This window comes from Antechinus flavipes, chromosome 2, assembly GCF_016432865.1.
Source record: "Antechinus flavipes isolate AdamAnt ecotype Samford, QLD, Australia chromosome 2, AdamAnt_v2, whole genome shotgun sequence".
NCBI classification, from domain to species: Eukaryota; Metazoa; Chordata; class Mammalia; order Dasyuromorphia; family Dasyuridae; genus Antechinus; species Antechinus flavipes.
This window is the reverse complement of record NC_067399.1, coordinates 135,313,972-135,602,329: the sequence shown is the minus strand read 5'-3', so window position 1 is coordinate 135,602,329 and position 288,358 is coordinate 135,313,972. Positions and strand designations below refer to the sequence as shown.

At 39.3% G+C, this 288,358-nt stretch overlaps 2 protein-coding genes and 1 long non-coding RNA gene across 13 annotated transcripts; 2 read left to right on the top strand and 1 right to left on the bottom strand.

Annotated features, from left to right (window-relative positions):
- The first annotated feature begins 68,900 nt into the window (after positions 1-68,900).
- Positions 68,901-259,809, top strand: ANK1 (ankyrin 1). 10 transcript variants are annotated; one of them, XM_051975588.1, is made up of 44 exons: positions 68,905-69,034; positions 123,466-123,567; positions 150,758-150,856; positions 155,662-155,760; positions 157,373-157,471; positions 159,668-159,853; positions 161,800-161,898; positions 163,992-164,090; positions 164,408-164,506; positions 168,849-169,046; positions 171,096-171,194; positions 172,262-172,360; positions 173,470-173,568; positions 174,271-174,468; positions 175,654-175,752; positions 176,594-176,692; positions 183,510-183,707; positions 186,763-186,861; positions 188,525-188,623; positions 189,886-189,984; positions 195,487-195,579; positions 196,435-196,507; positions 197,592-197,615; positions 198,595-198,691; positions 200,172-200,250; positions 201,473-201,570; positions 201,744-201,968; positions 203,605-203,759; positions 205,646-205,857; positions 206,140-206,344; positions 206,822-206,918; positions 207,505-207,733; positions 211,769-211,894; positions 212,043-212,162; positions 213,037-213,121; positions 213,418-213,492; positions 216,776-216,907; positions 218,441-218,587; positions 230,091-230,163; positions 237,365-237,695; positions 245,169-245,252; positions 246,426-246,491; positions 246,974-247,112; positions 259,550-259,809. In XM_051975588.1, exons 1-43 carry the CDS (start codon positions 69,008-69,010, stop codon positions 247,073-247,075), a joined length of 5,223 nt encoding a protein of 1,740 aa, XP_051831548.1. In that variant the 5' UTR covers positions 68,905-69,007; the 3' UTR covers positions 247,076-247,112; positions 259,550-259,809. The 10 variants fall into 10 exon arrangements, with proteins under 10 accessions (XP_051831544.1, XP_051831542.1, XP_051831550.1 ...); XM_051975581.1 differs by having other exon boundaries at positions 229,605-230,163; XM_051975584.1 differs by lacking the exon at positions 246,974-247,112 and having other exon boundaries at positions 68,901-69,034; positions 229,605-230,163.
- Positions 76,032-112,912, bottom strand: LOC127548267 (uncharacterized). 2 transcript variants are annotated; one of them, XR_007950341.1, is made up of 2 exons: positions 112,171-112,912; positions 76,032-76,320 (listed from the first exon to the last, which is right to left on the bottom strand). It is a non-coding gene; the product is annotated as an uncharacterized LOC127548267 (long non-coding RNA). The 2 variants fall into 2 exon arrangements; XR_007950342.1 differs by lacking the exon at positions 112,171-112,912 and adding an exon at positions 102,141-102,725.
- Positions 259,810-266,758: 6,949 nt separating the features above from the next.
- On the top strand, positions 266,759-274,316 carry NKX6-3 (NK6 homeobox 3). Its single transcript, XM_051975580.1, has 3 exons — positions 266,759-267,302; positions 269,456-269,625; positions 272,475-274,316. Exons 1-3 carry the CDS (start codon positions 266,924-266,926, stop codon positions 272,712-272,714), a joined length of 789 nt encoding a protein of 262 aa, XP_051831540.1. The 5' UTR covers positions 266,759-266,923; the 3' UTR covers positions 272,715-274,316.
- Positions 274,317-288,358: the final 14,042 nt, after the last annotated feature.

Genomic DNA, 288,358 nt, shown 5'->3' with positions numbered 1-288,358 from the left:
ATAGAAAAAGCTGCCATATATATATTTTTTCAACTCTCAAACATGTGTACATATACAAATTACATGTGGTACAGATATAAAAACATGTGCAAACATATACATGCATAGATATACATCATCTACAAATACACATCTGCTGTTTCTTCTCTCCTCCTGTCTCTCTTTCTCTCTCCTTTCTTTCCTCTGTCTCTCTCTCTCCCCACTCTTTCTCCTCTCTCTCTCTCTCTCTCTCTTTCTCTCTCTCTCTCTCTCTCTCTCTCTCTTTCCTTCTTCTTTCTCCCTCTCCCTTCTTCTCTTCGTCCCCCTTTTTTTCTCTCCAATTCACACTCTTAATATGGTGACACTCCACTGAAAGTGATGCAGGTTAACTCTGTAAAAATTGTGTAAAATAATCAATGAAACTATGTCCCTTTTGATCGCAAAAGAAGAGAGATTGGGGTCTCCCAGGCTCCAGAGAGTCTGGGAAGAGGCACACTTTCCAGACCAGTATCATCTAATTGGAAATCTTAGGCAAATCACCCCTATTGATCTTTTTGGGAAACAGGATCTCCCATTCAGACTGAAAAAGCCTTCAAACTAATTTCATTAAATTGGGAGATCCTGGTCTGATAATCAGTTCAAACTGCCCCCAGATTTGTTCATAAAATATGTTTTTGCCAACCCATTCAATGCAAATTTCTTCATTAAGAAATCTGCCCCCTAAGTCTCTTAGTGAAAAATAGTGCCACAGATTTTGGGGTCCATGAAATTTTTTCACTTTTGAACCTAAGACTCTGAGCAGAGGGGATCTCATTCCTACATATCATCAAAAACTGCCTAAGTCTCCTCATTTGAATTCAGAGATTGACTCTCTTAGCATGGGTCATAGATAAAACATAGATAAAACATTTATTTAGCCTTGATTATATGCCAAGCACAGTGCTAAGCCAAAAAGATAGTCTCTGCTTTCAAGAGGTTTATATTCTAATGGGGGAAGAAAACCTATGAAGAGGTACTGGAAAGTAGGAAGGATGCTCACAGTGGCCTGGTGAGGAGGTAGTGAGGCTAGAGCTTGGTGACCTAGACTGTAATTTGGAGGTGGTGCCTTGGATTGTCAGAGAAGTAGCTCAGCCCATTTAAAATCTCTCCTCTTTCATATATATAGCAAACTGGTTGATTGTGGGGGGAAGATATATATATATATATATATATATATATATATATATATATATACACACAGAGAAAGACAGAGAGACAGAGAGAGACAAAGAGAGAGACAGAGATACAGAGACAGAGAGAGACACACACAGAGACAGAGACACAGAGACAGAATCACACAGAGAGAGACAGAGACAAAGACACACACACAAAGAGAGACAAAAATAGAGGCAGAGAAACAGAGAGAGACAGAGACACAGAAAGATAGAGAGAGAGACACACAGAGATAGAGATAGAGACACAGAGAGGGGAAAAGGAAGGAAGGAAGGAAGAAAGGAAGGAAGGAAGGAAGGAAGGAAGGAAGGAAGGAAGGAAGGAAGGAAGGAAGGAAGGAAGGAAGGGAAGGAGGGAGGGAGGGAGGGAGGAAGGAAGGGAGGGAGGGAAGGAGGGAGGGAGGGAAGGAGGGAGGGAGGGAGGAAAAGAGAAAGAAGAAAGAAAGACATTTATGTAACACTCCAAGGTTTGCAAAGTAGTTGACACTGTCACCTCATTAAGGGGGCCAGCCTGATTAACTTTCCAAGTCAGTTGGAGACTCATTTTGAGGAAATGTGCTGACTTGGTGGTGATGTCTATGTAGGCTGAAGATGGGAAAATCCTCAGCAGAACTCTGCATGTTTCCAACCTGCCAGGTGTTTGGCTTCCTTCGGGCCCAGCTTTAGGCTGGAGGAAGGGAGGGGAACAAATATCAGTCCACATTACGAATCTGGGTAATTCATTTTCTATCCTTCCGTTTCTCTGAATCCATTTATTTTTTTCATTTTTGTTCAGTGAAGGAGACAAACCATATTCCTGAAGCCATCTTTATTCTTCCTGCACCTCTTCCTTCCTTTTTCTTTTTAATCTCCCTTTAGGGTTTCATTTTCCTTAAGAAACTTTCCATTTTTATTAATTTATGGCACAATGGTTAAGGCTGCAGTGACCATGCATCTACCCGTGTCCTCATGGAGACAGTGTATTTGGCAGACAATCATATTCTGGGATGTTTTAGGCTCTTTCATTTGTAGTCCTCAAAGAAGCTGAAAGAAGGGGCTCTGCCATTCATGAGACAGGAGATCTTGAAGTCTATGAACTTAAAACAATTTATAATTGCATTTTAATATAATTAGTTTCTCTTGTAATTCTATGTATTTTGTTTTTAGCATTTAAAAATATATTGTGAAGGGGTCCATAAGATTCATCATCTTGCCAAAAGGGTCCATGACACATGAAATGTTAGGTTAAGAATCCCAGCTCTGCAGTAGAGCATGCTGAAGGCTTGGGACCTCTATGGAGTTGTATGAGCACTAATTCTTCTGCATCTGCAGGAGATCCACAGATAGGCTTCTTGGTTATATGCAACTTTTCTATCTATTCCATGTATTTCTGCATTTTTCTAATGATTTTCAATGGATAAAAATGATACTCTATTAAACTAGGTAGGGGTTTCTGAAGGAAATAGTGTGCCCCTTTTCCCTCTCCCTCTTGGCCATGATAAGAAATAGCCAAGGAACCTTTAGTTTTCAATGTAGAAAGAAATGCACTGGCAATGCAGAAATTTGGGGGCTTACTAGTGGTGTGGACTACTAATCTTTCCCTACTGTAAAAGAGCTCTAAATCAACTCAATCCCTGTGGATCAATCAATCAAATCAAAGTACCATTTGTATGAAGAACACTTGTAACTAGATCAGATAACCAGGAGGGTAAACTGCCCTCCTGGAGTTTACCATCTAGAAGGGGATTAAGACCACAATTTAGATTAATATGTTTAATATGTGCATTAGAATGAAACTTAGTCAGCAAGCACTTATTAAACACCTACTATATGCCAGACATGCAGAGAAAGGCAAAAAGAATCATAAAAAAAAAACTCTCAAGAAGTTCCCAATCTAATGACTAAGAACAAAATGGGTAGGAGCGGGAGGGATGAGTGTAGGGAGGTGGGGTTGGGGGATGCTGGGGTTTAGGAACATAATTTTGATAGAGCTGACTTTAGAGTTGGGAATAAAAATTCAAAGAAGAAAGAAAAATGAAGATGGGAAGGAACAAAGGCTTGGGGTTGGGGTCCCAGCAGGAAATAGGTGGGTTTGGCTGGAAGATAGAGTAGTCTGGTACAGACAACTATCAGCTATCTTGTGGGGATAGCACAGAAAAGACTGGAAATTTAGAATGGTACTGACAATTTGTAGAGGGCCTTGAATGCCCTCTAAGATCCACGCTTCTATGAATAGTATCAAAACAAAGTAATTTTATACCTGACATTTAAAATTATTTTCTTTTTCTAATGCCTCTCTTTTCTATTTCTGTCTTCTTTCCTTTCTCTTTTGTTTTCTCCCTCTCCCTTTATTAAGTCATTTAAGTTTCTCTCCTGTCAGTCAGCTCCTATTTAAAAAAATCAAATATTTCCCCCTTTTTTGTGGTGGTACTCCAGGATTTGCTGGTTGGCTTCATCCTCTGATGGTGTTTCCCTCTTTGTTATGGCCTGGCCCAAGTCTCAAAGGGACAAATTATTTTTCACTGCCCCTTGCTGATTTCTAGTATCATTCAGAAGAAAGACTTTAAGAGAAAAAAGGCAGGCTTTTTCTCAGAAAGAAAAAAATAGAGCATTTACTATTCCCACTCCGTTAACAAAAAAGCAATTCAAGCTTTTGGAGAGAGGGCTATGTTTGGAGTCAGATGAACTGGCTTTGAATCCTGCCTGTGCCACATGCCAACTCTGTGACCTTGAGCAGACCACTTCTTAAATGCTTGATGCCTCAGTTTCAATGGTGAAATGAAGGGGTTAGATGAGAGATTCTTCTAAAGGCCCTTCCAATTTGATATTGATGATAAAGAATAGCCTGCCTGCCTCTACCATCTGATTTGAAGAATCAATTCTCCTCTTCCCCACCAAATCTCTATTTCCAACTCTATTGCATGAAATTCTCCATTACTTTTTCAGTTGGGTCATGAGCACCCGTTAGGATTTTGGGGCTCTTCTTTAAAAATCAATCACACAAGCAAATATAAAACTTATTGCCATAATCAGATAGCAACTGCCAATACCCTCCCTCCCCTCAATATTTTTTGAATTGCTAAAAATATCATATTGTACTCAATCTTCAGGTATTGAATAAGCCTCCTGGTTCTCAGTCCCATGCTTGGTGGGACTTGCCAGAACTTTGCTATATTTGGCCAACTTGTATAACTTTGTAGCACTGGTTGACACCACAGAAGGATGCCAGAAGTATATATTTTTCAAGGTGAGCAACAGTGAAAGCCCTTTTCTTGTATCTTCTATATTGTCTTTATACTTGTTCAAGGAAGTAATAAAGTTTCCTTCCTTCTTCCAAGACCTTTGAAAAGACTTTTTTTTTTGGATTTATGGAATTTTTCTAGTGACAACATTATTACAGCCCATATTTGGAAATCTGTCCATTTACAGTCCACCATCTGCAAAGGAAGTGATATGCCTTATTCAGATGCCAAAACCTACTGGGGGCCATTCAAAATCATGAAGATGGCTAGAGCTGACTTAAGTTCAATTTAACAAATGTTTTATTAGGTACCACTGGTAGACAAAGGAAGAAGGAAGGCATAAGTGAATAATTAGTTGGGAGTTGAGAAGAGAAGAAATTATCCTGTAGCAAAGTTATTTAGAAGCAGGAGGGATAAAAAAGTGTTTCTGCCCTCAGAGGTCTCATATTCTATTTTAGTTTAACTAAACTTACCTAAGGGGAGGCAAGTTGGATTTAAAGAAAGATCCAGAGGTTGAATAATATTTTCTGTTTCTTCTGTTTATCAAATCAGGAATAATTTTTACTTCTCTTGCTATAAGCCTTCTTTCAAAGGGCCTTGTGTTTGTTCAGTAATTTCAGTCATGTCTGATTTTTTGTGACCAAATTTGGGGTTTTCTTGGCAAAGATACTAGAATAGTTTGCCATTTTCTTCTCTGGCTCACTTTACATTTGAGGAAACTGAGGCAAACAGTGTTGTGTCTTACCCAGAACCACACAGCTAGTATGTATCTGAGACCACATTTGAACTCAGGTTTTCCTGAATGCAGATCCTGTGTTCTATCTATTGTGCCAGCTAACTATCCTCAAAGAGTTTGACTGCTTTTATTAAGTCTTGATGGTCCTGATCTTTTGGATAGAGATGACCTGAATATTTGTAGATAAGGGCATTTTCTCATATGAGCCAAAGCAGCTCCACCAGCTGAAATCATACAAGGCAGCCCCCTTCTGAACTGAGGGGATGAACTGAACATATATAGATGACAGCCACCTCCACAAGACTCATAAATCCTTTGCTATATTTGGCAAAAAGAGACAAGACTTTAATGACCTTGCTTTTCCTATTTCATTGAATGTTAAAGATTCCATCTATAATATAGGATTTTTTTTGGTCATCTCTCTCTTCCAAGTCATAAATATTTGAAAGATTCTGTCTTCAATCTGTCTTGCCTGCCAATTGTAGGTATCATCAAAGAGTCATCCAAATTCTAGATTCTTCTTTTTACCATGTTCTCCCGTTATTTTTCTCATCATTTCATAACCCTATGAAGAAGATGGTGGTGTTCACTTGTTTTAGCTGTGCCCAACATTGTGACCTCATTTGTGGTTTTCTTAGCAAAAATGCTGGAATGATTTGCTATTTCCTTCTTCAGCTCATTTTGCAATTGAGGAAATAGATTAAACAGTGTAAAGTGACTTACTTGCCCAAAATCATATAGCTAGTAAGTGTCTGAGGCTAGACTTGACCTGGCTCCAGATGTGGCATTTTATCTTTTGTGCCATCTAGCTGTCCATGAGATAGGTGGTACAAGCATGTTTATTCCCATTTTACAGAGGAGGAACCTGAAGCTTAGATAGAATAAATGATTTTTCTCAAGGTCGAAGAGTTAGTAAGATTGAAGCCAGATTTTCTGATTTTAAAACCAATGGCCTTTCTGTTACAAAGTGCTGCTATTGTAGATATGTCTATGAAAATATCCATGAAGCAATATTGGTTTAATGAACTGCATGATTTAAAAATGGAGCCAGCCCCAGGGAAAATGATGAAGTCAGTGAAGGTTGATCCTGGCAACCTTCTCCCTCCTCTTTCAGTGATCTTCTCCTTTCTCTTTGTCCCCTTCATCCCCATCCCCTCAATTCTCAATGTGTTGCCTATTCAGACATTACTTAACTTTACTGACCTTTAGGATTCCAAATTCTCCATTCTCTATTCGCCAAGCACAAATTAGCTTGTCCATATACCATTCTCACAGTTAGTTGCCACCATTCCAGATCTCCATTTCCTTATTTAGTCCAACTCCTTCATTTTACATCTGAGGAAACTGAGTCCCACAGAGGTTACCTGGGATCACTCACAGGGGCAGTAATAGGATTTGAACTCAAGTCTTTTGATTCCAATTCTGTGATTCTTTCTACTATACTGTACTCAGATTCTTTCTGCTATACCATTCTCAGGGACCCTTCTAGTCTTAATGTGTAACCCTATAATAGTAAAATGAATAGCAATAGAAAAATCTTTTTTTTTCAGTCGTGTCTGATTTTACATGACCCCATTTTCTAGGCAAAGATAAAGGACTATTTTGCTATTTCCTTTTCCAGCTCTTTTTACAGATGAGGAAGCTGAGGCAAACAGGGTGAAGTGACTTGCCCAGAATCACATAGCTAATAAGGGTTTGAGACCCAATCCGAACTCAGGAAGTTGAATCTTTCTCTCTAAACCCAGCATTCTATTCACCATACCATCTAGCTGTGCAATAGAAAAATGTATCCAAATAAAATGTTATCCAATATGAATAAAATATGGGACTGACCACCCCAAGGCAGCTATAGAATGTTAACATTTTCTCATCCAAAAGGAGAAAGACTAATAGCTGTTCCAAAACTACATGAAGCACAGACTAAAAATTTACAGACATACTTCTTGGAAAAATAGACATCATTTCAAAGAGAAAGAGTAATAGGTAATAATGAAGCCCAGACTTAAAGTTCAATGCAGATTTTTTTAGGGAAACCGCATACCTTGTGCAATATATCACTGCAGATTGCAAAAATTCAGCACTTACCAAATACATAGAAAGATGCAAACAAGTAACCAGAATCATATGTGAGAAGTTTTCTGTTCTTCATACAACAGAATGACTATACTACAAATCTAAACTCTCTAATTTCCTTGAGATTCAATAAACTGTATTGAAATATTATTATACAAAAAACTATCTACAATTACTTGGACAAACCATTAACCCACAGTACTTTAAGAATGTATTGGAATATTATTATACAAAAACCCCCTGTAATTACTTGGATAAGTTAACCCACAGGAATTTAAGAACATCTCTAATAGAAATTAGTTTAGTTTCTCTAAATTAGAAACATAAAATAGAGAGATCTAGCAGAAGAAATTAAAACCAAGTCAGAAAAGGATAATATAAATTTTTTTCATCATTTAGTCTGTTATTGAATTTGTCTTAAAAATTCTTTCATTAAGAGGCAGCTAAGTGACACAGTGAATAGAGGACCAGCCCTGAAGTTAAAAGGACATGAGTTCAAATCTGGCCTCAGAGATTTAACACTTCCCAGCTGTGTGACCCTGTGCAAGTCATTTAACTCCAATTGCCTCAGCAAAAAAAAAAATTCTTTCATTGAGTTTGTGGAAGATGAGCTTGCATCCCATTGTCTTCATTTAATTACAAAATAATCATAATACATCTTTTCTTCAACAGTAATAATCTGTAGATCATTAAATATAAAAAGTAAATCAGGACAGAGACTTGTTCAAGCACTATTTCTATTTGAATTCCATCAGAAAAGATGAGAGAAATGAGGTAATTATTATGACAATGATAATAGCAGTGACTCATTAGAAATTTCTGAACACTTGGGGACCCATCATGTATCACAGATGCTATAAAGGATACTTTTAGACAGGCCCCAGTTGACTTAAATGACTTCCTACATCCCTTCCAGTTTAGAGATGGTGAGAGAATCCAGTCACAAATCCAACTAATTACAGGAAAGGGGAAATGAGAAGCAAGGTCATTAGAATATTTTCCTATGGGCAGAGGCAGGTTTTAAGAGAAATTCCATTCCCTCAAGCCATTGGGTTCTGGGATTCTGACAGATGCCAGGGAAACAAGAACAAAGTCCTTAAGAAGCACTTAATAAGAAGTCATCAAGTTCATATAAATAAAACATTTGGTTTTGTTCACTTTCATAATAAGAGAAAGAGATCCTTTATCTCAGTTTGCTCTCAAGATCTACATCCTGGCTTCTTTTATGTAGAATTAGTCTCTTTCTGGAAGTGACTGAATAATGTAAGGGCAGCAGGGTACATTTGTGGGTTCCTCCATTCATAAGGTCATTTCTGTAATCGAATTAGATTTTGGAGAAAAACTCTCAAGTGACTAAATAACCTTAAATGCTGATCAAGTGCTAGGATTCTTCTTTCCAGGGGAATTCCTCATATCTTTTTCTTTAGGGTCATGCCACTTAAATGGGAAACTCCCTAGAAGTGGATTCTATTTCTGATTCCTCTATGGATACTCTGTGACCTGAGGCAAGTCACTCAATTTCTTTGAGCCTCAGTTTCTTTATCTTTTAAATACTTTCAATAATATGTAGCAACATCTTCTTACATATAAGTTTACTTATTGGCTTGTAATTTATCCCAGAATCTAGTTATTTCCAGGTGATATGTTATGTTATGTCTGTGTGCGATTTTTTAAAGAAAAGTTTTCATTTTTGTAGTTCTTTTAATACAGTGTTTTGACATTTTATAATGGGCTATATGATTTAGTCAGAGAACAAGTCTTCAAAACCTACTTCTGCATTGAATTACCCATGTGTCCCTGGAGTGAACCCTTAACTGTTAAGGGCCATGCCTAGGTGAAGGGACAGGTCAATTATCCGAAAGGCTCCACAGCTGTGAATCATAAACTTGAAGGAGTTGCAAAGCAGCCTTCATGGATGTTCCTTGTGGATTGGGAATGAAATAAATTGGAGGCAAGAGGGAAGAGGAAAGAGGTCAGAGAACACAACTGCCTCTCAGTCTCTTTGTATCCTCCTCCTCCTCCTTTTTCTCCTCCTCCTCCTCCTCCTCATCCTTTCACATAAAGAGATCCATTTTACAGGTCTGAATTAGACCTCCAGTAGCCACTGGCAGGTGGCTCCCATATCACAATACTTAACCTCTTCCAGATTTCTGCAGCTCCTTTAACTCTAAATTTATAACTTTCTATTTCTGTGAGCTTGTAGAAATAAAATATATTAGCTCATTTTTAGTTTTCTAAACATTATGGTCATTGTGGTAGTCTGGAGTCAGGAAAACCTGTATTCAAATTTGGCCTCCAATACTTAGTAGGTATGTGGTCCTGAGCAAGTCACTTAATTTTTATTTGCCTCATTTTCCTCATTCTAAAATGGGGATAATAATAGTACCTACCTTCTAGGGTTGTTGTAAGGATCAAAGGAGAAAATAATTGTAAAGTTCTTAGCACAATACTTGATACATACAAGTGTTATGTAAGTATTAGATGGGGTAAGTAGGTGTCTTAGTGGATAGACCTAAAGTAAAATAGACTCATTTTCCCAAGTCCAAATTTGGCCTCGGGTGCTTATTAACTGTGTGATCCTGGGTAAGTTACCTATACCTATATTCCTTAGTTTCCTCAGCTGTAAAATGAGCTGGAAAAGGAAATGGCAAACCACTAGCATTTTTGCCAAGAAAATCCTAAATGCAGCCACAAAGACCTGGACACAACTGAAAATAATTGGAAAAAAATAGCTGTTATTATTATTAAGGACAAGGTTTGGAGTCAGGAAGCTCTGAATTAAAATCTAGCCTTATATGGTTATTTGTTATTCACTTAATCTCTGCCTCAAATTCCTCATGTGTAAAATAGAGTTAATAATAGAACCTACCTCCCAGGGTTGTTGTGAGGATTAAATGAGACAATAATAATTGGAAAATGCTTAGCACAGTGCCTAGTGCATACTGGGCCCCAAATAAATATTAATTATTACTATTGTTATTTCATCTTTACAATTATTGAGACAGGTATTATCATTGTTTCTATTTTATAGCTAAGGAAATCAGAGAAGTTATATGGATTTCCCAGGATCACATAATATATGTCTGGGGTTTTTAAACAAGATACTATGTAATTGTAGAATCTGTGTTAACTCCCTTGACCCACCTTTGGGTGGTCTTCTCTCTTTTGGCCCACCATCCACAATCATGAACTTTACCTCTAGAGTCAAATATGAACTACTTCCTTCTGCATTTAAAGTTTTTCACAAGAGCAGGGATTTTGTTTTCCATTTATTTGTACATTCAGGACTTACATTATACTTGACATACAATAGGTACTTCATAAATATTTGAAGACTGACTGACTAATTGAGGATTCAGAGATGCATTGGAGTTAGATATATTCACCCTCTGGTGAGCTCTACTTTCACTCAAGTCTTACAAAGTTCTTCTAGTTTTAAAATCCCCTCTTGGAATCAAAGCACCCCTAAAGGGAGAAATCCACTGGGGTTGCTGGAGAATTGACCCCATTCACCAAATTTATGTAATCCATTAGACATTAGTGAAAAGACAAATCTAGGTGCTCTCCATATTATGGCTTTATACCTTATTCCTAGTAGCTTCCTTTCCTGTATCTGTTACTATCCCTACTTTCTTTTCATTGTTTATCTTTTTTTTTTCCTTCTGGGAATTACACCCCTTACTATGAGACAGCCAAGGTAAACAGGCTACTAGTATAGATGATACATTTTTAGTTGGGTTGTCTGTTTTCTATAGTCTGCAGCATCTAATAATTCAGGGGTTCTCAGGTGGCTGTGAGAACTGGTTGGCTTACTTGTTTGTTTCTCAACCAACAGTCAGTCCCCCAGTCATTGCTTCTTGCTGTATTAAGGTTACAAAATTCCACTTAAGATCTTCTCTATGCTCTTTCTACCATGGACAGCACCTTGTACTGAGTCTTTTCAAAGCTGGGGGGAAATCAACTGCTTTTTGTTGGTGTTTTGGATACCTCATCTTTCCCTGCTCTCAAATCAGGGACTAAGACCAGATCTTGCAAATTATGTTCAGAGAATCCACAAGAAAGCTCTACAAACACCAGAGGAGGAGGGATAAAGCTGGCAGCTACTGCCTTCAGTCCTGCCAAGTAAAAGCTCCAGTCCCCATTATAGATACAATAGTAACACCATGCAATTCCACCCAACAAACATTTATTAAGCAGCTACTATGTACAATGCACCTATTGAAGAAGGACCAAGCACATCAAATTGATTGCTCCTTCAAGGTATTTTTAAATTCCAGTTCTTCTATTTAATAAACATCTAGGAAAGGAATCAATGATCTCCTAAAAATGAGCATTACTTCATCAAGAGTAAGTCATGCCAGACCAATATAATTGTTTTTGGTATTGAATTAGTAGGCTGGAAAATCAAACGAATGCTATGAATTGGTAGATGGGTGGATAGGGAGAAAGGAAGATGGAGCCCTTCTTTCTATGTCAGACACTAATTGTGGTATATGCAAAAAGAAATAAGCAAGATAATTCCTGAGCTCAAGAGGCTTACATTCTAACGTAGAAAGACATATTATGTGTCTTCTATTCTATCCCACTTTAACCCTAACCCTAAATTCGCACCCAGAAGGAGAGGACTATGGGAGAAAAAGTATGGCATAGAGATGGCCAGGAAGTGCTGTGGAAGCCTAGCCAAGCATTTACTTGACAAAATTTCTCATATTGTTCTTAAACTTGAGATAGAGAAATAAAGTTTCATGACAGTACAATCAGGTGGATCCATACCTGGCTTAAATGGTCAAATGTAAGGAATATTTACTAATAATTGTTCAATGTCAATTTAAAAGAAAGTCTCTAGTGAAATGTTCCAGAAATCTGTTTGGCTTTGTGCTATTTAATATTTTTATCAAGACTAAGACAAAGACCTTAACTAGTTTGCCAATGATACTATGTAGTATCTATGCAGAATCATGATCCAAAAATGTATTATTGGGTTAAATCTAATAAATGATATAAAATCTAACAGGGATCACTAAATATAAACTTTTATACTTGGGTTCAAAAATCATATTTATAAGCATAATATGAAGGCTTCATGACAAGACAACAATTTATCTGAAAAAGATCCCATGGTTTTAGTGAACTGCAAGCTTAGTATGAGTTTGTACAAGATGACCTAGCAGTCAAAAGAGCTTATTAGTCTTTGGCTGCATTAATAAAAGTAGGTTCTTAAGGATTAGGAAGTTATTAATCTTACAGTACTCTGACTTGCTCAGACCATATCTGGAGCAATTATGTTTAGTTAGTTTAGAATAAAATGAGATAATATCTGTAAAATGCTTAGAACAATGTTTAGCACATAGTAGGTGACAGCTATTCTTATCATTGGTTCTGGGGGCAATATTTTAGGAAGGACATTGATAAGCTGAGCATTCTCTGGAGGAGGATAATGGGGATAATTAAAAGTCAAAATCATGCTCTGTGAAATGCTTGGAGAAAACTTGGAAGTCAACTGAAGGGAACATGGGACCTGCATTCCAGTGTTTAAAAGGTGATTGAATGAAAGATGAATAAAACTTGTTTTCCTTGGTCCTACAGGGTAGAACTAAGACCAATAGGTAGAATTCATAGAGGTAAATTTAGGTTCAACATAAAGGAAAATATGCTCACAATCAGGGCTTTCTCAAAGTGTATTTGGCTACAATGTAGTGTGGCAGGGACAGAGCTAACTTTGAAGTCGGGGCAGTCTGGGATCAAGCCCTACCTCTGAGCAATAATGGTTCTGTGACTTTTGCAAATCACAGTCTCTCAGTGCCCCGGCTCAGTGAGTTCAACTCAGATAGAATCTGGGCCAAAATCCATACATAAAGATCCCACCAGAACACATACTGATAGCTTTAAACATAATGTCATCTTTATTTTATTGTATTTTTATTTATTTTGTTAAATATTTCCCAATTATATTTTAATCTGGTTCTGACTTTTCTGGAAAGCCACATGGGTCTTTCAGGTTGTATGTTTCATACCTCTGATGTAGATAATTCTTTAAGACAATATGGTTGGGGGAAAAAAGAGAAGGGGATACATATTTATTAAACACCTACTATGTGCCAGGCACTATGCTGAGTACTTTGCAAATATGATCTCATTTAATCCTTGAAATAATTTTGAGAGGTAGATATTATCATTTCTCAATTTTTTGGATGAGGAAAGCTACACAGCTAGAACATGTCTGAGGCCATATTTGGACTCAGGTCTTCCTGAAATCCAGGTGGTTACCTATCCACTGCTCTACCTCACTAATCCTGGGGGTTCCTAAGATCCTGTCAGGTGATTCTCTACATAGAAACTATTTTTATAATAATACTAAGATGTAGAAATTGGATGGGAAAAACTATATGTTTATTTTCACTCAATGAAAACAGCATTTTCTTCAATTATTAGAAAAATTCTTCCATGAAAAAAGTCCATGGGCTTCCTCAAAGTCTTGGGTCTATTAGTTGTTCAGTTATTTCAGTCATGTCTGACTCTTCATAGTCCCATTTGGAGTTTTCTTGGCAAAGAAACTGGAGTGATTTCCCATTTCTTTCTCCAGTTCATTTTATAGATGAGAAAACTAAGGTAAATAGGATTAAATGAGTTGCCTAGGGTCACAAAGTAAGTGTTTGAGGCCAGATTTAAACTCAGGAAGATGAATCTTCATAAACTCCAGGTCCTGACTTTATCCCCTGCAGTGTCTAGCTGTCTATTATAATAGTAAGATAAAAAGCATTTCAGGAGCAAACAGTCCCTCTCCCTATAGAAACCTCCTGCATAACAAAGAGCAATAGTTAAGCAGGAATGACCAACCCCATGTCAACTTTTGATTTGTAGCATTTGAGAGCTCTGGCCTTGTATTTCGATGATTACATTGTCTTCTGAAGATATGGGCATTATTGAAATTGGGGTAAAGTTGGGAAGAGGAATTGAGGAGGGGAATGGGATAGAATCCTGTACTCTGGGTATTCTTGGGCCTGTTCATTTAAAGTGAAATACTCTTCTTAAAAGTTATGAATACCTAAGGAAAATAGGTCATATAGGTTATACCAAAAGGCTTATTGCAGTTTTAAGTCATCTTTGGGGCATCCTGTATTTTTTTCAATTTATATTTAATGTTTTCCCAACTACATTTAATAACTTTTAACATTTCTTTAAAAAATGTTTTGAGTTCCAAATTTTCTCCCTCTCTCCTTTTCTTTCCTCCTCCTTGAGAAGACAAGCAATTTGAGGCAGCTAGAAAGCAAAGTAGTTAGAGCACTGGCCCTGGAGTGGGGAAGACTTGAGAAGATAAGCAATTTGACATAGATTATATATGTGTAGTCATGCAAAGCATATTTCCATGTTAGTCATATTACAAAAGAAACATACATACACACAAAAAAAAATAAAAAAGAACCTCAAGACAAATAATGTGTTTTTTTTTAAAGTATGCTTCAATCTGCATTCAGACTCCTTCAGTTCTTTTTTTGGAATGAGTAGCATTTTTCATCCCAAGTCCTTCAGAATTGTCTTGCATCATAGTATTGTTGAGTATAGCTAAGTTATTCATGGTTGATTATTATATAATGTTGCTGTTACTGTGCCCAATGTTCTCCTGGGTTCTGCTTACTTCACTTTGCCTCAGTTCATAGAAATATTTCCAGATTCTTCTGAGAGCATCTGGCTCATCATTTTTTATAGCCTAATAATGTTCTGTCACAGGGGCAGCTAGGTGGTGCAGTGGATAGCACACTGGTCTGGACTCAGGAAGGATCTTGAGCATCATCCAGGATTTCAAATAGCAAGAAGCTTGTTGGTCTTGCTAAAAAGGAAATCATTTCTCTGGGGAGCTCTATAGAATATCCAGAGCTCTCTTTTCCATAACCACTTTTTGGTTTACAAAATGCTTTCTTCAACCCCAAACTGTGAAAGAAGGACTACAAACATTATTATTTACACTTTTTAGTTATACTACTGAGTTACAGAGAGACTAAGGTCATACAGCTATTAAGTGTCAGAGCCAAGATTTAAACCCAGATCCTCTGACTCCAAGTTGACTGTTCTTCAATGATCCTATGATGCCTTTATTATGAGAAGTAGTAACTAACCTTGTGAGAAAGGTGGTAAAGGCATTATTATCCCGTTTTATAGATGAGGAAATTAAGGCTCAGAGAGATGGAGGAACTCTGGGTTCACCCAGCTAGTGTCAGAGATATTTATGGAACCTAAGTCTTACGTTTCTAAGAGCAGGGTACTCCCTCCTACACCATGCTGCCACACCAAATGTTCTAATACAGAATGTAGGCAAAGACCAATATGCTTTTCACATTGATCCTATCTCACTTGGCTATTTTGTCTTGTGTTGCAATAATCCCCAAAGTTTATTTGTGTATTGCACCAGAGAGAGAACAGCATAAGCAGAAGCTGCTAAAGGGCTTCTGTTGAGTAAATCTTTTTCTAGATAGCACTATTCTCCTTGGCATGTTGATATGAGAAACTTCAAGCCAAGAAATATGGGGATTGTTGCTTTCTTCTGAATTGACAAAAAACAAACAAACAAAAAATCTGAGCGTAAGACATTTTTAAAAATCCAAATTTTAAAATGCTAGATGGGACCCCGCCTTTTTAAAGAAACTTGTAAGGAATTGTGTAAAACAACAAAAAAAGCATTTTGCATATTGGGTACCATGGCTCTCTTCCTCTCTCCAGTCATCAATTTATCTGCTTGGCAATCTAAAATTGCTTAAAGTGTTACACCCAAGTAATCCAAAGAAAAACGAACGAAAGCTAGATTTAAATTGCATGTGCTGAAGTCTAGGCTAAGTGCCGAGAAAAGCACTTTGACAGATCAGTTAAACATTGGAACAATTTTACTTAGAGCTTTATTGTGCTTTCTGCTTTAGATCTAGAGGGGGAGGGAAGGGAAGGAATAAGCATTTATGAAGCACCCGCTATTCTTAAGAAAATGTTATCTCATTTGATACTCATAGCAACTCTAAGAGAAGGAGGCGATGATGATGATGATTATTCCCACTTTATAATTGAGAAAACTGAGGCAGAGATTAAATGAGGCCACACAGCTGATAAGTGTCTAAGATTAGATTTTACATCAGACTTTCCTGACTCCAGACCCAGCACTTTTATCAACTGTCTTACCTCACTACCTACCAGTCATTAAAGCCAATCCTCTCATTTTCCTATACAGAAATTGAGCCCTCAAAAGGGAAAATTCACAAAGTTAAGAGGATTGTAGGAACCTGTTTTCATTGGTAGTTGTAAAGAACAGATCATTTCATCCTATGAAACTGATTTGAGGCATTGGGGTTGAATTTGATCTCCAAGGTTTCTTCCTGTTACACATTTGGTGCTCCTATAGTTTTGTGCTATTTAACATTTTTTCAGTGACTTAGAAAAAGGTTTAGTTGGCATGCTTATTTAATTTGCCTATAATACAGTGTTGGGAGGGATCATTAACACATTAGATGAGTCAAGTTAAGTTAACTAAAATAGTGAAAAGTCCACTAACCCAGGTTTCAATGCTTTTTTTGTTGACATGGCCTCTGATGATACTGAAATGTCTTTCATTTCCATAGTCATCATTCTTCCTTTATTTTGCTACTTTCAATAGTCTGTTAAGAAGGATGTTACTTGAAATGAATTGCTTCAAAACAATTTCTCCCAAATTTTCAGTCTGGGAAGATACATAATACAGAATTTCACAGAATTTTCAGCAGAAGAAAAGCTTCAGAATAAAATCTTTAATGCCTTCTTATTGACCAAGCCAGGAGCTGACTACCTTAAACATTTTTAGAATTTTTCTTTAATCACCATTCTCCAAACAGGTATTGAACTGCTAAGCATCGTTCAGGATTTCAAACAGCAGGAAGCCTGTTGTTCTTGCTGAATAGGGAAACATTTCCCTGGGGAGCTTTGTAGAATAACCATAGCTCTTATTTCCATGACCTCTTTTTTGGTTACAAAATACTTTCTTCAACCCAATATTATGAAATAAGGAATGTAAATATTATTATTTCCTTCTTGCATCAATGACAACTGAGGATCAGAGATGTCAAAGTCATTTAGCTACTAAATGTCAGAGCCTCTATTAAAACTTGTATCCCCTTCTTTCAGGTCCAGTTCACTTCAAGGATATTATGATGTCTTTAGTATAAGACTTGCTTCTTTTTTGCTGAGCTTCTCATTTTTCACCAACAGAGTCCGAGAATGAGAAAAAAAGGCATCCAAAAAAGAAAGGTGTATTGTTCCCTGCCCCTACCTTATGAAGCCCTTGAGTTTATTTCCATACTAAAGAAATGCTCTTTTCAATCAGGGCCAGACATAGGTAAAATAGTGAATGAACCCAAGGGAAACCTCTTATATTCATTACATCCAGCTCTTTGTATTAGCCAGACATTTATATTCATACTTCCCTGTTGGCCTTTTGACTGTTTCTGTTCAAGGACTGGTTCCTACTTAAGTAGGGACATTATAAAAGTCTCTAGAGTTGAGATACAAGACTGTCTCTAGAGTTGAGATACAAGACTGTCTCAGTTATCAAATTGTTTGAGTTTCTCCATTTCTTCCTTTCCTGTTTCTTCTTGTCTATTGGTCTCCTGATTTCTGACCGCTCTTCCGGACCTCAGCTTCCACATAATCACTGGATGCTGTGCTCACTGATTCTTAATCTTCCCAATTCCATTTGTAACCCTTGGTTTATGTGGACTTTGACTGACATCTTTGTTCCTAAAGGCTGGTCTGGCCTGACTCTGATCCCTGCCCTTTCAGAATTTTGTGTGTTTTCTCTATATAAGTGCTTTTTACTACTAATTCTAGGATGCTGGGGCTAGAGGGGAACTCAGCCCACTTCGCCCTACTTCCTTAATTTTACAGGTGAGGAAACTAAAGATCAAAGAGATGAGTGCTGAGGGAGTAAGGAGCAACCCAGAAACTCAAACCTGTGTTTGCTCTCTGTGGGCAGAATATAAGCCCATTGAGGGCAGGTATACTCACAGCCTCATACATAATAGGGGCTTAATAAATTTTAAATAAAATTTAATATGCTTAACTTTTGAGGTGAAGTACTAACCACAGCAATCTCGCACATCCATCAGACATTTTGCATGTTGTTCAAAGCACTTCATTATTTGATTCTTGTCATTTTAGTCATGTGCAAGTCTTTGTGACCCTGTTTAGAGTTTTCTTAGCAGGGATACTAGAGTAATTTGCCATTTCTTTCTCTAGCTCATTTTACAGAAGAGGAAAGAAACTGAAACAATCAGGGCTAAATAATTGCCCAGGGTCACAAACCTAGTAGTATCTGAGGCTGGATTTGAATTCAGGTCTTCCTGATTCCAGGTCTGATGTTTTATCCACTGTTTCACTTAGCTGCCCTATTTGATCCTTAGAACAATCCTATAAAGCAAGATATAACTTCCCCCCACCTTTTAGATAAAGAAATTGAGGTTTAGAGAAGTTTGGTGAATGGGTCAAAATTGTGTACCTAGTACACAATGACTTCATGGGATAGGTAGATGGGGATGGAAAGGAGGCAAGGAGGAAGTAATTGTCTTGCCAAGGGTCACCCAGCTACTAAGTATGAGTAGGTTTTCAACTTTATTTCTGGCACCAAGTTCAGTATTTTTTCTATTCCACACTATCAATCTGTACTAAGATGTCAATTGCACTGAAAAACATAATATGACCCCTCCCAAATTACATACTTTCATTTTTATAGAATCTTTCAATGCCTGATTAAAGGAGTGACTCTAATGTAGGAATTCCAGTTAGTACAACAACTCAATAGGACAGTTTTTAGGGGTAGGGACCGCTCCTTGTCTCCTCCCTAAATCATACTTTCAGACAGTTACCTACTCTGCTTGTGGGTAAAACTGGTCCTTTAGATTGTAAGCTCCTTGAGGAGAAGGATTGCCTTTTGCCTTTCTTTGTATCTTCAGTGTTCAGTACCATATGTTGTCTGGTACATAGTAGGTGCTTAATAAATGCTTTTTGATTGACTAGCTGACTAACCTTGTCTCAGTTCCTCTGATTCCACACTCCATGGGTACCAATTCTTCCTGGACCACTGCAGTTTCTAGTGCAGTTATTAAGAATTTTTTTTTCAAAGCAGCAGGGAGCTGAATAAGCAGATGTCCATGCTGTGCTATTAATATCGATTAGAATTTCATTGATTTCTCACTGTGAACTTTGCAGCCCTGGTATTGATCTCTAAGTACTAAAATCAAACATGAAGCCACTTAAGTGTCAGAGTTCAGGCAGCATGGGCCTGGCTGCATCCTGGAATGAATTCTGAACAAGAAGATGTCCTTCACATCTGAGAAAAGACTTCTGAGGAGGATCTCACATTTTTATTGAGAATAAAGAAACCTCAGCACAATATTCAATCCAATCCAACTCAGTTCAAGGCAGTACAATACAACACAGCATAACACAATGAAATACAATTCAACAATCTTTATTAAGCATCTAGAAGGACACTGTACCATATGCTAGGGAGGCAGAGATAGTAATGAAACAATCCATACCTTCAAGAAGCTTGTAGTTTACTGGGGGAGTGGGGAGGAGATAAAGGAGATAATAAATATAGAAGTAATAAAATAAAATATATGTACAAAGGAACAGTGAACAAAGAACCCTCATTCTAGAGTGAAAAGATCTGGGTTCAAATTCAGATTCTGATACTACCAATGTGACTTCAGGTGGAGTCCCTCATCTACAGAGTGATGGCTTCTATGATCTCACCCAGCTCTAGACTTAGAAACTAATACAATATAACTTTAAGAGGGAGAGGCAATCATAGGTTTTGGAAGGGCTGGACCCAGATGTCCCCTAAGCTGTGGTTTAGATAAAATAAGGGATGGCTGAGAGACAGAAGTGAGGAAACAATGTGTTCCAGGAAATGTATCCCCTAAAATCTTTTGTATCCATTGACTGAGAATCTAGATAGAGAAAAACAGGACAGCCATTGGTGTAGGACCTTGGATTTATAATAGGTAAAAGGACAGACAATAAAGTCTCCTCATTTTCTAGATCAGGAAAGCGAGAGTAATTTTAGAAGCCAAGATTTCAACACAAGTTCTCTGACTATGTGGTTCTTTTCATTAATCCATGAAGAGAGAGGGGGGGAGGAGAGAGAGAGAAAGAGAGAGAGAGAGAGAGAGAGAGAGAGAGAGAGAGAGAGAGAGAGAGAGAGAGAGAGAGAGAGAGAGAAATTTTGGGGGAATCAGCTCTAGTTCAGGATAGTCTAGCAACTCATTTTGGGATTGTTGTTCAGAACCAGTGACATCAGAAGTTAGAAGACAAGAAGACATCTATATCCCATAAGATACAATTTAAAAAATTACTTTAATAGTAACAAAGGATAAGGGGATACAATTTATAAGATTAAAAGATAGTTGACAATGCTTCTCTGAAGGGGCATTCTGATTTATCCCAGGAAATGGCCATTATATATTAGACAGGATTTTCCTACAGGTCAATGGTAATCCTCTAAAACCTTCAGAGAGCAGCTCCCCATAACACAATATATGGATCACAAAGAATGAAGACCAAATGAGATAGTCTCCTCTGCAATATCCCAATGGTTCTAACTTCTGTCTGAATACCACCATTGATGGGGACCTTACCATCTCATGAGGTGGCCTATTCCATTATTGGTTAGTTCTAATTTATAAAAGTTTTATTTACTTTTGTTTATTCATTTGTTCATTTATTTGTTTGTTTTTGGTGCTCAGGTAGTGCCCAAATCTGTCTCCCTTAACCTACCAATTGGTTCTAGTTTCCCTTCTAGGTCCAACCAGAATCAGTCCCTCCCTCTTCCACAATACTATTCTGTGTGTATTTGAAGGCAGTTATTAGACTCTTTCCCTGCTCCAATCCTGCCCTGAAACCAAATATTTTCTTCTCTAGACAAGCCTCCCCAGTTCTTTCAATCACTTCCTCATATGGTTTGGTTTGTAATACCCTGCTCATTCTGATTGTCTTACTATGGCCATGTTCCAGTTTGCCAGTAGACTTAATAAGATGTGCCCAGAGCTGAAGACACTAATGTAGATGTGGCTTGCTGAGGGCAGGGTACATAAAATGGGACCTTCACCTTTCTTGTCATGGTTATAGCTTCTGTTGATATTAAATAAGGCTTCATTAGCTCTTTTAGCTGCTATATAATACTAGGTTCCTGTTGAGTCGCCAATCTTTCAAGTCTTTCATCCCTTTGTCTCAGAATAATAGAATTGTAAAAGTTCAGAACTGGAAGAGACTTTAGAGGTCATCTGGTCTTTGGAACATAATGTTTACTGTCATTTTAAAAAGCTTTAATCATACAAATGAAACAAAAGAAAAAACCCAAAACAAAATAATTTTCAACATAAGGCTTTCAAAGAAAGACATAAAGTGCTCTCACTATGGGCATGATTTATGATTCAGTTAAAAAAATTCAATACATAGACTTGGTTTGGAGATCAGCAAATTGAATGCACGTCAGTCCTATTTTTTGATTTAAGACTTCACAGACCTTCTGCTTTCTAGTTCTCTACCTTTCCAGGTTTTCTTTCAGCATCTTCTTGCTCAGAGGCATACAATGGATAGAGTAGCTGGATTTGTAGTCGCAAAGATCTGGTCAAGTCCTTTATCTGGGACTTAGTTATGTGACCATGGCAAATACTTTCCAACTCTGAACCTCATCTGCTTGATCATTAGTACAATGCAGTGATAGTACCTGTAGTGTTGCCTCACAGGTTGTTGGGAGACTCATGAGATGACAGACACAACATCTTACAGACTAGCTTCTGGCTGCATAGGACCATCACGGGACTCGGCCTCCCCACCAAATCCAAAGTCTTGGTGCTCTCCATGAGAGGCAGTAAGGTCGAGTATACAATAAGATCACTGAACCTAATACAAATAAAAGCTAATATAGTTATGCCCTTTACATTGTAACTTTCCCCATCACAATTTTTGGAAGATTGAGCATTGGCATAAAAAATTTAATGGGAATTTTTTGGGGGCATTTGACAGGAGCCACAGATGACATGCAAAGGCCATCAGATGATACAGAAAAAAAATTAGAAACACAAGTGCATAAAATATATGTATAGTATTTTTACTTAACGTTGAACTAAAAATTGCCTATGATCAAATACTTAACCCAACTTTTACAACAAAGTACTATAAATATCCCATAACAGAAAAAGATAGAATCCAATTCTCCCTGTGCAACAAGAGAACTGTTCGGTTCTGCAAACATATATTGTATCTAGGATATACTGCAACATAGCTAATATATATAGGACTGCTTGCCATCTAGGGGAGGGGGTGGAGGGAGGGAGGGGAAAAATCAGAACAAAAGCGAGTGCAAAGGATAATGTTGTAAAAAAAATTACCCTGGCATGGCATATTCTGTCAATATAAAGTTATTATAAAATAAAATATATTTTAAAAAAGGAAAAAAAAAACAGAAAAAGATAAAAATTCAAACTTCTCTGGTATGAAGGGAGACCCAAAAGTTTTACATCAATTTCCCAGATCATGGGGGAACCATGTCCCTAACCCCCAAGATGTGGAATAGGTAAGTATATTTACATAGCATTTTAAGATTTGCAAAGTGCTTCAAGCAGATTATTTCATATGCCTCACAACAATCCTGTGAGGCCAGTGCTATTATTACCCTCATGTTATAGATGTAGAAACTGAGGCTGATTGGAAGTAAAGTGATTTGCTCAGATCAGTAAGTATCTGAGTCAGAATTTGCAATCATAAATTCTGGATCCAGAAGAATATAGGCATGAAGTTTAGGAAATCACTTCACCCTTAGTTTCCCCATCTATAAAACTGGAATATTAACATGATAGATCTGTCATAGTCTTGAAGCAGATCAAATGAGAGAATGTATGAAAGTCATTTATCAAAATGTGAACTGTTATTATTTGGTCTAGTCCTCCTCTTTCTCTTCCTCTGCATTCAATAGTTCTCATTAAAAATTGAGTCCTGGCCCCCATTTCTTCAGGACCATTTTCTTACTATTCTGATAAATAGAATGGAAGTGGGAGGTAAGAATAAGAAGTATGAATGAACTAATGGATTTCCACCTCCCCACCCCTTTGTAGAATTTGTGCATTTTAAACCAGGGATTGTTTATAACAATTTCTGTAGGTATTGGGGCTAGAAATGACATTACATAAATCATCCCATTTCACAGGAGCAGTGGATTTAGGTTAAAAGGAACCTCGGCATACCTAGTCCGAAGGTTCTTGACCTGGGATCCATGGTCTTTTATAAAATGTTTTAACTACTATGTTTCAATATAATTATTTTTCTTTACAATTCTATAGATTTAATTTTATTAATTTAAAGACATGAATCTGAGAAAAGGTCCATAGGATTCACAAGATGACTTGCCAAAGGGATCCATGACACAATGTTATCTCTGATCACCATATCAAATGGATTCTTCTCAATCTTCATTCTTCTTAGTCTTTGATACTATTACCCTTTTCTCCTTGATACTCTTTTGGTTATTGTGACAGTATCCTTTCCTGGTTCACCTCCTATATGTGTGACCACTCCTTCTCAGTCTCCTTTGCTGGTTCTTCTCCTGGGTCACATCTGCTAACTGTTAGTGTCCCTTGAGGCTCGGTTCTGCCCCCTCCCCTTCCCTCCACTTCTTTTTGCCTTCCATATTACTTTGCTTGTGTTTGAAGTTCAGCATTAAAATATGAGACTGATGTAGACACATCAAATGTTGAGATTGAGGAGAGCAATTGGTACCAAATGTTGGGGTTCAATCATGTGAAGAATTCACAATGGCTTTTCTCCTTGGCAAAAGGTAGGTTTATTTATGAGAAAAAAGTTACAGACAAAATGAAGAGATAAAATAGATATCAGAAATGGCAAATATGATATAGATTTAGGAGAACATATAGCTAGACACCATGAGGCAGAATGGGCTAATCCAAAAGGGATTCAGCAAAGATGGTGTGAACTATGGACAGATTTATAGGGGAACTTTAACTTTGGGGGGTTGACATAGTTTGGCTTTCTGACTGGATACAGTAAGATGGGGATTACACAAGACCTCCACAGGGGATGAGACTGTAAGATTGAACTATCCCCATCAGTGCCCTTCCCTGCTTGCATCAGGGAGTATTTTTTTTTTCCTGAGGCAATTGGGTCGTGTTAATCTGAGGTCAGATTTGAACTCAGGTCCTCCTGACTTCAGGGCTGGTGTTCTATCCACTGCACCACTTAGCTGTCCTACCCCCTACATAGGGGCCCAGTACTTCATCAATCATATGGCTATGAACTGCTCAATCTGGGATGAAATGCAATTTTTCTGATTCCAAGTTGATCTCTCCATGACATACATCCCCAATGATACCTTAAGTCGAAGGGGTGACTTTAATAAGGGAAACTTCAGACCTTGGGGCGTGGTTTCTTGGGAAAGTTTGAATTTATATTCAGTCTCAGACACTCATGGCCTGAGCTAGTTGCTTAATCTTCTGTTTCAGTTTACTCATATGTAAAATGGGGTTAATAATTGAAAATATCTCCCAGGATTGTTGTGAAAATCAAATGAAAAAATATTTGTAAAGAACTTTGTAAACCTTACAACACTATATACATTCTAGATGTTATTACTTGATGGAAGGAAGGAAATAAGCATTTATTAAGTACCTAGTCTTGCCAGGCTTTAGAAGTATTATCTCATTTAATTCTCACAACAATCCTGGGAAATAAATGTTATTATTAGCCCCATTTTACAGTTGGGGAAAGTAAGGCGGACAGAGGTTAAATGACTTTCCTGGAGTTGTATAGCTAGGTAGTGATTATTGTTAAGAAGAACCAGGTAAATATCTGAGATGGGATTTAAACTTGTGTCTTCTTGATTCTGGGCCCAGTGCTCTTATCTACTGCACTACCTCACACATCCCTAAAGTCTTAATCCAATGACCAACTAAATAACAGGAGAGGGACTTTACCTCACCTTCCTGAGCTAAGAGTAGGAGTTTCCTTATTAGCATCGGAAATTGCAGCCCAGATTAGATAAAATCCATGAATCAAAAATTGATTCTCAGGATCAATTAACTGCAGTCTGATGAGAAGCTTAATGTGTTTTTGGGAGTTTGGCCTTTGCTCAGACAAAAGCAAAAATTTGCACTGTAAGCAGTAATTAAGAAGCGATTTGCCCTTGGCCCATGTAACTGGGAAAGGTGCCAAACTCTGCAAGGCCCCAGAGCTGATGTCCTTCAGAAGAGAGGCTTGGGCTGACGCAGATGACATAGTCTTGCTTTCAACCTGGCCAGGGCCTCAGTTGACCTCAGTCTTAGCAAAAGCCCTGCCATCTCTCACAAGCCCCCTTTGAGGGCACAGATGCCATCACAAACAGGCTATGGGAAAGAGCAAAGGATTTGGGCTTCAGAGAAAGATTTCATTAAGGGATTTCTACTGAGTTTTACTCTTTTACAAATTATAACAAGTCAGCAGGATGTAATGAGTGCTGCTGTCACTACCTATTTTTCTGACCTTTCTCTAGGTCCTGGTTTCTTCATCTGTCAAGTGAGGAGAGTGGAATAGATGATCTTTCAGGCCCTTCCCTGCACTAAGATGCTTTGAAAATTGAAGTGCAATTTCATTTTACTCAGAGAAGACACTGGGAATAAAATCAGGGGGGAGGAAGGTCTGAGGAAGGAAAGTAGGTCCTTGTGGTACCTCCATTATATGAGAAATATGCACAGATTGGCATAATTATGAGCCAGTATGCTTTTAATCCCAGCTAACAGTCTGATTTTTTGCCACCTACCCTGCTGCTGCTCTATCTAGACCTTGGGGCGGCTTGAGATCAGACAAGTCAATATGGTAGCAGTGACTTAACAGACTCAGCATTGGTACCATTTCCCCAAGGCCATGATCATTCCCCCTTCCACCTCCTGCTTTTGTAAAAAGGGTATTAAATGACTCTCTGGTGGCTTCATTTATTATCCTTTCCAAAATAAAAATAAAAGTTTCTCCCTTATATGTGATATTCCATTAGAATATAAACTCCTTGAGGTCAGGTTCTGGCTTACTTTTACTTTTGTATCCTCCATCATAATACTATATTTAGCACAGAGTGAGTATTAAATAATTGCTCCTTCCTCCTTCAATATCTACATTGCACAAAATGGAACTTGATGCAATTAGACTAGTATCTTTTGAGAAAATTGAGAGACAGGTGGCACAGTGGATAGAGCACTGCCCCTGGAGGCAGGAAGATCAGTGTTCAAATCTACTGTATCTGTGTGACCCTGTGTAAGTCACTTAATCCTGATTGCAGAAAGAAAAAGAAAGAAAAGGAAAGGAAAGAAAGGGAAAGAAAAGGAAAGGAAGGAAAGAAAGAAAGTTAGAAAGGGAAAAGAAAGGAAAAGAAAGGAAGGAAAGAAAGAAAGATAGAAAGGGAAAAGAAAGGAAGGAAGGAAGGAAAGAAAGAAAAAAAGAAGGAAAGAAAGAAAGAAAGAAAGAAAGAAAGAAAGAAAGAAAGAAAGAAAGAAAGAAAGAAAAAAAGGAAGGAAGAAAGAAAGAAAGAAAGAAAGAAAGAAAGAAAGAAAGAAAGAAAGAAAGTGGGAGGGAGGGAGAGAGACAATATAAGTTAGAAGATAGAACCAAGAAGATCTTGATTCAAATCTTGCTTCTCATAGTGTGAACTTGGCTAAGTGAGTCATCTAACTTCTCTCTGCACCAATCAGCTCTTTAAGACTATAAATTATAGAGTAGTAGTTGACCCCTGTCCATGGAGGGGGTTTCCACACTGGAAATTCCCACTAATCAAACACCATAGATCCAAACTAAAAATTAATATACTGTAGTTTAGGAACTAGAGGGAAGGAGGAAGAGAGGGGGAGAGACAGCAAACAGGAACAGAGACAGATTTGCCACTGTTTTTACTTGTAGTGAGAGAAATTTCCTAGGCATGCATAACTTAACTATGCAAATGAAATGCAAATTATGTAACATTCAGGTTTTTCATACTAGATCATTTCCCCCTTCTCCACACACTGAGGGTGAAACAGCAGCAGCATGGGAGTGAGTCACTGTCAAAACTCCTATAAATCCAAAAGCTGCCTTTGCCCCAAGGCACACACAACTCTGTTAGGAGGTTCCTTTGGGCCTGGGAGAGTTCTACCACACCGGGCCTGGCATAAAGTAGAATGTATTAATAGCCAGTCACCCCAAGTGAGGAACCTACTGAGAGCACACAGAACTAAATGAATAAATGAGGGAAGGGACAAAGAAAGACACTCCACGTCTTCACATTGGATAAAAATATCTATCTTCTTTACAAGGTTTCAATTCAGTTCAGTGTTTCTTAAGCAAGCCCTGGCTACCTGCGAGGGCATTGAGTTCACAAACAGCCTTATAAACACCTACTCTCTAGGAGTTTGTGATCTAATAAATTCCTATCCTCAAGGAGTTTATAATCTAATAGGCAGCTTGGTGTTTGAGTGAACAGAGCACTGAGTCCAGAGTCAGGAAGTTGTTCGATTGTTCTTCCTGACACAGTGGATTTCTTAGCAGAGATTCTGGAGCGGTTTGCCATTACCTTCTCCAGTAAATTAAGGCAGAGTTGAGTGACTTACCCAGAATCATGAAGCTCCTATGTTTCTGAGGCTGTACTTGAACTTAGGTCTTCCTGATTTCAAGTGAGCATTCTATCCACTGAGCAATCTAGTTGCCTCTGAATCAGGAGGACACAAAGATGGGACTTCAAATTAGGTCACAGGCATTTAATAGCTGTGTGATTCTGAGAAATTCATTTAATCTCTTTCAGCCTCAGTTTATTTAACTATAAAATAAAAGTAATAATAGCTCCTGGTCCCCCAAATCCTCAAGGTTGTTGGGAAGAATGGTATAATGAGATGATGGTATAAAGTACTTAGTATAGTTCCTGGCATATAATAGTCACTTCATATATGCTTGTCTCTTTTCATCCCTCCAAAAGAATAAATTTGACAGGGAGATAAATAAGATACAAGGGAAGTATGATTGGGGGAAGGGAAGGGATGGTCCAGACAAAGAAATCACTTTCATTTGTGAAAATCAAATGTCAAACTCTCTGTAAAATGCTTTACAAAACTTAAAAGTTTATATAAATGCTACCTATTATTATTAGCTAAGCAGAGAAGGGAAAGCTTCATAGAGAAGATGATTCTTGACTTGGGTCTTTTTTTATTGCTTGATTTTGCTTGTTTTGGGGACAATCAGGGTTAAGTGACTTACCCAGGTTATAAACTACTAAATATCATAAAGCTAGTAAATATCCAAGATCTGGATTTGAACTCAGATGCTCTTAACTTCAGGGCCCATGCTCTATCCACTAGCTGTCCCCTGAACTGGGTCTTGAAAGGAGAAAAAGGAGTCCAAATAGGTGAAGATGTGGCAGGGATATGAGGAGTCAGTTCAATAAGACATCAAAGCAGATGAAGGTACATCGCAACTAAAGAACTGGGTAAGAGGAAGGTTGAGAGCGAGACAGAGATAGAGACAAAAACAGAGACAAAGGCAGACAGAAATAGCGAGATAAGACACAGAGGGAGAAAGGGAAAGACACAGAGAAAGAGAGACATAGAGATAGAGACAGAGACACAGAGACAAAAAGAGGCAGAGAACTAGAGACAGAGACAGAGAAAGACACACAGAGAGAGACAGAAAAAGAGGGACAGAGACAGAAAGACATAGAGACACAGAGACACACAGAGAGACAGAAACAAAGACACAGAGAAAGAAGACACAGAGATAGAGACAGAGACACAGAGACAAAAAGAGGTAGAGAACTAGAGACAGAGAAAGACACACAGAGATAGAGACAGAGTCAGAGAACTAGAGACAGACAGAGACAGAGAAAGGCACACAGAGAGACAGAAAAAGAGAGACAGAAAGACATAGAGACACAGAGACACACAGAGAGACAGAGATAGAGAAAGACACAGAGAGACAGAAAAAGAGAGACAGAAAGACATAGAGACACAGAGACACAGGGAGAGACAGAGATAAAAACACAGAGAGACAGAAAGACATAGAGACACAGAGACACAGAGAGAGAGATAGAGAAAGACACAGAGAGACAGAAAAAGAGAGACAGAAAGACATAGAGACATAGAGACACAGGAGAGACAGAGATAGAGAAAGACACAGAGAGACAGAAAGACATAGAGACACAGAGACACAGAGAGAGAGACAGAGAAAGACACAGAGAGACAGAAAAAGAGAGACAGAAAGACATAGAGACATAGAGACACAGGGAGAGACAGAGATAGAGAAAGACACAGAGAGACAGAAAGACATAGAGACACAGAGACACAGAGACAGAGATAAAGACACAGAGAGACAGAAAAAGAGAGACAGAAAGACATAGTGACACAGAGACACAGAGACAGAGATAGAGAAAGACACAGAGAGACAGAAAAACATAGAGACACGGAGACACAGAGAGAGACAGAGACAGAGAAAGACACAGAGAGACACAGAGATAGATGGAGACACAGAAAGAGAGGCAGAGAACTAAAGACAGAGACAGAGAAAGACACAGAGAGAAAGAGAGAGACAGAAAGAGAGAGGGGGGGGCAGAGACAGAAACAGAGAAAGACATACAGAAAGAGAGACACAGAGATAGAGACAAAGACACACAGAGACAGAGTCAGAGAATTAGAGACAGACAGAGGGACAGTCAGAGAAAGACACAGAGATAGAAAAAGAAGGACAGAGACAGAAAGACACACAGAGACACAGAGACATACAGAGAGAGAGACACACACAGAGAGACACAGACAGAGAAAGAAATAAAGAGAGACACAGAGATAGAGACAGAGAGTCAGAGAATTAGAGACAGAGACAGAGAAAGATACAGAGAGAGAGAGAAAAGGGACAGACAGAAAGACAGAATCTCAGAGACATACAGAGAGACAGAAGAGGGGAGGAAGGAGAGGGAGAGGAAGAAGGAAAAGAAAAAGGAGAAGGAGAGGGAGAGGAAAGGAGAGAGATACAGAGACAGAGGGAGAAGGAGAAGGAAAGGGAGAGAGGAGGGAGAAAAAGGGAGAAGTGTATGGGAGTTTGCTTCTGATGGGTTGGAAATCAGGAAGTCCTCAGTTCTTAATTTCCTGTGCACAATTAATAGAAATCTAACTCGGTCACTTAGCGGTGTGAAAAGGGAACTTGATGTTTTCATTACAGCTCTATGGCTGGTGAAAATTTAGTTGCTGGCCTAGAAATCTTGTTCTGGAGGCTCCTGCTTTTCCTGTCCCCCCCCACCCCCTTCCCCTTTCCTCTCCACCTTCTGTTTAGTTTGAGCCTGCTCCCACTGTCAGGAGGGCAGGGCAATTGATGGAGGAGCTCCTACAGTGAGTGGAGGGGGGATCCTGCCAAAGCAGATGCCCATTTTAAAGCTATGAATGATGCATCCCCTCCATTTTTTGCTTTGTGCCAAGTTAGGAGTTCAAAGAAATTTATAATCCGCTTCTCTGATGCCGATTCACTGCTCCTACCTCCGATATTTTGGCTGTGTCAGCCTGGGTCCTCATCCTAAGTGGCTTGAGGAGTGAGAGCCATTCACAGTCTCTTTAGCTCAGGGCTCTGTCTCTGATGGAGTCATTAAGAAGGTTTTCTGGATAGACAGGGCTATTTTTCCTTATGCTAAGTTCAAAATATTAGGGATTTATCCCAAATAGCTTAGTTTCCTCTAATAATGTATTATTATTAATATTATCTAAGCTCTTCTTAAAGCTATTCATGTTTTCATCTTAAAATTGGATAATGACTACCATAACTTTACAATCTTTTGGGTAAAATACAATTCATTTTTGTTATCCTAAAACTACTTCTTTTAAATTTCAAGAGGAAGGGAGGCTCCTTACTTCTAGATTCTGCTTTTAGGTGAGTAAATCTGTGTTTATTCTGTCCCTGCCTATTATTATTGTATATCGACTTTGATCTTAACTTAAATCAGCCCTCCTATTTTTCTTCTGAAGGCCTACTGCCTCTGAATTTCTCTCTTGTAACCTAGGTATCTTATTTTGATGCCTGAGCGCAGTATGGACAATTTAGGGGATACAATGGTTAAAGCATTGAGTTTTGAACCATAGTCATCTTCGTGAGTTCAGATCCAGCCTCAGACACTTATTTACGAGTTGTGTGACTGATCAAAAATCACTTACCCCTGTTTGTCTCAGTTCTTTAGCTGTAAAATGAACTGAAGAAGGAAATGGCAAACCACTCTAGTGTCTTTGCCAAGAAAATCCCAAATAGGGTCATGGAGAGTTGGACATGACTGAAAAATTACTCAACAACATCAAGGTATGGATTTGTCTCTGCATGGGGAGCAGGAGGGAGCAGAATCCCATCATTTCCTATGTCCTACAGGAGCTTGCTTCTTTCCAACTACACTGATACTTGCCTTTCCCATATAGTCCTTCTTCTTCTTCCTTTTATCACAGACTGTCTGCCCTTCCTGGAAAGCTTTCGTCTTGTAAAATACCTCTCTTTAATAATCGTTGATCTCTCTTCCCATTATCTTCAAACATTTCTGGGTCTCCTCCATCCTTTAAAAAGTAACAAATATAAATTTAAAATATAAATTCATTTGACTCTGCTATCCTCCCAACCTATCATTTGAAATCTTTTCTCTCCTTCTCTGCAAAGTTACTAGGAAAAAATGTGGGTATATTAATTAAGTGAATTAAGAAGCATTTATTAAACACTTGTTGAGTCATTTTTCAGCCATGTTTGACTCTTTATGGGGTTTTCTTGGCAGATACTGAAGTGGTTTGCTATTTCCTTTTTCAACTTATTTGACAAATGAGGAAACTGAGGCAGAGTTAAATGACTTAGGTCACACAATTGATAAGTACCTAAGGTGAGATTTGAATGTAGGAAAATAAATCCTCCTGACTCCAAGATTGACACTATCCACTGCACCATGTAGCTGCTATAATAATAATAATAATAATAATATATTGCTTAATATGTGCCAGGCACTATCCTCAATGCTTTGTTTTTATATGTAAAATATAAGTATGTTTGAGTCCAGGAACCATGTCTTTCTTTTTCTTTTTTTTTGTCTTTATTTCCTCAGCCTTAGAACTGCACTTGGTTTATAGTAGGAATTCAATAAATGCTTGTTGAATGGAAAGTTAAAATTCTCTAATTCTCCCCATATAAAATCCTAGCCAATTGGTCTTATCAGTTCCTCTCTTGTGTCCCAGTTTTTGCTTTTCCCACAGCTTTTTCAAGCTCCAAGATCCTTATTTGTTTGTTTCCTGAAATTGAATTTCATAAGGCCATGGGCCCAGAGGACCACTTTGTACTTGTTAAAATTAAATTGCTCTAGTCCCCCAAATTCTAGTTCAGGCAGATCATTGGGTCTGAGCAAACAATGGGAAAGAACTTGGCTGGCCTACAGAGAGATAGAGAAACATGAAAGTGATTCTTCTGAGACTTAAGCCCCTCATTAAAGCAGGACAGGAGCTGGTTGGGAGATGCTGATTCTCTCAGTGCCCACACTACAGGGGCGGCTGCTCCATTTGGAGAGATGATTTCCAGCTGGAGGTTCCAAAGTATGCCAGTTGTAATTAAGAGTTTTTATTTGGACTGTATTTCACAGTTTATTCCTCAGGGAAAAACAGGTTGAAATGTGGGGAACGTGTATAATTTCTCAATTTGTGGAATCATCATTTTGGAGTTGGAAGAGGATCTTTAAGGTCACTGAACTTCCCATCCAGTATAGAGATCCCCCTCCAGAGCTCCCTTTCCACCTCTCCTTGGAGAATAACTTTTATTTCATTCCATGTAGACTACGAAAATGTTTTTGAACACTAAAAAATGTTTGGTTTTGACTCAGGCAAATCTAGGAGGGAAGAAGTAGTTAGGTGGTCACAGTAGCTAGTACTGGAGTCAGAAAATCTGGTTCAAATCTGGTGTCAGACACATATTAACTGTGTGACCCTGGACAAGTCACTTAACCCCTGCATAAAAGTGGAGAAGAAAATGCCAAACTGCTCTAGTTTGTTTGCCAAGAAAAAGTTAGTCCATGGGAGTCACAAAGAGCCAAACACCACTGAATGAAAAAAAGGGGATGGAGATGTAAGAAGTTTTTTGACTGGGACAATATAATTGAGAATTTTTCAAGTTCTTCTGAGAAATAGAGGGTGTAGGATTACAGACCTAAGGATGAAAGAAATCTGAAACTACCCTCTCAATTTCATTTTACAAATAGAAAATTTAGGCCTAAAAAAGTGGATTAGGGTAATGTCTACTAAGCTTCTCCCTTAAGAATGTGCAGATGAGAACAACTGGTTTCAATAGCCATGGAGCACATAGAGCTTGGTTAAAAACCAGTCAACGCTATCCACTGCATCCGGGGCCATCACCAGTGACCTAATGTTTGGCTTGCCACTTGAATGACTTTGGGAAAAAGAGTAAGGTTGTCAACTTTATGCAACTCTGCCTCTCTTGAATCCAATTCACGATCGAGTTCAAACATCACCCTCTGAAGTCACCATTCTTCTTTGAAAACTAAGGACCATCACCACCAAGGGACATCCTTAAATGCCTAGAGACTGAATCTGTCCCCAACTTTCACAAATGCATGATTGTCTTACATGTTTATTTCTGCCTTTCAGGACTTTATTCACATTTGCCCTTTCAACTGTTTCTCTCTTCTGTTCTCTGTCTGTATAAATGTCTTTACTGTTCTTTGAGCTCCCTCTCATGTTCCATGAAGTCCTCCTTGATCTCTTTGGACTTCATTGTTTCTGATGTTTTTTAGACCCTTACAAAGTTTAGAGTCTGGGCCACACAATTTAGCCCTTAATTAGATTGTTTTTGTTACTGTTTAATCAGCTAGACTTGCCTCATTCACTAGATTAAAAGGCTTTTTAGGGCATGGATTGAGTCTTATATTTCTACTTCTTCCAAAGTCCCCATAACAACATCCTGGTCACACAACAATGGGCTCAATAAATGCTTGTTAGTTAAAAAATTAGAATACAGTAAAATGAGCAACCTTTCTTTATGATGGGGATAATAAGTACTTGTACTCCCTACTTCATAGGGCAATTGTGTCTACATATTGTGTTATCACATCAATATTTACATTGGAAAGAGAAAAAGTGAAAAGAGTGACTCAAGTCACTTTGAATACTGGGTTTGAATCCCACCAGGGTTATACTATCATCCCTTCCAACTCTAGATTCATGATCCTTCTTCAGAAATCATTTGAACTTTCCAAGCCCCAATTTCCTCATCTGTAAAACTGGGATGGTAACATTTGAACTTTCTACTATGCAAGGCTGCTACGAGGGAAATGTTTTGTAAATCTCAAAGTACAGAAATACAAACTATTGTACTATGTTCATTTTATAGATGAGAGACTGAGGTTCAGAGCTATAAAGTAATTTACTAGATACATGTTGTAAAGACAATTTCTACTTTAGTTGAGGCTTGGACTGAATGCCTACAGAGGTCCTTTCCCACCCTGAGATTCTGTTTCCTTGTGTCTCATAATTCCATGGCTGCAGAGGATATGGGACTCCTTAGCACAAATCACTCACAGAATAGCTAAGGGACAGTTACATGCTCTGACTATATGGCACATCCATCCTGGAGGCTGGAGAGAAGACCAGGAAATTACTCAAGAATAAAAAGTTCTTTGTCTCAATTGTGTTATAAATAACTTATATAAAAAGCATGAATAAAGAGCTACATCTCCACTAAGGATTAACCAGCCTTTGCTTGAAGACTTCCAGTGATGGGAGTCTCATTACCTTATGAAAGCCCATTTGACTCTTGAAGCACTCCAATTACTAGGAATTTTTTCCTTGAAATGAGATGAAATCTACCCACTGTTTTCAGTTCTGTCTTCCAGAACCAAGAGCAAAACAGGTAGTAAACTTCTTTCATAAGATCTCCTTTCAAATACTTGAAGTCGGCTACTGTTTTCCCCCTAAATTATTTCTTCTTTAGGCTAAGGCTTCTCAATTCCTTCAAATGATTCCTCTATTATGGTCTCTAGTCCCCTTGACATCCTATCCACTCTCCTTTTGGCCACCCTAAAGTGGCCAAGATCCTTCCTAAAATATGGTGCTCTTTCTACAGAGAATATTCCCGATGTGGGTTAACTATCACCTCCTGAGCTCTGCACTATATCTCTCTTCATGTGGATATTGCCTACCTCTTCAGGTGGACTTTCTTTGCTTCTAAGTCCTAGATGCAGTCTTGGTTTCACGATGCTGTGAAAATGCCTTATTATAGTTCGATTTTAATAGGAGACTTTTTAAAGACCCAAAAGAACTAAGTAAGATCTGATAATTGAAATTCAAACACAGTGATGATTGTGTGCATGTGGAGGAGCCCTAAGTCATCCTTGAATTATACTACTGAGGTGATCCCCTATTCTGCTCCTTTGTCATGCTGGCTCTAATGAGAAGTCATTGTGGCTTCCATTCCTTTGGGGAACCCAGAGGTGACCAATGGAATCTTTTCTCTCCTGAAGAAGAGTAACCTTGACAGCTATGGTTCTAACTAGGTGTCATTATACTTTGCCCCTGGTATATCTGGGATACTGGAGAAAAGTTCTGAAGTTGTCAAGACAGCGGTGTTCTTGGTAAATTAGTCCTTAACAACCAGCCCTCCAAAACACACAACACATTTAAAATTTAATCTGAGTTTCTACCATTTTCCCCATAACTTTCTTAAGTTTAAACAGTCAACAAAACAATAAATTAACTTCTGATTTACAGTGTGTACCAATTTCTGAAGTATAAGTGTTCACATTGAAAATGTAATAACGAATTACATATGGACATAACTGGTCTCTTGAGAACCGGTTTGGGCTGGCTATCTTAGAGCTCTGTAACAGTCAAAATCACAACTGTCAGTGATTTTTCAACAGTGTCAATAGGATTGAGATCTCAGGAACCACCTCCCAGTAGATTGTAAACACAAGACTTCCTCAGGTGTTTACACAAACCCAGGGAACAGAGAAATGCAGAGAACGCCACTTTTAAATAAGAGACCATTGAGGCTCCCTAGTTTCCTCTGATGAGGTCCCATCTGCCTTTTTTCCTCACCCCCTACTTCCATCAATGAATCAGCTTTTATAGTCAATCGGACAGAAGCTCTCCCCTGCTTCATTTGATATGTTCAGGAAGCCTCGGAGCAAGAAAGAAGCGGGTGTCCTCGGTGCCATCGCCTGCAGCTGCTGTGTGCCGTCCCATGGCTCAGCGGGCTCACAGCGGAGGTTAGATCCACTACCAAGTGGGGACCCATCTATCTGCATGCATTGGTGACCTTGTCCCTCCCCTTCCGGACCGTGGGGAAAGTCCTACTTGGAGGTTTTTGGGAAAAATAAAGGTACTGTTCCCTGTGCCCAGGAATGGGAAGGGTCCCCTGCAGGGGGTCAGCAGTCCCTAGTTCCCCGGGACACCCCCCTTCTCTTTCTCCATGTAGCATCTGAGAATGGACATCACTGGTACACTCAAGCCATCTTCTCGTTTCTCCACCATTCGTTAGATTATGGCGAATTTCCATTTTCCTTCAACATTCCATTTTCCTTTGATGGAATCCAAGGATGAAACTCTGGAGGACTGAAGTGGTCTGTGAGCTGTGGGCTGGGTGGGAGTGCTATTGGACTGAGGAGGAGCAGGTAGCCAGCAGGGGGCAGCAGGGAGCTGTCATCCTGCAGGTTTTCCATCAGCCTTTGAGTTTAGCATCATGGACTATAAGTGTTGGGATGAAGGTTGACAGTTGCCTAATTCATTCCTTTTCATCTGAAGGAATTGAGGTCAAAAGAAAGCAAGAGGCTTGTCAGAGATCACTCAGCTGGTTCCTCACAGAGATAGTACAAAGGCTGGAATCTTTGGACTCCCAGCCCAAGGCTCACCGAAGCGGGCAGTGTGGGGACCCCAGCCTTTTAGCCACCTTCATAATGTCGTACTTCTTCCCAGCAGGCTTTGCTCTTAGGCGGGTCAAGATGAACCTGCTGGCAGGTCCTTCTCCGCTGTGTCCTAAGGCCAGTCTGCCCGGGATTAAACCAGCTGGGATGAGGGGGCAGGGGGTTAAGCCAGTGGTCAGAGTCACAAGGCAAGTTAACGGGCTTCAGATCTGCCTCAGAGAACCGCAGGACCGAGCCTGCCTGTCAGAAGAATAGGACTGACTTATTATGTTCAAATCGATCATACAGGCACTATATGGGAACTTGAAACATCCTCTAATAATTTAGGGGTTCTTAATCTGGGATCTGTGAATAGATTTAAGAGGAGTCTATAAATTTGAGTTTGGGTTTTTTTTGGAGGTAATTGGCATTTAATGCCTTTCCCAGGGTCACACAACCAGAAGAGGTAGCATTTGAATTCGTGTATTTTATCCACTGTGCCACTTAGCTGCCACTCTCAATTTGGGTTAAAAAATATATGTGTGTGTGTGTGTGTGTGTGTATATATATATATATATATATATATATATATATATATATAGATAGAGAGAGAGAGAGAGAGAGAGAGAGAGAGAGAGAGAGATAACTATATTTCAATATAATTGATTTCCTTGATGATACTGTGTATTTTATTTATTTAAAAACATGGTTCTGACAGAATGCCAACCTTTGGGATTATGTACCCAAAAAGGTTTAGAGCCCCTTCTCTAGTTCTATTCCCCGCATCATTAAGGAAGGACCATTCCTCTGCAGGGGTCCTTAAACTACAGCCTGCGGGCCAGATGCAGCAGCTGAGGATGACTATCCCCCTCACCCAGGGCTATGAAGTTTCTTTATTTAAAGGCCCACAAAACAAAGTTTTTGTTTTTACTTCAGTCCAGCTCTCCAAGAGTCTGAGGGACAGTGAACTGGCCCCCTATTTAAAAAAGTTTGAGGACCCCTGCGTCTAAACCATTCCAGCCACGTAGAGACCTCCTGGAAAGATTATTTACTCATCTTCAGTGTTCGAAGACTTTCATTGTCAGAAAGGTCTTACTCATCAGCAGAATCACAATGAGGAATTACAGCACCTGAGGCAAATTCAGCTGGAGAAGGGAATGTGTGCCATGAGATGATCACTCCAGGAAGGATAGAAATGGGTTGGAGACAGAGGCTATGAGAACTTGAGAAGCTAAGGAAATGGAAAGCCAAGCTATTCTTGGTAGAGAAGACAATGAGCCAGAGACTGAACTTATTGGTGAGGAGGAAGAGCATATTGGAGCTCTATAGATGACACTGATAAAAATCTGAACTTGGAGGATAGAGCTATGGATGGTGGCAGAATGGCAGTAGGGCACAGGGAGTATATGCTAAATCTTCCTTCTGGCCTCGTGTGTATGAAGGAGCTGTCACTCTGGAGAAGGTACTGAGAGATGAGGTGTTTTTTGGGGAGAGGAAATGAGCTTCAATTAATACAGAATATAGAATGAAGATAAGAGGAAGAGAACTAGATTGATGAGGAATTTGTTCCTAAAAGGGTAGGGTTTCAGAGATTATGGTGGAAGATATTGATGGAGGAAGAAGAGATCTGGGGAATGGATAGTGCTGAGTTGAACAGAAATGAAATTGAAAGGATAAGTAACTGGGAACAGGAGTTTTGAAGAAAGAACAAAGTACACATGAACTTGGGAGAAGCAGTCCAATCTCTTCCTACTTAGTCTTGGAGGAACAAGAAGTGGCCCATCATCATCTTCCTCCATGAGCCTCTGTTTTTTGTGTTTTAAATTAATTTTTAATAGTAGCTTTTAATCTTCAAAATACATGCAAAGATTGTTTTCAACATTCACCCTTGCAAAACCCTGTGCTCCGAGTTTTTCTCCCTTCTTTTCCCCCAGCCCTCTCTCCTAGACAGCAAGCAATCTGATATACATTAAACATGTGCAATTCTTCTATATATATTTCAACATTTATCATGCTACACAAGAAAAATCAGATCAAAAAGAAAAAAATGAGAAATAAAGAAAAAAGCAAGCAAACAACAAAAAAAGGTACAAATACTATGCTGTGATCCATGCTCAGTCCCCATAGTCCTCTCTCTGGATCCATCTGGCTCTCTCCATTACGAAACCATTAGAATTGCCTTGAATCACCTCATTGCTGAAAAGAGCCATGTCCATCACAGCTGATCATCACATAATCTTATTGTTGCTGTGTACAATTTCTCTGGTTTTTACTCCACTTAGCATGTAAATCTCTCATGGTCTCTCTGAAATCCTCCTGCTGATCATTTCATATAGAACGATAATATTCCATAACATTCATATACCACAATTTATTCAGCCATTCTCCAACTGATGAGCATCCATTCATTTTCCAGCTTCTAGCCACTACAAACAGGGCTGCCACAAACATTTTGGCACATACAGGTCCCTTTCCCTTCTTTAGTATCTCTTTGGGATACAGACCCACCAGAGACACTGCTGGATCAAAGGGTATGCAGTTTGACCGCCTGTTGGGCATAGTTCATCAGCCTCTATTTTGAGTAACTATGTTCTTTCTCTCAGGATTGCCTTTTCTCCCAACATTCTCAGGGACCTGAGCTATCCAATTATTATAAGGTATGAGTCAGTGGGAAGGAAGCTGCACCCCCTTCTAGATAACAATAATAATTAGCACTTTAAGGTTACAAAGCATTTTGTATATGTTATTTCATTTTGCCCTCACAACAATTTCATGAGTATGCTTTATTATTGTCTCCATTTTATAGATGGGGAAACCAAAGTAGATAGAAATTAAATGACTTGCCCAGGGTCACCCAACTAGTAAATGACTGAAGCAGGATTTGAACTTGTTTTCCTTACTCCAAGTCCAGAACTCTATCCATTGTGCCACCTAGTTGTTTCAGGTAACACAGTGTATATATCTGGCACCTGAGGAAGAGCTCCTGCTATCCTACCCTAGTTGTGGCTTTGCTTCTATGTAATCTAACCTAAGTTAATTATGCTGCACCTTAACCGTGGATCATCTGGGGGTAGGTGAAGAAGACCTATTTAGCAAAAAGATGAAGATTGGAATACAATTAAATTCTGGGCAAAATTTCCTATCCTGTCCTTACCTGTCCTCAATTGTACAATAACTGAGCAGAGCCACAGCAAGGCTCTCCTACCTTGCAGCCAAACACACACACACCCCTTTCTTGGACTCCCCTGCAGTGCAGGAACAGCTTGGATAGTATCTGCCCTGTGAATTTGCTGCAATACCATAACTCTTCAGATTCATTTCAATGAAATAAATGTTTATTATATGGGTCCCTATGCTCGGTGAGAAAGATGCACAGTTCTGTTGGCTAGATGCATACACTGTAACGGGATGCAGGAGGCAAGATGTGACAAGTTCTCAAAGAAAAATGATGAAAGACAGAATGGAATAGAGGGAAAGGAAAAATCCAGCTGAAATCTGACAAAATACTTAATTCTTTTCAGTCTCTTGGAATGATGCTGGATCACCTAGAAAATCACAATTCCAGAACTAATCTAAGAGCTGGGGAAACTTCTCCTAGGTTCCCTACTGAAACTGTACTTTGAGACCTTCCCCAGCATCCTGGCCTGGTTGTATGGGAAGGGACCCTCTGTCCTGAGGTTTAACTTGGACTAAACTAACCTTTAAAGTAAGCTAGCAGAGTAGAGTTAAAAAGGAGGACTCAGAGAGAAGAAAAATATCACATCTCTGGCCTTTCTTGCCCCTTAGTTTGGTTTGATTTCGGATAATCTAGGAGGAAAGAGATTTATAAATACCTTTGTGCAATGTGCAGAAACGTTAGTGGCAGCTCTTTTTGTGATAACTAAGAATTGGGAAAAAAAAAGTAGATGCCCATCAATTGGGGAATGGCTGAAAAAGCTGTGGTATATGAAGGTAATGGAATATTACTGTTCTAAAAAAATCATGAACAAGCTGATTTGAGAAGGGCCTGGAAAGATTTACATGAAGTGATGGAACCAGGAATACATTGTACATAGTAACAGCAAGAATGTGTGATGATCAACTATGAAAGACTTCCTTCTTCAGTGATCCAAAGTAATCCCAATAGACTTTGGATAGAAAATTCCATCTGCATCCAGAAAAAGAACTATGGAGATTGAATATAAATCAACACATGCTATGTTCACTTTTTTTCTGTTTTTTTTTTCCTTTCCCGTGGTTTTTCCCTTTTGTTTTGATTTTTTCTTTCCCAACATGATTCATAAAGCAATGTGTATAAAAATAAATACATTTTTTAAAATTCTGAATACCTCTGTGCATTGTAGAATAGAGCTTCCATTCATGCAATAGTAACACATCAAGAGCTTATGTGGGGCTTTAAAATTTTTACAAATGAGGAAACTGAGGCCCATGAAGGTCACAGGATCACAGAAGTTGAGAGCCCGATAGGACCCAAAGGATTCAATCCATACATGAAATGAATCCTCTATAAGGTGATTTGCCCAACATCTTCCAACAAGTTAGTGGAAGAGTGCAGATGCAAGCTCAGATGTTAAGTTTGATTGCCTTTTCCACTGTCCCAGACTACCTCCAGGTCACTAGGTTGGTATTGATTCTGTGATATCTGATGACCTTAAGGACTTTAATCTTCCCTAAAGAACTCAAAGATTTAAATATAGGGACCAAAGTGCTTCATAGCATCCCAGAGGTGGGAGGGTCTTTCAAGGCTTTTCATTTTATTATTTTAAATAGACTTTTATTGGTATTTGCTGTTTCTAACATCACTATATCCCAAGAGATCCATCCCTTATATCAAATGATACTTTTTTGGAGAGGAAAAAAATTGATCAGCATACCTGACTGATACATTGAAAAATTCTGAAGACATATGTAGTATATAATCCTTGGGTACTTCCCCTCCACAAAGAGGTACCTCAGAGGCTTTTGGGGTCAACTTATATCTAATTAAGAATTCTCATGATGATATTCCTCACAAATAGTCATTTCCACTTGCTGATCTCCAGTAATGGAGGTAGTCAATTCTATTTATGGGCTGCTCTAATTTTTAAGAAGTTTCCTCTACATCAAGTGTTTACTTATCTTTTCACAACAATTACTTGTGATCCTCCCTCTTTTGAGATGTCTCTAAATGAATATATTCCCTCTTCCATATGAGGACCTTCAAAATATTTTTAAAAAACTATCCTGACCCACAAAGTCTTTCATTATTAACCTGATTTATTCCCTTGCCTTTTTTTTTCTTTTTGAAATGAAAAAAAAAATAAGCTTTAATCTTCACTCTGAGTCCATCAGTTCTTTATATGGAAGTAGATAAAATTTTTCATCATGAGTCCTTTGGAGTTGTGATGGATTTTGTTATTGATTAGTTATCAAATCTTTTAAGCTTTAAAACATTACCATTAATAATATGTTCTCCTGGTTCTGCTCATTTCACTTTGCATCAATTCATCCAAGACTTTTCAAATTTTTCTGAAACTATCCCACTTAGCTTTACACAATAGTATTCCTTCATAATTGAATACTGTAATTTATTCAGTCATTCTCCTCTTGATGAATGTACCTTCAATTTCTAATTTTTTGCTACCACTATAAGTATTTTTTAAAATCAATTAATTTATTTTGAATACACATTGCATTATGAATCATGTTAGGAGAGAAAAATCAGAACAAAAGGGAAAAAAAACATGGGAGAGGAGAAAAAAACAGAAAAAAAGAAGTGAATATAGTATGTGTTGATTTACATTCAATCTCCACAATTCTTTTTTTTTGATGCAGATGGCATTTTCTGTCTAAAGTCTATTGGGATTGCCTTGAATCACTGAACCACTAAGAAGAACCAAGTCTTTCAAAGTTGATCATTGCATATTCTTTCTGTTATTATGTACAATATATTCCTAGTTCTGCTCATTTTGCTCAGCATTACTTTATGTAAATCTTTCCAGGCTTTTCTAAAATCAACTTGTTGGTCTTTTTTTATAGAACAATAATATTCCATTACCTTCACATACCATAACTTGTTCAGCTATTCCCCAATTGATAGGCTTCTACTCATTTTCCAATTCTTTGCTACCACAAAAAAGAACTAGTACAAACATCTTTACACATGTGGGTCCTTTCCCCTTTTTAATGATTTCCTTGGGATATAGACTCAGTAGTGGGTCAAAGGATAGGCACAGTTTTATAACCCTTTGGGCATAGTTCCAAATTGCTCTCTAGAATGGTTGGATCATATAGCAACTCTACCAACAATGCATTAGTGTCTCAATTGATAAGTATTTTTTTTTTACTTATGAGTATTTTCATTTTTCTTTGACTTCCTTAGAATAAAGATTTAGTAGAGATATGCACACTTTTATATGCCCTTTAAGCATATGGTTCCAAATTGTTCTCTAGAATGGTTGGACCAGTTCCCAGCTCCACCAATAATACACTACTGAATCTATTTTCCCATCTCCAATATTTGCCAGTTTTCCTTTTCTGTCATTTTATCCATTCTGATAGGTGTAAGGTAGTACCTCAGAGTTATTTCAATTTTCAATTCTCTATTATTAATTTAGAGGATTTTTCATATGAATTTTGATAACTTTGATTTCCTCTTCTGAAAACTGGCTGTTTGTATCCTTTGATCATTTATCAATTAAATAATGTCTCTTACTTTTATAAATTTGGCTCAGTTTCTTAAATATTTGAGAAATGCTGTAAATGTTTCCTCTTTTCCTGTTTCACTTCTGATTTTGGCTGCATTGATTCTGTATATGCAAAAAACTTTTTTTTTAATCTTATGTTATCAAAATGATCTGCTTTACCTCCCATGAATCTCTCTACTTCTTATTTGGTCATAAACTGTTCCTCTATCCATACATCTGACAGGTTAATTTCCATGCTCCTTTAATTGGCTTATATCACCTTTTATATTTAAATCATATACCTATTTTTTGTTTTACCTCCATGTGACATGATATTTTGTTTATGCCTAGTTTCTACTAATTTGCTTTCCAATTTTTCTAGCAATTTTTGTTAAATGATGAGTGCTTATCCCCAAAGCTAAGATCTACTTTTTCAAAACCTCACTATATCCAATTGATTTCTTATCCAATTCTTGACTTATTTGAGTTAGCAAGACATGATTATAGATTTAGAGTAGAAATGAACCTTAGAAGGCATCTAGTCTAACACTCTCATTTTACAGAGAGAGAGAAATTAAATGGTCTTCCTAATATTGAACAAGTAACAAATGGAAATAATAGGATCTGAACCTTGGAAATCTGACTCCAAATCCAATGAACTTTCCACTGTAGTTTGATAACTTTGGGTCAGCATGATATACTAGCATCTGTACTGAATTTGGATTCAAAGAATCTAGGTTAAAATCTCAGTTATTGTGATTAACCTTATTGGATTGCTTGCTATCTAGGGGAGAGGAGAGGAAGAGAGAAAAATTTGGAACACAAGGTCTGGCAAAGAAGCTATTTTTGCATGTATTTGGAAAAATAAAATGCTATTTTTAAAAATTTCAGTTGTTATTTGCTACTTGTATGGCCTTGGCCAAGTATTCTCCTCAGAAGTATCAAACTCACTGTCTGCAGGCTGCAATTCACATACATCCAAAATCAAATGAAAATGTTATTTGGGAAATGTTTAACAAAATAAATTACAACACAACACAGATAATGTTAATTTGTGGTTTTCTAGCTCAATATGTGACCCATCGAAATCTGTTTCTGCTTAAATTTGATGCCACTGACACTTCTGTTTAGGTTTCACTTTCTTTATCTGTAAAACGAAGGGGTTGGACTGTTTAGCCCTATGATTTAGAATTCTGATCTTGCACTTTGAAGAACCAGACACTGACATTCTTTCATTCTCTGGCTTTTAGTTGGAATCAAGATAGTAGGAGGTCCCCTCTCATGTTCACAATGAATTCTGATTTCCCCACAGTTCCTGCTTTGAACCTTCACAATGTGAGATTAATTACAATTTGTACTTCTTTATGATGTAGGTCACTCTTTTTGGAGCAAGCTTCCTCTTTGGACTTTTATCATCCATGGAAGGCAGTCACACCAGAATAGAGAATGCTTTTGATTGATTGCAAATTTAAAAATAGTGTTTTCTATTTTAATAAGCTTATAGCAGAGCCAGAGGGGAACTAAGCATTTCTATTATGCCCTGAGGGGTAATGTGATGGCACTTTTGGTACTTTTAGAGGTGAAAAAGAAATGATGGTCACTGATCAATTTTACTTGGATGCTCTATCTGGACTTTTGGCATCATGATATATGCCCATCATTGCTTTACTTAGAGGGGATGAAGGAGACAGAGTGGTGGATCTGGATTAAGCAAATCTTTCTTCCATTGAGGTAACAAGGCAATACTGTGTGTGGGAAAGAACACTGGATTTGGGGTCAGAAGAAGTGGATTTGAGACTTGATTATGACACTGAGCATCAAAGGATTTAGGGTATAATGGGACTTTCAAGCTTCTCTTTTCCATCCCCTCATTTTAGCAAAAAAGAAATTCAAACCCAGGGAGAAGTAACTTACCCAAGCAGAATCAGGATTCAAATTTAGGGATTCTGGGGCTAAATCCAGTGGGTTTTCCATGGTACCACAGCTATCCCATTAGTTCTGTGACTCTAAGAATCACTTCATCTCCTAGAGCCTCAGTTTCCCTATTGATAATATGGACATAGTCATGTTTGTGTCTTCTATCTTGTGTGGTCATTTAGTTTTGTGCTTGTGTGGTTGTTGTATAATTTCTGTTTTGTAAACTTTAAATTTGAGCTATTATCATTAAGAAAATGTAGTAAATGATCATTTAAATTTTAAAAACAGATCAATTAGGGGTTGATTATTTGTTTGCTAAAGAATTCACCTTGCAAAGAGACTCACCACAGGATTCTCTTAAAAATGAGGTCCCCTAGTGTGTCTTAAATATAATTTAATTTACATGCAACCTGTTGAATTCCATTCATCAGATATTAAGTAGTTTACAATATTTATAAGTGGCCATTATGTTCAAGGAACTGTGCTTGACTAGGGAGAGTTTAACAATGAATAGGTTATAGTCGCTGACTATAAGGAGCTCACAATTTAGTAGGGGTAACAAGCTATGTACAATATAAGTATGACAAAATAAAATATGATGAGTATATAGGAAAAGTACAGAGAAAATGCTATTGGAAAATGGTAGATCAGAGAAATTTCATGGAGAAGAAAGATGGATGGGTTGGGGTGAAGGTGGGCAGGATTTCAATAGTCAGAGATCAAGGGAAATGAATTCATTCTCAGCATATAAAATAGCTTATCCAAATGCTATGTGATGTATGAACAGTTCAAGAGATATAATTTCTGAGTAATTAATCATTTTATTAATTATGGCTAGTGAGTAATTAATGAAAGGGTTGGTCATTTGGCTGTCTCTCAGGAACCAAAGACAGATCATGGTGACCTATTAATGTTTATATCTTTGGAAGAATGAGTGTTCCTGACAGATGGTAATCAATTCTGATTGGTTAACAAGTAATGAGAAGAATGAATATTATAATGAGAGATGGATTTATTCTAATGAAGGGCTGGGGGACCTGACTTATTTGGTTACTGTTATGTATTTCTACCCAGACCACCTCCAGCCTTGGACAATCTAGACAAAGGATCCACCCTCCCCACCCCTCCAGGACCAAGTTCGAGTAAAATATAATGGACTTCTCCACATGGGTGGGGTCTGAACAAAATTGAGGAGAAAATTAATCCAATTTTATTATCATCAATGTCCTTAAGCTTCTAGGTGAATAACATATAAAGAGGCTTATTTCTAAATGAGGGAACAGAAAGGGAAAAAATTCTGGATCTCCTCAATAGTAAATGGTTATTAATATGAGAGAAATAATCATTTCTCTCAGCAAAGAGATAGGAAATTGAAGCAAGTCATGGTAGCACATGCCTATAATTCATACTGCCAGGGAGGTTGTGGTTGGGAGATGCCTTGAGCTCAGGAGCCCTGAGCTTCAGTGGGCTGTATGATCTGTGATCACCCTAAGTCTGGCTTCAATATGGTGTAACTCTGGGAACACAGTGGGTTCCCTAAAGAAGGGAGAAGCAGGCCAGATCAAAAAGAGAGCAGAGCAAAGCTTCTGTGCTGATCTTGTGAGCAGGCTTCTGAATAGTTCCTGCACTTCCAATATGAGCAAAACAGGGAAACCTTTTTCCATCTAAATTCACAGGTCCCCTGAAATCTGTTCATGAAGATCCATGAATTAATAATTCCTGGATTAGATCATCTCTAAGATGTCATCTAATTCTGAGACTCTTTTATCACGTAAAATTATCTCAAAATACAAGGAGCTCACAGTTTAGTAAGGGTAACCAACTATATACAAAATAAATATAACAAAATAGAATATGATGAGTATATAGGAGAGTTACAAAGAAAGTGCTTTTGGAAGGTGATAGAGAAATTTCATGGAGAAAAAAGAAATAATACCATTTATTCCTGAATTCTCACAGAGTTTCTATGGACTCACTTATCACAATCTGTATGATATTTTTCTATATATCTAGTGTGCAGACTAGACTGTAAGCTTCCTGAGGGAAAGTGCTGTATCTTTGTGTCCTTCCGTGACTTTTTTTCTTTGTCTTGCCAGAGCCTAGTGTGGTGCTGCCTTGTTGAAAGCATGCTTTTAGTTAGCATTCAATAACTATTTGGAAAATGAATGAATTCTTTTCTATTCATCCACCCCTCCAACCTCCATTTTCTTCCAAAAGTAGCTACGACTGTGAAGACAGCTGACTAATGATCCAGCAGAGCCACTACTTATTCAAAGAGCCTATGTATCCTCAGGGTCCAAGAAAGGAGTAGGGGATGACTGAAGGAAAGGAGGAGGACTGTACAAAATTTTGTTTGAGGCTTTAACATTAGTAGTTATACCACCATCTTTATCTATTAGGGAACAGAACATTAATGCTGCATTTCCAAATCTTTCTAAAGTCTCAGGAAGCTACTGAAATACCATTAGTTCTTGCAATGTAATGAGTTTCATTTTCTGTTCAATAAATACTAAGGGGTGATCTCCTGGCAAAGATGAGAGGGCATAATCAATAAATATTATTGGCACAAATGTGATTAAAATTTAAATATTATTAAGAAGGCTAATTCCAGAGAGGGTGGAGACTATAGTATTTCTTTCAATTAACAAAGGAATTGATCAATTGCCAATATTCACAGAAATATTTTTGTTTAGCTGATAAGTGGGAGAAGTTAATGGGAAGGAAAATCTTTTAGCTTGGAGTCTCTGAGTCTACAAATGTGCCTGTGTAATATAAAATGAGGCACACATCTGGGCAGGAAGGGTATATGTACTTTGGTTGTTTTCCCAGTAATGGACATGGGTTTTTGTTGACTTTCCACATTCTCTTGCCCATTTCCCTTTGGGAATAAGAGACAACACAGCAGAGAAGAGCAAACTTTTTCACTATGAATAACTCTTTAAAATGTCAAAATATTTTGCAGATTCCCTCTCCTCCTGACACTATTATGGTAATATGAGAGGCAGCTTGGTGCTATGGATAAAGTACTAAAAGTTCAAACTCTACCCCAGGCATTTATGAGCTGGATGATCCTGGGCAAGACTCTTAACCTCCATAAGCCTCATTTTCCTCTCCTATAAAATGGGTACTATTACTGCCAACTTTACAGGATTGGAGTATCATATGGAATAATCTATGAAGATTATCCATTTTCCACTCAAATCTCAAAGCACTATATCAATGTAAGCCATCAGAATAATTATACCCTTAGTGCCTATTGACTGAGGAAAATCCCCCACAACAAGCTACCACGAATTCGGTAGTACTTTTAAATGAATTTGTTATCTCCTGTTCACAACAAGATCCACTTACATTTGAAAAATAGTAATAGATGTTCAAGACACACAGATCTATAAAAGAAATGTTTACTTATAGATTTGCCGATGCTAGATTCAAGCACAACCCAAGTTATGTGCCCACATACAACTCACAATTTCCCAGCTAAAATCCTACCTTCTCCAAAAGAAGTCTTTTCCAATTCCTTTAAAGGCTAATAACTTCCCCCAGACCATTTCCAAATTACCCTTTCAATATCATGTTTGTACTTAGCTGTTTATATTTTGAATCCCCTACAGATTGTAAACTTCTTAAGAGAAGAGATTGTTTTTTGATCTTTCTGTACCTCCAGACATATAGTTGATGCTTAATAAATGCTTGTTGATTTGATTTTCCCTGTCTGAGACTCAGTTTTCTTAGCTCTAAAATGGGGGATGGAATATATATAAAGAAGAGAGAGAGAGAGAGAGAAAGAGAAAGAGAGAGAGAGAGAGAAAGAGAGAGAGAGAGAGAGAGAGAGAGAGAGAGAGAGGAAAAGAGAGAGAGAGAGAGAGAGAGAGAGAGAGAGAATATATAGTGAATAGAGTGAAGAAAATCTGAGTTCACGTGTTTCCTCTGGCACATTCTCATTACATGTCTGTAGTCAACTCTCTAAGAAGATAAATGACCTATAGTTCCACACCTACTTCAATAGAAGTTGTTTTCACATTGGAAACTCCCTGTACTGATAAAATCACAGGTATGATCCAACAAAAATACTTGAACTCCCCACCCTGAAGGATTGTGTGTAGACCAGAAAGTATTTTATGCATGCAAGACATTCATGTGGGGTTAGGAGTGCCTCTTGTAACCAAAAAGAAGAATAAAGTTCCCAGACTTGTACAGAGGTCCTGTCTGAGAGTTTGACATCTTTAGAACAAACTTCTAAGTACCAAGACCTAATGCATTATAAATGCCTCAGGAAATAAACATCTTAGGAGTCAAAGACAGACCCACCTTCTCCCCCATATTGATATCTTGCAAATAATAGCACTTAGTTGAGTGAGCTTTCAGAGAACATCCCTGTAGAAGCAACGCCCCAGTTTTCCAGTTTTGGGGTGTTGAGAGCTTTGATCAACATTCAGGGCATGTACAAATGCAGAAAAAATGCAGCATTTTCTGAATTTCCAGTATAACTTGCTGCCTTGCTCAGCACTAGTAATTTTGGCCAGGAAATGGCCTTTCTCTGCAAGAGCCATGAAATGGAAAAACAGTGGAAACTTGCAAAGTTTGAAATATAGAGAGCTTTGACATCATCCTAGGACTAGGGAAGTGGAAGACATTTTCATTTTTCTTTTTCTGGTTGTTACTGCTGCGACTAATGATAAAATATTATAATATGGTAGGATCATGTAATGAGTATTTTTTAAAACTTTGTCTAATTATGATACTGTTCAACTGTGCAGAAAGTGGAAAGAGGGAAATATAGAGTAAATATTTCTTCTCCCCAAGGCTTAGCTTGGCGCTCTTTCTCATATTGAACATGAGCCCCTCCCACTCCCTTTCTTATCTACACCAACCACTTCTGTCCTCCTAGACTTGTCTCTTTCAATGTGTTTCTAAGTAACTATATCTTCATCTACCAGCTAAAAGAAAAATACACCGATGCATTCTGAACGGTTCAGTTGCTTGTAATTCTGACACGTGCTTTATATGGAGGCCATCCTTTGGCATCTTTGGACAGTTCTCTTGTTGAAGGTTGAGTGACCACTTGCTAGAGACAAACTGGAGTGGATTATTGCTCAGGGGTGGATTGGACTAGATGATCCTGAAGGTCTCTTCCAAGTCAGAGATTCTATGATTAAAAACTTACTGGTCCAACCATCAGAAAGAAAATCTATACTTTAGCTTTTTTTCTAGTAGTACAAATGAATTTGTGCTTATCCAGACACACTCTTTCCTCCATCTCCCTTGTAACTAATGTCACAAATTGTGAAATGGATAGTTTAAAAAGATCATTATAGAACCAGAAATTTATTGAATCTTAATGCTAAAAAGTACCTTAGAAATCCTCTGATCTATGGCCACAAAAGACAATGAAACCAATTGATTTTTTGGTTGTTGTTTAAACACATGATTTTGACTTCATTAATATTTTGCTATGGGCAGCTAGGTGACACAGTGAATAGAGCTTCCTGAAGTCAGGAAGATTCATCTTCAAGAGTTCAACCCTACCCTCATACACTTAGTAGCTAATTATGTGATCCTGGGCAAGTCATTTAACGCTATTTATCTTGGTTCCTTATCTATAAAATGAGCTAGAAAAGGAAATGGCAAACCACTACAGTATTTTTGCCAAGAAAATACTAAATGCGGTCACAGAGAGTTGGACACAATTGAAATGACTCAACAACAAGTATTATGCTCTAACCATTTGGCATTAATGAACTTTCCCTATTAAATTTTAGAATGGCATCCTATCCCATATAGCCATGCTTGGGGGTAGGGCAGTCAGTTGTCCTTCAAGATGGTGGTGTGGGGTCGGTGGTTCAGAATGAGTGATCAAGTATCCTGGAGCCTTGGTAGAGACCTATCAATACCATGTTACAGGTTATTAAGGAGAAAGGCAAATGATGCTACATTGAAAAAACAAAGGTAGTTCATAAGCCATAGTACAGGCTAGGAGTCAGGTCTATTACACTGGCTGCAACACAAAGTCAGGAACTTTCTCAAAAAGACAGTTAAGAAAATATTATCCCAAAGTACAGAGACAAGAGCAGGGGATGAAACAGATCAATATTAAGAAGATAAAATAATCCAGGTTTAAAGGAGCTTAAAGAAACAAGGGGATAATTGCTTTTCTCAAAGCTTAGAGGATAGCTCACTCATTCTTTTAAATTAGTTAGCACAAAATTAATAATATCTCTCAGTTCTATCTAGTATGATCCACCCTATAGACTGTGTAGATGACTTGATCGTTAAACTACATGGTTCCCTAATTGAGTAATTAGGGAGGGAAAAGTAGTGATCTCTAGGAGCTAGCATGGGTTCATTAAGAATAAATCATATCAAGAGTATATTAGGCAGACTGGGGAATTCATTCAGTAAATATATATTGATTGCTTACTTTGTGCTAAGCATTGTAATGGATACAAAAATTTATAACTTTTAGTCTTTTCCCTCAAGATGTTAAGATTTAAACCTATAATTTCATTGATATGGGAAACTCCCTCTACCCATACAGATTGGCATTTTATCGGCAATTTATCAGAGAAAATTCTTACAGAATTGTCTATTGCTGAATTAGGTGACTTACTCAAGGTCACATAAATAGTACAGATATAGGCCAAAAGTATCTTGTGATTATTTTGTAGACAAAAGAGATGGATGAGATTTTTATCTATTATAACTAGATGAAATTTAACTACTGACTAATGAGTAGATATCAGTTGGGAAGGAAGACTCAACACAGGGGACATGTGTTGAACGGGGGTATGCTGGTATATTCAAGGGTGAGCATTCCACTGACTTTTCCTTTTCCCTTCAGGAACCATGAGACTTGTGCTCTATGCATACTTATAGAGGTCTCTAGTTATGTTAAAAAGTTCTCTTTGTGTTACATATAAAGTATATGGATGACACAAAGATGAAAGGGATAGTTAATTCATTGGACTGACAAAATCAAGATTCCAAAATATTTCAGTAGCTTAGAACACTGGGACTAAATCAACTAATTGGAATTTAATGGGAACAATTGGGGAGTAACATTTTTAGGCTTAAATGATCAATTCAGAAACACAAGATTCCTTGAAAACAATTGGTATAAAATTGTTTTCAAAAATTTATTTGACCTCAAGGTCCAAATGAGCCCCAAGTGGGATATAGCTAGTAATAAAACCAATGCAATCTTAGACTAAATTACTAGAAATAACATGTTCAACATAATGAGGCAATGAATGCGGAATGGGTGGGTCAGATAATGTCTGGAATATTGTAGCCAGTTCTGAGGGGGTGGGTGATCATGTTTTAAGAGGAACACTGAGAAATTCAATTGTACAGATGAGTGTGATTAGATACCAAGGGAGCATGGAAACATTATCATGTAATAAGTGGCTGAGGGAATGGGAAATGTTTAACTTGGAGAAGAAAAGACTTAGGAAGGACACAATAGCTGTCTCAAAATACTTTTAGAGCTTGCAATAGAACTGGAAATATTTTTTTCTTGTACTGCTTCAAATAATAGAATCAATGGATGGGATTTTCATTAAGGTAGATTTCAGCTCATTATAAGGAAATCTGATATTGAGAAAAGAGCACAAAACCAAAAGTCAAAATATATGGATTTAAAGATGATATTTGTGCAATCTTGGATAAGTTACTTGAGTGAAAGGAGTCTCAGTTTTCCTACCTATAAAATGGGAATGATAAAACTTGCAGTCTTTATAATTTGCCTCACAGATGAAACAGATTTATGAAAAACGTTTGACATAAAAAAATTCCTTTTATTATTGTGAACTTGACAAACATCAACAAACACTAACATTTCCCTTTGCAAGAAGAAGAGGAAAAGAAGACTAAATATAAAACTGTGAACTTATACCACATACAGATTTTGTTGTTGTTGTTTATTACAAACTTAATATCATAGTTACAAACACTGTCCTACTTATCTATTCTCCTCTTCTGTGTATTTTTAAATGATTCATTGGTATTCTTTTTTCTTTTCTTTTTTTTTAAAGCATTACTATCACTACCCTCAGTTTTTCCTTTCCAATGGTGCTCCCTCTGCCTTAAGAAAAAAGCCCTTCCTTGTAATAAATAGCTATAACTACAAAAAAACCAAATTCATACATCATTTGTGTCTGAAAATGTATGTCTCATCCTGTCCCTCCAGTTCATTCTCTGTCTGCCAGGAAGTGGGGAGCTTGCTTCATCAGCACTCTTTAGAAGTGTGATTAATTAGTCTGTAGAGTATTAAGTCTTTTCCAGGTGCTTTCCTTTCCAATGATGTAGTGATTGCGTAAATAGCTGTCCTGGTTCTGCGCTTTAATTCTGCATCAGTTCATACGATTTTCACCTGAATCTGTTCTTTTCATCATTTTTTTTTTGCTGAGATAATTGGGATTAAGTGACTTGCCCAGAGTCACACAGCCAGGAAGTGTTAAGTGTCTGAGGCCAAATTTGAACTCACGTCCTCCTGACTTCTGAGCTAGTGCTCTATCTGTTGAGCCTCTTAGCTGCCCTGTTTCATCATTGTTTAAAAATGCATCTCTTGGCTCAAACTAATTGATTTTGGACAAAGCATTTAGCCTCCTTGGGCTTCAGGTTTTTTAAAATCTTATTTTGGTTTGTTGTTGTTATTTTTGTTTTTTTTGCTGAGGCAATTGGAGTTAAGTGACTTACCCAGGGTCACGCAGTAAGTGTTAAGTATCCCAGGTCAGATTTGAACTCAGGTCCTTCTGACTTCAGGCTTAGTGCTCTATCCACTGCCATCTAGATGCCCCCTTTCATCATTTGTCCTGTGCCTGGAATACTTCCCCTCCTCAACTCTGCCTCTTAGCTTTTCCAGTTTCCTTTATATTTCAGCTCAACTCTCACTTTCTGTAAGAGGCTTTCCCTGGTAGCCCCAAAGCCTCATCTTAAATCCTACCTTCTAAAGGTCTTTTCCTGGCCTTCCCTTTGGAGACTGCCTTCCATCTACTCTGTATATATCTCATCTAGATCTAGTTATTCACATTTCTCTTGCATTAGACTGTGAATTCCAGCATGTAGTACCAGACCTGACCATAGCGAGCATTTAGCAAATGCTTTTTGATGGATCAATGATTTTTTGTTCGGCTATCATGAAAGCACTTTGTAACCATAAAGTTCCACATAAATATAAATTGCTATTAATTTTAACACCATCATTGTTGTTAGGCCTGTTCAGCAATGGAGCATTTTACTTGAAAAAGCAGTCAAAACTCCATCCCTGAAAAAACTCAGAAAGAAGCTGAACGTGCCATGGACAAAAAAAGCTGGGGAGAGAATTCCAGAACTGGTTGAAGGAATGATCTAGATGGCCTTCCAGGACTTTCACAGCGTTGAGATTCTGGCCAATTAGCAGAGCTCTGGCTCACTGCTTGCAAACAGTATATCACTGTCAACAGTTGCTAGTAGCATGAATTTTCCTTTGGGGGCAGTTTCTGTTGCAGAAGTTATAACCAGATGAGCTGAAAAAAATTAAATTTCCTTCACCAAGTGGTCTTTCCATGTTAAGATTTGGGAACTAATGGAGAAAAAAATAGCATGTTTGTTGTACTGAAGGTCTTTTTACCTAAGATTCTAGTCTTCCTTGGGATGGTAGGACCTTCAAAATTCATTCATTTTAGTCTGATTCTAACTATATTTTACTTTTCTTCCTGGGTACTATTTTTTCTGCCTTTCCAGAAATAACAGATGTTTAAGAATGAGATAGACTTCCCATATTTGTAGATTGTTGAAAATACTGAGAATTTAAATGATACCTGTTATATAATAGCAGCTAACATTTATAGAATGTTCTTAATTTTACAAAGCACTTTGCCTAGATGATTTCATTTGATCCTCTCAATAATGCTGGGGGCAAGAGAGATGCTATTATTATCACCCCCATTTTACAGATAAGGAAACTCAGGCTGAGAGTGTGACTTACCCAGAGGCCCACAGCAAGTATCTGGGGAAGTATTTGAAGTCATGTCTTCCCTACTCCATGTCCATTATTCTAGCCACTACATCACCTAACTGGCTTTTTAAAACAATTTGGTTAAAACAATTAAAATGTTTGTGTCACAGAGCACATTTAAAGATGTTAAGAATTAGAGGAGATGAGTTTAAGATGCAATTTTAGAGAACCTCCAATATACATACCTGATTTCTCCACCTTATTTTCTCTTTGTAGGAAACAGAATAGCTCTCCTGTTCTCTTCTGGGAGGAAATCATTTGAGCCCTCCAGGAGGATATATACTCCCATGGGGAGAAAACATCCAGGCAGCTTGCAGGAGATTTTTCTGACTCTACTTTCCTTCCCATTGTCTTTTGCATCTCCCTAATGCAGACCTCAGCTACCTATGAGGAATTTATTCTCAATAAATTTATTAACTGATTTCCAGCAAGTAGGTACCTCCTAAAAGCATGAGGCTTGACCAAAGTGAGTATTATGTATAAAGAAACAAGAAAAATGACCAGATAAGAATCCCCTCTTCATGTCTTAGCTAGTTAGAGGATATACTTAATATTCCAGGTGATAGCATCATAACCTGGCTACTTAAAATGTAAAAAGAAGACCCTTAATAGATAGACTTTGACTAAGGATTTGGATTTTGTGAATATTGGTGCCCAACTGATCATAACTCAGTTATAACCATTCAACAACTTTTTAAAGGGTTGTTTTGGACAAATATATATATATTTTCCCTCCCCCTGGATAATGTGGTAAGGAACTTTCCTGATCTTGGCTGGACTGGCTCTCAGAACATTCCACTGCCCCATCTATTCCTGAAATCTTTGCAGTTCAGTAGGGTGTGCTAGAGTTTCTTGTCCACTGGGGGAACTTTCAAGAATCCTGGGTCAAATCTCCACGCCACAATTAAATTTTAATTGTTTAGCACTGTGCCAAACATTTGGATATTCTATATTTAGGGAATATTTAGGCAGGGAAGCAGGTGAATAAACATGTTTGGTAAGGATGGCAGCTTCAAAATTACACAGATGATTGCCTACTACATGTGTATCTATGAGGCAACTTGTTAAGTGGATTGAGTGCTGGAATTGGATTTACAAAGACCAGAGTTCTAATTTCACTTTAGTCACTTAGCTTTATGAGTCTGAATAAATCATTTAACCTCTATGAACCTTAGTTTCCTCATCTGTTAGATAAGGATCTGTTAGATCTGGGAGAGCTAGATATGATGTCTGCTTAAGAACCTTCCAGCTATAATCTAGAATTCCATGAACCTCTATGTCTGACTCTGGACTTAAGGGACAGAGAGCTTGGAGAAAGAACTTGTCAAGAACTTGGATAAAGGCATAGGAAGCAGCCATCAAACTGGCAGATGACTTAAAGCTAGGAGATTAGTTTACAAAATAGGTAATAGTAGAAATTCAAAATAATTTGACAGGCTAGACAATGGGCTAAATCCAATAAGAAGAAATGCAATAGTGACAAATGGAAAGGCCTTGAATCAGATTTTAAAAATCACTTTTAACAAATGCAAAATAGAGGGAAAGGAAGAGAACAAGCATTGGTTAAGCACCTATTGTGTACATGTGCTTTATAAAATATTACCTCATTTGATCTTCAAAACAACCCTGAAAGGTAGTTACTATTTTTAACCCTATTGTACAGTTGAGGATACTGAGGCAGATAAAAATTAAGAGATTTTTCCAGGATCACATGGCTAGTAAGTATTTGAGGGCACATTTGAATAAAGGTCTTAGTGACTTGAAAACCATGATTTTTTCTACTACACTACCAAGCCACCTCTAGGTGAAGCATGATTAAACAGTAGTGTGTCTGAAAAGACTGCCAGCTCTATATATCCACAGATTGATGTAGCTAGCCAAAAGAAAAGTGCTGAAGTGGGAAGGGAAAATATGCTTACTATTTGAAGTAATGAATACTGTACTGGATAGAGCATCAGGTCTGAAGTCAGGAAGACCTGAGCTGAAATCTGGCCTCAGACACTTAATATCTTTGTGACTCTGGGCAAGTCACACAATCCTATTTGCCTCAGTTTTCTCATCTGGAGAAGGACATGGCAAATCATTCCAGTATCTTTGCCAAGGAAACGTCAAACAAAGTCACAGAGTTTGACACAACTGAAATGACTGAACAACAACAAAAACCTGTCAAAGAAGGATTATATTTTTTCTCCTTGTCCCCAGTGAGCAGTACTAGGAACAAGATTTTGAAAAGCAGATTTAGATTTGATGGGAGGAAAAATTTCCCAACAATTTGAGCTATTCCAAAGTAAATAAAATGGTCATAGGATCTCTGATTTAGAATCATCTTTGAAAGCCATCGAGTCCATTTTCTCATTTTAGGTTATGACTTGTCCAAGATCACACAAGTAGTAAACATCAGTAACAGTGGTATTTGAATACAGATCCTTTGATGATTCTAACTCTGTGGTCTCTGAGTTATGACTCTTTTCATTGTTCTGTGCATCCTATCTCCAATCGGTGTTGCCCTCCCCCAGTTGAAAGTTTTTAATCAAAGGCTACATAGCAAGTACATAAATATACTTGCTTAGGTATGGATTGGACTTAATGGCCTCTTGGGTTCCTTCCAATTTGTACTCTGTGATTCAGTGCCTGGGCTGTGTATGTGGGTGGGTGGAGATGACACTGATTTGTATCTCCAGATACAAATGAATTGAAGAAAAAATAGACCTATACTAGTTGTCCCCAGAGGACAGAACTAAGACCAATGGGTAGACAGTAGAGGGAAGCAGAAGTCAGTTCTGTATAAGACTTTTAGCAGAGCTGTCCAAAAGTCAAATAGGTTTCCTTTAAAAGCATTATTATGAAAAGTCTTCAAGCCAAGCCTGGATAAACATTTGTCTTATTTGCTAATCATAGGAAAACGTTGATGAGATAGGGATTAGATGATTATACAATGAGATGGGTTTTGAAGTGTTTGAATGAATGGACTAAAAAGTAATCATTAATAATTTGAGGGAATCTTGGAAGGAGATCTCTAGCTGAGTGCACAGGGATCACTGATTGTTTGGTTTACCATTTTAAATAATGACTTTGACAAAGGCAGAGATACCATGCTTATTTAATTCTTTGGGGGGGATATAAATTGGACAAGATGACTGAACTTCTCTGATATTATCACAAGGTTTCTATTTCATTGCCCTGGCTGAATGCAGTAGGCCATTGAAAAAGCCAAAATTTAGGCTGCCACAATATTCATCTGGGTTAGTTGAATTGAAATAGGATTTGTCTGTTCAATGTGGTTACTTGTTTCTAGTCAGAAAAAATGGGGAAAACAGCTAGCAGAAAGTTTTGAATACCTATAGGGACAACTGGGCACCAGAAGTTTCTGACATTCTAAGGCTTTCTAGTCCATTTGTCAACAACTGCAGAAATATGACACAGCTCTTGTTACACAACTCTAGGATGGAATTCCTGGAAGTGTGTATGATTGAATAAAAGATGAAAGTGCTTTTATGAGGTAAGGAAACTTTTTTTGACAAAGGCATTTTCAGGGAAAGAAAATTGGTCTAGAATTTGGCACAAGAGTTCATTCCCCATGGAGTTTGGTTGGGAATTAAAATTCTATTGAGGGTTCTAGGACATAAGAGTGAAACAATTTTTTTTTCTGAGATAATGCAGCACATGGCAGCAGAGTCCATCATACTGGTTGGTGCTCTTAAAGAGGATCGAATGTACCTAGACCCCATCCATCATCTTGAGCAAAAAACTTTCAGGGCTAAGAGAATTGTTTACATGGGAATATGCCAAACAAGTTATTTCTCCATTGTTTGTCATATTCCTCTTTTTCCTTTTTTTCCCTCTAATTTTCCCCCAGGCTTCTCCTTTAGCTTCTTCTTTTATCCAATTTTCTACAATTCTACAATTTTAACTCTTCTTTCTTTTTCCCTCCTTTTCTTCTTCATAGAACTTAATAGAAGGAAAATAATTATATGAATATAGATAGCTCTATTCAGAAATATAAAAGGAGGGAAGAAGCAACATAGTATAGCAGAAGCAGTGCTGGGTTTGGAATTAGAATCCCTGCATCCCAGCCCGGGCTTTTCCACTTAGCTAGCTGTGTGATGAGTTTAATCTCTCTGGATTAGTTTCTCCATCTGTAAAAATGAATATAAGAATCCTACTTCTTACCTCTCAAAGGTTCATATAATTGTATATTAAGAGGTAGAAGGGCTAAATCTAGTCCAACTCCTTTATTTTATAGATGAAGGAACCGAGGTCTGAAGAGTTTAAATGACTTATTCAAAGTTATATGGATAGTATAGAAGAACAAGGAAACAACCATTTATTAAATGCCCATTAATTATTGGGCACTATAGTAAGCACTTTACAAATATGATTTCATTTGTTCCTCACAACAACCCTGAGAGACAGATGTTGTATTAACCCCATTTTGCAGTTGAGGAAACTGAGGCAGATAAAGGTTCAATGATTTATCCAGAGTCACACATCTAATGAGTATCTGAGGCCAAATTTAAGTATTTAATAAATTATCTAGCTATCGTCAATTTTTCTAACCATCTATTCATATATTAGCTTTCTGTCAAATTGTTGCTATTGGTGATAAGATAGTTGTGAGGGGGTCAGCATCTGTTGTGTTTGGGGTTAAGGGGAGACAGGAATGAAAAAGCCAAGAACTCCTGGCAATGATGACTTTACCACTGTAGGATATTTCCAATTATTTATGCTGGAGAAAGGGAAAAAAGAGGGAAGGAAGGCAGAAAAGTATAGATAAAGGAAATCCAAAGATAATTCAGAGTTCATTTCCTACTCAGCTCTGCAATCTTTTGGAATTTGGGCACTTCTCCATTCCATCATACATTAGGTATCTCTTCCCCTCCTCATCTTTCCAACTTCTTTTTGGGTATTGTCTCTCCCCATAAGATTGCAAGCTTGTCAAGGGTAGGAATAGCCTTTTTTTCTTTCCATATTTGTATCCCCAGTGCTTGGCCCAGTGCCTAGCACTTAGTAGAAGCTTAATGAATTTTATTACTATTTATTATAGCAGTTTTAGATTCCCTTTCACCAAACATTTTACAAAAAATGCTAAGGAGAAGGAACCTCTGACTTGGTTTTCAACAAATTTCCCCAAGTATTAAGGCATAGAAAAACTTTGGGAGATGTTAGAGTTCTTAGTCCACAAAGTGAATATTTCTCTCCTGAAGTAATCATCTGGTTCTTTGAGTCACTATTAGCTACTTTGCTATGTATGATGTTTTCTTTTCTCTCTTTTTTCCTTTTTACTTATCCTCTCCCTTAATCATTTTATCTTCCTTTCTTTCTCCTGTTTTTTCTTCATGCCTCTCCTGCCTCTTCCCTTCCCCTTCCTCCTTTTCCTTAATTTCTTATTATTATCAGGAGCAACAGAATCAAAATCATTTGGCTGCCAGATTAGGTTAAGAGCCAAACACAATAAAAAGTTCAATTAATCTGAATACTTGAAAAAATGGAGTATTGCATCTGGATTTTTTTAAAGTTAATTGAGCATTGTTTCCACCCTTCATACTGATATTCTTTCTAATATAAATGTATCCCTGCCTTTCTTAGAAAGTATAGTGTTCTGAATGTTGAGACAAATGTTTCTTAGAATGTTGTTGTTGAGTTCTTTAGTCATCCCCAATTCTTTATGACCCCTATTTAGGGTTTTCTGGGCAAAGATCCTGAAGTAGCTTGCCATTTTCTTCTTCAGTCCATTTTATAGATGAGAAAACTGAAGCAAATATGATTAGGTGACTTGTCCAAGGTCTCACAGGTAGTAAGTATCTGAAACTGGATTTGAACTTAGGAAGATGAGTCTTTCTGACTCCAAACCTGAGATCTACCCACTGTACCACCTAGCTGGCCTGTTTATGTGAATATTGAAGGCTTTAAACTGCTCCAGGGGGACACTGATACATTGTTGGTGGAATTGTGAATACATCCAGCCATTCTGGAGAGCAATTTGGAACTATGCTCAAAAAGTTATCAGACTGAGATCCAGCAGGGCTTATATCCCAAAGAGATCTTAAAAGAGGGAAAGGGACCCACATGTGCCAAAATGTTTGTGGCAGCCCTCTTTGCAGTGGCCAGAAAGTGGAAACTGAGTGAATGCCCATCAATTGGAGAATGGCTGAATAAATTGTGGTATATGAATGTTATGGAATATTATTGTTCTGTAAGAAATGACCAGCATGATGAATACAGAGAGGACTGGAAAGACTTACATGAACTGATGCTGAGTGACATGAGCAGGACCAGGAGATCATTATATACTTCAACAACGATACTATATGATGATCAATTCTGATGGACCTGGCATCCTCAGCAATGAGATGAACCAAATCAGTTCCAATGGAGCAGTAATGAATTGAACCAGCTACACCCAGCAAAAGAACTCTGGGAGATGACTATGAACCACTACATAGAATTCCCAATCCCTCTATTTTTGTCCACCTGCACTTTTGATTTCCTTCACAGGTTAATTGTATACTATTTCAAAGTCTGATTCTCTTTGTACAGCAAAATAACTGTTTGGACATGTATACATATATTGTATTTAACTTATACTTCAACATATTTAACATGTATTGGTCAACCTGCCATATGGGGGAAGGGGTGGGGGGAAGAAGGGAAAAATTTGGAACAAAAGATCTTGCAATTGTCTATGCTGAAAAATTACCCATGCATATATCTTGTAAATAAAAAGCTATAATAAAAAAAAAGAAAAAAAATAAACTGCTCCAGGAGGTATAATTCTGAAAATCTTATAGTATTTGAGAAGTTGCATGGATTTAGAGTCTGGCAAAGCTGGGGTCAAATAAAATCTCAGACCTTACTAAATGTGTAACCCTAAGCAAATTTATCTACAAATAAATACATTTATTTGTTTATAAATATCTAATTTTATCCTCATGACAATTTTGAGAGCTAGGTGCTACTGTTATCCTCATTCCATAGATGGAGAAACAGAGATAGACAGATGTTAAGCGATTAATAAAGGTCATACAGATACACATACACACATTTATATGTATATATATTTTATATATAGAAAGAGAAAGTATGAATGTGTGTTTGCAAAGTATTTTTCAAATATTAATTACAAATGTCTTCACCAGGTGGGATTTGTATGAGGAATGCAGGATTGATTCAATATTAGGAAACTTATCATCATAATTGACTATATCAATAACAAAACCAACAGAAATTATATGATTATTTTAACAGATGCAGAAAAAAGCTTTTGACAAAAAACAGCACATATTCCTATTAAAAACACTAGAGAGCATAAAAATAAATAGTTTTCCTTAAAATGATAAGTAGTATCTATTTAAAACCATCAACAAGCATTATTTGTAATAGGAATAAGCTAGAAGCCTTCCTAATAAAAGCAGGTGTGCTCATTATCACCTGCAATTCTTAATATTTTACTAGAAATGTTAGTTTTAGTAATAAGAGAAGAAAAATAAATTGAAGGAATTAGAATAGATAACAAGGAAACAAATTATCACTCTTTGCAAATGGTATGATGGTACACTTAAAGAATCCTAGAGAAACAGCTAAAAAACTACTTGAAATAATTAACAACGTTAGCAAAGTTGCAGAAGATAAACTAAACCCACATACATTATCATCATTTCTTTACATGACCAACAAAAAGCCCAGCAGCAATTGCTCCTTGGTAGACTGAGCCAATAGAATAAAAATGACAATTCTAACATTGTTGTATTATCTGATCCTTGTAAGGAGGTAGGTGCTATTATCATTATTGTGATACTCCCATTTTCTAAGTGAGAAAATTAAGGTAGTCATAGGGTTATGTAACTTGTTTAAGTTCACAAAGGTAGTAACCATATGAGACAGAATTTGAATTCAGGTCTTCCAGCGTCAAGTCCCAGAGCTCTAACCATTGAACCTCTAGCTTTTTCTAACTTAATCTCTCTGGATCTACCTCAGTTTTCTCAACTGCAATATGAGAAGACTGGACTAATTGGCCTCTGAACTCCCTTTTAGCTCTAAATCTTCTCCTACAAGCTTATGGAAGCCATGGAAGAAGAGACCACCAGCCAAGAAATCAAGAAGACCAGGGTTTCAGTCTCAACCTTGATTAATTAACAATGTGACCATTGATAGATAACTCATTTAACCACTCCAAGCCTTAGTTTTCTTATCAATAAGGTGGGGGGAAATAATACATGCACTGCCATCTCACTGTGTTGTGTGGAAAGAGCTGGATGAATTTTATATAGAAACCGAAAATGCATCTGATTGTGTACTAAGAGTCATTTTTGGCTACATCTATCCCTTCTGCCAGCCTGTGTACTCGCCATTAGTCTTCTTTCTCCTGGAAGTGAGAAAAGGCAAATTCCTTAATTAAAAGTTCAGGTGAGTTGAGTTGCATTAAATTAAGTTGGACTAAAAATGGTCACTACCCACTAGATGCTTAGTATTTAAGACAGAAAACACCAACACAGACAAATATAGCAACTCACATTTCTGTAGCGCTTTTAGGTTTAGGAAAGTTTTTCCTCACGGGGGACCAGCTCTGGCAGGAATTAGCAAGATGGAGATGCTGCTACAAGCAAGGTGCCAGTGACGTGTGTGTCTGCCCTCAGAGGCCGAGCCTGTTGTTCCAGCTTCTTACACATCACTTCCCTCCCTACTTTCGTGGCCAACATCCATATCTCCCTCTTCTTGCTTTTTTTCCCTGGCTGTCCCTGTACTCTGGATTTTTCTCTCTCCTATTCTACTTCTTAGAATCTTTAGCTTTCTTTAAGACTCAGCTCAAACTCTGCTTTCTGCCAGAGGCTCCATGTCTGCTTTTTAAATTTACTTTTTATCTATCTACTCTATAAGCATCTTATATATACAGCTATTAAAGTTTTTGTTTGTTTCCCCATTAGAATGCAAGCTGTTCAAGGGCAGGGGCTATTTTCACTTTTTCTTGGAATGAGTTGTACTTTGTATAATGCCTGGCCCATAATGTACTTTAAGGCTTGCTGATTGATTGATTGATCTTACATACATTGTTGCTCCCAATAGTTTATAATCTCCTCGAGGGTAGGTTCTATGTTTTGTCTCTTTTTGTATCCCTATTACTTAGTACAGTCACTGGCACATGGAAACTGCTTAATAAATGCTTATTGATTACTATTTTTTTTAACAATAGGATGGTAAGGCAAATGTTTTGTAATCTTTCTAAGTATTTTAATTATGAAGGGAAATGTATGTGCAATAATGGCTTTTGAATCTTCTGAAGTATTAAAAAAGAAAAAAGCTCCCCAAATCTTCGTGGTTAGCACTTCCCTATCTCCCTGCACCCCCATCCTATAATTTGGTTTGACCTGATTTAGGAGTGGGTTTAACTTCCCTGCAGCTCCCCTTACCTCCTGAAATGAAAGGATCTTGGTTGGATCCTATATCTGAAATTAGGGCAGGTCCACATGGATTAGAGAGAAGGTTAAGTTTTGAGGTGACTCTGGTATTTCAAGGTTCCTGACCTGAAAGCTGCTTACTGCTGCCTGGGAATGGCCACTAAGTTGCTGGACATGTCACACAAACCCAGGCCTGCGGGCTGTTTTTTAATGGATGCATTAGCTTTAGCTTTTCTGTCATGGTTTGGATCCCTCTGCTGACTACCCCAGACTGCAGTTGTTAGTGACAGAATTTATTTCAGTGACAGAAATTATTTCAAGGTATCATTTATGTTTGATGGTTTTCTCATTTGGACCTTGCCTGTGCAGGGAAGCATGAACAACAAAACATTGTGTTTGCTCATAGAATCACAGCATGTTGGAGCTGGAAGAGACCTTAGTAGTTCTTGGTTCCAATCCCCTCATTTTATATGAAGGGGGAGTAAAAAGGGGAAAGGACCAGTCAGTGAAAGCACAGGCTTCATATGCAGGCAGGAGAAAGAATAATTTGTCTGTTTGGTGCCTTTTATATGCACGTCCAGTTCCAACCCAGCAATCAAAAGGCTGCTCTTAGCAGTTCAGTGAGCATCTTGGAAACAACTTATTTGTCTGTGTCCTGAAGTGGAACAGCCATCCCCTCCATTCCATGTCATACAGAAGCAAGCTAGCCCCCAGCCTCTGTCGGGAGTTATATCAGGCAGAGCACTCTGCAAGTGCTCCTCTGAACTAGGTCCTAGTTACCTACAGATGAAGTCATTGTGGCTAAGAGAAAAGAGATAACTCACTCAGAATCATATAGGAAGGATTAGAGCCAGGAACTGAACTCAGATCCTTGGTCTCCAAGTAGAGGGCTTTTGTTTGGGTACCATGTTGCTCATAAAGGAAATGGGGCATTGGGCAAGGTGAACATAAGAATAGCTCACATTTATATCACACTTGGAGGTTTACAAAGGACTTGTTCACAACAGTCCCATAAGCCTCATGATAAAAATATGATTATTCCCATTTTCAAGTGAGAAAACCAAAATTTTTAGTCATTGTCACAAAGTTAATAAGTTCTAGCAGAGGCAAAACTAAGTTTCATCTTCTGACTGGATTCAAATTCAGTGTTCTTTTCTGAATAACAAACTGTTCATCTCTACATGATGAACAGTTTCCTTCATCTTCCTCCTCCTTCTTCTCTTCTTTTTTCTTCTTCCTCTTCCTTTTCCTCCTCATCTTTCTCCTCCTACTCCTCCTTCTTGTCCTTGTTCTTGTTCTTTTTCTTCTTTGTCATCTTCTTCTCCTTTTCTTTTCTCCTCCTTCTCCTTTTTGTTCTTCCTTTTCTTCTTGTTCTTCTTCCTCTTCCTCTTCTTCTCCTTCTCCATTTTCTTCACTATTGGAAATGCCACGTATGGGTTCAGTCGCATTGCTTATGGACACAAAAGTTTTGACTTGCTCTCTTTCCATTCTCAGCCACCTTACCTCAGTTTGGACAGCCTAGTGCTCCCTGTTTTGGAGGGGTTACCATCCTGGTGCCAGGCTTGGTGAGGATAATCTCTCACCTTTAGCACCGGAACTCCCAAGCTCAAACAATTCACCAAGCTAAACCTGCCTCAAAAGCAGAAATTTCAGGTGTTACCATCATACTCTCTGTTACTTCTTTTTAGACATTTGTGTCTTGACTTTCACAACCTTTCTTGGGTGTGGGACAGAATCTTTCTCTTAATGCTCGGGCTAACTCAGCATGGTTTCAAACAAGGGCTCTTGTGTGGAAGGCAGGTCACACTTACTCTGCTTGGCCACAGTGGGCAAAACTAAGAGGAAAGGGAGGGGGCTATAGGGAGTCAGATTTAAGGCCATTTTAAGGAAAATTTTCCTAATAATTGGAGCTTCCCCAAAATAAAATAGAACAGACTGTCTCTGGAGGTGTAGTGAGAGTTTCTTTAAAACTCTGGGGGTTCTTTAAACAGAGGCTGGGGGATGTTATAAGTAGGATTTCTGTGCAGGTTGAACTTTGAGCTTCTATTATTCTCTGAATTTTATACCAAGAAGGAGAAATTTTTTTTAGAATACAAATTATTAAAGTCAACTTGAACACCATCCTGCTTATATTTAGTGATTTGGAATCACCCCATCCCTCCCCACCTCCCCCAATAAGTTATTTCTCTTCCTATGTCCTATACCTCAAATTATATCCGCTAAGGATTTAATTTCTGTTTATTGATGATTTTTTTTCAAAGATGTGCTTGGAAGCCTGCTTTGCCCTCCCTGTTTCATGCTTCCCATGGCCATGGTCAGATGCTCTGGCCCTGCTCTGCTATGATCCCCAACCTCTGCTGACTCCTGCCAATACAGCTGCTATGGAGAGTGGAAGCAGTCCTTTTGCAGGGACCGCAAAGGGTCATTTTCCCCCCCTATGGCAGCTGTGACCTCACAGCAAGGTCCATTTTGGATCTGTAGAAAAGAGGAAGACAGATGGTGGCCACACTAGGGGACCTGGAAGAACAGGAAGAGAGCGGAGAGTGTCAGGTGAGGGAGATCAGAACCGCCCCTTCCCCCATGATCAGTATTGTTTAAGCCAATTCAGATCATGATATAACCCAATAGTAACCCATAGGATAAAGGTATGTCTTTATAAATAATTGTAATTTTATAGATTATAAATACAGGAATGGGAGCTGTCAGGGAAGGGACGCCTGTTCCAAGGCACTATAAAATATCTCTCGTCTGGCTTTTCATTGACTTCAGGTTCCTCGGCTTTCTTTGCCCAGTGGTTCCTACCATTCCAGGGCACGGTGTACTCACTATATAAAACACTGTGCAAACTCCATTCCATCCTTTTTGGTGTCAGAAATTATAAATGAAATCTCTCCTAAGACTGAAAGAAGTCAGCCTCAGGAAACCAAGTCACAGCAGAAGGAGTCTTGGGGTGACAGCCCTGCAGAGCCAAGCTGATTCTTTGGGAAAGCAGCTCACCGAAGCATCAATGACTTTCCTGGCAGCCATGGAGTCTTGGAGCTCCTGCTCGGGCCCCATCTTTCCTCCGAGCTGCTGTTTGTGGTGACTCACCTCTGGTTCCCAGGAATGTTGTTATTTTTGGTCCCAGTGTCATTAAGATTGTGCCCAGAATCTCTGCAAGTCAGTAATTAAGGAACACATGGGCCCCCAGTGAAGGCAATTTAAAAATAGAGGGAGACATAAGCCTGTCATGTGGCCCTTGGGCTGGTTAAACAGAGGACGGTAGCTACTCTGGGGGAAAGTCTTTTGGCCATGAGAGAAAAGCCAATGTTATTTGGGATTTTGTCTCACAGGATACCCCCAGGCGTCCTGCCTCTGGAGGACTCCCCAACATTCAGCTCAGCCATTTGGGAGCAAAAAGAGGGAGACCTTCCTTGGGGTATGGCATTCTCCACTCAGGGGGCGGCTTTGCCATTGGAAGTCTTTGGTGCCGGCTTCTGCTGGAAAGGTTTAAGGGAAAGATCTCTTTTTCAGTGATTCATCCACTATTTCTCTGTTGGAACACTTGGGGAAGGAGTTATGCTGGAAGAAAAATGGTGAGTGAGTACTGTATTTCCAATTAGAAATTGCCTTAATGCTGGGACTGAGGGAGGGAGGCAAGAGAAAGGGAGTGTTTTCTGTAATCTGTAGCCTCCATGTAGGAGCCTCCCCTTTCTCCTTCTGCCTCCAGGCAGCCGGTGAGACCTGATAGAGAAGACTCCCTGCTCCTGATAAGGCCTAATGGACCCAGGGACTTAGTTGGGGCCCTTTCTGGGGTCAGATGTCTTAAGGGAAGGTAATAGCAGTGTACTATCTGCCCCCACCCTGTTCAAACTGCAAACCCCAGTGGAGGGAGATTTTCTGGACGTTTAATAACCAGAATGCCCGGCCCAATGTGGTTCTGGAGGGTGAGTATTTAACTGGGGGTTAAAAAAAGGATTCAGGAAAAAAGATGTGTAATGAGAAAATGGGAGGGGGGAGTCTATGATATAAGATGCAAAGATGGAGAGACCAAGTCTGGGACTGGGAAAATTGCTTCTCTTTGCAGTAACAAATCTGGTTGAAATAGAAGCATGTGTTTGAAAGTGAGAAGTGAAGATCTTTACTTACTTTTGAGTGTTCAAACTGAAGAGCATACTTTATTGGTTAATAACCGAACCACTTTTTAAGTTTTATCACCAGAGATAACACTTTGGACCTTTCTTGCCTTAAATGAGTTCAATTTGTATTTTTTATTGTCAGAGGTTTGCTCTCAAAGAGTTCTGGTCTCCGGCCTGAGTTATGTGCTCTGAGCCACTAATGTATTTCTCTTCCTTTCAAGTTTGTATGGACTCTGAAATATGTTCTTTGAAGTCATCTAGGGAGAGGGGCTCTCCATAATTATTGTTTTGGGCCCATTTTCTGTTGTTAAATTAGCGGCTTTTGATCTGAGCAAAGTGACTATGTGATGGGGCTACATTGGAACTAACTGGTTGGCCCTTCATACAGTTTAGTTGAAAAAACCCTAGATCTGGTGTAAGAGAATCTGAGGTTGAATACTGACTGTACTGCTTAATAACTGCAGGACATCTAGATAAGGAACTTCATTTCCCTCCTATATTAAATGAAGACTTTGAACTAGATGAAGGTCCCTTTCAGCTCTACGATAATGATTGATTGATGATGTTTAAGGGTCTTGTCATATCCATATCCTCTGACTTATCTGTGCAGAAGGGATTCAAACACTTAGTAGCCTCCAATGTAAGCAGTAGGCTTCATATATACACTTTATTATTCACCTCTTTGGGGATCCTGGAATTTTACATTTTTTCTCTTTAAGGAATGGAGATTGAGGGAGGGAAGTCCAAATAAAAAAGAAAAATATTCCATTATAACCTCTAGAAATAAATATAGGCTTGTGGGCTCAAGGAAAAGTGATGGAATAAGATTATTCAGAAAAAAGATAAACTGATATGATGGTTATTATTATTTTGGAGCATCACCAGCCTGAGTGTTTTTGTGATTGTTATTGCTGTTAAGTTGATTCAGTCATGACTGACTTCTTTCAACCAGCTATTTGGGGTTTTCTTAGCAAAGGTATTGAATAGGGTTTGCAATTTTTTTTCTCCACTTCATTTTTACAGATGAAGAAACTGAGGCAAATGAAGTTAAATGATTTGCCCAGGGTCACATAGTAAGAGTCTGAGGTTAGATTTGAACTCAGGAAGATGTCTTCTTGATTCCAGAGCTCTAGCGGAGATTTCTCCACTGATTCCATTTCTTAAGGAGCCCTAATTAATAGTTACAGCCATTTTTGGTGATCCAGCCCACAGTTTAGGGATTGGATGCCAGGTTGGACTATGTAAAGGCCCTACCCTTCTTGCTTGATGGCTTAGTGGGAAAAAAAGGACATTTTTGTGCCTTTCCCAGCTAAGAATGAACGATTGTGGCCTACTAGTTCCTGGAAACTTCTTAGAAGTCTGTCATTTCTGAAATGTAGACTGCCTATACTGAAAGCCCTGCTTGGGCAAGTGAGGAGGGAATTATTATTGTCAACACTAAATTCATGTGAATTCTTTCACTTGTGTATCCTCGGCATAGAGGTGAGAAGTCACGCACAGGAGGATGAGCCTTAGAACTAGCAAGACCCTTGTGACCATCTGGTGCAACCCCCTCATTTTACAATTAAGGAAACCCAGGCCCAGAGATATAAAGTGAAGATCATTCAGATGGTTGGGAATGGAGTCCAAATGTGTCCTGATTCCAAATTAAACAAAATGAGATATTTGTAAAATTATTTAAGCTACTGAAGTTTAAAACAGCTTTAAGACTTTGGGAACATTCTGAATGATAAACTCTTTGCAAATCTTAAAGTGCTATATAAGTGCTAGCTTTCATCATCATCATTATTATTAATATTATTACTACAACTAATGATTATAATAAATTGTTTACTATAATTTATAATATATAAACTATAAACATATAGTTTATAATAAACTAAATTATTATTGGTACTACTAATAGGCATTATTAGTACTACTAATAAATAGTAGTATGAATGGTAGATATTCATATTACTAATAAATATTATTAGTACTAATAGATATTTGCACAATTAATACAATGAAAATTATTAATATGAAGACATCATTATTATTATTAGCAATAATAGTGAACATTATTATTAATGATAATAATAAATACTTGACTAAGAAACTACAAGATTGCTTTTTCTGAACATAGACAAAATAATGATCTTGAGCAAGTAATTTAACTTCTCTGGGCCTTGGTTTCCTTATTGATAAAAATAAGAATAATATCTACAGGGATATTGTGAGGATGAAATAAGATAATAGGTGTGGAAATGTTTTGAAAGGCACCTTATGCTCTTGTTTTGGTGTTATTATGTACTATCAATTCAACCAAAGTCAAGACTTGATGGATTAGCTGAAATTTATTTTAAATTCCAACATGCTTCTTGTTGCTTAGTCAGAAGGTACTCAGAAAAATGCAGACTAGTTGTAATATTATCCTAAGTGAATCATAATTAGGAAGGTAATTTCATGTCAGTTCAATTCAGTATATATTTATTGGATATCTGGTGCATGCAAAGCACTGCACTCAATTCTGGAGATACAGAATGGAGTCAGACACTGTCTCTGCCCTTGAAGAGCTGACAATCTAGTAGATGGAATGAGCTATTACTTAACTTAAAATATAATTAAATGAATGAGAGGTCGATCAGAAAGATTTCAGGAGGGAGGGATCATTTCTAGCTAAGAGGGTTGGGGAGCAGGCTTCATTGTTAAAGCGGCACCTGATCTGAGCCTTAAAAGAAAGGATTTCAAACTAGCAGAAACATGGGGCTAATCCAGGTGTGGAATATGGCAACTCCCTGGGTTAATAATTCATCCTGTCAAAATTTCCTATTCAACACTTTCTAAATAATTTGGGTGAAGGTATGCATATCAAACTTGCAGATGACATAAATTAGGGAAGTAAATAAAGCAAGTCCAAGTGGATTACACTGAGGAATAAGAGATATTGACTGGCTAGAACTATGGGTTGAATCTAAGAAGATTAAATGTAATGGGGTAAATGCAAAGTTTTGCAATTGAGCTAAAAAAATCAGTGTCCCAAGTACAAATGAGAGACACAAGACCAGACAACAGTTTTTGTGAAAGTGAGCTGGGGGTGTTAGTGGACTTTAAGCTTCATATGAGTCACTAATACGATGCAACAGAGAAAGAACAAATGCTATTCTAACGAATATTATTTCCTATTTTGTATTGAGAACATTAAACTTAATTCAGAGAGATATAGATTCCAGAATGAAGGAGGAGGTAAGGCTACTCTACACTATTCAAATCAAATCAAATATTGTTTCATTCTGGATGCCACTTTATGGGAAGGACATTGACAACCTGGAGTTCATCCAAAAAATGATAGAGATGGGGAGAAGATTGAATACAGTTCCATAGAAGGAAGGAATGAAAGATCAAGGGATATTTGATTTGGAGTCTTGGAGATGATGATAACTGTCTTCAAGTATTTGAAGGGCTATAAATGAAAGAGATTAGATTTATTCTGCATGGCTCCAGAAGTCAATAATTAGAGCGAAGTCAGAAAGTCTTAAAAACCAGTTTTGACTTTTTGTCAGGAAAAGGTTCCCAACAATTTAGTTATTCAAAGATGGAATAAGCAGTCTCAGGAGTAGCACGTTCCGCCTCATTGGCAGTCTCCAAGCCAAAGCTGGATGACTATCTGTCTTCTGTGTTGTAGAAGGGATCCTTATTCTGTTGGCTGCAGATTGGACTAAAAAAGTCTCTAGATTCTTCCAACTCTGAGATGCTAAGATCCTGTGATTTTTTGACAGTTGTAAATAGTCTCCTAATCCAAATTGTCTGTAGACTTTGCTCTTCTGATTCATTCTTCACACCAATCCCAAAATCATCTTCCTAATGGGTAGTACTTCTTCATCCAAAAATCTTCATTGGTTCCCAGCTGTGTACAGAAAAAAAGTCTAAACAATTTCACCTGACATTCAAGACTCTTAATATTTTTAGCTTTCACACATTCTATATTTTTAGACCATTGTCTCCAAACATTTCTGATCATGTACATCTATCAGTTAAAAAAAAGTGAGAGAGCACTCACTCCCAACAGATACATTCACTTATTTATAAATTATATAAGTGTATTATTACACTAATAATTATATATACAATAAAATATATACATTTATAAATTTAAAAGAATGAGACAAACTAAATAATCTTTTTAAAATAACATCTTATTAATGATTCTAAAACTTTTTTTGGTTCTCACTAATAAATATTTTAAATGTTTGTTGATCAATTGTGTTCAGCTTTTTGTGACCCCAGTTGGGATTTTCTTGGCAAAAAACATTGGAGTGGTTTGTCATTTTCTCCTTCAGCTCATTTTATAGATAAGGAAATAAGCAAACAGGGTGAAATGACTTGCCCAGAGTCACATACCCAAGTAAGAACCAGAGATAGAGTTTGAATTCAGGTCTTCCAGACTCCAGGCCCAGCACTATACCCTCTGTGCTACTTAGTTGCCCTAATGAGTAAAGGGCATGATAAAGAAGGTAAATCTCCTGGTTATGCAGTAAGAATGTAATACATCTTATCTTTCTGTCCTCTGATTGATTAGCCCTTGGTGTCCAGGTCTATAGTCCACTTTAGGGCTGTAACCCCGCTTTTGGAGACCATTACTCTAAATATATTCCAGACTTTCTTCCCTCCATCCCCTTTTCCACATCTCTTTTCCCTGCCCCCATTCTCTTCCTTCTCTTTCAGTTCTGTCAATCAGTCAATAAACATTTATTAACCACCTACGAGGGCCAGACTAAGGACTAAGAGGAGAGAATACAAAGACAGACCTTTAAAGAGCTTATAATTCAATAAAAGAAGACAACATACAGAAGGAAGCAGAAAAACAAGGTAGGAGAGGGAGGAAGAAAGTATCCAGCTTTGGGACATGGTAGGGAAGTCCATAGGGTATCGTTTTTTTGTCTGATGCTTAATTTTTCTTTCATGGCCCAGCTCAAATTCAATCTCTGTGATGAAATCTTCCCCTATTCTTCCCAAATGAAACTAGTTTCTCTTGTCTCTCAAACATCACAGAGGGCCCTTTAAAACTGCATCATTCTCTATCTCCCAGTTTTTTATTCTCACTACCCCATTACCTCATCTGCCTCAGGAGACCCTGTAGTGTATTCTATTCTCTGGGAAAGGTATTTTTTCACCTTTCTGGGTCTCAGTCTCCTTATCTGTAAAATGAAGGAATTAGAGAAGACCATCTCTAAGATGGCTTCCATTTCCAAATCATGGGACTTTCTATGTCCATGTCTTCATTTCCCTGATAGAGTGTAAATACCTTGAAAACAGAGACTCTGTTATCTTTGTGGCCTCTAGATCACTAAGCATTGTTTTATCCATAGGAGGTATTCCACAAATGTTGTTCATCCTTTGTTCTTGAAAAAGACCAATGACATCATGAGGGTGATATCTTGACTTTCCAGTGAATTGGATTTTCGAGAGACAGATACACAAAGTTATCAGCTTCGTTCTCTCCTCCAGGGCCACACGAAATCAATCAAGTAGACTGGTCATGGCCTTTCTAAGGACAGGTCTCAGCTTATCCAAGGCAATACCCTTTAGTGACTAAGGGCTAAGTTAAGAATTGAGACTAAAGGCAACCTAATTTGCCATCACAAAATGTCAATCTAGGAGGGGAACATCCTTAAAGTTTTTGATCAGAGGGAAAAAACTGCTGTTAACATTCCTGATTAATAAATATTTAGTCAGTGAATGAAAAGAGTGAAATGAAGGTTTAGGTAATAAGATTCTGATGTGAAGGATTTTGACATATATAAACCACTTTCTTTCTTTTCTTTTCTTTTTTTTTTTGGAGGGGGTAGGAGGAAAATTGGATCAAGTGACTTTCCAGAGTTACACAGCCAGTAAATGTCTGGGGTCAAATATGAACTCAGGTCCTCTTGACTCCTATACCATCTAGCTGCCCTATATTTCATATATATTTATATGTATGTATATGTATGTATGCACCTATGTAGATATATATCTATCTATAGTCATTTATACAGGTCATTTAAGTTGCCTCAGTTTCCTCATCTGCAAAATGGAGGTTAAAAATAGCACCTACTTCCTAGGATTGTTCTCAGACGTGTCAAAGATTAACCAAGATATGTATAAAGCACTCTATAAATGCTAGTGATGATAATAATAGTGAAATTTGACGGAAATGCCTTAGTGCTGTATAGATGTTTAATTTTTGACCTCTGATACATACTGACTCTGTGACACTGGAAAGTCACTTAACTTTTCACGCTCTAAGACTGTAAGTTACAGAAAAGATGTCCACATGCTTTGGCTGAGGGAATTTCTTCATAGGAAGTTCCCTAAATGCAAATATAAAAAACCCCTCTGCCATGTTGTCTATTATTATCTGCTGGGAATCAAAATGAAGCATGGGTCTTGTGTGCAGGTCTTGGAGATCATTGCCCTGCATGTTATCTCTTGATATGTTTATCCTGTCTCCAAATAGGGCTGATGATAGCTATCTTTCTCCTGTTCAGGGCAAGTTCTGATTGTGTCATCTTTTTCTGACAACCAGTGAAGATGCTTTCAATAACTGGTACTCAGCTGGGAGTTGTTCCTTCTTCTACCCCTGACCCTCCCTCCTCTCTGTGGATTCCTAGTTGAGCAAAGTGTGATTTATTACCTGAATTTGCTGTCATAGCACAGGAAGCAAAATGCATTAAGAGGAAGAGGTAAAACCAGGAAGTCCCAAGTTGCTACTGTGCCTCTAATCAGCTGTTAAACTCCATTATGTTGTAACAAGAGATGGTATGTATGAATGAAAAGCTTTAGAAAACTGTCTTCAATCAGACTTTATTTACTGACAGATCCCATAAAAATAGCAACCTTCTCTCAGGACACTGAGACCAGAGGGTGTTTTTCCATACTGAGAAAAGTGTAGGCTCAGAGCATTACTCATCAGATGTAGAAAAAGTCAGGCAGTAGAGTATTTGATAATTCTTCCTGGAACTAATGGACTAGTATTGGTGTACAAGCTGGGAATCTGTTAACTCTTTGCTTTCCAAGGGTTGTTTTGGCATCGGTCTTCATATGGAATACCATTGGGTTCCAACTCCCTGTCAAGTCTGTAAAACAAACAAAAATAAAAAGCTATCTGGCCCTTTTCCCTCCTGTCTCATTCCTTAATGGCTGCTATTGATTGAGGGTGATGACGATTTGCAAACAGTGGAATAGATTCCTAATAATATGACAGGCTACTTAGAAAACCCATTAGAGATGGAGAGGAAGCTGCTTTGAAGCAAAACAGGGGATGGGATTTGGCTTGGGAGGAAGGGGATAGAGAAGGAGATGGAGGGAAGACTTCCTTTCCAAAGGGAAAGAAAGCTAGAGGAGAGCACATGAAATGTAGGGCCTTCACATTCAGCAGATCCTTAAACCCTTGTTATCTGACATAAAGGTCAGTCCCCTCCCCTAAATACTTCTTTCACAGTTAGAGAGTTTCAGTTACTTGCTTTCTTCACAACAACTCTCTGAAAAAGGTCCTGAGATCAGGAAATCATGAGTATGACACTTAACTAGCCATGAGTATGACATTTAATTTCTCTGAATCTTAGATTATTTACCTTTAAAATGAAGATGATAGTACTAAAGGGCAATGGTTCTCAAAATGTGATTTGGAGACCCTTTCAGGGAGTTCACTGGACCAAAACTACCTTCATAATAATATTAAACTATTTTCATTTCTTTTAAATAAAACTTTTTATTTTCAAAACGCATGCATAATTTTCAACATTTACTCTAACAAAACTTTGTGTTCCAAATTTTTTTCCTCCATTTCACTCACCCCCATATTTGTATTTCTAATATTAACTCTTGATCAATATAACCCACATAAACCAAATTTTTCTCCCTGTTTCCTTCACCCCATTATTTGCATTTCTAATATTAACTCTTGATCAATACAACCCACATAAACAAAAGCCCTTTTGGGGAAAGGGGTCCTCAAAACCTTTTAAATATAAAGGGATCTTGAGACTAGAAAGTTTGAGAATTGCTGCTATAGAGCTTAACTCGTACAGTTATTGGAAGATTCAAATGAAGTAATATTTGCAAAACACTTTGCAAACCTGTAAAATGTTATATGAATGTTAGCTTTTGATAGCAGTTGGACAAGTGTTCTTATTCTCATTTTACAGAGGAGGAAACTGAGGCATAGAGCGATTGAGTGATTTGTTCATTCACACAGCTAATAGGAAAAGTATTGGGGCAGCTAGGCTGCACAGTGTGATAGAGCACCAGACCTGAGTTCAAATTCAGCCTTAGACTCATGACACTTACTAGCTGTGTGACCCTAGGCAATCCATTTAACTCCAATTGCCTTGCCAAAAAAAAGGAATAGAATTAAAGTTGGGACTAGCACCTCACTTCCATTACCTTATGCTTCGAGTATATGTTAAGTGAGAGAAGAAATTGCTAGAGTGGGGAGAGAAAAAGACTTTACAACAAACAAAATTCCCAAGTTTGCTTGGGATAAGCCTTATGAAATCTCCCTTTGAATGCTCACCTATTCAGAATGTTTAGAACTCGGTGGCAAGTCCACAGCAATATGACTAGAGGTCTTCAAACAAAGAAAGTCTGGGTGACCTCTGGGGACCTCTTGCCAGTGGGGCTTGTCCTGTCTGGTCAAACTGGACCCACTCTGACCTTCTAGGATTTTGACTTGGGGAGGAGGGAGGACCCTCCAGGAATAAGGTAGAACATGAGCAAAGGACTGGGAAAGAGAAAGACAAGCTCTTGTTTGGGGGAAGGAACACAGAGGACTGAGAAAGGAATAACTCTGATTGAGGAGGGCCAGGCCAAGGACTTTGGACTTTGGCATACAATAGGGAGTCACTGAATATTTGAGCTCAGAGAAATGGTGTGACCAATTAATCATATACTCCCTCTTGGGTTATCCTTTTAAAAGGCAAGGAGACTCTTATGCTGCTATTTAATTTGTACAAGTATGGATTTTGTCCAAAGACCTCTAGTTAGGGAAACCCACTTTCCTTCTCCACAGCTCACTCCATTTGGGAAGAGTTTTGATTGTTAGGAAGTTTCCCCTTATAATGAAGCAGAAATCTGCCTCTCTCTACACTCGTACTCCTGGTTTTGTCCTCTGGGGCTAAACAGACTGGAGTCTGATCTTTCTTTCTTAGGACAGTTCTTCACATGTGTGAAAACAACATGGTTCCCACTGCCGTTCCCCATCCTTGTTATCAACATGGCCTCTTATCCAAAAGAGTCAAGTGTATTGGTTCTACATTTGATCCCTATTGGCTGCGTGATCATGTAACCTTTAGATGCTCTGGACCTTAAACTAGAAAGTACAGGTCTATTTTTGTAGGGGGAGTTTCCTTAGCTGAGTTTTCTCCACTAATGAAATCACAGGTCCATCTCCATCTCACATCTATCTTAAATTTTTTCTTCTCTTCTCTATAATCTCTTCTATTAGTTTACTCAATGTTTAAAGACCAAAACAAAATCCATTCCTTCTAGAAAACCTTCCCTGAACCCACCCCGCCAACTACCTGTTTTCTTTGACTTCACATATCACTATTTCTTTCACAATTCTTTAAAAACTTAAGCTTTAAGAATAGCTAGGTGTGCTGGTCCTTAAGTTAGGAGGACCTGAGTTCAAATCTGGTCTCAGACACTTGACACTTCCTGGCTGTGTGACTCTGGACAAGTCACTTAACTCCAATTTGCCTCAGAGGAAAAAAAAAAAGAATGGCTTTTCCCCCATGCCAGGGATGAATGGAATTGCTAATAAACTTAAAACCCTGATATTTCATAAGCTTTGGCTGAGCAGCATGAGTGGGCAATAGGATGATAGCATGGTAGTCCAGAATAAGTTCCATATAGATTGTCAATCAGGAGTCCTGAGGGAGAAGCTCAGCTCTGTCATCTACTCCTTATATAAGTGAGTCACCTTCCATTCCAGGACTCTGTTTATTCATCTGTAAAATGAAACATTTATACCAGAGTCTAAACTCATGATCTTGTGATCTGGGAAGTTCACAGATTTAATTTCTTGCTTTTTGTGGAATTTAGAGCTGAAAATTTCATAGAATATAGAGCAAAACTGTCTAGTACAATTGTCCCCATTTGAAAGGGGAAGTGATTTGTCTAGAGTCACATAAACATTGAGGAAAGAAACTGGGATTCAAACCAAGTCCTCCAGATTCTAAATCTAGTTTGTTTTTTCTCCCCCTTATACAATATTGTCTTTCAACTTCACACAGAATTTTAAAGTCAATTAATTTCCATTATCTCTGTTTCTCTGTCTGTGAAATGCAGGCAATAGTATTTGCAGTTTGGGAGAGATTGCTGAGTTAACATCAGCTGATTGCTTTGAGCATTTCGGGCAAAAGTCTCTTTAAATAGGGATAACAGAGACGACGATGTTGCAGTTAGTGCTTGTTGGATGAGACCAATCCTGTTTTATTCATTCCTGTCTTGTCCAATTAAGAATATTTTCTGATTCTGGTTGCAGAACTGTAGATTTAGAACTGGAAGGGACCTTGAGATCTCTCTTCTCTGTTTGCAGAGAAGGAAACTGAACCCCAAAGAGAATGAGTGATTTGGGGAGGGAAGAAAGGAATAAGCATTTATTCACTATGTGCCAGGCATTGTGCTTTACAAATATTATCTCATTTGATTCTTACAGCAACCCTGTAAGGGAAGTGCTATTATTTTATTTGTAATATTTTATAGTTGGGGAAACTGAGGCAGAAAGAGGTAAAGTGACTTGCCCAGGAACATACAACTAGTGTCTGAGGCTGTATTTGAATTCAGGTCTTCCTGACTCAAGGCCCAGCACTCTATCCACTGCACCATCTAGCTGTCTCAAGGTCATGTTGATAAGTAGAATTTCTATTTGAATTCGCATACTCTTACCCTTAATCCAATGTTCTTTCTACTATTCCATGCTTCCTTCCTCAAGCTCATGAGATGCAATTAGATGTCATCCTGGGCAGCCACTGAGTAAGGTCTTATTTGAAGAATTCTTTACAATAAATAAGTGTCTTGTTTCAGGCCAGCCCAGCCCCACCAAACAAACAGCCACGTGTAAAATCACACAGCTGGGCAAAATTCGATTTCAAGATCTCTCCATTTGTTCTTTAACTGCCCCCTTTAAAGAATATTCCTCTTCTCCCACTCCCACATCCCCATCTAGGTTGTCCCCAGCTTGAACCAGACATTTCCAGGCAGCCTTTTCCTGTGATCTCTAACATGCTTTCTTGTTCTAAGAATCTATCAATCTGTGAGAGGCAATCTAAGTTAAGGGGAAAATGGGATGTAATTTGCAAAAATTCTGCTTACTTCATAAAGCAAGTCACACCCACCCTAGACTATAGTGATTTCTCCATACATAGTTCGGTTCCTTTCTGGCTTTCTGGCTCTAAAGGGCCTGCAGGGCCTTGCTGGTTAAAACCTGGATGCTTTAACAATTCTCTGGGGAAATCAGGGAATCAGTAAGAATCCAATAAAATGGAATTGGGATGAGTGAGGCAGCTTCTTTGTTGTCAGTATGTTAGAACTGCCTCTCTCCCTCAAGTACAGAATCGAGGTATCTTTGTGATCTGTGAGTATGTAGTGAACTAATCTGCAAAATATTTCTTCCAGAAATCATGCACCTGGGTGGTTTTTCAGTACAGGTGCTCCTTTCTCCCAGCCAGGTAGCAGACTCAACATTTGGTAAATACTTTCTTTGCAGCTCACCTAGGAATGATCTTTGAGCTTAACTAGCCTGGTTCCCAGATGGTGGGAAAACAGGTTCTTGTTGCATTAGTACCTGAAGACCTTACAGCTCTGAGTATTAGAGTCACAAAGTTGGAAGGGATCTTTGGTCAGAGGACTACAGCCAGCTCACATAAGCTTATGAGCCCATTGTTAAGTTATAAGAATTTATACCTCAGAAATCAGCAAACATGTTTTATTTATTTGTTAGGGTTTTGGGGTTGTTTTTTCTGCTTTGAGACACAATTGGGGTTAAGTGACTTATCTAAGGTCACACAATAAGTGTTAAGTGTCTGAGGCTGGATTTGAAATCAGGTTCTCTTGACTCCAGGACAGATACTCTATCCACTGTACCATTTAGCTGCCTCCAAACATGTTTTATTGATTGTCTAAATTAAAGTTATAGAGAAAATATTAATACTGCAGAAAATTTAAAGTGTGTCCCCTGGAAGGTTGTTTAAGCATTTAATAGCACACCCCTACCAAATTCCAACTCATATTGCTTAAATTCTAGTTGCTTCAGTTTTCTCAACTGTAAAATGGAAAAAATAATAGCACTTACCTCTTAGGGTTGTAAGCAATAACTGGCATAATATTTATAAAGTTCTCAGCACAGTACCTGGTACATAGTAGGTATTATATAAATGCTAGCTATTTGTTCTTATCCTTCTTCTTCTCTTCCTCATCACTTGAATAAAGATTCCCTCTCTGAAATAGTCCAAAAAGTCATCATTCACCTTAAGGCAGCAAAGTGGCACAGTGGGCATAGTGAGATGGACTGGAATCAGGAAGACCCGAATTTGAATTCTGACTGAGATACTTCCTATCTGGATGACCCTAGGTGAGGTATTAGTCTTTGTCTTAGTTTCCTCAACTGTAAAATAGGAATAATAATAACAGCACTTAGAGTTGTTGTGGGTGTCAAATCAGATAATATTTGTAAAGCATTACATGCAGCTAGCTAGCTGCTGCTATTATCCATCAACACCATCACCACTCCTACTTCTATCATTATTACTCCTAATATTTCTACAATACCACCACCATTACTACTGCTAATACTGTCAAGCATTTACATACTTCCAGTATTACTACCATCACCACAACCAATTCCACCACTAGTACTACTAGTACTCCTCCTCTTCCTCTAAATATTATTACTACTATTTCTACCACATCACCACTACTATTACTACCAGTGCTACTACCCTCAAGTATTTACATACTACTACTATCACCACTACTACCATTACTACTATTACTACTACTATTACTACCACCATCACTAGTATTACTACTACTACTACCACCACAACCAACTCTACCACTAGTGCTACTTGTACTCCTCTTCCTCTAAATATTATTACTAATATCTCTACCACATCACCACTACTATTACTACCAGCACTACTACCCTCAAGTATTTACATACTACTATTATCACTACTACTACCATTACTAGTACTAGTACTACTACTATTACTACTAGCATCGCTAGTACTACTACTATTACCACCACAACCAACTCCACCACTAGTACTACTAGTACTCCTCTTCTTCTAAATATTATTATTAAATACTATTACTAAATATAAATATTATAAATATCTCTACCACATCACCACTACTATTACTTCCAGTGCTACTACCCTCAAGTATTTACATACTACTACTACATTACTACCATTACTACTACTACTACTATTACTACCAGCATCACCAGTACTACTACTATTACTACCACAACCAACTCCACCACTAGTACTACTAGTACTCCTCTTCCTCTAAATATTATTACTAATATCTCTACCACATCACCACTACTATTACTACCAGCGCTACTACCCTCAAATATTTACATACTACTACTATCACCACTACTACAATTACTACTAGTACTACTACTATTATTACTACTACCATCACCAATTCCACCACTACTACTCCTAGTACTCCTTCTCCTCTTCCTCCTCCAGATATTATTACTAGTATCTCTACCAAACCACCACTACTATTTTTTCTACCACCACTACCACTCCCCTTCCTCTTCCTATTATTACTATTACTATCACCACCACTACCACTATTACTTCTACTATAACTATCACCACTACCACCATCATGAACCATTTACATAGTTCTTAAACATTTGCAAAGCATTTTACAAATATTATCATTTTTGATATGATATATGATTTTAATCCTATTTTGACATATCATATTACAACATTTTTTCATTACAACAACCTTAGGAAGTAGGGATATTATTATATTCATTTATAAATGGGGAAACTGAGACAAATAAGAGTTAATTGACTTGGCCAGACTCGCACAATTTTAGTTAATATTCATATAGCGCTCACTATGTGCTAGTACTTTATAATTATTATCTCATTAGATTCTTATAACAGCCCTGAGAGGTAGGTATAATGATTATCCTTATTTTACAAATAAGAAAACTGAGGCAAATAGAAGTTACATAACTTGCTCAGGGTCATACAGCCACTAAATGTCTCAAGATGGATTTGAATTCAGCATTTTTTTAAACTATTGCAGTGAAATTCAAATCCAATATTTCATAGGAAGATCATAAGAAAGGAAGTGCTATGATGGAAGCTTGGGAATCTGCCATAATTTAGAATTGGGAAATCTTGATTAGTGCTAGAAATGCTCTGCTCTTTATCCTGATGGCAGACCCAAAGAAAGGCCTTCTTCCCTCTGAAAGGGGGGCATAATTTGTAGGACAAAGTAAGATAGTAGACAGGAGAATCAGTCTCTTCTCCTGAGGATGTTTGATATTCTTAGCACAGGAAGATGGAGAGTTTATCCATCTTTGTGCACTCATCCATTTTAAGTCAAGCCATTCATTGACAAGTATGTATTGAACACTTCCTCTATGCTCCAAGATTTTTTTTTAAGTGAAATCCATCCTAGCTTTTGAGAATTACAGAATCACTGCAACATATTTAACATATATAGGACTGTTTGCCATCTAGGGGAGGGGGTGGAGGGAGGGGAAAAATCGGAATAGAAGTGAGTGCAAGGGATAATGTTATAAAAAAAAATTACCCTGGCATGGGTTCTGTCAATAAAAAGTTATTATAAAAAAAGAGAATTACAGAATCACAGGATCTAAAAGTTACCAGGGTCCTCCAAGGCAATGAATGTGGTCCAAGCCACCCACATAGGAACCCCCTCAATAACATCCTTGACAAGTGGTTTTCCAGTCTCTGCTTAAAAACCTCCAAGATGGCAGAACCCATCCCCATGGGAGCAGCTCTGATGGTTAAGAATTTTTTCTCATACTGAGTCTAAAGTACTGTCTTTGCAACTTGTACCTATTGCTTCTGATTTTTGTCCTGTAAACAAACAAATCTAATCTTTTTACACAACAATCCTTCAAGTACTTGAAGATAGCTATCATTTCTTCAGTCACTTGTACATATTGTTGCTAACTCATTATTTTGATTGCATTTGAATCTCCATGACCCTGTTTGGTCATCCCTGTTTTCTTGGTAGAGATAACTAGTGATTTGCCATTTCCTTCTTCAGTTCATTTGACAGATGAGGAAACTGAGATTTAACTGACTTGTCCAGGATCACACAGTTAGTGACTGAAGCCAAATTTGAACTTATAGAGATAAGTTTTTCTAGTTCCAAGTCCAATGACCTATCCATTGAGTCATCTAGTTACCCATAGCTTTTACAAAGTAAATACTTAATAAATCGCTATTGGTTGATTGGTTAATAAATGCTTTTTTTTCTTCATTTTTTAAAGTTTATAATCTATCAAGGCATAGCTAGTTGAGGCTTCAAACTAATACATCAGGTTCAAAAAACCTAGCTCTCTGATTCTCATCAAAATCATAATGGAATAGTGTTACATATTACAGAATAGCTGTTTTGCTCCCATGATCCTTTGAGTCTAGAGGAATCTTCTTGGGGTAAGTAAGGAGCAATAGACTGTGTGTGCATCAGGACCTATTGACATGCTAAAAAAGAAACCTCAGAAGGAACTAAAGGAAGAGGAAGTTGCCAGGAGGTCTGAGGAATGAGGAATTCCCTTAAAGCCTTTCCATTCCCCCAACAACCCTCTCTCTATTTCCCCATCCTCTCCATCTTCCACTTGGAATTCTCAATTGGAATTAGAATCAGTGATGGTTTCTCTTGCTCAGCAGCAACTTATTGCTCACTATCATTTCCACATTAAATCCTGAGGCTTTTCTACCCTACATCCCCTGCCATCTGTATCTGGGGTATATTCTATAGATCACATATCATCCTAATTGAAAGTTAGAACAGGAAGCGACCCTGGAGATCATCTAGTTCTAGTCCCTCATTTTATAAAGGAGGAAACTGAGGCTCACAGAAGTGTCAATTCTTGTCCAGGTCTCCACAGTGAGTCATTAAGAAAGCATAATTTAGCTATCCTGACTCTAAGACCATGTTGATTTCTAGAACCCTTGCCAAAACATAAAATTCAAAGGTATCTAGTATTGGGGGGGTTGAACTCCTCAAATATATTAGGGTTTCAGAACAGTGTTGTAAGGTGCCTCAAAAGAATTTGTAGACTTAGACCATCTCCAAATCAAGTGGCAAAGATTTTATTATAACACCATTGACTGACAGGCTAAGTTCCAAAAGGGAGTTTTTAGTGATTAACAAGGAAAAAGATGAGGGCTAAGTTCCCCAGCAGAATTCAGCATTAACAAAGGGGAAGATGTCATAGGCAAGTTCCTAAAGAACTTGCTACCTTAAGGAGAGCAGTTTCTAATGAATCTGAGGCCATAAGGAGGGATAAATTCCTAAAGAAGTTGGGGGGAGGGAATTATGCCATTGATTGGCAGATTAAATTCACAAAAAGGAGTTAGCCATTGTAGTTCTTAGTAAGTAGGCTAACCCTAAGAGGAGTTAGCAAAGAATGGGGATACCAGGAGGTTCTTTTATAGAAGAAAAATCATCTCAGCTATTTACATCTTAACTTGGCCCTTTGATTGGATACAGTAACTGTGGAATTACCATAATTTTCTCGATGCAAGGAATTTGACAAAGAATTCAATAAGGGCCCGGTTAAGGATAACAAAAGGCCCTCCCTAAAAATAAAAGGCCCATTTCAGGAGAAATAATTCCATCAGTGCTCCTCCACACTTGCTTTAGGGAGTAGCTTGGCTTCCTGGTTGTTTTCAACAATTCAAGCTTTCTCCAGTTAGTGCCCCACCCCATGACTTACCCAGTTACCAAGAATTAAGGATCAAGAATCCCATCACTAGGAAAATATTAAAACCAAAACCCTGTGCTGGGCCCCTTTTCTCCTATACGCTATCTCTCTTGGTGACCTTATCAACCCCATGGATTCAACAATCATTTCTACATATAGAGAATTCTAAGATCTATATATCCAACATTAATCTCTCTACTAAGCTCCAGGCTTTCATCACTAATTGCCTTTTGGACATCTCTTACTCAACATATCCAAACAGAAATCAGTATCTTTCCAGCCCCCTCCTTCCTAACCTTCTCTTTCAAACTTTCCTTACTGATACCCCGACTTTCAAATTCAGTGTCATCTTTGATTTTTACTTTCTCTTACCCCATAGATCCAATTGGCTGCCAAGTCTTTTCATTTCTACTTTTACAACATCTCTTGTATAAAAAAAGATGCTCTTTGCTGTACCCTCATAGCCATCATCCAGAAGCAGACTCTCATGACCTCTTCCCTGGACTATTGCTATAATCTGATTGCTATAATTGCTGACTGCTATAATCCTAAATTAGGATATCCTCACTTCAGGCCATTCTCCACATAGCTGATTTTCTTAAAGACTGGCTGACCATGTCTCCTCTACTCCCACCCCCACTCAAGTTCCAATTTTCTCCAGGATCAAATATAAACTCTTCAGTTTGTCATGTTAAGTCCTTCACCATCTGGCTTCTTATTTTTCCCATCTCCTTACTCCTTATCCTCCTCCAAATCCTTAATGACCTAGCATCTACTTGGCTTCTTACTGTTCCTCCCACTGGGCCCTCCATCTCCCCTGCCTTATCACTGGCTATCCACCATGTTGGAGTTCTCTCTCTCCTCGCCTCAGCAAACTGAGCTTCAAGACTCAGTTCAAACCCACCTTCTGCAAGAGGCCTTTCCCTGTCCCTACTCCCCCTTTCAGCCCATACTTTAGCCTTCTCTCTGTGATGACCTTTGATTTATACTTTGCATTTCTTGAATGAACATAATTATTTGTATCTTGTTTTCCTCCTTTAGATTTTGGGACCCTTGAGATTAGGGACCTCAATATGATTGTATCCCCCATTGTTTGGCAATTAGGAGTGTTCACTCCAGGCTTGTAAGTGATGGATTGACACTTCAGCATCCACTCAGCTCAAGGGGAAACCATTTTAGAAGAAAATACGACTCTCCTCTTTTCTTAGACATAAGAGGAAGGAGAATACAAATGAATGTCTGGTACTGGGTGATTAGAAGGGGATGGAACAGATTATGAGTCATTTCTGTTAATTCAACAAATCAGTGGGGCATTTGAAAGGTGTTACCACCTAGAGTAAGGAAAAATCTTCAGTACAAAGAGAATATATCTGAAAGTTAGAGGTTAAAAACTGTGAAAACAAACTCAGGCTGGATGGAATAGAGACTGCCCCTCTTGAAGTAGTTTCCCTAAGGAGAATACCAGGAAGCTTACTTCTAATATCTTTGATGCAAATATTATGTCTTTGCCTCAGTGTGCTTAGCAGTACATTTATGAAATTTAATAATAATAATAATTAGAATAAACAGACTGGGAGAACAATATATGGGACAGCCACCTAGCATGGACCTTTCCAGAGCAAGAAAGGAGAACATCTCTTCTCACATCTTCCCTAGTCCTGTATCTGGGAGTCCCTTTTAGTCTGTCCCTCAGTCCTCCTCAGATTTCCTCCCTTTTGCCCACCTCCCCATACATTTTTCTGCCTTTCAGAATGCTGCCTTCTAGTTCCTTTCACCTCTTCCTGCCTTTCTCTAAGCTACACACACACACACACACACACACACACACACACACACACAACTCTTGAAATAGTATGTTTTGGGAATATTATCTAGTACTGCCATTGCAGATGTATATCTGAATAAGTGAGGAAGAGGAAGGGGGCAGTGCTGCTATTTATGTTCTCATTAATCCTCTGCTATTTGTTTCTGTGAATATGTGCTGATATTAAAATAAGTCTCATGAGGACATGGAACATCTTGCTGTCTTTCCTCTGTAACCAAGTGCCCTGCACAGTGGGCAAGAAATACATATTTGTTGAATATGATTCATTCATTCATTTCTTTTAAAAACACATCAATACTTTCTATTTTATATAACAATAATAATAGTATTTATATAGCAACTTGGCATTGTACATGTGCTATCTTGTCTGATCCTCACAACAACCCTCTCACATAAAAGATTATTATTCCCATTTTATAACTCCTGTCTTGAGCAAGATTTGAATTCAGGTCATCCCGATTTCATGTCCAGAAGTTCTTATGCACTGAGCTACCTAGTTGCCCTAGTCATTTATTAATATGTCAGTCATCTCTCCTCCCTCCACTACATCCTGGTCCTACCATTATCACCCTCCTTTGTGATAATGAAAAATAGTTAAGTAAATGATTAAATGATGTTCTTTGTTCTTTGTTCTGGAAAAGGACCATGACATCAGGGAGGTGATACTGTGACATGCAGGTAAATTGGATGGGAGGCTGGGAAGGTCACCTGCCTCACTTTCTCCTCCAGAGCCATCTAGGTCCAGTGGCCACATATAGATCATGATGTGGATCAGGACTGGAGATGGTCCTGGATGCAGTGGGAGACTGTGGCCTTTTTAAGCTAAGGTCTTCGACAGGTCTCAGTTTGACTGAGGCTGCACTCATTTAGTGATTAAGGCTAGATAGCAATTGAAACAAAAACTCTTTTAGTGAACCTTTCATTCATACCTTTATAGTCACCATATTTATTATTCTTCCATTTGTATTTATTACTGTGTCTCAGTTCATGAAAGTCTTCCCTTGCATCTATGGATTCCTTATAGTCTTCTGGTCTTGCTGAATAGTAATATTTTCTTACATTCACATTCCTAATTTTACTCAGTTATTCCCCAATGAATGGGTGCTCATTTAATTTCCAGTTCTTTGCTACCAAAATCCAAAAGTTTTGCTATGGATTTTGGTACTTGTTGGAATTTTTTGCTTTTGATATCTTTGGCATCTAGGCCCAGAAGTAAGATTTCTAGGTCAAAGTATGTAAATGGGTTGGTTGCTTTCTTATGTAATTCCAAATTGTTTTCCAAAATTATTGCACTGATTCATTTATTTATTCAAAAACATTCATTATGTACTCACTATACACTGAAGAAGATAAAAAGGTAAATAGGATGCAGATAGGTACCTTCAAGGAAAATATAGCAATGTTGAAACTTGAATCTTCCTCTGAAAAACCTATAAATCTTTCAAGGTCCAACCCTGGCCCCACCTTCTATGTGAAGCCTTCTTCAGCCATCCTGTAGGCAACTTTCTCTCCTTTGAAGTCCTGGGGCACTTAGCACCAGCCAGACTCGGCTGCAACTTGATGGTGCCATATTTATTGTTTAATCAATTAATAAGCAGGTATTAAGCACCTCCTATGTGCCCAGTACCCATGATTCAAAGACAAGAATTAACAATCTCTGCTCTCAAAAAGAGAGCTGGAGAAGGAAATAGCAAATGACTACAGTATCTTTGCCAAAAAAAAAAAAAAAAAAACACAAAAAACCCCAACCGCAAATAGGATCATGAAGAGTTGGACATGACTTACAATGTCTGAACAAGAAATTGTCAAATAGCTTACATTCTATCAGTAGAAACAGCATGCACTCTTTAGTTTATATAAAATAAAGATAAATAGAATGCAAAATAAATACAAGGTAGTTATAGAAGGTGAATACAAACAGTTTGAATATCAGAAAAAAAGCTTCATAATTGTGTCTTGAAGGAAGCAAGGGCATCTTTAATGTGGAGGTGAGGAATGAGTGAATTCCAGGTATTTCTGACATGGAAATTTTATTTATTTATCTTATTGTTCATGCTTTAGTATTAGGCCTGCTTCGCTGGATTCTGAGTGTCTTGAGGTCAAGGATCACATGTTATAAATTTCTTTGGATCCTCCACAGTGTGTTACATCTCCCCTCTGTAGAAGGCATGCATTCATGAATGAATGACAAGAGGAAGGAGAGAAGCCAGTGGGAATGCTAATCTATGGCAGGACTTCCAGCCTGTCTGTGCTGCATGTATGCTGAAGGCCATCTCTTTGGTGGGAGCTACTTTAAGTTTAGCCAGCAGACCCTCACACGGCAGGCTATCGTCCACCACCATCCAAAGCCTTTCCATCTTGGCAAGACCTGCTGGAGCTTTCTGCTTCACTCACAGAGTCCTTGAGGCCCAAAGTCACCTCTATACCATGCAGAATCTCTCCAGAAAGACTTCAGCAGAGGAAAGGCTAGAGACATGTGTCTTCTTTTCAGCTTTTCCCTGGAACAATTTAAGTTATGTAACCTTGTACAATGGAATGGAAAGAACGGGACTTTGAGTTCTAATCTCATTTTTACTAATGACTATTTGGGTGACCCTTAATAAGAAGAATAAAGGGTGACTTTTCCAGTTTAAGTCTCATGTGCCTCCTCTAGAAAAGGAAAGAATTGGATTAAATTGTTTCAAAGCCATTTTTCAGATAAAAATTTTCAATTGTCACCATATATTCAAAGTTCAGTGTTGGGGGGGAGAAAGAAACAAAGTAATTTTGGAAAAGTTGCAGGAGGACCAGAATTTGAAGATTGGTTTTCCAGCAGAAACAAAGTCCCCTTTTGAAATGTCTACCTTGTAACTGCTGGAGGCCCGTTGTTGAAGAACCTTTGGCTTCATTCCACAGGAATGGGGTTCACTACAGATATGTAGGATGGAGGAAGATATAGGCAGGATTTGGCTCCTGATTCATAGATTATTCTTTGACTTTTCCTATCAAAGCAATTATAGATGGATGGTATAAATATTATATGAAAAAAGAACTGGCTAGAAAGGCCAGCTAGAATTCACTAGAGGATTAAATAGAAGGCTAATGGGCCCTATTTAATTATTAAGAATAATACAATGAGTCCTGTGTGAAAGATTACACATGACAACTGCTTGGTCCTAAAGAGAAATTAAGACTGGGAAATGGAAAGGAGATGGCAAGGTGGTGTTTAAAGAAGGCTGCTAAGTACCTTGTTGATAGGAGCTTAAGAGGACAATGGAGATAAAAAATATGTCATCCTCTTGTCAAGTCTTGAGGAATGGCAAAATCTAGAGAAAAATGCCTGTTCAATGGCCTAATTGGGTTTAATTGCTTTCAAGTTATTTGGCTCTAGGAAGAGGGAGAAAACTCTGTGAGTCAGCAGAAGGATCTTGAAGAAGGCCAGCTGTACCATCCCTGATCCTCACATCTGTTTGGAACATGGTAGCCTTAACCTCAAGGGGCACAATTTGTTCCAGAGCAGAGAGCCCCAAGGGCAATGACTCCCTTAATATCCCTCTTGTGAGAGGGTAGGGGTGGGGAGTGGGGGGAAGATTCCTATGCAGACTACCAGGCTTGATAGTACTTAGGAGTGACCAGTAGAACATTTGAATTGCAAAGGAAAAAACTGTCCTTCCAATATTCCCACCAATGATGAATCTCATGGTTTTCTCCATCCTGAAGAAGTACCAGGACAGACTAGGACCAAGAATGAGTCCTAGCATTTTCAACCTCCCTCTTGGGGAAATTGGTTTGCTTCTGTTTTTATCCTTCCATCCATTATAAACTTAGGTTTATAGCAAACAATGAGAGATTTGTGTACATTTCAGAGCAGATTTTGTAGGTAGTATCTCTAATTCAAAAAGATTACATATAGTCAAGGAATTACAGAATTGATAAAGAAGGCCTATGGTGCTCTAAAAATTATCTGGAAAGTCTTGGAATGGCCAACTTTGGTTTCACTTATAGCACTTTAAGATTTTTTCAGGTTCTGTAATAGTAGGAGGAAGAGGAAGAAGAGGAGGAAGAGTAATGACATTTAAATAGCACTTTTCAGTTTGCAAAGTACTTCACAAATATTATCTAACAGGAACTTCACAATAACCTTAGGTACTATTATTATTCTCATTTTACAATTGAGGAAGCTGAGGCAGACAAAGTTGTTAAAGAGCTTGCCTAGGAACAAAACCTAAGGCAAATACAGTGTTTATTTAATGCCAGACACTGTTAACTGCTGAGGTGATAAAAATGAATGAAATTGACTTTACTTTCAAATTGTTATAGAAATATAAGCTCCCAACATCCTGAGGAGCAGCTAGATAGAATAGAAGATAGAGTACCACCTAAAGTCAGGAGGATCTAATTCAAATTTGGCCTCAAACTTTTACTACTTATATCTGTGTAACTCTGGGCAAGTCACGTAACCCCAGTTGCCTCACCAGCACTCCCCCCTTTAACCCCACCAATACTCTGGCTTCTTTCCCCATCATAAGATGGCCCCCTCCTATGAGTATGTATAGAGCTGGGTAGCACATCCTGGACTCAGCATTATCCTGGGCTGTTCTGCTTCTTCTCAGAAGGATTAAGTAAGGAAAAAATCCCCAAATAAGTCAAGAAGAATTAAAGATAGAACCCATCTTAGGGTATAATCTGACTTATTACAAACATATTTGTGTGACCCCATTCTCCTACTGCCCAACCATGGTTCTGCCCTTTTTTTCAACCATTCATTAGATCATGATTTTACTTAATTACTACTTACAACCTCCTTCTGTCAGTCAGCAAACATTTGTTAAGTGCTTACTGTGTGTCAGACAATAAGTGCTAAGACATATTGACAATACAAAGAAAGGCAAAAAAAATGTAACTCAATCTAATAAAGAGAAAAAAATGCAAGCAATCATGTACATATAAGATACAGATGCTATAAGTATGGAGGGCAAGTACTAGCTATGAGATGTTGAACAAGTTGCTTAACCTTTGGGAACCTGAGTTTTCTATCTGTAAAATAAGGAGTTTGAATAAAATGTCATCAAAGATCCCTTTCAGCTTTAAAATATGAGTCTTAAAATTATGTGAGCTAGAGAGGAGACTATCTGGCCGTTGATTAAGGAGGTTACTAGCTCTGGTTCTTAGGAAATTTTTCTTCCATCAAGTCTAAATCCACCTCTCTGCTCCTTCCACCCACTGTTTCTATTTCTTCCCTCTGGGCTCAAATAAGTCTAATCCTTCTTTCATAGGACAGGCCTCCAGGTACCTGAAGATAGCAGTCACATTCCCCTGAGTCTTTCTTCAAATTGAACACCTTCAGTTTTTTTAGCCATCCTCACATGGAAGGATTTCTAGTCCCTTCAACATCCCACAGTTTCTTTGGATACTTTCCAGTTAATAAGCTGTCCTTAATGTCCTTCCTAAAATCTAGAGCCCTAAAGTGGCCCAGCACTTCAGAGGTGGATCTGACCAGGGCAGAGGGTGGCAGGGCTCTCAAATCCCAAATTTGAACAAGGCCTTTTTTAATATGGTCTTCAGATTACATTGGGGTCAGCTCAGTTAACTCTTAGCACTTCCTCCACCAAAATCCTCGTATCTTTTCTAAACAAATTGCTGTATCCAGTTTTCATTGTTTTGGTGCTAAAGAAAAGAGAAGAAGAAATAGAAAGCAGAAGTCATAACTCCCATATTTTGAATTTGTGAAGTTGACTTTTTAAAAATCCACGAATGAGACTTAACATTTACCCCCATTAATCTCATAGTAATAATAACAATAATATTTATAGCTAACTTTTACATAACACCATAGTGTGTGTCAGACACAGTGCTAATTGCTTTTCATCGAGTATCTCATGTGATCATCTTATTAGATTTGACCCAACATTCTTTCCTGTCAAGATCTTTCTAGATCCTGACTCTATCACATGTGTGAGCTATTCCTCCCAGTTTGGTATCATTTGCAAATTTGATAAGCATGCCATCTGTGCTTTTATCCAAGGCATTGATAAAAATGTTCCATAGTTCATGGCCAAGCATACATCCCTGGGGCATTTCAATTTCACAGTTGGAGGTGGTAGTTCAGCAACTATGTGCTTTTTCTTGGCCCTCACATCCCTCTGGGGCTGGCTAGGATCTGTCACTCCTTAGGAAAGAGCCTGATGCATGGGTCAGCAACAGAAGCTCCTCTGGGAAGTCTTTGGTAGGACCTAATGGCCATTTTGGCATGTACTATGAACACTTGGAATTAAATAACCATTGGTAGGGATATAAGGATCATGACCAGACCTGTGATTTCATTGGTATAGGTAACTCTCAGGTGAAGAAAAACTTTCCAAAGCAGGTCAGCATCTTCTCTACCAGTTTGTCTTAGAGAATTGTTAGGAGCAATCAAAAGTTCAGTGACTTATTCAGAATCACATAGCTGATATGTGTCAGAGATAAGACTTGAATCCAGATCTCTTTGGCTTCCAGACTGCCTCTATATCCAAATACTAAATAAATCCAACTTGGTCCTCTTTGAGAAGGAAGATTAAACAATGACAAACCTAACCTGAATTTCTATAGCACTTTAAATAATTTCCCCACAACAACACTGCAAAACAGGTGGTGAGAACTATATCCATTTTATAGATGAGAAGACTAAGACTCATCATAGAGGTGAATGTCTATAATCCCAGATCACCCTGTAAGTGGTAGAGTCCAGGCTCTCTGGCTTTAATTCCTGTACTATTTCTTCTGTCAGTTCTTAAACTTTTTTTTTTTTTGATAATCTGGTAAAACCTCTAGACCACTTCTCAGTGTAATATTTTTAAATACATAAAATGCCCAAGATTACAAAGAAAATGAATTACATTGTGATAGTGTATACATACACATTACATAGGTTTATGTGTGTGTGTGTGCACACACATATATGTATTTTTTAAAAGCTTACAGACTCTAAGTTAACAACCCCTGATCTAAACCAAGACTGCCTCTATTTCACCCTTCCTGTGATGCCCATAAAGTGCTGGAGGCAAGTGCCCTGTATGAGCTGGCTTCCTTCTCAAGGTCATTCCTAGAAGGCGGAGGTGAGCAGAGAACCTCCGACTTGGCAGGTGACCTTCAAGACATCCAGCCGGAAGTCTGCGACTGCGGGGCTCACGGCTTACTGCAAGCACTCAAGCAATTTTTCATATTTTCAGTATTAGCATATGCCGAGCCAGATTGATTTTTTGCAGTTTCTCCTGCTTACCCCATCCCTCGTCCTAGGGAAGCAGGCGACAGGCTAGAACTTGTGGAACGTTTGAAAACAGTGGGCTACGTTAAGGAAATGGAGCCATCTGGGTCCGGCTCTTTCTAAGCGTTTCCCCAAAAGAATGAAACTGGAGCTCTGGCTTCAGCCGTTCTAACAGGTCCCGAAACAATGACCTTGAAAGGTCATTCAGTGCAGCACCCAAAATGGAGGGGATGAAGGGAGGGGGGAGGAAGAAGGGGGCCAGGAAGGTGATTTTAAATGGCTGCCTGACATACATGACCGGGGCGTTCCTCCTAGAAACTCATTTGTATTCATGAGCCCCGAATGCCATCTCCACATCTGCACACTTTGAATGCATCTGCAGCAGCTTGAGATGAAATATTGAGGCGCTTCTTTCTTCCCAGGCTTTGGGGTTAAGAAACGCATTTGATCTGCCTGGGGTCTCTAGCTACAATTGAGCACTCTAAAGCAGATTGTCGAGACTGACAGACGCAGGAATGAGATTAGAGTTTGTCCCCAGAACTGCCGGGAGCGCTAAGCAAGAGCCATAGAATTTGGAAACAGAAGGGGAAGAAGAGTGAACCGTTCCATCACTTAGCCAGTCTGCAGCACCCCGCGCAGATAATCTGGTGTTTTTCATACGGAAGTCAAAGATTTTTTTAAATTTTTTTTTAACTAAATCAATTGTACTACTAGTCATTTTTGACTCAAATGTCTCTTCTTTATGTGGAAAATATAATAACCTCAGAGATAAAAACAATCTCAGAATCACTTCTGATTCTTCTATAAATTAGGACTATTCCAGCAACTGCTCAAAAAAAAAAAAAAAACAACTCTCTACAATTTCATAAAATGTCAGCATCTGAAAGGGTCTTAGAGATCACCTAGTCCAGCCTCTTTCCTTTTATAGTTGAGATCTCCGAGGCTCTAGATTTGACTAAGACCCTGATGCAGAACCAAGACTCTCAAGGAGACAATCTAGGTCTCTCAAGGGTTTTCAACACAACCCACTGACCTCTTTCCTCTCTTATTAGAAAGAAGGGTGGATAATTTTTAGTCAGCTGAGGACGTTTTAGCTGACACAAATGTTTCAGTTCTCTAAAACTCACTTTTTGTATTTAAATTAGTCTTTTTTCTGATGATGGATGCTTTGGGAGAGACTTAATATGACTTGGGGTTTTGTGTTTAATCTTTACTACTGAAAGACGTTCTTTCTCTGGTTCCTCATTAGGGTCCTCATTTATGTCAACAAAGAAGCCAGTAACATAGAAGCTTAGGTACCAGGAGAGCCCCTTCACGATTGCTCTCCCTACTAGACCTCATCCCAAGCTGTCAGGGTTTCCCCACAAAGCTGCAAAGGTCTCAAGCCTAGAGAGTGAATCTCTTTGAGAAAGCAAGCTGGTGAAGATGTGAGTAGATGACAGGTCCTAAAGTGAGGAAGGTTTGAATTCAATCTTCACCCATTTATTTACTAGTGTGTGACTGTGGGTAAATTATTTAATCCTTTTCTGCCCAGTTTCTTCGTTTGTAAATGGAGTAGGGTGAAAGAGAAAGAAGGGAATTAACTCCATGGTCTCAGATTCTTTCCAGCTCCAAATCTTCAGTTCTTTAGACAAAGGCCTGATCATGGACAGTGAGGCTATTTTCTGAGAACAAGCTTAGTTAAATTCTGAAGACTTTTTATGACTAGCTACCCCCTGATTAATTTTTTGGTCACAGCAACTCATAGAAACTGTCTCCCGAGGCAAAGTGAGGAAGGATCACATGAGATAATTTTTGTAATGTTTTTAACACAGAGCAGGGATATAATAGAGGCTTAATAAATGCTGGTTCTGTTACCCCTTTTTCTCCCCACCACCTCAAACAGGGCTGATTGGGGGAACATCTTACCCAGAAAGCTCCACCAAAGGCTGATCCATGCCCTCTCTCATCCCACTCCAACCTCCTTCCAGATAATTTTTTCTTACTGTCAACCTAAGTCCATTTTGTTGCAATCCAGATGTAAGTAGTGATAAGTGACATTTAAAAATTATATTTTGTTCTTCCCCACTGAATAAAGGAATTCAAATTCAAAATATTTAGAATTTGTTGCTCAGTTGTTGATAGATGCTTTCTCTTGGGGGAGATTTAGAATTGTGTTTGTGGTTTGCTGGTTGTTTTAAATTTCAAAGTGAATTTTCTTCCGATAAAATTAGCAAGTTAAAAGCACTCCTCTGATATATTCTGGATCCCAAAGCAGATATAACCTAGGTATGATCATTTAAAATTCTTTCTACCTTGTCATTCCTCTGCTCAATAAACTCCAGTAACTCCCTATTATTTGTGGGATCAAATGGATAAGTCCTCAGTGTAGCATTTAAAGCTCTTCAGTCTGACCCCTTCTTTCTTACCTTTTTATATGTTCACCTTACCTCTATTTAGTCTATAAGTCAGCTATAATGGTCTGCCAGTGATTCTTTACATACAAGGCTCAATCTCTCATCTCAAACATTTGTACGGGCTATTCCCCCATACTTGACATTCTCTCTTTCCTCACTTCTCACTCAAGACTCAATTTACAGTCTCTGAAGAGGGCTTTTCCCAGTCCTCCCAGCTGCTAGGGACATCTGAGATTCCCTTTCATCTGCATAGCTTATTTGTACTTAATGACTTACATATGGACTCACTCATTAAATGTAAACTCCTTGAGGGCAGGCACCATGATTTTTGCCTTTATTTGTATCCCCAGCTCTTAACATCATCCCTAGAACATCTATTGTTGTTCAGTCATTTCAGTTTGACTCATCATGACTCCATTTGTAGTTTTCTTTGCAAATATATTAGAATAGTTTGCAATCTTATAGATTTTATAGATGAGGAAACTAAGGTAAACAGGGTTAAGTAATTTGACCAGGGTCACACAGCTAGTAAATATCTAAGGCCATATTTGAACTCAGAAAGATGAGTCTTCCTGATTCCTAACTTTATCCACAACACCACATGGCTGCCTACCTGGAAAATAGTAAGCTCTTAATATATTCTTATTGATTATGTAATTTTTCTGTGAGAACTTTAGAAAACAACTAATTTTAAAACTTTTTGTTAAGAAAGGAGGAAGTTAGAATTTTGGCAACTTTTTTTTCTTCTTATTTTTGCCCCTTCCTTCAAAATAATAATGCTAAAAAGCTTTTTTGCCTCTTTGCCCATTTGAGCACCACAATGATTTAATGATCATATATCTTACTGTATAAGTATATTATTACTATATAATTATTATATTTTTAATATGTAATAATATAATATACATATTATATTATGTATATAATAATGTAATATAATATGTCTTAATATAAATATTTCCTTTCACTAGGAAAGCTTTGAACTTGGAAAAGAGTTCACCCCCTTATTTTCATTCTCTCATCTTTTTAAGCATCATAGATGTCCTCCCATGGAGAAATCTTAGATCTTAGAGCATGAACTTTGAAGCCAGGGGTGAGAAGAGGAAAGAGACTCAGTTCACAAACATTCGACAAATGTGTTAGGTCCTGAGGGGTATGCAAAGATGAATCATCTTCTCTCTTAATCATTTTCTAATTTGTGCCATAGTAACTTTCCACTAAAGTCCTCCTCAAATACTTTGGGAAGCCTCTAAGGCATTTACCTAAGGTTTGCAGACCCTCCTAGGTACTACTGAGAAGCTGAGAAAGCTTTCATTATGGACCAGGTGAAAAAATGCATATCTTAGCTTAGTTAAATATAAATAAGTCTATCTTCAGGATGCATCTGATCATAGGATCATGGAAAGGGATGCTAGAAATTATCTCATCCAACCTCTTTATTGTATAGCTAAAGAAACGGAGGCCCAGATTTATTAAGTGATTTTTCCAAGATCACACAGACAGTCTATGGCAAAGCTGGAATTTGAATTCAATTCTGGAAAATGATTTTTTAAAAATCAATAACAACTCTTAGACTTGATCTACTAAGACAAAGAAGGATGACAGCCTGTATGAGTGGAGGAAAGGGGAAGGAAGGGAAAGAAAACAAATATTTATTAAGCACCTATTATGTAGCAGGCACTATGCTAAGCACTTTACAAATATTATCTCATTTGATCCTTACAGCAACCCTGGGAGGCACAGGTGCCATTATGAACCCCATTTTACAATTGAGGAAACTGAGACAGAGTTTAAGTGATTTTCCCAGTATTCCACAGCAATTAAGTGTCTGTGGCCAAATCTGAATTCAGGTCTCCCTGACTCCAGGTCCAGTTCACTGGTCCATTTGTTTGCTCCTTATGTATAATCACAGATCTTTGAATGATTGAAGAATTTTATTATCAATATGTATCCATCCCATCCCTCTACTGGATTGTGAACTCCTTAAGAGATGGGATTGTGTACTTTTCCATCTTTGTGTTCCAAGATCTGGGGGTTAATATTTTGTGATCAGAATTGCTAATTTTATCTGAAGAAAAATCATTTTTAAAATCTACCTTTACCTAACAGGGAGTTGCTACTATAGGCTAACCTGGGGTCTAAGGATTACTAAAAATAGAAGGAAAGAAAGGGGGCAATGAGTGAGAATGCTGCTGAGTAGGATACAATGGTATAACTGCTGAAAGTACTCTATTTCAGCTGTGAATTTTGGGAGAGAGTTGTATAACATAGGAGCAAGATTGGAAATAGAGCAGATGAGAACTTTAGATCAAAGGGCAAATTATAGCTGACCAATTAGGGACTCTACTAGAAGGTGAAACTATGTACACATTTTCTTTTTCAAAAACATCTTAATGAAAGTGAAAATATTAATCAGTTCACTTAAAGGTATTCCAAATGCCCCTTATTCCATTGATTTTTTCAATAAAGTAAAATATGTGCGCAATAATCAATTGCTCAATCAGCACATATTTATTAAGCCCCCTGGTGGCAGGCATTCTGGTAGGCACTAGGAAAGCAAAGAAAAGCTTCTGCCCTAAAGGAGTATCCAATTTGATTAGAGGAGACAAATGGACACAAGGTAATTTTATAAGAAGACTACTCTTATTTTAAAAGTATTACACATATAAAAGTATTCCATACATTTATAATACATATCAGTAATTTTTTCTTTGAATATCAAAAAAGAAAGCAAGAAGTATGTCTAAGATACATTTTTGACAAAAAAAATAACATCCCCACTTTTCTTCCATACTCCCCTCCAAAAAAAAAGTTTATTAAGTTCTGGTCCCTGCCCACAAGGAACTTAAAATTTCATAGAGAAAAGAATTACATACTAAAGGGCCAACGAAGGAAGAAGAAAAATTAATGAAGAGAACTTCAAATCTGTCCCAGCAGCAGAAATACTTTTTCAATCCCAGGACTCATTAGAAGCAACAGATATTTCACTGAGTCAGAGCCAAAAGAAAAAAATGTAAACCAATAAGTTAATATTTAATTAGTTTCCCTTGGAAGAATAGTATATGTCCATAACTGGGACTAATAAGGGAAATCCCTAGGTGACATTGAAGCAAAAATCCTAGAGTCTCTCTTGTGGTTTCCTACCCAGAGATCTCCAGTTCAACACTAGCCGTCTCATAGGATCCATGGAGTATTATTCTCATTGGTATTAAAAATAGAATAGTTGGGGCTGCCAACCCTCTTAAAAGGAACACATTGAAGAAGAGTGCCAGGCCATGGGGGTGGGGGGTGGGAAGAGGAGCTGATATTCGACTCAGATCACCTCCTTAAATAAACTCCAGGGCTTGGGATCTCTTGCTGTGGCTAATTACCTACTGACTCTCCTCTATGGATAGAAGGACTAAGAAAAATCCACTTTTCTCTTTTATATTTTTCATTTCTCACTTCCAAGAACGTTCCAAAAGGATTGTAAGGTCTTGGGGGACCAGAGCTCTGTTTGATCCTATGTTTTGTTAAGTTAATACTCAGTTAATTGAATTGAATAATGAGGCTGGGAGTATGCAATGGAGTTGAGGGTGAGGATGGGGAGGGCAGTGATGTAAAAGTGAAGAAAACTTCTTTCTTTCCCATCCCCGTCTCTATTCATGGTTTATAAAATCCCTAGACCATCCACCAGCCCCAGGTAACTGATAAATTCCCCTGGCTTTCTCAGTAATGGGTGGAGCTACTGGTAACTTTTCTTTATCGACAGACTACAGGGTTTCTGAGAGCTAGGGTGCCTCCCCTGCCTGTGGGTGAGGGGCAGAAGAGATAAGAGACAGTCAAGAACAGACATGTACTGCACCTGTCAGTGGGCTAAGGTCATAACACTCTTGGGGAGAAAACTGCTGGGGAGAAGTCAAAAGCAGAGATCTGTAAGTTATACAGGCTTTAGCCATACACACAGCTCGGCATTTTCTCCAAAATTGGCTGGGGAATTGTTTTCCAGAAGTCTGCCTCTAACCAGGCTCACTGCGGAGAAAACTGAAATTGAGAATAGTGTACTGTTGTCCCACATGATTTCGTTATTACATCAGAGATTTGGGGAGGGGAGCGACGGTCTTAATTCAAAGCATTTCTAACTGGAAGGAATCTTAAAGATGAGGCAGCATGGGAACGATGACAAGAATGCTGGATAAAGAGGACCTTGATTCACATAGCAATCTTGTAATTTATCACTTTGGGCCTTTACCAAGCCTCAGTTTCTTCATCTGTAAAATTAGAGAGCTAGACTAGATGTCCTCAGGGGTCCTTGACAGCTCTTGACCTTGTCATCTGGTCCAGCTTCCTAGGCACTATGATAAAAGAGATTGAGTGCTGGACCTGGAGTCAGGAAGATTTGATTTGAATCCTGTTTCTGTTGGTCTTTGAGAAACCCACTAACTTTACTGGTCCTCAGAAACAGGATTTAGATCAAATCATCTGCAAAAGCTGGGAAGAATAAAACACATAGTACGTACCTCATAGGGTTGTCCTGAAGTACAAATGAGATAATGCAAATGCCATATAAAGGTCAGTTATTATTATTATTATTCCAGATGGAGGATACCAAGCCCTGAAAAGTGAAGTAATAGAAATAAAAAAATGACAATAATAATAGCTAACATGTACATAGTCCTTTAAGGTTTACAAAACTCTTTACAAATATTATCTCATTTTAAATACATAAATATTATTATCCCCTATTTTTCAGATGAGGAAATTGAAACAAAGGAAGTAACTTACCCAAAGTGACATAGCACAAAAAAGACTTTATATTATATCCTAGAGAAAATAGAGAAGTTTACAGGGCGGGGGTGACATAACCAATCTGACACTTTAGGAAAATTATTTTGATGGCTGAATGGAGGATGTATTGGAGTGAGAGAGACTGGAACTTGGAAACCAATTAGAAGGTGATTGCTGTGGTCCCAATGAGAGACCATGAGGGTCTCCGCTAGAATGAAGGCTAAAAGAATAGAGAGAGAGGATGTATGCAAGGCATGTTATAGTTAAAGCAATTGCAAGATTTGTCAATTGGTTTTATATATATATATATGTATATATATATATGTATATATACATATATATACACACATACACACACACACACACACACATATATATATATATATATATATATATATAGAGAGAGAGAGAGAGAGAGAGAGAGAGAGACAGAGACAGAGAGACAGAGAGACAGAGAAACAGAGACAGAGATAGTGAGAGAAAGAAGGAGGAGAAAGAATAAGAGAAAGTTAGAGAAAGACAGACACAGAGACAGAAAGACAAAGACAGAAAGGAAGTGGAGAAAGACACATATACACAGAGGGGCAGAGACAGAAAGAGAGACACAGAGAAACAGAAAGACAGACACACAGGGAGAGATAGTGAGAGAAAAAGAAGAAAGAAAGAATGAAAGAGAGACAGAGAGAGACACAGAGATGTGAGAAAAGGGGGAGAGAAACAGAGAGGAGGAGAGGGAGAAGGAGAGGGAGGGAGAGGAAGAGGGAAGGAGAGAAATGAAGATGACATTGAGGTTGTGAACCTGGGAGCCTAGAAGAAAAGTGGTATTCTCACAGGTTCAGATATTGCCCCATTGGGCACCAGACTAGTTGCTTGAACGATACCAGGGAGTGCAGCAAAGCTAAGATTCAGCCCCCAGGCCTTTGTGCAAACCTTCTCATTTTAGACTCTCTCTCTATGGAACAGGCTGCTTTGAGGGGTGAGTGCTCTCTTATCTAATCAGAGATTGTTAGTAGAGGCTTGGTGTCCACTTGGCAAGAAATGCCATGAAACAAAGCAATTCTTAAAGTGGGATTCAGGACCTCCTTTTGGGGGAATTGTTGATATCAAAACTATATGCATTCTAATATGTTTTAATTTCTTATGTGGAAAAATATCAATAAATATAACCCATAAAAGCTCTTTATGGTCCATATTAATTTTTAAGAGTAGAAATGGGCCCAAAGACCAAAAATTTTGAGAAGCAGTTACGGAGGATATTCCTGTTGAGGCCTCCAATATCACTTCTAGATCTGAGATTCTATATTTTAAGAGCCACTTCTGACCCCGAACAGTAAAATACTACAGAGTTCAGAAGAGGGTGACATCACTGAGGTCTGGGTTAATCAGGGAAGGCTTCCTGGAAGAGATGAGATTCAAGTTTTGAAACAGTGAGCAAGACACATACCTGAAAGAACAGCTGACAACAGAATGAAGCTCTTGCCAGGTCTTCCAAAAAAATGAACTTAAATGAGTGTTATAGAATGCGGAGTAATGTGACATATGGAAAGAAGGTTGGACAAGAGGCAAGGAAATTCAGGTTCGAGGTTTAACTCTGAGGGAGTCAGGTGATATAGGGGACTTGAGTTCAAATCCAGCAGTTTCCCCACTTGTAAAGCAGGGATCATAATAGCACCTACCAGGGTGGCTGTGAAGATAAAATGAGAATATATATTAAAGCATTTTGCAAATCTTAAAGTTTGATATGAATGCTAGTTATAATTATTTCATTTCAGTTTCTTCATTTGTCTTCAAGAAAATTGGACTGGATAGTCTCTAAAGCTCTTTCCAGCATCATCTTTTATAATTCTGTGGTCCATACCCACAGTTTGTGGGAGGCGGCCTGGGAACAATAGTCTTTGGCCAGGTCAAGAGCAATGTTTGTCAGTTACTCTGGGCTAGCAGGTGGTGGGGGTGGGGGGACAGAGAGTTCTTGACATTTCAGGAAAAAAATGAAGAAGAGCCACTATGAGCTTCATCTCAAGCTACTTCCTATGAATTTTTTCTTAGATCCTGATCTTATTCTTTATCTGTGCAGAAATACGTCACAAAAATAGAAATGAGCCCAGGGTTTAAAGTATCACAAAGTATATATTTCTCCTCCCATAGGGAAAAAAATCTGACAAAACCTAATTTATTTGAAAGGACAAACCACATGGCATAGGCCCCCAGTGCTTTGTTGTCCTTACTCGAACATTAAAAAAAAAAAAAAACTGCAGAGACTTTTGCTAGAATCCCCCAGTTTCCTTCTTTCTAAGATGAGGGGATTGGACTAGATCCTGGGTGCCATAGCACATATAGTTTATCTTTCTAATCAGAATGCATATGTGAATGTGTGTGTGTGTGAGAAAGAATGACAGAGAGACAGAGACAGACAGAGAAAGAGATGCAGAAACAGAGAAAAAGAGTAAGAGACAGAGAAAAGGGAGAGAGAAGACAGAAAGGGGAGGAAGGATAGAGGAGAGAACGAGAGCGATAGAGAAAAAGAGAGAGACAGAGACAGACAGAGAAAGAGATGCAGAAACAGAGAAAAAGAGTAAGAGATAGAGAAAAGGGAGAGAGAAGACAGAAAGGGGAGGAAGGATAGAGGGAGAGAGAGAGAGAGACAGAAAGAAAGAGAGAGACAGAGACAGACAGAGACAAAGAGAAAAAGAGAGACAGAGGGAGACAGAAGCAGAGGAAGAGACAGAGAGCAAGAGTGAGAGAGGAGCCAGAGAGGGAAGGGAGGGTAGAGGGGAAGAAAGAGAGATACAGTGAGAAAGACAGAGACAGAGAGAGAAAGAGAGACAGACAGACAGACACAGAGAGGGAGAGAGAGAGAAACACACAGAGATACACATGGAGAGACAGACAAAGAGATAGAGACTGAGATATGGGGCGGGGGGGGGGAGGGAGGAGAAGAGAGAGACAGACAGACAGACACAGAGACAAAAAGAGACAGAAATCCTATTTCAGGCTTGTGAGCTTCATGAGGATGCCAGGATCATTTCTCCCCAGTACTTATGTACTCCCCAAGCACAGTGCTTTCTGTATATAGTAATAAGAACTTAATAAACGTTTGTTGAAATGGAAGATTATCCCTGAGGGTTAGTTCCCTTTCAGTTCTGACCTTCCATATTCTGTTTCTATGCCAGCTCTGACACTCTATGTTCTGAGATCCATTCTGGTTTTGACAGTCTATACTCTAAGATGTAGTCTAGCTCCAATAATCTAAATTGTAATTCTGACATTGAATGATATATAATTCAAGTTAAGGAAAGCAGAATGATGAGGTTGACAGAGAAACAATTTCAGAATATGAAGGACATAGATTTAAATCTCAATAAATAAAACACACACACACATGCTTACTACCTTTGTAACCATGGGAAAGTCATTTAACTCTCCTGGGCCTCGTTTCCTCATCTGCAAAATAAGAGGGTCTCTGAGATTCTTTCCATTGATGGTCCCATAAACACACTGACTTTTGATACTGGGGAACTCATGTAATCCTCAATACTCCTACTAGTTGACAATTGTAGGACATTTGAAAATCTGAATAAAGATAGATAGATGATGAATAGATAGATAGATGACAGATAATAGATGGGTGGATGGATAGATGGATAGATGATAACCATTATTGGTCAGTAGTTTTTCAGTCATATCTGGCTTTTCATAACTCCCTTTGGAGTTTTCTTGGCAAAGATACTAGAGTGATTTGCCATTTCCTTCTCCAGATATACAGATAGATATAGATGTTGATATTGGGGGGCAACTAGATGGTGCAGTGGATAGAGATCTAGGCCTGGAGTCAGAAAGACTCCTTTTTCTTGAGTTCAAATTTAGCCTTGGACACACAGCTGTGTGACCCTGGTCATTCATTTAACCCAGTTTGCCGCAGTTTACTCATCTGTAAAATGAATGGAGAAGGAAGGAGAAGGAAATGACAAACTAGTATATTTGTCAAGAAAACTAAAAATGAGATCATGAAGAGCCAACCACCACTAAAAATGAGTGAATAATTTAGACATATATTACAAATTATATGTAGATATCATGAGAGGGTTTCCTCATTGGAAATTCCCTACCCTGATGAAATTCCAGATTGGGATCACATTTCAAGGTGCCTGCCAGCTCTGAGGTTCTGAATATGGTTTTAAATTCTTAGCAAATATCATTTGAAAAACTACCTGGTTACACACAACATGTGCAAGTGGTCTCATCTTCAGTGGGAGTCTAATAGAACTTTGCCTCCTTCAACCCCAGTTTCTCGGAAGCTTTCTAGGGAAGGTCTGGTTAGACGTGCATGAAGATGATTTGGAGAAGTCAGAAAAGAGGATTTAAAGTAGATGACAGAATAATAACAGTTCATATTTATGTAACACTTGTGGCTTACGGAGCACTTTCCTCCCACAATCCTGTGATTTAGGTAGCATAGGTATTATTATCTCCACTCTTCAGATGAGGAAATGAAATCTCAGAGAAGTTCAACAATTTTTCCCACAGCCACACAGCTTTTAAGTTCTGGATCTGACACTTAGACTCAAGTCATCTCATTGCAAATTCTGTGCTCTTTTGTGTAGGCCACAAAAAGGGAATACCTTTGTGGTTGAGAGTGTGGTGGGAATAAATCATTAAAAGAATTACTAATATTTCCCACTTCTGAAATCAGAGGCCTCAAAGGGACCTCCAGTAGACACATATACTCTGTCTGTCTGTATGTCTCTCTCTTTCTGTTTCTGTCTTTGTCTTTTTTCTCTCCCTCTTCTCTCTGTCTCTATTTTTCTGTTTCTGTCTCTGTCTGTCTCTCTGTCTCTCTTGTCTGTCTGTCTGCCTTGTCTCCCTCCCAATCCCTCACCTTTTCTATCTCTATCTCTTTGTCTGTCTCACCCTGTTTCTGTCTTTCCCTTTTTCTGAAAAATATGACAACTCAAAAAGACAAATTCAGGAGATCCCTTAATATCCCTTCACAATCTCTGTCCATTTCTCTCTCTCTGTTTATGTCTGTCTCTGTATCTCTTTCTCCTTCCTTCTCCTTGTCTCGTGATTCCTAAAATTCTCCAATAAAGATTCAAGGAATTCTTCCTTCTGTCTCATCTAGAGACTTTGTATTGCAAAATAACCCCATTATCTTCATGCCCTGCCTTTGCTGGATATGGAGAACAACTGAAGACTATCTTCTGTATGAGGAGGGGCCTGATACAGGCATGTTACAGATATGTGAGCATGAGAGGGAGTGATAAGCAGGCAGGAGCAGACCTGGCAGCTATTCCAAGGGCCTCATCATCTCCTCTGCACTCAGACATAGCCCCAGGAGGGAGAGTTGTAAAGCGAAGAGAAGACTCCCATAATCCCCCAAACCAGGGGCAAATATGGGGGGAAAAGCTTGGGACCATTTATCCTGGAGAAGAGAAAACTCAGGGAAGATCTCTCCTAGTTTTCTCAGAGTATTTAGAAGGGCCATCATATGGAAGATAGATTAGTCAGCCAGCCAACAAGCATTTATTTGGCACCTACTGGATGCCAGGCACTCTTTTAAATGCTGAAGCTGCAAAGAAAAGCAAAAACAGTTGCTGCTTTCAGAGAACTTACATTCTAATGAAGGAGACAAGAGGTAAATACCAGGGAATATATCAGAGACCAAGTGGAAAGCAGGCTCAGAGAGAAGGTACCAACAGATGGGGGAACTGGAAAAGGTCTCCTGCAGAAGATAGTGTTATAAGTTGAGTTTTGATGGGAATCAGGAAAGTTAATAGGTAGAGAGGTAAGGAAGGAGAGCAGAGCTAGAAAGATTGAAGTTCCAGAGAAGTAAATTTAAACTTTAGGTAGGAATAGAAACAAAAAAAAAATAAAATTTGCCTTACAAATCTCAAGAGCCTCCTAAAGTAATGATTTCCCCCATTGGCGTGTGGATAGATATTTAACAATCAGCTGGGAGAGGGGGAGAAGGAAGGAAGAGGAAAGAAAGTATATTTTATATATTTCCAAGTTTAATCTCCAATATAAGCACTTTCTCTTTTATTTTATTAAATCTAGATAATCAACAAAACTAAGTCAAGCTCTAATTTATAGCATTTGCTGTTTCTGAGATGTGAAGTCTATATGCATTTAATAATCGGCTCTCAAAAGCCAGCTTGAGCTGACTCCAACATACCTTTGGCTCTCTTTCATTATAGCCTTCAAATTAAGGCTAGATTCTTCTTCAAACCTGGATCCAGTTAGTTTACTTAGGAGGTCCCTTCTAAGTTTGAGATTCTGGGACTTTGTTCTTAATATGTCAATTAATTGATTACTGCCAGTGGCCCAGCATTGTTAAGTCAGGAACCAGGGCAGAACCTAGAAGCTTTAGATGTGGTCCTTAAGACTGAATAGGGAAGATAAGCCCTAAGCATGAATAAGCCTAAAGTGGGACAGAATGTGAAAGAACAGAAACCAAGTGGTCACTACTGATAGGAAGGACCGGTAACAGTCTGTGAGGTGTTTGATACAAGAGGGATCACCTGTTTTACAGATGAGAAAACTGAGTGTCCCAGAGGAAAAATGTCTTGCCCTGGATCATATAGCCAATCAATTAACAAGCATTTATTAAATTCTTACTATGTGCTAGGCAAAGCTAGAAAATCAGACAGGAATGGAACCTAAAGCCCCTGATTTCAAGCCTGTGTCCTTTATACTTCACCACTGTGGGGAGAGGAATACAGAATACATGTATCAGACACTATGCTAAATACTTTATAAATATTATCTCATTCGGTTCTAATAACAACTGTGGGAGATAGGTGCTATTATTAAACCCATTTTATAGTTGAGGAAACTGAACCAGACAGAGTTCAAGTGATTTCCCAGGATTACACAGTGAATGAGATTTCAACTCAGATCTTCCTCATTGGAATGGTGCAGTAAATACAGCACTAAGCCTGAAGTCAGGAAGTTTTCCATTTAAATTCAGCCTCAGATAATTAGTCAAGTTACCAGCAAGTCAGTTACCCCTTTTTTGCCTCAGTTTCCTCATTTGTAAAATGAGCTAGAGAAGGAATGGCAAATCTCTCCAGTATCTTTGTCCAGAAAACTTCAAAAAGGCTCGTGAAGGGTCAGATATGAATGAAAAAATGAGTAAACAACAATTTCATGATTCCAGTCCCAGTGTTCTGTCCACTGCAACCAATCTAGCTGCCACTATATTGTAGATTCAGCTTCAGTTTCAAATCCACTGTGACTTGCTCTTTTTTTCCCTATGCACAATCCATATCTTAACTGCGCCATTTTGCTCTCATTTAACATTAAAGTGAACCCAGTTAGAGTCTGGAATAGTAACTTGCTGATTGAGAAATCATCTTTGGGACTCCTTAGCCCAGTCTCGATTGCCTGAGATATACAGTTGAGATATACAGGATTTGTTTTGCTTTAGTTATTGTAATTCATCAATGGAAGCAGGACTGCAGAATAGAAAAACAAAAAACAAAACAAAACACTAGAGCTAGAGACAAGAAATCTAGGGTTGAGTTCTAATTCATTTTTTTCCATTGTAGCATGATGTTTTTTTAAGGATCCATGGTTTGCATGCTGCAGTGCAGGGTGCTAAGCTTAGAATCACAGATCCTGTATTCATATCCAGCTCTGCCCCCTGATATCTGTATGATCATACTTGTGTGATACTTTGGGCAAGATACTTAACTTCTTCGGGCCTCAGTCGCTCTATAAAATGGGGGTATTAAATCTACCATGAAAAGTAGGCAGTGCAAATTTACTTTGTATAATGCTAGAAGATTCTAAATATATGTTTTTATTAGTATGATACAAGTTCCCTGGATAAATACACCTCTCTCCAAAATTGGGAGCAATTTCAACAGCATCAAGATAAGTCTACCTGGGGTTTTTCAGAAGACAATCAGACATTGGTGCTGAGTTCTTTAAGAAAACTATCATTACAAAAAAAAAAAAAGAAAGAAAACTACCATTGTTTACTTTTTTCCTGGGAAGAGGGGAAATAGCAATGACCCACCACACTTAAAAACTGAGCATCATAAGAATTTGTCCAACCTGCTTTGTGGAGTGCCACCCAAAGGAACATCCTCCAGGGATAGAACATGGGTTTAGGAGTGGTAGAGGAAAGGATTTGCATGTATCTGAGATTTATCAAACTTCATCATAGTCTTCACCTGAGAGCTGACCTGACTTAATTTGAAGCTCTATGCTCCAGCATATCACATTATCCTTGAAAGGCATCATGTGATTATGGAAACAACACTGAACAAGATATCAGAAGACATCTTAGGATGTCTAATGCTAAATGTCTTGCTAATTACTGCTTGCATTACCTTGAGCATTACTTTGCCCTTTGTTCTTTTAGTTTTCTCAACTATAAAATGGACTTCACTAGATCAGGGTTCTTAACCTAGGACCTGTAACCTTACTTGAAAAAAATTAATAACTATATCCTACTACCATTTGGTTTCCTTTGTAATTATATATGCATTTTATTTTATTCCAGATATTATTTTTTGTTTATATTTATCCAGATAATAATAATATCCAGAGGCTTCATCAGGTTGCCAAAGAAATCCATAACACAAAAAAGGATGACAACTCCAGGACTAGATAATTTTTAACGTTTTTACCCACTTCCCAAATCATGTGATGAACTTTAGTTTTTGTAAAATAAAAATGCTACCTTCCCCATCTGAGTCGTGTGGGAAATGTTTCTAAAACTGTAAAATGCTACTTAAATACGAGCCAGAATTTTTCTTGCTGCCTTCCCTCCCCAACCTTGATCTGTATCCCCTCCGAGATCATTTCTGCACTCACATTGAACATGTTTTTCACAGTGGACATATCTGAGGCATGTTCTAAATTCTGGAAGCATCTTCATCACTAACCCATAGAAACCAATAATCAAGAGACTTGAGTTTAAGATTAAGGTCTGACACTAAGTAACTGTGCCAGCTGAGGTAAACCCCATGGAATCTATGGTCTAATTTCTTCATCTGTAAAAATGAAAGGAATAAACTAGAAAGCCTCTGGGGTCCTTTCCAGCTCTGAACTTCTATGCATTCATGAATCTATGGGACTCTAGGAGGGTAAAATGGGGGAATTGAATTCCAAATATTTGCATCACACTTGCAGATTGGGGCAGTGGGAAAAAAAAGATTACTAACTATAACAACAACAATCATACACAGAGACCTAGGAGATACAGTACAAAAAGATCTTAATATCAATAAAACTACTGTGTGTTGACTATGGCCTACCTCCCTGCTGCTTTTCCTGCTGATATCTCAGCCTTTAATTCCTGAGCCCTGTCTTTATCAACTCCTGGTGTCATCCAGAATACTTTGCTGAGTGCCCTTGGCTCTATGAATGAGCTAGGTGTATTTCCACCTTGGCTCCTTTCAGTGACCTCTTGAGGCAAAGAAGAAAATAATAGCTATTACTGCACCAAGTGCGTGTATTGACAATCCCATAAACACAGTGCTGTAGAAACTCTAGGAAGAGAGAAGGGGTAGGGGGGAGAGGAAGGGGTTAGGGAGGGAGAGATGTGCAGGAGCAGAGAGAGGGGAGGAAGATTGCCTGCCGGCTTGAGAGAGAGACCGCAATAACAGATTTTTCCTGGCCATCAGCTTCATTCCGTGGCTTAGCTCTGGAGCAGGCTGGCATAGGCTGATTAGCTGGTATCTTAGGACAGGATGTAAGCACTTGAAACATGCAAATTGGTTATGGGGCATAAATAGAGTTTGCTGAGCTCACCCTGGGCATCTTTGCAGACTCCAGGGCCCCTTGATTCTGTCATTTAGGGTGTGTAGGAAGGAGACATGCAGGAAAGCCATGCAGCTCGGGACTCGACTTCTCCATTGGACGTATATGATTTCTTTATGCATCTGCCGGACTTTTCCTCTCTCCCATTTTCAGGACAGCACCTGCAGCTCTGACCCACCCCCTTCTCTTGGCAGCAGTCTGCTTCCCTCCGGAGACGGCTCCGTATTAACTATCCCGTCTGACATAATAATGGAGAGAAAATGAAGAAATTCCATTAGTAGCTGGCCAGCGCAGGGTCTCTGTGGTGCACTGGAGCCGGGAGGAAGAAGCCTGTATTTTTAGCTAGAATGCCATGTAACTTACTGGCTCTCGAGATGTAACTTACAGGCTCTGGCAAAGCTGGGGCAATAGATAAGTAAGGTTGGGGGGGTGGGGTGGGGGGGAGCCAGAGAAGGGAGACAGGGCTCGGATTTCAGCTCAAGTGCTGGACTATGGCAGCGAGACAGGGCAGGTCCGATCCAGACCCTGCTGTGAGTATACAACCTGCTTGTTCGGCTCTAATGAAAGAAAGCTTCTTGTTGCTTTTCTGTTTTTAATTACGAAGGGACTTGGGTCTGCCTCGCCTGTTCCCTGGGCTCCGGGAAGCCGGCCAGCTGCATGCGAGCCGCTTTGCTATTGGAGCCCATGTGTTGCTATCATTTTAATCTGTGTAAGGGTTGCTGTAACTAAATGGACCGGGAAGCTGACTGCTGGAGGGGGTAGGAGAAGAGAATGGAGGGGGGGAGAGGGGGAAAGTGAGAAGGGGAGGGGGGAGGTGAGGAGAAAAGGGGCTTAATTAACTTCCAAGGGGCTTTCCGTGGCAGGGCTTTTGGTGCAGAGATTGAAATCCCTTTCCGGCGTAGCCGAACTGCTGCTGTGTACTTTTGCTGCCTCATACTGAGACACACAGGGAGGCTTCCAGCAGAATCCAGAGGAAAATTCCTCCGGACTTAGGAGGCTGCAGCTGAAAATGGTCCCCTAATTTAGCTTGCTGTGAATGCTCAAAGATCCGGCTTAAAAACCTGTAGCTTTCACGCTGTTCTTCCCTCCTCCTTTTAAGGGGAAGGGGCAAGATATGTCCTTTTGAGGAAGCAATTTGGAATGAACAGTTCTGCCCCATCAGGTTCTTTGCATAGCAAACAAACTGAAATCCCTGTTGCCCCATCCAGATTTCTCTTCTGTCATTGGCTGCATCCTTCACCTCAGTCTCACAAACCTGGCAGGGAAAATTAAGGTAGGCATTACATTGCTTTTTTTTTTTTCCTTCACCAAAGCAGGACAACAGTCCCTTCCCCCCAATTTGCTAGGTCCAAAGTAGCTGTTGTAGGCTTGTGGTTTGTTTTCTGAAGTTCATTGAGAGCCTTACTCCATCAGAAAGTGCCCCTTTAGATGCCAACTGATTTCCTCCCCCACAAGATGAGAATGTTCTCACTGAATGGATTTCAATGAGGAAAAAACTTCACTGGGGCTGTGGCTTACCATTCCCAGGATATTACAGTATCTTGCAGGATCATTATTCCAGTCTAAAACATCTTATATCCCCATAGTATTTTATAAATATTCATTCTAGTGAAAGGTAATAGATATATCACAAGCCAGCCTTATAAACAGTTAGACTTGGATTCGATTTTATCTTGAATACCTCCTGGCAGTGGGTCACCTAACCTTTCAATGCTTCTAATTAAGTCTTTAAGACTATAAGTCCTAATATGATCTGCCAATCTGAAATGGTGTGGTTAATTTCCTTATTGGGAGTTCCCTAAATCAACAAAATCATGTGTCATATAAATTAAAAAATAAAACAAGCCCAACCTAGTTATAAATAAACATCTTTGTATACTGGGACGTTAAAATGATTGAGGCAGAAGACTCAAGGCTTAATTAGCAAGGGGCTCCTTTAATAGCTGATGAATGCAGAAGGAACAAGATAGAAGGTTTCTACAGTTAGAACTGGAAGAGACAACAGAGGCCATTGAGTATCATCCTATCATCCTTCAGATGAGGGACTAAGGCTCAGATATTTGTTCAGGGTCACACAGCTACTAAGTTTCTCCGGAAGAATTTGAACTTGGGTCTTCTTGACACCTCCAGCACTCTATTCATTATGACATGATTTTTCCCAATGCAACACGACTATGTTGATGATTAAAAAGAATCCAGGAATCCTGGTTCTCTGGCCAGTGCCAGTTTTAATTACTCACTGATTCTTTTGATTTTCTGATTTCATGTTTTCAGTGGGAGGGATATGATTACAATCTCTTATGATAATGTATAAAGCTTCATTTGGTAGTAAAACTTCCTAGAACAAATTTGAAAGATATTATTATCATTATTATTGAACACCTCACAGTAGCAGAGGATCCTCTTTTGCTCAGGAACTGAGGGAAGGGGAGCAGAGAGCACGTGTGCTGGACTATTGTTTATGGATTTTTGTATAGAGGTTAGAATTGGTCCCCTAGAATTAGCTGTGTGAATTAGTCATTCTAGACGATTGGGAGGTGGTGCAAGATAGACAAAATGACCCAACTTAATCTAAAAGCGAATAGGAATTGTATCTGCAAAGGCATGGAGATGTGGTTAGCGCTTTTTTGCTAGGAAAGTTAGAAGTGGTTTTCCGAAACTAGCAGGATTTCAACTGAAACTAAGGGATTTAAGAAAGAGATTCTGCTGAGTAGCTTGTTGTTTGAGCCTAAAGGGTGGTTTTCTGATCATTTGTTCTGAATTCACATTTTTGTCTTGGTTTTTTTCCTTTAAAATCTGTATTTTACTGTGTAAATATTGTAAACAGGAGAACTCTCATGTGAAGCGTAAGGTAACTGGAGCATTTGAGGAGAAAGAGACAGAGACAGATAAAATTAGAGACAGAGAGAGATGGAAGACAGACAAAAAGACAGAAATAAAGAGACAGACAGTTAGAGAGGGAGAGAGAGACAAAGACAGGAACAGATAAAGAAGGGAGGGAGACAGAGACAGACAGACAGAGAAAGACAGTCAGACAGAGACAGAGAGACTGACACAGAAAGAGACAAAGAAGGGGGAGAGAAAGAGAGACAAAGACAGAGACAGAGACAAAGAGACACAGAGAAAAAGACAGACAGAGACAGAGAGGGGGAAGGAGTGAGGGAGGGAGAGAGAGACAGAGAGAGAAAGAGAAAGAAGAGAGAGAGAGAGAGAGAGAGAGAGAAAGAAGAGAGAGAGAGAGAGAGAGAGAGAGAGAGAGAGAGAGAGAGAGAGAGAGAGAGAGAGATTGGAATGACGAGATTCCATCCCTCTGGGGTTCATGTCTTCTTGAAAACTAAGCTTCACTCATTCTCTATTATGTCACAAACCTACTTTCAACTCTATCTTCTCACCCATGTTAAAAGGCATGCTGACATTTAAAAGCATTCTCCCTGCCTCTTTCCTAGCCCATGGTGGGTGCCCCCCTGGGTTTTGATCTATTGCCATATTAGCATCTTCCCTCACAGGAAGTGCAAAGTTTAATAATAGTCTCTGTGTCTCAGTTACCTACAACTCATTCCCCTTACATCCTGTGCTCCTTTTGGAATTTAATTCACTTCCTTTCCCTTCCTTTCCTCTTATTTCCTCTCTGAGAACTGTAGATAGCCCAGACTCTGTTAACTCAGATGACTTATTTCCTCCCTCTAGTTTATTATATAGAGGATTGCCAATGGAAGGTAGAAATAGTTGGATTATGTGGTTATATGTGTGTTTGAGGGAAGTCCAAGATTAATGACAATCATCCCTGAGGGCAATTGACAGAAAAGGTGGGAAATTGTGCCATAAATTTCTCCCTAATTCCACTATATTTAGGCCAGTTAAATTTAAAAATTAAAAATCATAGGACTGAAAGAAGAGGTGATTTAGTTGGGTAAGCAAGAGTGAGGGATGGACAAAGGGTCTGAGAATATACAAAACTCAGAGGAAGGCCTCCAGGTAGAATTATCAATCAGCAGACAAAAATTGTATCTATTTTGTGCAACACACTATGCAAAGTACTGAAGATACTATAACAAAAATGGAATAGTCCTTGCCCTCAAAGAACTTACATTCTAGCAAAGGAGGTAAAACATACAGATATTCCTAAAAGATAAATCCTTATGATTTATGGGAAGGTGTAGGTAAAAATAGTATGAGAAATCAATTACTCGGGAAATACTTTCTAAATGCCAACTGTATCTAGGTAGTCTGCCAAACACTGAGGATACCAAAAAAACAAAAAACAAACAAAAAAAAATCTGTTCCTGCCCTCAAGGAACTTACAATCTAATGGGAGAGATTACATGTAAACAAATATATAGAGCATGCTATATATAGGATAAATAGGAAATACTTAGCAGAGGGAAGGCATTATGAGGAAAATCTTCCTGTAAAAGATGAGAAAGTGTGAACAGACCGAGGAATGAAATCACATAATATGAGCAGGCATGAATGAGTTGTGGTCTTCATAAGTAAAGAGAATATTCATGCCAATGAGATTATGGATTGGCTAATTTATCAAAATATAAATCAGATTACAGTGAATATTGTAATTCCAGGTACTCTGTAGATCTTTTTTAAAACGGGAAGATGTCAGTGATATGAAATAAGGCAGTATAGTAACAAGGGCTGGGTTGTGTGATTTATTTCATCCTTCAAGATCTTAGAGAAGAAAAAGATCACTGTATTTTGGAGTAGAAGGGGAAGGTTTTATAGAGATGGGATCATGTAAGATTTAAGGTCTTAAAGGTCATATAAAATTTGAATTGACAAAGAGGCAAGGGAAAGATATCTATATGAAACAGAAGTATGAAGGCAGGGATGTATTGGGGTTTGGGGGAGAGAATTAGTAAAGAGATCGGTCTGGAAGAAATGGAAAACTCATATTGAGAAGTAGTAGGTCAGAAGAGGAAGATGAGATCTTTTGATGCAAAATTGAATCGTTTAAGCTTGATTCTTTGGCAACAGGAAATCATTATAGGATCTACAACAAGGAAAGTGCTATGAAGATTCAGTGTATGAGTAAAAATTTGTCTGGTGACAATTTGAGGGATAAAATAGCGAGGTAGTTTGGGTGGTCAGGGGCTGAGCTGGTTGGAAGCAAGCATGACTGGGTTTATATTTTCTCAAATCGAGATTCCAACAGGAAACTCACCAGATAGAGGAAGAGGTCACAAGTATGGAGACATTATGAGTAATGAGCAGGCCATTGGGATAGAATAGAGAGAGTTTGGAATGAGGAGCCAAACCAGGTGAGAAGTGAACATGTCTGGGTGGATTGTGGAAAGACCCTTAGATTTCTCAGCTATTTGCCACCATAAAGACCATATGCAAATCACTTAACCCCTCTGGAACCCAGTTTCTTCATCTGTAAAATGAGACTAAATGGTTTTTAAATTCCCCTTCATCTCTGACATTCAGCAACTGTAGAATTTAATTTCAGATACTCTGAGCTGATAGAGGGCAACTAAGTAGCAACAGGAACCAGTTCCCTCATTTTATAGAGGAGAAAATGAAGGCTCAGAGCAGATAAGTGATTTGTCCAAGGTGACAGGTTTAAGTGGCAAAGGCAGAACTGGAAGAAACCTTAGAATTTGTGCCATCCAACTTTTTATCTTATGCTGGAATTGCTTCTATCACAAATGCTGGTCTGGGCTCTACTTGGATATTTCTAGAGATGGAGAACACAATATTTTATAAGATAGTCTGTTCTACTCCTGGATAAATGTAGTATCATACATTTTTTCTGAAATTTGTCTCCTTGATTCTCTTCTGTCCTTGAAGACTAAATAGAATTCTCCCCCTTCAAAGATGACAACTCCTTAGCCAAACAAAATGGCACACCTTCCCAGTCATCTAGGTCTGCAATCTCCATGTCATCCTCAATCTGTCATTCTCTTCACCCCACATGTCCAATCTATTGCTCAATCTTGTCATTTTTTCTTTCCTAATATCTTTTTTATATAGTCCCTTCTCTGTGCTTACGTGGCTGCAATCCTTACCATCTCCTGCCTGGACCATGGCTATAGCTCTTAAATTGATCTTCCTACCTTCTCCACCAAAATCTAATTAGCTGCCAGGATGATCTTTTTAAAACATAGGCTCAACTAAGCATGTCATCCCTACCTGACCCCTGTTCAATGAACTTCAATGGTTCCTTATTACTTCCAGGATCAAATACAAAAACCCTCTTCTTGGCATTTAAAGCCCTTCGTAACTTGGCCTCTTCTTACCTTCTCAACCTTCTTACACCTTATTCCCTTTGACACTCACTATGATCTGTAAAACTGGCCTTGCTCTTCCTCCCACATAATACCGTATCTCCTGACTGTACCTTTTCTTGGAAAGGATCTTTCTCAATTTGGTGTCTTTGCTTCCCTGGCTTCCTTCAAGACTCAGTTCAAATTCCATCTGCTGAGAGAGACCTGTCCCAGTTCCCTAGTCCCTCAGCGCCTTCCTGACTGAGATTATGTTCCTTTTGTTCCTATTTGCATTTATTCTCATTCATTAGAATATAAGTTCTTTAAGAGTAGGAATATTTTCCCCCTTCCTTTGTAGCCCCAGACCTGAATGCCTGGGTTGATAAAGGACAATTAAGTGTTTGTTGACTGACAGACAAATTGTCTGAAGAAGGGGAAAATGATAGGAGTGGGGAAGGAAGCACAGGATGGCCAGGGGGAAGAAAGAAGCCACTAGATTCTGATACTTTGAAAGAATGTGATAAAAACATAGTCATGGCACTTGATTTATTGCCCTTGCTTAACATGACAAAACCTGGGGGTGTTCATTTATTTTTTGTGTTCTTGTTGCCTCCAGTTGGTCTTTTACATTCAAGATAAATAAGTGTTGCTGGTGGTAAGTGGTGTATATGGACAAAGAGGAATTAGAGAGATGAGCCATAGTCAGGAAATGAAAATCTTTCACTTTGATGAGAGGAGCAGAGCTGGGCTCAGCTTCTCTGACCTCATCTCTATTTACTCTTTACCGTGCTATGCTACTTTTCAAGACAACAGGAGTGTTCCATCTTCCCAGCTCCATCCCCTAAGTCGTCTCTTCTTCATGTTGGGCATCACAAGCTCCAGTTTTCAATCCTCTCATCTATTTGCCCCAGACTTGTTGCAGGTTATTAATGCCTTTTTATTGCTAGTTTCATTTCCTCCCAAACCAATGGTATATTTGCCCACAAAATTTCTCTTAAGTTAAAAGGAATGAATTAGGATAGAGCAAACCCAACTTTCTTTCATTACTAGCATGGGCGTGATCATCCTTCCTTATACCTAAATTTAAAATACCAATGTCAATCTCACTTCCTCACCCTTACTCCTCCCTCCCTCTAATATCTAATCAGTAGTCAGATCTCATTTTTAAAACCACAGCATTTCTCACAATTGCTCCCTTCTTTTTATTTCCTTGGCCATCATACTTCAGAACTTCTGGATGGTCTATTATAATAGTATCCTAATTGGTCTCCCTCTCATAAGCCTCCCTGAACTCCAGTACATTTTCTTCACAGCCTTCAAAAGTGTCTTTCCCAAAGGGCAAATCTAAGCATGGTCACTTCCTCCCCTCATTGAATAAAGTTCAATGGTTCCCACTTAATTCTAAGATCCAGGGTGTCCCAAAATTCTTGGTACAATTTAAAGCTTTAATGCTTTTAGAAGTTTAAATACTACAAGCTTACCCCCAAAGCCACCATATTTGAAAGTTTATTTAAATTTCTTTTATACTTATTTCATTTCATGAATTTCTGAGTAATTAACTTAATATTTAAATTTTAACAATATAAAACACTTTTATTACACATTATGTATTTGATAGTTTCTGGATAACACTTTCTCAGACTGGTGGATCAAAGAGAAGGTCAGTTCTCTTGATTAACTACCATGGTACTTAATTGATTTCAATTATCAATTAGACTATTTCTTGTGCAGTAATATCAAAACAGTTATGTATGTATCAAAACCTCATTCTTTGAATGTTCTTTGAATGAGTAGGATTACAAATGCAATCTTTTCAGTCACTGAGTGACGACTGATTGAAGTTTTTGCAAAGTTATATTGAATTCTAATAAGAAACATCAATACTTTTAAAAAATTAATAATTAGCTTTTGAAATGTTGCTTTTTATAAGTTTGAAGCATTTATAATTCTGAAGTTAATAAAACTTGAAACTGAATTAAGACTTTTGGGACACTGTATAAAGTCTTCTATGTAACATTTCGTTCTAAATACAACCTGGCTCCATCCTGCCCTCTAATCTGCTTAGATTTTACACTAATCCATACTACATGATCTAGCCAGACTGGTCTGGTTGCTGTTCCTTGTACACAAAACTCCATCTCCAGTTTCCATGCCTTTGAACTGACCATCCCCCATGATTAGAATGCTCTCCTTCCCATACTCCCATCTTTTTGAAAAATCTGAGTTACTTTAAGACTCAGGTTAAGTGTTTCCACTTCCATGAGATTTTTCCAGATCCCCACCTGTAATGCTAATGCCTTGTATCTACTTTATATTTGTTATGTATATATCTATGTATGTGTCTCCCCTATTAGATTGTAAGCTCCTGGATGGCAGGGACAACTTTTTGTATCCCTAGCTCTTAACACAGTTGCAGTAGTCCATTGATTAATGTTTACTGATTCTTCTTAAATTGTCTTGATTATTGAAGGTAGGAATTTCACATTTATTTTTATATTTTGTGTTTATTTTTGTATTTTCAGCACCTGCCATAGAAACACTGGCTTGTTTACTGATTGATTCATCTTCATGTATTTGAAGGGCTATTAAAGGATTAGATTTGATTTATTCTGCTTGGTCCCAGAGGGTAGAACTAAGACCATGGGCAGGCATTGCAAAGAAGTGAATTTAGGCTTGATGTAATGAAACACTTCCAAAATTAGAGTAATCCATGAGTGAAATGAGCGGCTTTGTGAGGAGTGAGATCTGTCTCACTGAGACAGATCTCACTGGAGGTCATCATGCAAAGATTGGATGACTGTTTTCTATGTATATTGCAGAAGGGATTCTTGATTAGTTATGAATTGGACCAAATGGTCATTGCAGTCTGTCCAACTGTGTTCTGTGAAGGATGGGAATCTTGAAACATCAAATTTAAAAACCAAATGAAAGGTTATCAGGAGACTTGGTTTCACCCCAACAGTAACTAGATCCACCATCTCTAATAAATTTTTCCTTAATGAACTTTTGATGCCCTATATGGTCTTTGTGAATATTGATTCTCAGAGTTGGAAGAGACATTGCTCATTAGATCCAATATGTACTTGACCTAGAATCACTACTGTTTTATCTCCAACAAATAGCTTTCTAGTCTTCACTGGATGGGGTACCTGAACTATAATTCTGAAGAAAGAGAAGGATGTTAGCAAAGATAAGTAGGGAATGTGGGCTAGGAATGGGAATGACCTATATTTATATGGAGGTGAGAGTTGGCATTGAATTCAAAAAATAGCTTAGTAGGCCATATTTGACTAGAAGATTGTGTAAATAAAAATCACATGAAATAAGACTAAAAAGGAATAGGATAATAAAATCCTTTAGATCTATAGAGTTAGAAGGAATCCTAAGGAGCCATCTAGCCACAATCCAATTATTTTGCAGATAGCCAACTGAAGCTTAAGGAGGTGGGATCTGAAACTAAATCCTCTTTCTACTATATTATGATATATTGGAAATATACAGTAAAAGACCTTAAATGTCAGGAAAAGGAGTTTGTATTTTATCCAGTAGGCAAGAAGAATACACCAAAAGTGTTTTGCTTATTTCTGTTAGCAACAGAGTGATCAGTCCAGTGTTTTGGTAGCTCTGTAAAAAATAGTTTAGTAAGGAAAAAGAATGAAAAAGGGAAACCAGTTAGAAAGTTGTTACAATAATCTTATCCGTAATAGGAATTTAATAAGTATTGTTTGAGTTGAGTTGAATATTTCAGAAAAGAGATAAAATTTATTTATTTATTCATGGCCATAAGAGAGAAAAGTTTGATCTTCTTTGAGAATCTGGTAGGTATATAAAATAACAACTTAGAGATTCAAAAAGGAAAAATCAGATTTAATGGGGTTTTTTTAGATGACTATATCTTTGATACATTGTTGTGTTTTCACACACACACACACACACACACACACACACACACACACACACATGAGTTATAATACCATTACAGGAATCTCTATTATAATTTTCTTTTAAAAATTAACTACTTTGAACAGGATGGTAACATGAACTTCATTTAAAAAATGTTGCCAAAGGAATTTGAAAGACCTTTTAAGTAGTTAGAGTGATATGATAATAAATTCTTAGCATCTTAAGAGTTGAAAACAATGAATCCATGCTAAGAGGAATACTTTCAGGATGATCTGGTCTTATCATATGCATAGTTAATTTGCTTTGTTCTTTTTAATAAAGTTTTTCTACAAACAAAAATAACATTTAGTAAATTTATACTTTATGATTTTTTTGTTGTTCAGTCATTCTTTCATCATGTCCAACTCATCATGACCCCATTTGGAGTTTTCTTGACAAAGATATTGGAGTGTTTTGCCTTTTCCTTTTCCAGTTCATTTTACAGATGAGGAAACTGAGGCAAATGGTTAATTAACTTGTGCAGGGTCATACTGCTATTAAGTGTCTGGGGCCAGATTTACCCTCAGGAAGCTAGGCTTCGAGGATTATTTTGGACAAAACATTCATTTATCAGAAGCTAACCTGATGGTCAGCTTCTCTAAACTTCAAGGGGCTGGTCCTATATCCAAAGAAACAGTGTGAACGTGGGCTTCTACTCCAAGATAGGACCTTCCAGGTCTGGAGTTCATTGACTCAGCCTTTGAAAACCCAAAGCCATCCCCAAAGTATGATTCAGCATTGGAGGAGGACTTTGGGGATGAACTGTGGGTGAATGATGACTCTTTCAGCTGAATGATGACTCTTATAGAATTTCTAAGAGAATGAATTGCTTCCAAGCCATCAGAAAGACTCCACTGGCTTGTTTTGACTTCTCAGTTTTGTGTTTAGCCCCTTTGGCCTGACATTTAATGTTATCTGTCTCTCTGTATGTCAGAGGTACAGAACAGTTATTCTTCATTTGGTTCTCAGACAGGGAGTATCATTATTTGACCACTTTGTTCTTCTGCTCCTGGTCTCAAGGTTTATCTTGCTTTCCATACTTTTGCTGGGCTTGTGGGCTGTCATCTAATAGCATTGGCAGTGGGATGGATAGTGACTCATGGTTGGTCATTTTTTCCCTTTGTAGGCCGATGCTGCTACCAGTTTTCTGAGGGCAGCAAGATCAGGGAACTTGGACAAAGCTTTGGATCACCTGCGGAATGGGGTAGATATTAACACCTGTAACCAGGTAGGTGACATTTCCTTAGGGGTTCCATGTTATTACTTCATTCTGGAGAACAGTTTTTGCCATGTTTCATTTAGGAACTGTTGGGGAAACTACCTTAATTAACATAGTGATGGGCCAAGGGTCCAAAGCCAGAGGTGGGTTCTTCCCATCAGCGTTTGAATCTTCTACACACTATTTCCCAAATACTTGAGGCTGCAGCTAAAATCAGGGGAATGCTGTGAATACTCAGCTCACATCTCCTGCCGAGACTTCTTTGAGAAGTGACATTTGGTCCCTGCTGGTGCATTTAGAAAATGATCTTTGAAAGTTAGGAGGAAGACGAGTCTTTGAAAGATCATTAGACCACTGGTGACATTAAATCTACCATCCTGATTAGCAACCTACCTAGGAACTGTGTTGGGATGGAAAGAAAAGAAGTGAATGAGTGTTTGATTTATCAGATGTTGGTAAAATTGGATTCTCCTTCAGATTGAGCATGGAGGTACTGGGGTAGCAAATTCTAGCCTTCCAGGAGCCAAGAATGAGTTGTAAGTAATTATTTCTTTGGGAGAGAGGAAGTCGGTTAATGTTATTGGATTCATATGGGCAGTGGAAGGTGAAGGATCAGCTCCCTGGCAAAAAGGATCTAGACTTCAGCAGGAATAGAGAGGTGACTACTCTCAAAAAAGGGAAACAAAAGATGAGAGGTTCAGGCATGTGGCCTGAATGACCCCTGCAAAGCCAGCTGGGCAGATTCCCAGAATGCCAGACAAAGTTTCCAAGGGCAGCAAGCCACCATTTCTCCAGCTCTGTCCACTTCTTGCCTGCTCACTCTCTCTCCCTTCCCTCCCCCTACAAATACAGAATACAAGTACTGTTATAGGTCAGTGAATTAACTGATGTCCGATTGGGTTCTTGGATTGTTAAGGCTTCCACAAGATCCCAATCAGAGATGCATGGGGGTGAGAGAGATGTGTGATTTGGACCTGCAAGAGAGAAGCTACATCTGGAGTTTCACTGATTCATAGAATTTAGAGCAAGAAAGGATCTCATAGACCATTTAGTCCAGCCTTCTCAATTTGCAGAAAAGGAAACTGAGATCCAGAAGAGATTTGCCAAATGTTATATGGCCAGATTTTGAACCCTGATTCTCAGAATCCTAATTCAGTGAGACTTCTTTCTTCCTTGCTGCCTAGGTAGGAAAAAAAAGTCTCCTGGTTTCTTAAATTCAACTTGCTCTCTGGGCCAAGTTCATTGATTCTCTTCCTTGTAAGCAAAGTGTCTTGTGACCCTAAAATTTACTGTTCACTTGTATAACTTATGTCTGACTTTTCATGATTCCATTTGGGGTTTTCTTGGGAGAGATAGTGGAGGGGTTTGTCATGTCCTTCTCCAGCCCATTTTACAGATGAGGAAACCGAGGCAAATAGAATGAAGTGTCCAGGGTCACACAGCTAGGAAGTGTCTAAGGACAGATTTTAATTCGTCTTACTGCCTTCAAGACCAGCATTCTATCTACTGTGTCACCTAGCCACTATTAAACCCTAAAATACAATAGAATTTTATGATTATAACAGGATTACACGTAGCATGAGATTCAGTAGGCACAGTAGTAATGAACAGAGTGCTGCATTCGAAATAAAAAAGACCTGAATTCAAATACTGCCTCAGACATTTATCAGTTGTGTGTGATTCTGTGTGGGTGAGTCACTTAACCCCTCTGGGTCTCAATTTCTTCATTTGTAAAATGAGTCTGATAGATTTGATAGACAAGATAATGACTAATATTCCTCCCACCCCAAATGTGTGATTTGTAATAGAATTACATGCATGCTGTCATTGAAACCATCCAAGTCACATGGTGAAATGTGCTGTTTTTATTCAAATCAAGAAATATTATTATGGTAACATTTTTCATAAAAAGTCTCCTTTAGTCTTCATGACAACATTGTGAGGTAACCAAATGAGATAATATTTATAAGTCCCTCAGCTTAGTGTCTGGCATAGGAGATTATTAATAAATGCTTGTCCACTCCTTCTCCTCCCAGATAGGTAATACGATGATAACGACAAGCGCTTTGGTAGAGTGGAGAACTGGGCCCATGGAAGAAGCAGGGTGCTGGTAAATGTTTAGTCATTGGCTCTCTGAAGAAAAAATAATGTCCAGATCACATGTTTTTTTATTATAATTTGTATTATTACCATTTTCCCCATCACTTATAAAAATCTCCTTAGCTTTTTAGGAGCAACTAGATAGTACAGTGGATAGAGCACAGGGTCTTGAATCAGAAAGACTCCAACACTTATTAGCTGTGTGATGCTGGGTAAGTCACTTAACTCTCTCTGCCTCAGTTTCCTCATCTGTAAAGTGATTTGGAGAAGGAATTAACAAACCCCTCCAGAATCTTTGTCAATAAAACCCCAAATAGGGCCATGAAGAGTCAGATATGATTGAAAACAATTGAACAACAATAACAAACACCCCATATTTTAAATGACAGGGTCAGAACTTGAACCCCATACTTCCACATCCCAAATCAAATGTTTTTTCCCTTGACTGCATGGCTACCCTACTCACCTCTATGAGATGTGGGTCCCACAGTGTCAGGCCCATGAGTTGGTAAAGGAGAAACTGTTTTCCCAGACCTGCTGCTCCCCCAGGAAGACTGGAGGGATGCATTCCAGGGGATGATGGAGAAGTACCATGTTGAAAATGGTGGTGGCCATGGAAGGAGCAGGCTGCTGGGTTTCACTGCAGTGCAGTCCTGCTTTAGGGGTGCCAAGTCCGGAGAGCTCCTCTTCTCAAGAGTCATATTTTGGTCCTCTCCAGAATTCCGTGGACAGTGGCAGAAATGGGGATGAGAGAACACTTGCCAGCTTCTAGCCAGCGCCAAGGCCATGTACTGGATTAGGGAATTCTAAGGACACCCTAGGAACATGACTCTGGAATTTGACTCTGATGAATGGGCCCTGTGGGTGCGGTTAGTGTCCTGTGCTGGATCTGGCCTGTCTTCACCCCTAACTCAATAGGCGAGTATCAGGTCGCCGCACCGGCTCTTTACATGCTGAGAGCCGCAGCCACCAAGGAATTATTTACACTTTATCGACAGAACATCTCAGACCTGGCCTTGAGCCAAGAGGAGCAGATAATAGGCTCTGCAAGAGACCCACAGGGACCATTTCGGTTCAATTTTGAGGCTGCCCCATTCTTTTGAGACCAATTTTACCTCCAGGGGAATAAAGAAAGGAAAACTTTAGAATCAGGGACGCGGATTTCTGCTGGGGAAGAAGAAGACTTTGCAGACCCCAGCAGGGGAATCTACTGCTCAATAAACCCTCCCAATATGAGGCACTATTTGCCTGCATCTTTCTTATTGATCCACACACTGCAGCGATGGTGAGCTGCAGATAAGTTACACCTGGAAGAGAGATTTTCTATATTGTTAGAGTTTAATTGTTGGGGCTGTAGCTTCATTTTGGGGAGGGGACAGAGAAGAGAAGAGGAGGTGAACTTTCAGCTTCATTAAGAATATTAGAATGGGATAGTGATTCATTTCATAAAACCACATGGAGATTTATTTGTTTATTGATTTATACTTATTAGCTATCCTGGAAAGGCAGAGAACTGTTTGTCTCTCAGTATAGACTAAAAATGGGCTGTTTTCATTATTCTTTAAGGAGATGAGAAGCTTTCTCTCCAGTAATACTGAAGGACCTTCACATAATGCCGTATGAGAATTGGTTGAAGAAATGGGGGTATTTAGCCTGGATGGGAAGGAGGGAACCTGGAGTGGAGGGAAGAGGGGAAGGAGAAAGAGCAGTCATAAAGAAGAAACTGTAGACTTGATATAAAGAGAAGTTTCCTAACAATTATAACTATTCAAGAACAGAACAGATTTCCAGGATGGACATAGACTAAGAATTGGAAAAACTCATAAAGGTCATTTGACAGAAGAAAATTGAGGGCCAAGGATGTTCAGTTATTTTCTTAATCTCACCCAGGTGTCAAGACTGGAATTTGAATAAGAGACCTTTGACTCCAAATCCAGCACCTTGGTAGAGTGGGATACCTTACATGTATGCAAGAGGAAGATCAGTTGAAGGAACTTAGGGATGTTTAGTCTGCAGCAGGTCAGGCTTGGCAAGGGACTGGAGGTCATAACTACCTTTAAATATTTGAAGAGCTGTCATAGGAGAAAGAGATTAGACTTTTTTCTTCTTTCCCCCATAAAGCAGAATTACAAATAAAGGGCAGAGAGGCATCTTTAGGCTTGAAATCAAAGAAAAATTTCCTAATGACCAGAGTTGTCCAAAAGGGGAATGAACCGCTTTGGGAGGACATGAGTTACTGTTCACAGGAGGTCTTCAAGAAGAGGTTGGAAGATCACTCATGTAGAAGGGAGCCTTGTTTAGATGAATTAAAAGACTGCTGAAATCTCTTTAGTCTTTGAGCCTTGGTGATTCCATGGTATAACTATCACTATCATCCCACTATGGCTCAAAATGCTACATATATGCAGATTCTCAAATAGCCACGCTGACCTCTATTTACATGCTTAAGTTTGACTTGGTGTTGACAGTTCCTGGAATCCTGGAGTATTTTAGAATTAGAAGGGACCTTAGAGTTTTATAAAGGAGGCAACTGAAGACCAAAGAATGGAAACCATTCGACTGAAGTCACACAATTCACTAGAGACCAGAAATTAGAATTTCTTATTCTGGCCAAACACCATTTTCACTGGCAGCTGAATTACTATAGTGGATAAAGAACTGGGCCTGGAGTCAGGAAGACCTGAGTTCAAATCTGCCTCAAACACTTAGTATCATCATCATTATATAGTCTTTATTATGTGTCATTGTGCTAAGTACTTTAAAAAAAAATATCTCGTTTGATTCTCACAACAACCCTAGAAGACAAGTGCTATTATTATTTTTATTTTACATTTGAGGAAACTGAGGTAGTCAAAGGTAAGAGATGGAATGCTGAGTTCAAGGAATAGCATTTGGCCAGTTTGGCTGACGCATTGGATGTGTGAAATGATATGAAATGAGTTTGGAAAGGTGGTTGTTATTTGTCCTTTGTTCTTAAAGAGGATCGTGACATCAGGGAGGAGATGTCATGACTTGAAAGTGAATTGGATTTAAGTGAGAGAGGGCTGTGTAAGGTCACCTGCCTCATTTTCCCCTCCAGAGTCATTTGGGGCCAGTGGCCAGCTATAGATCAAGACGATGGAGATGGTGGGAGACTTTGGCCTTTTTAAGGGAAGATTTTTTCCTAGGTCTCAGTTTGACTGAAGCAATACTCATTCAGTGATTAAGGTTAGGTAAGAAGTGAGGCAAAAAATAGCTTCTTTTACCTATTAAAAATCAATCTAGAAGGGGAAATCTGCGAACCAGATTGTGGAAGACATTGGGATTATCATTAAAGTTTTTAAATCATATTTCTTCAATCCAAGTGTCAGTTTAATAGACATTTTTTTCAAAGCAGAACCTTCCAAACTTCAGCAGCAGGGCCACACCCTCAAGTGGCCAATTGGATTCACACATAGCCTTTCAACCCATTTGGCTCAATAAGAGGGAAATGAGATGAGAACAGTAAGAACTTTTGCTCCTTTGGAGTTCCTGGAATTATTAATCTATCACTGACTCTCCCTCAGGAGCTAGGGTTGTAATCCCAGGAGTGAAAAGCCCCATTATCTTAGTTTTCTGTTCTGCTTTTATAACTCTAAAAAGGTTGGCTCACTTGCCCTCCCCAAAAGAGAGGAGAGCATTCACTGTAGGCTGAGACTCTGGCAGAGTCTTTCATGCTGAAGAAGAAACATGTTCTGCTCTGACTAGAGGATCAAGCATTGGAAACAGCAAGACTGCCTTACCACAGATAAAAAAAGATAACTTGGGGAGAAATAGATAGATGAGTAGGGGGATGGATAAATAGATCAGACATAGATAATCAGACAAAAATCAATTGATCAGATGATTGGATAATTAGACATGGATGCATCAACAGATAGATAAATACACGAACACAGGTATCTGAACCTCGACAGATATATAAGTACAAAGAGCAATAAGATAAAGCAGCTATTATCCTAAATGACAATAATTATGATGATGATGATGATGATGATGATGATGATGATAGGAGCAGCTAGGAGGTGCAGTGGACAGAATGCTGGGTCTGAAATCACAAAGACTTGTATTCCTGAATTCAAATTTGACCCTGGGCAAGTCACTTAACTCTGTTCGCTTCAGTTTCCTCATCTGCAAGATGAGCTGCAGAAGGAAAAGAGACATGGCTGAGATGCAAACCCACCACCACCAATAAGCATTTATATAGCACCTACTTTGCACCAGGTACTGTGCTAAATTCTTTATAGATACTATCTCAGCTTACAAAGATGATCCCAATTTCTTGATAAAGAAATGTTAAATCAACTCTCTCTCTCTCCTTTCTCTCCCTCCCTTCTTTCTTTCTTTCTTTCTCTCTCTCTCTCCCTCCTTTCTCCTTTCTCTTTCTCTCTCTGTTCTTTATTTCTCTGTTTCTCTCCTTTCTATCTCGCCTTTCTCTCTCTCCTTTCTTTTTCTCTCTTTGTTTCTCTTTTTTCCCTCTCCTTTCTCTTTCTCCTTTTCTCTCTTCTTTCTCTCTCTGTCTGTTTCCCTCCTTTTGCTCTCTCTGTCTCTTTTCTCTTTCTCTCTGTCTCTATCTCTGACTCTTTGTCTCTCCTTCCCTCTCTCCCTCCTTCTCTCTCTCTCTTTCTTTCTCTTTCCCTCTTTATCTCTCCCTTTCTCTCTCCCTCTCTCTCTCTTTCTTTCTCTCTCTCTCTTTCTCTCTCTCCTTTCTTTCTCTCTCTGTTCTTTATTTCTCTCTCTTTCTCTTTTCTATCTCTCCTTTTTCTCTCTGTCTCTGTTTCTCTCCTTTCACTCTCTCTCTTTTCTCTCTGTCTTTGTCTCTCCCCCCTCTCTCTCCCTTTCTCTATCTCTCTGTCTCCATGTTAGACAAAGTGCCTCCTACCTTCCCATCTCTTACCTGTTTTCCTTTGTTGTTCCATGACTCTGGAGATCCACCCTCCTTATCTCTACCTCTTGCTCCCTTCTTTGCAAGGCCTTTCCTGACCACCACCATCTGGGGTTGTCAGTGCTTTGCAACTCTTGAAATTACTTTGTGTTATTTTACATATACACATCTCTGTGCATGGATTGTGTGTCCCTCCTCCCCAATAGAATGAAAGCCCTTGAGGCCAGGGACTGTTCTGTTTGTCTGTGTTTCCCAGGTCCAGCATAGTGCCTTGCATAGAAGATCTTGGAATTATGGTCTTAGTTCAAAGGGACTTCGGAGGCCATCTTCTCTAATCCTGTTATTTTACAGAGAAGGAAACTGAGGCCCAAAGGTAGAATAGAGAGAGATATATTGATTTATCTAAGATGATGCAAACAGTAAGAAACTGAATCAGTATAGAATTCAGGTTCCCTGACTCTAAAGCTTATCATTCTTTCTGTGAGCCAGATATTCCTCTCCTCTCATAGCAGGTGTTTAATAAATATTGAATTGAATTAATGAATGTTTTGAAAACACTGAAAAGATCTGCAAATTGTTTTTAAGTTCATGATTTTTTTTTACAATTTCTAGTGTTAACTCATTGTGACAAAATGGGTTCTACTGGCCAAGATCATGATAGTAATAACATATGAAATAGAGAATAGAGGAGCACAAAGTGAGATAGAGAAGGGGTGTTCAGGTTATGTAATCCAACTACCCCATTTTATAGTGAAGAAAATGGAGGCCTATAGAGTTTAAGTGAGTAAGTCCAAGTTACCCAGGTAGCATATGTCAGAGAGAAGACCCCCCAGAAGTGTAACTTTCTGAATTATTTTCAAAGTATTTTAGAACGTCAAAAATTTTAGAAGACATCCAATTAGTATGTGAGAAGCAACATCATTTTAATTCTTCAAAAGAGCCATGATTTCATCAGCCTGGTCACTCCTCTATGCATTTCCATCAATATATGTACCACTAACCCTAGAATCAGAACTGAATTTAAACTCAGCCTCAGCAACTAACTGTGTGATCCTGGATAAGTCACTTAGCTTCTGCCTCAGTTTCCTCAACTGTGAAATGGGGTTCATAGTAGCACCTATGTCCCAGGGTTGCTGTGAGGATTAAATGAGACAATATATGGAAGGTGCCCGACACATAGTAGAAGATACTTAATAAATACTTTTTTTCCTTCCTTTCTTCCTTCTACTTTTCTTCCTTCTTTTCTTACATCTTTTCTTCCTTCCTTCCTTCCATGCAGATATCAGCACTTCAGTGTTTTTAGTAGGTAGTCTACATGAGATACTGAGAACAAAAGACTTCCTCACCTGGGGACCAACCTCCAGGTGATAAGCGTTTCTGCATTCGATTCAGCACAGACTACATGGTCCATGGCCAGGCTTGTAATTCAAAGGGTCCTCCAGCTCATATTGACTTGGCAGGCCTTTAAGATCCCATTCTCATGAGTAGGATTTTAATGGAAAGAGGTCACCTCCCCCCTATTGCTCAGCCCTGTCAAAGCCACAAATTTGTTTACATTTAACATGTAGATTTTTGTGGTGTTTCTAATAAATGGAAGGGCTTTAACAGTAAGTTTCCCAGAATCGGACATTTATCAGCTAGAAAGATGTGAGGTCTGCTGGCGAGGGTTTGTTGAGTAATGTTTGTTACTCTTCCAAGTCAAAGAATCTTAGACCCAGAAAAGACATTAGAAGCCCCTGTTTATAGATAAAATAGAATGGCAATTGGTGCTGTCTGAATTAAAGTCACACACAAGTCATCTAACTCTCCCTTAGTTTCTTCCCCTGTAAAAAGAAAAAAAGTTGGACTAGAATCAGATTGAGAGGGGGAAATTGCTGTAAGAATGGTCATTAAGTCCAGCCTCCTTTTGTTACGGAACCTCATTCTATCAATGAGGAAACTGGATTTCAGGCAAGCCAATAAAGTGACTTGTTACAGCTGGGAAGGATCGGAGGTGGGACACAAGTCCAGATTTTTTTGATTCCAGGTGCTACCTACTTTGCTATATGGCCTCTGAGCACTCCTTCAGCTCTAGATCCATGATCCTATTCCCCCATCTTACAGAGGAGGAAACAGACCCAGAGAAGTTACTTTTGTCTATTGAGGAAGCCTTTGACTTTAGGTATCAGAAGAAAGGTTTCTGGAGACAAGAATAAAGTTCTTGCCTCAATGTCTCACTACCCCACACACACATTTACACTTATATAGGACATAGCAGTCACAAAGTATCTTCCATCATGTTATTTTAATTGCTCCAACTATCTTAGATGGGCTGTGCGAGTGATTGTTATCCTCGCTTTGCAGTTAAGGAACCTGTGCCTCAGAGAGATGAAGTGTTTTACGTAAAGCTCTGGAGGGGTCATGGTTTTACAAAGGCCATCTAAACTCCTTAATTGTACAGATTAAGAAAAACTGAGGCTAGAGTGTTAGGTGACTTAGGTAAGTGTCAGCAACAGAATTTGAATCCTCCTTTTCAGAATCCAAATCTGGTGCTTTCTACCATACTACATTAATCAGTATGCATATTTAATTTGATTCAACAAAAATTCATCAAGCACCGACTATAAGCAGTGTAGGAGACCTGCCCGTCTGGTTTGATGACTGGAGGGCTGATCTCAGAGTCAAGAAGACAAATTCACTCTCTACTATTGCGGGTCCTGGCTGCAAGATCTTGGAGCAAGGCACATAACTTCTTAGAGCCAATTTTCTAAAAGGAAGAATAGTCACAGATTTGCATTTGGAGAGGGGATTTTCTCTTTCAGAGCCCCACATAATAAAGAAGATTGGTTCTGAATCCCCTCAAAAATATGTGAAGCCTAAAAATTTTAAAGTCCTGTCCTTGCGAAGCTTACGTTCTTCTGGGAGATATATCATGTATAACATCTATAATGTTATATAAAGTATTTCAAGACAGGGGAGAGTTAATATCTAGAGAGACTCAGAAAAGGTTTTGCATAAGGAGTAGCATCTGAGATATAGGACTTTCTTGTTTTTAGTGAAGTGATTTTTATCCTTCCCTGTCATCATTTTGTTTCTTTAAGCCTATTAAGATAGGGGATTGAGACTAAAAATGGGAGCAGAATAAATGGATATTTGTCCTTTGAAAAAAGAAAATTCAGGTCCCTCCCACTATTCTACCTGAGAGGGAGTATGTGTGTGTGTATATATACATATATACACATACACACACATATATCTATATATATGTATGTATGATATATATACAGATATATGATATATGCACATAAATAAACACATGTATATACACATATATAAGCATGCACATATATACATAGATATATATGTATGTGTACATTGTATAATATATAATATACAGACAGACAGACCCTCTGTCTGTCCATCTGTGTCTCTTTTTCACACACACACACAGACACACACACACACATACTGTTTTTTCTTTGTTTCTATTTTCATTTATCCCATTGAGGAAGTGCTAAATTCAGGAATATTGTGAGCCTCAAATGAGAGAATGTTTATAAAGTACTTTGAAAATTTTAAAGGATTATACAAGTGCCAGTCATCATCATCATTATTATTATTAGTTCCAGTCTAGTGAGATTTTATTCCCTGAGCCTTCTATTGTACCCCTGCTGACCTCACACAAGGTTTATAGAGCAATACAGGGGTTTGAATGGGTCTCCAGAAGAAAAATGTATGCACACAAGTTTTAACATTTAACTGTATTGTTAACACTTTGTTAAGTCTAGACAATTGATAAAACAATAAATCAAGTACTTATTTATAGTGATATAATTTCTGAAGTATAAATGTTCACACTGAAAATTTAACAATCCTGTGGAAGCCAAAGAGATTTTAGAGACAATCTGATCTCATTCCATAGTTTAATAGATGAAGAAACTGAAGCTCAGATATATTAAGAGACTTGGTCAAGGTCATAGAGAAGTGAGTGTGGAAGACTTATTATTCGAATCCAGATCTGCTGACTCCAAATCCAGGGTCTTATCCAGCATATTATGTCTGCATTTCAGTGATGTACTTGACCTCCTCCATCTGCCCAAAAGGAACATTAATTCCTTTAAGGGTCTAACAAGTCCCTGCTCATTTTCTCTTTCACTTTAAATTGCCGCGTTGGGCCATGCTTGCATAGTGTCAGAGGGAGATGAGAAGAGGGGATATTAAGCCTTCCCTGCTGATAAAGCCAGAGAGATTTGGGCAAAAGTGATCCCTTAAGACCAGTAGCTGAATATATGCATCTGTGTTTATTCTTGCACTCTCCTCTAATGTGCTTCATTCCCATTTATTCATAACCTTTTGAAATAGAAATTAATGAAAAAGGTGGAATTTGGCCTTTCAGAGATCTTCTTGTCCCAGTTTCTCTTGAATAGGAAACATTTCTTTCCCTTTTTTTGTATCTTAACAGGAAACATGATGTTTAAGGCTCATTTTGCTAATTATAATTCCGTAGACATGATTATTCCTATTTGTGCCTTAAAAAACGACTTAATTTATAGGAATTTGGAAGCTCAAAGTTGGAAGAGATATCAGAGATCATCTAATTCAATTCTACCTGAATAGAAATATCCTTTTGCACTCTAACGTCATCTCACTATTCTTCACAGGTTTCTTTATCAGTAAAATGAGAGACTCAGATTTGATTGCCTCTGAGATATTGTTCTAATCTATGATCCTATGATCCCTTGTCTGATATGGTATATAGTAGAGATTACATTCATGAGTTGAATCAGAAGGCCACTAAGATATCTTTGACCTTCCCAATTCTGTGATTTTCTGAAAATCTGTGAAAAACACAAGCTCTTGTGTAAGCACATCTTCCTTATCCTGTACTGGTTCAATGGAAATCAGTTGAGAGACTTTACAATTATACCTGCTACATTCCATTTTTTTATCTGATTTGGCCCATAATTCTAACATGCTGACATTTTTTAAGACACCAGTTCTATCATCCAGTGTAAGAGCTATTTCTCCCAGTTTTGTGTAAACTAAATGTCCCCCTCTTTCTTGTAAGATGTATTCATTGACCTACCACATTGAAGAATGATGGTTTACATTTGTATATGAACTTGTCCTTTACAAAGTGATTTTATCTCATGTTATCCATGGAACAACTTTCATGCATAGAATTGATATTTTTATTTTCCTCATTTCACAGATGAGGAGCTTAAGGCCTAGAAAAGTGAAATAAGTTCCCCAAGATATGAATTCGTTTCATCCAAGTCCTCTACAATCTGGCACTTTCTTTCTTTTCCAGCTTTATCTTACATCACTCCTATTCATGAGTGCCATGTGTACACAAACCAGACTTATTTCTTATACATACCTAGCATTTTCCCACTTCCAAGTTTTTGTTAATGTTACTCACTCTCCTTAGAATGTTTTTTGCCTTTTGAAAGCCTTTAAGACCTGGGTCAAATGCTACCTCTCAGGGAAGCCTTTTCTGATCTCCAGAGGGGAAAATGATCTTTTCATCTTCTAAGCTCACATAATAGTTTATAAATAGGTACTTATCACATTCTTGTCTGCTTTGTAGCTATTGTATATTTGTTGCATAGTACTACATATTTTTGTTTTAGTAGAGGTTGTGTCTTATCAAAGTTTTGTATGTACCCAGTAGACATTTAAGAGATGGTTGTCAAAGAATGAATGAATATGAATTGGAATTTGCACCTACAATAGTAGCCTCCAGGAGAATATATCCTACTTCATTGCTTAATTACTATAAAGTTTAATATGAAAGTTCCTTCAATATGTGAGAGGATATTTGAATATGTATATGTATGTGTGTTTGTGAGAGACAAAGATAGAGACAGATACAGAGAGGAAAAGAAAACAAGAGAGCAGGAAGGAGTAAGAGATACAGTATTTATATGGAATAAAACTTGGTTTGGGACTCATTGCCGCTTTAATGCACTGACCTTTAAATTTAATTTACAAATCTCCAAATTATGAATATACATATGAGGTTTATGTTTGATCATGGATTCTTTGGCTAATGTCAACTATTTTCTAAGAGCTCTGTTTTGATTAGAATTATAAAGCTAGAAAGGACCCTTGAATTTAGAATGTCAGATCTGGAAGGGGCCGAATAATATGGGATGTCAGCACTAGATTAAAAAAAAATTAGAAAATACAATGTCAGCTCTGGAATGGATCTTTGAATATAAATTGTTGAGACTGAAATGAAGCTTGTTATAAAGAATATCCAAATTGGAAGAGACTTTAGAAATAATCTAATCCAATCACTTTATGGAAAAGGAAGCTGAGTAATTATCCCAAGGTCACATAGCAAATTTGAGGAACTAAGACAAAGATTCCAGTCTTTCATCCTCTCCCCAGCTTACTCCTATAATAGAAGTTCTTAGCCTGGAGTTAGTTAACTTTTTTTTTAGTAATTGCATTTAAATATGATTAATTTTATGTAAACCTGTGTGTTTATTTTGTGAATTTAAAAACATTATTCTGAAGAGGGATCCATAAGTTTCACCAGACTGCCAAACCAAGCCCATGAAAACCCAAACAGTTAAGAATATTTATTCCAGAACTTACTTGAGTGAGCAGAAGACACCCGAGTCTCTCAGACAAAATAAAGATAAGTTGATATAGCCCCATGGGGATTTTGCCAAAAGACTTGAATGTTGTCCAATTCAACTAATATTTATTGAGCACTTACTTCATGCAACGCACTAAGCTACATACTGGGACTACAGAAATGTAAATGAAGTAGTCCCTGCCCTCTTGGAGTTTATATTCTTTTAGAAGGATAAAATGTAAACACACAGGTTCTTTCTTAAGATTGAAAAGAAACACGATCATTGACGAGATGTGATAGATATGAGCATTCTGGTGCCAACAAGCTTGAGGAGCCCGAGTGTCTTAGAAGGTAAATTTGATATGAATTGGAAGTGATAAATATCTTCTCATAGATAACATGTAAGTTTCCTTGGAAACCTTATTCAGGATGGTTTGAGTGTCTCTCTCTTGATGTTGATGGTTCTAAAGCACCTGCTCCACTCATTGCCTTCCTAGAATAGATGGCATCAGCACATACAACAATCTTTTCAAACCAAAAGATGCTATTCTTATACATAGGAGACTAAACTATGAACTTCTGCTCAATTTTCAGTGAGATGTCATCACCAGAACTGGGCAGTGTCTCCTATAGGAAGGCAAAAGACATGAAGATTCTCTTTCCAATAACCTAGTCTCCTAAATCCCATTCCTAGTACTTCTTCTGCTACATTGTACTATATGGCTTCTGAAGGTCCATTTTTTCTGCATTATTACCAAAATGGTATTGATTTACCAAACGCATACTAGGAATACCATTGTCAACTTGACCCACCTTACTTTTTTCCCTGTTTAATAGTATTTTGTTTTTCCAATGCATGCAAAAATAGTTTTCAACATTCACCCTTGTAAAATTTTGTGTTCCAAATTTTTCTCCTTCCCTCCCTCCCAGTCCCTTCTGAAGACAGCAAGCAATCCAATGTAGGTTAAACAGCTACAATTCCTTTAAACATATTTCCATATTCATCATGCAAGAAAAATCAGATCAAAGAGTACAAGAAAAAAAACACGAGAAAGAAAAAAAAAGCAAACAACAACCAAAAAACAAAAGTGAAAGCACTAGGCTTTGATCCACTTTCAGTCTCTAGAGTTCTCTGGATATGGTTGGCTCTTTCCATCATAAGCCTCTTGAAATTGGCCTGAATCACCTCATTGTTAGAAGAAGCAGTTCCATCACATAATCTTGTTGCTGTGTATAATATTCTCCTGGTTCGTTCATGTAAGTCTGGTTTTTCTGAAATCAGCCTATTGGCCATTTCTTATAGATCAATAATATTGCATTACATTCACATACCATATTTTATTCAGCCAATTTCCAACTGAGAGACATCCATATTCCACCTACATTACCTTTTTACATACACATTACTCTCTGAAAGTAGTAACTGTCTTTCTCACATGTATTTGTATCTCCAGCACTTATCACAGGGACCTGGTACATTGAAAGCACTTGATTACTGCTCTATTTATCTACTTATTTATCTATCATCTCTCTAGCTACCTGCCTATCCACTTATCCCCAGCTGCTAGCACCTTTCTCCCCAAATCACTTTGTATCTGTTTTCTCTCTACTTATATATCCACCTGCTATCCCTCCTGAGTAGATTATAAGCTTCCTTGAGGACAGGGAGAGACTCTTAGTTTCCATCTTTATATCACTAGTATGTCTAGAATAACGACATAGAAGATGCCTAATAAATGCTTGCCTGATTGATGCCAGGCTTTTTATGGTCCCCTGGAAATATTCTTAGCAGCTGTATTTCATTTCAGAGCCCCTTTCCTTCATTAACTTGAGCTGCCATTTCTCCCCCTCAAGCCAGGCTCCCAAGGGGTCTGCAAACCCTTGCAATTGATTTGTTGCTGAACCACACTGATTTCCCAAAGCATGGAAACTGTTGCTAGTTTCATGAGATTAAGAAATAAAGAGAAGGTGATATGAGGTTGATTCATCTCCTTGCAGTGCGCTGAAAATGTTTTTTGTGGTCTTAAAAAAATAGATAATGAAAAGGATTTGCCTGTTTTTTTCTTTCCTCTTGAATATCTAGTAAACCACAAATCTAGCAAACTGCCTCTGTAAAAGAGCTAAATTTGGATTTCAGTAAAAGAAAATGGAGCAAATGCAAAGATCCAATCTTGCTCCTTTTTATTGGTGTCAGCTTCATTCAAGTTTGAGGGAGTTTGAGTTTAGCTCTCTGCTTCTTCCTCTGATTTTATCTTGTTTCTTCCCACCACAGGAGACAGGTTTGAGGAGATAAAATATGGTTATCCACTGGGGTTAAGGTAGTTAGTACAGCTTTGTCTGGTTTCTGATTCATTAGGTTTCAAGATCATATATATATCTTCAACTGACTGTTACCACTGAAAAATCTCGTAGGGGCAACTAGATGACAAAGTGAATAGAGTTCTGGGTTTGGAATCAAAATGATTCATCTTCCTGAGTTCAAGTATGGTCTCTGACACCAGCTGGGTGACCCTGAGCAAATCACTTAACCCTGTTTGCCTCAGTTTCCTCATCTGTAAAACAAGCTGGAGAAGGAAATGGCAAGCTACTACAGTATTTTTACCAGGAAAATCCCAAATAGGGTCATGAAGATTTGGACACAACTGACAAACAACTGAACAACAACAAATCTTGGTAGAGTTATAAAATATCCAAATAGAAAGAGATTAAAGACTGGGGAGACGATGCAAAATAAAGATCTGACCTCTAGGAAAGGCTTCTTACATGGATTGATTTCTCTGCTGGGCTTGTGTTTTCTAAGACTCTCAGCTAGGTTTTGTCATCATGGTTCCATGGCACTTTGCGGTTTCCATCATGGGGAATATCAGACCTATGGAAAAGGTCCAACTTCACATGGCCTGTATGTCATAAAGAGGGTTGTGTGTGGTTGGGCCCATCCCACAGGCCCTGTATTCTTACACATGTAGAGACCTTGACATGCCATCTGATCTCTATAGCCAGTATCTTTATCAATATTTTCACCTTCTTCATCAACCCTACCCTTTGTTGCTTCTTTTTTTTTTCTTAACATCCAGACATCTAATTTCATTAGTAAAGATAATCTCTTTGGTTAAAGCTCCCTTCACAGATGAATATCAGTGACTAATTTATAGTTTTATTATAATGATATAATAATTGGTAGTCACAGACAGTTGCCTAGGACACTGAGATATTCAATAATTTGCCTCTAGCCACATGGCTTAACCTGGATCAAAGGCAAGACTTAAATCAAAGTCTTCTTGACTCCTAAGGGTAGCCCTCTGTTTATTTCCTGATATAAATTTCCAATTGAGTAAAATTGAGTGTTTAAAATATGGGAAAGCTCTTTGGATGATTTTGATTCTGTTCTGTTGCTGACTTCTAGCAAGAGGCCTTCTTACTTAACCTTCTTTGGTTTTCTCTTTCAATTCTTTTTCCTTTTTTCCTTCTCTAACCTCTCTTACTTCTTTTCCTTTTCTCCCCATCTGATCACTTCCTTTTTTTCCCTTTCTTCATTTTTTCACTTTCTCTATGTTAAAAAATCCATAAGTAATATGTTGAATGGGCAAGTGATAATTTGAATTGCCTCAGACAATGGAGACTCAGGAAAGACCTTACCTTAAAAAGGTTGCATTGCATCCGGGGCCATCACCAGCGTCTTGCCTCACATCTTGCCATTGGACTTCAATGACTGTGCAGGAGATAGTGAGGCTGATGACTCTGTGCAACTCTACTTCACTTAAATCCAATTTACAGCAAGTCAAGACATTATACTGTATGTCATTGGTCCTCTTTAAGAATGAAGGATGAACAAATGATATGAAAAGATATTAGGGTCAGGGGCGAAGCTAAGTTTGTTTGTTTTCTCCTTTTCAGTCCTTGATTAAATATATTCTTTGTTCTGTTTTGGACTGCAAACCTACAAACATATAAAATTTATTTCTCTCTAAAATATTGTATTAATAGCTTCTTCCAATATTGTTCCCATCTCTGTAAGCATACACACACACAAATGAATTTTTCAGTTTGTTTGAGTGATGATTTTTAGCTGAGAGTCATAATGATGTTGTGAAATAAATCCTGAACCCTGAATTAGGAGGCTTAAATTTTCATGCTGGCTTTCCACTCACTAGCGGTGTGTCTTTGGGCAAATTAAATCTCTGTTTGATAGCTATCTCCCATTACTGATGATTACCAATACTTTGTCTCATTACTAACAGATGAGGGGAGATCTTCAGAAACATAACTTAGAAAAGAATCTAAGGAAAGATCTTGCCAAATTCACTAATTGATGGTTCAGCTATCTCAGGTACAATCCTGGTATCTCTCTAGCTTCTCACAAACATAAAAAAAAAAATCAGTGAAATACTTGCAAAGGCATACAGAAGATGGGACAAGCACCTTAGGCCAGGAACAGCACACACATATCACTTAGTTTCATAAGTATTGGGGCTCATGATCAGATTCTGTAAGGGAAGAGTTCCTTGGGATGTTTAATGCTGTAAGAATATCCTTATATTCAAATATCCCTGATATACTGTACTGCAAAAACCCTCTCAGTTTACTAGGGGTCTCCTGGTATCAGAGGTAGCCAATGAGATCAAGGTCCCCCTCATCTGATTTTATAGTCTGGTCTGTGTTTGTAGCTGCCACTCCTGCCAAAATAGTGTGGGCAGTCAAGTCAAATTGATAAGCTAAGTGCTAAGCACTGGAGATACAAAGGTAGACAAAGATCAAACAAACAAACAAACAAAAACCAACCCGAACCAAACAAAACTTTGTCTTTCTGACTGAACTGTGAAGGGGCTTAGGGATTAGTTATCTTTGATGAATATGGGCCAAAGCCCCTGGCGTTCTGTGCCATGGCTAAGGACCCAGCTGTAGTCATTATGGTATTTCCCTGGACTCAGTCCAACCCAATGATCAACACTCTAGCCATTATCACTGATACCCTCCAAACCTTTCTCATGGAAAAAAAAGTGACAGTAACTGTCTTGGCTACTCACAGTATAGAATGCCATCTCCAAAAGCAACCTTCCAGATCATCTAGTGCTGTCCTTTTTTTTCCCCACAAAATGAGAAACTGAGGCAGAAAAAAAGACAAATGGATTGCCTAGAGTCACATATAATGTTAGTGGACTAGAATCTAGGACTCCTTACACCCAGCTCAAAGTTTAATAATATATGCAGAAGCACTTTTTACAGCATCATTAAAATGTATAGTAATCTTATTATTGTTACAATCTTGTTCTTCTCATGGCTTAGATTGTTATTTATTATTTTAGATAGCTATTATTAATATTAATCATCATCATGTCTATGATATTTATCATACCCTGAGTGATATTATTGTAGCTGTTGTATATAATGATTTCTTCTAAGATGATTTCATATAAATTGATTCATTTCTCTGAATTCCTTATATTTGTCAGTTTTTACAGTATGATAATATTCCATTCATATGCCCACAGTTTCATCAGTTATTTCCCAACTAATAAGTACCATTTTGTTCCAATTTTTTGCTACCACAGAGTGATTGCTGTGAATATTTTATTCTGTATGGAATCTTTCTTTCGGTTGTTGACCTCTTTAAAGTACATGCTCAGGTATGAGATCATCTAATCAAAAAGTATAATTAGTTTAGCAAGTTTTGTCCTATAGTTCCAAATTGTGTTCCAGAATGGTTAGCCCAATTCACAACTCTACCAACAGTGAATTTGTGTCTCTATTTTTCCATAGTTCCTCCAGCATTGTCTACTGAAAGCTATTTTAATAAGAGGTACTTTTGGGCCAGGCTCATGTATTGATATCTCTTGAGATCACCTGTTCTTTTTGATTGAAAGGACAGAAGGCTATGAGGAGAATGATTATGAGGTTGTATATATTTCTAAAACAGTTAATGTTGGCTCTAGCTGTGGTTTGGTATTTCAAAGACTTTTCTATGTTCTGTTAGGGTCATGATTGTTGTCCATCGAAAAGAGCTACTTTCCGTTTAAAGGAACCAGAGTTAAATTTCCTCTAGTATATCTATCACATTTGCACACTTGAAAATCAGCTAATATAATTGGGGACAATCAGACGAACTAAACAGAGGAATATTTTACTGAGAACAAATGTCTGAAATGGCATATTTTGCCAATGTTATTTCTCAGAGTTGGTACAGGAAAATACTACGAATTAAATCATTCAGACTGAATGAGGTTTATTGTTTTTCCCCCCTTGCAAATGTTAAAGGAAAACAGCCTGACTGAGCTCTTCTCCCCACCTTCCGTCAGACAGATTGCTTCTCAGAAATGATGTCTTATCTGAAAAAAAGTGCAAAGGAAGATGACAGATCCCAGGTGTGCCTGGCAGGAATATTTTTTTCTCATTCAACAAGCATTTATTAATTCCATGAAATAGAAATGGAGCTGATGATAATAGCTAGCATTAGCATCCTATTTGCAAAATGTTTCATTTACATTTGATCCTCATAACAACCCAGGAATGTAGGCACTATTATTATCCCCATTTTATAGATGAAGAAACTGAGACAAAGGACAAATGAATATTTTTTCTGTAGTTATTTCCAGAAGATTTTTTTGACTATTTCTAGTGCTACGTGGTATCAGGTCATATGGGGCCAAGTGGACTCAGGAGATTCTCTTTAGGAAGTCTGTTGGAAAATGAATCAGGTAAGCTGATATCCTCTCTAAAGAGAAACACACAGTATTATTTCAAATCGACCACCAGGAGTAGCTAATGCTTAACTCCTGGACTTCTAATTTAGCCATAATATTCACTCTCACCAATTCTCTGCACCCTATTGGCTATTTTGAGGAAGAAATAGGTGATTTATTTTTCTCTATCCAATTCTCCTGGCAGGTTGTCTGCATGTCAGCAGCAAGAGGAGTTACTCAGCAGGTTTGGTCAGAGTGTTAGACTCTATTTGCTGAAAGGAAGAAGCATTCTAAACCCCATCCATACTTCTTCAATTGCTCTGATCAGATCTGCCAAGGTGAAATTGAAGTCAGTGTCTATTCATTGACATGTTTCATAGTCATGTCCACAGATGTTACAGAGAGATTTGCCCTTCGAATTCCTCCTTGTTTTAACCAGTAAAGTATCTACCTAAAAGGGGGAAATGTAGGAATAAATATAATATTTACAATTAGAAAATTCTTAGAGATGAACTGTCTTCCTTAGGCTAACTTTATTGTGTGTGCATTAAGGTTTATTTTTGTTGTGTAGAAAATCTTCCAACTCATTATTTTAACCACTTTGTGATGGCACTGTAATTGTGTCTGAATCTCTATAGTCTAGTAAATAGGCTGATCAACAGGAAAGATACTTATTACTGTGGGGGCAGCTGGGTGATGCAGTGGACAGAACACCAGCCCTGAAATCAGGAAGACCTGAGTTCAAATCTGACCTCAGACACTTAACACTTCCTAGCTGTGTGACTCTGGGCAAGTCACTTAACCCCAGTTGCCTCAGGGGGAAAAAAAACTACTCTGTGCAAACTACTATGCACTAGGGATACAACAATGAAATAAAATATAAATCCTGCTCTCAAAAAGCCCATAATAAAATTATAATGGCATAGGAGCCAAAAAGAGAAGGATGAAAAGCAAACTCTATATATGTTTATGCGTGATAATTGAGTTATGGTTTGATAATTATGGATTATGGGTGATAAGCTACAATTTCTAAACTATAACTAAGGTGAGGTGATCATGGTTTTTCTCCAGGGTGCCAAGATGTAAAGGGCTCTGATAGCATGTATACTCTTTCAGCAAGAAATTCAGCAGAAACTATTGAATTTAGCACCTACGTAGCAAGAATACTTAGGTAAGACAGGAGTAATTTCCTCCCTGACACTCATACACACATCAAATCAGCTGCTCCCTGGCCAGAAATATTTTGCTCCCTCTTCAGCCATAGATTTTTATCCTGAGGTCTCTTTTCCTAAGGAGAGTTGAACCATCTTTCTAGGAGCTGAGGATCCACTGAAGGAAGTTTTAAAATCTAGAATGTCATATGTCCATAGATAAGGAAATACAAAATAGATTGTTTGAATGATTGTAATTGGAGCCAAAATGTGGAAGGCCTTGAATGCCAAGCCAAGCCTGCTGTATTTTTCAAGGGCAGTCTGTGGGACCTCCACTAAAGCAGATGATGCCTTCTAGCTCCGGGTTCTCCAAGTGTATGGCAGGGAAGAAGAGACTTTGGCAGATTTTACCAAACTGGAAAGTCTTCAAGTACAATTCAGCAATGACTGTGAATGGCTATAATTGGAGGTCAAGCCTCACTAAGTTTGAGGAGATTCAGCACTAGAAGATGGCTACGAGATGATGAGTTTTCTGTTTTTGTGTGACTTTGTTTTGAGGAGGTGGGAAGAGAGGATGATGATTCATGAAGAACCATTTACAAAGTCACAGAGGGTTCATGATCCATCTCAGAAGAATAAACACCCACAGGCTTAAAAATCACAATTTCCTAGGGCAATTGTGAAAAGAGTTGTGAAGAGAGAGAGTGAGACTAATGACTGGGAAATCTATTAGGAGGCTATTACCATCCAAGTGAGACTATTACTGAGACAAAAGCCATGAACATCTGCATTGCAACGTGGGATCTTAATTAGAAAAGGTGGCTATCCTTTCTTCTAATGCAGGTCTTTTTGTTTTGTAATTAACAACAGATGAAACTGGGAGAGGGGGATCCTGAAAGTTTGGTTTAGGGACCGGATTTAAATGGATACCGCTGCTTACCTTGCAATTAGAATTAATAAACGTTGGTGCATTGATTTCTCTAGGGAACTAAGAAAGCAAGGGAGTGAACTAAACCCATGATGAATTACAAGTGTCTGTTCACATAAATGCGCTCAAGATGCCTTTGTCCATGCAATGTAATGGTGAGGCAGTGGGGTTTAGTGGAAATAGCAATTTCATGCAGACAGGAGATTTCAGGTTGAGTTCTGACTTTCATGTTTACTTGCTATGTGGAATAGACAAGTTGTTTCACGCCTCTGTTGCCTCATCTGTAAAATAGAAACAATTATGCTCACAACTCTCTACCTCATAGGCTATTGTGGGGAAAGTCCTTGGTAAACCTTAAAGTTTAATAGAGATGTGAATTGTTAGGGTTGTAATTAGCAATATTGGCACCCAAGGCAGCCATAAGAAATAAGCCTGGAGCAAGCAATATGAATGATAGTTTGCCTCAACTATATTATTCCTGATGTAAAAATAATATAAAAAAGACTTAAACAGATACAATAAATATAAATATTATATATATATATTTCATATTTATATTGAAATGTAATATATAATATACACAAACATATATTACATATATCATATATACTAATGCAATGTCATATGTAATATTTAATCTAATATTATATATATTATATAATATTACAATATATTGTAAATATTAATGAATATAATATAAAAAGAGAACTAGACAAAGTCAGTTGAGCAAAAGAAAAAACCAAATATTCATTACCATAGTGGCTTCTATGCTGCTCGAGGAGTGCATTATGGTAACTTTCCAATCCTAAAATTTGGTGTTCTGATACAAAGACTGTCTCCCAACCCTAGTTTTAACTATGAATTGTGTTATTATCCTGGGGTCTCTCTGGGCATATATTGTTAACTATACCAGAAGGAATTTTTTAAGTGTAGGAATTTTATGAAAGTATTTGAAAATCAGCTACGATGAACATGGGAGTATCTCGGCAAACAGATTTCATTTGGTAAAAGAACAGCATTCTATGACCCAAGAAGCCTAGGTTCTGGTCCCCGTTGCACTCTTGTGGGCTTCAGTGTCCTACCTGTGAACTGAAAGGACAGGATTAAACCATCTCTGCATCTCTTCCATAATGTGCTGTAGCCAGAAAGTGAATCCAAGTTTCCTAATAAAGGTCTGAACATCAGTTTCTCCTGCCAAAGCAGGCACAGTCACAGGCAAGTATCTGGGAGTGTTCTTCAATCATGCTGTGGAGCATAGTGTATAGTGAATGTCCAGCTCAGGGGCCTGGAGGAAAATAGCAACGGCCGGTCACTAAGTCACTATTCCCTGAGGTTGCAGAGGCTGTCCTGCTTGATACAGACAGCACTTAGGGCCCAACTGACTGCAGAAGGATTCCTGCTGGAGAATCAACTGCGGAGAACCACAAGATGCTCAGGCCAGAAGAGACCTTAGGGATTGTTCTAAATTAAACCTTTTGATTTCTAAATGAGGAGGCTGAGACCCAGAGAGGACAAGTTGCTTACCCAAGTGATTGAATGTAAGAATTAGGATTCAAACCAATTCTTCCAGCTTCTAGTCTAAGGCTCTTTCTATGTCACCGCACCAGCAGAGAGGCCAGACTCACTGAGTTTAAGGGGCAAGTAAATTAACTGACTCAAAAATCAGATTCTTAAGAGGAAGGAGGTCACACTGATACTTATTATACTGATGGAGCAACTAAGTAGTTTTGTGGATGGAGCGCTAGGCCTGGAGTCAGGAAGAACTAAGTTCAAATTCAGCCTCAGAAACTTTACTAGCTTGACAAGCCATTTAACCTCTGTCTTCCTCAGTTTTTTCATCTGTAAAATGGGAATAGTAATAGCACCCCTCTCCCATGGTTGCTGTGAGGAACAAATGAAATAATATTGTAACATGTTTAGCATAGTATCTGGCACATGGTTGGTATTATATAAATGTTAGCTGTTATCATAATATATATATATATGTGTGTGTGTGTGTGTGTGTGTGTGTGTATAATATAACCTGAAGAAAATTGTTGAAACAATTTAAGCTTTAATTTTTTATTGAAGTTTTTTATTTTCAAAATATAGGCAAGGATAATTTTTTTCATCACTAACCTCTGAAAAACCTTGTGTTCCAATTTTTCCCCCTTTCCCCCACCCCTTCCCTTAGATGGCATGTAATTTAATATATGTTAAATCCAATATAAACATGCATATTTATATAATTATCTTGCTGTGCAAGAAAGCTTTAAATTTTTGAAGAATTCTCTTGTGCTTTTGGACTTTGTTAATAGAAATATGGTATTCAGAGTATATGAGGGGTTGCTGCTCCCATGCACATCTGCCCCAGTCATATCTGAAGCATTGTGTTCAATCCTGGGTGCCACAGTCTACTTCATTGATGAGCTAGACCATCTGCAGCTTAGGGCAACTAAGATAGAGAAGAAACTGAAAAACATGCTCATCTCATTTCAACAGATATATATTAAACATCTACTATATGTAAGGCTGAGAGGCAGTATGGTAAAATGGTTAAAGAGACTGCCTTAAAGTCAGGAAAACCTGGTTCCTAATTTCATTTCTGACACATATAACCTATGAGATCACGGACAAGTTGTCTATTCTCTTGATGTCCTAGGTAACTCTCTAAGATTCTAATTTGCTAAAAAGGTGTCCATCTACATTGATAGAAGTAGTTTCTTCTTCTGATGAAATATACCAATGAATTCACAGGTCCAGTGCCATCCCTTTGTAAGATATTAGGCTAAGTCCTCAAGATATAACCATACTTTTCAGGGGACTTAAGTGTAAGACAGTGGAACTAGAGGGGAGAATTTCAGAACCTTAGTAGTGGAGCAAATTTTTAGTAGTGAAGAGGTCTATGTGGTCACATCTTACTAAGTGAGTAAAAAAAAAGAGGAAATGAAAGTCATTTACATTCAAAAGAATGTGCAAAAGGGTATTATAAAGTTGTTTCTCATTAATGTCAATCTTGAAGTCTTTAAGGATAATGGCAAAGGAAATATGAAGAGGAGGATTTGGGCCTGCACCATAAAATTAGCCAAGAGGCAGATAGATGATGGTGACAAGTATAGAGAAGGTGGTACTATTGGGCTATATAAATTTTGGTTGATATGGCTGAATGATAGTGACAAAGCCAGGGTTTAGAACTGGTAGTGGGAGCAAAAGAGTGCCAACTCCCTGTCCTGAGAGTCAGAGAAAGTAGAAACATGAACAACTAACATTAGAGAATTGCCCAAGATTCAGAGATCTCAAGGAAAATATTTCAGTAAGTGTAGGGATTACAATAATAAATCAAGAAGAAGGGAGAATTTGTTAACAAATAAATGGAGTACCAAAGAAGAGAGGAAGATAGGGATTGAGGGTGGTAGCATTGAGCTATGTCACAATAATAGTATAGAGAAAGTAGCTGAATAGATCATGTGCCTTGAATAATGGATGAAATGATAAAAGAACTATGCGTACTTAATCTAGAGAAGAGAAGACTCAGAGGGACATAACCCAATCTTCAAGAATATGACGAACTATTTTTCAAAAGTAGGATCAGATTTGGAGTTTTTTGCTCCTAGAGGAGCAATGGAGGGCGGGGTAGCATTGCGGAGAGACACATTTTAGCTCAATCTTTTTAATAGTTAGAGCCATCTAGTAGTGGAACAGGCCACCTTAGAAGATAACAAGTTCTCTATCATTGAGATATATTTAAGCAAGAGCTAGATAGCTTCTTTTCAGGAATGCTACAAAGAGGAATCCTAATAGAGTATGGGTGGGGTTTGATGACTTCTGAATAATCTTTCAACTCGTAAGACTGATTCTATGATTCTTTCAAGGTCCTCTATTGCCTCTTCTCCCTAGATTCCTTCCTATATCTCCCTACCTTTATGTTCTCTCCATCTTCTCCCTTGTCACAACCTGCTTTAAGTTAGCTATAAGCTGAAAAATTCATTCATACTGAAATATAAATGATTTACAAAATTCAGTATGCAATCCCTCTAAGGGAGTTCTACATTATAATTTTTATCTTCAGAAAAAGAAATGACTCTCAGAATTTCAGTTATTAAAATAATCAGTCAGCTAATCAATAAATACTTATTAAGCACTTACTTACTGTATGGCATGCACTGTGCTAAGTGCTCAGGGATACAAAGAAAGGCAAAAGCTAGTTCTTACCCTCAAGGAACAGACATCCTAATTGGGGAAGACAACATACAAAAAGCTCTGTGTAAATAAACTCTATACCGAACAAATTGGAGATAATCAACAGAGGAAAGATGCAAAACTAGAATAGGGATTGTTGGTACCTGGAGCAAATTAGTGGGAAACAAACCCTTACCTCAACTTTTAAAGACAAACCAATTGGAAGTTGTAGGAGAAATAGCACAGAATACTTGTAGACCACCTTTATTTTGATGAATTCTTCTTGCTATGTGTAAAAGTCAGTTTCTGTGCTACAGTCCTATGAAGGATTGTAAGCACTGTCAACATCCTTTAAACTTTGGAGTCCTGAGGCAAAGCATTTGTTGTACTGCCCTAGTTGTGGCTATAGTGAAATATACGATTATAGGTCACTTCTTGATTGTTATGCCTCATAGCAGTGGAATTCATAGCCCTATATTTCTTTACAACTTCTATATTCCTAAATTTACTGCTAAAAGAGAGTAGAAAATATGGATGCTAAAAGCCTTTGTAGAATGACCCCAGTCTATAACCATTTCTCATTTAACTCCACAGTCACTAAAATTCTTTCCTTCTAGCCCTCCAAAACTCTCGTCCCTGGGAGCAAGCCTTCTTTGCAATTCCTACAGAGAGCAGCATGAAGCACTTGATCTGACAATGTTCTATCCTTTTCAGAATGGGTTGAATGGTTTGCATCTGGCTTCTAAAGAAGGCCACGTGAAAATGGTGGTTGAGCTTCTGCACAAGGAAATCGTTTTAGAAACCACAACAAAGGTGAGTCCCAGAGGGACTGGGGATGCCATAGAAAAATCAGGGCTTCTATCTGTCTAACTAATATATTGTATCAAATGACAATCCATGTAATTTATATGTTTATCAGAGAGTCCTAATGAATTTGTTTAGCCTTTGGATCTACCATATTATATAACTTCTCTGAATTACTCAGATGAATAGAAATGGGGGAACCCACAACAATCATACCCACATCATCACAAACTCAACAGAATTTCTGGAGAGATTATCCACATATCCAGATTTTAAAATGGAAATCTGAAACCTTTTTCTTGTATTCCCATGATTTTAGGTTATTTTGTTTATTTTGTTTTTCTGGACCCTTGACTGGATTACTTTTGTGAACAAGAGTAGAGAGTGCAAACCTTTACTTGTTACCAGAAGCCCAGTTCCTTCTTTTTTTCTCTTTCTCTACAAAGACCTTTATTGTTGAACATACTACTTCCCCCCACTTCTAGACACCCTGAGCATCATTCTCTGATCAATCAATCTGGAATTTATTAAGCTTCTCTTTTATACCAAGTATTATTTTAAGTCCTGGGAACACAGAGATGAAATTGCAACATGCCCTTGGGGAGCTTACATTCTATCAGGGACTGATTGTAGGAGAAATTTAGAATGTATTAATGGGTTTTGATGTCCCAGAGAAAATGTTACAGTAATGGAGGGATCTCCCCATTTCAGTAGATCCTCATCACTAAATTACAATAACAGTTCAGGAATGCAATTAACAGAAGTATGACTATAAAGTAATGAAACTAATTTATGTGTTTGTCTGTCTTGTGGGTTGATTTTCATTACTCCTTAGTCATGCCTCATCCTTCCTATTTCATTTTGATAAACACACAGGTAACTTTCTGAAAAACAAACTAACTTGGGTTTCCATAATACTGTCTCTCGAGTTCCTTTTCCTCCCCTCACCTATCCCTGTTCCTTTCTTTCAATTTTTTCCTGTTTTTTTCTCCTCGAGTTTTTCCCCATCTGCATCTTATTTTTCAGTTTTGCTCTTTATTAAATGGCTTCGCAGGCAGCAGTACAAAGCGGCAAACATTTTGCCGCCTTTAGTGCAGAGAGCCCAGAACAGTACTAGAGAGAAGAGGGTATAATTTATGGTTATGAAGGGAGCCACCAAAATATTGTGACAGTGGAATCATCTCTTTGAGGTAAAATTCTATAATTTTCATGTCATTCGCAGAATGTGAAAAAGAACTTTGCCATGCAGATCTGCAAGATTTGGGGATGGTTTTGTAAACCTGTGAGGTACTTCCCCCCCAATCCTGTAGCCAATTTAAATTGTTTCCTCTGTATCCCTTCTGTGGGATTAAAAAAAATCTTAACGTTTTTCCCTCTTCTGATGCTATCACCTGCCTTGGGCACAGGAGCCAAGCCATCTGACAAGGCTCTGAGATACCAGAAACCAATACTCTCATTTTGGCTGGTCCCCAAGAACTGCAAAGACAGTCTGCTTCAACATTTTTGACTGTCTCTGAATTTCCCTTTCGATGGTTGTTTTTTGCGAGGAAACACTTGGTGTATCCTTCTTTATTTATAGAAATTTCTTAAACCATTGTGAGTTTCAGAATTTCATGCAGAAGAAGGGAGGGGCGGTGATGGGGAGAAATGGAATCTGAGAAACGATTGTCCAAGGCAGGACAGATTTCAAAACACACAGAAAACCACTGGCATGATGTAAATGAAAAACAAAACAAAAAAATTTAAATCCACCCTACATGCCCATAAGCCATGGTTAGTAATTTATTTTAAATGTGAAGCATCTGCATTCTCCCTTCCATCCCATATCCCCTAGGAGCAGAGAGCCACGGCTTCCTGGTGGCTCTGAGGCTATCCATGAAGACAGACAGCAGATCGGGGCTGTGTTTCTCCATCACCTTTATTAATCTCCATGGGAGGCTCCCCTCCTCCATTTCCATCCACTCAGCACCAACTGCTGACCCTCCTCCCTTCCACAAGATCTCTTGACTCCCTGCAAGTGGAGAAACTGGGTATTTTTGTGCATCAAAATACAGCTAAATAATTTTTCCTGGCTCCTTCAAGGGCAGCTGTTACCTCAGGCTGAAAGATCAAGCAGAGAAAGAAGAGCTGCTAGCACGCCCCTTCCCCCGCGACTCTCCCCCTGACCTAGGGGTAGGGTGAGCTTGTCCTTGAGCACATGCAGAAAGTCTTGGGGGTAAGTCAATTTCCCAGTGTCTTCCGGTTGCTTTTGTTCTTCCCCCAAGGGTGTCTCAGCACCACCGAGTCCCGGTATGGACCAGGACTCTCACAAACTTAGTACCATCACCCTTGTCCATGAAGTCCTAGGTTAGCGAACCAAGGATGCCCTTCTCCCTTCTGAAAATATCCGCTTCTAAATAAAAAGAGAGTGGATTTGCCTTGAAGCTGGGAGGTTCTGCTAGTCAGACCAAGGCTCTCCTTTTCTATCCCCGATGGAGAAAAAGGTGTCAATTCCACCTTCTCTCTAAGCCTTGATTCCAAGAGATACTGTGTTGGCCAACAGACCTGTTCCACTTGATTTAGCAAGTGAGTCTCCCACAAGGGCCAAAAGCTCTTAAAGAAAAAATAAAAGTATAAGAGCTTGGACTTCTATGAAAAATCATTAATTAGTCTCTGTGTATTAGTTCTTGTGCTGACCTCTTTGGATGGGTGGGAGGATCTTTTGCTAATGGAGTGGGAGTCCTGTGAAAAAAGTCAGACAAAGAAAAGGTCAGCTCTGCTGAAAGGAAGAATCATTCCTGGGCTCACCACCCTGGGTGATAATTCAGTAGTACCACTGTTTCTGTTCACAGATAAGTTTGAATGGGATGGGATTCAAGGGGTGCAGTACAGTATCCTTACATTCTCAAGGCTGAAGTGATGTCAGCATCCCAACCTTGAAACTATCAGCCTTTGCAGACATTTATTGAGTACCTGCTGCATTTAAACAGACCTTCCAGACCCTCTTTGCTCTCCTAACTAAAAGGAGACAAAGACAATTGGAGGCTTGAATGAAGTACTTGGAGAGGAAGGATAGTTTTAATATCTAGGGACCTTTCAATGAAATTTATCTCCATTTACCTTCTATATATGGATTTTTAAAAAAGATGATCCTTCTACATATATATACAGGGCCCTTTGTAAATTGTTAAGTACTTCTCTGTCCCTTGTAACAAAGTTTCTTTTGCTACCATATAGACAGCAACAGTGTTATTTTACAGTCCCTTGATTGTCTGGTCCTAAATTTCCCCTGATCGATTAAGTGTTTAGGCTGCTGTTGGCTAAAATCCATACACTATATATGAGCTGTAAAGAATGAAGTCAGATCACCCCTCTGCCGCTTAAATTACTTAGTAATTGAATGAGCTCACGTATGGTTCCTGCCCCTGACTTAAAAGAATGGACAAATCCAACATCCTCAGCCCAAGTCAGTATCCTAAGGGGTTCACATGGGTGGTGATGATCCACCTTCTCTGGAGAACAGGTAGCATTTATTTATGTTATTATGCTTTAAGGGTTTATGAAATGCTTTACATGCATTTTAATTCATTTGTTCCTCACTAGCCTACAAGATTGCTATCATTTATGTCCCCATCTTATAGATGAAGAAATAGAGGGAGACAGAGATTACATTATTGGCCCAGGATGGTAACACACAACTATTAAGTGATTAAAGTCAGATTTGAACTCAGGCCTTCCTAAACTCAGACCCAAACCTTTATCCACTACACCTTTTAGAATATGCTGATGTGTCCCATGGGATTCACATGAGGGGCAGAAGAATACACAGACAGGCAGGCAGCCTAGGCGCTATCACTGTTCAACAAGCAATGCCTACTAATCCCTCTCCTGCCTTTTGATTTGGTTTTAAATATATCCAGGACCATTTCAGGGCAAGAAAAAAAAAGAAAATTACTCTCTTTCTTGGACATGACTTTCTGATTTCTCTATTATCTCTCAAAGAAAATTTCTCTCTAGATTCTCATTGCCTTTCTCTTTTGCTTCCACTATTCATTCTCTGGCATCTTCTCCTCCCTCATTTGGCTAATTCTTCCCTATTTCATTTGTTCTTATTATAATTAGTTCACATTTTCTTCCTCCTTTTGTTTTTTTTTTTTTGTCTTTCTCATTTCCTTTAACAGTTTCCTTTCTTATTTCTTAGGTTTTCCCTCTGCTCCAATTTTCTCCATATAATCTGAAGCCCACAAACCTCATGTCTTTGTTCTTTCCCTTTCTCTTCTCTCCCTAAGTTTGCCCCTCTCCCACCTTTCCCATTCTCTTTAGCCTTCACTTAGGCACGAACTTTTATTTTTGTATTTGTTATGGGTATTTTCCCAAGCCTTAGTGCTGAGAGCACAGGAACTGGTGGCCTACGCTTTCTGGTTGTTCAGGCTCGGCTGAGGGTCCTACGCCCATGCCATCCTCCTGCAGAACCACAAACAGACAAGACAGCAAGAGGGACCTGAGGAAAACATCCTGGTGGGCTTACCCAAGCAGTGGGCATCTGGAGAAATGCTGACTATTTGGCAAGCCAGGAGCAGGAGCAGGAGCATCTCTGTCCAAGAGGAATGTTGGACACATACACATATATACACAGACACACATACATAACCTCTACTCCATTCTCCCATGAAGAAAGTCAATTGAACCCTTTTCCTAAACTCATAGAATTTTAGAGGCGGAAGGTGCCCCAGAGATCATCTACCTGGCTTCTTTGTCCAAATATATTTGAGGAGTTATTTGTGATGTCTGTATAGTAAATGACCTTTGCCCTTCCTATCCATGATGTGTTTCAGAAGGGGAACACAGCCTTGCACATTGCTGCCCTAGCAGGTCAAGATGAAGTGGTCCGGGAACTCGTCAACTATGGAGCTAATGTCAACGCACAGTCTCAGGTAATATGCTTACAAACCAAGTCATGTTTTGACTGCCTGGAAGGTAATAGTTTTCTTTTTTGATTATTTTTCTGTCATCTCCACTCAATTATGTACTGATGAGGTCTTGCTGAAATAAACATACATCTATATCTTTTAAAATTCTGCCTCCAGTAGTGATTATAACACATAGTTATAATCTGGGAATAGTTTTGCCAGCAACTATTCATTCTTGTTCTTCCTTCATTTCTATTGTCATTATGTTCTGTGCATTTTAAATCGCAAATTTCTGAGCAAACCAGAGCTAGATCACCACCATGAGTTCCATCACAGCAGGTTAATAGGATACTGAGGAGTAGAGTAAGAGCAGAGAAATATTAGAGTTGTAACTAGTGCAAAGCAGGAAGAGTGTTCTCTCAATTGTCAACATCAGTTATCCATTCTTTATAGTGCTGGCTTACTCCATCTCCTGTAAGGTTGGGGGAAAGGGCAAAAATGATAAGGGGTATAGACTTGTGGAAGTCAGACGAGAAGGATGATAGGAGCTGCCTGCTCTCCAGGTATGAACACATGTAAAGTCAAATCATTTCTTCTGGAAATTGATGGCCCATATCATTGTTCCACTTCTTCACCAAAATTTGTCCCAGATTTTAAGATTTCTACTTAAGGATCTCCTGGGCCAACATTTACTGAGTTCCATCCTGAGCATATCTTTCTAGTGGTTGAAGTAAGTGAAGAAACCAAAACCAGATTCAGTGAACATATTCATTATGATCATATAAAAATCAGCATATATACACATCATGAGTTGGATTAGCTAAGCAATGGAAGGAGACATAAAGGGAAGCAGTAACTGTTGATATAGATACCTGCATGTTGATGGTCTTTTTTTCTTTTGAGTTTAATCTCTTGCAAACTTAATAAATTTTTAAAATTTTATTATTTTTTAAAATTAATTGAAATGATTAGGATTTCAGCAACCAGAAAACAATTCCTTCTTATAACCACAGAATGCAGGATTTTTCCTAATTCTGTCCCTTTGTCAACTATTATGTGATTGGAGTAATCACCTTCCTACAGTAGACGGTAGCCTGTATTTTTGTGTGTGAAAGAGAATCATTAATCATCTTTCTTGTGCTCCTGAAGACTTGAAAGATGGACATTCTGTTTTTCTACAGAAATTGTTTAGGGCCAAAATAATAAAAAGGCAAAATAAATCAGTGTCTTTTTTTTTCAGAGAAAGTTGGAAAGCATCTATTTATTTGTTTTTCACAATCAACATAAAGTCCTATTTGATAAAAACAAAAAATAAAAAACAAAATTCACTTTAGTTATGGCTGGGTGAAATAGAGAGAAAACAAGATGAAGAAATAGAAAATGAATGAAAAAAACTGAAATATACAGCAGAGATAGAAAAATCGAAAGAATAAAGCACATGCTCTAGCTTTAAAGAGGGTGTCACTAAAGTCTCATAACTACTGTGTATTTTTGCAATTATAGACCAAAATGTAATAATCTTTCTTGGTACTTGATGAAATTTAATTCAAGGCAAGCTTCTTCCCATTTCTACTTCAAAAAGAGGCTAACAATAGGTCTTACAATGTCTATAACGAATTTTTTTTTTGGCTTACAGAAAGGCTTTACGCCTCTCTACATGGCAGCACAGGAAAATCATTTGGAAGTTGTTAAGTTTCTGCTGGAAAATGGAGCAAATCAAAATGTTGCTACAGAAGTGAGTACCTGGGTCAAATGTCATCACCCCTGTTAGTCACAAGTCTAGTGTACAAATATACTTGTCAACATATATATAGTGATGCCCGGCTACATTTCAATAACATCACCATTATATCAAGTGAAGGAGGTTTCTATTGACCATCTGCTATTTGGAGACCACTGGATTCCCATGGTGATGGTAGGAGAGGTGCTCAGGGAATAGAGTATGTATGATCCATGATCTGGAATTTGAAGATAAAGGTAGTAAAAATATCAAGAGAGAGTCACAGAACCCCCTGTAGCACAGACTGTTAAATGATGGAATGTGAGAGATGGACAGAGACAGAGAAAGACAAAGACAGAGAGAAAAAAGAGACAAAGATAGAGAGAAGAAAGAGGGAGGAATAGAGACAGAGATGAAAAAGAGAAATAGATGTAGATAAGGGATATGGAAAAGAGACAGAGAAGGAAAGAAAAGAGAGGGAGCTGAAAGAGAGATGGAAGTAGAAGGGAGGGGAGGAGAAGATAGGCAGAGAGGAAAAAAGAGAGAACAAAGAGAGACAAATGTGGAGAAAGTAAGAGGAGACAAGAAAGATGGGAAAGAGAAAAGATGGAAAAAAGAGATGGAGATGGAAAAGAGATGGAGGGAGTAAGGGAGGAAGAGAGAGAGAAGGAAGAAACAAAGAGAAGAGAGAGATAGGGAGAAAAGAGAGAGAGAAAAGGAAACAGAGACAGAGAATAGGAGAGGAGAGAGAGAAAGAAACAGATACAGAGATAGAGAGGGGGGAGGGAAGAAAAAGAGGAGAAGGGAGGAAGGAAAATAGAGGAAAGAAAGAGAGAGAGACAGAGAGACAGAGACAGACAGAGAGACAGAGAGAGACAGAGACAGAGAGAGTTCTTTAAATGCTCTCATTATTAGAAATATCAGAGTATCAAATGCTTGTGGATGATAGTGATGGTAAACATGAGAGGTGGAAAGGACCTTAAGAGCTTCTGGTATACCCCTTTTTCAGAATAATTGTATCATCTAGGGCAAGTCTATGATTCTCTTAGGATCCATTTCATCATCTGCAAAATAAGATTTCAACCAAATAGTCTCTATGGCACTAGCACTAGGTTTTTTAGTTCAGCAATGCTAAGACTTTGTGTAACTGTTTTCCATCATTATTCAGAGAGTCCCGATTATGGATATAACCAACTTGAACTCAAAAGAATTCTGCAGAAAGCCACAGTGTGGTGTTACCAAGTAAGCAGAAATGCTATCTTGACAGCCAATCTGCATATATGTCCTTTTTGAGCCTATGTACCCATGTGTGTAAATTTCCCATGATACAGTCAACTTTGAGTCACTCTATTTCAAGGACAGAGTGCCAGCCTGATGAAAGATTATATCTTATAGTAAAGAGAGCATTGGACTAAGCTTTAGGAGATCTGGATAGCATAAAAGGAGAGCAAGTTTGGGATTGATAGAAGAAGGAAAAGCTAATAATCATGACATACATAAGATGTCCTGTCTCAGGAGGTGATCAAAAGATTCTCTTTCCTATAAAGTCTTTACTTGAAAAGCTGGATTGACCACTTTCTTAGGTTAGTTAGAGAGGAGATTCTTATTCATAGCATCATAGAATCAGAGCTGGAAGGAACCTGGATGAGGCAAAAGCACAGGTTTTTTAAGTTACTTGTTCAAGGTCACACAAGGAATAAATTTAAAAGATGGGGATTTTTTTTTAATTTTTGGCAAGGCAATTGGGGTTAAATGACTTATCTAGGATCACACAGCTAATACAAATCTGAGGCCACATTTGAACTCAGATCTTTCTGCCTCCAGGGCTTGTGCTCTATCCATTTGCCACTTAGTTGCCCCAAAGATGGGGTTTTGGATTAAATGGTCTCTTTTGAAGTCCATTCAACCCTAATTTTTTTTGGCTTCCAGCTCTATTGCTTACTACCTAAGTGATCTTAGCTTAGCTAAAATGTCTCTGAGCCTTCTTCCTCATCTTTACAAAGAGTAGTTGCTCTAGATTTTCTTTAGGATTCCTACCTCTAAAAACCAATTGTTTTATCTATCATTATTATTTTTATTATCAATGACAAATTTTCAGAGCTGTAACTTGCTCATTTTACAGATGAGGAAACTGAGTCTCTGAAAAGTCATATAAATTGCTATAGTAAGTCATCTTCCTCTGCTTATCTCCTTTTTCTCTCTTCCATTCAGGATGGCTTCACACCATTGGCTGTGGCCTTGCAGCAGGGTCATGAGAACGTGGTGGCTCACCTGATCAATTATGGGACAAAGGGAAAGGTGCGTCTGCCAGCCCTTCATATCGCAGCCCGGAACGATGACACAAGAACTGCAGCTGTTCTACTCCAAAATGACCCAAATGCAGATGTGCTGTCCAAGGTAAGGGAGTGACACTGCAGACACATGCAGATGTTTGGACTTAAATGTTTGGATTAAATCTATGGGACAGAAGCATTGATCAGAGATCCCTTCCTGCAAGTAATTTAGGATAAGTTAGGCGTGAATTAACCTAGACCAAATATTAAAATGAAAATTGTGCAAGTTCCAATATATAAATAAATACCAAAATAGACAGGACCCAAATGATACATCTCAATTGGCATTGTGGTAGAAATATCACTGGCAAGAAGTGTATATTTCTTGTCACCCTATGTCATTCATAAATATATCTAGCCAGATCATTTTGGCCCTATGACTACTATAGTGCTGAATTTCTTTCACCCAGCTTTCCTTCTGGCAGAGACTGCAAAAAGGAATAATGAGGAGTAACGAGCAATGGACCAAGGGTACCCCTGTACCATGAGAATATGTCTTTATCTCACACTAGGCAATTTAGAAAGTACTTTTTTCGATTAAATATGTACAATTCTTTTATACACATTTTCACCTTTGTCATGTTGTACAAGAAAAATCAGATCAAAAGGGAAAAAACACAAGAAAGGAAAAAAAACCAAATAAAAAAGGGTAAAAATACTGTTATCCACATTCAGTCTCTATAGTTCTCTCTCTGGATGCCGGGGACATTTTCCATTCTAAGTCTATTAGAATTGCCTTGAATCACTGCATTGTTGAAAAGAGCCAAATCTATCACAGTTGATCATCACATAATCTTGTTACTATGTGCAATGTTCTCTTGGTTCTACTCACTTTACTCAGCATCAGTTCATGTAAGTCTTTAGAAAAGACTTTAGAAAGGCTTTAGAAAGCACTTTCTTCACAAGAGATGTTGAGGTAGGTCGTTCAGTTTTCATGCCAGTTTTGTAGATAAGGTTACCTGAGACTCAAAGAGATAACTCATCCAGGTTAAAATAATAAAGAAGCATAAGGCTGGAACCCCAAACCAGGTTTTCTGATTCCCAAGTCCTTCCTTTATACCCCACAGTCCCTTTGGATATTATCATCCTTGTAGGTTAAGATGACATCACTAATTCCATTCATTCATTCGATATTTATCAGTCCCCTATCAGACTCTAGGCCCTGTGCTTTGAGTTATCATCATTAGGGTATGTTCACTGAGTTGTTTTTGCAGGACCAAGGCTGGATTTGCCATTCATACTCTCTCCCTCTTGCTCCCTCTTGTGACCATATGTATGCATTTGCAACATGGTAAGGCAAAGTTAGACAGACAAATCCCTAGGTCAACAAATAGAAGGGAAAGAATCAACTCACCTGTTTTGGCCTTGGTAGGAAGTAAAGAAGTGAATATTTAAGTGGTTTGTTTGTTTATTATTTATTAAGCGTGCCAAGTGATGTGTTAAACTCTTTAAAATTTTTTTTTTTTTTGGTCCTCAAAACAACCCTGAGAGAAAGGGGCTGTTTTTGCTATTTTACAGTTGGGGAAACTAAGGTAAACAGTTAAGTGACTTGCCCAGGGTCATACTACTAGGAAGTGTCTGAGTTCACATTTGAAGTCAGACCTTTCTGACTCCAGGTCCAATGCTCTATCCACTTCACCATCCACCTGCCTTTCAGTATGAGAAGCACTCTTCACTAATCATCTGGATAAATTGGCCATCAAGTCCATGAATTAGGTTGAAAAAAGTCCCATTTAGATCTTGGATCCTGATACATACTGAATTCAGGATGATTCTATAAGCAGTGCTTATATCCTGGGAGGATTCCCACACTCCATTTTTACTGCCTTCCTGTAACTTGCCAGGCAGGGATCTACCAGTGGCCCCCTTCAAGAAATATTTTTATCTGGCCCCAGTCTATAGGTACTCTGGTAACTCCTCTGATCACAACCAATATGCCCAGGTACTGAGACAATGTAATTGCCATTTCAGGGACTTTACTGATCAATTTTTCTTCTCTTTGTTCAACAGACAGGATTCACCCCGCTCCACATAGCAGCCCACTATGAGAACCTCAATGTGGCCCAATTATTACTAAACCGGGGTGCCAGCGTAAATTTTACACCACAGGTAACAAATCTTAGTACATGGGGGTTTGGGTGTTCTTTATCTCTGTTAGGTACTGAGGTATTTGTTGGCAAATATTTCAGTTTCCCTATTCAACAAATACATGTTTAGCAAGGATCTGTTTTATGTGAGGCACTATACTGGGTTCTGGGCATACAAAGACAAACAAAACAGATCCCGCCTTCATGGAGATTATATTCTGCTGGGAGAGGAGAATGCAACATGTACATAGATATATTATTCTGTCTAACTAAGAAGCAATTAATGGTCAAGTACATCTCTGGTCCTTGCTAAAACCTTTTCATCCTTTCTGACAAAATCTCTAGGCTTTTATCTTTGGTGATATTGTCTTTGTTTAGTCATGATCAATTACATTCACCCTTTGACTTAATGGGACGTATAACTGATTTTTTTTCTTATTAGGTTTTTCATTCCAATTCAGCAAACTGAAATATACAATATAATGTGTATACAGTGAACATATCACAAAGTTAGACCCTGAGGGAAATGCAAAGTTTGGATGAAATGTAATTCCTGCCTCGATGAAGCTTATCATTTAGGGTTATAACACAGAGAGACAACAGAATAATATATCAGTATGTTAGAGAAGAATGAAGAAAGTATTATGTGAGAGCTGAAGCAGAAAGATAGGATTAAGAAAGGCTTTAATAGAGGTATAGGTATTAAAATTGGGTTTAAAATGATGGGTCAGAATCCAACAGTCCTAGATATCAGTGATGTAATTTAAGCTATGTTTTAAGCCAAAGCTTGGAGGTGATAAAGAATAGGGCATGTATAGGATATGGGGAATAGTCTAATTTGGGAGAAGCATAGAGGATGGTGTTGGGGAGTAAGTGGTAGTTATTATTGTTGTTCATCTTTCATCCTTGAAGAGGACTAATGGCATCAAGAGCAAAATGTAAGTAAAACTGAAAAGGGAGGGTGATCACAGATTGTGGAGAGCCTCAAATGCAATTCAAAGAAGAACGAACTTTGCTGGACTATAGGGAGTCATTGAAGGTTTGACAAAAAAGTGCTGTCACCAGAACTATGTAATAAAGATTTGCTGAAAAATCTTTATCTATATTTACCTATCTGATAGAGAGAGATATAGAGACAGAGAGGCACACAGAGACAGAAAGAGATACACAAGAAAGAAACACACAGAAAGACAGAGAAAGACACATAGAAACACACAGAGAGACAAAGAGACACAGAAAGAGATACAGAGAGGAAGAGACAGAAGGAGTGAGTTCTACTTCTTAGGAAGATTCATCTGCCTGAATGGGAGAGACAAAGACAGCGACAAATAGAAACAGAGAGACAGAGAAAAACACACAGAGACAGAGACAGAGGCAGAGAAACATAGAGACAGAAAGAGATACACAGAGAAAAATCTGCAAATCTGCAAAGAGATACAGAGATAGAAAAAAAGACAGAGGAAAATACCAAGAGACAAAGAGACACACACAGAGAGACAGAAGGAGTGAGTTCTATTTCTTAGAAAGTTTCATCTGCCTGAGTGGGAGAGACAGAGACAGATAAAGAGAGAGAGAGAGAGTCAGATTCTCTCTCTCTCTCTCTCTCTCTCTCTCTCTCTCTCTCTCTCTCTGTCTCTCTCTCTCTGTGTCTCTCTCTGTGTCTCTCTGTCTCCGTCTCTTTCTTTGTCTCTCTCTCTCTGTCTCTGTCTCTGTCTCTCTCTGTCTCTGTCTCTCTCTCTTTGTCTCTCTGTCTCTCTCTGTCTGTCTGTCTCTGTCTCTGTCTCTGTCTCTGTCTCTCTCTCTCTCACACACACACACACACACACACACACACACACACACACACACAGAAGGAATGAGTTCTACTTCTTTAGGAAGATTCATCTGTCTGAATGGGGAGGAAACTCAGTTCCTCTCGCTCAATGTCAGTTGCAACTGAATTTAAACCTGCATCACCATAGTCAGCTTCTCCCGTTCTGAGCTTTTTAATGTTTTTGCATACTTCCCGAAGATAGGAAAACTTCTGCACAAGACGCAGAATGAGCCGAATCCCATCCCTCTTGAGATGGCCCCTGTGTAAGCCGTCGCCCTGACTCCCCCTCCCTTGTTTTGCAGAACGGCATCACTCCCCTGCACATTGCTTCTCGCAGAGGGAATGTGATTATGGTGCGGCTCTTGCTGGATCGCGGCGCTGAGATAGAAACGAGGACCAAGGTAGGCTCTCTGCTGGCTGCGCCTGCCGGGGAGCGCGGTTGTGGAAAGGCAAGGGGAGGGATTTTTGCACTCGAGGCAGATTCCCTGGCTGTGCAGTGGGCTCTCTCGGTGACCTAATTAACAATGCACCAGAAAGGCTAGAACAATGTGCGGCCATAGCGCGGATGAAGACAAAGAGAGTGTCCCTGTGGGTACAACAACATTTTATGTGAATAAAGGGTGGCCGTGAGGTTGCCCATCGTCATCTTGTTCGACTGGCTCCTGCTAATCAAAAGTGTTTTTTTGTTGTCATTGTTGTTTATTTGTTGTTTTTTAAGGATGAACTGACTCCTCTCCACTGTGCAGCTAGAAATGGGCATGTGCGAATCTCAGAGCTCCTGCTGGACCATGGGGCACCCATCCAGGCCAAAACCAAGGTGTGTGCCTCATTCGTGTTTGACGGCCCTTTTCCAAGATCAAAATCTGAAGACTGTGTTCAGATTTGTTCTTCCTATGAATTCAATTCAATAAACATTTATTTTGTTACTAGCTAGGTTACTTAGTAGTAACTTAGGTAGTAACCTAGTTGTGTGACCCTGAGTAAGTCACTTAACCCTATTTTCCTCAGTTTCCTCACCTCTAAAATACTCTGAAGGAAAAGGCAAACCACTTCAGTTTCTTTACCGAGACGATTCCAAATGGAGTAACAAAGAGTTGGACGTGACTGAGAATGACTGAACAGTGGTCAAATGTGCCAGGTGTTGTGCTATGTGCTGGGAATACAAAACGAGGCAAAAGACTAAGAAAAGCTCATCTTTATATGCCTTATTTAGATCTACAAAGCATTTTCCTTACAGTAACCCTATAAAATGGGAATCATAAGCATCCCTAGGATCACAGATTTAGAACTTAAAGGAATCTTAGAGTCCATTGAGTTTCTCATTTCCCATTTTGCAAATGAGGAAACTGAGTCACAGAGGGATTAAATGACATGTCCGAGGTCATATAAAAAGTGACAGTCAAGATTTGAATTCAGATCATCCTATTTCCAAGTCCAGTGTCACATATACTATGCTAGAAATGACATATACACAAACACTACATGTGGCCCACGACACTCCTGAATATATCCTGAACCCAGATAAAAATGCAATTGGGAAAGAGTTAACAAAATAAATAAAAATAAAACAAAACATATATAATGCTAATATGTGGTTTTCTAAGTCATCATGAAGCCTACAGACACTCTTATTTATGGTATAGTGACCATCTGTTTCTATTCAATTCCAAACCCCTCCTTCCTTTGTACCTTGTGATTGAAACTGCTTTGTATTTCTCCTTTTTTATTGTTACAAGGAATGGTTGTCTAAATAGGGGAAGGGAAGGGATATATTTGGATATGAAGATAACATAAAAACAAAAGATGTTAATAAAAAAAGTTTTATAAGTCATTTTGGAAAGTAAAAAGCATTATGCCAATAGAAGGTAACATTACTACTAGTGTTATTATTATTATATTAATGTTCATGTATATAAGTGACCCTTTAGAAAATTTTCTTTCTGGGTACATAATTTAATCTTCTACCATTATACAATAAAGTATATTATCTATTTTAATGTCATTTAGCATCAGTTTAATCCAACATTAAAACAAAGTGCTGTCACTTTGAATCAATAAACATAAGATATTTACTGATTAAACTGAATTTCTGAGAAATAAATGGGAAGAATGTAAGCAAAAGGGCGTGTATTTGTGTGAGAGAGAAAGAGAGACAGAAACAGAGAAAGAGAAAAAGACAGAGATAAAGAGAGACAGAGACACACACAGAGAGGTAGAGAGAGAGAGAAAGTCAGAGATAGAGAGACAGGCAAAGAGAGAGAGAGACACATACACAGAGAGAGACACACACACACACATGTACACAGAGAGACAGAGACACACAAAGAGATAAAGACAGACAGAGAGAGAGACAAAAAGACAGAAACAGAGACACACAGAGGCAGAGACATACACAGAGACAAAGACACACAGAGATAGATACAAAGAGGTAGAGGCAGAGAGACACATACAAAGAGAGACAGAGAAACAGAAAAAGACAGAGATAAAGAGAGACAGAGACAGAGAAACAGAAAAAGACAGAAACAGAGACAGAGACACACAGAGAGAGGTAGAGACAGAGAGAAAATCAGAGATAGAGAGACAGGCAAAGACAGAAAGAGACACACATACACAGAAAGAGACACACATAGAAAGAGATAAAGACAGACAGCAGAGAGAAAAAAGGAAGAAACAGAGAGACACACAGAGGCAGAGATACACACAGAGACAAAGACACAGAGATAGATACAAAGAGGTAGAGGCAGAGAGACACATACAAAAAGAGACAGAGAAACAGAAAAAGACAGAGATAAAGAGAGACAGAGACACACGGAGAGACATACACACATACATATACACAAAACACAGAGAAAGACACACAGAGAGACAAGAAACAAAGAAAGAAAGGTAGAAACAGAGATAAAGACAAAAAGAGAGACAGCGGCAAAGAAACCGAGACAGAGAGAAACAGAGAGAGAGATAGTCAGACACACACACATTCAGAGACAGAGACACAAAAAAGACAGAGAAAGACAAAGAAAGAAACAGAGACAGAGAGATAGATACAGATACACACAGAAACAGAGACACTAAGAGAAAAAGACAGATACACACACGTACAGAGACAGAGAGACAGAAACACATACACAGACAGAGACACAGAGAGAAAGATAGAGATACATACACACACACACACACACACACACACACACACACACACACACAGAATCAGAGAGAGGCAGACAGAGAAAGATTAGAGCAGCAAAGGGATGTCATCCCAAATTCCATTGGCAACTAGGTGATATAACAGATAGAACACTAAGCCTAAAGTAAGGAAGACCTGTGTTCACATCTGGCTTCAGACAGTTAATAGCTGTGTGATCTGGGAGCAATTCACTTCGTGCTACTTGCCTCAGTTTCCTTATGTGTAAAAAATTAGCATCAACTTCCCATGGTGGCTATGAAAATCTGTAGAGGACCAGTACTAAATAAGTCCATGTACAGGAAGAGTCCAGTTCAGGTATCATCTCAAGTAATACCTGAACTGAACTCTTCCTTCAATACTGGCCCTCTACAAGAATCAAATGAGATAGTACTTGTAAAATGTTTAATACAGTGCCCAGTACAGTAGGTACTATATAAATGATGGTGGTGGTAGTAGTTGATAGTAGTATAAGGAGTATTAGACTGGCTCAGAATTCCTGTCATGAGTCTGGGCTTTGCCATTTTCCATGTTTTTGACTAATCCAAGTCTTCCTCTGCCTCTTCAGCTTAAATGCCTTCATCTAAATAAGAGACAGATCCCCTCTATGGTTGCATACAGCTCTCACATTCTGTCATTCCACTGACAAACATTTATTAAGCATTTACCCCATGCATTATACTACTACTATTCATAATAGCTAATACATACATTGTATGTTAAGGTTTGCACAGGTCTTTACAAATTTAACATCATTTAATCCTAAAAACCCTGAGAAGGAGGTGTTACTAAGACTCCCATTTTATATATGAGGAAACTGAGGCAGGAAGATTAAATGACTTGCCCAGGTTCCTACAGCTATTAAGTGTCTGAAGCTGGATTTGAAGTCTATCCAGATCTATTGCTCTAGTCATTGCACTGCCTCCCTGCCTTATTGGATGTCCTGAGCATGGTGATCAATAGTGCCTGTCCCCAGGAAATTTATAGTCTGTGAGGTAAGATACCACACACATGCACATGCATACACACACACACACACACACACACACACACACACACACACAAATAGTGGGTTTTTAAAAAAAAATCAGGTAGTAAGTAATTAAATGCTAAAGGATTGGAAATAGATAAGATACCCATATGGGGAGTTGCATTTGTGATCTCATTGGTAGAGGGAACTCCCAAAGGAAATAATCCCCTCTATCTCTGCAACTTATTGTTGTTTAGTTGTTTTCCTTGTGTGTGACTCTCTTTGACCCCATTTGGAATTGATTTGCCATTTTCTTCTTCAACTCATTTTAACAGATGAAGAAACTGAGGTAAACAGAATTAAGTGACTTGTCCAGAGTCACACAGCTAAAAAGTGTTTGAGGCCAGATTTGAACTCAGGGAAATGAGTCTTCCCAGCTCCAGGTCCAGGGCTGCCAGTGATAAATCATTGAGTCCACCATCCTCAATTTACAGTTATCTATATTCAAGACAACTTGAGATCTAGGGAAAGATCTTGGTGTATAAAGGCCAAGAGCATTTATTGCTTCCTGGGCCATCGCTAGCCATCCTAACTTTGGTCTTGCCACTGGACTAAGATGACTGAAAGAGAGAATGAGTGAGGCTGCTGATTTGCCTGGCTTTGCCTCACTTAAATCCAATTCATGGAGAGGTCAAAACATCACCCTTCTGGTGTCTTTGGTCCTCTTCAAAAACAAAGGACAAACAACAATTTACAGACAAATAAACTGAGGCATGAGGAGGTTATGTTCCTTCTCCTGGATCCCATTGGGATTAGATCCCAAGCCAGGATTAAAACCAGTCTCTTTATTCCAAATCCAGTATTCTTTCCACCAGGTCATGTTTTAGGAGGTATTAAGGGACAGGAGTGAGATAGCCTGGGTAGAATAGAGGTCACATTTTGGTATGTTTAGAGAAAAAGTTGGAAAGGTGTTTCTGAAGTTCCCTGTTTTTTCTTCTCTATACCCAGAATGGCTTGTCCCCCATCCACATGGCAGCTCAAGGTGACCATCTAGATTGTGTGCGGCTCTTGCTACAGTACAATGCAGAAATAGACGACATCACCCTGGACCACCTGACACCTCTCCACGTAGCGGCCCACTGCGGCCACCATAGAGTGGCAAAGGTGCTGTTGGATAAAGGGGCCAAACCCAATTCCAGAGCCCTGGTGAGTAGAAGGATGATGGAAAAGAGTGAGGGCTGAGGGAGAGTTTTTGTCCTAAAAATGTGTGCAACATCTGGGGTCTTAGCATGAGTTATGGGACATTTGGCAGACTGTGACATTTGTAAAGTGTCATCCTTCCTCATCTAATTCTGAAGACCCTGAATGTCCTGCCTTATTGTTCTATTCTGGGTAAATACCAAAGAGTTAAATGCCCATATTCAGGGTGAAGTTTTCAAACAAATTGGCACAGGACATTTCATATTGGTTGACAATTCACATGGGGAGAGCCTACTCCCTGTCTGAGCTTCTTCTGAGAACAGAAACATTTGCAGGATCTTTCTGCATATATGCTCAGGCCAAACATTTATCTTTTTCAAAGGGATTCACAACTCCTAGATAGAAGTCAGATCTAAAGCAATATCCTTCCAGAGATTGGAGGTGTCCTTCCCCTATTCCCTCTAAGGAGTTCCTGAAATCATTCTAGGGCCCTCCAGTATGTGGTCAGGGAACTCTCTACAATATGGTACCTTTTTGAATGTTCATGCACCTCTATACTGTATGCCCAGGGACCTAGTATTGCCACTCTGATGAGAAGGAAAAAAAGGGAAAGGTATCTGGATGTCCCCTGTCCCCACAGAAGTTGTTAGCTCATACTACAGATGTACCTTGTACAATGCAAATCTCATGCACAAAAATCTCAATTTATAAAAATTATTAAAATTGAATGAGGGAGATGCATTAACTTCCTTACAAAGCAATCTTCACTATATAGAAGAATTCAACAAGGGATTCTTTAAAAGAACATGTTCCCAGTTGAATGTAGTAGCACATGTTTCTAGTGAGTGGTGTGTTGATAAATATTTAACAACTGGCTCTCTTTATGCATGACATACTTCTAAGTTTAATCTGTATTATTGACATTTTCTAGACAATCAAAAAATAATAAATCAAGTCATGATTTTTAGCATTGGTCAAATTCTGAAATATGAATTCTCACACTGAAAATTTAACAACCAGCTCTCATAAGTGGGGTTGAGCTGGCTCCAGCATACCCCTGTCTATAATCATTGCTGCTGGGAAAGACAAACCTCATGGATCACTTGAACTTAGAACTTCTGAGTAGAAAAAGGTCTAGAATTGACTAAATCCAACACCAATAAGGTGAATCCCTGGGAACAAGGAGCCACCAGGCTGATTAAAAATGGGTGAACTGCCTCAGAACAGAAAAACCAAATAAAACTTGTATTTCAATCAGCAAGGAGACAAAGCTATGATTGGCTGGCCCTACTTTTAGCCTGAGATGGGGAAATCTAGTCTCAAAACCAAAACCCTCCAAAATAGTATAAATACCTATATATGCATCCCTAGTATCTATAAGGATATATAAATAGATGGATGGATGGATGGACAGATGGACAGACAGACAGGAAGAGAGATAGATAGATAGCTATGAATAGACAGATAAACAGACAGGAAGATAGATGGATGGATGGATGAATGAATGGACAGACAGCCACAGAAAAGAGGATAGATAGATAGATGATAGATAGATGAGACAGACAAACAGGAAGAAAGATAGATAGATGGACAGATGGATGGATAGATAGTTGAATAGATGAATGGACAGACAGCCATAGACAGACAGGAAGATCGATTGATAGATAGACAGACAGATGGAGGGACAAGAAGATAGACACACAGAGACAGGAAGAGAGAGATAGACAGAGAAAGAAAGAGAGATGAATAGATGGACAGACAGAAGGATAGAAGGATAAATGGATAGATAGATATGTATATATTTTTAAAAAACATGATTGTATTTACAAAAGCACTTTGTATCTGTGGATTATGATTATGATTATTACTTATTAAGGAACATTTTAATGCATAAAGGGAAGCCTACCTGTATGCCACATGATTTACATCTATTAGCATTTCATGTGTGGAAACCTTCTGACTTTTAAAGACTGCAAAGATTGCAGTCTAGACACAAGGTGACATTCTGTGTTCTTGAATTGGTGTGTGGGCATCTCCTGTCTGTCTGTGTTGTAGAATGGCTTCACGCCCTTACACATCGCCTGTAAGAAGAATCACATCCGCGTGATGGAGTTGTTGCTGAAGACGGGAGCTTCCATAGATGCAGTCACTGAGGTAGGTAACTCACCTTTCAGCTGGCAGAGCCTAGTGAAGGCACGGATTGCTTTGCAGAAAGTTATAAGATTTTTTTCTTAGGGATTTTGTTGTTCTTTCCTCAAGTTGAACCCCCGCCCCAGAAACTTTGAGGATGTATTTCTTATTAAACAGACTAGTCTGCTGGAAATTTCCTGTTTCTCAGAGACTTGCTTCCCATTCATGGGTGGATTTTGCAGATCCCAAAGCTACTTTGACCTTCTCTGGAGTGGGTCATTCCAGCAGGTACTTCTCTGCTGGTGGGATGAATTATGTCCCAGCTCAGGAACTTTTCCATAGCTGAACCAAATAGCCACAGCTCTCTTCCAGACACTCAGGTTATTACCAGAAAGTAACTTGAGTGTTTTGTTAGTTTTTTAACCAAATGGCAGATTATTCCCACATAGTTTAAGTCTTACTCCTAGTTTATGACCATACCAGGGCTCAGAGAGTCACTACTAGTCTATAGTGTTCTCCTTCCAAGGATACACCTTTGGTAAGTATAACCTGCCTCTAAAAACTGATCTTACCCTGCTATTAACCAAAGGTCATAGGCTCATATATACTGACGGTGACCAATGCTACACCTCAGCCTGATTGTCCTTCCAGTCCTGCTTGGAAGAAGTATCTTTTTCTCAAAGGACAACCAGGGAAAGTCACTTGTGCTCATCTTAACATGTGAATAATAATAATAACCCCTATCTCTCAGGGTTCTCATGAGGATCTAATGAGATAATCATTGTAAAAATGCTTAGCAGTATGCCTGGTACATAGTATGCATCATGTAAATGTTAGTTATTGTTCCTATTATTATACTTCTGCTCTTTGGGGGCTACCGGATTGCCCCAATTCATCCTCTGTTCATTCCCATATGGTACCAGGGCATAAAATGTAAATTAAACACATATATACCAAAGAAACAAAGACCATCCCCCCTCTACACCCTCAAAAGCCACCATCATAGATTATATATGGTAGGCATTCTCTCCATTTGGCATTTTCCCAATTAAACAGTGAACTTGTTCTTACATTTCTTTTCTTTGTTGCAGTCTGGACTGACCCCACTCCATGTAGCATCCTTCATGGGGCACCTTCCCATTGTGAAGAATCTTCTTCAGCGGGGAGCATCACCTAATGTCTCCAATGTGGTAAGGCTTAGGGCCTATTATCTTAGTATGCAGAGACAAGGCAAGGGCTTTAATTAGCTTTGTGAAATCAGGTCTCTTGGGATATAGGGAGATACCCAGAGCACTTGAAACTTCAGACTGGGGCACGATACCCTTTTTATACTGACTTCCTTTCAAATTAGATATACAGAAAGAACCTCTTAATGTCAGAGGTGAGCAGCAATATAAATCTGATGGGGAAGCCAGTGTCAATCTTTTGTTCTGTAGAGCATCTTGGGAATGTCCTATGTAGGTTACCCAAGTACACTTGTAAAGTTCATTTAAAACAAGCTTGACATAATAGAGATTCCTGGTTTTATACTCAGTTCTCTTTTTTGTGTTTTTTTTAAATGTAATGAAATATTCCATTTTTATTCATGTCTAATCATAAAAGTAAGATTTAGTAAATTGTTTAAGAGAAAGGAAAAAAAATAAATCCATTTACATATACTTTTTTATTATATCACACACACACACACACACACACACACACACATATGTTTGAGTCCAGAATTTAATTATCTACTTAGTTACTTAGCTAGAAGGGAAAGTGAGTCAAGGGGTAATAAAAGAGAATTAATGTGACCGTCACCATGAACTCAAATTTCCTTAGTTAATTCCTTATGCAACATAATTCATCATAACATCTCAAGCTCCTCATTTCTATAACTATAAACTGTTCTGTGTGGACCTATTTTGTGTGGACCTCTCTCCTGTTCTATGTGGGCCACCTTGGCGTAGTATCCATTGCTCCTAAACTCACATTTTCCTGCCCAGCTATATTGTGCATTTCCATTACAATCATTGGTTGCTCTGTTGATCCCTCTATAAGTAGGCATTATGTTTTGCCTACATTGGCTTTATTTACATGGGTTTCTTAACTCTCTCTGGTATTTTCATAACCCATGTATGTCTTCTCCTCACTATCTTGGGGAGGGAACAATAATTTCTTCACAAGACTTCCTAAAATAGAAGAGGTTATCTAATGGAAGAACTAATCCCTAAGACATAATAAAGAACTTGAGAGCTTGTTATGTATTATTGTATGAATGAACCATCAGTGAAGATTTGAAAATTTTTTTGTTTTATAGAAAGTAGAGACACCACTGCATATGGCAGCCAGAGCTGGGCACACAGAAGTAGCCAAATATTTACTTCAAAATAAAGCCAAAGTTAATGCCAAGGCCAAGGTAAGTTCAGAAGGGGAAAAAAGTGGTGGGAGAGGGAATAGCAAGAGTTTTTTAGTGAAATGCATTTCTTCCCAAGGTAATATGAAGGTAATAAAAAGTAAATATAAATATTATGTATAGACAAATAGAAAGATGATGATATAAATATGATAGAAAGATAATATATGGATAAATAGAAAGATGATAGATTGAAAGGAAGAAAAAAGATATGAAGGAAGGAAGGAGAAAGGAAAGAAAGGAAGAAAGACAAAGAAGAGAAGGAAGGAAAGATATGTAGAAATCCATACATGACAAATATGATAGGAAGATATAGAAAGATGATAGAAATAAGATAGATGATAAATTGGAAGGAAGAAAAAGATGTGAAGGAAGGAAGGAGAAAGGAAGAATAGGAAGGAAGGAAGGAAGGAAGGAAGGAAGGAAGGAAAGAAGGAAGGAAGGAAGGAAGGAATAGAAAGAAGGGAAGGAAGGAATGAAGGAAGGAAGGAAGGAAGGCAAGAAGGCAGGAAGGCAGGCAGGCAGGAAGGAAGGAAGGAAGGAAGGAAGGAAAGAAGGAAAGAAGACTGATCCATAACATAAGTTCCAAAGAAAGCATAGAATTTCTCAGAATTGTTCTCTTGACTCTTCATTCATACCCCTGAGGGAGGTTGCCTGTCATATAAGGCGCTTCTTTCCTCACCTGTTTATTTCCTCCCCATTCAGGATGACCAGACCCCACTTCACTGTGCAGCTCGCATCGGTCATACAGACATGGTGAAACTTCTCCTAGAAAATAATGCCAACCCCAACCTCGCCACAACTGCTGGACACACCCCTCTACACATCACAGCACGAGAGGGTCATATGGAAACAGCCCGGGCCCTACTAGAAAAGGAAGCTTCCCAGGCTTGCATGACCAAGGTTTTTATCTCTTTCTCTGTGCCTCTGAGAAACAAATAGGCAAGCGGGTGGCTAGGTTGACTGTGTGGGAGGGGGATTCCTATCTAGTCATCTCTGCTGTCTTAGTGATCCTGAGAGCAGCTGGGGAAAATTGGCATCCTCAGGCTTGGCTCTCTCATGAAAGCTCATGAAAGCATAGAAGCTAAGAGTTAGGGAGGGACTCCATAAGACATGTAAGTAAACGCTATCTACACATCCTAGACAAGTGATCATCCAGCCCCTACTTAAATACCTCCAATGATGGGAAACTCAACTCCCTTGGGAGATGACCTGATGATTTCCTAATTATTGAGAAGCATTTCCTTATGCCAAGCTCCAGATCTGCCTCCCATTGTGCTAGGTTTTGAAAGAAATACAAAAAACATAATCCTATTCTAAAGGAGCCTGTTTGGTAGGATCAGGAAGACATATCATAGAAAAAGTTAAATAACTTTACCAGCAGGTGATAAATGATGAATGGCACAGTTAATTAGAGTTGCAAGAACCCTTCTGACTGCTTTTGGTATCATCTCTGAAGCAGGGATCAGTAGTCACTCTCCCCTCTTTAATAGTTTTTTTCCATGTAAGAACTTGAGGTTTCTGGTTTAGTATTATTACCCAATAATAATACCTATTATTATTATTACCCATTGATAAGGCAAGCAACATGAAATCAGTTATACTTGTGCAGTCATGAAGTCTTTCCATATTAGTCATATTGCAAATAAATAAATAAATAAAGAACAAGAAACATAAAGTAAGTAAAACAAAAAAATCAGTTCTTTCTCTGGAGGTAAAAAACATTTTTCATCCCAGGCATTTTGGAATTGTCTTGAATCATTGTCTCAATTAAAGCAGCTAATTCTTTCACAGTTAACCATTTTTTAGCTATTGTTACTTTAAATAATGTTCTCCTGGTCCTACTCATTTCATTTTGAATCAGTTTTTATAAGTCTTTCCAGCTTTTCTGAAAGCATGCCCTTCATCATTTCTTCTTATGTGATAGTATTCCACTACTATCATATATCACAACTTGTCCAACCATTCCCCAATTGATGGGCATTGGAGTGTCTAGTTTTGTAGAGCATCTGTCCTCCTTCCTTTTGATTACCTGAATTCCTATTTCTCGGTCTCTGCAGGATTCTAATGTTCTTTGTTTCTCCTCAGAAAGGATTTACCCCTCTCCATGTTGCTGCTAAATATGGAAAGGTAAACGTGGCCGAGCTGCTGTTGGAAAGGGATGCTCATCCAAATGCAGCTGGAAAAGTGAGTTTGAACATCACACAGTCCCTTCCTGTTCCAGGTTAGAAGAAAGAATCAACTCCTCTCTTTGGCTCATTCAAAAAATATTTTCAACTGAAAATTAAATTTAAATTTTCAATTCCTCTTGTCGACATTTCCATTCTCCCCAATCTGACATTCCATAGTTGGAGTTATAGAATGCTATAGTAAGAGCTAGAAAAAGCCTTAGTCTAGTCTAACTTCATGCACCTCACCCATTTTATAGATGAGAAAAATTAGGCCTGGAAAAAGGAACTGATTTGCCCAGGATTACACAGCTAGTAAATGGCAAAGCCAGGATCAAAACTCCAATCTTCTGTTGCCAAGTTAATCCGAGGGCACTATGAAGCAGAGCTCTGCATTTTGGCACACTGCTATTGCTTGACGTTGCCAGTTGGACAATGACCGAGAGAGACAGTTGGTAGGTGAGAAATGCATAGCTCTGACAACAGACAGAAGGAGACCTGAGCATCATGTGCAGAAACCTAGCCCAGCATCCTTTCAGATTTCTATTGCCATCTCTATTATGCAATCAAGACCAGGATAGCTTTTCTTCCTCTGTTTCCTCTACTACCCCATCTCAAGTGCAGATTGCACTTATTTCTTCTTAAGGGCGATGTTCATTTTACCTTGTTTTCATTTCAAATTCACCCATTTGGGAGTGAATAAGAGAAGGGAGGGAGAGGGAGTCCACAGTGTGAGTTGTCCATAATGAGACCCCAATTAGGGATATCTGTACCTCAAGAATAGGAGTCCCCAATAGAACATGAGCTAATATTCATGGGCTGGGGTGGCTTTTTGTATGTTTGTTTTTCCCTTTCTGCAGAATGGCCTCACCCCTCTCCATGTGGCTGTCCATCACAATAACCTGGAGATTGTGAAACTTCTGCTTCCTCGAGGGGGCTCTCCACACAGTCCTGCTTGGGTAAGGTCCCCCTCCCTGCCTTTTTCTATGCTTGGCAACACCTCCATCCTGACTGCCAGGGAGCTGGACATCTGCCAAGATTGTTGAGGGAGGGTGATTTAGGCAGCAGTAGGGAGGTTTGGGGACCTGATGAGGCTTTGTGATTTCAGGATTTAAAAATCCTCAATGTGGGTGATGTTGTTCTTTGACTATGAATGAGGAGATAAGTAGGTAGCACTTTTCAAACACAGATCTCCATATACCATACAGATAGAGCTCAGTTCCAAAACAAATGTATTTCTTTAAAACATCGCTGGTAAATCAAAGTTTTGCAAATTGAATTATGTCTCAAATGAACTCAATGAGTCTGTTAGTTAAAGGTACTTAGACTCCTACAATTAATCCATTATAAAGTGGCAAACCACTCTGCCATTTCTGCCAAGAAAATCCCAAATGAGGTCACAAGGAGTTGGGCATGACTAAAACAACTGAACAACAACAACTACTACTAAGATACCAATGAAATTACAGATCCATTTACTTTCTCTGCCAAACAGACAAATTTTGGGGTTATGTTGTAAAGTGAAGGATTTATGTGTATGTGTATAACATATATGCATTTTATGTATGTGTGTATATTTTGTATATACACATTTATACATATACATGTATTGTGGAATGTGTAGAAAAGTAGGTAGTACTTTTTAACCACTGCTGCAGAAATAGCAGAGTGGTTTGCCACTTCCTTCTCCAGCTCATTTTACAGATGAGGAAACTGAGGCAAACAGAATAAAGTGACTTGCCCAAGGTCACACAGGTGGTAAGTGTCTGAGGCCAGATTTGAACTCATAAAGATGAGTCTTCCTGTTTGCAGGCCTGGCACTTTAGCCACAGTTTCACCTCGCTGCCTTTCATTTGCTAGAGGGAACTCTTGAGAGAGAAAACTTCATCTCTCAATCAAGATTGGCCTTTCATTATGACTAATTGTCTTAGAGAATTGGTTAGAAGATTGACAAGTGAAATAACTTGCCCAAGATTATACAGCTAGTGTATCTTAGGGATGGGTCTTGAACCCATGTTTTCCTGGCTTTGAACCTGACTCACTACCCATCATGCCATGCTGCCTCTTTGAATTTGGTTCATCATTTATTTTCCTTAAAATGAGATGAACTTATATATCTTATTCAACACATGCATTTTCTTTCTATAACCTACACTCAGTTGTGGGAGAGACCTGGTATAATAGAGAAAATGTTGAGTTTGGAATCAGGAAGAGTTATATCTTTGACACATGCTAGCTGTGTTACTCTGAACAAATCACTTAATTTTTATGTCCCTCAGGCAAGATGAGGGCACAAGGAGTGTTTGAAGGAACTTGGTTAGCCATGCTGAAGAAAAGATGATTTGGGCAGATTCATTAACTGTCTTCAAGTATTTGAAAGGCTGTTTTGTTCTGCTTGACCATAAAGGGGCAAACTAGGAACCCTGAGTAGAAACTGCAGACAGATTTTGGCTTGCTATAAAGGAAGTCTTCCTAACATGAGTCAAAAAAGAATGGAATAGGATATTTTCAGGATGTAATGAGCTTCTCATTGTTGAAGGTTTTCAAATAGAGGACTTTGACCACTTGTGGAGGATATTTTATTATATATACACATATATACAATATTTTCCCAATTACATGTTAAAAACACATTTTAAAAAAAAGTTTTGTATTCCAAATTCTTTCTCTCCCTTCCTCCTCTTTCTCATTCCTGAGACAGCAAATAATCTGATATAGGTTACACAAGTGCAATTATTTAAAATATTGTGGAGAATATTTTAGAGGACATATCTGTGTCATATGAGTTTGGCTCTGAGCCACTATTATTCTATAAAATAATGGGGTACACAACTTTTCTCCACCATTTCCTTTTGTTTTTTCAAATTAGTATTTTTGTCAAAGTGAAAGTACTCAAAAATGGGATTTTCATAAGATCATAGGAGCATAGATCTTGACCTGGGAGACATCTGAGAGGAGTCAGAGAGCTAGGTTGGTCCTGATGATCAGATAAAAGCCCATCATCTTGGGTTATCTCAATAGAAGTATTACTGTTCAAAGGGAGGAAAATAGTGGGTGTGCCAAATTCCATTTAGTCAGTCCTCATTTGGATCACATCTAATAAATGCTTGTTGTCACAGTATTGTGTTCAGTTCTCAGCATCACATTCTAGGAAGGATATTGACATGTAGGACCATAGCTAGAGTAGAGAAATCAGGATGGACAGGAAATTGGAAGACATGCCCTACATAAAAGAGCTGGGAAGGGCTGAAAAAGAGAAGATGTGGGGAAAACAAGACAACTGTCTTCAAATATTTATAGGGTTGTCATGTAAAAGAATGAGGAGATTGGTTCTGCTTGGTCCCAGAAAACTGATGGGTTGAAATTAGCAGGAAGAAAAATCTCAGTTGAACATAATTAGAACTTCTCAGTAATAAGAGCTATCTGTGTAATTATAACGACCAAGCTTGTCCCTGAAGAAGAGATAAGAAAATGCACCTCCCTCCCTTCTTTGCAGATGTGGGAGACTGTGTTTGTGAAGCATTGACTGTACTGTCAGACTCGATTTATGTGTTGGTTGGCTTAGTTACATTGTATTTTCTTTTTTTTTTTCAGTTCCTTTTTTGTAACTAGATACAGTTCCCTGGCTAGGCTTGGGAGAAGGTATATTAGGAAATAAATATGATCAAAAACCCCCAAATGATATCAATAAAAATTTCAAAATGACAAGAGCTATCAAAGATGTAATGGCTTGGCTTCATTGCAAGTCAGCATTGTTTCATTCTCTGTAGTGAGCTCCTCATCAATGGAAGTACTCAAGCAGAGATTGGATAACCACTATTCATTCATAATCTTCATATTCATATGAAGATTAATTCATAATTTTATAGCACTTCACGATATGCAAAGTACTTTTGTCACAACAACCTATGAGGTAGATAGATGGCACACATATTGTTTTACAAATGGGGAAAATAAGGTATAGCTAGATGGCATAGTGGATAGAACACTGGCCCTGAAGTCAGGAGGACTTTGAATCCTTAATACTTCCTAGCTGTATGACCCTTCACAAGTCACTTAACCCCGACTGATTCACCAATGAATAAAAATAAAATAAAACAAATGGGGAAAACAAGGCTCAGACTTGAGCATGGTCCAAGAACCCAAACCAGGTCTTTGCACTACAAGTCAAGGGTTCTTTCCACCCCATCACTCTGACACTTATGAGAGATGTTGGTGATTGGTAGTCTTCAGATTCAGGTTGAATTCCATAGACCCTTCTAATTTTAAAATCCAATCCTGTCGATTTGTGACCTCAGAGAGATTTCGGTTAGTTCAGAAGACAAGACTTGCCATAGGAAACACTCTTAGAACAGCATATAATAGTCGACAGTGTATGCTAGATCATGGAGTATAGACAGAATTGCTTCAGAGAAGTGAACAATCTGCTGGCCAGGACATGGGCCCAGCTGACACCTTGTGGTTTCCAAAGTAGATGCAGTTAGCCCGTCCAAATTCAACCCTAGCCCTCCATTTTTCCTCTTGAGATGCATGTTCTATTTGATTTTTGTTTTCTAATTGGATAATTATCAGTCAGCCCTGAAGTTTTACCTACAAGTCCCTCTGGATCCCTGTCCCTCTACCGTTTGCAGCCATAGTCCTAATCTTGCCGTTTGTAGCATTCAGCACCTTGGAAAACTGATTTATTCTTGCCTCCAAAAATAAAAAAGTGGGCCCTTTCCCCTCCCACTTACATAAAAGAAATGGGAGCCAGTTTCATGATATTTAAAGAGCAATGAATCCAAGTACAAACGCTACACAGATGGATTTTTGTTTCCATGGTAAAAAAAAAAAAAAAAAAAAAAAAAACTTTACAAAGTCATGTCTGACAATTTTGTAGAATTTCACATGCAAAATCTGTATGCATTACAAAATAATATTTAAACCGCCCCCCCCACTTACAAATCCAATGTTAATGTTGATTAAAATGTCTGTGGAGTTTTCTCTTGTATATTCCTTTAGATGCATTTCTTCAGAGGAAGAAATGAACATGTGTATTAAAAAAAAAAAAAACATAGCAATTGTGTAGCAGTGATTAGCAGAGTACTTGGAAAACAGTAGGTGCTTAATAAATACTTAGGCCAGGAGCAGTTAGATGGTAGAGCAACAGCCCTGGAGCCAGGAGAACCTGAATTCAAATGTGACCTCCGGCACTTAACACTTACTAGCTGTGTGATCTGGGCAAGGCACTTAACCCCAATTGCCTCTCAAAAAAAAAAAAAAAAAGCAATAAATAAATGCTTAGGTCAGGTAGGTGATGCTGTGAACAAATAAATCAGGAATATTCAACTTTGGGAGTTCAAATCTAATCTTAGATCCTTACTATCTGTGTGACTTAGCCAAGTCACCTAATTTTATTTGCCTCAGTTTCTCCATCTGTAAAATGAATTGGACAGGAAATAGGAAATCACTCTAGTATCTTTGTCAAAAGAATCCCAAATAGTTGCAAAGAGTTGGACACAACTGAACAAAAGCAACAACAATAATGAATAAAGAGTTGACCTTGCAATCAGAGGACCTGTGTTCAAATCTCACTCTGATACTTCCTTCCATGTCACTATGAATGAGTCATTTAAGCATCAATAGCCTCATTTTTCTCAATTATAAAATGATGCAGTTGGGCTAGATGACTGGCCAAAGTTTGCCATCTTTGATCCTCTCTAGTTATACATCTATAATCGTATTATAATGAGAAACTGGAAAGAGATTAGGGGTGAGTTTGTAGATTTAGGATTTATCTGTGTAGGGTTGTTCATTGAATGGATAAGATTGTTAATATGTAGATAAAGGAAACAACTTAGGATGATACTACTTTAGAGGATACTAGTCTTAACATTAAATAGGTATTGCCTCAGATATACTGAGACTTTATCTGAAAAAAGTTAAGGTTTCTCACCACATCCAGGGCCATCTGTAGCCCTCCTGATCTCTATCTGACTACTGAACCCAGATGGCTCTGAAGGGGAAAGTGAGGAAGGTGATTTTGCACAGCTCTCCCTCACTGAAATCCTATTCACTTGCAAGTCACGGCATCACCTCCATGATGTCGTGGTCCCCTTGGAGAATGAAGAACAACTGAGGCTATGTAATCTAACTTGTTTTACTGATGCAGGTAGGGAGTTAAAATTTCCTTCAAAGCTTAACCTGGGTGCTATGTTCTTTTGTTAGTGTTGTTGTGGTCGTTCAGTATATGACTCTTTATAACTCCATTTGGGGTTTCCTTGGCAAAGATCCTGAAGTGGTTTGCCATTTACTTTTCTAGCTCATTTTACAGATGAAGAAATTAAGGCAAACAGAATTAAGTGACTTGTCCAAGATTGCACAGTTAGTACATATTTGAGGTCAGATTTGAACATAAGCTTTTCAGATCTGGTGCTCTATATTCTGTCGCACCTAGCTGCCCCTACACAATAACTTTCTTGATTCTTCTAATGTAGCAGTTCTCAAAATTTTGGTCTCAGAAATTACTGAAGACTTCAAAGACCTTTTATTTATGTGAGTTGTATCTATTGTTCATTACATTGTAGCTTCTTGAAGGCAAGAGCTATCATTTGCTTCTTTATGTATTCTTAGCACTAAACATAGTATCTAGCACATTTGTTATTTTCTGATTCCCCGTGACCTTTGGCCCATACTACCCACAGGGCTTTCTTGGTAAAGAGTGGTTTGCCCTTTCCTTTTCCAATGAAGAAGGCTCATAGTAGGAGCTTAATAAATGTTTATTAATTGAAATTTACTGTATTAAAAATTGAAGCTAATAGTTTTAATAAATTTTATTAATTCATTTAAAAATAACAGTAAGCCCTTTAAAGGTTAACATAAATAACATCTTTTATTAAAAATAACTATTTTTCAAAACAAAAATTTAGTGAGAATAACATTGTTTTATATATTTGCACAGAGTTCTTTAATGTCTGACTTTAGACAGCTAGACTCTCTTATTTCCTTCTGCATTCAATGTATTTTGGTTGAAGTATATGAACAAAATCCAAACTCACATAAATATGTAGTTGGAAAGAGAAATGTTTCTATAGACAAATAGTGTTAGTATTATTATGAAAAAGTCATTACAGAGGTCCTAACAAACTTTCAGGGATCCTCAGAATTGCCTAGACTACATTTTGAGAACTACTCTATTTTAAAGGAGATCTTAACTTTTCAGTGGGTATTTGCACCTTTTGGACAATCTGTCTGACAAAACCTATACACCACTTTTCAAATTTTTTTAAATACATAAAATAAAATATACAGGATTACAAAGGGATATTAGTTATATTGAAAGACTTATCAGATGTTTATTTTGAAAAGTTTATAAACTGGATTAAATTCATTAACTCTAGTTAAGAACTTGTAACCTAGTTATTCTCCTTTCTCAAACTATCTTGTATTTACTCATTTGGTAAATGTTGTATCACCCAATGGGAAAAATACTTTCCCAGGGCAAGTTGTCCTTGTATTTCTCATACCTATCGTGATGTCTTGTACATAGTAGATGATTAATAAATGTTTTTTGAATAACTAGTTAAATTAAGTGACTTGCCCAAGATCATAGCAGCAGAATTCAAACTAATGTGCTTTGATCCCAAATCCAGGGTTTTCCACGCTATCATAATGTCTCATGGTAGACAACAACGGCTTGGCCATTAGGGATAAGCCTTTAGAAGATTTGCCATTTATGGTACCACTGTGAATCACTGCCCTTCTGGGATACTTATCTGGGTCTCTTTCTTTTTTCAGAATGGCTACACCCCTCTACACATCGCTGCCAAACAGAACCAGATGGAACTTGCTAGCAACTTGCTACAATATGGGGGGTCCGCAAATGCCGAGTCAGTACAAGGTGTGACACCCCTTCACCTTGCTGCCCAAGAGGGTCATGCAGAAATGGTCGCTCTGCTACTTTCAAAACAAGCTAACGGCAACCTCGGAAACAAGGTAACTCCTGGGGTTCCTAATATCTTAGGGTACTGCCAGGTTGGCCGAGAAGACTGCTAGAGAAGTAGGTCTCATCATCATACCAGAGTTGCCTAGATTCTGAGTGTGAGGGTGCAGACTCCCAATTACCTCAAGTCATACAATGCTGAATATTCATTTCCTGAAAGGGAAACCAATGTCCTAGATGAAGCTGTGATGATATAGCATTTTTGCATAGAGACTTTGGAAAGCTGAAGAAGGGAACAAAATTTAACGGTCATTTAGACTTCCTAATCACAAGGGTCCCATTGACTCTTATTGCCATGGACTGAGAAGCTCTTTTTCAGGGAAAGAACAGAACCACTGACAGTAATAAGGGAGTCGGCACATTAGGCTTATTGGATTTAACAGGAGCCCTGTAACAGCTGCATTTGTGTTGGTGTCTGATTTCCGCTGTTGGGTTATTTTGTGACAATTTAGCCCAAGAGTTAATAATGATGGTGGCAGCCCTCAGTTATTGCAAAACATTAACTAACCCATACAATAGCCGCTGGAGGCAGATTGATAGCATTGCTCCAATAAACTCTACATTTATATATAACATTTACATAGGTCAAATCCCTTGAACATGAAGGAAAGATCCTTCCTTAGTTTTTATGATGGAAGGATCATAGGATTCAGCAGTGGAAAAGAGTCTAGAGATGATCTAATCAGAGATAATCTAATAACTCCAAGGGAGGAAACTGAGGCCCACAGAGGTTATTTGATAAATATCACATAGGTGGTAAGTAGGCTAGCTGGAATTTGAACCCAGATCATCACCATCCTTATTATTATCATCATCACCTGTCCTCCTTCTCCTCCTCTTCTTCTTCCTCTTCCTCTTGCCCTCCTCCTCCTGTTTTCCTCCTTTTCCTCTATCTCCTTCTCCTTTTCCTCCTCCTCCTCCTTCTTTTTCTTCCTTCTTCCTCTCTTTCTCCTCCTCCGCCTCTTTGGCCTAGACCTATAGTTTTATTGGTATAAAGGAGTTGGAATAAATGACCTCTAAGGTCTGTTCCAGCCCTGAATCTATGATCTTTATAAAATGTATGCAGAATCCATATGTGAGGATAAATGTGAGATAAACATAAGCTGGTTAAATACAAGTCAGTAAGTGAGAATGGTAGCAATTGGTCAGATTAGGAAAGGCATTGATAGAAGGTGACACTTGAGCTTCATCTTGAAGGAAATTAGGAATTCTATGAAATAGCAATGAGGAAGGAGTACTTTCCACTGCCAGTGGAAAGGCATGGAGAATAGAATGAAACACCATGAGTAAGGAAGTAGAGAAGTCAGCATCCATATCAGTCTCTTTAGACAACTCCTCCTTTGTCTTCTCATCAGAATGTTTTCTTTTTGTGCCATCAGAGTTTCATTCTTAAAAGTTACCCATCCTAACTGGGTTACCTTCTTTTGCAATATTTTAGTTCATGGGAATCTACTTTACCCTTTCTGTGAATCCACTGAAATCTCTAAAAATCTTAAAGTACACACCAAAGTATACCTTGCATTCTTTTCCACTATTATGATATGTAAGGTCAAGTGGGGGCTTCCTTATAAGGATCCAATGATATCTGTTTCAGCAACCAATTCCTCCTTGTTGGGGACAATGAGGTGTAGGAAGTAGTTCTCCTCATTAGTTCTTCCATTTTTTTAAAGGAAGAAAACTATAATAAAGCAAATGAAATTATTAGCTCCTCTGCTTTGGAAAAACAGAGAATTCCAGTAGACATTTGGATAATTGAAGTATCCCATCATGGTTACATTTCACCATCATGTATGGCTTGTACCCCATTTTCTAAATACCTCAACTGTTTCTTCTTTCTGGCCAAACTAATGATTTTTATCCTTCCTAGTTAAATCTCTGACTCTAGGCTATGCAATGAACTGATCCAAAAGATAGAACAAGAGTCTCATGGTTTGAGGTTGTTTATTTGATTATAAAGTCTCTATTTTTTCCCCCTTGCTTTGTAGATTTCACATTCTAAATATGTATTAGTACTAGCAGATAATAACAATAGCATTTATGTAATGCTTTAAAATGTGCAAGACACTTAAAATATTATCTCACTTGATCTTCATAACAACTCATTTAATAGAAAGGGAAACTGAGGCAGAAAAAGGTTACATGACTTTCCCAGTGTCACACAGTTATTAAATACATTCAGGTATTTTTGATTCCAAGCTCAGAGTTCAATGTAACTATGGCACCATCTAGGTATCTACCTAATATTTCTATAATACTTCATTTTTCTCAAAGGACTTTCACATTTATGGTGTCATTTTATCCTTAAAAGTACTCTGTGGAATAATTCAGAGTAAGTACTCTTTCCCCTATTTTCCAAATGAGAAAACTGAATTACAGAAAAGTGAAATAATGGTGCCACGGTCATTAAGACTCTGGCCTACTAACACTCTCTTCAGTAGTAATAGTAGTCCACTGACTGAGTCTAAATTTGGTCTCAGATGCGTACTAGCTGTGTGATGTTGGACAAGTCACTTAACCCAGTTTGCCTCAGTTTCCTCAACTACAAAATAAAGTACCTACTTCCCAGGTATGTTGAGAGGGATCAAATGATATAATAATTATAAAGTGCCTGGCATAGTACCGGATACATGTTAAGCACTATATAAATGCTAGTTGTTGTCGGTTTTGTTTTTATTTATTGATTGATTATTATTTATATTTATAAAATTATAAAATATAATTATCTATTTATTATTAACAGTAACTCAGTCCCATACATTTAACTAGCTATGTGTCTCAGGGCAAATCATTTAATTGCCTCAATTTCCCCATCTGTAAAATGGAGGTGATAATGATCGCAGTTACCTCGCAGGGCTTTTGTAAGGATCAAAGGAGTACATATGTAAAGTACTTTGTAAAAGCTCTCTATATAAATATTATTATGAATCATTTCTTTCTATGGCATTCTGAACTAGAGCTCTGAGATGCAGATTAAGTCCAAGGGAGAGGTCTCGAATGTTTAGATTGGTCTCAGCAGTGATGAAATGTTGTTTCTGTTTTTCTTTTCAGAGTGGTCTCACTCCTCTCCACCTGGTAGCTCAAGAGGGCCATGTGGCCGTAGCAGATGTGCTGATCAAACAGGGGGTCACAGTGGATGCCACCACCCGCGTAAGATGGCAAACCAATTTCAACTGATGAATTGAGTGTGGGAAATCCTTCTTCTCTGCTCCATCCCATCTCACTACAATATACTTACATATTCACATTCACACTCACACACACCCTCACCCTCACCCTCACACACACACATTCACACTCACACACCCTCACACACACACACATCCTCACACTCAAACATTCACACTCATCCACACACACACTCAAACACATTCATACAATACTTATTCACATACACACACCCTCACCCATGCACATGCACTTATTTACATGCACACATTCACACATGCATTCACACACACACACACACACACACACACACACGTGCTCTTCCCCCACGTGGCTTTGTTTTGGTCTTCTATTGCAAAACTATAGTGGTCTTTTCCATAGAACTTAAATATCCCTTCATGCAAACAGTGTCTTCTGGAGAAAGTTGCAAGAGTTGAGATACTTTGAAAAGTCAAACAGGCTTCATTTTTCTTTTCACTTTTGATGACTTCCACAGAGCCAGTACTCCAAACATTCCTAGGGAAGGTCTCAAGTGAACTGATGATAATAGTCCAAATTCCCACAATTCCTCTTTAAACTTTCTTCTCCTCACAACAACCCTCTGAGAGTAATTGCTACAGATGCGATTATTTTCATTTTACAGATGAAGACTGAGACTTAGAAAGGTTTGACCAAGACAACACAGCAATTCTATGTTGGCGCTGGGACTTAAACCCATATTTCTGAATCCCAGACCAGTGCCTTTCCCATTGTATAACACTATATGAGTTTGAAATCTATTTTACAATATTAGCATGCCAAAACGCATTGCTCTCAGAGATCACTTAAATATTCATCCTTTCTCACTCACAATGCATCTAGGATTTAATAATATCAGCTAGCACTTATTTGATATCCTTAAAATTTACATTTATCTTTTTTGAGCCTCACAACAACCTTAAGTGCCATTATTATCCCCATTCTACAGGTGAGGAAACTGAGGTTGAAAGAAGTTAAATGAGTTACCCAGCTACTAGTTATTTAAAGTGATTTCATCTCAGATCTTCCTGATTCCAAGTACAGCATTCATGCCCAGTGTTCAATCTCACTGCCTAACATTTACAGTTAGAGCTAACTCAGAGAAGTTATAACTTTTTCATGGTTATACAGCTCATAATAGGGGCAGAATATGAATTCAGGCCTTCTTGTCTCTCTCTAGTATTTCTATAGCTTCTCTGTTGTACCAAGCTTTGTCTTTAAGTCCTTAAAACTATGATTAGATCAGGAAGCTAAACAGTCCCCTGAAAAGACTCATTAGGATTAAGAATAAGTATTTACTTTTCTCATGTGATTCTCACAACTCCCCTGTGAGATAGGAGATACAAATATCATCATCCTCATTTTTCAGATGAGGATATTGAGGCTTGGAAAGGTGAAATTATTTGCTCATAGGCTAATAGCTAATAAGCATGAGTCTCCTGAGTCCCATTGTAAACGTTTTTCCACAACATCATGAGCAATGGTTACTACAGATAATAAGTAGCATATTTGGAAGAAAATTGTCTTTGTATCACTAATACCTATAGCAGTGCTTTGTATCTTGTAGGTGCTCAAAAATGTTCACTGAATTGAACTGAATTAATTCCTCTTTGCCTTTTTTCCCCAGATGGGCTATACCCCGTTACATGTGGCCAGCCATTATGGAAATATCAAGCTGGTAAAGTTCCTGCTACAACACCAGGCAGATGTTAATGCAAAGACCAAGGTACAGGAGAATGTCTTTTTTGGGAAATTCAGACCCTCCTATGAGTTCAGTTATCATCCCTATACAGAGGTCTCCCAAATGTATATATCTAGCCTTTATCTCACTCCTGAGCTCCAGTCTCCCATCTCCAGTTTCATGTCCAAAAGGCATTTCCAAATCAACATGTCCAAAATTGAATTGATTTTTTCCATATCACCCCACCACCATCCCTGTTTTGATACAGAAACCATATTCTTCTCAGTCCTTTGGACTCAGAACTTCACAATCATCCTTGGCTCTTCTTTATTCATTTCCCATTCCCTAAATCCAATCAACTAAGTTCTCACTTCCACAAAATATCTCTTCTGTCTCCTGCTCTTGACTCATTCAGCCTTCATTCTAGATTTCCTATTTATTTTTCCCCTCTTCTCCCCTGCCTCCAATCCACCACACAGACATCCTACAGTATGTCACTTCTCCATTCAAAAACTTTGGATGGCTCCCTATTGCCTCTAGAATAAATATGAACTTTTTATTTGAAACACTCTACAATCTGACTCCAACCTACCTTTCTAATCTTATTTCCCATTACTTCTCTTTATAAACTCCACATTCCAGTCAAATTAAGCTACCAGAAGTTACCTTATTCAATATGTAATTTTCTTCCTCTATATAGTTGCACAGGCCATTATCCATGGCTGGAAAACACTCCTTCCTCTTTTCTATCTTTCAAAATTCTTCTCTTCCTTCAAGCCTCTGCTCAGGTGCCTCCTCCTCTGTGAAGCCATCCCCAATCCTCTCTGTCCTCCAGTTAAAAGCTTGCTCTTCTTTTTCAAATTTTTCTAAAGCACTTTACCCATCAATCCCTCCCCTGAATTATAATCTTGTCACTTCTTCCCTAAAGGGAACATAAACTCATTAAGGATAGGAACCATTCCAGGGCCCAACACAGTTCTCTGCACATAGTAGACACTTGTAATAAATGTTTATTGAACTAAATAGAAATGCCTTAGATCCAGTTCTTTTAATATCCCATGCTAAATTCAAGGTTGTGATGTAGCTGGAAGAAATTCTGAGCCTGTGTGGCTTTACTTCTACTGGTGAAGATTTGAAAAGCAAGGTTGGGATGCAAAAGTTTTTTCCACTTATAATGTTTCTATAAACATTTAGGAATTTTTGGCTATTCTACTAGAATACTGAATGAATACAGTTCTCTCGGTATCTGAGTGTTCCCTTCTCCATCAAATAGCACATCCTAACAAAATCCCTGCCTTATATTGCAGCTAGGATATACGCCCTTGCACCAGGCAGCTCAGCAAGGACATACAGATATTGTGACCCTGCTACTGAAGAATAGTGCTTCCCCCAATGAAGTCAGTTCGGTGAGTATCCTGTGCTTCTTTTTACTTAAACAACTGCTGTCCATAGATCAGAGCTTCTTACTCCTTTTCTTCCGAGAAATTTTTGTATAACTCTGAGTATATAGGAATATAAATATACATATACATATTTGTGTGTATATATGTATATATTGTATGTAAAATATATATAACAGGTAATCAAATATATAAAATAGGTATACAAATAAATATCAAACATTGATAGTACATGAATCATAAAGAAATTTATTTTAAAACAATTCTTTGACACATAGAATTTTACCATTTATTAAAGACTAAAGCAAATTTGCATACTAATAGATTGCTTGTTTAGAAAAGATTGAATTTTATATAAAGAAATTTTTATAATGAATTAAATGTTGGTGGAAATTTTGATACTGAAAGACATAGAACATTCAGAAACATTTTACTATTGCCAAATTTTTTGCATCTCTCACATTCAGGTACACAACCCCATAGGGTCACAACCCATAGTTTTAAAAGCTTTGCTATCGGCAACTTCAACGGCAATCTTTCATCCACAGAGCTTCTTTCAACTGACATAAGTTGACTTTAATCATAATTCTCTGACTTGAGTGTCAATCCATATGTATAAATCAAACAGCTTTACTAATCTAAAACCTCAGTTAAGTGGAATACTCAGGAAAATTAGGTCTATGGTGGCCTTATCCTTTTTTTTTTTAATAATTTTTTATTGATAGAACGCATGCCAGGGTAATTTTTTACAGCATTATCCCTTGCATTCACTTCTGTTCCGATTTTTCCCCTCCCTCCCTCCACCCCTTCCCCCAAATGGCAAGAGTCCTTTACATGTTGAATGGGTTGCAGTATATCCTAGATACAATATATGTGTGCAGAACTGAACAGTTTTCTTGTTGCACAGGGAGAATTGAATTCAGAAGGTATAAATAACCCGGGAAGAAAAACAAAATGCAAGCAGTTTATATTCATTTCCCAGTGTTCTTTCTCTGGGTGTAGCTGCTTCTGTCCATCTTTGATCAATTAAGGCTGTCTTTATCAAAGAGGTCCACTTCCATCAGAATACACCCTCAAACAGTATCGTTGTTGAGGATATAATGATCTCCTGGTTCTGCTCATTTCACTTAGCATCAGTTCATGTAAGTCTCGCCAGTCCTCTCTGTATTCATCCTGCTGGTCATTTCTTACAGAACAATAATATTCCATAACGTTCATATACCACAATTTACTCAACCATTCTCCAATTGATGGGCATCCATTCATTTTCCAGTTTCTGGCCACTACAAACAGGGCTGCCACAAACATTTTGGCACATACAGATCCCTTTCCTTTCTTTAGTATCTCTTTGGGGTATAAGCCCAGTAGAAACACAGCTGGATCAAAGGGTATGCACAGTTTGATAACTTTTTGAGCACAGTTCCAAATCACTCTCCAGAAAGGCTGGATGTGTTCACAATTCCACCAACAATGTATCAGTGTCCCTGTTTTCCCACATCCCCTCCAACATTCCCCATTATCTTTCCCTGTCATTCTAGCCAATCTGACAGGTGTGTAGTGGTATCTCAGAGTTGTCTTAATTTGCATTTCTCTGATTAATAATGATTTGGAGCATATTTTCATATGGCTATAAATAGTTTCAATTTCTTCGTCTGAGAATTGTCTGTTCATATCCTTTGACCATTTATCAATTGGAGAATGGTTTGATTTCTTATAGATTAGGGTCAATTCTCTAGATATTTTAGAAATGAGGCCTTTATCAGAACCTTTGATTGTAAAAATGTTTTCCCAGTTTATTGTTTCCCTTCTAATCTTGTTTGCATTTGTTTTGTTTGTACAAAAACTTTTCAATTTGATATAATCAAAATTTTCTATGTTGTGGTCAATAGTGATCTCTAGTTCTTCTTTGGTCATAAATTCCTCCCTCTTCCACAGGTCTGACAGGTAAACTATCCTATGCTCTTCCAATTTATTTATAATCTCATTCTTTATGCCTAGGTCATGAACCCATTTTGACCTTATCTTGGTGTACAGTGTTAAGTGTGGGTCAATGCCTAGTTTCTGCCATACTGATTTCCAATTTTCCCAGCAATTTTTGTCAAATAATGCATTCTTATCCCAGAAACTGGTGTCTTTGGGTTTGTCAAACACTATATTATTAAAGTTATTGGCTGTTTTGTCCTTTGAACCTAACTTATTCCATTGATCAACTAGTCTATTTCTTAGTCAATACCAGATGGTTTTAGTAACTGCTGCTTTATAATATAATTTTAGATCTGGTACAGCTAGGCCACCTTCATTTGATTTTTTTTTTCATTAATTCCCTTGAAATTCTTGACCTTTTGTTTTTCCATATGAACTTTGTTGTTATTTTTTCTAATTCATCATAGTAGTTTTTTGGGAGTCTGGTATAGCGCTAAATAAGTAGATTAATTTAGGTAGTATTGTCATCTTTATTATATTTGCTCGCCCAATCCAAGAACATTTAATATTTTTCCAGTTGGTTAGATCAGACTTAATTTGTGTGGAAAGTGTTTTGTAGTTTTGCTCATAAAGTTTCTGATTTTCCCTTGGCAGATAGATTCCTAAATATTTTATACAATCAGTAGTTACTTTAAATGGAATTTCTTTTTGTATCTCTAACTGTTGGGTTTTGTTAGTGATATATAAGAATGCTGATGACTTATGTGGGTTTATTTTATATCCTGCAACTTTGCTGAAGGTGTAGATTGTTTCTAATAACTTTTTGGTAGAATCTCTGGGGTTTTCTAAGTATACCATCATATCATCAGCAAAGAGTGATAATTTGGTTTCCTCATTGTATGGTGGCCTTATCCTTAACAGCAATTATACAACTCAGGGAATTTTCTAAAAGAATTAGACAGAAAGCAAGAGGCCATTAATTACAGCACTTTTTTACTCATTTAAAGAAAGACCTAAGGAAGGAAGATGGGCCTGCCTGGGACAATTTCCAACAAGGGAAAGCTATAATCACGTTTATCACCAGAACCTTGGGTACATGGGTCTTTAGGCCACAGCAGGAAGAAGAAGGGGTGAGCAATAGAGCAGCTGTGGTAAAGCTTCCTCAGACTTGGCATATTTAATTGTGTTGACCTTGCCCTCCACTCTCCCTAATGAGTAAAAGGGATACTTGGATTTCTTGTGTCTTCACACCAGTGTAGCCCTGAGGCAGCCAAAAGTTAGAGATTTTAAGCTCATTAAGAGCAGATATTGTATTATAAGTATTTTATATCGCCTATGAGGATCAGAACAGGGTCTTATTTAATACCAATGTTAAAATGAATCAAGTCATTATGCATTACTCATCTTCACCAAATCCTGGAAGTATTTCTTTGGAAGGTTTAAGGGATAAGACAGAAGCTTCCACATGATGATTCCAGGATATGCCCTGTATATTGATTTATTATTTTTAAAAAATAACTCCTCCTGCCCCTATGATTTCTAGCTGAAGAACTTTGACACCCTGTTTCTCCATGATGTAGATGGGTGTCACTCAGACTGGTCTGATCATTTCAGTTTTTGATTGGAACAAAATGAGGCATGTGGCCATTTAATAATTAACAAAAAGACTTTTATTTAGCTATAGCATGGAAAGGATATTCAGCAAGGATTCAATATTAATTCAATTCAGCATAGCTTCTCTGATTCCAACTTGGCCTTGTGGGGCCACCAGTCATATGCTTGCGTCAAGGCTGAGAAAGAAGCCTCTTCTCTGCAACTGGCTTCTGTATTTAGGCCACTAGGCACTATATCTATCCTCTAAACCAATAACTTACTTGTCAAGAATGCTTCTAATACTTTTGTTCCCATGACACCTACCTAAATTAAAAAAACAAAACCTTGAAGATGTCATCTGACAGAAAACTCACTGCCTCCCAAGGTAGTCTATTCCATTATTGAATAGCATTTAATTATTAGGAAGAATTTCCTTATATTGAGCCAAATTCAGCCTTTCTTCAACTTCTCCTCTGTCAGATTGAAGGCAGGAACTATCTTTTGCCTTTCTTTGTATCATCAATGCTTAGTACAGTTCCTGGAATATAATAGATGCTTAGCAAATGTTGGCTCGCTGGCTTCTATTCATAGTTTTTTCTTTCTCAAACTACATAGTCTAAGGCTAAATCCTGTTCACATGAAAACTCAACAGATGACTAAAAGCAGCTCTAGGCCTTCTCTTTTCCACATTCACCAACCTAAGATCTTTTAATTGGCCTGTATATTGTTCTCATTCTGGTCATATTTGACTGGATATATGCTAGATCTTGTCAATTTCCTTCTTAAAATGTTATGCTTCGAACTGAACATTCAAATATCCTTTGGCACTTTCAAATAAAAGTAGAATGCAGGATATGCTCCTTCCCTGATTTCAGTTATTTGGAGATTTTATTCCTGCAGGTTGAAGTTTCACCATGTTTTGATACCTACTGATGGAGGCACAGCAAATAGATCCTTGAATATTTGTGATTTTAAAATAACATTGAGTGATTTCTTGCCCTATTCTCAGGTAAAAATTCAAGTCAACAAATATGAAGTACTTAGTATGAGCCAGGAGCTGTACTGAGGGGTTGCAAAAAATAATCTTTTCTCTCAAAGAGTCCTCATTCTAATGGGTATCATGGTATAATTTTATAATAAAGGATAAACTGAGGCAGATCTCTGAGCAAGAGAACATTTATCAGCAGAGGCATGCTACCTGTCAATAAATAGGATCAATTAAAAATGATACCAAATCAATCTTAATTTTCTCCTGAGGAGAAGATATGCAAATAGATACGTACTAATAAGACATATACAAGATAAATTGTAAATCAACAGAGGGAAGGCTCTAGCACTGAGGAATAATGAAAAGTTTCTTGCAGAAAGGTATGCGTTGAGACTCAGAGGAAGCTGGGAGACAGAGAGAAGGAGAGAGAGCATACCACACATAGGATTCAGCCAGCATTGGGAGATGAAATATCTTTTGCAATGAATAGCATGGAGGATAGAGTCTCTGGATAATGGAGTATGTAGAAATCACAAAAGTATGAGATGGTATTTTTTTAAACAATAACACCAATATGCATCAAGCACCATGCTAAACACTTTGCAAATATTGTTAACTTGTGTGAGCTTCACAACAGTTCTACAAGGTGAGTGTCTGGAAATGTAGGAAAGGACCAGGTACAAAGGGCTTTAAAAGCTACTCTCTAGTCTTCCTTCTGGCAGCATGTGCTTGTACCTTTCACATTGTATAGTCCTACACTCTATAGGTAGAATATGACTCTTTCCCCTTCTCATACATACATTTTCCAATACAATTTCTTTACAACTTTGACTGGTAGATCTCACCCATTTGCACAGATTTATGTTTTCATGGCAGTCAGATTCTATCTGTGCAGGCCTGCTAAAGAAGGCACACAGAAGAATGGATCCGAAAGGAAATATAGTAAGTTTTCTCCCAGCCCTGTCTCTTTCTCCCCATTTAATTCCACCTTCTGCCTTTTTCAGAATGGAACTACTCCTCTGGCCATTGCCAAACGCCTCGGCTACATTTCTGTAACTGATGTACTGAAAATTGTGACAGATGAAACTGGTGTTGTGGTAAGTATATTCTCTCAGTGGGTCACACAAGAGACGTCAGTGGGAATGTCTGCACTCGGGGGCAAGTCCCAGGCTGTACCTAAGGCAAGCAACATTAAACAGACCATCAGTGCAGTAGGGGATAGGGAAGGGAGGAGCAGGCAGGAAATCTTAGCACTCAAGGGTGAGGCTTCCTTCTAAATGAAGCACCCTGGGGTAAAACCCTAACTGCTCCTCCCTAATTACATTCCGTTATTTTCCAAGAATCTTAGCCCATAGACTGATAACTCAGTGTGAGTGAGTGATCTAGTTTACTTGTGAGCAGATAGACCAGTACATGGATAATATTAGAGTATTTTTCTCATTTCCCCATTTAGGGTCTTGCTGCCCTCTAGTGTCATTGGGAAGCCAGGAAGTAACTAGGTTTCAAGGTATTAAAACTCCAATGTATAGGAAGAAGAAAGAGAAAATAAGAGCTTATGCTTTCTGTTTTATTGTTCTGATAATAATCAGACCTTTCCTGAAGTTAGTTTCACTCTCTGAAACAGCTAGTTCCAACTTATGACAACTGAGTAATTTCTTTTCTTCCATCTTTCCCCTTTATCCTGATCCTAAATCATTGTGTGGAAAGCATATTGAAGAAAACATAGAATTTGGAGTCAAATAATGTGGGTTCAAATCTTGCCACTAATTAGAGTGACCTTGAATTAGTCAATTAAGTTCTTTGAGCTTCAGCTGCCACATAAGTAAAGTGGAAATAATGAAATTTACTCCATATAGTATGCCATAGGCTTAACACTTTGTTAACTACCTATTTTTGGCAGCATTTGAGTCTTTAAAGAGTCCTAAAGTCAAGTCCCTATTTCCTTTTTTCAGTTAGTTAGCGACAAGCACCGAATGAGTTTCCCAGAGAGAGTGGATGAGAATCTGGATGTCTCTGAAGATGAAGGTAAGGGCTGGAGTTGCTAAATTCAGAATAAGAAAGAGGGATATTTATCCTACTCTTCTCTAGGGTATTTCAATATTCTCATTTCTGAGAAGCTGAATGAATCTAAAGCTTTTCCCTCCCCCATTTTTACTGCTGTTCATATTAAAATCTACCACTACCACTCAAAGGACCTATGAGTGTGTGCATGCACACATGCAAATACACACACACACACACACACACACACACACACACTTACTTTATAATCATAAAAATTCCACCTTAGAGGTAGGAATGTGCTAGAGCTAATTTGTCTCAGCTCTTGAGAGCAGATGGTTAAATTTTCAGGGTGATCATTTCCAGCTCAGAAATCAGTAAATGCTACAAACTGGGGCTTGATTTACTGTTTTGTTGATTTCTAAACTTAAGAAACTGATGCAGAAAGGTATTAATAATTCAGATTAAGCTTAAAAGTATACTGTAGGTAACATTTCTCTCCAAAAGAACTGGTTGTTAAACATTTACCAGGGCACCACTGCTTAGTAACTTCCTGATCTAACATTCTATCCAATAGATGAATCCCTTCTCTCTCAAAATGTGCTGAAATTGTAGTCAGGAAAACCTGGGTTCAAAATCTGCCTCTGATAATTATAGGCCATGTCACTGTGGGCAAATCATATAATTTCCCTGAGTCCTAAATAACTCTCTGAGGCTTATTGGCTAAGTTATAGACACTCTATATAGATGATACACTGATGTAATAGTCATACATCTTCCATATATTTTCAACTGATTTTTTAAAAAAATTGTTTGAACTCAGAATTTTCTTTAATAAGCCATCTTGTGACTGTTTGATATATTGATGAAATTCCAGTCATTTTCTTAATTGTGAAATGTCCACAAGCTGCTATCCTTTTGTCTAACGTGAGTTTCGAAATGGTCCTTGTCTTCTCCCAGACCCATCCATGAAGTTAGCAAAGCAAGTGAATTAATACCTTTCTTTTGACTTTTATGGTGACACATGTGAGCTATATAACCTGCCTCTTGCTATAACACTGACTTGAATCTTGTATTTCTATAAACTTGGCTCTTTTTTGCTTTCCAGGAACTGCTCATGTAACTATAATGGGTATGAAATGCTTTCTGTTCCCTGTGGTCCTTTGTCACCAGAGTACATTTCACCCTAAGCAACCCCAGCTCTCACTAACCCATCCCTCACCACCACCGCTTTCCAGTTTTCTGGGCTGGCTAACAGACCAGGAGCAAGGAACTTGATTAAATTAGGAACTGTATAATCATGAGAATCATCCCCTTTGGCAGGGAGTTCCTGCCCACCCATCTCTGTGTTTGTGCCCATGCTGCTGTGTTTGTGGTATTACGTGCATGAGCTGTTCTTTCATTCTGTCAGCTCCAAATTCACAAAGCCAGAAAACCTACTTTGTGGTACCAGGAGAAGGTATCCACAAGGTCAAGGTTATGGCCTCCTAAACAAGGAGGAGTGGGGGAGGGAGGTATGAAGAGACTTGTGATTAAATGTGCAGAAAGCCAATTCAATCATAATTTGAAACTTCCTTGTAATAGATCCAAACCAGACTTAAATAATAGCAATGTGGGTCTTATATAAACCACATTAGTGGGCTTTAAAATGAAGGGTTTCATTTCTATTGTAGCAATTATTCAATTTATCTCTAATTAATGCATGCTTTGGGAAGACTGAACTCAGAGAGCACTGATATCTTAAATGCTCTCCCCAAAAAGAGCTGCTACAAAGCAAAGAACATCAGGCTAAGAGAATTTCTTCTGTATTCTGTCTGCCTTTTCCTGGCCAAACTTATTGACACATTAGGATTTTTATGTCCTTCATTCAGAGTCTTAGTGAGCCCAAGGCTAGAAGAAATAAACTAGTCTAATCTGTTTCTAATTTCTTCTAAAAGTTCTGGCATTTTGAGCACTAATCCACCTTCTGCTTTTCTCTGTGGTGGAAATATTGGGAGGAAGACCAGAGGAAAGCACTTTAAAAGACAAAACAACAAAGCATCCAACCCCCTCCCCCCAAATAGCTTTCTTAACTCTGTTCTGTCCTAACTCTAAGCTTGTGTCCATTTCAGGGGAGGAACTCATGGGCTCCAAACCTGAGAAGCAGGATTCCAGGGACGTAGATGAAGAAAAGGAGCTCCTGGACTTTGTGCCCAAGCTAGATCAAGTGTAAGAATCACCCCCACCCCCAGAAGAAGAATTCACCTGAGTGAAAAGACGGATGATTGAATGAATGAAAACAATTTTATGAAGTGCTTACTATGTGGCGATACAACTGGATACTCTGGAGATACAATTGCAAATTTGAACTCAGATCTTCCTGACTCTGGTCCAGCACTCTGTGAATTATGGCACCACCCTATAAGCCTTTGGGAAGCATTGGAACCCCAGCAGGAAACTGATGGTTCTTTATCACTCCTGCTTCTATGATCCCAAGATCCCATATTCTCTCCTTCCCAACTTTTCTAATCCCACCATAATCACACATCTATACATCTCAATTCTCACTTGGAAAAAAATCACTGGTAGAAATTTTTATTTGAAATTTGTTGCCCAACTAAGATTATAAATGACCCTTTCACTGATCACATATAAAGTATCCTCTGTTGTTCTGTTAACTTGATCCATTACATTGAATGACAAGTCCAATTGATGTATGTATTTGGATTCTATTTCCCATTTCTTCTCAGATGTGCGCTGAACCAGGTCACATGCCTTTGTACATGTGGATATTTACCTTTGAGCCTTTCTTCACTCAAAAATAATAACTAAGCCATGTGTGTGTGTGTGTGTGTGTGTGTGTGTACGCGTGCTCACGCGTGCACGTGCATGCATTCTGGTAAAGCATAAACATTCCAAGAATTCTCAAAATGAACAAGGCAAATCTGTGAGGCAGGTAAAATTTCAACTAGCATCATTTGGACACTTGTTATATAATCAACAGTGGGAATCCCCTCCCAATCATAGAGGGTGCCAAAGAAGGATAAGACACGGTTTCTTCTTATAGGAGATTCCAGTCTAGCTGGACAGAATAGATACACATGAAACAGATGCATATAAGACTTAGATTCCAGTGCCAGAATTAAGAGTGTATTCAATATGGCATATGTCTTCAGAGAAAGGAGAAAACAATGTGGGCTGAAAAAAGACTTTATGAAATATTCATAGATTTGTAGACTATTGGAGTTGGAAAGAACAACCTCATTTTACAGATGGAGAGCCAGAAAGTCAGTTACAGAAAGTGACTTGCCTACAGTCACACAGAAAATGAATGGGGCCAAAACTAGAATTCAGGTTTTCTGACTCTTGGCCATTGCTTTCCCCCTATTCTAGAAGACTTCCTTACCTTGAGGAAATTGGCATATGCCTTAAAAGCAGAGTTCAATTTGGTAGGGTTAGAGGAAGATGAAAAAATCTAGGGTGCAAAGAAGGCATGAGTTTGATACATTGGTGGGCACTAAGACCAACTAAGGTAGAAGATTCTTGCTTAGATTGAATAATATATCAGGAGAGGAAATGGGGATCATTTTATTAGGGCATCCCAGGAAAGATAAAGGAATATCAAATTACTGACTTTATAATCTATAACCTATAATTATTAGCTACAGCACTCCCATGCTGATATTTTTCCCATGTGATTTGAATACAGGGTGGAATCTCCAGCCATTCCCAGGATTCCATGTGTCACACCTGAGACTGTGGTAATCAGAGCAGAAGAGCCAGAACAGGTAAAAATGCATCATTTAACTTATACTCTCTCTCATACATAAGATCATAGAATTTGGAGCCAGGAAAGGTCTTAGCGATCTTTTAGTGCGATCCCCTCTTATTTTAGATAAGGCATCTTCAAGGACTCAGATTTCCTGAGTTTGAGGGAAAGATGTGTGAACTGTATGTATATTCTCTGCAATTGTTCAGGGCAGCTGTTAGGGCTTTTGTCCCTGGTGGAGCCACAAGACCAGCGTTCAAGGCTCAGCACTGTTGTCATTTGGATCTTGGTTTCCTTGTCTGTAAAATGGAAATACTACTCTTTGCTTTACCTATCTCATGGAAGTTATTATAAGAATAAAATGAGATTAAACCTGTGAAAGTTCCTTAAATGCATGATTACCAAAAGCAAGAATAATCGTCATACATCCAGGGGCAGTGAGACTGTCCTTATTATAGCAAGAAAGAAATAAGACATAAGAGTATATAGAAGATATGGCCTAATTGATTCAGAGCAATGTAAGTCAGGCTATGGAGTTCAAAAGTAGCTAGGTAGCTCAATGGGTAATGTGCTGGGCACAGAGTTAAGACCTGAATTCTAATTCAGTCTCAGACATTTACTAAAATGTGTGATCCTGGTCACTTAATTCTGTTTACATCAGTTTCCTTATCTATATAAAAAAAGGTACACACCGGAGAAGGAAATGACAAAACTCCAGAATCTTTGTCAGGAAAATCCCATGGATAGGATGGTCCGTGGGGGTCATGAAGAGTTGGACATGACTAAACTACTAAACAACAGCTAGCTAAAAAAACAGCAAATTTAATCTGAGAGGTGATGAGTCTTCCAGAGTAGGAGAATCTAAGAATCTGGTTTTGAATCTTGGCTCTGCTACTTGCCTTCTGTGTGATCTTCAGCAGGTTACTAGTGTCTCTGGGCCTCATCTGACAAGGAAGGTGGTTTTATTAGATGGCCTCTGGGATCCTTTCCAGTTCTGTACTACGAAAGTAGGAAAACTAAGAACACTTTGACCTTAGAAGACCATTATTCCTCATAGTGTTCTCTTACATGGGATGACTAGCCACTTCTTTTTTTTTGTAAATTTTTAAAATTATAAACTTAAATACAAAATATGAAAGAAAAAAATTTTACCATGTACCCAGCAGATCAGCAACTCGACACTTCTGAGATCTAGTAAGTAGAGAGCCACTTTTAAATGCAACCATTTATCTCTTCTTCAGGCATCTAAAGAATTTGATGAAGATTCATTAATTCCCAGCAGCCCAGCAACAGAGACCTCAGATAATATTAGTCCTGTGGCCAGCCCAGTACATACAGGGTGAGTGGGTCAAGTTCAAGGAGCCCACAGGTAGATACTTCTTTACCAGCCTCTGTCTCTCTATCATTAGTGGCTAAAGATGGGCTTTTTGAGGGGAAGGAGGGAGGAGAGGAGATAGAACCCTGAGAAGAGACAGGACATTAAGCAATCTGTTTCTCCATCCTATCTCCCAGCTTCCTGGTGAGCTTCATGGTTGATGCCCGTGGGGGTTCCATGAGAGGAAGTCGGCACAATGGCCTGAGGGTCATCATCCCACCCCGGGCATGTGCGGCACCCACCCGCATCACTTGCCGCCTGGTCAAGCCCCAGAAGCTAACCACACCACCTCCCCTGGCTGAGGAAGAGGGTCTGGCCAGCAGAATCATTGCCTTGGGGCCAACAGGAGGCCAGTTCCTGAGGTAAGAGTGATGGAGAAGAGATGAGATACAAAATGGAGTTAATCTTTCCCGAGCAACCTGTCTTTGACCTGCTCTTCTTATTATTGCAACACTGGAAATATGACCATCAGTAACTAATACAGCCAAGAGAGCCAGGGTAAAGGACAATCAAATTTATGCCCAGGAGATTTTCTTCATGGAGAGGAAGAACAATGTTAAATTTCAATCCCCAGCAAATAAGTGGTTTTATTCACATTTCCCTTTCTTTTTCCTTGTCTTCTTGAGGATTCATAATCCTGATGAATTTCTCTATGACCAGAACCTGACCATTCTGGTACCTAATGAAATCTATCATGAACATTTGCCTGGGGTGCTTATTGAGGGGGCTCAGTTACTAACCCACTAAAAGAATTCTAAACTGGTCTCTGTTGTAAGGCAATCCCAAGTAATGGATTTTAAGGGCAGTTTTCAGTTTTTTATATATATCTATGTGTGTATATATACCTATATATCTGTGTGTATGCATACATATATGTATATATGTGTGTGTGTATGTGTATGTTAAAAAGTCTATTATGCATAAGGCACTGTGCTAGGTACTAGGTATAAAAAGATGAGGAGAATTCCTGCCTTCAGGAAGAGAAGGTATAAAATGCACACTGATAAGTATAATTCAAGGTAAACTGTTACAGAGGCAAGAATCTACACAAAGAGCTCTAGGAAAACAAGAAAGAAGAACCAGTAGAATATTATTTGAATACCAAGAGAGGAAAGGCTATTACAAACAGGAGAAACAGACAAAACTTCTTGAAGGAAGCAGCATTTGAGTTGGGCTCCAAAGGATGAACAGGAATTCTAGGGGAAAAGGAGGTTGGGAAAATCTTGCCTTGGAGAAAATTTAGAGATGAGAAAATGTTGGCTGTATAGAGAGAAGGTGAGTCTTCCAGGTTGTCTAAAGCCTAAGGTGAGGCAAGAAAGGTGGACTGGTCCCTTTGCCCCACCCCTACCTGGTATCCAAAGTAGTACAGATGAGGAGGCAGCTTCCTCATTTTGGACTTGGAATGCTTGCTCTTCCGCTGACCAAATCATTTCAGTTTTCTCATTCTCCATTTCTTTATCTGTTAAATGAGTGGATTAGATTATATATTCATTTAGATAATTTCCTGGTTCTAAATTTTGAATATCTAAATGAGGGAAGGAAGGAATGTGAATTTAGTAGCTAGATGACTCAGTGGATTGAGCTCTAGATTGGAGTCAGGAAGACCTGAATTCAGAGCCAATCTACCTTATTAGTTGTGTGACCCTGGCCAAGTCACTTAATTTCTGTCTTGGTTTCCTCAACTGCAAAATGGGGGTGATAATAACATCTACCTCTTAGGTTGTTGTGAAGATCAAATGAGAGAATAATCTGCCAAAAATTCCTAGTACAATGCCAGGCAAATAGTATTTCATTTCTTGTTTTCTTCCCTTCCCAGCAATCAGAAAAATTTTTTTTTCCTGGTGGGGACCTGCCATCAAATGGTTGTCACAAACTCAGCAAGTTTGTAGTCATCTACAAGATGAAAGGGAGGTGGGGTCTTCTGTCCTCTGGGTCCCTGACCTCCCAGGATTTTTTGCATCTTCCTTATGTCTTCCTGAGTCTTCTTCTTAATCCTAGCCCCGTGATTGTGGAAATCCCCCACTTTGCCTCCCATGGTCGAGGAGACCGAGAGCTGGTGGTGCTTCGGAGTGAGAATGGTTCCATGTGGAAGGAGCATCGGAGCCGCTATGGAGAGAGCTACCTCGACCAAGCCCTCAACGGGATGGACGAAGGTAACTGGGGGCCCAGCATCACACACAGAGCCAGTGGTGAGATGGAGGCCTGAAATGTGATCCAGATGGGGCTTCCTTGACCAAAGACATCTCTAGATCGGAGCTTTTTCATTTTTTTCTACCCATGACTTCTTTTCACTTGAAAAAAATTTTATGTGATCTCCTCTCAAATTTGAGCTGAGATATTTCTGGCAACGTTTAGGCATGTGCAATGCAAAAGGCTGCAGCAATGAAGTCGCATGATGCAACGTGGGCAAGTGTTACCAGAAACACCTTGGATTCATTGTGTGTTTGATTTTGAATTAATTTTTGGTCGCTGGGTTCAGAAACCGTTTACTCTTGCCTAATTTTTTGCAACCCCCACATTCAGTCACATAACAATGGAATCATAACCCATAGTTTAAGAAGCGTTGCTCTAGATGAAGTCACATTCTGACTCAATTACTAAGACAGGCAAGGGTGGGTGTGGTGAAAAAGGCAGTGATCTCAGAATCAGAAGACTCCTTTGGAGCCTCAGAACTTACTAAATAAATTGGGCAACTAAGTAACTGGGCAAATTACCTGACTTTTCTAAACCTCATACTCCTTTCATATCTATAAAATAGGAACAGCAATACATTCTCCACCCTGAAGGATGGTTGTAAGGAAATCACTTAATAAACTTTAAGGTCATGAATATACATACAGATATATGTTTATATCTATACATATAATAATAAATTTATATTGAATTACAAATTGAATTTGCAAAGAACTTTACAAATATTATCTCATTTGATGTTCACAAAAATCTTAGATGGGAGGGGATATTATTATCATTTCCATTTTATATATGAGGAAGATGAGTCAGACAGAGTTCAAATGAGTTGCTCAGGCTCACATAGTTCATAAATGCAGGCCCCATTTAAACAGAAGTCTTCCTGACTCCAAGTCCAGTGCTCAGTCCACTGTGCCACCTAAATATATATTGTTTTTCTTATTCTTACTATATTCTCATTTTATACAACAGAATTCATGCTTTATGTGCATTCACATATGTATTACATACATATCTTTTTTCAGTTGATACTAAAGAAATTTGACACTACTTTGATTTTTTATTTTATTTATATAAATCAATATGACAGAAAGACCAAATAATATTCATGTATTATCTCCAGAAGGCCATTGTTTTAATGCACTAGTATGACTTCAAAAAGAGTCTGAGGGATTCTTGTAACTTTCTTCTATTAGCAGTGGAGTGCAAGGAACTTAGCCATTTAGCTCAAAATTACCTCCTAAAGCAGATATTAAACAAAACAAAGGAGGGAAGATAGAGAAGGAAAAAAGCCCTGGGATTGGGATTATGGGGAAGCAGGAGGAATGTAACTACAACAGGGCAATAGCTAAGAATGGGAGGCCCAATTGCTTCCATCACTCCCCTGTTCCTCCTGCTTTGGAAAAAGGGATTAGGGAGGGTACAAGAGCTCTAGAGCTTAAGATCCATCAAAATTCTAGACATATAATAGGATGAACAAAGAACTAAGAGCCAGAACATCTGTATTTGACCCCATATCCATTGTTTTCTGATGTATTACCTTAGATATGCCATTTCAAAATTCTGAGCCTACATCTTCCCATCTACAGTAATGAATATGGATATGTTCTCTCTAAGGTCCTAAATTTCAATCTTATGTAGATGACTCAAGCAGTCATTATTGATTTCTAAGGCATCACTCCTGGCTCTCCTGTCTAGGCCACATAGGGTTATCAGGATTGCCTTGAACATACGGCATGTGGTCCATATTGGGGAGGAAGGTATCAGGATGTAAGATAACCCCATTCCTTCAAAAGCAGGATTGGGTTGTTATCTGGCATGAACAAGAGGGATTTTTTGGTACCTACAGAACTGGAGAGCTTAGAGGAGCTGGAGAAGAAGCGGGTTTGCCGGATCATCACCACAGACTTCCCCTTGTATTTTGTGGTCATGTCACGCCTCTGTCAAGACTTTGACATGATTGGCCCTGAAGGGGGTTCTCTAAAGAGCAAGCTGGTCCCCATGGTGCAAGCAACCTTTCCTGAAACTGCAGTTACTAAGAAAGTCAAACTGGCTCTCCAGGTAAAGTGATCCAGGACCTTCTTGATAAAGAATCTATACAATGGATTAAAATACTAGAACGAGGAGCTAATCTCTATTACTTAATGCCTACTTGACTTGGGGGAGTTATTCAATTTTCCTAGGCCTCAGTTTCCCTATCTGTAAAATAATTCATGTTCCCTAAAGGCCCTTCTATTTCCAGCTTTTCTGATTTGATGATGCTGAAGGATTAGTAGTTGAGGCAAGGTAACCACAATTATCCCCTTACTGAGCACTAAATTATCTTATATTCATCTTCCCTAGGCTCAACCTGTGCCAGATGAATTAGTCACCAAACTTTTGGGCAACCAAGCAACATTCAGCCCAATTGTGACCGTGGAACCCCGGCGGAGGAAGTTCCACCGCCCCATAGGGCTCCGGATCCCCCTACCTCCTTCTTGGAAAGACAATCCCCGGGACAGCGGGGAAGGGGACACCACAAGTCTCCGCCTGCTCTGCAGTGTCATTGGTGAGAGACGCCCTCCTGCCTCTGTCCCTGTTTCCTCCTGCAGTTACTTTGCCTCTGCAATAGCAGCTCCTGCAGAAGCAGCCAGGTGGGAATACATACGGGCGGAGACTGCGTTCCCCTCCTTTCATATACTGTTCACCTCACAGTGTGTTGACTTCACTCATGGTGATTTGTTCTTGGAAGGAGGTGTGTAGGGATGAGGAGTTTAAATTAAGATCCATTCTCCAATGTCTGGGTCTCTTTAATCTGAAGAAGAGAAGGGGTGCTGAGAGGGAGGGTGAGATAGACAAAAGCCTTTGTTTAGAGAGCCAAAGAGAGCTTCATGTAGACCTACCCATCTTTGTCCTTGTACGTTTGGTTCCTAGATTTCTTGTGAATTCAAGGGGAGCATGGGGGCCCTGTGAAGTGGCTCTCTGCAGGGGTGTAGGTGCTGATAGGACATCCCTAAAACTTATCATTTCTCTGCTTCCATTGCAGGTGGAATAGCACAAGCCCAGTGGGAAGATATTACAGGAACTACCAAGTTAGTCTATGCCAATGAATGTGCCAACTTTACCACTAATGTTTCTGCAAGGTGAGTTGGGATCATCCTTTCATTATAAGCGTATCTCATCTGGTGACATGGAAGAAGAACTGAATATGAAGTAAGAGGACCTGGGTTCAAATCTCAGCTTTGCTACTCACTGATGGTGACTCTTAAGTCTCTGAGACTCAGTTTCCAACTCCATATGCATTCGCAAAACTGAATGTGGGACTAGAAAAATTATGACTTATTGTCAGTAAATGTTTGATTTATTATGTACCTACTTTCTATACCCACATACCTGGAATTGTGTAAAAATTTCTTAGGCAAAAAGAGGCTGTGATCAGAATAATTTTAGTTCTGGACTAGATGAGATCTAAGGTTCATCCAGACCTCTATGTGCGTGATCATGATCCCACAAATACAAGCCAAGCTGCTTTCTCCTTCAGCCTAGATGTGGGAACAGAAAATGCTTTGATCTAATGTGCTACTTCTCTCATTCTTGTGTTGCCCTTTCTACCTAAGGAAGCAACAGAGCTTTCTTTTTATATATGACTTGGGACTGCCTTTTAATTGCCTTTAGTTTGGAGTGGGGTTAGGGGGTTGACCTGTCTTAAAAGCTGCACTTGCTCCTTAGGTTTTGGTTGTCTGATTGCCCGCGGACAGCCGAGGCTGTAGACTTTGCCACGCTGCTGTACAAAGAGCTGACTGCCGTGCCATATATGGCCAAGTTTGTGGTGTTCGCCAAGATGAATGATGCACGAGAGGGACGGCTACGTTGTTACTGCATGACAGATGACAAAGTAGACAAGACCCTCGAGCAACATGAAAACTTTGTTGAAGTAGCCCGGAGCAGAGATATTGAGGTATACAGTGTTCCCTGAAGACATCACTTAGGAGAGACATCCACTTGCACTTTTTATGTCCCTAGAGCTGTTTTTCTGACAGAATGTCTGTAACTGAAATAAGGGTACTCAGAGATGTTTTTTCTAACATGTAGCTACTGTCTCCAGTCATTGGAAAACTCGATTCCACCAAAGAGGGTAGAAGCCTTAATTCACATCTTTAGCTCTCCCATTGAGAAGTTTGGATTTTTTGGGTATGGGCAAAAGGATACTCTATTATTCTAAATAAAGGATATCACTTCTCAAATATCTCTTTGAAAGGCAAATACACACACATTTGTTTATTTATGTGTGTGAATGTGTGTTCATTAAGAATGGTACCTACTGTAGTTTAGACTAACATTTATACAACTTGGGACCTATGCTATGACCTAAATATCCTTACCAACAAAGTCCAGATATTTAGAGTCTTGCCCTGTGTTAAGTAATGAAAGAATAGAAACAGTATGCTAAAATGGGAACAAAATAATAATAATGATAACTAAAATTTTATATGGCAGTTAGATGGCACAGTGGATAGAATGCCAGGCTTGGAAGCAAATCTGACCTTAGACACTTACTAGCTGTGCAAGTCTGGGCAAATCACTTACCCTGTTTGCCTCAATTTCCTCATATGTAGGTTTTTGAAGCACTTTACATGTATTATTTCATTTGGTCCTCATGGGAAAAGTACTATCATTATCCGCATTTTACAGATAAGGAAAACCAAGTCTAAGAAAAATGAGGTGACTTGCTTAGCATCACATAGCTTCTTAGGAAGCATCCAATTTCAGCTTTACTACTTATATCAGTATGACCTTGGTTCCATCACTTTTATATTATTATCATTTTTATTAAAGCTTTTTAATTTTCAAACGATATGCATGGATAATTCTTTAACATTAACCCTTGCAAAAAAAAAAAATTAACCCTTGCAAAACCTTGTGTTCCAATTTCCCCTCCTTTTCCCTTCCTTCCTTCCCAGATAGCAAGTAATCCAATATATGTTAAACATGGAAAAATATATGTTAAATCCAATATATGCATACATATTTATAAATTATCTTGCTGCACAAGAAAAAATCAAATCAAAAAGGAAACATGAGAAAGAAAATAAAATGCAAACAAACAACAACAAAAAGAATGAAAATACTATGTTGTGGTCCACATTCAGTTCCCACAGGCCTCTCTCTGGGTGTAGATGGCTGTCTTCATCACAAGATCCTTGGAGCTGGCCTGGATCATCTCAGGGTTCCATCACTTTTCTCTGGACCTCAGTTTGTATAAAATGAGAGGATTGGAGGTAAAAAGCCTCTAGATCTCTTCTACCTCTTCTAGCTTTAGTTCTCCTCTGGTGCAGAAGCAGTAGAGGGCTGAGTGAGCATTGGGATTAATGGTGATCCCAGACCAGGAGGTTGAATCCTATTAGTCCCTCTGGTCTTTGCCATTTGAGGCAGTTTGTTGCACAGTCGGAGATATTAGAGAGCCTTGTGATCCATAATGTGGAACCCACTGGCTATGGACCTGCTGACAGGAAAGTAACTAACAGCCAGAGCTCAGGATTGGAACCTGAGTTCTGCCACTTTCTAGCTGAGCAAGGAAGTGAGTATAATAATATCTGCACTCTTCATCTCACTGAAGGACTGTGAGGATAGAATAATATAAGATGTGAAAAAATCCTTTGAGAAATTGAAATCATTCTACAAATACCAGAAATTGTTGTTATTCTACATGAGAAGTATTTAACTTCTTTGATTGAAATATAAGAAGAGTCCATGTGTTAACAAGATGTGTTTCTCAAATTCTCCAGCTATCTTTAGCACTAGAGAAATTTAACCTTGGCAATGGGGTATCCTGGCCAACTGTGACCAATAAATCCTTTACACACATAGATTTTCCTTTGAAAACTGGCAGGGAAGATGAAAATATACATCGGTTACTTTAGGAGTAACATTAACTCTAAAACAAACATGCCAATTTCATTGGATAAATTCTTTGCATGGGGAACTTTAGCTCTAATAACATTCTGACCAAATATTCCCTCAAATAAAATAAGTACACAGGAAAGAGTTATACTTTTCCAGGGATCAGATCACTTCTAAAGTTGAAGATTGAAAGCCAATTGAAAAGAAGTGATGCAAGGACAAAATATGGGATGGGAGAACTATCTAGCCCCAGGTTCTAGAGATCTTTTAAAAAAATGAAAGAGAAAGCACTCTCTTGCACCAAGGATATCCCAGGAACAGAAAGCTCCCTACCTCTGGTCTTCAATTTCATATTTTCTTTACCCAACCCATCTTCTTGTTTGATCACTTTCAAGCCAGTGAAGACCTCCCTGCTCCTTCTCCAAGTTTTGATGTTCTTCAAGGGAAGGATGAGGGAGAGGAAAGAAAGGCCTTTGATCTCATTTTCTAGCACTTCCTTGAAAAGTTTAAGGTGGAAAGGTCTGCCAACCCCAGTTGAATAGCCTATGATTTAACCAGATGTTTGCCCACCTTGAGAGAAAAATCAGTGAAGTCTTAAGGAAAGCTCTACCTTCCCTTTATTTCACTAATCTAGTATTGCTTAGCCTCATTACTCAACTTTGAACTTTATTCCTACCTCAGTGGTACCTGGGGGCATCTGGGTGACACAGTAAATGGAGTGCCAAGCATGGAATCGAGACGATCTGAACTCCTATTTCAGACACAGACTCTCATTAGCTGTGGGACTTTGGGCAAATCACTTAACTTGAGCTGTAGAATGGGGATAATAATAGCAGCACCTTCCTAAGAAGGATGTTATGAGGATCAGATAAGATTATATTTGAAAAAAGTTTTTAGCATATGTAATTACTTATTACATACTTATTCTCTCCCCCTTCCAAGATCCTCCAGGAAGCAACTAAAACGGAGTATTAAGGAGACATCCAGTTTTCTATACTATGCCATTAATGCAAAATGTTATATTATGGTGATAATTATTCCAATGAAGGATATAAAAATTCCTAAGGATTCCTCTCTGATTTGCCCTGCCTTTTTGTGTTGATAACAGGAATAACTTTCCCTAAATAAAAAAATAGCCCAGAGGAAAAAAGGAATGAATGATCCAGATCTGGGCTTCATCACCTGTCCCCTGGAGTATTGCAGTAACTTCCTAATTTATTTTCCCTGCTTCCAGACCTCTCCCCTACCTAATCCATCTTTCAACAGCTGCAAATTGATATACCTAAAGCACAGGTCTGACTCTGCCACTCTCTAGCTCAAGAAGTTTCAGAGGCTCTAAGAGACAGAGAATCCTCTGGAAAATAGAAAGACCACTGAAAAATCCTCCAGCATATTCCCCTTCCCAATCTGGCTCTGGCCTTTTTTCCACTCTGATTCATGCTATCCCCCTCCTACATGTTTTGCATTCCTGACTAGTTTATTTGCTCTTTCCCACACCTGGAATTTTCTCCCTCCTCACGCCTATCTCTGGGAATCCTCAGTTCTCCTTCCTAGCTCAATTCAATTGTTCCCTTTGCCAGGGGGCCTGTCTTAATCCCTCATGACTCCACCATCACCAAAGATGTAATATTCTGCATTTTCAGAGGCAGCATTGTATAGTGGGTAGTTAGCTTACGTAGGGTTCAGATCCTGCTTCTGAAATATATTGTCTTTCTGACCCTGGGTAAACCACTTAATTTCTCAGTCTCACTCTGAGACTGTAAATTACTCCTCAAAAAATGCTAATCTATGCTGTAGAGATGAAATCACAGGCTTATTTAAAAATAATAATTATTATATGATATCATAATATATAATTATTATTATATTTACATATCTGTATCCAAAACTCATAATATAAGTTTTTTAAGAATAGGAACTGTTGTTTTGGGTTTATTTTTTAACTGAATCCCCGGTAACTGAATTGCCATGCACATAGTAGACATTGAATGCCCAAATGACTCCTTGGTGAATTCAATCCAATCAAATAAAGTTAACTATGTGGAGATTCTTTCTGACACATTCTGTTGCCTTTTATCCTCCCTTCCTCTAGGTATTGGAAGGAATGCCCCTCTTTGCAGAGCTCTCTGGGAACCTGGTACCTGTCAAAAAAGCTGCTCAACAGCGGAGCTTTCACTTCCAGTCTTTTCGTGAAAACCGTCTTGCCATAGCTGTGAAGGTACAGATGAGTCCATGCGATTGCTGCTGGGGGCTCTACAGGGGGAAGGGGATGTAGAACTCTCTGAGCCAGCCAAATACTGAAATGGAATCCCAAAGTCTTTTCTTCAGGAATGCCCTGAGTCCATCTTCTCTGTTATTCCCTTCAGGTTAGGGATAGCAGTCGAGAAGCAGGAGGATCTCTGTCATTTCTGCGAAAAGCGATGAAATATGAGGACTCTCAACATATCCTCTGCCACTTGAACATTACAATGCCCCCATGCACCAAGGTGAGCCAGGCTGCTCCACTCCCAGGATCTCCTTTCTACGGTCAGGCTTCTTCCAGGGAAAGCCCAGGGGACCAGTAATCATCTCAGAAGTGGGACAGCCCTTGTCAAGGGCAGGAAGCCGGTAGAATCCCCTATCTTCTAAATTTTTGACTTGATCCTCTTTCTCTATAGAAAAACAGTCCTTGAATTCTGAAAGATATATAAGATGTTTCTCTCTTCTCAGGAACAGTTCACTACAACCTGACAGGGAGAACAAAGTCTGCCTCTTTTTACAAATTCAACCAACCTTGGCCATAGCCATAGGAAGGACATAATAAAACTGGGAATGGGAACCCTTCTGGGTTCTCTATATCCCAGCTTCTTAAACTGTGGGTCATGACCCCATTTGGGAACTTGTAACTGAATGTGGAGGTTGTGAAATTATTATTTATTATCAGTAAATATTTGATTTGTATATCTATTGTTTAAGCCCATATACACAGGATACTCAAAAATTTCTTGAATGAAAAGGGGTCATGAGTGGGAAAAGTTTAAGAAGTCCTGCTCTACACATCCATTTTTAAAATTCTGTTACCTCCTAGGGCCTTGGTTCTTATAACTTTCCTTCTTATGGGTGCCAGACCCAGAGAGAGAAGGATCATAGTTTCTGGACCACAGTCTCCTCCTGGTGTGTCAGAGCCTCAACCCAAACTCACATAGGTCCTGGACCCCAATTGCCTCAAAAAAAGAAAAGGAAAACAAAGAAGTTAGACTAAAGATGCTGCTATTGTCTCTTTAAGTCTGAAATGGTTTAGATTTTTTGAAGAGGGGATGGCTTGGTCAGCCCTGATAAAGAAAACAATACCTAGTATCACCTTTTCTTCTTTTTCTACAGGGAAGTGGAGCTGATGATAGGAGAAGGACTTTAACTCCTCTGGCCTTGAGAGAAAGATATAGCCTCCTCAGTGAAACAACCCTTGGTATAAGCTTCTGTGTGGTGATGTTCTGTGTCTCTCCCTGACCCTACTGGCATTCCAGAAGGCTGCTAATTTGGATTATTTCTTTGACCCTTCAAGGAGATTCATGCAAGCTGCTATTCCTGTCACAGTGCGCCATTTTAGCTTGGTTTGAACTTGGCACTATCTGACTTGGCAAATCTATTGATTATGTTCTTGCCCTGTGCCTAGTGCTAGCCATCACTTGGTCACTGTTCAGACATAGCCCACCTGCACTGAATAGTGACATTACTGAATGATGTCCCTTGCTTTCTCTCTAGGTTCTCTCAGTGGGACAGATAGGGCAGATATGAAAATGGCTATTATATCAGAGCATCTCGGGCTCAGCTGGGCAGGTAAGTAGGAGAAAGAAACTGTTGCCATTTCAGTCTTCCTGTGATGTGTTTGTGTCCAGTTCCTCATAGGTTGGTTGTTCATATAGTATACTATAAACATTGTATTTCCTGAGGGACCCTTATGGTGTCCTTTTTCTAGAAAGAGGGAAGAAGGGAAAGTAAAGAAGCAGAGAGATAGAATTAGAGGGAGAAATTCTGTTGTTATTCAGTCATTTCAATCATGTCTAATTCTCCATGGCCCCATTTGGAGTTTTCTTGGCAAAGACACTAGAGGAGTTTGCCATTTCTTTCTTCAGCTCATTTTATAGATAAGAAACTGAGTCAGAGTTAAGTGACTTGTCCATGATGACACAGCTAGTAAGTGTCTGAGTCTAGCTTTATCTCAAGAATAGGGAGGCTTCCTAACTCCACTGCACCACTTAGATCCCTAGAGGAGGGGAAAAGGAGAGAGAATTAAAGAATAGAGAAGAATATAAAGGGAAGAGGAAAAAAAGTGGTAGTTATCTTGGTTTGGTGATTAGTTCTTCATGGGATCTTAGAGATGGGCGGGAAAAGATAGTCCTTACAAATGAATTTGAGATCCAGAGACATGGAATGGTTTACCAAATGTCAACCTGAATCAGGACCCTCAGCTGCAGTTTGATGCTTCGGTCACTACAGATTATTCTTTTGAAATGGTGGCTTGAATGGCAGAGCATTCTCCAGGATTCATTTATGATTCCTAGATGTAGAACTGTTATCTGTTGTGAGAGGGGCCAGTTTTTATCCAATTAAGTGAATGACCAGAAGATGTTTTTCTCCCACTGGGACATTGGGACTTGTTTCTGTTTTACTTCTTCATCCTTCATATGATGGGAAGCTTTTCATCCAGTCATCCCCAAAGAAAGCTTTAGGAGAGCCTGTTGAAAGGCAGTGGACCTTCAGGCAAGATCAGTGGCTTGGAAACTCAGAAGCTGTCCATTCTCTGTCTTATTCAGCACTGCTTCTCCTACTCTTTCTTAGTCTCTCTCTCTTCCTTTCTCCTTTCCTTTATCTCCCTCTCTCCCTTTCCCTTGCCTCTTCCTTCTCTCCCTTTCTATCCCCCATCTCCCCTCTCTTCCTACATACTTATCTGTCATTTATTTCTCACTCTCTCTTTTTCCCTCTATTTCTCTGTTTCTTTCCTTTCATCTTCTTCCCTCTTTTCCTATCTCTTCCTCTCTTTTCTTTTTCATTTGCTCTCTTTTGTGTTCTTATTCTTTTTTATTTTCTTAATCACCATCCTATCTTCTTTCTCTCTTGTCCTTGTGCCCTCCTTATCTCTTATATTCTTTTCCTCATCCTATCTTCATTTTTATTCTTTTCTTTATTTTCTTCCCCTTCTTTAATTTCATTTTCTCTCTTCCCCAATTTCTTCATCCTTGAAATGTCTTTAAAACTCTTCTCTCTCTCAAAGCACTTTTAAGAACTAGAAATAAAAATCAAATAGAGTTAGAACCTTCACGTTTTCATTTTAGATGCAAATAAAATCTTTCCCCTGAGGAAATGTAAAGACAGACTTAGAGCATTATGTAAGTGTTTATAGGTTGGTTGGGTTTTGGAATTTGTTTGTTAGCGTTTGTGTTCATGTGTGTGAGATAATAGATTCTATGTGGCAAGATGAGTTGAGAGGCAGAATGGCTTGGTGAAAAGGTCTGAGACTTAGGGAACTCAAGTTCTAGTCTGGCTCTGCTACTGTCTATGTGATCTTGGGCAAAAAGAGCACATAGTAATATAGTACACATGTGTAATAAATGTTTGTTATGTGATCCGTGTATTACACATATGTTTGTGATTTATGATATGATACAGATATGTAATGTATGTGTTATGATGTATTATTGTGATGTGTGGAATGTGTGTGGTATATGTCTTGCTTACATATAGATATAGATATCTTGCTTACATTTTTTTTAGAGAGACATAGAATGGTATAATGGAAGAGAGATGATTTCACATTTGGGAAGATCCATGTTCAAGTCCTATCTCTAACATTGTGTGACACTGTAATCTAATCTCTCATTGCCCTAAGCAATTCTTTTAGACTCTCTAAATTGCAGAGTAGGCATTGTTCTGCACAGGTAAATGGGCTTCCCTCACTGGAAGTTCCCTACACCAATGAAATCATGGGTTTAGACCACAGATAAGTAATATATTACATATAATACATTACACACATATATATTTCTATATATTACTTGCACATGTTATATAGTATATTATATACATATATACACATAGCATATTATATAGCAATAGCTTATCATTTATTATATATATTACATATAGAATATTATATACATGTAATACATATGGAATCATATATAAATTCTATATAACATATTATATACATACTACATATCTCATCTGTAATATGCTATACATATACATATGAAGCATAGCATATTTACATATATTATATATATAGTCTATAATATACTCATATTACATGTTACATTTTACAATATCATATATAGTGTATCAAACACATATACAGTGTATCTATTCATGTAGTATAGAGTATATTGCACATTGCATATATCATATATGTTACATTACATACATATACATATTTCATAGCATATTATTATACTTTATATGTATATCTCTATATTATATATATAATTTTAATATATATTATGTACTTTATTCCATTTGATCTTCAGAACAACTCAGTGAAATTGGGAGTCCAAGTATTATTCCTCCCATTTCACGAATAAAGGATGGGAGAGCTGCAGTGAGTTCTTTGCCAGATCATAAATCTGGTCCCCAAATCCAGATCTTCATGCCCTCCTAGCTAACCTAGAGCTTTCTCCACTTGTACCAATACTCCTACCTTTCTCTCTTTTGGTGTCCCTCTTTTGTTTCCTACAAAATGAGGGCGTTGGATTAGATGATCTCTAAGGTATCTTTCCATCTGTATGTTTATAACACACTGCATGATTAAGAAGAGAGTGGACACTGTAAATCCCCATCTCGGGGCTTCCTCTCATGAGGCAGGGTAATGGCAGGAGGCAGAATGCTGAATTTGGCATGAGAGCTATACCTTGTATAACTTTGGACAAATATTTAATCTTCACTAGGTTTCCTCATCTGCCAGTGGAAGGGTTTGGATTAAATGAACTCCAAGGTCTCTTCCAGGTGGTCTCAAATCATATAATCCAAGGGAAGCCCTTTTCTTTGGCTTCCTGACAAGGGTGAGGTTCCCTCTGGGCTGGTGGGAGCTTCTTCCTCTGCTCATATGATCTGGGGGTTTCTTTTGCAGAACTGGCTCGCGAGTTGCAATTTGGCGTGGAAGATATCAACAGGATACGTGTGGAGAACCCCAACTCCTTGTTGGAGCAGAGTTCAGCCCTGTTGAACCTCTGGGTCATCCGTGAAGGCAAAAATGCCAAGAGTCAGTATCCCTGGGCTAAGGAAACCTTCCTTTTTCAAAGATTCCCCCAGGTTTTCGAAGCAGAAATTATCCTTATGCTGTATTTGGGCTGTTCTTGTCATAAGTTCTATCTGCTTTGTTAAGTCTTTCAGGAAATTTTGGAGACATACATATATATCTATCTTAATTTCATTTAGATTCAGTAAACATTATTTTCAATGATTCTGTGTTAGTTAATAAATTTAGAAAAACATGATTCGATTTTTAAAAAGTGTGATAAGGGCATTAGAAATACACAAAATGTACTATGTGAGATCTAAGATGGGGGTGGGAAGCAGGAATCATTACCAACTAGGAAGATCAGAAAAGATGAAGAACAAGGGGCAATATCATAGGTGCTGAGATTTAAAGGAATGGTAGGAATTTAATATACCTGGAAGAGAAAGAAGGGTATTCAAAAAATAAGGTTTCAATTGACCTCTTTTTAAAATCAGGGCTTTGAGTTGGATGATTTTTTTTTTGAGGATCTTCCAGTCCTAACATTAAATTAATTTCAAATTTTCTCTAAAGAAGGGTTTTGGAGCATTGTTCTTTTAACAAAGGCTGCCTGCTAGGCAAAGGCACAAAAGGAAAGAAATTGTAAGCTGTATACTGGAATACACAGAAGAGAGAGGAATGATGATATAAGGCTTCACAGAGATTGGGTGGTCTTAAATGACAAAATAACTTTACTTGGTAGGGAAAGGGAAAACACTAAAAAGTTTTGATTGGGATATGATGTCATTAGATCTTGTAGGTAAGGAAAAAATGGTAGTGTTACCAAGATTTTTTTGCCCAGTGATTAGGACAAAATAATTTGTCAGGGAATCCTGCCAAGGAATTGGAGAATCTCTCTTTTTTTATATAAAATTTAAAATGCACCAAAATATTCAGTGAATACAAGATTCATAAATGAAACATTTGAGCTCTTTGAAATTTAGCTTCAGAACCAATTGTATCGTACTCTTGCCAGAATAGCCAGGGATGGGATAAACATCTCTCCTTAATCACCGGGAGAGAGGAGCTCACATGTTGTACCTCATTGAGAGATCTCTTGATTCATCCTTAAAAATTCAGAATGGAGCATGTGGTCATTCATGCTTGCCATCTCCACTCAGCTTCCTGGGGAAGAGGATTTCAAAGGGAATCTTCTTATTTCCTTGGGGTTTGCCTACTAAGTATTGAAAAGCTGTTCCATGAAATCTACCCACTTCTCCCAGATCCTGTTAGGCAGCAGTTGTTGGGGGGTGGGAGGGAGAGGTTGTACTCTGCCAAAGTGTGAAAAGCTACTCTCTGGAGAGAGAGTTGTTCCAGATTGTGGCAGGGGGTGTTTCTACCTTCTGAGAAAATAAGCCATCTCCTCTTCTTTTTCCATGTCTCCCCACGCCTTACACAAACACTCCCAGAATGATTGTCAAGCCTCCAACAGTCCCTCCTGCTAGCCGAAATATAAGGGTGTTTTGCCAGTGAGCGTTCTTTCATATAATTCCTGTTTCTTTTCCTCTCCTCTAACAGTGGAAAATCTTTACACGGCCCTGAGGAACATTGACCGGAGTGAGATTGTGAACATGTTAGAAGGCTCTGGCCGGCAGAGTAGAAGCCTGAAACCAGACAGGCGGTATGCAGACCGGGACTACTCCTTATCACCGTCCCAGATGAATGGTGAGTTCTGCCGGCCACCACACCTGGGCCCTGCCCATACGGGGCTACTGTTGGATGTCCCAGTTCCAACAGGCCTCCTTCCTTGGAAACCTTGTGTTCCAAAAGGGAGGATGGATTAGTTCCTCTAGTGTAAAACTTGCTGTACAGGGAGGCCTGGGCAAGAGCAGGGCTGAAGGAGAGAGAGGCTAACTAGAGACATGAAGTCCCTTTTTCCAGTGGCCCAGACAGAGCACTTTGGACTGGACCTGGCATCTGGTTCCTGCTCTGCTATTATGAGGGGGCTACTCAGTTCTCTCGGTCTCAATTGACCTCTTTATAAAAATCAGAGCTTTGGATTAGATGCTTTTTTTTGAGGTCTTTCCAGCCCTAACACTGAATAATTTAAATTCTACTGAGGGAATGGCTTTGGAGCATCATCCCCTTAGCAAAAGCTGCCTGGCTGGTTGTGGATGCCAAATTTTAATTCCTTCCTTTTGTGATTGCCTCTGTGAGACTAGTACTTCACTTATTTTTCAAAGTCAAATCTCTCTCTTTCTCTCTTTCTCTTAGCTCTTCCTCCTTCCTTTTTCTAACCCCCATTTCTCTCACCTCCTCTCATTCTAATGTGGTTCAGCATGTCATGGACCCTCCAATCACCTGGCCTAAGGAAAGGGAGCCAGAGGAAGACACTGGCCTCTGTCTCCTGCTCGCTCCTCCTATTGATGGAGGATACAAGGGGTTTTTTCCAGGCAGCTGAGAATTCTTGCCTTGTCCTCGGAAAAAGTAGCAACCAATAGAAAGAAAGAGATTGGGTGGGAGATATACTGGCCTTGGACTCAACCCTTAACTAAGGGTAATTGAGTAAGGAGCCCAGTCCCAATGTCATCTTGGTGTAATTGATTCTAGTCTCTCTTCAGCCAGTACATGGTATAGTGGAAAGAATACTGGTTTGGGATTAAAATTGGGGTTGAAATTCTGGCTCTGCTATTCACAATTTATGTGACCTTGGACAAGTCCACGTAATCTCTTGGGGCCTCAGTTTCCCTATAGGAAAAATAAGTGGGTTGGATTAGATAGCCTCTAAGACAACTCTAAATCTATGATTCTATAATTAACTAATTCTGGGACTTCACACAAAGTCACAGCCTCTGGATTGACATTCATGCCTTTTAATTCTTTAAAAGAAAAAAAGAAATAGCTTGATATAGTAGAATACTCAAGGTCAAATTCCAGTGTCAACACTGGACCACCTTGAACAGATCACTGGACCTCAGTAAGGTCTGATGTAAGACGAGTAGGAGAAACCCTCCGGATTTTAAACATCTCTTCCAATTCTAAATCCCATGACTTAAGATCCAACCCTAGAAAGCCTAACTTGGCGTTGATATTTCTAATTATTTACCTGGTTAGAAGGCTCTTCCAGGGGCTGCAGGGAGGCCTGAGGAATGCATCGGTATAGTGCCCTCCCTCAGTGGGGGTGGATGGAGTCCCTGGGGAGCAGGGCTGGGGATCTGGGCCCCCCGAGAAGGGAACGCTGCTGGAGCAGCCCTCCGGGCCCCGAGCCAGTGGAGTCTCTGCATGCCGAGCCCCTCACACTTTTCTCTCTTCTGTGTTCTGTGTATCCTGAAACATGCCATCTAGTGCCGCCAGATGCGGGCCACATCCTATGTCGATCACTTCCTGTCACCTTTCTCTTCTGCCTCTGACCTCATCTTGACCTCTAGTTTGCTCATCCTTTTGCACTACCTGTCTCCACTGTCTCCACCTCCGCCAAGTGTACCAGAACCACCACCAGCCTCCAGCCGATGCATGTCATGAAGACCTCCTAATCCTCCCCCTCCTCCCAACACCCCGTCTCATGGTGGAGTGCCTGCCAGTGTGTGTGTATGTGTGAGTGTGTGTGTGTGCGCGCGCGCGCGCGTGTGTGTACATATGTGTCTCCTGTGGCATAAACTCTTAGAGAAGGCTAAATTTCAGCGGGACCACAAGCCCCTTTCCAGGGACAACCTGTCTCAAATACCTCAGGAGGCATTTAAGTCCACCAGACCCCTCAGTCATAATGAGAAATTTGTGACTGGAGGCAGAAGCTCAGAAATGAAATCTGGAATGTTGGGAAAATCCAAGTTAATCAAGTTAGCAAACTACTACCTTCCTACTAGCTGGCCTGGTACTTGTTTAAAATGTTTCTATTGCATACAAACTTTCCAGTTGATTCAAGCTGACCAAAGTTTTATTGGGCCCAGGATTGTTCTATAGGGATACAGAAAAAATTTAAGGCAAGTTACCCTCCCTTGGGGAATCTCAAAATTTGGTTGGAGAAATAAGATTTATAGACACATGTACATACGTGTATATACATGTACACAAAACTCAGTTATAGAAGTATGTAAGACAATTTAGAATCGAATATTGAACTGGGAACAACAGACCAAGCGAGAGGGGCTGATGCGGGAGTCATTCATGCTCTTCTCAGGCACAGAGATGAATTAGGAAGCAGGAAGATGCCTAAGGGGGCTCAGCCCTAGTATTCAACAGAGAACAGCTCGTATCATCCATATGCCCATCTCAGTGTTACTGTCCCTTTTCAAGCCAAAGAAGGAAAAACAAAAACAAACAGCTGGTTGACCTCGTGTTTGGTTCCCACAGTTTCCAAGAAATATGAGCCCGGGACCCCCTGAAGTCCTTGGTAGCCTATGAGCACTGGACACCAGCCACATGTGAACATAGCCCAAAGCAGTTCCTCACCAAAGCCAGACTCATCGCTCTACAGGCTCCCACATGAACACCCAGCTGCCCTTTTCCCACCCAGATACCATCCATTGCTCTGAGCCCTTGACTTTATTGTCCAATCAGAACCAGATTAAAAAAACAACGACCACCAAAAAACCTCTGTGTTCTCCCTGCCCCTTCTTCTCTTCAAGCAGGCAGCCTCCGTGTCTGGGTCTCCTCAGTGAAGGGGAAGGATCCAAGCCTGGTTGGGAGCGGGGGAGGAGGAAGAGAGCTGGAACTGAGCAGTCTCCACCAGTCTCTTCCTCCTGAGGCCGGGTAGTTTCCAAAGGGAAGCTTGCCCTTGGAACCACAAGAGAATCACCATGTGGGTTATTTGTGCTGGTGCCAGGCCTGCCCTGTTTAATTGATAACTGCAATCTTTGCATCTGTTCCCTCTGTGCCTTTGCCAGGCTGCCTCTCTATTCTGTGTCTAAGCCTTGAACATGAATTTGGGCTGGGGCGTAAGTGGTGCTGGATGATAATGGTGAGTTAGTCCCGTCTTCCTTTGCCAGTCTCAGAGAATCTTAGACCCTAAGTAACCACGAAGGGTTTCTCAGCCTTCCTTCCCACATAGATTCTTCTTACCATACAATAGGATGTGAAGGAGAAAAAGGGACATTGAGGAAAAATGCAGTTTGTTCCCCTTTCAGATGCATACAATTGTTTTTAATTAACAAAAAACATATATATTCAAAGGGCATAATTCAAAACAGAGGCCTTATAGAGCTATTGAGGATTTCATATATAATGTCTCAAAGAAAATGAAGAAAAAACTTAATAATTCCAAAGAATTAGCCCTTTCTTCACCATCCTATCCTGCCAAATAAAAGCAAAATTGATTTCACAAACACAGACGTATAAGCAAATAAATAATATAAATATGTATCAGTTCTATTGGATACTTTGATAGATTCATTCCTTTGTTTTAATGATAAATTGTTAACATGTCCTTCAGCCTAATGAACATTTATTAAGCACCTATGATGTGCCAGGCACTGTGCAAAGGAAGGTAAAAATAAGGTCTCTTCCCTCCAGAAACTCACAATCTAACAGGAGACAACATGCAAATGACTCTGAGCACACAGTATAAATGAAAAATAGTGGCACTAGCAACAATAATACTGGGAAAAACCTGCCTAAGGTGCGATTTCAGCAGTTTGGAAGGAAGCTAGGGAAGCCAGGAGGGGAGGAGGGAGAGCATTCCAGGCACGGGCGACAGACAATGCAAAGACATGGAATTGGGAGACAATGCAAAGACATGGAATTTGTGTGAAGAGCAACAAAACTGGATCATAGAGTGCGTGGAATGAAAGGTAAGGAAATTGAAAAGTTAGAAAGGGACTAGTTTGGAAGATCTTTAGATGACAAGAGCATTTTCTTTTTGATCCAATGGGGAGCCACTAGAGTTTAATAAGTAGGGTTATGGCTCGGTCAGCCCTACCATCTTAAGAAAATCATGTTGGCTAATGAGTGGAAAATGGAATGGTGTGGAGAAAGATTCAGGCAGGGAGACCAAGCAGAAGGACATTATAATTGTCCAAATGTGACATGATGAGGGTCTGTACCAGGCAGGGCAGCTGGGTGAATGGAGAAAAATGAGATGTAAATCAGGTATGTTGTAAAGATAAAAACAACAAGACTTGGCCATGGAGTAGATATATGGGGTGAGTCCAAGTGAGAAGTAGAGGTTGACATCAAGTTTATAAGCCTGGATGACTGGGAGAGTGGTGCTGATTTTAATATTAATAAGAAAATTGAGGGCAGGAGTCAGTTTAGTGGGAGGAGAAAAATAATGAGTTCTGTTTTATATCTGTCAAGTTTGAGATGCCTATGAAATACCCAACCTAAAATATCCAAAAGATAGGCCATGATGTGAGACCGGACCTCAAGAAAGAAATTAGGATTTAATATATAGAATCTGGGATTCATGTGTAGAGAGATGATAAATTAATCCATGATTGCTTATGAGATTGTATAAAGGGCGAGAAGAGGGCTTGGTACAGAGCCTTGGAGGACATACTATTAGTGGGCATGATCAGCAAAAGATGCTGAAGAGTTGTCAGACAGGTAAGAGGAGAATTAGAGAAAAGACTGTCACAAAAACCTAGAGAGGAAAAAGTATCCAACACAAAGTGATTGACATCTCAGAGGCTGCAAAAAGATCCAGAAGGATGAGGATTGAGAAAAGGTCATTAACTCTGGCAACTGAAATCAGTGGAATAGTTTCAGTTGAATGGGGTCAGAAGCCAGATTGCAGATGGTTTAGAAGAGAGAAAGAGAAGGAGAAATAGAGGCACCTTATATGAATAGTTTTTACCGAGGAGTGTAGCTGAGAAGAAAGGCAGCAAAATGACGTTGTGGGAAGATGTATCTTCATGAGTTCAAATCTTGCCTCAGAACTTGCTAGCTGTGTGACCCTGGGCATGTCAGTTAATCAGTTTCCTCACCTATAAAATTATTTGGAAAGGGAATTGGCAAATCACTCCAGTAGTTTTGCCAAGAAAACCCCAAATCAGGTCACAAAGAATTGGATATAATTGAAATGAATCAAAAACAAGTAACTGAGAAGGGAAGAAGAAATATGGGATGATGGCAAGAAGAGATGGACTGATCAAATGAGGGCTTTTTGATAAGAAATGTTTGTAGGAAGGAAGAAAGGAATCAGTAGATAGAGACTGAAAGTTAAAGAAAGTGGATATGATGGAGGGGGTGATCTGCTGGAGAAGATGGGAAGGATAGATCCAAAAGTTCATGTAAAGGAGTTATCTTGCTTAAGGAACAAGAATACTTCCTCATCTAAGATAAGGCTAAGAAGGAAATAGTAAGGAAAGTCATTTATGATTTGCAATATAAGGAAGAAAAAAGAGGGAGCTCATGAAGAATGGCCTCCATGTTTTCAGTGAAGTATGAAACAAGGTTTTCAAGTGAGAATTCCTATTCCTTTGACAACACAAAAGTCCTTCCCAAGTATGGGGGCGGGGGGGCATTTGCCAATCATAGGGTAATTTTTCAGTTTTCAGTTTCTGACCAAACATCAATTTGTAGAATCATAGAGTCTCAGGGTGATCTAGTACAACCAACACCCAATCAGGAATTTCCTCTGTCATTTAGTAGAGGCAACATGGCATAGTAGATAAAATCAGGAGGACCTGGATTTAAATTTCGTCTGCATAATATACAATATTAGTCAATCAAGTATGAATATATAATGTAGTCTAAGATCTAACTCCAAATTCTGTGATTCAGACAAGGGTTGTAAGAATTATGAGATGAAGGGCAACTAAGTGGCACAATGAATAGAATTACTGGTCCTAGAGTCAGGATAACCCGAAGCTCATACACTTACTAGCTGTGTGACTCTCAGCAAGTCATTTAATCCTAGTTGCCTAAAAGCAAACAAACAAAAAAGAATTAAGAGATGAGAAAAGAAAAGGATGGTGTAATGTAATAGAGTAGAGAATTTGAGATCAGAATATTTGGGGTTCAATGCAAGCTCTGTTACATTCAGGATGACTTTGTACAAGTGACCCTTGTCTGGTCCTCAATTTCTTAATCTCCAAGTGACAGATTTTAACTAGATGATTTCTAAGGTTCTTTCTAGCTCTAAATCTAACGAGGCTTCCTGAAGGTGATATCTCGATCCAAATCTTGGAGGATGGATGGGATTTAGATAAGTAAGGAGAGGAAAGGACGTTCCTAGTCAAAAGGGGACTACATTAAAAAATGTGAAAGTGGGAATAAACATGAGTGTTTAGGGACAGTGACATGAAGAGCAACGTTCACTCCCCAGGCTGCCTGTTCCTACATTATATACATGCACATTCCATATGTGTATGCTCAAATATATATAACCACAAATGCAAATACATACAAATACCATAAATACTTTATGTGTCTATGCATATAACACATATACTGCAAATACACATTATCTTTACACCCCATACTCGCATTTACATATAGGTACTCAAGCATGTACATATCTATGATAAACATACTGAACAATCAATATTATGTGCACATTAAATTCGTATATAACACATGCAGTGCAAATGGCACTTATATAATATATGCCAAATATATTTGGTATCCATTTATATGAGTTTCATAGTCATTATTGAAACTCAGGGTCACCAACAGGCAACCCATAATTTTGCAAAGGCTCTTGTTCTAGCCAGACATAGACTATGCAAATGAAGTGACAGTCCATTTAGAAATACCAAAAAGCAAAAACAAAACCAGAATGGTCTAAATAGCTCCATAGATTTGGGGGTTGTTGGAATTAATTAGCATTAATCTAGTTCTATCTTTGGGAGCTTGGGACTAGAATGAATGGTTTAGGGCTTATCAGGATGGAGAGAGGGAAAAAGGGACCCTGGGGGTGGAGCTGAAAAACACTGCCCTAGATGAAGGGGAGGGAGGAATAGATAGATATCCGTAGGTTAAAAAAAAAAAAAAAAAAAAAAGAACAACCACCAGATATTCACATGTAAAAAAAAAAGATAGATATAAAGAATAAATTGATATCCATAGGTAAACATATATATATATATATATATATATATATATATATATATATACACACACACACACACACACACACACACACACACATACATAAAGGATAGATATCCATAGGTAAGATATCTATCTTAAAAAAGTTATCTACAGGTTTTAAAAAATAGATATAAAGAATATATAGTATTCATAGGTAAGAGGGAGACAGAGGGGGAGGGAGGGAAAAAGGGAGAGAGAGAGAGACAGACAGACAGAGAGAGAGAGATAGAGACAGAGACAGAGACAGACAGAGAAACAGAGAGGCAGAGACAGAGACAGAGAGAACAGATTAGATAGGTTAAAAAAAAATAATAGAACAGTCATAAGAATTTTCTGTATCAAGCATTGTGCCAGGAACTGGGAATACAAATAGAAGCAAAACAGTCTCTCCCTTCAAGGAGTTTACAATCTTTTAAAAAGTTGTTTATTATTAATAGCTTTTTATTTTCAAAATACATGCAAAAATAATTTTCAACATTCACCCTTACAAAAACCTTGTCTTCCAAATTTTGCAAGAAATTTACATTCTAACAGGGAAAGATAACACTGGTAGAACAACATTGTGACCCAAGAGAACCTTAGCACTGCTTGGTACCTCCAGCTCTCATTTTTCTTTAGGAAATGACTTTTACTTTGCCCAGAGTTTTTGGAGTAGTGACTATCTTTGGAGAAATTCTCCACAACTCACTATTATCTACTGAAAAGATGTCTCTTGATTCAAATGAAAAGCTTCCCTTTAAGGCTTCCCCTACTAGAACCATAGATGACTCCAACCCAAACTGAGTGTTACATACATATCACAGACTCCAGAATCCTTATCACAATAATTCCTGAATTGCCTGACCTAGGACCAGGAGGAAAGTCAGCAAAATAAAGTTAGTACCCTGCAGAAGAACTCTTGGTTTTGATTCCTGAGGGCCTAAAAGTGATTTTTGAAAGATTGTAAGGAATAGAAAAGAACTGTAGGACTAGAAAAGGGCAAATGGCCTGAAGCTGGATTTGAATCCTGATTCTGCTACTTCCTACTTGTGTGAGCATAGAAAAGTCAATCCTCCAGACCTGTGGACCTCATCTGTAAAATAAAGGGCTGGGCTAGATGACCTCCAAGTTCCCTCCAGAATTAAATTCTTTGATATAGCACTTTTCACTAGATCAGCTTTGGAGATAAAGGTGCATATCCCTCTTGGACCATGTCTAAGGAGATTTGGTTACAGAATTTCCAAAGTAAACTCTTTGAAGGCTGATCTCACCTTTAAAGTGGTTTCCACAGTTCCCAGTAAGGATAGAATAAGATTTCCCCAACGTGACTTTCTTTTTGGCCCACACATCACAATTTTTGACATGTTCTTGATGAATAATATTGGGCATGTGATATCTATTTTTTGCTTGTTTTATCTTTTACTAGATTATAAACTCCTTGAGGGCAGGAACTCTGTATTAGCTATCTGTACTTCTCTGTAGCTACTTTGTATGTCCTCAGGACCTAGTACATTGTAGGTACATAGTAAATGTGTGTTGAATAAATGGATGAATTTTGCCCTGTCCCTAAGAACCAAGGCTTACAACTGACTAGGAAGTATAACTCTTAGGTATCTGAATTACCTTCCCATGAGAATACAATTTCCCCATCTGGTTTTCAGGACTCAGTAATAAGAGGATTTTATTCCATTCAATTTAACAAACATTTACTGAGGTGGTGGAAAGATGTCTGAGATCCCTTGAGTGAGAGAGTCTAGAATCAAACCCCAGCTTGGCTAATTATCCATATAACTTCAAGCAAGTCACCCCACTTTGTGAGTTTTTGCTTATTCTTCTGCAAAATGAGTATTTGGGCTAAACAATTTCCATTGTCTATGCTAGTCCTATATATTATGACATTTTTTAGTACCTGTTATAGTACTGATAGAGAGTTAAGTGGGTTGGGACCTGGAGTCAGGAAACTTGAGTCCAAATCCAACCTCAAACACTTATTAGCTGTATGACTCTGTGCAAGTCACTTAACCTGCTGACTCGGTTTTTCTCAACTGTAAAATGGGAGATAATAGCCTCTATCTCCCAAGGTTGTGAGAATCATATCAGATATTTGTAAAGCTTAGAGCAGTGTCTGGCACATACTAAGTATATATAAATGTTAGGTAGTTTATGATGATGATGATGATGATGATATTATATTTATAAAGATAATAAAATAAAATATTTGTTGTGAGGGCCAAATGAGATAATAATTGTAAAGCACTTAGCATAGTCTTTGAAATATAGGAGGCACTGTAGAAATACTTATTCCATGCCCTGAGATGGTAAGGAAGTTACAGAAATTAAGTGAAACATTGTCTCTGCCCTCAAGGAATTCACTGTCTGGTAGAGGGATACAATCCATGTCTAAATAATGATAAAACAAAACATCCATGAGAGGATTCTATTATTACATCATACTTCATAAAATGTGGGATGAGGAAAGATCATTATTGAGCAGAAATAAGGGAAACCCTCTTAGAGGAGGTATCTGAGTTAGAATTGAAAGGATGGGTAGGATTTCAACAGAGGAAGATGGAAATGAAGACTTCCTAAATGTAGAGAATGTATTATGAACAAAGACATAGAAATATGACAGGGTAGAGGAGTGGGGTGGGTTGTCCAGTTTGACATGAGAAGAGAGGAGCATGTGAAAAATTAATAAATTAAGCCAGCACCAGACTGTACAAAGTCTCGAATGCCAGGCTAAGGAGTTTGGACTTTATTCAGTGGGTAGCCACCCGCTGAAGAGTTTTATCAGAGAAATGATATATAGGTTCTGTGCAAAAGGAAGTTCAGCCTGGCATCTGTGTGAAGGATGAAAAAAGTTCTGAATAACACCTGTCCTTTGTCCACTTGTTTTGATCTGGAGAGAGGGAGAGACATAGAGATAGAGACAGAAACAGAGACAGACACAGACAAGACAGAGAGACACAGGAGAAAGACACACAAAGACAGAAAGAGAGACAGAGAGAGAGAGACAGAAAAATAGACAGAGACAGAGACAGAGGCAGAAAGATAGAGACAGACACAGAGAGGTAGACACAGACTGAAAGACAGACACAAAGAGATAGACACAGACAAGACTGAGACAGAAACACAGAGCTAGAGACAGACATAAAGACAGAGAAACAGACACAGACAAGACAGAGAGACACAGACACAGAGCCAGATAGAGACAGACAGAGACAAAGAGAGAAAGAAACAGACGTAGATATAGACACAGACACAGACAGACAGACAAACACAAAGAGATAGCCCCAAACAAGAGAGAGTCAGAGACACAGAGCCAGATAGAGACAGACACAGATACAGAGATAGACACAGATGAGACAGAGAGACAGACACAGCTAGATAGAGACAAAAAGAAACAAAGACAGACACAGGCAGAAAGGCAGACAGACAAGACAGACAGACACAGACATAGAACTAGATAAAGACAGACACAGAGATAGAGAGAAAGAGACAGAGAATGGGTTTATTCTCAGAGAGGTTCCTCCCCCATCCCAAGGGTGTCTCTGTGTGTGTGTGTGTGTGTGTGTGTGTGTGTGTGTCTGTCCATCTGTGTCTGTGTGTCTGTCTGTCTGTGTCTGTCTGTGTCTATCTGTGTCTCTGCAGGTGTACAGATGTGTGCCTGAGTAAGTGTGAATGTGAAAAAAAATCGCTTCTGGAGCCTGTCCCCCTCTGTCTGCCCATCCAGGTTACACCTCGCTGCAGGATGAGCTGCTGTCCCCGGCCTCCCTGCACTACACGCTGCCCTCTCCCTTGCGTGTAGATCAGTATTGGACCGAGGTGGCCATCATTGACGCCATCCCCATGGCCCCCACGGAGCACGATGCCCTGATGGAAATGTCGGACATGCAGGTGTGGTCCTCGGGCCTCACCCCCTCCCTGGTGACCGCCGAAGACTCCTCCCTGGAGTGTAGCAAGGCCGAGGACTCTGACGCCACCGGAGAGTGGAGGCTGCCGGGGCCCCTCCTGGAGGACCCCCAGGGCCCCGACCAGCTGGGCTCGCTGGAGCTCGTGGAGGACGACACAGTGGATTCAGATGCCACAAATGGCCTTATCGATTTGCTTGACCAGGAGGAAGGTCAGAGGTCAGAAGAGAAGCTGCCAGGTGGTGAGAGGCAGGATGAGCCAGCCGGCCAGGGACGGGATTCAGAGCGTGAAGTGTCTCTTCTTTCAGGCCAGCAGAGAGTACAAGCCCGAATAACAGAATCCCCCACCGTGAGTCGAGTAATGGAGAAGAGCCAAGACAGGTGAGTGGTGTTTCCCCTGCTTCCTGCCCATCCCGAGACGCCCGACATGTCCGGGTACTTCAGATGATAAAGATGAGACCAGGAACCAGGCTCTTGGTTCTGTTATCCGTTAGGAGCAGCAGTGGTGGGAGAAGTTGGCGTTAGGAAGTCCTGAGTTCAAACACAGCCTCAAGTCACTTAAGTTTTGCCTCTGTTTTCTCATTTGTAAAATGGGGATAAGAATAGAACCTACCTCCAAGTGTGCTTCTGAAAACCAATGAGATAATCATAATGAGGGGCTTAGTTCAATGTCCCACACATGGGAGGCACTGTATAAGTGTTAGTTATCATTATCCTTATTATTACCAACTCTCCCCCCGATTTATTAAGTCAAACCCACTCAATTTGTTAGACACTCTCAGTGACTATGTGCAGAATGCCATGTTGCTTTGGGAGGTTAAACGTAATAAGCAAAATGTCCCTCCCCCCAAAAAGCTTACAATCAAGGATTCAGGGAGAGAAAAATAACCAGATTACTATATTATAAGGTGATCAGTACAGAGGGTGGAATGATAAAATGAGAAAACTGCTTAACATAACTGAAAAAGAAAAGTCAATTTAATGCGGTACAAGGACTTAACCTAGAGAATACTGAAACTCGAGTCATGGAAAATTCTGTTGGCAACCACTGAATATCAGGGAATTAGTTGTAATAAATTCTGCCTCAAGATATTTTTATGGAAATGATGAAAACTGTAAATTCTGTCCTATCTTAAGTCACCTTGGTCTTTGAATCTGCAGTTTCTATGATTGTTGAATTTCCACTGGAATTAATAGAAATTAGGGACTATAAAATTGTATCTTTTAACTGCTGAATAAAGAAAACCATATAGGAAAAAAAGTGCATGGGGAATTTATGCTTATTTCTATGCAGATGACTCCCAGGTCCCTATATCTATTCCTAATCTCTCTTATGAATTCCAATCTCATAGACTCAATTATGATTGAATCTTGAGGCAGCTAGGTGGCCTAGTGGATAGAGCTCTGGGTTTGGAGTCAGGAAAACAGCTTAGCTACATGGTCTTGGGTACTTACCTTCTGTTTTTCTCTGTTTCCTCATCTGAAAATTGGGATAATCATAGCACCTACTTCCCAGAGTATGAGAGAATCATTTGTAAAAATTTTAACACAAAGCCTAATACATTGGCCCTTTGTCTTGTTCAGTCAAGTCCAATTTTTTTTTATCCCATTTGGAAAATTTCTTGGCAAAAATACTGGAATGGTTTGGCATTTCCCTCTCCAGCTCATTTTACAGATGAAGAAATTTTAATGATAAGGTGTGTTCATCCATTCTTATTTCTTTTCTTCCTCATAGTGTGGTAGAAAGAGTGCTGGATTCAAAGGCAGAGGACCTTTTTTAGAATCCCAGCTCTGATACTTATCACCTAGATGATCTTGGAAAAGTTTTAGCTTCTCAGGGCCTCAGTTTCCTCAGCTGTAAAAATAATAATAATCATCACTATGTATTCTGGGCTAACCTCTTTGCAATTATTCTTGGTTAATCCTCACTAGGAGGTAGATGCTATTATTAACGTAATAAAACCAGAGAGCTAGACCAGGTGACCACTGAGATCTCTTCCAACTCTGTCACTATGATGGTTTGATCCTGTGGTTTCCTCCCAGATAACATAGGCATCTCAAACTCAACAAGTCCTTCCAGTCCTGTACCAATGTTCCTACCTACATCAAGGGCATTGACATTTTCCCAATCAACCCAAATCCCATTCTCAAAGTCCTTTTCTTTTTCATTTTTTCCCCTGAGGCAATTGGGGTTAAATGACTTGTCCTGGGTCACACAGCTGGAAAGCATTAAGTATCTGAGGTCAGATTTGAACTCAAGTCCTCCTGACTTCAGGGCTGGCACTCTATCCACTGTGCCATCTAGCTGCCCCTCACAGTCCTTCTCTACCTTTCTCTTTCCCTTGCCTCCTCCCAATGCCAAGTCTTTAATTCCACCATATCTGTCCCCTTCTCAGCCATCTTCTAGGTACCATCCTATTTCAGGATTTCATCACCTCTCATCTAACCTATTATTTTGATTCTCCTCCTCCTATCTCCTCCACTTATTAATTCCCTCTTCACCCAGTTGTCAGATTGAAAATCCTAAAGCTGCACACCCCGCCCCCCTCCACCTGGAATGCACTCTCTCATTACCTCTGCCTCTTCTAGCTTCAGAGAAGCCAGATGGCTCAGTGGATGGTGTGCCTGCAGTCAGGAGGATCTGAGTTCAGGAGGACCTGAGTTCAAATTTGACCTCAGACATTTACTGACTGTTTGATCCTGGGCAAGCCACTTAACCCCAATTGCCTCCAAACATAAAATAAAATAAAATAAAACAATGCCTGGCTTCCTTGAAGGTTTAGCCTGCCTCCTACAGGCACAAGTAGAGATCCTTTCCTGAAGCTCCTGATGTTTAGTACCCTCCATACTCCAAAAGGATTTTGTATCTATGACATACTGACTTCCTCCCCTTATGTTATTTCCCCCACCCTAATAGAATGTAATCTCCCTTAAAATGGGGATTTTTTTTTTTTCATTCTTGTCTTTTTATCCCAAGTACCTAAAATAGCATTTGGCACATACTAGGTCAAATGAGGTCAAACAGTTCAATGGAAAACTCACTTCTGGCAGCAAGCTATCAAAAAGTTGAAGGAGGGAGGGAGTTACACCGATTTGAAAGATCACTTGAAAGAAATGAAAGATTTAGAGAAATCAGCAAGGAAGACACAGGCATGGGAGAGGAAAAGATGAGAGCAAGTTCACTAGTTCTTGTTGCTAATCAGTTAACAGGGAACTCAGTACTAACCCAAGAAACGAGTTTGCCTCTGAAATGATAATTTATTGTTTAGTCATTTCTGCCTCTTCATGATCCCATTGGGGGTTTTCTTCGCAAAGATAATGGAAATGGTTTGCCATTTCTTTCTCCAGTTCATTTTACAGATGAGGAAATGGAGGCAAGCAGGATTAAATGTCTTGCCCCCACAAGGTCTAAGGCTACATTTGAACTCAGGCCTTCTTGACTCTAAGTTTAGTATTCAGTGTACTACAATTTACCTAGCTTCCTCAAAATAATAATAATAATAATTAGCATTTGTATAGTGCTTTAAGGTTTCCAAAGTGCTCTCTGTAAGTTGTTTCACTTTCTATTCACAATGACTCTGAGAAGAGGTCTATTATCACTCCCATTTTAGATAAAAAAAAAAAAAACTGAAACAAAGGTTAAGTGTCTTGCTCAGGGTCACAAGCCAGTAGTGTCTAAGATTTATCCTGACTTCAACTCCAGCACTTTAAGGTACCATCATCACTTCTTCTATGGGAATGCTCCCACCCTCACAAGGGAAACAGAGATGAGTGTAAAGGAGTGTAAAGGAGGAAGATTTATCTTCCTCCCAAAAGGTGGGAAAAGTGGTGGATTTGGGGAACTGGATTCAAATCCCTGCTGAGGTGGTTAAAATGCTAGGACTGGAATCAGGAAGATCTGAATTCAAATTCAACTTCAAATACTTATTCGCCATGTGGTCTTGGACATGTCACTTTGCTCTGTTTGCTTCAGTTTTCTCCTTCACAAAATGAACTAGAGAAGCAAACAGGAAACCATTCCAGGATTTTCACTATGAAAATTCCAAATGGAGTTTCATAGAGTGAGGCATGAGTGAAACAGTTCAAACCACACTGACTTTAGGCAAATAAACTTGACCTCTCTAGCCCTTAACTCCCTTGTCTGAATGATGAGAACAGACTACTCTCTGAAGTCCCTGAGTTTATGGCAAGAGTCTGGATTTATGATCAGCTGCCTTTTGTTGCATATATACTGGTCATTCTTTTCAGAGAATTGTCTTTTAGTCTGATAAAATAATGTGTCAAAAGCATTTATGAAGTGGTATTGTTCTCACTTCTGTTAGTAAATGTTGGCATTCAAACCCAAGTCCTTTGACTTCCAACTATAATGTTCTTTGCCTAGCACAACTGTATGTTTTAGATAAGGCATTTGCCTCTTAACACATGACTTTTCTATGGGATAAATGAGTATCCATTGCTGAGATGGAAGGCCACTTATTGTGTGTGTGGCCAGCCAGTAAGTCTTAGGAAAGAGGTGCACTTTGGCAGTTCGGGAAAAGAGGCAATTCAGGAACCTGTGGTGTTCAAGGCTGCAACTCTGGTTTTCCTCATTCATTTATTCACTCATATTCAGCTCTCCAATTCACTTGCTTGTCATCTCCCAAGGACAAATAACAACACATTCACTTGTTCATCCAGTAGAACATAAGCTTCTTGAGAACAGGGATTATTCCCTTTAAAAAAAAAATTGAGGGAGGGAGGTAATCCAGGTTAAATTACTCATTGAGGGTCACATAGCTAATAATAATCTGAGGCCAGATTTTGGGAAGTAGATAAATCTTGTTCCCCAAATGGAATCACAAAGAGTGGGATACATCATGTTGTTCAGTCATTTCAGTAATGTCCATTCTTTGTGACTCCATTTGGGGAACAAGGCTTACCTTCTTCCCAAAAGGTATGCACAGGAAAGTGAGAAAAGTGTTGGGACAGCTAGATTGCACAGTGGATAAAGCACCAGCCCTGAAGTCAGGAAGACCTGAGTTAAGAAAGAGAGAAGAGAGAGACTGAAAGAGACAGAGAGAGAGAGAAGAGAGAGAGAGAGAGAGAGAGAGAGAAGAGAGAGAGAGAGAGAAATAGAGAGAAGAGAGAAATAGAGAGAGAGACACACAGAGACAGACAGAGAGAGAGAGAGAGAGAGAGAGAGAGAGAGACAGAGACAGAGAGAGAGACAGAGAGAGAAGAGAGAGAGAGAAGGAGAGGAGAGGGAGAGAAGAGAGAGAGAGAGAGAAGAGAGAAGGAGAGGAGAGGAGAGAAGAGAGGAGAGAGAGACAGAGACAGAGAGAGAGAGAGAGAGAGAGAGAGAGGAGAGGAGAGAGAGAGAGAGAGAGAGAGGAGAGAGAGAGAGAGAGAGAGAGAGAGAGGAAAGAAAGAAAGAGAGAGAGAGAAGAAGAAGAAGAAGAAGAAGAAGAAGAAGAAGAAGGAAGAAGAAGAAGAGAGAAGAAGAAGAAGAAGAAGAGAAGAAGAAGAAGAAGAAGAAGAAGAAGAAGAAGAAGAAGGAGAGGAGAGGAGAGGAGAAGGAGGAGGAGGAGGAGGAGGAAGAGGAGGGGGGAAGGAGAAGGGGGGGAGAGAGGAGAGGAGAGGAGGAGGAGAGGAGAGGAGAGGAGGAGAGGAGAGGAGAGGAGAGGAGAGGAAGAGAGAGGGAGAGGGAGAGGGAGAGGGAGAGGAAGAGGAAGAGAGAGGGAGAGGGAGAGGGAGAGGGAGAGGGAGAGAGAAAAGTGTCAGATTTGGGAAACTGGACTTATCCCAGCTCAGGTAGCATAGTGGTTAAAAATCCAAGACTGGAATTAAGAAGACCTGAGTTCAAATGTAGCCTCTGACACATACTAGCTGTGTGATCTGTACAAATCACTTAACTTTGTTTGCCTCAGTTTCCTCATCTGTAAAAATAACTGGGAAAGGAAATGGCAAACCACCTCAGTATCTTTGCCAAGAAAACCTTTAAATGCTCTGCATGTATTTAACTGATATCAGATTGCTTGCTGTCTTGGGGAGAGGGAAGGTGGAGGGAAGGAAGAAAAATTTGGAAAAGAAAGTTTTACAAAAATGAATTCACATGTATTTGGAAAAATAAAAAAGCTGCTAAGGAAAAAATAAAAAAGAAAACTTCAAATGGGGTCAGAAAAAATCGGACACAATCTAAATGACTGAATAACACATATTAGACACTTTGCTAAGAGCTTTATTTTCTTATTCTTTATTTTCTAATAGTTTCTATATTATAGGGCTATTATTATCCCATTTTACAGATGAGAAAACTGAAGCATATAAGGGTTTAGTGACCGGTCCAGGGTCACACAGCTCTCTGTGTCTGAAGCTGTATTTGAATTGCGTTTACTCCTGACCACTGACTGGGTATTCTGTACACCATGGCACCACCTAGTGGCTTCTGATTCCATTTTCCAACATCTCCAGGACTAGGTGATCTCCCAGCTGTTCCTAAGAGTTTCAAAGAGGGCTCCTGAGCAGCAACCTGATCCTTACAATAGAAAAAATTAGTGTCATTATCTTTCTAAGTTCCCTGCCTTCCTCACCTGGATCAAAGACCTTGGTAAGGTCTTGTATATGGTAAGGGAATGAAATTTCTTCCGAAAATTGGATGTAAAGTTTCTACGTAAGGGATAAAAATAAGATATTGGTGTGCCCTAAGGTAATTAGGGCAGCATATAGCATATTGGACTCAGTCAGGATGTCTTGAGTTCAAAAAAGACCATGGATATTACCTGTATACGTCTGAGCAAGTCACTTAACCGCTGTCTGCCTCAGTTTCCTCAATTGTAAAATGAAGATAATAATAGTACCTACCTCCCAGGGTTGTTTTAAGGATCAAATAAAATTACATTTATAAAACATTTAGTACATTCCCTAGCACATAATATTCATGTAGTTTAATTCCTTTCTTTGAAAGGAATTAAAACAACTTATGGTCACAGAACCTTAGCATTGGAAGAAATTCTTAGATCTTTTTTTTAACCCCTTAAAAATCATGAATTCCCTTCTATTGCATTTGCTGTTGATGGGAAAATCACTATCTACTAAAGCATTCCACCTCAGTTTAGTAAACTCTAATTGTTAGAGGATTTTTCCTTCTATTAAACCAAAATTTTCATCCTTGTACTTACTCCCACCTTTTCCTGATTTCATGCTTAGTACTCTATCCACTATATTACCCATATCCCTGCAGGTTGCATATTCACATGCTTATGTATTTCTTTTTTTTTTTTTATTAATACATAGACACAACAAAATCTGATAGGAACTATATTTAAATGTGATTCAGGCTGTTCTCAGAAGTATTATGGACCACATGCATTTAGCACCTCAGCTCTAGGGAACCCCTAAGAGTCTGCTACAAGGACTATTATCAGTTATATGTAGATGTTAGTATATGTTCTCAGTCTGTCTGGCTAAGCCATAGAGGAACTCAGTGCTTCTCACTATTTTTAATGGGCTGGGCTGGAGGTAGGGAGAGAGTCAGGAACAGACAGCAATGTAACTAGACTGCTCTTTCTTTTCTCCAACCATTACCTCCCGGTCTGGACTCCAGAACAAAGGACTGGGACACAGACGGCTCTATCACTTCCTACCTGAAAGATGCTGCACAGAGCTCTTGGCAAGAGGAGGTCACGGGAGGCCCACACTCAATCCAGAGAACAATAACCACCATCTCTTCTGTAAAAGGCCTGGAGCCCAGTGGGTCTCAGGAATATGAGAAGATCCTGATGCCCACAGTAGAGCACATGCGAATCGACTCCTTGGAACAGTCAGAGTCCGAGAGCCCCCTGACCGAGAGAGAGCACAGACATCCACCTGTTCTGAGTCAGGGCTATGGAAAATGGATGGAAGAAACTGAGAGTGCCTTCTCCAGGCTAGTCAAGGTAAGGCTCATGAAGACAGCTAGGCAGCTCCAAGTCCTTTTGGCAGTTCTTATGGAACTTCCCAAATACAAATTCAAACATTTCATTCACTTTGCTCAATTGTAGCTAAATTATTCTCTACATTTGTTTTTTGTTGACACCCTACCAGATTGAATTGGCCTAAAGCAAGAGGAGTCAACCATTTCTAAGTTGTGCTTGACCAGTTCCCATCATAGGTTTCTCGCTTTTCTCATTAATCCCTTTCAATTTGCACTCTGTTCTTTCTTTTTCCTTCTTCCCTCCCTCCCCTCCTTCCTTCCTTCCCTCTTTTCCTTCCTCTATCCCTTTCTTTCTTCCTTTCCTCCTTCCCTTTTTTCCTTCCTTCCTTCTTTTCTTTCTTTCTTCCCTCCCTCCCTCCCTCCCTCCCTTCCTTTCTTCCTTTCCTTTCTCTCTTGCTTTTCTTTCCTCTCTCCCTCCTTTCTTTTTTTCCCTTCTTCTCTTCCTTCTTTCCCTTCCTTTATTCTTTCTTTTCTTTCCTCTTCCTTCCTCCCTTCTTTTCCTTTTCCCCTGTCTCCCTTCCTTCCTCCATCCCTTCCTTCTTTTCTCCCCTTTCTTTCTTCCCTACCTCCTCTCTCCCTTCTTTCTTTCCTTCCTTCCCTCCTTCCCTCTTTCTTTTTTGCCTTACTTTCTCATAGACTCAGAAATCCTCATTGGAAGAGACCTTAGAAATCATCTTTGGAAACCCTTCTTTGCATTTTATAAATTAAAAAGAGCCTTTTTTATCTTCCATAGAAATAAAGGGATTTATCCAAGATCACACAGCTGATAACTGATTGAATTGAGATCTGAACTCAACTCTTCTGCCTCTAAACTTAATCTTATTTTGATACCACCTACTTACATGTTCTCCTTTCCCACCCCTTCCTAACTCTTCCTTGCTTTGGGTCTTTCAGTGGTAGTTCAGGGTTATCACTACTTAGTAGGCCCTAAAGGCAGGGTAGATTCCAAGATAATCCCAGATTCCTGGCTTCAAGAACCTGCCAGAAGTTAAATAGTTTTATTTAGAATGCTGTCCTGCCAAATATGTGAGTGTTGGACTGGCTGCTGGTCTCCATTTATAACATTGATCTACCATCCTGCATTCTCCCTAATTGGGTTTCTGCTGTATTACAAATCCTTACCACCTCCCCCCACCAACCTCTCTGGGGAAGGATTAGGAAAGGAGCTTCCAGGAACAGACACAGATTGAACTGGGTCTAAAAGAGTGGTTGTTAACCTGAGGTCTATGAATGCTTTGGAAGTATAGATTTAGCTGGGGGGAAATGACATCTTTATTTTCGCTAACTTTTGGTTTCCTCTGTAATTCTATATGTTTTCTTTTATGCATTTAAAAATGTGATTTCTGAGACAGACTGTCAGAGGGAGCATGAAAGATTAGGAATGCTCTCACTAGAGCTTGGGGACAGTGAGAGAGAAAGAGGAAAAAGATAGAATTTGATCATAGGATCAAATAATCATTAAGATCTAGGGCAGGAAGATTTAGGCCTTAGAGATCATTTAGACCAAAGAGTCTTAAATTAAGATCCAAAGCCTCCCCCCCCACCCCCCTCCCGGAGGATCCAGATAGATTCCAGGGAGTCCATGAATATAAGTTAAGGAAAAAGGTGTAATTTTACTTTCATGTTTTGTTGTTCAATTACACTACACTAACTCTTCACAACCCCTTTTGGGGTTTTCTTGGTAGATCTTTCTCCATATTTTCATTGACTTCTGAGTAAAATCAATTATTTCCTTCAATTATGAATGTAGGTAGGAATGTACTGGTATATACCTAACAACAAACTCATCAAGAAAAAAATATATACACATGACCCATTTTTATGTTTAGTTGGCATTATTTGCATTTTCTCCATCACTTTATTTAGTCTAAATGATCAACAAAACAATAAATCAAGCTCTGATTTATAGGATTTGACAATTTCTAAGGTACAAATGCCCATACTGAAAATTTCATCATTGGGAACTGGATTTTTTTGTTTTGTTTTGTTTTTTTAAGAAAATGTGATTTTTTTTTTATATAATAACTTTTTATTGACAGAACCCATGCCCGGGTAATTTTTTACAATATTATCCCTTGCACTCACTTCTGTTCTGATTTTTCCCCTGTCTCCCTCCACTCCCTCCCCGAGATGGCAAGTAGTCCTATACATGTTAAATATGTCACAGTATATCCTAGATACAATATATGTTTGCAGAACTGAACAGTTCTCGTGTTGCACAGGGAGAATTGGATTCAGAAGGTAGAAATAACCCAAGAAGAAAAACAAAAATGCAAACAGTTTACACTCATTTCCCAGGGTTCTTTCTTTGGGTGTAGCTGCTTCTGTCCATCATTGATCAATTGAAACTGAGTTAGGTCTCTTTGTCAAAGAAATCCACTTCCATCAGAATACATCCTCATACAATATCGTTGTTGAGGTATATAATGATCTCCTGGTTCTGCTCATTTCACTTAGCCTCAGTTCATGTAAGTCACTCCAAGCCTCTCTGTATTCATCCTGCTGGTCATTTCTTACAGAACAATAATATTCCATAACATTCATATACCACAATTTAATTGGGAACTGGTTTGAACTGGCTCCAAATCACCTCTAAATGGGTTGCCTCCAGATTGTCAAAGTGATTTTGTGTCACACACACACAAAAAGGTTAATTAAAGCTTTAATTAAAGTCTAACCCCTTCACTGCTGCAAATATAGTCCCAGAGAATCATAAATAATTTGCCTATGCCATACAGGAAGAAATAAGCAAAGTTGGGATTTGAACTCAGATCCTATTACTCTAAATCTGGGGATTTAGCTGGTCAGCTAAATTGGGCATCCTTTTAGCAAACAGCTAGGCTGGAATGCTCTCATAGAGGATAACAGGCTACTGATATTTCCATTGACTCATTGAAGGCATCTGTTGTTGTTCAGTTATGTCCAACTCTTTATGATCCCATTGGGAATTTTTGTAGCAAAGATATTGTACAGATGAGAAAACTGAGTCAAGGGCTCAGTGACTTACCCAGGATCACATAGCTAGTAAGTATCTGAGACAGGATCTAAACTCAGGTTTTCCTGAATCAGGCCTGATGCTCAATCTATTCTGCCAGCTAACTACTTCATGCAACTAATAAATAGCATTTAATTCACAAAATTAAGAGCTGGGATTTAATAAATTCAAAAAATTAAAACCACGAAGGAACCTGAGAGAATATCTGATCCAACTCTCTCATTTTATAGATGAGGAAATGTAGATTCAAAGATTCAAAGATGATATTCTCAACATCACTTAGTGGCAAACAAAGCCAGAGCTACAAATCCTGATCCTCTGACTCCAAATCTAGGCTTTTTTCTGATCCTTAGCCTTGTGCTGTTTCCCCTAAATGATTTGGAAAAGATGAGCATCTGTTGTAGAGAGTAGGATTATTTCATTTGACAGTAGCAGCATTTTTTGTTACTTGTGCACACATAACGTAACGCCTGTGTGGTTACACATGCATGGACTGCTCTCTGATAACTTACATTCAAAAAAAGGGCATAACATGGACAAAAAATGTAAGGGCATTTAATTCAATTCAATTAACATTGATTAAACACCTACTATGTGCTAAGCAGTGGGGATACAAAGACAAAAAATATGAGGATAAAAATGAAAACAATCCCTGTTCTTAAATAGCTTAAATTCTACTGGGAGAAAATATGTATACAGGCAATTGCCAGCATTTATATGGTTTTTTAAGATTTTCCAAGCACTTTATGAATGTTCCCTCATTTAATCCTCATGGAAATCCTGGGAGGTAGGGAAGAAGAGGAAGTGAAGAAGAAGAAGAAAGAAGAAAAAGAAGAAGAAGAAGAAGAAGAAGAAAAAGAAGAAGAAGAAGAAGAAGAAGAAGAAGAAGAAGAAGAAGAAGAAGAAGAAGAAGAAGAAGAAGAAGAAGAAGAAGAAGAAGAAGAAGAAGAAGAAGAAGAAGAAGAAGAAGAAGAAGGAAAAGAACTTACATTTATAGAATACCTACTACTGCACTAACTACTTTACAAATATTATCCAATTTGATCTTCACAACAACTCTGGGAGGTATTATTATCCACATTTTATAAATAAGAAAACAGAGGCATCTAGAAGTTAAGTGCTTTTTTAGGTCACACAGCTACTAAATGTCTGGATTTGAATTCAGGTCTTCCAGACTCCAGGCTCAGCATTTCTGTCCAGTGTACCACTTATCCGCCTCCAAAGATAAACTACCAAGTAAAAGAATCAGGAAAGGCCTTGAGTGAGAGAGGAACCTTAACCAAAATCTTCAATAATGGTGGGAATTCCAAGAAACAGAGGTGAAGCTTGAGTGCATTCCAGGCATGGGGCAAAAGCAGGAAGAAGCAAGTGAGATGCCAAGGACAGAGAACAGGATAATTTCCCCTTAAATTTTAAGTTCCTGTAGGATAGAGACTATCTTTTGCCTCTTTTTGTGTCCCAAACACTTAGCACAGTGCTTTGGCACATAGCAGTTGTTCATAGAGGTTTGTTGACTGGACTAATTTGAATGAAATGTAGAGGTTTTTGAGGAATAAGGGAAAATCTGGAAAAAGAGAGAAAGAGACATCAATTAAATAAATTATTTCTATGATATACAAGAGAATTGTGTTCTTCTAGGTCAAGAGAAATCATCCCTGCTCCTCTCTTGGCCCAGCTTCCTGGGCTAAATTCCCTAAGGGATTCACTCAACACCACTTATAGAAATTGCTTGCTTCCTGGGAATATTTTTGAAATAAACCTGACCTTCCAGGGCCTACTTGAAGCTCTCAGCTCTGGTGGCAAATGCATGAATTTCTATCACCTATGGTCCCAGGACAACAGTCTTAAAAGAATCTCACCAGATGCATTTCCTGACCTGATTTTGAATTCCTGAATTTTCCCATATACGAAAAGCCCCCCAAAAGAAGGCCCTCTCTTTGACAGGAGGTGCCCTGGCACTCATCTAGCATAAAGATCCTAAGAAAACCAATTGAGTAAGACCCTCATTTGTTAGTCCTAGGAGAAGAGGGAAGGGTGCAGAAACCAGGGGTGTCACTTTCCTGAGCATAAGTGACTTTGACATGAGTGTCGCGCTCAAGAGGACAGCTGCACCTGCCTGCTTCCTTCTTACCCAAATGACCAGCCCCAGCCAACTGATATGCAGGGGCTAAAATTACAGAGCCCTGACGTCACCCCGGGCCAGCCCGGGATGGCTATGTCGGAGGGCGGATGCACAGACCCAGGACTGCTCCAGTTGAAGGGCTCCTCCCTTCTGCTACTTTCCTGAAGCCTAACACCCCAAAAGAGAACTAGATGAATCCCCTAGTGAGCTCGTAAGCCAGGGAGAGAATGAGAAGGCAGACCCCTTCCGTGGCTGGGCCGTTGGCACCGCTCGGCACCCCTGAGCCGGGTCAGTGAAGTGACAGCAAAGATGTGGACCTTTGTTACCCAGCTCTTGGTCATGCTGGTTCTGCTGAGCTTTTTCCTGGTCAGCTGTCAGAATGTCATGCACATTGTCCGTGGCTCCCTGTACTATGTGCTGAAGCGTTTACACCAGGAACTGGACAAGGAGCTAGGGGAGGACGAGGGCCTGAGTGACGACGAAGAATCCATCTCCACCAGGGTGGTGCGGCGTCGGGTCATTGTGAAGGTAAAAGCTAAGTGGAGGAGTAGGGAGTGCCCTTTCAGGGACAAGGGCCCCAAAAGGCCTTTCCAAGATCTTGAGGGGGAAGAATAGAGGGCTGAAGGGGAAGCCTTAAAACCCCAGGAGAGAGGCACAAATGTCAAAAGAGGAAGAAGGGCAGAGAATGAGCCCCTCTCCATGGCTGACATTCCCCATTTTTCCCCAGAATTTCCTCGGTGGTAGAAATGGCTTCCAATTAGAGGTCAGGCTATCTGGGTTCTAGTCTCAAGCTCATCATTTATCAGCTTGATTAGGCAAACCATTCAACCTCCTAGATTGCTATATTATTAGAATGTTGAATTCCTTAAATCCAGGGATTATTAATATATGGGTTTTACACTCTGTCCCCTAGTTTTGGCCCTTTTCTGGGAGGGGAACAGACCAATAATTTCACTGATTTAGGAAATTCTCAGAAAGAAAACTTCCTCTACAAGTGCAGTATCTGTTCCAAAATTTAATCCACAGTTGTCTGGAGGTATCATAATTCACCTGGTCCAACCCTGCCCCCTACACCTTTCTTTAGGTGTAGAAACTATTTCCTGAGCTTTGATTTCTTCACTTGTAAAATAGGAATAAGGACACCTCTATGGCTATGTTTCAGGATTGTTGTGAAGTTTAAATGAGATAACAAATGTAAAAATACTGTGTAAAACTGTAATATTTCAATGGTATTAAACAAGGATTCTTTCATCTCTTTTTGTGTCATGGACCCTTCTAACAATCTGGTTTATTATCTAGAATCCTTCTCCATTTAATGTTTTTAAATGTATAAGATAAAATACACAGGCATACAAAGGAAACCGATCTATTGAAATATCACTATTAATTTTCATTTTTTAAATTTTTACTCACTTAGAACTTAAATACAAAATGACAAAAATAAATCACCATGTATATAGCATAACATAGGGAGGATTCATGAGGTTACAATTAAACTACATATGTAGTAATATGAAAAAAATGCTCTAAGTCATTATTGATTAGAGAAATGCAAATTAAAACATCTTAAAAAAGAAAATCTCTGCTCAGAAGGTGTATGTGGATATTCCCTTCAGAGATGCAGATGACACCTTCTCCTCTTCAATACTTTATTGAAAGTCTTCTTGAACTGATATGACCAAAAATATTCATGACCAGGTGGCCAACATTCTAAGGTTCTGAGGTAATGAGACCTTTGACACCAAGCTAGTCCGGTCCTCTGGCAGCCTACACATAGTCCCTATTACCAGGCCTGTTATACAAAATCTTTCCAGGCTGCTCTGATCTATCAAAACTTCCCTTCCTTGGCATAACCTTCAGGAATTAGGCTTAATGGACAGTTAGATGGCACAGCAGATAAAGCACCAGCCCTGGAGTCAGTAGGAACAGAGTTCAAATCTGGCCTCAAATACTTATTAGCTGTGTGACCCTGGACAGATGACTTCATCCTGAGAAAAGAAGGAAAGAAAAGAAGAATCATTTTTAAGCTTAGAGTTATTTCTATAACAGGATGATTTTTGTGGTGTCAAACATATAAAGTACTCTGCACAAAAAGTGGTCCTGGCAAACCTGCTCAGGACTCCCTCCTGATTCAAACCTTGTGGTCCTGCTCCATGTCGACCCACATGCTCCCATTGACTACCCACCATGCTCCTTGTGTCCCTGCTTTCCTGTGATTATGGCTGCTGCTGCCACCACCACTCCATTATCTGCCCCATCTCCCTGACCCCTGCCTCCCTACCTTATTAAATCTGACATTTCCTCTTCTCTAACTCTAGGGAAATGAGCTTCAGGATATTCCAGGGGAACACGTGACTGAAGAACAATTCACTGATGAGCAAGGCAACATTGTCACAAAGAAGGTGAGAGCCCAGCTAGGTGGGGAAGGGTCAGATGGATGGGGAGCAGCAGAAACTTCTCTTCAGGGAGAAGAGGGTTAATCCATGGGTACTTGAGACTGCATTTCCTTGCTTACCCCAAATGAGGGAGACCAATGTAGAGTTTTTCGTGGCTTCTAGATACAATGACTATCTTGGATAGAGTAATTATCTTGGATACAGTTACTATCTGGGATACAGTGACTGTATTTTCCAAAACTGGAATATATGGTCTCAGAGAGGAAATTCTCTTTGACAGCCAATTTTCTTTTCTTGAAATCAAAATTGTCCCCCCCCAAAATGCAAAACATTCAGTCACCGAAGGGATAGGGACAAAACTGGTGATTTTTATCATTCCTTTTGATACACAAATGAGTTCACTCTCTGTTCTAAATCAGGCACCTTCCTTGTAACTTACAGACTTGGAGATGCACCTGGGCTACTTACTGTGATATCACAATGAATAGCCTACGGTGACACAGCCAATATAGGGTAGATATGGAATATGAACTCAAGTCTTGTTGATCTCTAAGCTGGGCTCTCTATCCATGATGCCATGCTTATTTCTTATGGTTACCATGGCCCCCTGGCTAACCCAGATTTCATCTCTTGACAGTATTTCATAGGTTGCACAGAAATAAATTCAGTCCCCTCATTTTACATATAAGGAAATTGAAGCCCAGAAAAGTTGAGTGATTGGACTATAATAGGTAGCAGAGTCAAGATTTAAGCAAGCCCTGATTCTCTAGTTAACCATAGTAGCACAATCATAATAAGTATCCATTGTTTTTTCCATTATGACAGTTTTCTTCAAAGATTTTAACTCCAATTGCGTCAGAAAAAAAATACATTGCCTTGTTCCTCAATGCCTCTGTCTGCTTTGACCTGAGGCATTGCTAGTAAGATCACAGATGCTGAAGTCCTTTAGACCTACTCTTCATTTTATAGCTGTTGAACACCATCCTCTTCTCTGGCAAATGCCCCTCATGCTAGCTTGTTAACAGAGATATCAGGAGGAGACATGGAGGAGAAAAGGAAATACAGTATCCCCTACTTAAGAAAGGGTTCTTTATAGAGTAAGTGAACCATAAGCAGAACTGGCCATGGCACTGTGCTTGGAAGGACAAAGAAAGAAACCCCATCTTTTTTCTCTTTCAGATAATCCGCAAAGTGGTTCGGCAGATAGACACATCTGGGGACAGGGCCACGCAGGAACTGGAGGAGGTGAATACTGAGGGGTCTCTGCAGGAGTCCAGTGAGCTGGAAACAGATATTGATGACTTTATGAAACATGCCAAGGTATGAGCGGTCTCTGGTTTCCAGAGAGACTCCTCTCACACTGGGGTCTGCCTCTCACAGACCGCAGCAGCCCTGGGGAGGCAAGAGCCGATCACCGCCTCTTTTTTCCTGGTATCCTGGACTCTATTTCTAGCTGTCTCTCATCTCTTCCAGCTCAACTTGGGATTCTGTCTATATGTACCCTGTTTTTTACCCCTTGGTCTCAGCTCCCTTGAGGCATTTTGAGAAGGGGGAGAGAGCCCTGGGGCCATTCCCTTTTCCTTGAGGGCCTCGTTCTTACCTACTTCCTTGCTGATTCCTCTTCTATTCTTTTGTTTCTGTTTGTCTGTCTTTCTCTATCCCTGCCATCTGCCTTGCCTTCCTGCCATCTGCCCTGCCTTCCTGCCTCTATTGCCGGCTCTCTCTAGGCGGAGGTGAGAGGGAGTAGTACCCTGCAATCGGAGCTGATCGAAGGGAGGAAGGGGGCTCAGATAGTGAAACGAGCAAGCCTGAAAAGGGGGAAGCAGTGATCTCCTGGCCCCTCCCTGTCGAATGGCCTCTTTGGAGGTAATTTCTCCTTTCTTCAAATTCCCTAAACTCTGTGCCAATGCATGCATGCATGTAAAGAAGGCCCCATGTTCAGTGTTGGGACCACAGAGATGAGATAACAACAGAGACCCTACTCTCTAAGAATTAAGACCCTAATAGAGGCAATACAACCTAAATGTGGTAAAAAGGACAGCACAATGAAGGCAAAGGCAAGTTCCAGACAATATGCACTAGGAAAATAGGAGGGGGGAGAAGACACTTTTAACTGAAAGCAATCAAGGAAGACGACTTCATGGAGAAAATGGTACCTAAATAGGTCCTAGGAGGGATAGAGGTATTTCAAAAGGGAACAATGTGGACTGGGGACATTCCAAACTTGAAGGATGTCCTTCATGACCATCTAGATAGGGATCGGAGGCTGAAAAAGGGAGCAGATAAGCATCCAGTTTAGCTGGAATACTGAATTTAGCAAATTGTTGCAAATAAGACTAGAAAGGTCAATTAGAGGCAATTTGCAGATGCTCTCAAATGCCATGGAAGGTCAAGAGTATATATATTTTTTTATCTTGGAGCTCACAGTTTCTCAAACTTTTTCCACTTCCAGCCCCCTTTTCCCCAAGAAATTTTTATGTAACATAGGTATATAAAATAGGTATACAATTCAAACATTTACTGATAATAATTCATAATTTCACGACCCCTACATTCAGTTACACAGTAATATGTGGGATCACAAACCACAGTTTAAGATGTTTTGCTATAGGCAATATAAAGCCACTGAAGATTTTTTAATAAGTGACATCATAATAATAACATTTATATCATACTTTAAGGTTTGTTAATAGAAGTTTCAATTTACCAATTGATGCAAAAATCTACTTGTTCCTTCTCGGTATTCTTAAATTCCAGTCCTTTTAGTATTTATTAATAAGAATCAATGATAATTATTCATTATAATGAATAATTATTATCATGACAATTATTTCATAGTCCTGTAGAGTTTCAAATGATACATTCTCTGAGCCTTGTAAGATAGTTTTCTGCAGGTGGTTTTATCCCCATCTTATAGGTGTGGAGAGTTGGCAAGGTTAGGTGATCTTTCCCGAGTCACACAGCTGGTAAGCATCAAAGAAGAATTCAATACTAGATTTCTCTGTGTACTCTCTTCATTACACCAGGTGGTTTGTAGAACACTCTCTTCACTACCCTGTGAGGCAGTTAAAAATCCTCTTAGAGAAACTGGGATTTGCTCAAGTTCACAATCCTGCCTCAGATGGTCACTAATTAAGTGAACAAAGTCAAGTTACTTTCTGAGTCTGTTTCTTCATCTGTAAAATAGGAACAATCACTGTAACGCCTATATCATAAAGTTTTCAAGGGGACTGAGACAATGTCTAGAAAATAAGTTTGCAAGCCTCTTAAGTGTCAAAGCCAGGATTCAAATCCACAGCTTTCAATCTCCAATTGCAGTGCTCTTTCCTCTACAAAGTAAAGCTAGATCCTTGTCTTGGGAAATTTGTTTTGTCCTGGAGAGTTGGGAGGCAGAGAAAAACCAGTCAGAATGTTAATTCAATATAATCTAGGCAAGAGGTGATGAGAATGGTGGCAGCAGGTGTAAAAAGAAGATGCCCTTTGTAGAGATTCTTCTTACTGTCATTCAAGCAAAGCATCTGCTTTAGCGCCAAACACTGATTGGTCCTATATCTTCTGTTTGGGAATCAAATATCCCCCTTTATCCAAACACTTACCTTCAGCAATGCTCTAATTCTGCCACAAGCAGAATAGTCCCAGAGGCAATTCACTTAATTTAAAAAAAAAAAACCAAAAATCTTTTTATGCCTCAGTTTCTTCATCTGTAAAAGTAATGAAAATGCAGACTCTGTCTATCTTTCAGGGATGTTATGAAGTCCCAAATGAAGTAGCGGATAAGAAAGTCATTCAGGAAATAGAAAATTATAGATAGAAGTAGGATTAATATAGGAAATAATGATGATGAAGGGGATGGAGCAAAGAGGAAAGACAAGGGATAGCAATGGTAAGATTGCTAAGTCCCCAACTGGAGGCCTGAGTATAAGTGTCTTTAAATATTGAAATGTAACTTTCAAGGAAGAAGGAAAAATTTTAGAGAGGAAAGAGCTTCAGGCATAGTAAAGTCAGAAGAAAAGATGGAAGGGACCCTGGATGTGGGGTCAGAGCTTCCTCAGAGGGCAGACTCCTTTATGTAGGAAAAGACTAAGACAGATGATCTTGGAGGTCCCTTCCAAGCTTTAGGTTTCTGTGATTCTGGGACCCCGATTCAAATCCTGCCCTGCTAAAGGTTCTCTCTGTAAGACCTTCATCAGCTGTAAAATAAGGGGGTTAAACTAAGCCTCTTTCTGAGCATCTGTCTTTGAAGCTATAAGACTAGGGTGATAAGACCTGTGCTGGTTATCTTACAAGGTGGTGGACAAGAAAGATTTTGTAAAATGAAAAGTGCTGTTTTTTTTTTTTCTTTTTGGTCCAGATCCATTATTTCATTTGGGTAAGTCAGAGAACTCACGTTATAGAAATGCCTCCCACCAATGTAGATGGGGAAAGGAGAAAGGGATAAGCATTTATCAAACACCTACTCTATGCTAGGTATTGTATAAGTGCTCTACAAATATTATCTCAACTGATCCTCACAATAACCCTGGGAGGTAGCACTGTACTTTTATTATACCCTTTTTACAGCTGAGCAAACTGAGACAAACAAGATTAAATGACTTACACAGCTAGATGGGGAACTAGACTATAAACCTACAGTCTCAAAGAGTTGCCCGGACACCACCCAAAATGATAGCCAGCATGTATAATAATAGCTAGTATTTATATAGCTCTTTAAGGTTTATGAAGAGTAGTAAACATTTTTAACATTTATAAACATTATCTTGTTTATCTCTGTAAACATTATCTCATTTGATCCTCACTGTAACAACCTGAGAGGCAGGTACCAATATTATTCCTACTTTACAGATGAGAAAAGTTGAGGCAGACAGAGGTTTAAATGGAGACAAATAGAGGTCTTAGGGTTACACAGCTAGTAAGTGTCTGAGACTGGATTTGAATTTTTTGAACCCAAGGAAGCCAGTTTTCTATGTCTCTGACAGTTGTGTGTCTAGGTTATTATTACCATTAACAAGAAAAGGCTTAAATTGAGTTCTTGAGGACTTCAGTGGGCCAGAACCCCAGGAATGGCCAAAATGAGGAAGTATAAGAGCTGAGTAGCCTTAGCCCAGGAGTGGAGGGAGATTGCTTTTGTTCCAAGGCTCAGGATGGACTTTTCCTGGGTTTACCTTGAATGTGTAGAGAGGTTGGGGGCCTCAATTGCCAACCAGGAGTCTCTGGATTGGTTCTGCAATGGCCAAGCGAAGCAGTTCTGAGACTCTGTAGCTGTGGGCTGGCAGGCTTCTGTTTCCAACCCCCTCTTCCCATCTCCACCCCCATGGGGCAAAGCACTGTAGATACTAAAAGTTGCCAAAATGCTGACCAGGCTCCTCTTGTCAAGTCCAAACACTTCAGGAGAAAAATGACTGGTGGAGCCAGTTTGTAGGATAAATTTAGAGCTGTGGCAACTCAGCAGCTTAAGCAGGTCATAGAGTTAACCCCAGCCTTGCCACAGGAGCCTGGGTAGGGGAGCTGGCTTAGCATATGGTCCCTTCTTGATTAACTGAGCTCCTGGGCTGGACCAGCAGATGCCTCTGCGCCTGGCAGGCAGCTTTGGAATTGAGTCCATTTCTTTGCCATATGAGTCCATTTCCATGGCTGTCGGGCCTCCTGCTCCACGGACGTCCAGCTGGAATTCCCTAGGTACCCCTGTGGCAGCTGGCAGGCAGGGAAAGAAGCAACTCCGTGCCGTGTGCTGGGTGGTAGGGGAAATCTGCCCCTCATTGAGAAACGAGAGTGGTATTTAAGGCCGAGAGAGATTGAGTCTACAAGGATCAGAGCTCTGATCCTTAATTGCCTGCGTAGGACCAAGAGGAACAAATTAAGTTACCTTTTCTGAGACTCATCTTCCTCACTGGGAGATAATCCTGTGAATGACTTCCTTCAGGAGGCAGCTGTGAGGCAAGTGCATCATGAATCATAAAGCATTACATAAATAAGGGATAGCAGATAAAGTGCCCGAACTAGAGACATAAAGACTTGGATTCAAATCCACTCCTTGACACTTAATAGCTGCATAAGCATAGGAAAAGTACTAATATCTCAAATTCTAATTGGCTCATCTGTAAAATGGGAATCATAATCCCTGTAGTACCTACATTTGGGGGCGTTCAAGTCTCATAGGAGATAATATACGTAAAGCATTCTGCCTATTTTAAAGCACCACATACATTTGGGAATTCTCATTATTATTGCTCCTTCAATCATAGGGCTGCTGAGCTTGTAGTGGGGGAAAGATACAGCTGAGGTGCTGATATTTTGAGAGCAGAGCTTCCCATCCAAAGAAACACACTTGTGTGAGTGTGTGTGTGTACATGTGTGAAAGTGTGTGTTTATCACAAAGAGCCTACGTAGCCAAACCTCCCTGCAAGCTCAAATACAAAGGCCATTTGGAATAAAACACCAGGATGGCATGGAGCCCCCACCCCCACTTCCATGCCAAAGGCAAAAGAGATAAATAAAGACTTACAGGGGTCAAGAACTCAGAACAATAATTCCTACATTTTTCTATTCATCTACTCCACAAACATTAAGCATTTAATGTATACAAGATACTCTGCTAAATTTTATTCATAAGGAAGCAACAATTAACATTTCTATAGCATTTTTTATTGTTTGTCCTTCATTTTTATATATCATTTAGTACTTAGTATGTGCCAGGCACTGTGCTAAGCACTTTACCATTAATTATTATCATCTCATTTGATCTTCACAATCAAGGAGGTAGATCCTGTTATTACCCCATTTTGCAGTTGTGGAAACTGAGGTTAAATGATTTGCCTAGTGTCACACAGCTAGTCTGAATCTGGAGTTGAATTCAGGTACTCCAGGCTCTAAGCCCTATGCACTTTCTACTGCGCTTTCTAGATGCCCTCCAAAACAAAACAAACTCTGCCTTCAGGAAGCTAACATTCTTCTGCAGGGGTCCTCAAACTTTTTAAATAGGGGGCCAGTTCACTGCCCCTCAGACTGCTGGAGGGCCGGACTATAGTAAAAACAAAAACTTTGTTTTGTGGGCCCTTAAATAAAGAAACTTCATAGCCCTGGGTGAGGGGGATAATCGTCCTCAGCTGCCGCATCTGGCCCTTAGGCCATAGTTTGAGGACCCCTGTGAGTGACACAATATGTAGCCAGAGAAGTAAACCCAAAATGTTTTCTCTATTTTTTAACCTGGACCTCTGATTTCACTCTTGTAGGGAAAGTCCAGTGAGGAAAGTCTCTGATCTGGTACTGTTTTGCAATTTATGATCACTGAGACTGAACTGAGGTGCTGGGCCCGTATATATTATTAGAGGTAGGACTCTAACCCATGTTTTCCTGACTTAAAGGTCAGTGATCTCTCCTCTGTTGCCTATCAAATATATGCAGAGAAAATACAAATAAATTTCTCTCAAGGGAACACCTTCCTGTTTGTTGCTTTCCTTTGAGTTCCTTACCCCTCAAACCTCTCCAAAAATGTCACGTAGCATGTATCTGGAAGGAGCAGTTAGGTGGCACAGTGGATGGAGCACTGGCCCTGGAGGCCCTGAGTTCAAATGTGAACTTACTAGCTATGTGACCCTGAGCGATTGCCCCCATAAAAAATAAGAGTTATTATAATATAGGAAAAAGAACCTTGAAAGTCAGACTCAAAAGGCCTGGCCTGACTCCACTATCTCCTGGACATAAACCATCGGCCAAATAAGTTACTTAAACCCTATAGCCCCATTTCTTCATCTGTCCAATGAAAGTGATGGTTATAACCACCTACTTCATAAGGCTGTCACAAGAATAATGTTTTGCATACTGAAAAATTCTAGGGGACTTGAGCTCTTCACATTATTTTAAATTAAAAAACTTAATATTTCTTAAAATGCAAAATGTAAAAATTTTAAAAATGTATTTAGAACTAAATACGAAATAAGAAAAAAAAACAAATAGAAAAAGAAAGACAGAAAAAGGAAAGCAAAGTGAAACAAAACATCGTCATGCCCCCAGGAGAACATCAGGGAGGATCCAAAATATAATACAAAATTAATTGAAAAATTTTGTGGCAACACTACATTGTATGACTAGGGGAAGCTAAATGGTGCAGTAGATAGAGCACTGGGCCTGGGGTCCGGAAGAACTGAATTCAAATCAAGCCTCGAATATTTACTAGCTGGGCAATCACTTAAACTCTGCCTCCATTTCCCTCGCTATAAATGGAGATAATAAGAGAACCTCCCTCCCTAGGTTATTGTGAGGATCAAATGAGTGGGTATTGATGAAGCTCTTAGCACAGCACTAACCCATGGTAGGTATTTGGGCAACGTTTGTTTTCTTCCTTCCTACTGGTGACAAATAGAGATTCCCCGGAGGTACCCGACACTAGCCTTGGGCCTCGTTGTCTTAAGCCTCTCTAGGGCTCCCTTCTTCTCCTCCTTGCAATAATGGAATTCAGATGAACAGAGTCTGAGCTACACTTCTAAGCAGATAACCCACTGTCCTCAGGGTGGCCCCCCGCAGCTGCTCGGGCAGGGAGGACTCAGCGGGACAGGAAGGACTCAGCGGGGCAGGGAGGACTCAGCGGGACAGGAAGGACTCAGCGGGGCAGGGAGGACTCCGTGGGGCAGGGAGGACTCAGTGGGGCAGGGAGGACTCAGCGGGGCAGGGAGGACTCAGAGGGGCAGGAAGGACTCAGCGGGGCAGGGAGGACTCAGCGGGTTAGGGAGGACTCCGCGGGGTAAGGAGGACTCCACGGGGCAGGGAGGACTCAGCGGGGCAGGAAGGACTCAGCGGGGCAGGGAGGACTCAGCAGGGCAAGGAGGATTCAGCGGGTTAGGGAGGACTACGCGGGGCAGGGAGGACTCCACAGGGCAGGGAGGACTCAGCAGGGCAGGGAGGACTCAGCAGGGCAGGGAGGACTCAGCGGGGCAGGGAGGACTCAGCGGGGCAGGCGGTGACTTCGCTGCCCGATCCCACGCCACAGTGGATGGGGCGACAGCTCCGCTGGCGCCATGACCACAGGGCTGTGAAAGGCTGATTTCACCTGGGGGGGGGTGGAGAGGAGGGGGGGGGTGTGTCCTCAGGGCACAGTGACAAGCTCAGGCACCCGAAGCTCAGAGAGGGGCCCTAGTCCTGGAGAAGCATCTTCCAATAAAGCTCCCCCTAGTGCCCACCCAGGCTGGCCTTGACCCTGAGTTCTTGAAAGCTGCACCATCACAGGCTGAATTCTAAGGGACCTGCTGGGCCTGCCTGTCTGGAAGCTGAAGCCTGGGAGCCGGGAAGAGCTCAGAAGGGTATTTTAACCCCAGCCTACAAGGAAGGAGGAGGTTCTGATCTGCAACAGCAGAGGGCAGGCCCTCTCCGGTGAAAGGATGGAGGAGGAGGATGGTGGCTGGGAGCAGGAGAACAGGAGTGCTAGCTCTAGCTCGGGCTTTAAGGGTTGCCATATGTTATCCCATGTCCTCCTCACAACAGCCCTGTTATTATTCCCACTTTACAGAGGAAGAAACTTTCTATGGGAGGTGAAATGATTTGCCCAGATTTGTGTCAACAGCTAGTAAGTGACTGAGGCAGGATCTGAACTCAGGACTTCCAGCCTTCCAATCCCACCCTCGGCTCACTCCATTATCCTAGAGCCCAGCCAGATGATCCTGAAGGTTGAGTCCAGCTTTCGGTCCTCTAACTTCGTGACTCTGATGGCGATGCAGCCACTGACCGATCATGGCCATGAGGACAATGATGGCGGCCACGCTTTCTCCTGAGACACTCATAGAGTCTTCTTTAATTCTTCTCTCAATGTTATTTCCACTGACAAACAATTAGTTAAGAACATACAGTTTAGAGATGAAAGGGGCTACCCAGACTGTGTGGTCATGGGATCATAGGTATGTTCACAGTCAGCTAGGCCATATCATGACTTCTGTTCATTCACATGTATGCGGACACATATATACATGTGCATTGCATAGATACGCACACCTCATGACTTCTGTTCATACACATGTGTGCAATGTACACATATACACATGTATGTAGATGCACACGTGTGTGATGCATGTGTGCATCACATAGATACACACATCATATCATGCCTTCTGATCATACACATGTGTGCATCTTCACATACATACATATACACGTGTGTGTAGATACACATGCCTATATACCCATACATGTACATGTATTATGCAATGAATATGTACATGCACATAGATACATACAGATAGATCATCTCATGCCTTCTGTTCATACACATGTGCATATGTATGCATACATAGACACATGTGTGTGAATGTCCATACATACACATATATACATTTTTTATGCAATGCATATATACATGCACATAGATACATATCTATAGCTAGGTCATCTAATGCCTTCTGATTATAGATGTGTGTGCATGCACATATACATACACATGTATGTGAATACACACATATATACACATATTCATGTATGCATGCAATGTGTATATGCATGCGCAAGATACCCATATATATAGCTAGGTCATCTCATGCTTTCTGCTCATACACACATGCACCTGTACATACGTGTGTACATGTATGTATGTACATATGTGTGCTGTGTGCGTGCACATAGGCGCATATCTACGTGTGTGTTCACAGAGACACACATGTGTGTGCAACACAACATACTCATATGTGTGTACACGTGCTTATATACATGTATGTCTAGACACATATGCATGTGTGGACACATGTATGTCACACAGAAAGTAAAATATCAGAGTCAGGATTTGCATTTGGCTTTTATGGCTCAAAATCTAGTGGGGAGGGGGCATTTTCCCCCAATATCATACTGTGGTTATACTAGGTAGCCCTCAAAATATGAATTAGAGGCAGTCTATGGATGTATGGAGAAAGGACCAATGAGCCTACTATATACCAGACATTGTGCCAAATTCCAGGAATACAAAAAGAGGCAAAAAGTAGTCTTTGCCCTCAAAGAGCTTACAATCTAACAGGAGAGACAACATGCAAACAACTCTTTAAAAAAGCTACATACAGGCTAAACAGCGTAAAATTAACAGAAGAAAGGGATTAGAATTAGTTGTTTAGAAAAGGCTTTCTATAAAAGTTGGGATTTCAGTTGGGAAGTACAGGAAGTCAGGAGGTAGAGATGAGGAAGGAGAGGATTTCAGGCATGGAAACTGCCTGAAATGCAAGATTTGAACCACTTTAATTTGATTTTTGAGGGCAGCTAGGTAGTGCAGAAGGAGCATGAGACTGGAGTCAGGAGACTGGAGTTCAAATATAATCTCAGATACTTCCTGGGAAAGTCACTTTACCTTGTTTGCCTCAATTTCCTCATCTGTAAAACGAGCTGGAGAAGGCAAAACACTCCAGTATCTTTGCCAAGAAAACCTAAATAGGGCCATGGAGAGTCAGTCCCAACTTAGCAACAAATTGATTTTCTGACTGGAGGTGGGGAGATGCAAGGTGGGGGGCAGCTGAGGAGAGAGTGCAGAGGAGGAGGGTCCTGGAGAGACAAACCTCTCCCCATAATTACCTTACACTGAGATCAACAATGGGTACTGTTAGTAGACCTGTGAGCTCTTACAGGTGGCACTTTGGGATAGAGGTGAAAAAAATGTCATAGGATAATCCAAGGGAGGCCTTCTCCTTAGTTACAGGACAAGAGGTGCGCTGTGGAGGCAGGGGACCTGGGTACTAGGCTTGCTTCTGCCCCTGATTTGATGTGTGACCTTACACAAGTCACTGTGGACTTCACGTAACAATCTCATGCATAAAAGGAGGGGCTGGACGAGGTCATCCTCCTGGTCCCTTCTGGCTCCAACGTTCTGTGGCTCAAAGTCACTTCCTATCTAAGGGCTGAGTTTCCTCATGGATATGATTGTTGTTCAGTCATGTCTGACTCTCTCTGAACCCAAGCAATTTCCGTGCAGTTTCCTTGGCAAAGATACTGAAGTGGTTTGCCATTTTCTTCTCCCCATTTTACAGATGAAGCAAATAGGGTATTAAGTAACTAGTAAGCGTCTGAGGCTAGATTTGAATCCCTGACTCCATAGCATAAAAAAAAAACCCAAGTCTGTGCCAAGAGTTGATTAAGTAGTGAGATGATTGAGGCACAGTGGATAGAGTGCTGGGCCTGGAATCAGAAAGAAAGTCCTGAATTCAAATACGGCCTCAAACACACACAAGCTGTGTGAACCTGGGCAAGTCACTTAACTTGTCTTCCTCAATTTCTTCCCTTGTGAAATGAGAATAAACATATTACTTCCCTGAGTTGTTGTGAAGATCAAAAAAAAAAATTTTTTTGTAAGTGTAAAAATCACTTAGTATAGTACCTGGCACTGTATAAATATTAGCTTCTCCTTTTTTTCTCCCTCCTATCCCATGTCTCCCATCAAATCTACTTTTCTAAAGTTCTGAGTTGGAATGATTTCTGAGATTCAATATTTTTTTAAATTTAGAATTCACTAAATATCTGCTATGTGATTACTAGAGATAAAAAGGAACGTTTCTTTGTTTCTGTCCTTAAGAATCTTATGGCTAATCAAGGAAAGAAAACATACACACACAAAATTTATATATATAAGATAATGCCAGAAATGTGTTAAGACAATAATAATCTCACATTTCTCTAGCCTCTTTTTTCTTAAAAAAACATTTTTTCTTACAATAGTCCTATGAGGTAATTGGACAAGAATTATTATCCTCTTTTTAAGATGAGGAAACAGAGGTATGGAGAGGTGAGAGGCTGAGTGATGAGCAAATTCTCAGAATAAATAGCATTTAAATGTGATTTAAACCTAATCTTCTGATGCCAAATCTAGTGGGCTTTTCACTGCGTGATATGTTTCTTAGAGAAATTTTAAGTAGTATAGGAGTTTAAAATCAGAAAATACAAATGTGAACTTGAGTCAACGAGGCCTCATGAAAGAAGTGAGTCTCAAAATGGGCCTTGAAGAAAGTACAGGATTTGAATAAATGAAGAGGAGAGAAAAGGAAAAGGAAAAAAAAAAAACCATTAAGTGCTTATTTCACGATCCTATTTCACTATCCCACAGTGGTCTCTAGTGTGAGATAAAGTAGAATGGATCCAGATTAGAAAGGGCTTTGCATGTAGAAGCTAAAGAGTTCATGTATAGTGGAAAATCACTTTTTTAGTCTCATTAAAGAAAAAACATATAAAAAAAACTAGACATGAAATTTCATCATGTAGGTTGCTCCCAATTTTACCAATGAAGGTTGGCAACTTTTTTCACAAATTATATCTGCCCAAAGCACTGAGAGGTTGTTTGCCTAATATCAGGTATTGGATTGAACCTAGGTTTTTGTAACTCTGAGACCAAAGTGATCACTACCACACCAGGATGCCTCTCATCCTCATCTTAAAGCTCTTCCTTTTTACCAAAACAGTGCACTTTTCTATGCAGCATAGGGAGAAGGGATTAAACTGGGGATGATAAGGAAGAAGTATTAGAAGACAGAAGCAGTCCAGGGAGAAACCAACAGAAGCCAATGGTTACTAGAGACATCTGGGGAGCGACTATGGAGGTTGAAACCGGAATGGACAAATGCATGCTGAAAAAGGAATTTGTGGAGAGGGGTGGGGAACAAATGGTCAATATTTGGTAGGAAAGCTAAGGAGTTAGCAGACAAGGGAAGTGTTCACCAGCACGGCACATAAAATCAGTAAGCATTTAGTAAGCCGTTATTTATGTATAAGTCAATATTTATTAAACATTTGGGTGACAGGCACTGTGCTAAGCACTGGGGATACCTCCCAAAAGGAAAAACAAAACAAAACAAGGGCCCTGCCTTCAAACCTCTCACACACACTCCTAATTTTTCTCACTTTAAAGTTGTCATTGAGACCCCCACAACCACACTCAAAGAATTTTTCTTAGCATAGAAACATAGTGTGTCTAGATGACAGAACCTTGTTGGGTCCGGAAGTTCTGGTTGCTCTGGATAGTAAGAGCATGTGGTGAGTATCTTCCTTGATCCCATTTGAAAGACTTGAGTACCTGCCCTACATTTCTTGCACAAAGAAACAAAAGTTTTAGTTTAACTCGGTCACCAAAAATGTGTATTGCCTCCTTCTCTATACTGATGATTGTCTAGTCTCCAGACTGTATCCCATTCTCTTTCATCTTGTCTTCCCCGAGGAGAGAGATTAAAACATTGGCAGGGGGTTGAGAGTTGGGGAGGTGAGAATGGAATTGGTTTCCCAACTTAAGCACAAAGACTAGAACTTCCCCCCAATCATTCAAGCACATGAAGACACCTTTCCTCTCTCTTTCTTTCCCTCAGGATCACACCTCAACACCCAACCACTGAACTCCACACAATTTGCCCTGCACACTGGAGGAGAGCCCCATGCGTGGAGGGCAGCAAAGCCGGCTGTACATGTTTCTATAGGCTAACGGCATGATTTCTGTAAGAGATTTCCTTTAACTGTCCTATTCGCATGAACGACTGGCTGTAGACGCATGACCTACAGTCCTCAATCCTGTCTCTGGCAACGGACCTCTGATGGAAACCAGGACACAAGAGCACAGAGAGAGAGAGAGAGAGAGAGAGAGAGAGAGAGAGAGAGAGAGAGAGAGAGAGAGAGAGAAGGGGACAAGGGCTCAGTTGTGGCTAGGGGTGGTATTTTTAAAAGTCATTTTGATTTTTCCCTTCTGTGGGGCAGGGTTTGTTTTCCCCTACCCCAACGTCATCGATAAGAAATCCATCTGGATTTCAACCAGGAAAAAAAACCCAACATATACATGAAATCAGCTTGAACCCCCAGTCCCTTTATTCTCATTTACCTGTTCGTACTCAGCTTTCCATTGACAGACACCCACCTGTTATGATCACGTCCTCCTCTCAGCATTACTCTCCTTGACATACAGGATACACATCGACATATGGACACCTCTTCACCTGCAATATATACATACACACAGAGATTTTTACTGTGAAGTCTGAGGCTGTATAGTAATCTCCTGTGGATAAACTGGATAATTTTTTTATGTTGTCTCTCTCCTGTTTTTATCATCTCTCAAATGGAAAACAATGATCTTTAGTGTGTTTGGGGTTGTTAAGAGTCGGGGGCTCAGGAGAAGAGAATCCCCCGCGTAGCCACAGGGTTCAAAAGGAGGCAATACCCCACCTGATAGGGATTCCTTTCTCAGTAGGTGACTCAGACAGGTGGCTGCCCCAGGACTGCACCAGCATGTTCTATAGAGAAGAGGTTTTCTATTTCTTCAAGCACTTATCTCATAGTTTGTGTTCAAAGTGTAAACTGTACAGTAATCAGCCTTGTGTATATGAAAAATAATAATAATAACAATAATAAATACTATGCAAACCAATAGAAACACTTTAGCGGTATGTACAAAGCACTAAGAGCCCAGCTCCTGAGGGCTTCTTCAGGCTGCGGGCCAGGGAGCCACAGCCAGTTCTCTCTGTGGAAGAGGAGTAGCTATAGTGAATGTATCCGCAAGTTCTTAGAAGTCAGCGAAACACCAAAAGTCCCCCAGAGCAGTACTTGGTGCTCTTACTTCCGCATGCCTTGCAGGTTGAGTAGGGAGGCGTGGAAGCAGGTACTGGGCTCTGGGCGCCAGGCAGGGGGCGTGGGTCACAGGCAGCGGGCAGGGCTGGCTCTGACGGGGGCCAAGTCCCTTTCCCTGACGTAGAAGGACTCGAGTTGTAAGGGGGGGCCCCGGGCTGAGACGGAGCAGCAGAGGAGACTGAGCAGGTGGGAAACTGAGGCATTCCAAGGGGGGAAGACCTGGCCCAGCCCCTAGGTAGCATCTGGCTGGGCTTTGGTCCGGGGCAGGAAGGCAACAGACAAGGGTTCCATGCCTGGGTACCATCAGTGAAGAGCCTTAAGGTAATTACAGCCGAGCCTCCTCCAGAGGCTGAAATCAGCACAATCCCCACGTCCTCCCCCTCTCCCTCCCAGCAGGGCAGTGCAGGCGGCATCCAGGGCCAGGGAGGGTGTCCTTGTCCCGCTCTTCCAGATGCCCAGAGCATCTTCTTGCCCCTGTGGCCCTTCTGAGATTTCTATGAGATGCATCAAAACCTTCCGAGTAGCACAGTGCCCCTTCTCTCTTCACAGCAGAGACCCCGGGGGTCCAAGACCAGCCCCAATGACCAATTATAAACATTCACTGACCTGAGAAAAGAAGGTGCTGCTGCCAGTACGATTGATGATTCCAGGCAGCTAATATGTCTCCTTCCCCTTCCCAGGCCCCCAGCCCCTCTGCCCGCATTAGGCTCTGGCCGCCCTAGCCGGCATCCCAGCACTCGTGGGACTGGAACCTCCCAAGCCAGGCTGGCTTTGTTCTTGCACGGCTTCTGATCTGACCTTGACCCCTGCAGGCTAGATAACAATAGTAATAGTAGCAGCTCACATTTCTAAGGTTTTAAGGTTTAGAAAAAGCACTTTCCAACAGTCAGATGACCCCAGAGTTGCTGCTTTCTGAGCTCTATAAAGGATCCAGTGGCCGATGGTAGGGTTTTTGTTTTTTTGGTTTTTTAATTGTTTTTGTTTTTGAGGGGTGGGGGCTAAATCTGATGTTCTCAGTTTGACCAGGGTGGTCTGAGGAAAGGCCCCTTTGGCTTCTTTCGGTGTTGACCCCCTGCCCCCCATCCCTAGTCGGCATATTTTAGAATATAACACATTTGCCTACTTTTTGTTTTTAAGTAGAACAGTTTGGCTACTATCCTCCCCTTTTGTGGGGAGCGCCCATATGTAGTCTCATCTGTGACTATAGAGTGGAAAAAGGCAAGGGGGTCCAGAAAAGATACCCTGGCTTTGTCTTGAAGAAATTTGCATTATCCCATGTCTAATTCTTTGGTACTTTTATTAGTAAACACTGCCTAGCATCAAAGCAAACAGATCCCAAAGCCAACTGTCCTTTCCCCAGCCCCGTGGAGTGGGACTGACGTTGGTTGGCCTGAGGAGGGACTCCCAGCTCCCAGCAGGTGGTGTGGGGGGGATGGGACGCACCCGCCCACAGGCCTGGGCTGTGTCCAGCTCCTGCACCTGACCTACCCTTTCTGCTGTGAGGGACAGAGGAAAGAAAGAGAAGGACGTTCGTCTCTAGTGATCAATTCAGAGAGGACACAAGGGGAAACAGGCTCCAGGGTTAATCGTCCCAGAGATAAATGGCACTAGCAGAGAATGTGCAGCTGTACGGCACCCAGAACACCTATAGTATCTCTTTTTCTGTACCATAATCTCCCTAGAATTGCTGATGCAGCTGAAACCAATAGCATCTCCATAGAGTCTTGTGTGGGTTTAAAAGCACTGGTCCATGCTTTGGCATCTTATACCCCGTCGGCATGGCTGCTTTAGCCCGTACCGGCTCCAGGACCCCTTGGGTGACATTGCTTTGTGCTCCAATTGCTAGTAGGAGCTGTTAGAGGAAGAATTTGGGGTCCCAATGTGATACCTAGAGAATGCTGCAGTCTGCGCACTAGACGCTTTTTAGAAGTTTTGAAATTAACCTTTATCTCCTCTTTCTTTTTTAAATTGTTATGAAAACAAAACCTTTTTTCTGGACTCTCTCTTTCCACATGCTCTGTTACCTGGAGAGAGTTCCTTTCCCAAGTTCTTCCCTTCCCCTTCCAAATGTATAAATCATTCTCCCCTACACCAGCTGAACAGATGTCAAAATTAATAAAGAAATGAACACATAGACAATGGCTCAGTCTGTCTTTGGGGGGAGCCGAGAAGTAGGGAGGAAGAATGGGGGTGGGGAGGACAAAAACTGGGTTGAAAAAGGCCTGAGGGGAAAAAAAGCTGAGCTCAGAGAGACACGGCAGAGATTTAAGGAGGCTGCACATTTCTGAAAATAGCCTGTGAAGTCTTGCCCCCAAAAAGCCTGAAAGAGTTCTCTGGGCAGGGACTGAAGGAAAAGGGAGAGAGAGAGAGAGGAGAAGAGAAAGGAGAGAGAGAGAGAGAGAGAGAGAGAGAGAGAGAGAGAGAGAGAGAGAGAGAGAGAGAGAGAGAGAGAGAGAGGAGAAGAGAAAGGAGAGAGAGAGAAAAAGAGAGAGAGAGAGAGAGAGAGGAGAAGAGAAAGGAGAGAGAGAGAGAGAGAGAGAGAGAGAGAAGAAGAGAAAGGAGAGAGAGAGAGAGAGAGAGAGAGAGAGAGAGAGAGAGAGAAGAAGAGAGAGGAGAAGAGAAAGGAGAGAGAGAGAGAGAGAGAGAGAAGAAGAAGAGAAAGGAGAGAGAGAGAGAGAGAGAGAGAGAGAGAGAGAATATCTATAAGGCTAGGAAGTAGATTCCATCTAAATAAAGGTGGCATATAGTTTATGACCTGAGGGGCAAGGAAGAAGAAAGGAAGAGAGGGGAAGTTCTGACAGAAACAATCTGAAAATAAGGAAAGTGGGGCTGGCAGAATTATACCATATAGAAGATTCACCACTGCAGTCCATTAACTCAAAAAATACATATTTGATAATGAGTTTAATGTCATTATTTTCCTTTGTAATCCTAGTATTTTAGTTTATACATTTAAAAACATGATTACGAGAAGTCCAGACATAGATTTCAATAGACTGCAAGAGGAGACTGTGACAACAGCACAAGTGAAGAGCCCCTGGATTTAAATGGGCTACGTAGGCACTTTGACCTCTGTATTCATCTTACCCATAAGGACATAATTCTACATTCCCCAAAAAGCATTAAATTATTTATAATTGGTCTTCTTTATAAGCTAAACCAGTAGGGGGCAATCTACTCATGTTTTCTATCCACTTGTATTGGCCAAGTTATTCATGGAGACCTTCAGAGGTCATCCTGCTCATTTCCCTGCCTCTGGGCAACACTTCAGTGATGAAGAAAGGAAAGAAGAAAGAAAAGGAAGGGAGGGAGAAAGGGAGGAAGGAGGGAAGGGAAGGAGGGAGGGAGGAAAGAAGAAAGGAAGGAAGGAAGGAAAAAAGGAAGGAAGGAAGGAAGGAAGGAAGGAAGGAAGGAAGGAAGGAAGGAAGGAAGAGAAGAAGGAAGGAAGGAAGGAAGGAAGGAAGGAAGGAAGGAAGGAAGGAAGGAAGGAAGGAGGAAGGAAGGAAGGAAGGAAGGAAGGAAGGAAGGAAGGAAGGAAGGAAGGAAGGAAGGAAGGAAGGAAGAAGGAAGGAAGGAAGGAAGGAAGGAAGGAAGGAAGGAAGGAAGGAAGGAAGGAGGAAGGAAGGAAGGAAGGAAGGAAGAAGGAAGGAAGGAAGGAAGGAAGGAAGGAAGGAAGGAAAGGAAGGAAGGGAAGGAAGGAAGGGAAGGAGGGAAAAAGGGAAGGAGGGAGGAAGAAAAGGGAAGGAAAGGATTAAATAGTTATGTTGAAAAGCACATTTGCAAGTATTGGGATGGTCTTCCTTCAAATGTTCTCAACAATAATATCTTATTTACAAGTATAGCATACTTTGCTATTTACAAAGACCTTTCACATCTATTATCTCATTTGCTACTTGTAACAGCCATATGAGGAGAATAAGGCAAGTAATAATATACTCAATTTTTTTGGTAAGGAGCCTTCAACTCAGAAATGTGACTTGCCTAAAGGCCACTTAATTGAATTAAAATGCACTTCAGATTCTAAGGCCAGCATGCATTCTACTCCTGAGTATTGCTTTCTACTTTTCAGAAAACACATCAAAGAAGCAGAACTACTCACCCTCCAAATAATATCACTTTAAATCTGTATGCAATTGTACATTGAAATGTGTAAGAGTTAGGAAACTAATTCTATCTTCCTAGGGATGGAATTATTCCACCTGGGCTTCAAGAGCAGAACTGAACAACAGGCACAAAAAGGCACTCAATTTGTTAAAGGAAAATTCCTTACCCTAACAATTTGTTTCTGTTATTCAGTTATGTTCAATTCTTCATGACCCCATTGAGGTTTTCTTGCCAAAGGTCCTGCAGTGGTTTGCCCTTTCCTTCTCCAGCTCATTTTACAATTGAGGAAACTGAGGCAAATAGAATTAAATGACTTGCCCAGGGTCACATAGTAAGTGTCTGAGGCCACATTTGAACTCAAGTTTTTCTGACTCCAGACTAGGTACTCTAGCCACAATGCTACCTAGCAATCCCATCTTAACAATTACAAATGTTTGAAAGTAGATTAAGTTGCCTCGGGAGGTAGTGACTTCTCTATCAAGGGAGGCTTTCAGTCGAGGCTAAATCTATCTATATGTGTCCAGAGACTTCAAAAAAGAGATTCTGTGTTAGAGGTCGCTTCCAACTCTGGGATTCTACATACCAGCTCTATGGGTGATTTCTCAGGGATCCTGAGCAAGTCATCAAATCCTCATTGCTCTATTAGCTAATTAATGATTGCTTTAAAGCCAACAAATACGCCAAAAGTCGAGGGTTTCTTGGAACTACAGAGCATTTAAATAAAAGTAGCACATATACAAACATAAACACACCTTGGACTTGCCTGTCATCCTTCGCATCAAATAGGAATCCAAATCCCTTTCAGGTATGTGTCCTGAGGACCCGGATATAAAATTGCCTGTAGATTCCCTCTGTCACCTGCAATCACCCACCTCCCAGCTCCAAGCACTCAGGCTCCCAAGGTCCATTACCTCTTCTTGTAGTCATGTCAGGGAGAAGGGGAAGAAGCACCTGGAACTATATTCAGGGTCAGCCTGATAGAATAGGAATTCAGAGCTGCTCTGCCCCCAGGGAGGTTGTGAGAACTTGGGGCACTCTCATGATGGGCAAGTCCCTGAGCATCTGAGGAAAGTGTCTGGCTGGCAGGGATGGGTGACCCTAAGGGAGAGAGCCAATGAGAGGAGAGATATAGCAAATTCAGGCAGAACCCTCGGCCCCAGACAGCTCTGGCTCAGGTGAGCGGGTCCCTCGAGCGGTTTGGTCACGGTGACCTCTTCCTGTTTCACATCCCAGAGTGCCCCACAAGTCCTGGAGGAGGCCCTTAGTGTCACCTTCTCAGAGCCACTGGGGATGTGGCCAGGGGCTGGGGGAGGGGCTGCCTCCGAAGATGAACTGTGAGCTTCAAGACCTGCCGAGCTAATGAACTCACACACACACATGCACACATGCGCTCCCGTGCACACGCTGATTTTACAGTCAATCTTTCAAAGTGCAATTTGTCCAGGAGAAGCCAATATGAGGCCGGTCTGGGGCTCCAGCCAATGGCAACACAGTTCCTCCGGCTCAGCCAGTCTTGGCCCTGTATTCTAATAGGCCATATCTTTATCAGGGAAATGTTTTTTCTTCTGAAGTTAAAACTTCTCATGGAGGGACCCCTGGCTCAAAGACAGAAGAATGGTTTGAGCTGAGGAGTGGGAAGCAGCTGCCTACGGGAGCCAGGAGTACTGTCTAGCCTCCAGCCAGGAGCTGGAGACCTGGGCAGGGGCCACATTGGATAGACCTTTCACCCACTCGGTGGGACAAACTCGGTTCCAAGCGGCTGACGTGGGTGCCCAGCGCCCTCTACTAGCCGCAGTGGGTGAGGGCTGAGGGTGGGGGCCGGATGCTCAGATTGGGTTGGGTCGGGGGGGATTGACGGGGAGGCCGTGGGCTACGCTGTTGGCGCATACCTTGCAGACCTGCTATGGGATCTCGGCCAGGAGCCCAGAAGCTAGAATTGTAGAGGCTGGGTGTTTGGACTCCAAGGGAATCCCCCCCCAACCTCTCCTCTCCCCAGCTTTGGGGAGAGGGAGCAGCAGATCATGGAATCCAACCTACAAGGGACCTTCTTGCTGAACAACACGCCGCTAGCCCAGTTCTCTGAGATGAAGGCACCTATGTGCCAGTATTCAGTGCAGAATTCTTTCTACAAGCTCAGCCCCCCAGGGCTGGGTACCCAGCTGGCTGCCGGGACCCCCCATGGGATTACAGATATCCTCAGCAGGCCAGTGGCAACTCCAAACAGCAGCCTTCTCTCAGGCTATCCCCATGTGGCTGGTTTTGGTGGACTCGGTTCCCAGGGTGTCTACTACGGTCCCCAGGTGGGGAATTTTTCCAAGTCCGGGAATGAGTATCCATCTAGAAGCAGAAATTGCTGGGCAGACCCTGGGCAGGATTGGAGAGGACGACAGTGCAATAATAGTGAGTACTTGATTTGCTTTCCCCACCCAGCCTCTCCAGGGAATAGGACTGAGTCCCTGAATGGGGAGGGAGGAAGACCTAATAAAAAGGGAAACTTCTGGAATACAGACATAGTCAAGTGGGCTGCCGTTTAGTAAACCTATGTAGGGAAACACTTGAACCCTTAGCTCTGCTCTTCTCCAGCCTTTTTCTCTTAATTCCTCTACAACATATCTTTATTCATATACCACTTAAATTACTTTGTCTCTTGGAGTCCTAGTGTCTGGTGAGCTTAGGACCTCACTTGGCAAGATCTTCTAGGGCCATACTTGAGGAACTCATCACTTCAGTTCTATTCCAGGTCAGCCTTTCTTCATCTTCCACCATCTATATCCTGCATCCAGATAGCCATTCTTGTCTCCAGATTGTGGCCAGTACTCGGTCCCCTCAGAGTCTTCCTATCAAGTTTCCATACTAGGAGTCTTCCTCTCACTTAAGTTTCCATACTATGATACCTCCACTTCCTAAGCATTCCCTGTCTCTCTGACTTAATGAAAATGGGGAAATGTTTTTTTTTTTTTTTTTTTTCCCCTACCATCTACTGAAATAAAGCTAGGAATGAAGAGGTAGCCCCAACTCTGAAGCAGCAGCTGAGCCAGAGCCCGGAGTCATGGGCATGGCTTTGACCTGAAGGCAGGTTTTCCTTGGGTTCAGATTCAGTTTGGATCACAGTAAGATGCCCCTTCATTAAAGCCTGTGGCTAAAAGAACTGGAAGAGGTTGAGGACAGGGAGAGAGGGCAGGGCCTTTCTGAGGGTAGGTCTGTGACCCATGGCGCTATATCCGGATCAGGGAAAGGAAGGGAAGGGAGGATGTAATATCAGCCAGTTGGAATCCCAGGACTCCTCCCATTTCCTGTCTGCCCTCTGTCACTACTTCAGTTCTAGTAGAGCCAGCTTATGGTCAGAAATTTACTCAGATACTCGTCGAAAGACCTCTTTGTTCTGAATCCAAAGCAAGAGACAACATTCAGTTTCTCAGTTCTCTCTGTCCCTGTCTCTCTCTCTCTCTCTCTCTACCCTGTCTTTCTCTGTCCCTGTCTTTCTGTCTCTGTCTCTCTTCTCTCTCTCTTCTCTGCCTCGGTCTCTCTGTCTCTGTCTCTCTCTCTTCTCTGTCTCTGTTTCTGTTTTTGTCTCTCTCTCTCTCTCTCTCTCTCTCTCTCTCTCTCTCTCTCTCTCTCTCTCTCTCTTTCCCCCCTACCCCACTTCACTTTCTCCCTTGCTTTTCTATTTAGAGAAAGTCTTTTTTGAATCTTAATCCCCACACTTGAACTATGGCAGGATCCTTTTGCCATCATCAAACCTCTCTCCCTCCACTGACTGCTAGGGCAGTTTTAATTCCAAATGTTCCACCATCCTGGAAGGGAGGCATCAAAAGAGTCTCCATTGCAGAATTAGAGCAAAGAAAGAGTGAAATGGGCACAAAATTGGATACCTGCTTACTTGGCTCAATATAAATCCTGCAGAGTTTCCAGCCTTTAGCTTCTCTCCCTATAAGAAATATTCAGGGTCAGGCCAGCCTGGTCAGTGAACCCCAGCAAGCCCCTTGGGAAAAAGATTCAATAGAACCTCTCCAGCTTTTCTTGATTTATATTTCCCAGACTGGCCCCAATCAACAAGTTGTAGATATGGATCTTCCATGTGTTTATGATAAGGTGACTCTTTATTGTTAGTCACTTCTTCTCTGGGTTCATCTCAATTTTTGATGGATTTGGGATATGAGAATCCACTGTTCTATGGCCTAGAAATGATGTTGACATGATGCTATTATGACAATCCCCATTCCCATAACCAAGCCTGCCATGTTATCATGAAGAGAGCTCTGATCAGGAAGTTCTTGGTACTAGTTTGGTCCTCTGCATATGACAGGAAATGCTGCCCTAAGGAAGGGCACACTCTGTCAAAAGTGGGGCTTAAGAGGAGGGCTCTATGTTGCATTATCTCTTTGGGAGAGGGCATTATTTATGGGGTATTGATGTCTTCCTTGAGAGAAACCCTTTGGGAGATTTAGCATCTCAAGGATAGTTTAGATTTGAGTCAATAATTGTTACCAATAATTGTTATCTGGGACTGCAGTCCATACTCGGTTATTTGCCTTCTTTCTCCCTCCTGCTAGCCCCAGACCCCTTGAGTGACAGCATCCACAAAAAAAAGCATACCAGGCCTACTTTCACAGGACATCAGATCTTTGCCCTGGAGAAAACCTTTGAGCAGACCAAGTACTTGGCAGGGCCAGAAAGAGCACGCCTGGCTTACTCCCTGGGGATGACAGAGTCCCAAGTGAAGGTGAGTTGTTATCTGCCTGCTGTGCTTCAGGGTTTGAACTCCAAAGGTCTTGGTGATAATGAGACATTACTGTAGGAAGAAAAGTTAGATGGTAGACAGTCCTGCTGTCTCCTGTCCTGGCTATTTAGTTCTAATAAGGTCATGGGATTTTAGATCTAGAAGGGACCTTAGAAATCATTTAGACATCCTTCTCCTCCTCTTTTAGAAATAAGGAAAATAGGTTTTGCAAGGGTGAATATTGAAAACTATCTTTGCATAGATTTTGAAAATAAAAAGCTATCCTTTAAAAAAAGAAATAAGGAAAATAAGAATTAGCAGATGGCAGCAGCTTGCTTGGAGTCACAAAGGTTATAAAAAGCAGATCAGGAAATTAAGGATTTGAATCCTAGACTCACACTCACTCCCTAGACTCCTGGAGAAGGAAAAAAATCTTAGCTATAGAATTAAGGTGAAGAAAAAAGAAAGTAGACAGAAAGCTGGTCACTTATTTGCTTTACTTAATATAAATCTTGCAAGTGCTACATTTCTTGAACTTAACATACTCCTTACCTGCTCAGGTCCAACCCCAAATGAATCCAGAAATCTCAAGATGCTCCATGTGGTGCCCTAGAAGGCATCTTTTCTTAGGAGTCAAAAGACAGAGATTCTAGTCCCATTTATTCTACTGAGGATAAATTCCCTCATCCATAAAATGGAGATAACGACAACATCTCACATGTATTTAATTAGTATTTAAACACTTAAAGGTTAATAATCAATGATTATCTCATTTAATCTCCAGAACAATTTTGTGAGACCAGTGCCACTGTATTCCTCAATTTATTGATGAGAATATATTGATAATACTTGGACTACACATGTCCCTGGCTCTATTGTGAGAAACATTTTATAAACATTTAAGAGGTATATAAAATATAAGCTATTAATATATGTATTGCTGACCTCAAAGAGGCTTGAGAGTCTGCAAAGATACTCTGAAAAGTATATAGGCAAATCAATGAGTGAATTATCATTTTTTCATGGACATTATCTACCAATAATGTAATCATAGTTGACACTTGCAGAGCACCTGAGAATTTATAAAATGTTTTTACAGATCACTGCAATACCTTGTGAGATTAGGTAGAAGTATTATTGGACTCATTCTACAGAATAGGAGACTGAGTCTAAGAGTTTAATCTTTAAGGGATTACTCAGAATCTGCCAGATACTTAGAGCCGGGATTTAAACTGAAGTCTTTTAAATCTGATACCACTGCTTTTCCCAATACAGCTCAGTTCCTGCCTTGTTCTTTGTGTTCTTTAGTGTGTCTGATTATGCAGTATTTTCAGAAAAACAAAGTTGGAAGTATTCTTAGATCTATTTATGAAGCAAAAAATTGTAAAGTCATCCTTAAATGCATCTTACTCTTCTTGTATCAAAGTGCTACATGATGTGAAATACTCATTTGACATTTTGATATCCCCTCAGTGTAATCCTTCCTTTCCATATTAATCAAATAGCATTTATTAAGTACCTAGTAGATGCCAGGCATTGTGCTAAGCTTCTCATAATCGCCAGCCTAAAATAACCAAGCTTGGTACAAGCTGGACTGGCAGTCTCTGTGCCCTTTGGCCCCCAGCTCTTCATAGCTTACCCAGCTCCAATTTGCTGAGCTGGGTAAGGCATTTCCAGAGGAGCTTTATGCTATAATGATCACAGGAGAAAGTTTGGAGCGATGACTGAAATGTAGCCAGAACATTGGACTTAAAGAACAAAAGAGTTTCAGGAAGAATATGACCCTTTTCTTGGCAGAAGAGGTACCTAATAGGAAAGCACAAGATGGTAGTGAATGGCAGGCAGAAGATCTGGGTTTAGTTTTTGTTTTATCACTAATCAAGCAATCAGTCAACAAGTATTTAGACAATCTTTATGTACCAAGCACTGTCCTAGGTTCTGGAAGTATAAATACAATGAGTGAAGCAGTGGTTCCCCAAAGAGTTTACGTACTAATCTAGAAGTCATAGAAAAAAGGCATATAAATGGAATAAATGCCAATACTAGGTGAGGAGCCTTGGAAGTTAGGCTAGGCAACCTTTAGGTTCCCTTACAATTCCAACATTTTGTGAATCTAAATTAAAGGGGGGAAAGACCAGTTTCTCCAATAAAAACTTAACCAATGCTTAGGAAGAGAAGGAAGCTGACGTCAAACTGAAACATCTAAAAATGTTTGTTCTGGAGAAGAAATTTGGGTGTGTCAGAAGGAGGAAGGAATGTGACAGCTGTTCCAAATGAGGATTGAATCTTTCTGCTCCATCGGGAGAAGCTGCTGAAGCAATAGAGAAGTTGGTATAAGTTCTGGGAAGGGAAAACTTTATAACAAATAGAGTTATCAAAAAAAAAAAAAATAGGTGGCCATAGGGAATGGATTCCCCTTCACTGGGGGTCTGATCACTTGTTAGGTGTGTCTCTGAGGAGACAGCTGATCTGGTCTGAGTTGAACTGGATGACTTTTAAAATCACTTCCAGCTCAGAGCTTCTGTGATTCTGTCTTAAGTATGAAGCTAAAGGACAGGAACAGCTACGAATTTAAGAGAAAAGTCCTCCTCTGGAGGGACAGTAAGCTGAATTTAACATTGGCTGTTGCCCATGTTGACATGAGGATATTGTTATTCCCTGTGCCCATGTGCACCATAGGAGCAAGAGGGGACCCTGATCAAGAAGTTCTTGCTCCCAATCTGATCACGATAAGAAATGCTTCCCACGGGAAGGGCACACCCGGCCAAGTGTGGGGCTTTAGAGGGGAACCTGTTGTCCTTCTGTGTGTATCTTCCATCATCCCTCTCCTCTTAATACATCTCCAACTGTAGGTGTGGTTCCAGAACCGAAGGACCAAATGGCGGAAGAAAAGTGCCCTGGAGCCGACATCTTCCACCACAAGGTCCACGGGAGGTGGAGGCGGAGGCGGTGACCGAACAGCTTCAGAAAATGAAGATGATGAATACAACAAGCCCTTAGATCCTGACTCAGACGACGAGAAGATCCGCCTGCTGCTGCGCAAGCACAGGGCCGCCTTCTCTGTGCTCAGCCTGGGCGCTCATAATGTCTGAGGCCGCTTCCTGGCCGCTATCTCAACATCCCCTATCCAGTGCCCATCATCCCCATGAGTCTGTGTTATGAGATCTCCCCCTTCCCCACAAAAAAAAAAAAAATCCAAACCCTCCTCCCCTTCCCCTTAACACACCTATATTCACGCATACACGTACACGTGCGACCCAAAAAACCCCCATGAACTGTCTACCAAAAATCCATTCATTTAAAAATACATCAGTCTTGTTTCAGCTAGAGATGGACCTGATAATTCAAGCTTGATATCTCATGGCCAAGCCAGATAATAGACAGAGCTTTGAAAGCTGATGAAGAAAGGGGCCTGTGGGAAGGGTCTGATTTTTTCTTGGCTTAAGCCCAATCGCAATTCCATCATTTTCACCTTCCTTATTCTTCACCCCACACCCACCTCCCATTCTGTTGAAGGGAGAATGTGAAGATTCATGGAAATGGGTGAGTGTAAATGAGTTTTGACCCCGAAGGAGAGAAGGGCAAGGAGACATAAAGCATGAGGGAGAAAGAAGAAAAGGGAAAAGAAGGAAAACAAAATGAATCATTGAAACCTTCCACAACCCCTTGACTTTAATTTCTTGGACATGTCCCAAAGAGTGAGGTCTTTTTCCTCTCTGATTTATAAGCAAAAATGCTCAGCAGGGTTGAGGATGTATCAGAAAATGAACAGGTTGTGGTCATGGAAAAAACAGATTGAGCATTTACTCATATACTTTGTTCACCTTTCCCATCCAGAGTTCCTCTTGAAGAGGAGAGACAAGGATGTCATATAGCTATTAGGGCTGTTTTACCCCAGGTGGCTAACCCAGGCACTTTCTAAAAGGATTAAGGGAAAAGAGAAGGCTCACAGCTGCAAAGTGAATAAGGTTGAAAATCTAAATTGAAAGGTCATACATACCGCCAAGCAGAAGTCCCATGGGATCTTTCCTCCCTCCCCTTTCTGCTCATATCTCTGACCTGTTTGGTCATCAAATTTCACAGTTTTGCAGATGGGGGCAGACTTTAGGGTGAGGGCCATGGCAGGTGGTATGGGGTCAAGAATCGGAGGAGTGAGTGGAAGAAATCCCAAGCATTATGCTCTTTGGGACGGACTTCTTCACTCCACACCTGGACTTCCCTAATGTACAAAAAACCCAGGAAACAAAGCTGTGAAAGTGCAGAGCTCTCCTCTGACTGAGTACTTCATACTAGGCAATGCAGAACAAAGTAGGAAAGGGAAACCAGGCTCCACCTTGGCTTCTTCTGCCTTCCTCCAGGTTGTCATGGGCAGGGGAATGGGGACTGTAGCTGTGAGGAGAGGGCTGATGGATTCAGAGCACTTGCTTTTCTCTGTGTGGTCCCGAACCTACAACTCTGAGATGCAGGAGACCACTGAAAACAAAGGATTACTTTTAATTTAACTGAATCTTGTGCCACAGCAGAGCAAAGGAGATGGAGAAGTGAGGCAGCAGCCTCAGAAGCCCCTTGGGGTGGTAGGGAGAATGGAGCTGGGGCAGAAATGACAAAGGAAGCTGCCCTGGAAAAGAGGAACATTGCACTTACTGATCTCCTATGGTTCTGAAGAAAATTGAATAAAAATAAGTCCCAGCATATTTTCCATGGCTCATGTGTTTCTGTGAAAGACAGGATTCTTCTCCACAGTAGAAAATTAGCTCTGTTTATTGCTCATCTCCTTCTCACTTGTCAAGGTTCCCTTGCTTCAAGACAAACTTGCTTCTTAAGCAAGTGAGCTAACTATTGAGATCTCTCTTCATCAGGAAGTATGGATGGTTTTATACATCCATAGCATGCACACACACACACACACACACACACACACACACACACACATATATATTGAAAGTTTTTCAAAATGATTTATAAACATTAAGTCATTTTAATTATCACAATAGTGGAGGAAACTGAGGCAGGCAAAGTTTTATTTGGCTTGAACTGAGTGTGTCTAAATATGTACTTGAACTCAGCTCTTCCTGACTGTAGGTCCATCACTTTTAATTTCTATACCACCTAGTTGCCTTTTACTGAAGCAGAGAAAAATGGAAGGATGACATTTCACAGGATTTAAGAAGAGACATTTTTATGCAGGCAGAGGACAAAATGAATTTTAAAATGTACAATCCAATCCAGTCTTCAGCTATCCCTTCCACATTGTGACTTTTTCCATCACAGTTTCAATATGTCATAGGTCTGCATAAGAAATTAAACAGTAATTGTTAGGGAATTTTGCAAAGGCTACAGACAACATGCAAAGACCAGCAGGTGACACAGAAAAAGTTTAGAAACATAGAACTGCATGAAAATATATGTATACTATTGTATATATTTTTTTCAATTTTACAATAGGGTGACCTAAGCACCTCATAAAAGAAAAAAAATCAGACTCCTTCTCTGGTACAAAGGAAGGATCAAAAATTTTATGTGAATTTTTTAGATCACAGGAGCATTGACTGTGCCCCTAATCCCATCATTGTGGAGAGAATAATTGTAGCAAGCATTTTTATTAAGCATTTACTTACTTCATGCCAGAATTTCTACTAGACAAAGGAAATACCAAGATAATAACCAAAAGTCAGTCCTTTGAACTATGTAACTATAAACAGATATGCACGTCTCCGATATTTTGAGATGGAATGAGAATAGAAAATTAATGGAAGCAGGAAAGAACTTCTGAGGATATGATACATGAAATATTACCTGAACGAAAATGGGACTTCAAAAGAGATGGGGGCTAGATGCCAAATTCAGGGGCCAATAGTCAGGTCAGTTTTGCTGGAACAGAGAGAGTGGGAAGGAAATAATATGCAGTAAATTTAGAATGATAATTGGATTATGAAAGATTTAATTGCCAACCTAAGAAATTTTATTTTGTTCCAGAGGCAATAAACTTCCACTAAGAGTCTTGAGAAGGAGAGAATAATCAGACATACTTTAGGGAGATTACTCTGGATGCTACATAGAGGATAGTTTGAAGAGGAAAAAACTGGGAAGCCACAAGTCCAATTAGGAGACTGTTGCCTCTGTCCAGCCAAGAGATGATGAGAACCTTAATTACGATAACAAGAGCAAGTGGAGATAAAAGGACAGATAAAATATGTTGTAGAAAGAGAATTGACAAGATGTGGCAAATAATTGGATTATAAGGAGAGCGTGTGATGGAGAAGAAGCACTCCAAGGTTGTGAGTTTGGGTGATGAGGATAATACTGCCCTCAAGAGACAAAGAGAGAAATCTAAGGAAAAGTTGGGATTAAGAAGACATGGTTTGAATAGGCTGAGTTTGGGAGACCTTGAAGTGGGAGAAATATACAAGCAGAAAATTTATAGTTTCTTCAAACTACACTATTAAAGGTCTGATTTAGCCATAGTCCTAAAAATTCAAACAAGTACCTTTCAAATTCCTGGTAAGGAATTTAGAGTCAGGAAGATCAAGTAAAAGAGGCAATAAAAAAGGCAATAAACTTGGAATCAGAGAGACTTGGATTCAAATATTGGTTCTGCTATTTACTGGATGATAACAGGCCATTCAGTTCCCTTCCCTAAGCCTCAGTTTTCTCATCTATAAGATGGGAATAGCATTACCCATTCTTACTAAAGTTCTACTCTTTCCTTAATAACTATGTCATGGCAGCCCAAACTCGGGTAGAATCTGCCAAGCTTGGAAGCTTCCCAGTGCTTGACCAGTAACAACAACTAAAAGTCATCAAAGGAGCAGCATAGCTAAGTTCAGTGAGATTCATAATCACCAAACCAAAGGGAGACATGTTACTGTCATAGCAGTTTTCAAAAGTGATTATCCACCCAGACACACAAAGGTCGCAACCTGCATCAGTAGAAAGAATGCAAATGGTCCCAAAATCATGGATCCTGGCAGTCTCAAACTGATATTCTCAGATCAAGTCCCTGCCCATCCTCACCTCCCATTCAAAAATGTTTGACGGCTTCTAGGACGTCTAGGATAAAATATAAAAGCCCCAGCCTCTCATTTTTATACCCCAGCTCCTCATTTTTCAGTCACTTCAATCATGTCTAGATTTTCATGGGTGAGTTAGGGTTTTCTTGGAAGAGATATTGGAGTGGTTTGCCATTTCATTCTCCTGTTCATTTTACAGATGAGAAAACTGAGGCACACAGGATCACACAGCTAAAAATTGTCTGAGGCCAGATTTGAATTCAGGAAGATGAGTCTTCTTGACTCCAGTCCTGACCTCTATTCACTGGGCCACCTAGTTTCCCCCCAGCTCCTACTTACCTTTACAATCTGGTTTCACATCCCTCTCCTTGTCATCATACTCTCCATTCCAATTAAACAGCCTTGTTCTCTCATCCATTGTATTTCTCACTTCAGATACAGATTTCTGTATCGGAAATGGACTCCTTCCTTTCCTCCCTCAACTTCATAGAATCCCTAGCCTCAGTGATATCCCAAGGTGATGCGTAGTGGCCACAAAACATGCTATAGTTTCTTGGAGCCACAGATGAGAGGTGGACGGTCAAAGGCGGATGAGCAGCCCTGAAAGGGCTTGGCAAGCCCTTGCCCCAGATGTGCTAGTTCTCCCTGAACCCTTAATAAATGCTTATTGGTTTAAGCTGATTTGAATTAAAGAATTGAAATGAGATTTTATTACTTATAGCATCTACTTAATGGAACTATGAGAAAATTATTTGTAAATTTTAATGTGCCATAATATATATGATTTACAATTGTTGTTTTTGTTGGAATATCAGAGTTAGGAAGAACTAATCCAATCTAATCCTGAGCATGTGCCTCTTTATAACTCAAAAGTGATCATCTACTGATTTGTCTTGTACAGCATGATATTTCTGGAGATATGTATAGAAGATCTGCACATGTTTAATATATATTGGATTACTTGCTGCCTAGGGGAGAAGGAAGGGGGAAAGAAGAAAAATTTAGAACACAAGATTTTGTAAGGGTGAATGTTGAAAATTATCCATATATATATATATATGTATACATACACACACACACATACACACATACACACACACATACACACACACACACACACACACACACATATATATATATATAGGCTGTGGCAATTGGGGTTAAGTGACATGCCTAGAGTCACACAACTAGTAAAGTGTCTGAGGCCAGATTTGAACTCAGGTCCTTCTGACTTGAGGGCTGGTACTCTATTCACTGCACCATCTCACTGCCCCATGTATATATTTTGAAAATTAAAAACTTTTCATTTTAAAAAGTAGCCATCTATTTAGAGACCTATAGGGATGGGGAAGTCATTCTCAGGGGGTGGCAGAACTTTTTGCTTTTAGACAAGCTATAATTGTAAAGCAACATCTCTCCTTTTATCAAGACAAAAATCTGTCCTCTGTCTCTTCTACTCACTGGTCCGAATTAGGACCAAGTAAATCAGTCTGGCCCTTTTTCTGTATGTTAGCCCTGGAGTCAGGAGGACCTGAGTTCAAATATGACCTCTGACACTTAACACTTAACTAACCGTGTGACTTAACCCTAATTGCCTCACCAAAATACACACACACACACACACACACACACACACACACACACCCCTAAATGGAATGTTTTAGAGAACATTCCTTTCCAGGTAAGACATTCCTTCTAATTCTGACTTTCCATGATTCTATGAAAAATGTTTCCAATTTTCAAATGTTTAAAATTTAAAAGTTTTGGCACGTCCCATGATAAAGTCACACATGTGGAATGCTAGATAAATGAAGGACTATTGGGTACATGTGCTGCTGGCTAATTTACCAGACTCAAGTTTCGTAATCTTTGTGAAGGGAGCTACAGGGAACTGAGGGAGAGCTTGGGAATGAGGCCAAGGTCACTGACTCACCTTGGAAATACAGCACCAACAATGGGACTTTGGGCCCCAAAGAGGTTGGAATTCAGTTCAATTCAACAAGCATTTGCTAAGGGCTTACAGTGCACAAGGTCTTTAGGCAGGACAATAGGACAATAGATACAAAGACAAAATTGAAATTTTGTTACAGCAGAGTATTACCCAATAGAGCTGGTGGTACTTGCCTAATGGGCAATAAAATTGGAGGAAAAGTAGAGCAATCCAAAGAATGAAAAAAAATCTAATTGGGAGGTTACTTTTTTTAATAAAGCTTTTTATTTCAAAACATATGCATGGATAATTTTTCAGTATTGACCCTTGCAAAACCTTGTGTTCCAAATTTTCCCTTCTCCCTACCTCCTCCCCTTGATGGCAAGTAATCCAATATATGTTAAACATGATAAAAATATATGTTAAATCCAATGTATGTGTTTATACAAATACCTTGCTGCATAAAAAAAATCAGATCAAAAGGAAAAAAATGAGAAAGAAAACAAAATGTAAGCAAACAACAAAAAGAGTGATCCACATTTTGTTCCCACAGTCCTCTCTCTGGGTGTAAATGTCTCTCTTCATCACAAGATGATTGGAACTGGCCTCAATCATCTCATTTTTTAAAAAAGCCATGTCCAGCAGAATTGATCATCATACAATATTGTTGTTAAAGTATATAATGATCTCTTGGTCCTGCTCATTTCACTCAGCATCAGTTCATGTAAGTCTCTCCAGGCCTCTCTGAAATCATCCTGCTGGTCTTTTCTTACAGAACAATAATATTCCATAACATTCATATACCTCAGTTTATTCAGCCATTCTCCAACTGATGGGCATCTACTCAGTTTCCAGTTCCTCACCACTCCAAAAGGGGTCTCTTTCCCTCCTTTAAGATCTCTGAGGTCAAGAATTTCAAGGGAATTAATGAAAAAAAAAATCAAATGAAAGTGGCCTAGCTGTACCTGATCTAAAACTATATTATAAATCAGCGGTCACCAAAACCATTTGGTATTGGCTAAGAAATAGAGTAGTTGATCAGTGGAATAGGTTAGGTTCACAGGACAAAATAGTCAATAACTATAGCAATCTAGTGTTTGACAAACCCAAAGATCCCAACTTTGGGGATAAGAATTTATTATTTGACAAAAACTGCTGGGATAACTGGAAATTAGTATGGCAGAAATTAGGCATTGACCCACACTTAATACTGTACACCAAGATAAGATCAAAATGGGTCCATGATTTATGCATAAAAAACGAGATTATAAATAAATTAGAGGAACATAGGCTAGTTTACCTCTCAGACTTGAGGTGGAGGAAGGAATTTGTGACCAAAGATGAACTAGAGACCATCACTGATCACAGAATAGAAAATTTTGATTATATCAAATTAAAAAGCCTTTGTACAAACAAAACTAATGCAAACAAGATTAGAAGGAAAGCAACAAACTGGGAAAACATCTTCATAGTTAAAGGTTCTGATAAAGGCCTCATTTCCAAAATATATAGAGAATTGACTCTAATTTATAAGAAATCAAGCCATTCTCCAATTGATAAATGGTCAAAGATTATTAACAGACAATTTTTAGATGATGAAACTATTACCACTCATATGAAAGAGTGTTCCAAATCACTATTGATCAGAGAAATGCAAATTAAGGCAACTCTGAGATACCACTACACACCTGTCAGATTGGCTAAGATGACAGGAAAAAATAATGATGAATGTTGGAGGGGATGCGGGAAAACACTGATGCATTGTTGGTGGAGTTGTGAACGAATCCAACCATTCTGGAGAGCAATCTGGAATTATGCCCAAAAAGTTATCAAACTGTGCATACCCTTTGATCTAGCAGTGTTTCTATTGGGCTTATATCCCAAAGAGATACTAAAAAAGGGAAAGGGACCTGTATGTGCCAAAATGTTTGTGGCAGCCCTGTTTGTAGTGGCCAGAAACTGGAAAATGAATGAATGCCCATCAATTAGAGAATGGCTGGGTAAATTGTGGTATATGAATGTTATGGAATATTATTGTTCTGTAAGGAATGACCAGCAGGATGAATACAGAGAGACCTGGAGAGACTTACATGAACTGATGCTGAGTGAAATGAGCAGGACCAGATCATTATATACCTCAACAACGATACTGTATGAGGATGTATTCTGATAGAAGTGGATTTCTTTGACAAAGAGACCTAACTCAGTTTCAATTGATAAATGATGGACAGAAGCAGCTACACACAGAGAAGGAACACTGTGAAATGAGTGTAAACTGCTTGCATTTTTGTTTTTCTTCCCGGGTTATTTATATCCTCTGAATCCAATTCTTCCTGTGCAACAAGAGAACTGTTGGGTTTTGCACACATATATTGTATCTAGAATATACGATAACATACTTAACATGTATAATACTGCCTGCCATCTAGGGGAGAGGATGGAGGGAGGGAAGGGAAAAGTTGGAACAGAAGTGAGTGCAAGGGATAATGTTGTAAAAAACTACGCATGCATATGTACTGTCAATAAAAAGTTATTTTAAAAAAAAGATCTCATTGGGATATAAGCCCAATAGAAACACTGTTGGCTCAAAGGGTATGCACAATTTTACAGCCATTTGGGCATAGTTCCAAACTGCTCTCCAGAATAGTTGGATCAGTTCACAACTCCCCCAACGATGTATTAGTGTCCCAGTTTTCCCACATCCCCTCCATAATTTGTATGTTGCTTAAAGAAACAGTTTGTTATTGATCCATTCCAAATTAAGCTATGAAAACAACAATGCTTTGCACTCCCATAGAGTGCAATTTATAACGTGATTTCACATACAGTAAGAAGGAAGGCAATGTGGCCTAGTGGAGAGAACACTGGATTTGTAGTCCAGGGAGACCTAGACTTAGGCACCGTCTCTGACATTTTCTAACTATGAGCCAAGAGCAGGTCACTAAATCCCCCAGTGATTCAGGTAGCTACCTGGAGAGGCCAAAATCTGCCATGGTGGAGGAAGTTCCCCACATTGTCACATTAGATAGTTAACATTACAGTGTTATGTATTATTATTCTATAATTATAAACACAAAGAGAAATGGTGGATTCAGGGTATAGAATGAGACATTTAATTTGTTTGACTATGCATTATTATATTATTATTCTTTTAATAATAGTTTTTTTATTTTCAAAATACATGGAAAGATAGTTTTCAACATTCACCCCTTTTCTCCTTCCTTTCCCCCTCTCCTATTTAGCAAGTAATCCATTATAGGTTAAACATGTGCAGTTCTTCTAAGCATATTTCCACATTTATCATTATGCGTATTTATTGTAAGATATTTGTTTTTCTTTTTTTTATTCCCCCCAATAAGGTAGGGATGGAAAGAAAATCAATTTCTGTTAAATTTTTTTTAAATAGAAAGGATGTAATAGATGTACAATGTTACATATTCATTTCCAGAGGAGGTTACAATGTGTAGTAGCTTTATTCAATTGTTTGATCTTGTCACAAAGCATGAAGCAGGAGTAGTCTACAAATGTAATATAAAAACAAAATGCATTGATAAAACTTTAAACAATTAAAAATTAAAAAAAACTAATGATAACTGAAATATATGATCTCATTTGATCCTCCTAGTAACGCTGAGTTATGCTACTATGATTACTTCCATTTTTCAGAAGAGGAAACTTATGGGTTTTCTCCTAGTGCTCTCTGGCCCAAAGAGCTTTAAGGTGTGGACTTTGAGTAAAGGTGGGAACACAAGCCTTGTCTTGATTAGTTCTACTTAGTACCTTGTTTCAGGTTCTGGCCAAAACAACTTCTTGTAAGATTAGATCAACTCTAATTACTTAGCAGTTAGTAAGGATTCCAACATCTCCCCCTTTCTTTTGTTTTAAAACATAGGGGGTTTCTGAGGGGGTACACATAAATCCATCAATATGGGCCAGAACTTTGTAACAGATATACATGGTATACATAAATCCATCAATATGGGAGGCATTATACATAATTTACATGAGCACATAGCAATATAACACAGGCTAGTAGTAATGTAACAAATAACAAGAATCAATCTGAAAATTTACACATGTCCATAAGTCCTAGAAACAGTCCAATAGGATTCCATTGTCCATTAGTTCATGTGCCAGGAATCTAATAATTCTTATGAGCACAATCAGCAACAGAACCACCCGATATTTCTTGGGTCTTCTCCTTTGTTTCAAGGGTCTGCTCCATCTTTCTGCGATGGACAAGGCGAATGCGGCTCGTAGGCACCCATCTGATTCCTTCTCCACCTGTAGAGATGCAAGCAAATCCTCTCCCCCAAGCAGTTCATCTGAAAGCTCAATGTTGGTATAGAGATAGAATGGGAAGACAAGGTGGGAGAACAAGACCCCAAACCCCATGTCCAAAATGCAACAGAGGCTTCCATTGGGCCTCAGAATGCAGACAGATTCAGGGAAACGGGATGAGGGGCCCAGCCCCAGGGCCCAAGGCAAAAAACACTTGGGGCATGATGGCAGCCAATGGTGCACCCAGAGAGTGCCTAGAAGTCCAGTACCCAGACATGACCAATCAACCAGAAAGCTATATGATGGGAGAAGGGGATTATGGGTTTTCTCCCATAGTGCTCTCTGGCCCAAAGAGCTTTAAGGTGTGGACTTTGAGTAAAGGTGGGAACACAAGCCTTGTCTTGATTAGTTCTACTTAGTACCTTGTTTCAGGTTCTGGCCAAAACAACTTCTTGTAAGATTAGATCAACTCTAATTACTTAGCAGTTAGTAAGGATTCCAACAGAAACTGAGGTACAATGTGGTCAAGCAATTCAATTCACTTAGTATTACATAGAAAATAATTATCAGAGTTTGAATTTGAAAACAGATCCTCTTGACTCCATGTCTTATATCTTTCTACTGGACTATGTCCTTTTTCTATAATATCTCCTGAAATCCTAAACAACCCTGAGAGAATGGCAGAGCAGGGATGATTTATGATCCCTATTTTTCAAATGAGGAAACTGGGCCAAAGAGAGATAAAGTGGACACTAGTAAGTGTCAGTGCTCACACCAGCCCTGAGGCTTCTTTTCCCCAGTTCAGGATCCTTTCTATTATACCACCATGCCAACAGAACTACATGGGATCAGAATTTATTTTTAAAAATCATTGTTTTTTCAATGGTTAGTGAGCTACTAGAAAAAACAAACAAACAAACAACAACAACAACAAAAAAAAAAAAAAACTTGCTCTGTTAATACAAACCAGAGACTATTCTTCAATTTACTGCCTTAGAGAATTACCTGAGGACATTAAGTGACTTGCCTAGGATTATATGGCAAGTTTGTGTCAGAGACAGAGATATGAGGATGGTTCTTCTCTGTCTATTATATCGTTTTCTTGCTTGTTATTAATATTAATAATATCTTGCATTTTATATTTTATGCAAGTATTTGCATTCTTTCTCTTTTTTCTTTATTTATTCTAAACATAAATATTAAATATTAAAAGAAAAACATTGCCATGGGCACAGCAGAACATGAGAGGATTCAAAATATAAAGCAATAAATTTCCATTTCAGGATTATGTGAAAACTGGCCATCTTTTCTTTGCTTCCTTGTAGGTGTTCTTTTGTTCTCTGCTGTGAACTTTTTACTTCATTCTTTTCCCTCCCTTTCTCCCCCAAGAAGGCTCCAATTAAGCAAGAATATATATGTGTGTATACACACACATATATACATATAGACATACACACATACATAATAGCTAGCATTTTATATTGTGTTTTAAGATTTGGAAAGTTCTTTACAAAGAAGCATAGTCTCATTTGATCTTTAGATCCTTAGAAATAGATACCATTGTTATCTCCATTTATGAATGAAGAACTTTGGCAAAGATTAAATGATTTGCCCAAGGTCACACAGCTAATAAATGTCTGTGGCAGTTTTGGAACTATATTTTTCTGACTATAGATCCAGCTCTCTACCCACTGACACCATCTTATTTGCTTCTATGTACTAAAGATATGGTGTCTTTGTGTTGAAAAAAACTATTACTAAATCTAATCTTATTTCTATTACTAAAAGTTGGAATTAATGAGACTCTACAGCAACTTTAGGAACAACAGGAACAATGATGCAGATCACACACACAAAGGTGGGATGTGGATACAGATGTAGTAATGTCTGGGCAGATTATAGAGTGTTGATTGTGAGTGAGAGTCAGCAATTTATATTTCAATCTTCATTCAGACACTATCAGTTCATTCTCTGGAAGTAAATAGCATTTTCTACCATGAATGTTTTGGAATTGTCTTGGACCACTGTATTGCTGAGGAGAATTAAATCTATCACGGTTGGTCATTGCACAATATGTGCAATGTGTTACTATGTGCAAGGTTCTCCTCAGAATAGACTCAACTCAGAACTTGATATTTTCTTCTTTCTAGGTTTTCAGGACATCACTTCCTCCTACTTCTTCTACCTATCTGTCTTCTTTCTTTGTCTTCTTCAATGATTCTCATGCCCTCTAATGAGAGCTGTTCTTCACAGTTCTAGCCTAGGTCCTCTTTTCCTCTCCCTCTATGGGTGATCTCATCAACTCCCATGGATTTAATCACCAACTTTCTGCTGATGATTCTCAAATTTATCTATCCTGTTCCAAACTCTCAGCTAATCTTCAGTCTCACCTCTCAGATCTCTCAAATGGGATGTCCATTAGAAATCTTTAACTCAACAAGTCCAAAACTGAACTGCCTTTTCCTCTAAATCTTTTCCTCCTTTCCTTGTTACTATAGAGGGCAACATCATCCTCCCATTCCCTCAAGCTTCCTAGGTCATGCTGATCTCTTCACCACCTCTCACCAATCCCTGTCTCCAATCTGCTGCCAAGGCCTATTGATTTTATCTTTTCAATATGTCTCTTCTAGGCTCCTTCTCTCCTCTGAAACTGTCACCACTCTAGTCCAGGCACTCATCACCTCACAGATGGATTGTTGCAATGAGGTTGCCTCATGTCTCTCTACTCTGATCCCTCCTTCATTCAACCACTAAAATGATTTTCCTAAACATGCGTCCAATCATGTAACACTGTACTCAACAAGCTCCAGTGGCTCCTTATTGCCTTCAGTTTCAAATGCCAAATGATCTTTTTGTCATTCAAAGATCTTCATAACCTTGCCCCCTCCTACTTTTCTAGTCTTCTTTACACCACATGCTCCTTTACACATACCCTTTGATCCAGTGATACTGGTTTCTGGCTGTTCCATGAAAAAGACTCCATCTCTTTGATCTCTCTGGCTGCACTCCACCTCTTGCTAAAATGTTTTTCTCTCTTCATTCTGACTAGTGACCTCCTTAGTTTCCTTTAAGTCCCAACCAAAATCCCACTTTCTTTGGGAAGCTTTTCCCAACCTTCTTAATTCTAGTGCCTTTCATCTATTAATTCTTTCCTATTTATTCTATATATAGTCAGCTTTATACATTTTTTGTTTACCTGCTTGTAAGGTCCTTAAGGGCAGAAAGTTTCATCTCTTTTTGTATTCCCATTGCTTAGCACAGTGCTTAACACATAGCAAGTACTTAATAAATGTCGACTGATTAATTGATCTCATGGAAAGAATCTCTGAAGTAGGAGCCTAAGAGTGACAGGTCTGGCTCTATCACTAACTTGTTGTATGCCCTGTGCAAGTCACTAATCTCTCTGAGCCTCAGTCTTTTCATCTGTTAAAAAAAAAAAAAAAAAAAAGGGATGTCATCTCTTCCTTAATTTATAGGCTTACAGTGAAAGCAAAATGAGGTGAGTACTGGACTAAGTTTTATTCCTGTTGTTGCAATATCAGTTTCCCACTGATAAAGAGCTAGACTAAAAGGTAAATGAAATCCACCATTTTTTAAAGAAAAAAAGAAAAATTCCCCCCAAAACTAATTTTTGTTCCTATTGTTTCCCCCTCCCTGACCTAATCCATCCCCTCTCTAGTGATTCTGATAAAGAACAGAATTGTCCATTAAGGATTTTACTTCCTCTGACAGAAAGAGATACTAATGAGCAAGACAGGGAGCAGGAGAGAGGAGGAGTCTCAGAAGCAAAGGTTGTCAGCCTGCCATCAAATGAATGACCTAATGGACTAAGTGAAAGCTGGCTACATTCTTTAGACACTATCAGATGCATTATTCCTCTGACAGTGCTAGGTCTGGGAAGGAAGGGCTGATAAAAATGTGTTATCAGTGGCTGGGAATTTTCTTTTTCTTTCTCCTTGACAAGGTTAAGCTCTCCAAAAAGGCTAGAAGTATTTTACCTCCAGTTGAGCGGGCATCCTCCTTTGACTGGGATAATCCTGGCTTTTTACTACATACCTCAATCCCCAGCACTTTAGGATGTCAGAGCTAGTCACACCTCTTTCATTCTTAGAGGAGAAAACAAATCACAGGTGACAGATTTAGACTATGGAAGCAATTTTAAAGGCCATCAAATCCAATCCACCTTATTTTACAGATGGAGAAACTGAGACCTGGAGAGATTAAATGATTTGCTTAGATCACATTGTTAGTCCCACAAAGTAAAATGATCTACTCAGAGTCACACAGCTAATGCGGCAGAACCTTCCATTTCAATTCAGGTCTTCTGATTCCAATTCTAGGGTTTTCCTCAATTTATTACACTACTAGGTAGGTAGGCTAGAAAACATCACAGGCAGAAAGGAGCCTAGGCCCATCTTATAGGAAAAAAAAAAAAAAAACAACTTTAAAATGCATGCATTTACTTTGTGAATTGTATACAGCATTTACCATACACTGATGATGTTAAATCATGAGACTTGCTAACTCTTGTTTGCGTGAAGCTCTGTATGCTGGGATTTTTTTTTTTTTCTGGAATAGCTTAGGGGGAAAAATAACCTTTGGGCCCCAATTTCAATAAGTTTTATGAAAACAAGTGGAATGAACGTTCCCAGATCTCGGTTTTCTTCCCACCTTCTGCTAATTTAAGATTGACTAACTAAAATTATGGATGTCTTTGTTTAAGGCTAGGTGGTTCTGTGTGATGTAATGTGAGTAGGGTAAATGACTTCTCTTCCCTAGTCTTAGAAATCCATGAAAGTTCACTATTATAATTTTGATCCAAACACTGTTAGCACAAAACTCTCAACAATGAGCTTTAACTAGAGTAGGGAAAGTGGGGCTTTGGCTGAAGTCACAGAGACAGCCAACACTCCCACATTATGACTGCCACGGCTCTGTCCTGGGCCACCAGTGCTGGCAGTGCCCACATCTCTTCCTGGGGTTGCTTCCCTTCCCTCACTGCTTCTGCCCATTATCCTCCCTGAATCCTAGGATCTAGGGGGATGACCGTGTCCTCATTTCCTTCTATTGCTCCTGCCTGCTCCCTCTTCCCAACCTTCACTTTTTATTGGAAGTCAGGTAGGGGCTGAGGAAGAAGGGTCAGGGCGTCATTGGCTATGCTACTATTGCCAGGCTTCTCCTCGCCTGTTATGACTATACCTGACCATGAGTAGCTCACATAAAAGCCAGCCTTGGCACAATGAAGGCCAAAGCCAATATTCCTGGTGGGAGCTCCTCAAACTCCTATATCACAGGAGTTTCTTCAAGGCCTGGACCACAACGTCTTTTCCCTAAGCCTGGTCATTCTTCTGTCCCCAGGAATTATGATTCTGGACCTAGAAAAACCTCAGACAGCAGATGCTGTGATCACTTCCTAGTGGTTAATTATGGCTAACTTTTGATGAATAGGAGACACAGAGGATAGAATGCCAGGCTTGGAGTCAGAAAGACTCATCTTCCTGAATTTAAATATGGA

Coding starts and splice junctions, on each gene's coding strand:
- ANK1 (XM_051975582.1), top strand. CDS start 69,008: ATGCCCGGCCCAATGTGGTTCTGGAGG. Junction 164,507..168,848: donor CCATCCAGGCCAAAACCAAG/GTGTGTGCCTCA, acceptor CTCTATACCCAG/AATGGCTTGTCCCCCATCCA. Junction 245,253..246,425: donor GCAACATTGTCACAAAGAAG/GTGAGAGCCCAG, acceptor TTTCTCTTTCAG/ATAATCCGCAAAGTGGTTCG.
- NKX6-3 (XM_051975580.1), top strand. CDS start 266,924: ATGGAATCCAACCTACAAGGGACCTTCTTGCTGAACAACACGCCGCTA. Junction 267,303..269,455: donor AGGACGACAGTGCAATAATA/GTGAGTACTTGA, acceptor CCCTCCTGCTAG/CCCCAGACCCCTTGAGTGAC. Junction 269,626..272,474: donor TGACAGAGTCCCAAGTGAAG/GTGAGTTGTTAT, acceptor CTCCAACTGTAG/GTGTGGTTCCAGAACCGAAG.